Raw genomic sequence first — 248,521 nt, forward strand, 5'->3', positions numbered from 1 at the left:
GGCGAGCTGATTGAATGGGTAGCTGAGCCCAGTGCACAGTCTGAATGATGGGCAAGGTGATTGAATGGGTGACTGTGGATCCGCTGCATGGACTGAGTGATGGGCGAGGTGATTGAATGGTTTCCTGTGGATCCGGTGTATGGACTGATTGATCGGCGAGGTGAGTGAATGGGTGACTGTGGATCTGGTGCATGGACTGAGTGATGGGCGAGGTGATTGAATGGTTTCCTGTGGATCCGGTGTATGGACTGAGTGATCGGCGAGGTGATTGAATGGGTGACTGTGGACCCAGTGCACAGACTGAGTGAGGGCAAAGTGATTGAATGGATGACTGTGGACCCAGTGCACAGACTGAGTGATGGGCGAGGTGATTGAATGGGTGTCTGTGGACCCAGTGCACAGACTGAGTGATGAGCGAGGTGATTGAATGCGTGACTGTGGATCTGGTGCATGGACTGATTGATGGGTGAGGTGATTGAATGCTTGGCTGGGCCTGGTGCAAGGACTGAGTGATGAGCGAGGTGATTGAATGGGTGACTGTGGATCCGGTACATGGATGAGTGATGGGTGAGGTGATTGAATGGGTGGCTGGGCCTGGTGCATGCACTGAGTGATGGGCGAGGTGATTGAATGTGTGACTCTGGACACAGTACACAGTCTGAGTGATGAACGAGGTGATTGAATGGGTGATTGTGGACCCAGTGCACAGACTGACTGAAGGGTGGGGTGATTGAATGGGTGACTGTGGACCCAGTGCACAGACTGAGGGATGGGCGAGGTGATTGAATGGGTGACAGTGGACCCGGTGCACGGACTGAGTGATGGGCGAGGTGATTGAATGCGTGGCTGGGACTGGTGCATAGACTGAGTGATGAGCGAGGTGATTGAATGGGTGACTGTGGATCCGGTGCATGGACTGAGTGATGGGTGAGGTGATTGAATGGGTGGCTGGGCCTGGTGCATGCACTGAGTGATGGGCGAGGTGATTGAATGGGTGACTGTGGACACAGTGCACAGTCTGAGTGATGAACGAGGCGATTGAATGGGTGACTGTGGACCCAGTGCACAGACTGACTGAAGGAAGGGGTGATAGAATGGGTGACTGTGGACCCAGAGCACAGACTGAATGATGGCGAGGTGATTGAATGGGTGACTGTGGACCCAGTGCACAGACTGAGTGAGGGCAAAGTGATTGAATGGGTGGACTCGGTCCACGGACTGTGTGAATGAGAGGTGATTGAATGGGTAGCTGCGCCTGGTGCATGGACTGTGTGATGAGCGAGGTGATTGAAGGGGTGAGTGTGTATCAGGTGCATGGACTGAGTGATGAGCGAGGTGATTGAATGGGTGACTATGGACCCAGTGCACAGACTGAGTGAGGGCGAGGTGATTGAATGGGTGACTGTGGACCCAGTGCACAGACTGAGTGACAACGAGGTGATTGAATTGGTGACTGTGGACCCAGTGCACAGACTGAGTGACAGTGAGGTGATTGAATGGGTGACTGGGCCTGCTCCACGGAGTGAGTTATGGGCAAAATGATTGAATGGGTGACTGTCGATCTGGTGCATGGACTGAATGATGGCGAGGTGATTGAATGGGTAGCTGAGCCCAGTGCACAGTCTGAATGATGGGCAAGGTGATTGAATTTGTGACTGTGGATCCGGTGCATGGACTGAGTAATGGGCGAGGTGATTGAATGGGTGACAGTGGATCTGGTGCATGGACTGAGTGATGGGCGAGGTGATTGAATGGGTGGCTGGGCCTGGTCCACGGACTGAGTGATGAGCAAAGTGATTGAATGGGTGACTGTGGATCTGGTGCATGGACTGAGTGATGGGCAAAGTGATTGAATGGGTGACTGTGGATCTGGTGCATGGACTGAATGATGGCAAAGTGATTGAATGGGTAGCTGAGCCCAGTGCACAGTCTGAATGATGGACAAGGTGATTGAATGGGTGACTGTGGTTCCAGTGCATGGACTGAGTGATGAGCGAGCTGATTGAATGGGTGACCAGGCCTGGTGCATGGACTGAGTGATGGGCGAGGTGATTGAATGAGTGGCTGAGCCCAGTGCACACACTGAGTGAGGTTGAGGTGATTGAATGGGTGACTGTGGAGCCAGTGCACAGACTGCGTGATGGGCGGGGTGATTGAATGGGTGGCTGGGCCTGGTGCATGGACTGAGTGATGGGCAAGGTGATTGAATGGTTAACTGTGGACCCAGTGCACGGACTGAGTGATGGGCAACTATGGGACAGTTGTATTGATAGAGCAATGAGAAAGTAAATTAACTGGGTGAAGCTTGACCTTTTGATCTGTATGCTATTAAAAGGTTGGGTGTGTAGTAGTTCATGGTTTCCTGTGCTGGTGGCAGAGGCATTGTGGTAACACAGAAGTCAGGGTGTTACTGATGTTTTGTGATTCTAAGCAAAGCATTGGGCGTGTCTGAGTAGTTGTTGTTTTGAGACAAGAAGCAAAACCAGGTGTGTGCCAAGGCCCGATTCTCACTGGCAAAAATTATTATGCCTGAGAAAGGGTAAAACCAACAGTACATCTAAATCAAAGTTAAGCCCCATCTTCCAAAGCTTCCCTATTTTTATAACATTGCTCAATAAATCATTGGGAAATGTATAGTGCTGATCAGATGTCGTCAACTTCAGGTCAGGCATGTCGGGAGGGAATTAAAACATGTTGCTGTCCCTTGTTTCAGTTTTTCTTGTTTTGCAACTAAAAGTTTCTATCAGAAAGTTGGGAATTATGTTATTAAGACTTCTGTTTAGACGGAGTCCTAAAGGACATGTTCTGCGGAACTGAGATATAAGGAAAACAGCAAACACTGTAAGTGTCCAGCAAATTGATCAATGAGGAAAACAAACTAACACCTCGAGTCTTTTGTTCTAACGAAGTATCAGAAGAATGTTAGTGCTGAGGAACTGAATGGTCCAGGAACCTAGCTCCCCATTTTATGATGCCCCATGACTGCCAAGAGTCATTGTGCAGCACAGTACTGGAAAGAGACCTTGAGCAGAAGGTGCACTGTGTATCTGATTATCTGATCCCTTTGAAGAAAAACTGGGTGCAGAGTTATTCTGGCTCTTTTAAATCTGATTTTGAGGATCAGTTTGGAGAAACTCTCTTTCCTTCAGTGCAACTTTTGAGCGGACTTCCAGTGAATGATTTGTTTCGGGTCTCTTGCCTTCTGGGTGTTCATTTTCTACAAGGCTGCTGATCTTTCAGATATTAACTTGACCCTTTTAGGAAGGTAGAGATGGGTGTCTTCTACATGGTTTGAATCAGGGTGATGATTTTTTTATGGGACATTATCTGCAGGTCGAAAGTCATCAGGAAAATCGATGTGTTGACGTACAACTGCCCCAAGAAATAAGCTGGAGAGACCACAGTGTGTCATTTTGAGACCATGGGCAGGATCTTCCCTGTGGGTTCCTGAATCCTGCCATCAGGCTGAAATGTGGGTCAGAAGCCTGCACTGTGTAAGCAACAGTCACCCAAAGTGGCCAACTAATGGCCAGGGGGCGGGCCAATTCGACAGCAGGTGGTGGCCGACTCTCGAGGGTGAGGAGCCACCTAAAGGCTTCCCAACTTGAAAGAAGCAACAGGATGTGATGGCAGGAGAGGAGCCACTTCAAAATGGAGGCAACCTCTCTCCAGCGCTTTGGAATTTAAAGTTTAAAAAGTGGATTTTGCAGCCAGAGCACCACTGTTGAGGGAGCTGTTGGGGAAGCCCATTTACAAGATGGCCTGTGGCTGTTCCTGCAGGCAGGGAGAGCCTTTAGGTCTGCCACCGGGAGATCTGCCTCTGGGCACTGAACTGGCCCCGCCGCCTGTGGGAATCTGAAGGCTGACTTGAAAATCCGATTTGCCATCCTCATCTCGCCTCCGTAAAAATAGCCGGGGGTGAGATGGGGTCGGAGAACCAGCATACTGGCTGGCGGGTCTATTTTTAGCCCCTGCCAGCCTCTAATTACAATTCTGGGAGGACCTAATAATCAAGCCCAATATCTTTGACACCCTTACTTCCCTGCAGGGATAGTAACAAAATGGCATCATTGGCTGCAGACTGATTTTCAAACCACACAAAGGAGTGTAACAGCCCTTCTTGCACCTGTCAAGGTGACAAGTTCCCCTCATGTCACTCACCACCCTGACGTGGAAATATATTGCCACTCCTTCACTGTCGCCGGGTCAAAATCTTGGAGCTCCCTTCCTAACAGCACTGTGGGTGTACCTACAGAAGGTGGACTGCAGCGATTCAAGAAGGCAGCTCACCACCAACTTCTCAAGGGCAACTAGGGATGGGCAATAAATGCTGGCCCAGCCAGCAAAGCTCACATCCCATGAATGAATTAAAAAAAACACATTGGCATTCTAAGCAACATTTCACATTGGGTACAGCTCCGCCACAGAGGGTTTCTCCTCTTTGCTGGGGAGCTGCCAGCATTTAGCTGTAATGGAACATCATGGTTTCAGGAGCAGCTAGCTCTGGCTGGCTCAAAGGCTTTGCTCTGTCCATTGCATTCAGCTGCTTCTTAATGTCATGTGGATTAAACAGAATTGGTTGGACACTGGAACTGCAGGAGGAGAACAGGGAGGATCAATCATTCAGCACTTCTGGCTGAAGACTCTTTCAAACACTTCAGCTTTATCGCTTGTTTAATGTGCTCCAGCATTAGGGTCTGAGAATGTGGACATTCATGGAGCCTCCTCCTCCACCTGGTTTTCCAACATCATTCTCAATTTGACATTTAGGGGATACTATAGTTTCCTCTAACTGTTGCTTCTGGGATGCTTAGCTCTGTCTATAGCCTTGTGCGTTTAGGATGCAGGTAAGCCCTGTGTAGCAGGTTGGTACCTGATCCTAAGCTGTGCTTGTTGTTTAGCACAATGTACGCCTGTTGTGGCTTTCCACAATCTGCACTGATTCATAGTTGGTCTGATGGTGGTCGGGGAGTGAGGGACATGCATTGTTACACAGTGTGGTTTCATGCAATGTGCAGCCAGTGATGCTCAGACCTGGGCTGCTAGAACTGTTCTTCATGTTCAGCACAGTGGAAGAGCTGCAACTGCTGCAGATCGTCTTCCTACCCAGAGGCTGGCAACTAACAGAAAGGAAATATATCATAGTAAAGTGATAAGGCCAGTGGAAGTGCATGTCATGGTGCTATTTTAATGCAAGCCCCAATGAAAAAAAATTCAGTATTAAGCAGTGCAGCTGAGACAGCAAAACACATTGGAGTGTTTTTTTTTTGCTTGACTACTAATTATTTCCTGTCATGTTAGGTTAGTGGTTGTTTTTCTTTAAGGCCAAATCGCTCGGCTGTTTGCAGAACTGAAGATGTTGCCCTTGCCATAAAGTGAGTTTAGACAAAATCCAATTTCTGCTGGGTGTACATCTATGGTGCAAAATCTACTCACAAGCTGGTATGGGTTATTGGATTAATTCAGAGAGGCAACAGAGGGTGGATCTAAGATGTTTGGAGGATCCACCACTGAATGTTGGAGTGGAGGGAAGGTGGTAAGGGAGCTGGAATCACAGGAGTGTGTTGGCATGTAGGGCCTGAGGTAGGAAGAGATAGCACCCTCAAGAGATCCGTAAACAAGGCCAAGGATTTAAAGCTCAACTCTTTTGGAGATGAGGAACCAGCAGTGATCAGGAAATATGGTAGTAATGAGTGAAGAATCCTGCTTTGGACATCATGAAGTAGGCTTCCAGTTGGGAATATGTTAACAGCAAGTCTTTAATAACAATGTATTACTATGTACATATTTACAGTAGAAGGTACAGGTATGGAGATGACCCCATTCTTGGTCTTTACCCAACTGTGTCCATCGCCAGTGTTATGGCACAGCCAATGGTAAATGCTGAGCTGCTCAAATCCCAAAGGGAATCTTGAAACAACTGCCACAACTATTTTGCAATTTGTATAAATTTTAAGATGCATGCCTTGAATTCAGTAGTAATAAGACCACCTAGTCTTATAGGTTTCTTACAAAACTAATTAAACCTTTATTAATAGAAGAAATGATCTTAAGTACACACATAGATCTACAAATTACTACTATGATAACTTCTAAATCCCCTAGTTAATCTAACTCCCAGTTACACTGTTGTTAAGACAACAGTGAGACACAAAGATTTTAAAAGACCCAGGCAAAGAAACACGATACCCTGAACAATCCATTTCAAAGTTAGTTTCCTTAACTTTGGTTCTTTGTAGACAGCAGTTTGAGGCTTAGATGCTGAAGGCTTTTCACACTTGTTAGATCTTTGAATTCCTGCCCTTACATACAGTTTTCTTTCCTTTATACATATTTTCCCTTTGAATGCAAATTCCCATTATTTCACTATGTCTTTGGACTTTCAACTCTAATAATAAAATCCATCATAGTACCAATTTTAGCAGTGATCTTTGGTAATACACTGTTTCTTAACTTCTCCTGGCTAGGTGTAATATTTCACTCCCTCTTTTGAATTAAATCTAATCTGGTTTATTTAAAAATGCAATTCTTCCCTTTATATCTTACATCCTAAAACATACTCCATGTTTACCTACTTAACTTTACAAACTTAGCTTATCTTCTGTTACATCAAAGCCTTCAGACCAGCTGCCTTTAATTCAATTAAGTCACACACACACACAGACCCATAGACACAGACCCCACTATTATTCTACTTTACAAAAAATTCCAATAATGTTATGAAAATTATTATATCTTCCTGATACCAGACTGATCCTGACTCTGGATCAGGTGTCGTCTTCATTCACCGTGTGGGTGATACTGTTCTCAGTTCCACATTAACCCTTTATGTACCAGACCCTTCTACTATACCTCCCCCTAAGTCTTGATCCCATAGATATAGTTGCTTTAATTTACTTCCAAATCTTACATTGTTGTAATTCTTGTAGTTCTTATAATTTAACCCTATTGTTACAAACTTAGTGCTATGACAATATTAATATTAACACATTAACACATTGTCCCCCCCGACACCAACCTCCCCCTAACCCATGTCCTTGAAGTTAGAGGTTCAGGCAGTCTGGTGGCCTTATAACCCTTCCACATCTTGTTTGCCGCTCTGTCAGGAGAATGGTATGCTCTGGTGTTGCTTGTTCTTGTTGTTGGCTCAGAGGTTGGACTGGTGTTTGGATATCTTTCATCCATTTCTTCCATTGCTTGAGGTTAAACCACGTCTGTTTGGTCTGGCTGGTTTGGCAGGGCATGATTATTGTTATTCTTGATTGTTCTTACAGGGCGGACAAAAATGGTAGTCATCTACTTGGCGGTGTTTTTTCTCCTTTCTTCTCCATTTAGGCCATCTAGAAGCTCACTGAGGCTGAAGAAGAGCATTCCTCTAGTAAGAAGAAGATTGGCTAGCATGCTCACCTCTGCTTCTTACTGTGATGGTGCACAACTGCTACCAGGTTCCAGCATCCTTTGTGATTTCAGCATGTTGGCTAGAAGTCACTGTGTGTGCACAGAGGTTGGTGTGTCTACTGACAAAACTATCATCATAGTTGGACATAAGGGCTCCTCAGACTGCTGATGCATCTCTGGTACCACTGCCACTAGAGGTACAATGGTAATTTCGTGTGCAGCAGGTGGGTCTGACCATTGGAGACTTTCCAGGACCCGAAATGATTAAGGGCAAACCTGCTCCACAAAAAGAGAAAAGAGATCACGGATGAAGTCAGAGCCTTAATACTCTTTAGTGTTTGAGGACTCAGGCCCATTCTGTTCTGACTGGCTAAGGACAGTGTGGTCCTGACAGCTTCTGCCAGCTGGATAAGATTGAGGGCTATGCAGGCATCTCTGCTCAGAAGAGAGAACGGCTGACTTTGGATGACATACATCAGCTCAAAGATTTGTTTGTCACCATCCCTCAGTGGTTCAAGGATTACGCCGATGACTGGGAGTTGGACTCCCCCTGCTCCAAACAATGGAGTGCTTGTCCTTCGAATCCAAAAGCCTTGGAGACATGGTTCCTTGTCTGACAGGGCTGTCACCCTGGCACCTGAATCTAATTTAAAATTTGTTAAAAGACCATTTACCAGGATATCAGCATTCCTAAATGAAGAGCTGCATTCTCTTTTCCCCAAGAAGAATGGCTGTGCATCTTCAGGGTTTTCAGCCTCGACCTCGTGGACCACCTTTGGGGTGTTTGTGCAGTGCTGGGGTTTATCAAAGTGACCCTGCCTGTGGCAATGGAAGTATTGGGCATGCTCGCAGGACACTGATCTTCTCTGTGAGGGTGCTTCGCACTGCACTGCAGCACTAGCAAGGTCACTCTGCAGGGTGGTTCAGGGGTTGCTTTCCCTGACTTGAGTGGTCTCTGTGTTTTAGTGACTTGATGTGGTGGACGGAGGGTTGGTTTCTGCCCCATATTGTTCACTTAACTCAGACAGTCTAACTAGCTGGATTGCCTTGTCGAGGGTAAGATCATCTTTAGCTTGTAGGAGGTCAGAGAGTGAATTGTCTGGAACATCTACCATAATTCTGTCTCAATGAGCATAGATTTTAAATCGTCATACTTACATCCTTCTGCCACCCTATAAGGATCGTTAATGAAGGAATCGACAGGTTCCCCAGGAGCTGGACTCTTTTATTAAATTTAGCTCTCTCCAGTATTTTATCGGATCTCAAGTTGAAATCAACATTGAAAGATTCCAAAGCACCATCAAATTTGGCAAATACTTCATCAATAGCTTGTCATGAAATGATGTCGTCTGCTATTGGCCCAATCAAGTAAAGAAATGTACTGACTTGTTCTGTTTCAGATTTTTTATTGAGACCTGCAGCAATGCTGCATCTTAAAAACCTCCAAAAGACTCCAATTGTGTGATTGGTCTGGGCCATGGGTGAATCCCAGCAGAGAAAATCCCATTTGCAAAGATTTTTAAAAATGTGGGCACAGCTTTAAGAAATTACAGGCTTCCAAGATGGCGTCACCGGTTACTGCTGAACAAAGGAACTTCCCACGCTCACCAGTTTTTGATGGGTTTTTCAAAATGGTGGCAGCACACTTCTGCCTGAGTAAGGGACTGTAATGGCAGCGTAGGTCAGCTGGCTTCGTTAATTTGGCGGCATCACGTTACGAGTTGGGTCTCTTGGAAAAGAACTGTGGCCTTGCCGTTTCCGAACCTGGGTGGCCACGAGGTACCCGGAAATGAATTGTTAATGATGATTATTTTTTTCTTGCCGGACTTGGGAGCCATGTGCCAAGGCTCAGGGTCTGGAATCAGGTGTAGCGGTGGGTCTTTCACACAGGGCACTTCTGACTGAATGACTCAAAAGGGGTTTCTCAGGATTTGCTGTCCTGGGATTTTAAGAAGTAATTATCTCACCCTTGCAGGCTGGGAGCACTGCTCACTGAAGCTGGACTTCCAAGTGGGATGCAATACAGTCTTCTGCTTGAGTAAAACTATCTTTCTTGTCTGCTTCCAGGCTCCTGTGCTTCTGGAGCTGCTCTTTCTGGTGAGCTTCTCAGTGTCTATAGCTTCAGTTGGGAGTTAAGGTTAAGTGCAGAATCCGGTGAAGGTGTCCTTTCTCTGTGACCAGAATTTTACAGAGCTTGAGCAGGTGTGTGCCCGACCCGAGCTCATGTGAAATCATGCAAGAAGTCATCGGGCGCACGTCCTATCGTCATGGCGCCCTCGCACAATATTATGGTCGGCAGGTGCAGGCAGGAGTCGGAAGCGTTCCCGCTAACAATTAAAAGGGCAATTGAACCATTTATTATGCAATTGTCCCGAATATTACTGTATGGAGCTGACTTCAGCTTTTTACGCTTGGCAGATGGACCGATCAGCCAGGTGGCATTAACGTTGTTTCACCATTCTCAATCCAGAGTGGGATAAAAGGCCTCAATATGTTTGAGGTTGATGATTTGTGTGTGTTGCTGTCAGTTGTTTTTTGCGTCATTATAGAAGGTTTGGGGAAGTTTTTGTGCGCTGACATCCCTCCAATAATTCTGCAGCCCCCGGTGGCATCTTCACAGCAGTTGTCAGCCTTCAGGGAGCTTGTGTGATACCGCCCACCTATACTCTCCCCTGTCTCGGCACCCGCCCTCCCCCCACCCCCCAATCCCTCCCTCTCTCCCCAACGCTGAGCACATTTCACACTGCCGGCAGTTAATTGGCCAGCCCACGTGAAATCACTGACGGGACCTGAAGGATGGCAGGAGCAGATTTCACATTCTCTTACGGTCCCGCTGATCACGCTCCCACACTAAGATTCAGACCTTAGCTTCTCAGCATTCTTGTGAGGATGGGGATATTAATCCCAAGGCTGCCACCATGAAGAATCCTGCTTCGAACACCATGAAGTAGGCTTCCAGTCTGGAGTGTGTTAACAGCAAGCCTTTATTGACAACTTATAATTAGGTACATATTTACAGTAGAAGGTACAGGTATGGAGCTAACTCTAGTCTAGATCTTAACCTAATTGTGTCCACCACCAAACTGACCCTGGCTCTGGGTCAGGTGTCTTCTTACATCACTATGTTGCTGTACTGTACTCAGTTGCACATTAATCCTTTATGTACCAGACCCCTCTACTACAATGTAGAGTGGATGTTACTATTGGACAGGTAATGGAGTCTTGTGGGAACAGAGTTCTGGGTATACTGAAGGATGCAAGGTCAACCAAGAGAGCATTAGTATAGCTGAGTCGGGGGTGGTGACAGGAACATGGGCGGATAGTTTCAGCAGCAGGTGGGCTGAGGCAGAGCTGTAACAGGTAATGTTCGATGTGGAAAGAGGTGGTCTTTCTAATGGAACATATATGAGATCAAAAGCTTGAGGTCAAACAGGCTGCTGAAGTGAGGGATGAAATTAATGGCTCTCTTACAGAGTTTGGGTCAGGGGATGAAGGTAATGAGTTCAATCCTAGTGATGCTTAACTGTATGAAACTGTGACTTATTTAAGTCTGTATATCAGGCAAGTAGCTGTGAATAATGGTGAACAATTAAACAACTAACTGGAGAACAAAGGAAAAGGAACATAGGAAATAGGAGCAGGCCCTCGACCTGCTCTGCCATTTAACTAGATCATTCCTGATTTTCTACCTCAACATCATCTTCCTGTTCTATCCCCATATCCTTTGATGTCATTGGTATCTAGAAATCTATTGACTTCTGTTTTGAACATACTTGATGACTGAGCCTCCACAGTCCTCTAGGGTAGAGAATTCCAAAGATTCAATGCGCTCTGACTGAAAAAATTTCTCCTCATCTCAGTCCTAAATGGCCTACTCCATATTATGAGACCGAGTCCCCTGGTTCTAGAACCCCCAACCAGGGGAAATGCCCTTCCTGCATCTACCTGTAGAGACCTTTAAGAATTTTGTACACTTCAATGAGATCATTCTTCTAAACTCTAGAGAATACAGACCCAGTCTCCTCAATCTTTACTCATAGGACAGTCCTGCCATCCCAGGGATAAGTCTGGTGAACGTTTGTTGCACTCCCTCAATGGCTAGTATATCCTTCCTCAGGTAAGGAGACCAAAACTGCACATAACACTACAGGCGTGGTCTCACTGAGGCTCTATACAGCTATCCTTCCTCCTTCCCTTGCTATATAAGGTCTAACCTACCATTTGTAATCCTAATTGCCAGTTGCATCTGCATGTTAGCTTTCAGTTACTTTTGAACAAGAACACCCAGGTCTCTTTGGACATCAACATTTCCCAATCTCTCCGCATTTAAGAAATACTCTGCATTTCTGTTTTTCCTCCTAAAGTGAATGACTTCACATTTTTCCATATTATATTCCATTTGCCATGTTCTTGCCCATGCACTTAGTCTGTCCAAGTCTGCTTGAAGCCTCTTTGCATCCTCCTCACAACTCGCACTCCCACCAAGTTTCGTATTATCAGAAAACTTGGCAATATTATATTTGGTCCCCACATCCAAAGCATTGATATAGAATGTGAATAGCTGGGCCCAAGCACTGACCCTTGCGGTACCCCACCAGCCACAGCCTGCCAACCTGAGAATGATCCGTTTATCCCTACTCTCTGTTTTCTGTCTGTTAACCAATCCTTAATTCATGCCAGTATATTTCCCCCAATCCCATGAGCTCTAATTTTTCTTACTAACCTCCTGTGTGGGACCTTATCGAAAGCCTTCTGAAAATCCAAAAACAGCACATCCACTGGTTCTCCCTTATCTATCCTGTTGGTAACATCCTCAAAAAACTCCAAAATGTTTGCCAAACGTGATTTCATTTTCATAAATCCATGTTGACTCTTCCCAATCTCACCATCCAATCTAAGTGCCTAGTTATCTTATCTTTTAGAATATATTCTGGATTTTCCCTGCTGCTGATGTCAGGTTAACAGATCTGCAGTTCCCTGTTTTCTCTTTCCCTCCTTTATTAAATAGTGGGGCCACATTTGCTACCTTCCAATCGACAGGAACTATTCCAGAATCTATAGAATTTTGAAAGATGATCACCAATGCAGCCAATAGCTCTACAGCCACCTCTTTCCACACTCTAGGATGTCGATCATCACGTCCAGGGGATTTATCAACTTTCAGTCCCATTAATTTCTCTAGAACGACATTTTTACTAACATTAATTCCTTAGGTGCTCAATCTCATTAGTCCCTTGGCTCCCCAAATATTTCAGGAAGGTTTCTTGTATCTTCCTCTGTGAAGACAGACAAAAAGTATTTGTTTAGTTTCTCTGCAATTTCCTTATTACACATTATAAATTCTCCATTCTCTGCCTGTAGTGGGTCCACATTTGTCTTTAATAATCTTTTCCTTTTTACATAGGGGGAGGTAGCGGCAAGGTGGTGTCACTGGACTAGTAATCCGGAGACCCAGGGTAATGCTCTGGGGACCCAGGTTTGAATCTCACTATGGCAGATGATGAAATTTGAATTCAATAAATATCTGGAATTAAAAGTCTAATTGATGACCATGAAGCCACTGTGGATTGTTGTTAAAAACCCATCTGATTCACTAATGTACTTTAGGGGAGGAAATCTGTCGCCCTTACCTGTTCTGTCCTACATGTGACTTCAGATCGACAGCACTGTGGTTGACTCTTAAATGACCTCTGAAATGTTCTAGCAAGCCACTCAGTTGTATCAAACCATTAAAAAGCCTAAAAGGAATGAAACCGGACAGATCACCTGGCATTGACCTAGGCACCGGAAACGACAACAACAAACTCTGCCCTGTCGACAGCACTGTGGGTGTATCTACACCACATGGACTGCAGGGGTAGTCAGCAACACCCTCCATCCCACAAATGAATTTTTAAAAAACCTGTAGAAGCTTTTCCAGTCCATTTTTGATGTTCCTCACTAGTTTACTTTCATATTCTAATTTCTCTTTCTTTATCAATTTCTTGGTTCTTCTTTGCTGAATTTTAAAATGCTCCCAAGCCTCAGGCTTACTACATTTTTGGCAACATTATATATCTCCTCAACAAAAACAGAATTACCTGGAAAAACTCAGCAGGTCTGGCAGCATCGGCGGAGAAGAAAAGAGTTGACGTTTCGAGTCCTCATGACCCTTCGACAGAACTTGAGTTCGAGTCCAGGAAAGAGCTGAAATATAAGCTGGTTTAAGGTGTGTGTGTGGGGGGCGGAGAGATAGAGAGACAGAGAGGTGGAGGGGGTTGGTGTGGTTGTAGGGACAAACAAGCAGTGATAGAAGCAGATCATCAAAAAATGTCAACGACAATAGTACAATAGAACACATAGGTGTTAAAGTTAAAGTTGGTGATATTATCTAAACGAATGTGCTAATTAAGAATGGATGGTAGGGCACTCAAGGTATAGCTCTAGTGGGTTTTTTTTTAATAATGGAAATAGGTGGGAAAAGGAAAATCTTTATAATTTATTGGAAAAAAAAAAGAAGGGGGAAACAGAAAGGGGGTGGGGATGGGGGAGGGAGCTCACGACCTAAAGTTGTTGAATTCAATATTCAGTCCGGAAGGCTGTAAAGTCCCTAGTCGGAAGATGAGGTGTTGTTCCTCCAGTTTGCGTTGGGCTTCACTGGAACAATGCAGCAAGCCAAGGACAGACATGTGGGCAAGAGAGCAGGGTGGAGTGTTAAAATGGCAAGCGACAGGGAGGTTTGGGTCATTCTTGCGGACAGACCGCAGGTGTTCTGCAAAGCGGTCGCCCGGCTTACGTTTGGTCTCTCCAATGTAGAGGAGACCACATTGGGAGCAACGAATGCAGTAGACTAAGTTGGGGGAAATGCAAGTGAAATGCTGCTTCACTTGAAAGGAGTGTTTGGGTCCTTGGACGGTGAGGAGAGAGGAAGTGAAGGGGCAGGTGTTGCATCTTTTGCGTGGGCATGGGGTTGTGCCATAGGAGGGGGTTGAGGAGTAGGGGGTGATGGAGGAGTGGACCAGGGTGTCCCGGAGGGAGCAATCCCTACGGAATGCCGATAAGGGGGGTGAAGGGAAGATGTGTTTGGTGGTGGCATCATGCTGGAGTTGGCAGAAATGGCGGAGGATGATCCTTTGAATGCGGAGGCTGGTGGGGTGATAAGTGAGGACAAGGGGGACCCTATCATGTTTCTGGGAGGGAGGAGAAGGAGTGAGGGCGGATGCGCGGGAGATGGGCCGGACACGGTTGAGGGCCCTGTCAACGACCGTGGGTGGAAAACCTCGGTTAAGGAAGAAGGAGGACATGTCAGAGGAACTGTTTTTGAATGTAGCATCATCGGAACAGATGCGACGGAGGCGAAGGAACTGAGAGAATGGGATGGAGTCCTTACAGGAAGTGGGGTGTGAGGAGCTGTAGTCGAGATAGCTGTGGGAGTCGGTGGGTTTGTAATGGATATTGGTGGACAGTCTATCACCAGAGATTGAGACAGAGAGGTCAAGGAAGGGAAGGGAAGTGTCAGAGATGGACCACGTGAAAATGATGGAGGGGTGGAGATTGGAAGCAAAATTAATAAATTTTTCCAAGTCCTGACGAGAGCATGAAGCGGCACCGAAATAATCATCGATGTACCGGAGAAAGAGTTGTGGAAGGGGGCCGGAGTAGGACTGCAGCAAGGAATGTTCCACATACCCCATAAAGAGACAGGCATAGCTGGGGCCCATGCGGGTACCCATAGCCACACCTTTTATTTGGAGGAAGTGAGAGGAGTTGAAGGAGAAATTGTTCAGCGTGAGAACAAGTTCAGCCAGACGGAGGAGAGTAGTTTGGATGGGGATTGTTCGGGCCTCTGTTCGAGGAAGAAGCTAAGGGCCCTCAGACCATCCTGGTGGGGGATGGAGGTGTAGAGGGATTGGACGTCCATGGTGAAGAGAAGCGGTAGGGGCCAGGGAACTGGAAATTTTTGATGTGACGTAAGGTGTCAGAGGAATCACGGATGTAGGTGGGAAGGGACTGGACAAGGGGAGAGAGAAGGGAGTCAAGATAATGAGAAATGAGTTCTGTGGGGCAGGAGCAAGCTGAGACGATCGGTCTACCGGGGCAGTTCTGTTTGTGGATTTTGGGTAGGAGATAGAAGCGGGCCGTCCGAGGTTGGGCGACTATCAGGTTGGAAGCTGTGGGAGGGAGATCCCCAGAGGAGATGAGGTCAGTGACAGTCCTGGAAACAGTGGCTTGATGTTCAGTGGTGGGGTCATGGTCCAGGGAGAGGTAGGAGGAAGTGTCTGCGAGTTGACGCTCAGCCTCCGCGAGGTAGCAACTTAGTCTACTGCATTCGTTGCTCCCAATGTGGTCTCCTCTACATTGGAGAGACCAAACGTAAGCTGGGCGACCGCTTTGCAGAACACCTGCGGTCTGTCCGCAAGAATGACCCAAACCTCCCTGTCGCTTGCCATTTTAACACTCCACCCTGCTCTCTTGCCCACATGTCTGTCCTTGGCTTGCTGCATTGTTCCAGTGAAGCCCAACGCAAACTGGAGGAACAACACCTCATCTTCCGACTAGGGACTTTACAGCCTTCCGGACTGAATATTGAATTCAACAACTTTAGGTCGTGAGCTCCCTCCCCCATCCCCACCCCCTTTCTGTTTCCCCCTTCTTTTTTTTTTCCAATAAATTATAAAGATTTTCCTTTTCCCACCTATTTCCCTTATTAAAAAAAAACCCACTAGAGCTATACCTTGAGTGCCCTACCATCCATTCTTAATTAGCACATTCGTTTAGATAATATCACCAACTTTAACTTTAACACCTATGTGTTCTATTGTACTATTGTCGTTGACATCTTTTGATGATCTGCTTCTATCACTGCTTGTTTGTCCCTACAACCACACCAACCCCCTCCACCTCTCTGTCTCTCTATCTCTCCGCCCCCCACACACACACCTTAAACCAGCTTATATTTCAGCTCTTTCCTGGACTCGAACTCAAGTTCTGTCGAAGGGTCATGAGGACTCGAAACGTCAACTCTTTTCTTCTCTGCCGATGCTGCCAGACCTGCTGAGTTTTTCCAGGTAATTCTGTTTTTGTTTTGGATTTCCAGCATCCGCAGTTTTTTTGTTTTTATATATCTCCTCATTTGATCTAATAGAATCCTTAACTTCTCTCGTTAAGCATGACTGTATCACTTTTCCTGCTGGCTTTTTGTGCATTAAAGGAATATAAATTTGTTGCAACCATGTATTAATTCTTTAAATGATAACCATTACCTCTCTATCATCATGCCTTTTAAAGTAGTTCCCCAATCTACCTCATCCAATTTGCCCCTCATACCTTTATAATTTCCTTTGTTTAGATTAAAGACTCTAGTATCAAATTGAACTACATCGCTTTCAAACTTCATGCAAAATTTTATCATATTATGGTCTCTCTTCCCTAAAGGCTCCTTTACAACAATATTATTAATTAGCCCTTTCTCATTGCACAATATTAGATCTAAAATAGCCTTTCTGTAGTTGGTTCATCAACATAATGTTCTGGAAAACTATCGTGTGTATATTCCAGGAATCCCGCCTCCTCAACATTAGTGCTAATTAGGTTTACCCAGTCTATATGTAGAGTGAAGTCCCCCATGATTACTGTATTACCCTTGTTACATGCATTCATAATTTTCTAATTTATACCGTGCCTATAAACAACACCTACCAAAGTTTCCTGCCCCTTACTGATTCTTAGCTCACCAAAACTGATTCTACATCACTCTACGAGTCTAAGATCCTCTCTCATTGATCCCATCCTTTAGTGCGATCCCACCTCCTTTTTCTTTTTGCCTGTCCTTCCTAAATGCTAAATAGCCTTGAACTTTCAGTTCCCAGCCTTGGTCACGATGCAGCCATGTCTCCGTATGGCAATTAGATCATACCTGTTTACTTCTATTTGTGCTGTCAATTCATCTACCTTGTTGTGAATGCAGTGTGCATTCAGTTAGGGTGCCTTTAATTCTGTATTATTATTTTTGCAATCTCTAGCCTCAACTGCTGATGTACTCTTATATTTCTCCACTCTGTCTCTTCCTGAGGGGGAGGTTAAACAAATATTCCCACCCTCAATGATGGGGGAACCAGCAGTCAGTGCAGAAAGATAAGGCTGAAGCATTTGCAAACATCTTCAGCCAGAAGTGCCTAGTGAATGATCCACCTTGGCTCCTCCTAAGGTCCCAGCATTATAGGTGCCAGTCTTCAGCAAATTCGATTCACTCCACATGATATCAAGAAGTGACTGAGTAAACTGGATACTGCAAAAGCTAGGGGCCCTGACAACATCCTGGCTATGGTGCTGAAGGCTTGTGCTCCAAAACTAGTTGTGGCCCAAGCTATGCTGTTCCAGTACAGCTAAAAGAGTGTGGAAATTTTTCCTGGTATGTCCTATCATAAAAAGTACGACAAATCCAATCCAGCCAATTACTGCCCCATCAGCCTACTCTCCATCATCGGTAAAGTAATAGAAGTGTGCTGTTGACAGTGCTATTACTCAGCAATAACCTACTCACTGATGCTCAGTTTGGATTCTGCCAGGGGCACTCAGATCCAGACTTCATTATACCTTAGTTCAAACATGGACAAAAGAGTTGAATTCCATAGGTGAGGTGAGACCAACTGTTCTTGACATCAAGGCAACATTTGACCAAGTGAGGCATCAAGGAGCCCTAGCAAAACTGAAGTCAATGGGAATCATGGGAAAAACTCTCCACTGGTTGGAGTCATACCTACAACCAAGAAAGGTGATCGAGGTTGTTGGAGGCCAATCATCTCAGCCCAGGACATCGCTGCAGGAGTTCCTCAGGGTAGTGTCCTAGGCCCAACCACCTTCAATTGCTTCATCAATGACCTTCTCTCCACCATAAGGTCAGAAGTTGTGATGCTCAATGATGATTGTACAGCATTCAGTAACATTTGCAACTCCTCAGATACAGAAACAATCCATGCCCACATGCAGCAAGACCTGGATAATGCCAGGTTTGGGTTAATAAGTAGCAAGTAACATTTGTACCACACATTGCCAGGCAATGACCATACCTAAGAGAGAATCTAGATATTCCCCCTCAATTTTCAATTACCATTGCTGTAACCCCCACTTTTGACATCCTGCGGGTTACCATTAACCAGAAAATTAACTTGGTCAGCCATATATGTGTGTATATATATTATATATATATATACTATAAATATATATATATATAATATATATATAATTTTATATATATATATATATGTATGTATGTATTTATATATATATATATATATGTGTGTGTGTGTGTGTGTGTGTGTGTATGTATATATATATATATATACACATATACTGTGACTACAAGACCAGATCAGAAGCTGGGAATTCTGCAGTGAATAATTCACCTCCCGACTCCCCAAAGCCTGTCCATCATCTACAAAGCACAAGTCAGGGGTATGATGGAGTACTCTCCACTTGCCTGGATGAATGTAGTTCCAACAGTACAACAACACTCAAGAAACTTGACATCATCCAGGACAAAGCAGCCTGCTTGATTGGCATCCCATCCACTAACTTAGAAATTCACTCCCTCCACCACCAACACACAATGCAGCAAGTGTGTACCATCTGTAAGATGCACTGCAGCAACTTACCAAGGCTCCTTCGACAGCATCTTTCAAGTCTGTAACTCCCATCAGCTAGAAGAACAACAGATAGGTGGGGGTGGCGGGGGGGGGTTCAATTGAAGGGAATTTTCAAAAATCAAAAAGAAATGAGAGACAGCAGAGGTACAGGGTAGTGAAGGGGCATACAATAATCAAAGTGTGACAGGAAGGGGCAGAAAATATAAGCAGAAGAGTGCAGCAGAAATCAGAATCAGAATGAGCAATAATGGTAAAAAGTCAAAGCTTAAGGCTCTTTATCTGAATGCACACAGCATTTGTAACAAGATAAATGCATTGACAGCACAAATATAAATAAATAAATGCAACTTGATAGCTATTACAGAGATGTGGTTGCAGGGTGACCAAGACTGGGAACTTTCAAGGTATTCAATGTTCCAGAAAAATAGACAAAAAGGAAAAGGAGGTGGGGTAGCTTTGTTAATAAAGGAAGGTATCAGTGTGGTGGTAGGTAGTGATATAGTGCAATAGATCATGATGTGGAATCAGTTTGGGTGGAAATAAGGAATAGCAAGGGGAATAATCACAGGTCTATAGGCCCCCGAAGAGTTGCCTCAGTAGGTCAAAGTATAAATTGGAAAGTAATGGAGACATATAAGAAGGGCTCTACAATTGTCATGGGTGATTTTAATCTGCACATTGACTGGGTAAATCACATTGGCAGGGGTAACATGGAAGACAAATTTGTAGAGTGCATCAGGGATTGTTTTTTAAAGCAATACATTGCAGAACCTACCCGGGAATAGGCTATTTTAGATCTAGTAATGAGTAATGAGGTGGGATTAATAAGAGATCTCATAGTTAGGGATCATGTAGGGGATAGCAATCACAACATGGTAGAATTTCAAATTCAGTTTGAGGGCGAGCAATTGGGTCTCAAACCAGTGTCCTCAGCTTAAATAAGGGCAATTACAGAGGTATGAAGAAAGAGTTGTCTAAAGCGGGCTGGGAAAATACGCTAAGGGGAAGGTAAGTGGATCAGCAGTGGCAGACATTTAAGAAGATATTTCAAAATGCTCAGCAAAAATTTATTCTGGTCAAAAAATGTACTCAATGAGAAGGATGAACCACCTGTGGTTCACAAAGGTGGTCAAGGAGAGTATCCAATTTAAAACTAAAGCATACAAAGCGGCAAAAACTAATGGTAGGCCAGAGGATTGGGAATTTTTTAGGAACCAGCAGCAGATTACTAAAAACCTAATAAAGAGGGAGAAAATTAATTATGCAAGTAAATTGGCAAGAAATATAAAAACAAGCAGCGAGAGCTTCTATAGCTATATAAAAAGAAAGAGTAGCTAAAGTGAGCATGGGGCCCTTGGAGGATGCGACTGGAGAATTGATAACGGGGAAAAGGGAAATGGCAGATAATTTAAACCAATATTTTGCATCAGTTTTCATGGTGGAGGACACTATAAACATCCCAAAGATATCAGATAAGCAAGGAGCTAATGGGAGGAAAGATCTTGTAGCAGTCTCTACCACAAGGGACAATGTATTTGACAAACTAATGGGACTAAAGGCAGGCAAGTCACCAGGACCTGATGGCCTGCATCCAAGGGTTTTAAATGAAGTGGCTACAGAGATAGTAGAGGCATTGGTCAAAATATTCCAGAATTGACTGGATCCCGGACAGGTCCCAACAGATTGGAAAACTGCTAATGTGACGTCCCTGTTCAAGAAGGAAGGAAGACAAAAAGCAGGAAACTATAGGCCTAATATCTGTCATTAGGAAAATGCTAGAGTCCATTACTAAGGAAGAAATAGCAGGAAATTTAGAAAAACTTAACGCAATCAAACAGAGTCAACATGGTTTTGTGAAAGGGAAATCATGTTTGACAAATTTGCTAGAGTTCTTTGAGAATATAACAAGCAGAGTTGATAAAGGGGAACTGGTAGATGTAATGTATTTGGATTTCCAGAAGGCATTCGATAAAGTGCCACATAAAAGGTTATTGCACAAGATAGGAGATCACGGTATTGGGGTGTAATCCATTAGCATGGATTGAGGATTGGTTAGCACACAGAAGACAGAGAGTCGGGATTAATGGGTCTTTTTCAGATTGGAAAGATGTAACCAGTGGAGTGCCACAAGGGTCAGTCCTAGAGCTCAATTATTTACTATCTATATTAATGACTTGGAGGAAGGGGCAGGGTGTAATGTATCTAAATTTGCTGACGATACAAAAATAGGTGGGAGGGCATGTTGCAATGAGAACATAAGGAATCTGCAGGGGTATATAGATAGATTGAGTGAGTGGGTTTAATGTAGGAAAGTGTGAGGTCATGAACTTTGGTGGGAAGAATCATGAAGCAGGCTATTATTTAAATGGAGAGAAACTCCAAAAAAGTGCAGCACAGAGGGATCTGGGTGCTTTGCGCATGAAACACAAAAAGTTAGCTTGCAGGTGCAGCAAGTAATTAAGAAGGCAAAGGGAATTTTGTCTGTATTGCTAGAGGGTTTAAGTTGAAAAATAGGGAAGTCTTGTTACAACTGTACAGGGTGTAGGTGAGGCCGCACCTGGAGTACTGTGCATAGTTTTGGTCTCCGTATTTAAGAAAGGATATCCTGGCATTGGAGGCAGTTCAAAAGAGATTCACTAGGCTGATTCCTGGGATGAAGGGGTTGACTTATCAAGGACGGCTAAACAGGTTAGGTCTTTATTCATTAGAGTTTAGAAAAATGAGGAGTGATCTTACTGAAACATATAATATTATGAGGGGGCTTGACAGGGTAAATGTTGTGAAGATGTTTCCTCTAGTGGGGGAATCTCGAACTAGGGGACATAGTTACAGAATAAAGGGGCACTCATTTAAAACTTGGATGCAAAGGAATTTCTTCTTTCAGAATGCCTGGAACCCTCTACCCCAGAAAGTTGTGGAGGCTAGATCACTGAAAGCTTTTAAAGAGGAGATAGATAGGTTTAGAAATGTTGGGGTGTTGAGGGCTATGAGGAGCTGGCATGAAAGAGGAGTTGAGGCCTGGGGCAGATCAGCCATGATCTTATCAAATGGTGGGGCAGGCTTGAGGGGCCAAATGGTCTACTCCTGCTCCTATTCCTTGTGTTCTTGTGTTCTTAGATTCATGGTAACACCACCTGCAAGTTCCCCTCTAAGCTGCTCACCATGACTTGGAAGTTTATCGCCATTCCTTCACTGTCGCTGGGTCAAAAATCCTGGAACTCTCCCCACTAACAGCACAGTGGACGTACCTACAAGGATTGCAGCGGTTCAAGAAGGCAGCTCACCACCACCTTCTCAAGGGCAATTAGGGATGGGCAATAAAGGCTGGCCCAGCCAGCGATGCCCACATTCCATGAACATATATTTTTAAAAGTCTGACGACACAGAGGCAGTGAAGGCGTTCAGAGAATTGCGGTGGAGAATTACAACTATTACTCAAAGTGGTGAATAAAGGGGGTGGTAGATCTTCAAGTAAGTCTGCCAACAAGAACACATTATCATCTTTCACCATTCTTTAATAAATTTCGGAACAGACACTCATAGATTACCCAGCACACCATTGACATAGACATCAAATGGAGTGGTTGAATGTGGACAAGCTTGCCTCACTCTATTCAAAAGAGCTCAGTGATTCTCTGACCTATCGTACATTTCAATGAGTGTCCTTTAAACTAGCAGATACAAGAGATTTTCAGCCCATCAGCGTTGGCTCGATACAAACCCAAGTCCTTATGGGGAAGGGCTAGTGACTAATTCACTGTACCACCCAGCTGGCTGACTTGTTTACAAATGTTACCCTGTTAAATTGGTTTCTGTCGGACTGTAATGTGGTTTGGTGTCTTTCATTACAGTCCCACTGCAGTTCTGCTAGCCTGAGCTGTGGTTCCTGTTTTTCTTTTGTGGTACCTTCTGCCAAGAGAACCTTTAGCCAACATGTCTGACCTATTCTGCTGTTAACATGGAGCTGTAGTGCCAGTTTGATGAGGAGACTTGGAGTTCCACCTTTATCAGAATCCTGTGCGGCAAACTTGTAAAATGCTCCCAACACTGGAAGCAGCAAAGAGACCAGTGCACCCCAGCTCTGGGAAGCCAGGAGCAGCAAAGTACTCCCTGAAGAGCAAAGGGGGAGGACAGTGCCATCTGGTGACAGGCCAAACCTTCCCCAGTTACACAACACCCCCGAGATCAACCAGGTGGAACAATGCTCCGATGGGAGACCAGGCTGGCGACCGTGCATCAGTTTCTGAGTGCTAACTGTATGCAGGAACATAAAGTACCAATGTAAATTACACAGTTTAAATGGGTTTAAAGGTTACTCCATTAATAAGCGCAGCATTAAGGCCACTGCCTGATGTGTTTCAAAGCTGACCTGCTATTTCTGCAGCAGTGTGCAATACATTACCTCAGCACCCATATGGTGGGCCACGATGGTGGCCCCACGTGCCATCGATCTGATGAAGAAGAAACAAATCCTGCTCCTCTGGTCTTGGTATTCTGCTGCAGGGAGGCAACTTCATCATCTCCAGAGTGAAGAAGGTGGTCAGATGATGCAGTGCTGCCTGCAAAGCCTGGCGTTGGTGACTGTGAGAGCCTCCAAAGCAAGGCAGGCAAACAAGCTTCAAAGTTCTGAGCGAAGTGCAGCTCGCCAGTTGCACATTGCTTATTTCCTGTTGTGAAAGTGCGCTGATGTGGGCAGACCATCCAGTGTGGGGAATGAGACCGGCGGGCTGGCCTTATTATATTATGCAGATGTATTGCAATGAGGTTCCCCACGTCCGATGGTTGGAGATTCAACCCATCATCAACAGGCTGAGCAGAAGATCGCAAACACGACATCGTGAAAACAATTTTTGGCCTTCTCGCCATATTGTCCACTCACGCCACCGAACACACCCGACACCAGCGGGCACGGACGATTCCGCCCATATACAGGTCAAGTGAGTGGGCAACAAGATGGAGTACAATATAGAGAAGCATGAAGTTATTTACTTTGGCTGTAAGAGTAGAAAAGAAGAAAATTTTTAAAAGGTGTGAAACTTGTAAGTGTTGATGGTCAATGAGACTTGGGCGTGCTTGTACAAGGAACACAGAAAGATCGCAGGAATGCAAGTGCAGCAAACAATTAGGAAGGCAAATAGCATGCTGGCCTTTATTGCAAGGGTTTTGAAATACAGAAATAAGTAATCCTTGCTACAATTGTACAGGGTTTTGTGGAGACCAAATTTGGAGTGCTGTGCACAGATTGGTCTCAACATTTAAGAAAGGATATACTTGCATTGGAGGCAGTACAGAGAAAGTTCACTAAATTGTTCCCTGGACTGGGGGAGTTGTCCTATAATGAGAGGTTAATTAAATTCGGCTTATATTCTCAGGAGTTTAGAAGAATGAGAGGTGATTTCGTTGATGTCTACAAGATTCTGAAGAGGCTCGATAGAGTGGATGCTGAGAGATTGTTTCCATTGGTCGAGGAGTTTAAAACACAGGGGCACAGTCTAAGGATAAGGAGCCAATCATTTAGAACTGAGATCAGGAGAAATTACTTCACTCAACGGGTTGTGAATCTTTGGAATTCTCTACCCCAGAGGGTTGTGGATACTCCATCACTGAATACATTAAAAGCTGGGATAGACAGATTTTTCACCTCTCAGGAAATTAAGGGGTATGGGGAACAGGCAGGAAAATGAAGTTGAAGCCCAAAATCAGCCATAATCCTATTGAATAGGAGAACAGGCTCCACGGGCTATATGGTCTCCTCCTGCTCCTATTTCTTGTGTTCACAAACGCTTCACTCCAGTTATACAATGTGTACACCATGGCTCTAAACAGTGAGTGGCTGTTCACCAGCAGTTCCACTGCTGCTGGTGACATCAAAGTTGTTCAGTCTATGTGGTGACTTCAGTTGCATCGTCGATACAACTGGATGATCTGACAGGGCTGACAGAGAACTGTACACCATGTCCAGATTCTGATGGAAATGGTAAAAGATGCTAAACTGCACAACGTCTTTAGTTGTGAATGTACGCCTGCATTGTGTATGTACAGCTGGTCAAGGCCAGACCAGTCCACCCATTCCAGGACAGACTTCCTGTTTGTGCTCCGGGAGTTCACTATTAGATCCACCGACATCAAGCTGGCGCTCTTCTCTGACCATGCCTCCTACTGCCACCTAGAGGAAGACCAGAGGATTGGCAGGGGCTCATGGAAGCTGAACCTGAGTCTGTTGACAACATGAAAATATTGAGGAACTCAAACAGGATTACAAAGGTTGGGGATCCGTGAAACCCCTCCTTGTGTCCCCGTTGCACTGTTGGAAAGCAATCAAAGTGAAAATCAAGAGGCTCTTCATCCTCAAAGATGTTCAGAAGGCAAGAGAGACAAAGGGAAATATCCCAACTCCAGAACAGCATGCAGAATCTGCTCCTGTTGTAGTCGATGGGGTTCGATGTCAGGGAGGATCTCCAAGAGATGAAGAGCCAGCAGTCCTCCAAGATCACCTTCCATTCCAGAGTCCACTCCATTCTTCCAAATGGTACACACAGGGAGCTTTGTGATCAGCAGCCTGAGGGAAGTAGACAGCTCTAGAGTTGGTATTCCACCCTGATCAGACCCGTACTTAACCCAGCAGGAAGATCTCTGATAGCCACTTGCTACTGAGGGATATGATCACCTATAAGTCGGACAGGAGCCTGCCTCGTCAGTTTGGACCAGGAGAAGGCCTTTGACACTCTATCAAACGCCTACATGAAGGATGTGCTCCATACAATGGGGTTTGCGGAGACAATCTACAATTGGATCAAACTTATCTGCACAAATGGCAGTAGCACAGTTTCAAACAATGGTGGGATTCAGAAAGCTTTCCAATTAAATCTGGAGCCAGTCAGAGCTATCCTCTCTCCCCTGCCTTATTTGTGTGCTGTATTCTTACCATTGCTGGCAAGAACCTGATCATCAGGTGTGAGGAACTCTTGGCATTGTTCTGTATGGCACAGGTTTGGCTCATACCCAGCTCCTGAGCTATGGTGTCACCCAAGCCATCCTCCACGTTATCTGGAGATTGGAAATAGACCATGTCCATAGGGCAATGATGCATAGACCGCTAGATAAAGGGGGAAAATATACCCAAAGTTGTACTCACATCCTGATGTCCACTTTTGATTGGCAGCACCAAGGTGTGCTTAGACCCTCATTACACAGACACCAAGTGTCACAGCCTGCAGAGTTTCTATCTTTCCCCGGTGTTGCAAAGGATGATTCTGCTGCGGAATGCTCCATTCAGTTGCACTGTGCCATACCACCTGGCCCTCACAGAAGAGTTTGTACAGAGAAGCATCTTTGACCACAAATCCATCAGGCAGTGGTCTGCAGATAACGTCCTCGAGGCCCCATGGGTAAAGGAGATGCTGTATCCTGCCAGATGGTTTCCTGAGTGGACTGTCAAAGTCCTTTGGCAGAATGCCTCATCACTGGAACTTTCAAACAAGCACCAAGACTGGCTGATGGTGTGAAAGCACCACCCCCCCACCGCTATCAGATCCTTCATGCACAACTGCAGTCTCAGCACACCACTGTAGGCTGCCCTCAAGGCGGCTATGGTGGTGAAGAGACCAATATCCACCTCTGATGAAGGGTCATATGGACTCGAAACGTCAACTGTATCCCTCTCCGCAGATGCTGTCAGACCTGCTGAGTTTTTCCAGGTATTTTTGTTTTTGCTCTAGATTTCCTGCATCCGCAGTATTTTGCTAATATCCACTTCTTTCTGGAATGTCCCTTTGCAAAGGAGGTCCAGAAAGAGACAGAGCGGTTTTGTCAAAGTTCATCCCGAGCAGCTCAGTAACACGGGAGTCTCTGCTCTACAGGCGGTTTCCAGGGACCCACACCACGATAAACATTAACTGCTGGTGGAGCCCCATCAACTTGGTGAAAGACGCAGAGTTTCGGTGAAGCATCATCACGACCGGAAAGGTTAACTCTGTTTCCCTCCACAGATGCTGACTCACCTGCTCAGTATGCCCAGCATTTTCTGTTCTATTTTTGGATTTCCAGCATTCCATCAGTATTTTGCTTTTGTACATATGTTTGACATGGAATGTATATTGTAAGTATAGCCTGTACTTGTAAGTGTGGTGAGGCACCTCAGAGTGCCACATCTATAATGAAAGAAATTGAACCGCATTTCACTTTATGCAAATTTGAACTGTTATGTAATCCACTTGTACAAATTTTATGAATGAAGTATATTTTTGAATAAAAACCTGTGAAATACTTTAATAATTCAACTTCAGTTAGTGTGTATTTCAGATTTGTGATTTTTCTGGTTATTCTGTTTTATTCAATCCCACCAGAAATAGGTGGGACAAAACAAGCCAACAGACCAAGTGTGGTTTAGGCATTGGCCTTTCACCTTTAGGGCCTGACCTGAATCTAGCCCCATCTGCTGGCCAATTTGAGCAATGTCTGCACTGGGGACAAGGTACCAGGGAGCATTGCACACACCCAGGTCAAGTGCAAAACAGGGCAGGGTGGCGGGTAAAGGATCAAAGGGATCTGGGGGTATACATCTTCAAATCATTAAAGGTAGGGATACAGATTAAAAAGTTGTAAAAATGCAAATGAGGCACTGGGGTTCATTTCTGGAGGACTAAAATTGAAAAGCGGAGAAGTTATGATAAATTTGTTTAGAAGGTATGACCAATTTGTGTATGGTTTGACACCGCCCCCCTTCGAGCACTAGACACACACCTGGGCTCCATATTACAAAATAGATATAGAAGCACTAGAGAAAGTGTAAAAAGATTTACAAGGGCAAAACCAAGACTTAGAGGTTAGAACTAACAATCAAGACTGAACAGGCTGGGACACTTCCCTCTAGAAAATAGAAAGCTGAAGGATAATGTGGCTGACATCTTTAAATTTAGGAAGAGGTTTGATAGATTAGATGTGGAGAAAATGTTTCCATTTATGGAAGAACGCAAAACTAGGGGCCATAAATACAACATGATGATTATGAATCCAACAAGGGATTCAGGAACGACTTCTTTACCTTTAAGGGAAGCTAGATAACTACACGGGGAAAGAGGAATAGAAGGTTATGTTGAAAAGATTCAATTAAGTAAAATGGGAGAAGGTTCATGTGGAGCAAAAACAGCAGCATGGACCCTATTGGGCTGAATGCCCTGGTTAAATGTTTTAGGTTCTGTGTAGTGTTAAATCTACTTACCTGGCAGGGGAGAGACCTTCATTGCGTTTCTGCCAGGGAAAGAGCAATGGTTATAACCAGTCAAACCCCTTACCATGGGGTACCTAACACCATCCGAGTCATGGTGAAGGGCAGCAAGCAAGGAACAGGAATGGATAGAACCTTCTTTACCAAGAGGATCCTATTCAAGCTGTGTGGTTTCGAGGCTGCGGAAATCTACTGCCTTCAGGATTTCCCCAGCGCTGGTTTCTTTGATGTGACCTTCAAGCATGTGGCAGCTTGTGTCAAGGTTTTTGAGGAAAAGAAAGACCTGTCAGAAATGAAGATCCTGACGGCGGAGCCACTCTTTGTTCTACCTTTGCATTGTGAACGGGTTGCGACTGTGCATCTGTACAACCCCTACGTCCCTGTCGCTGACGTGCTCACCTTCCTTACCAGGTACTTCGATAAGGTTGGGAGCTGCATTGAAGTTAAAGATAATTTGGGGATCTGGACATGTAAACGCCAGGTTAAGGTAACGCTCAAAACCGACGGTAAGGGAACCGTTTTCCACCCCCCTTTCCAGATTCGCTATCGGGGGAAGCCGTGGGTACCTTGTCTACGCTGGGCAACCCAAACTTTGTCGCTCATGTGGCGGCCAACTGCAGCGCCGTCCTCTGCAAGAACTGCAAAAAGGAAGGGCACCAGACAAAAGATTGTAAACAGGCTAAGTGCTGCAACCTGTGTGGCGAGGCAAGTCACCTCTACAAGACCTGCCCCAAACGTTGCCGTACTTATGCACAGGCAGCTAAAGCCAACGAGGGGGAAGCAGAAGAAATGCCTCGTGTCACTCCAACCACCAAGGCCCCAAGGGAGAACAACGGGACAAAGGAGGACACAGAGAGAGACAAGGTGGAGGAAAAGATTGGGGCAACAGACAGCCAAACGACAGCACTGCCCCCTGATCCTCCCACTCCTCAGGAGAGCGAATCAACGGAGGAGGAGGAGGCAGCAGTGGGAAAGCAGCAGGGGAAGTGGCAGCTGGTGAAGAGAGCCAAAAGGAAGAAGCGGCTAAAAAGAAACCAAGCCATATCCCAGATAAGAGTCAAGAGGCGTCTCCTGTCCGACACGGATAACAAGAGCAGCAGCTCTTCAGACAAAGAAGTGCCAGGGCGGCGCCAACAGAAGAAGCGGCAAAACACTAGGGAGTTGGAGGATGAGACACCCAAGCTCCAGAACATTGGAGACAATGAGGAGACCAGCCCACCCCAACTTGGCCCACAACCCGAAGAGGCCAGTGCACCACAACCCCAGGAATCTGGGAGCAGTGAGGCACTCAGCGCACCCTAGCTCCGGGAACCCGGGAGCAGCAACGCCCCAGAGGGGGAAGAGGATTGGAGAAGCTTCTCCAACAGAGGACATTTCAAACCCCGCTCTCTGCACAGACCCCCAGATGCCACCCGAGCAGAACATTTCCAATGGGGAGGCTCAGGACGCTTTCCTCAGCCCATCCCAAGTGAAGCAATTTGAGCACACCACGGGCATGAAGGAACTCTCAGAGACAACAGGTTTGGTAAGCGATTAACTGCTTTAAAATGGGTGTAAAGATTGTATCCATAAATGTGCGTAGCATTAAATCTACTACGCGGTGTGTTGCGACCTTGGACTACCTTGCCAAGGTCAAAGCTGACCTGTTGTTTCTACAGGAGTGTGCGATACCGCACCTCAGCTCCTACAGGCAATGGTCACGATGGTGGTCCCATGGGCCATCGATCTGGTCGGGAGGAAACGACTCTTGTTCCTCCGGCCTGGGTATTCTGCTGCGGGGAGGCAGCTTCACCGTCTCCCAGGTTAAGGAGGTGGTGGGCGGGCGCCTCCTCGTAGCAGACGTAATGTACAAGAATGCTCCACTCCGTTTAATTAACGTCTACGCCCCGTCACAAGGGGCTGAGCGGCTGGAGGTTTTTCAGCAGCTCCCACTGCTGCTGGCGACCTCCAGACCGGTCATTCTGGGCGGTGACTTCAACTGCATCATCAATGCGGCTGGACGATCCGGCGGGGCCGACAGCAGATTGGACGCTACGTCCAGATCCCTGATGGAAACAGTAAAGGATGCCAAGCTGCACGACGTCTTCAGCAACCCTGCAGATGGAGCGCAGCGTAGATACACCCGGTCGCGGCCTGACGGGTCCGTCTGTTCCAGGATAGATTTCCTGTTTGTGTCCCGTGCATTCACAGTCAGATCCACCGACGTCAAGCCGGTGTTCTTCTCTGACCACTGCCTCCTACTGGCTGACTGTCACTTAGAGAAGGACCAGAGGGTTGGCAGGGGGGTATGGAAGCTAAATGTGCAACTGCTGACCCCAGAGAACATTGAGGAGCTCAAGAGGGATTACAAAGGTTGGAGAACCATGAAACCCCACTTTGAGTCACTGACACACTGGTGGGAAGCGATCAAGGGAAACATCAAGAGGTTTTTCATCCTCAAAGGCACCCAGAAAGCTAGAAAGGAACAGAGGGAAATGTCCCGACTCCAGGAAAACATGCAGAATCTGCTCTGGCTGCGGTCGATGGGGGTCGATACCAAGGAGGAACTCCAAGAGGTGAAGAGCCAGCAAGCCTCGCTCTTTGCCTCGGAGGCCTCCAAGATCATCTTCCGTTCCAGAGTCCGCTCCGTGGAGCAGGATGAGACGTGCTCACGTTTCTTCTTCCAAAAGGTACACAGAGAGAGCTCTGTGATCAGCAGCCTGAAGGAAGAAGACGGCTCAGTAAAGTCATTGCAATCTGACATTTTGAGGATTAGCAAATCCTTCTATGCCGGATTATATGACGTGAAGCCCACAGACAGCACGGCCTCCCAGTCCTTCCTGTCCTCTATCACGGAGGTGTTAGATGACAGTACATGGGAGAGTCTGGACAAAGTGCTAACTCCTGACGAACTGACTGAGGCCCTTGAGTCCTTCAAGAAGAGTAAAACTTCCGGAAGCGACGGCTTGCCGGCGGAGTTGTATTTGGCCTGTGGGACTGGATCGGCCCAGACCTGCTAGAAGTGTACGAGAGTATGCTCCTGGCCGGCAGTATGTCAGAATCCATGAGGAAAGGCATTATCACCCTCATCTGCAAGCACATGGGGGAAAGGGAGGAAATTAGAAATTGGCGACCCATTTCACTGTTGAATGTGGACTATAAAATTCTGTCCAAGGTCATCGCCAATCGGGTCAAATCCGCTCTGGAATTGGTGATCCAGACCTGCACTGTGCCGGGCAGGAAGATCTCTGACAGCCTCGCGCTGCTCAGGTATACGATTGCCCATGTACAGGACGGGGGCGTGGATACCTGCCTCATCAGCCTGGATCAGGAGAAGGCCTTTGACAGAATATCGCACACCTATATGGTGGATGTGCTCTCCAAAATGGGGTTTGGGGAGGGAATTCGCAATTGGATCCAACTGCTCTACACTAACATCAGTAGTGCAGTCTCAATCAATGGGTGGGAATCAGATAGCTTTCCTATTAAATCTGGAGTCAGGCAGGGCTGCCCTCTCTCGCCTGTTCTTTTTGTGTGTTGCATAGAACCCTTTGCTGAGTCCATCAGGAAGGATCCGGGCATAAGAGGAGTGATGATCCCAGGTAGTGGAGGCACCCAGATCAAAGTCTCTCTGTACATGGACGATGTCGCCGTCTTCTGCTCGGATCCGCTGTCGGTGCATAGACTTATCCACATCTGCGACCGTTTCGAACAGGCCTCAGGAGCCAAGGTAAATCGTGGGAAGAGCGAGGCCATGTTCTTTGGGAACTGGGCTGACCGATCCTTTGTCCCCTTCACTGTCAGGGCTGATGGCCTGAAGGTGCTGGGGATATGGTTCGGAGGGACCAGGGAACGCGTTAGAAACTGGAAGGAGCGAGTGTCTATGGTGAAAAGGAAACTGGGCATGTGGGAGCGACACTCCCTCTCCATTGCGGGTAAGAACCTGGTCATCGGGTGTGAGGCACTCTCACTGTTGCTGTACGTGGCGCAGGTCTGGCCCATTCCACACTCCTGTATGGTGGCGATCACCCGAGCCATCTTCCGCTTTATCTGGAGGTCGAAAATGGATCTTGTCCACAGGGACACGACGTACAAGCCTCTAGATAAAGGGGGAAAAAACGTGCCCAACATCGCCCTCATACTGATGGCCACCTTTGTGTGCGGCTGTATCAAGCGGTGCGTAGACCCTCAGTATGCAAACACTAAGTGTCACTACATGCTGAGGTTCTACCTGTCCCTGGTGTTGCGAAGGATGGGTCTGGCCACGATGCCGCGGAACGCTCCAAGTAGTTGGACCGTGCCGTACCACCTGTCCCTCGTGGAAAAATTCATGCAGAGAAACACCTTTGACCGCAAGTCCGTCAGGCAGTGGTTGGCACGTAACGTCTTAAAGGCTCTGAGGGAAAAGGAGAGGGTGGATCCTGTGGGATGGTTCCCTGAGCAGACTGACAAAGTCATTTGGCAGAATGCCTCATCACCAGAACTTTCCAACAAACACCAAGATGTAGCTTGGCTGGTGGTGAGAAAGGCCCTCCCTGTAAGATCCTTCCTACACGCCAGGAGTCTCACCCCCTCTGCACGTTGCCCTCGAGGTGGCTGTGGTGGGGAAGAGACCGTTGTTCACCTCCTTGTAGATTGTGTCTTTGCAAAGAAGGTCTGGAGAGAGATGCAGTGGTTGCTGTCGAGGTTCATCCCGAGCAGTTCTGTGACAGAGGACTCTGTGCTCTACGGGCTGTTCCCAGGGACACACACCGAGACAAACATCAACTGCAGCTGGAGGATCATCAACTCGGTGAAAGACGCTCTTTGGTCTGCCCGAAACTTGTTGGTTTTCCAGCACAAAGAGTTGTCCCTGACCGAGTGTTGCAGACTGGCACTTTCCAAGGTCCAGGACTACGTGTTGAGGGACACAGTTAAGCTTGGGGCAGCCGCCGCAAAGGCACAATGGGGAAGGGTCGCTGCCTAAGACTTTTCTGCCACAGTGCACTGAGGGGCTGGGAACTGTAAAGAGCCCCTCAGGCTGTACAGATTAAAATGTATGTCTGCCAATGATTGAAATGTTCATTGTTTTTTTCCGATACACCTTGTGTTTCATGTTGTAAAAGTTGAACCTGTTTGTATTTTTGTAATGGTGATTTGAAATGGTTCGAAATGTTTTTGAAGATTTATGAATAAAGTATATTTTTGCAAAAAAAAAGTAGTGTTAAATCTATCATGTGGTGTGTTGCGACCATGGATTACCTTGCCAAGGTCAAAGCTGACCTGTTGTTTCTGCAGGAGTGTGCGATACTGCACCTCATCTCCTACAGGCAATGGTCACAATGGTGGTCCCATGGGCCATCGATCTGGTTGGGAGGAAACGACTCACATTCCTCCGGCCTGGAGATTCTGCTGCGGAGAGGCAACCATCTCCGAGGTTAAGGAGGTGGTGGGCAGGTGCCTCCTCATAGCAGACGTAATGTACAAGGATGCTTCCCTCTAGTTAATTAACAAGTATACCCCTGTTCAAAACAGTGAGTGGCTGGCGGTCCTTCTGCAGTTCCCACTGCTGCTGGCAACTTCCAGGCCGGTCATTCTGGGTGGTGACTTCAACTGCACCATTGATGCAGCTGGACGATCCGGCAAGGCTGACAGCAGACTGGACTCCATGCCCAGACTCCTGATGGAAACAGTAAAGGATACCAAGCTGCACATCGTCTTCAGCAACCCTGCAAATGGAGCGCAGTATAGATATACCTGGCTGCGGCCAGACGGGTCCATCCATTCCAGGATAGACTTACTGTTTCTGTCCCGCGCATTCACAGTCAGATCCACCGACGTCAAGCCACTGTTCTTCTCTGACTACTGCCTCCTACTAGCCAATTGTCACTTACAGGAAGACCAGAGGGTTGGCAGGGGGACATGGAAGCTGAATGTGCAGCTGCTGACCCCAGATAACATTGAGGAACTCAAGAGGGTTTACAAAGGCTGGAGAACCGTGGAACCCCTCTTTGAGTCCCTGACACACAGGTGGGAAGCGATCAAGGAAAACATCAAGAAGTTTTTCATCCTCAAAGGTGTCCAGAAGGCTAGAAAGGAACAGAGGGAAATGTCCCGACTTCAAAAAAACATGGAGAACCTGCTCTGGCTGCAGTCAAGAGGTGAAGAGCCAGCAAGCCTCGCTCTTGCCTCGGAGGTCTCCAAGGTCATCTTCCTGTCCAGAGGCCACTCCGTGGAACAGGATGAACCATGTTCAAGTTTCTTCTTCCAAAAGGTACACAGAGAGAGCTTTGTGATCAGCAGCCTGAAGGAGGAAGACGGCTCAGTAAAGTTATTGCAGTCTGACATTTTGAGGATCAGCAAATCCTTTTATGCTGATTGTATGATGTGAAGCCCACAGACAGCTTGGCTTCCCAGTCCTACCTGTCCTCTATCACAGGGGTCTTAGACCACAGTACATGGGAGAGTCTGGAAAAACTGCTAATTCCTGATGAACTGACTAAGGCCTTTGAGTCCTTCAAGAAGAGTAAAACTCCCGGAAGCAACGGCTTGCCAGCTGAGTTGTATTCAGCTCTGTGGAATTGGATCGGCCCAGACCTGCTAGAAGTGTACGAGAGTATGCTCCTGGCCAGCAGCATGTCAGAATCCATGAGGAAAGGCAATATCACCCTCATCTATAAGCAGAAAGGGGTAAGGGAGGAAATTGGAAATTGGCGACCCATTTCACTCTTGAATGTGGACTATAAGATTCTCCAAGGTCATCACCAATCAGGTCAAGTCTGCTCTGGAATTGGTGATCCGCCCTGACCAGACCTACGCTGTGCCCAGCAGGAAGACCTCTGACAGCCTGGTGCTACTCAGGGATACGATTGCCTATGTATGGGACAAGTGGGTGGACACCTGCCTCGTCAGCCTGGTCTAGGAGGAGGCCTTTGACAAAATATCGCACACCTACAGGGTGGATATGCTATCCAATATGGGGTTTGGGGATGGAATCCGCAACTGGATCCAACTGCTCTACACTAACATCAGTAGTGCAGTCTCAATCAATGGGTGGGAATCAGAAAGCTTTCCAATTAAATCTAGAGTCAGGCAGGGCTGCCCTCTCTCCCCTGTCCCGTTAGTGTGTTGCATAGAACCCTTTGCTGACCCCATCAGGAAGGATCCGGGCATAAGAGGATTGATGATCCCAGACAGTGGAGGCACTCAGGTCAAAGCATCCCTGTACATGGACGATGTCACCATCTTCTGCTCTGATCCACTGTCGGTGCGCAGGCTGATCAACATCTGCGACCAGTTCGAACTGGCCTCAGGAGCCAAGGTAAATCGTGGCAAGAGCGAGGTCATGTTCTTTGGGAACTGGGCTGACCAATCCTTTATCTCCTTCACCGTCAGGTCAGACTGCCTGAAGGTGTTGGGAATGTGGTTCGGAGGGATCAGGGCATGCGTTAGAAACTGGAAGGAGCAAGTGGCTATGGTGAAAAGGAACCTGGGCATGTGGAAGTGACACTCTCTCTCCAATGCAGCTAAGAACCTGGTCATCAAGTGTGAGGCCCCACTCTCGCTGTTGCTGAATGTGGTCCAGGTCTGGACTATTCCTCACTCCTGCGCTGTGGTGATCACCCCAGCCATCTTTCACTTTGTCTGGAGGTTGAAAATGGATCGTGTTTGCAGGGACATGATGTACAAGCCTCTAGATATAGGGGGAAAAACATGCCCAACATCGCCCTCATACTGATGGCCACCTTTGTGTGTGGAGACTCTCAGTATACAAACGCCAAGTGTCACTATGTGCTGAGGTTCCACCTGTCCCTGGTGTTGCGAAGGATGGGTCTGGCCACGCTGCTGTGGAACGCTCCACGTAGTTGGACCGTGCCATACCGCCTGTCCCTCATGGAAAACTGTATGCAAAGAAACACCTTTGACCACAAGTCCATCAGGCAGTGGTCAGCACATAACGTCCTAGAGGTCCTGAGGGAAAAGGAGAGGGTGGATCCTGTCGGATGGTTCCCCGAGCTGACTGTCAAAGTCATTTGGCAGAATACCTTATTGCCAGAACTTTCCAACAAGCACCAAGATGTAGCTTGGCTGGTGGTGAGCAAGGCCCTCACCGTCAGATCCTTCCTACATGCCAGGAGTCTCACCCTCTCTGCACGTTGCTTTCGAGGTGGCTGTGGTAGGGAAGAGACCGTTGTTCATCTCTTTGTGGAATGTGCCTTTGTAAAGAAGGTCTGGAGAGAGATGCAGTGGTTTTTGTCAATATTCATCCCGAGCAGTTCTGTGCTCCACAGGTTGTTCCCAGGGACACATACCAAGACAAACATCAACTGCAGCTGGAGGACCACCAACTCAGTGAAAGACGCTCTTTGGTCTGCCCGAAACTTGTTTGACTTCCGGTGCAAAGATTTGTCCCCGACCGAGTGTTGCAGACTGACATGTTCCAAGGTCCAGGACTACGTGCTGAGGGATGTACTAAAGCTTGGGGCAGCTGCTGCAAAGGCACAATGGGGAAAGTTTGCAGTCTATGACCTTTCCGCCATAGTGCACCAAGGGGCTGGGAATTGTATAGACCCTCAGGCTGTGTGACTCACATTGAATGTATGCAATGAATACTACATGTATCACAATTGTATTGAAGCACTTCACAGTGCCACATGATCTATATAGACAAATTAAATACCATTGCACTGTCTGACTGTCTGTAATGACCATATCGAAATGTCTGTTATGTTCATTGATTGTATTGAAGCACCTCATGATCTATATGGAAAAGTTGAATATGATTTCACTTTTTGTGATGACCATTTTGAAATGTTTTGTAGTGCTCTCTCAGATACTTTATGAATAAAGTATACTCTTTTTAAAAAACCTCTATCAAGAATGGTTCAAGAGCTTGCAGTGTAAGGCTCTTTTGCCTGAGGACAAACCCCAGGCAATGAAAGGCTGGAACAACGTTTGCCAAGTGGAGTTATTCATTCATAGAATGTGGGCTTCGCTGGCTAGGCCAGCATTTATTGCCCTTCACTAATTGCCCTTGAGAAGGTGGTGGTGAGCTGCCTTCTTGAACCACTGCAGTCCATGTGGTGTAGGTGCACCCACAGTGCTGTTAGGGAGGGAGTTCCAGGATTTTGATCCAACAACAGTTAAAGGATGGTGATATATTTCCAAGTCAGGATGGTGAGTAACTTGGAGGGGAACTTCCAGGCGATGGTGTTCCCACACATCTGCTGTCCTTGTCCTTCTAGATGGTAGAGGTCATGGGTTTGGAAGGTGCTGTCTAAGTAGACAACTTAAATACCATTGCACTGTCTGACTGTCTGTAATGACCATATCGAAATGTCTGTTATGTTCATTGATTGTATTGAAGCACCTCATGATCTATGTGGAAAAGTTGAATATGATTGCACTTCTTGTGAGCCTTGGTGAATTCCCGCAGGCATCTTGTAGATGGTACACACTGCTGCCACTGTGCATCGGTGGTGGAGGGAGTGATTGTTTGTGGATGTGGTGCCAATTAAGCGGTCTGCTTTTTCCCGGACGGTGTCAAGCTTCTTGAGTGTTGTGGGAGCTGCACTCATCCAGGCAAGTGGAGAGTATTATATCACACTCCTGACTTGTGCCTTGTAGATGGTTTTGGGGAGTCAGGAGGTGAGTTACTCGTTGCAAGATTCCTAGCCTCTGACCTGCACTTGTAGCCACAGTATTTATATGGCAAGTCCAGTTCAGTCTCTGGTCAATGGTAACTCCCAGGATGTTGATAATGGGGGATTCAGTGATGGTAATGCCATTGAATGTCAAAGGGTGATGGTTAGATTCTCATTTGTTGGAGATGGTCATTGCCTGGCACTAAGTCTTCAGTACTATTGCTGGAATATTGTCAGGGCCCATAGCCTTTGCAGTATCCAGTGCCTTCAGCCATTTCTTGATATCACGTGGAGTGAATTGACTGTGTTGGAGGAGCGATCAATTCATCTCAATTTTTAAACTTTATGGCTGGATCTGCCTGGGGCCTTGTGTAATTGCTCGAATTATACAGCCCTGAGGCCATTCTCCAGGTGCACACATGCTAGTGTCTGCACAGACCCATCACCATAGATTCTGGTGAAATTTGAGGAAATTGTGCAATCAATATAGGGCATAAAATGTATGTTAATTCCATATTAAATAAATGTATAAGTATATAGAAACATAGGAAATTTACAGCACAAAGGAGGCCATTCAGTCCATCCTGTCTAGGCAGGCTGAAAAAGAGCAAGGTAATTTAATCCCACATTCCCACTCTTGGTCTGTAGCCCTGTAAGTTATGGCACTAATACGTATGCAAGTACTTCTTTAGTGAGATGAGAGTTTCTGCCTCTGCCACTCTCCAAGGTGAGTGTGAAAGATCCCACCAACACTATCTTGAAGATAGGCAGGATTGGTCTCCCAGACCTCCTGACCAACTCCTTGAGCAACATCACAGAAACAGAATTTCTGGTCATTATCACATTGTTATTTATGGGATCTTGCTGTGCACAAATATCAACACTTGTAAGAAGTAGTACCTCATTGGCTATAAAGCGCTTAGGGATGGCCTGAGGCCTTGAAAGGCGCTACATAAATGTTGGGGTTTTTTTGACATATATATGCGGTTATTTTGGAAATATCTGTTTATTGTATATGGGATACGGCAGATATGTATGTCTATTATATATAATATGTTATATGATGATTTTCTATGCTGTATTTTCTATGTCTAGTGTTTTATATATAACCTGCAGTGAGTGCTCAGCAGAGGGTGCTGTCGGACAATCCGATTGCAGATAAACCAGTGTAATATGAAGACGGTTCGGTGTAAATGCGCTGCAGATGGGTGTTGATGTGGGTTTAACATTGACCTTCAGTGCCCGGGCTTGCTGTTGGTCAGGATTTGGGGGTTTGGGTACTCTTTGGAGTTTGGGGGTGGGGGGGGGGGGGAATGGTGGTGGCAGTGCTGGGTACACGTGAGCTGAATTTCTAATGCAGCATCTCAGTGACAGCGCAAAAAGAGAGAGGGAGGGAGCAGACATGCGCCAGCCCCGCTAATCTCTCCGCTAATATTGCGGATTTGGACGCGGCTATGGAGGAGCCCGCAAAGGAAGCTCTTGCAGGGTGAAGCTGACCAGTGAAGTCCGGGGGAGGCTCCAGATTTGCTCCTTGGTATTTCTCGTTGCATGGGGAGCTGCTGCCATGGCTTGGCCATGCATCAGTAGGGTCTGCTGCCTCTCTCGCTTCTGGAGCCAGTTGGACAAGTCGGATCTCTCGGTACCATTGACTGTCCAGAATTATTCCGAGGTCATAGAGCAGGAGGTGAGATCGGTGGCCCAGCAGGTGCCCCCAGACTCGTCCCTAAAGAGCAACCCGCCCCTGGTGTCCGAGCCCCGAAGAGCAGAAGACGCCGTCCAGGAGTCCGTCTCCAAACACGACTTCAGGTCTTGGAAGGTGCGCAGAGAGGCGAGCTGTAAACCCAAGCGGGAGTACCATCCGTCCGAGGTCCCGTTCTCCAGCGACACTCAATACAAACTCGATTTCAGAGCCTGGCCAATCCCCAAAAAGGAGAGTTATCCCTGGGTAAAGGGAGGGCAGGAACATCGCTCCGTCCCCAATAGCTCCAGCGCTCACACTCTCCATCCCGGGCCAGTTGCCGACAAGCAGAGAGAGAAGCAGCAAAACCCCAGGGAACCCATCCCGAGACACATCAGGGAGGAGCAGATCAGACCCGCAGTGAAAACCACCTCCTACAGGTCAGTGTTTAGAGCTGTGCACTGGATTCCACTCGGGACAATTTGTTTTGACCATGTACATACAGTAAAACAGCCTCTTCTCGCCAATCCTTTGGGTCTTGTTCTTTTGAAACTATCCAAAATCTCCCTAATGTAGTTTAGCTGGTCCTGTCTGAATCACAGCTTAGCACTGTGAACATGGTGAAATAAGTTTTCTACCCTGCATTAATCATAAAACAATGATCTGATTGTGTGATATTTGTAAATTGGATTATGGTCTGCTTTGTTCAAATTAGACCTTATGTTTAAATTGTTTTATTCGTCATACATCCTTACTAAGGCGAATTTGCACAATTGTTTAGCTGGGAATAAGGCAGGGTGACCTAGACTGGGATCATCACTGGTCACTGACTAGGCCGACAGTGAGAATAACTGACTTTCTCAATTCACTTCACACTTGCTTTGTACTGTATCAAAAGCTCACCACAGTTTTTCAGTGATTGCTAGAGTGTCCCGTCACCAACAGGAGTTACATTTCACACCGCCATCATGAGCTACTCTGCTCATCACCAACAAGAGTTACTCTGTCCCATCTTCATCACTATTTACTCTGTCCCGTCTCAACAGGAGTTACTCTTCCCATCTCCATCAGGATTTACTCTGTCCCATATCCATCAGGGGTTATTCAGTCCCTCTCCGTCAGAGGCTACTGTGTCCCATCTCCATCAGGAATTACTCTTTCGCTTCGCGATCAGGAGTTACCCTCTCCCATCTTCCTCGGGAGTTACTGTGCCTCATCTCCATCAGCAGTCACTCTGTCCCATCTTCTAGAGTTACTTTGTCCCATCTCCATCAGGAGTTACTCTGTCCCAGCTGCATCAGGAGTTACTCTGCCCCTTCTCCATAATGAGATACTCTGTCGATCTTCAGGTACTACTCAGTCCAATCTTCTGGAATTATTCTGTACTACCTCCAACAGGCGTTACTCTGTCCCTTCTCGATCATGAGTTTCCCATTATCATCAGGAGTTTCTCTATTCAATCTCCATCAGAATTTATTCTGTCTCATCACCATTAGGAGTTACTCTGCCCCTTCTCCATCAGGAGTTACTCTGCCCCGTCACCATCGGAGTTACTCTATTCCATCTCCATCAGGATTCAGTCTGTTTCATCTCCATCAGGCGTTACTCTGTCCCTTCTCGATCATGAGTTCCACTTTCCCATTATCATCAGGAGTTTCTCTATTCAATCTCCATCAGAATTTATTCTGTCTCATCACCATTAGGAGTTACTCTGCCCCTTCTCCATCAGGAGTTACTCTGCCCCGTCACCATCGGGGTTACTCTATTCCATCTCCATCAGGATTCAGTCTGTTTCATCTCCATCAGGCGTTACTCTGCCCCATCTCCATCAGGAGATACTCTGTCGATCTTCACAAGTTACTCTTCCCATCACCATCAGCAGTTACTCTGTCCCAGTTTCTGGAGTTTCTGTCCCATCTCCATCAGGTATTAATCTGCCTCATCTATATCAGGTGTAACTCTATTCCATCTCCGTCAGGAGTTACTCTGTCCCATTCCCATCAGGATTTACTCTGCCCCATCGTCTGAAGTTACTCTGTCCCATCATCAGGAATTACACTTCCTATCTCCATCAGGATTTACTCTGTCACATCTCCATCAGGTGTTACTCTGTCCCATGACCAACAGGAATTAAGCTGTCCTGTCTCCATCAGGAATTATTCAGTCCCTCTCCATCAGAAGTTACTTACTCAGTCTCATCTCCACTAGGAGTTACTCTGTACCTATTCGATCAGGAGTTACTCTCTCCCATCTGCCTCATCTCCATCAGCAGTCTCTCTGTCCCTTCTTCTGGAGTTACTCTGTCCCATCACCATCAGGAGTTACTCTGTCATATCTTCCTCAGGGGTTACTCTGCCTCATCTGCATAAGGAGTCATTCTGTCCCATATTCTGGAGTTACTTTGTCCCATCTCCGTCAGGAATTACTCTGCCTCATGCCCATCAGGAGTTCCTCTGTCACATCTCCATCAGGAGTTATTCTTTCCCGTCTCCATTAGGAGTTAGCTTCCCATCTCCATCAGGACTTACTTTGTCCCATCTTCATCAGGAGTTACTCTGTCCCGTTTTCTGGAGTTACCCTGCCCTATCTCTATCACGTGCTACTCTGCCTCATCCACTTCAGGAGTTACTCTATTCCATCTGCATCAGGAGTTATTCTGTCCCATTCCCATCTGGATTTACCCTGCTCCATCTTCTGGAATCACTCTGTCCCATCTCCATCAGGTGTTACTCTGCCTCGTCTACCTCAGGAGTTACTCTATTCCATCAGCATCAGGAATTACTCTGTCCCATCTCGATCAGGAGTTACTCTCTCCCATCTTCGTCAGGAATTAATCTGTCCCATGTCCATCAGGAGTTATTCTGTCCCGTCTCCATCAGGAGGTACTCTATTCCATCCCCATCAGGAGTCACTCTGCCCCAACTTCTGGAGTTACTCTGTCCCATCTCCAACAGGTGTTATTCTGCCTCATCTCCATCAGGAGTTTCTCTGTCACATCTGCAATAGGAGTCACTCTGTCCCATCTTCTGGAGTTACTCTGTCCCATCACCATCAGAAGTTATTCTATCCCATCTCGACCTTGGAGTTACTCTATTCCACCTCCACCAGGAGTTAATATATCCCATCTCCATCAACACTTACTCTGCCTCATCTCAATCAGGAGTTATTCAGTCCCACCTGCATCAGGAGTTACTCTAATCCATCTCCATCAGGAGTTACTCGAATCCATTTCCATCAGCAGTTACTCTGCCTCATCTCAATCAGGAGTTATTCTGTCCCAGCTGCATCTGGAGTTACCCTATCTCATCTCCATCAGCAGTTACTCTGCCTCATCTCAATCAGGAATCACTCTGTCCCATCTGCATCAGGAGTTACTCTAATCCATCTCCATCAGGAGTTACTCTAATCGATCTCCATTGGGAGTTACTCTGTCCCATCTCCGTCAGGAGTTACTCTGCCTCATCTCCATTAGGAGTTGCTCTGTCCCATGTTCTGGAGTTACCTTGTCCCATCTCCATCAGGAGTTACCCTGCCTCATGCCCATCAGATGTCATTCTGTCCCATCTCCACCAGGAGTTACTCTTTACCATCTCCATTAGGAGTAACGCTTCCCATCTCCATCCAGAGTTACTCTGTCCCATTACCAACAGGAGTAATTCTGTCCCATCTCCATCAGGATTTATTCTGTCCCATCTCCATCAGATGTAACCCTGTCCCATCTCCATCAGGAGTTACTCTGTACCATCTCCATCAGTGGTTGTCTATTCCATCTCCATCAGGAGATATCCTGTCGATCTTCAGGTGTTATACTCTCCTATCCCCATCAGGAGTTACTCCATCCCATCTTCAGGAGTTACTCTGTCCCATCTTGTGGCGTTACTCTGTACCTTCTCCATCAGGATTTACTCTGTCCCATCTACATCAGGAGTTACTTGTCCCATCTTCAGGAGTTCCTCCAAAGCAGTTACTTTGCCCCATCACAATCAGGGGTTAATCTGTCCCATGTGCATCCGGAGTTACACTATGCAATCTCCATCAGCAGTCACACTGTCCCGCCTTCTGAAATTACTCTAACCCATCACCATCGGGTGTTACTCTGTCTCACCGATATCAGGAGTTACTCTATTCCATCTCCATCAGGATTTCTTCTGTCCAGTCTTGATCAGGAGTTACTCTTTCCCATCGCCATCAGGAGTTACTCTATTCCATCTCCATCAGAAGTTACTCTGTCTTGTCTCGATCAGGAGCTACTCTGTTCCATCTCCATCAGGAGTTACCCTGTCTCATCACCATCAGGAGTTACTCTATTCCATCTCCATCAGGAGTTGCTCCATCCCATGTCCATCAACAGTTACTTTGCCCCACCACAATCAGGGGTTAATCTGTCCCATGTGCATCCGGAGTTACACTATGCAATCTCCATCAACAGTCACTCTGTCCCGTCTTCTGGAGTTACTCTAACCCATCACCATCGGGTGTTACTCTGTCTCACCGATATCAGGAGTTACTCTATTCCATCTCCATCAGAAGTTACTCTGTCTTGTCTCGATCAGGAGCTACTCTGTTCCATCTCCATCAGGAGTTACCCTGTCTCATCACCATCAGGAGTTACTCTGTCTCATCACCATCAGGAGTTACTCTATTCCAGCTCCATCAGTAGTCACTCTCCCCCTTCTCCATCAGGAGTTAGTGTGCCATGTCTCCATGAAGAGATAGTCTGTCCCATCCTCAGGAGTGACTCTGCCCGTTCTCAATCAGTATTTATTCTGCCCCCTCTCCATCAGGAGTTACTCTGTCCCATCTCCATCAGGAGTTACTTTGTCCCATCTACATCAGGAGTTACTCTTTCCTATCTCTACAAGGAGTTATTAGCCTCGTTCCCATCAAGATTCACGCTGTCCCATACTAATCAACAGTTACTCTGTCCCATCTCTATCAGGAGTTACTGTGTCCCATCTCCATCAGGGGTTAATGTGTCCCAACTTCTGGAATTACTCTGTCCCACCTCCATCAGGACTTACTCTGCCCCATCTTCAGGATATACTCTGTTGCATCCTCATCAGCAGTTACTCTGCCTCATCTCAATATGGATTCATTGCCACCAGGAGTTTCTCTGTCCCATCTTCAGGAGTTACTCTGTCCCATCACCATCAGCAGTTGTTCTGTCCCATCCTCAGGAGTTACTCTGCCTCATTCCCATCAAGTGTTCCTCTCCCATCTCCATCAGGATTTATTCTGTCTCATCTCCATCAGCAGTTTCTCTGTCCCAGCTCCACCAAGGCTAACTCTCTTTCATCTTAATCAGGAGTTACTCTTCGCATCTCCATCCGGAGTTACTCTCTCCCATCTTCATCAGGAGCTAATCTGTCCCACCTCCATCAGGAGTTACTCTATCCTGTCTCCATCAGGAGTCACCCTGTCCCATCTTGTAGAGTTACTCTGTCCCATCTCCATCAGTTGTTCCTCTGTCTTATCTGCAACATTGGTTCCTCTATTCCATCTCCATCAGAAGTTACTCTGTCTTGTCTCGATCAGGAGTTTCTCTGTCCCATCTCCATCAGGAGTTACTCTGTCCCATCTCCATCAGGAATTACTCTATCCCATCTTCATCAGGAGTTACTATGCCCCATCTTCAGGAGTTACTCACCCCATCTCCATCAGGAGTCTCTGTCCCATCTTCAGGAGTCACTCTGTCATACCTCGATCAGGAGTTACTCTGTCCCTTCTAGATCAGGATTTACTCTGCCCCATCACCATCAGGAGTTACTCTATTCTATCTCCATCAGGATTTATGTTTCCGATCTCCAACGCGAGTTATTCTCTCCCAGCCTCATCAGGAGTTACTCTGTCCCATCTCCATCAGCTGTTCCTCTGTCTTATCTGCAACATTAGTTCCTCTATTCCATCTCCATCAGAAGTTACTCTGTCTTGTCTCGATCAGGAGCTACTCTGTCCCACCTCCATCAGGAGTTACTCTATCCCATCTTCATCAAGAGTTACTGTGTCCCATCTTCAGGAGTTACTCACCCCATCTCCATCAGGAGTCTCTGTCCCATCTTCAGGAGTCACTCTGTCATACTTCGATCAGGAGTTACTCTGTCCCATCACCATCAGGAGTTACTGTATTCTATCTCAATCAGGATTTATGTTTCCGATCTCCAACGGGAGTTATTCTGTCCCAGCCTCATCAGGAGTTTCTCTGTCCCATCTCCATCAGGAGTTACTCTGTCCCATCTCCATCAGGAGTTACTCTGTCCCATCTCCATCAGGAGTTACTCTGTCCCATCTCCATCAGGAGTTTCTCTGTCCCATCTCCATCAGAAGTTATTCTGTCCCATCTCCATCAGCTGTTCCTCTGTCTTATCTGCAACATTAGTTCCTTTATTCCATCTCCATCAGAAGTTACTCTGTCTTGTCTCGATCAGAAGCTACTCTATCCCATCTTCATCAGGAGTTACTGTGTTCCATCTTCAGGAGTTACTCACCCCATCTCCATCAGGAGTCTCTGTCCCACCTTCAGGAGTCACTCTGTCATACCTCGATCAGGAGTTACTCTGTCCCATCAACATCATGAGTTACTCTGTCCCTTCTAGATCAGGAGTTACTCTGCCCCATCACCATCAGGAGTTACTCTATTCTATCTCCATCAGGATTTATGTTTCCGATCTCCAACGCGAGTTATTCTCTCCCAGCCTCATCAGGAGTTACTCTGTCCCATCTCCATCAGCTGTTCCTCTGTCTTATCCGCAACATTAGTTCCTCTATTCCATCTCCATCAGAAGTTACTCTGTCTTGTCTCGATCAGTAGCTACTCTGTCCCATCTCCATCAGGAGTTACTCTATCCCATCTTCATCAAGAGTTACTGTGTCCCATCTTCAGGAGTTACTCACCCCATCTCCATCAGGAGTCTCTATCCCATCTTCAGGAGTCACTCTGTCATACTTCGATCAGGAGTTACTCTGTCCCATCACCATCAGGAGTTACTGTATTCTATCTCAATCAGGATTTATGTTTCCGATCACCAACGGGAGTTATTCTGTCCCAGCCTCATCAGGAGTTACTATGTCCCATCTCCATCATGAGTTTCTCTGTCCCATCTCCATCAGAAGTTACTCTGTCCCATCTCCATCAGGAGTTTCTCTGTCCCATCTCCATCAGGAGTTATTCTGTCCCATCTCCATCAGGAGTTTCTCTGTCCCATCTCCATCAGAAGTTACTCTGTCTTGTCTTGATCGGCTGCTAATCTGTCCCATCTCCTTCAGGAGTTACGCTGTCCCATCTTCATCAGGAGTTTCTGTCCCATCTTCAGGAGTTACTCTGTCACATCTCCATCAGGAGTTTCTCTGTCCCATCTCCATCAGAAAGTTATTCTGTCCCATCTCCATCAGCTGTTCCTCTGTCTTATCTGCAACATTAGTTCCTTTATTCCATCTCCATCAGAAGTTACTCTGTCTTGTCTCGATCAGGAGCTACTCTATCCCATCTTCATCAGGAGTTACTGTGTCCCAACTTCAGGAGTTACTCACCCCATCTCCATCAGGAGTCTCTGTCCCATCTTCAGGAGTCACTCTGTCATACCTCGATCAGGAGTTACTCTGTCCCATCAACATCATGAGTTACTCTGTCCCTTCTAGATCAGGAGTTACTCTGCCCCATCACCATCAGGAGTTACTCTATTCTAGCTCCATCAGGATTTATGTTTCCGATCTCCAACGGGAGTTATTCTCTCCCAGCCTCATCAGGAGTTACTCTGTCCCATCTCCATCAGCTGTTCCTCTGTCTTATCTGCAACATTAGTTCCTCTATTCCATCTCCATCAGAAGTTACTCTGTCTTGTCTCGATCAGGAGCTACTCTCCCATAAGACCATAAGACATAGGAGCAGAAATTAAGCCATTTGGCTCATCAAGTCTGCTCTGCCATTCAATCATGGCTGATAAGTTTCTCAACCCCATTCTCCCGCCTTCTCCCCATAACCATAACCTTTGATCCCCTTACCAATCAAGAACCTATCTATCTCGGTCTTAAATACACTCAATGACCTGGCCTCCACAGCCTTCTGTGGCAATGAATTCCATAGATTCACCAATCTCTGACTAAAGAAGTTTCTCCTCATCTCTGTTCTAAAAGGTCTTCCCTTTACTCTGAGGCTGTGCCCTCAGGTCCTAGTCTCTCCTACTAATGGAAACATCTTCCCCACATCCACTCTATCCAGGCCTTTCAGTATTTTGTAAGTTTCAATCAGATCCCCCCTCATCCTTCTAAACTCCATCGAGTATAGACCCAGAGGTCCTCAAACGTTCCTCATATGTTAAGCCTTTCATTCCTGGGATCATTCTCGTGAACCTCCTCTGGACCCTCTCCGGGGCCAGCACATCCTTCCTGAGATACGGGGCCCAAAATTGCTCACAATATTCTAAATGTGGTCTGACCAGAGCCTTATAAAGCCTCAGCAACACATCCCTGCTTTTATATTCTAGTCCTCTCGAAATAAATGCCAACATTGCATTTGCCTTCCTAACTACCGACTCAACCTGCAAGCTAACCTTAAGAGAATCCTGGATTAGGACTCCCAAGTCCCTTTGCACTCCAGATTTCAGAATTCTCTCCCCATTTAGAAAATAGTCTATGCCTCTATTCTTCCTACCAAAGTGCATGACGTCACACTTCCCCACGTTGTGTTCCTTCTGCCACTTCTTTGCCCATTTTTCTAACCTGTCCAAATCCTTCTGCAGCCTCCCCGCCTCCTCAATACTACCTGTCCCTGCACCTATCTTTTATATCATTTGCAAACTAAGCCAGGATGCCCTCAGTTCCTTCATCTAGATCATTAATGTATAAAGTGAAAAGTTGTGGTCCCAACACTGACCCCTGCGGAACTCCACTAGTCACCGGCCGCCATCCTGAGAAGGACCCCCTTATCCCCACTCTCTGCCTCCTGCCAGACAGCCAATCTTCTATCTATGCTAGTACCTTGCCTCTAACACCATGGGCTCTTATCTTACTGAGCAGCCTCCTGTGCGGCACCTTGTCAAAGGCCTTTTGGAAGTCCAAGTAGATAACATCTATTGGCTCTCCTTTGTCTAACCTACTCGTTACCTCCTCAAAGAATTCTAACAGATTTGTCAGGCATGACCTCCCCTTGATGAAACCATGCTGACTTTGCCCGATTTTACCATGCACTGCCAAGTATTCTCCATGAGGAGTTACTCTGTGCCATCTTTATCAGGAGCTCCTCTGTTCCATCTTGATCAGGTGTTACTCTGACCCATCTCCATCAGGAGTTATTCTGCCTCTTGTCCGTGAGGAGTTTCTCTGTTTGCTCTTCGTCAGGAGTTACTCTGTCCGATCTCCATCAGGACTAATTCTGTCCTATTTTCAGGAGATACTCTGTTTCATCTTCATCAGGATTACTCTGCCTCATCTCCATCAGGAGTTACTCTGTCTCGTCTCCATCAGCAATTACTCTGCTTGACCTCTATCAGGAATTATTCTGTCCCACCTTGAGGAGTTACTCTGTACCACCTCCATCAGAAGTTACTCTGTCCCATCACCATTGGGAGTTACTCTGTCTCACCTCCATCGGGAGTTAGTCTGTCTCACCTCCATCGGGAGTTACTCTGCCCCAAAACCAACAGGAGTTAATGTGCCCCATCACAAATAGATGTTAATCTGTCCTGTCTTCATCAGGGGTTAATTTATCCCATCTTCTGGAGTTATTCTGTCCATCTCTATCAGTATTTACTCTGCCCCATCTTTGGAAATATTCTTCCCATCTCCATCAGGAGTTACTCTGCTCCATCTCCATCAGGGATTACCCTGTCCCATCTCCATTGGGTGTTACTCTGTCCCATCACCAACATGAGTAACTCTACCTCACCTCCATTAGGAGTTACTCTGTCCCATCTGCATCAGGAGTTACTCTCTCCTATCTTATGGTGTTACTCTGTCCCATCTCCATTAGGTGTCACTATGTCCTATCTCCATCAGGAGTTACTCTGCCATCTCCATCCAGAATTATTCTGTCCCATCTCCATCAGGAGTTATTCTGCCTCATCTGCATCTCCTTTTCAACTGGAGCTGAGATCCTATTTCTCTGTTCTTCCATCATATTTTCTGATATTCTTCCAAATACTCACCCAGTTCTCTTTAAATGCTGTTATTGTCTCATCCTCAGTTTTCACTTGTGACAAACTTTCCATGTGGGAATACATTCTGTTCCGTCTAACTTTCCCATACTTCTAGTTATAGTCCTGAGTCTATTCCAATTTGCCAAATGGTGCAAATAATGTTGAGGAAAAATGCGACGAAGAAGTAAATAACAGTTATTTGGAATCAACAGAAATACTCTGCAGGAGCAAAACATATGAGCACCACAATCTCAGCACATTGTACATTGACCCTTGAACGAAATGACTCAGTCTTCACTAAACAATTGTACATTGTAGTCTTAAAGGGACATGCTTCTACTTTTTTAGTGGGATAATATGTTTATGTAATGTTTCAATCTTTATAATAACTGTAACTTGCATTTATATAGTGCTTGTGCTATGGCTCAGAAGCTCTAGGACTAGGACACCAAGGCTGCAAACAACCTGGTGCAGCATGAAACATTGGCTGGGATGTGGAATTAAATCATTGGCGAGTTTATGGTGGGTCCAAAGATTATAACTTCAAATTTTCTAATGCTTAACTGAGGATAATTGTGGTTTATCCAAGGCTGACTGTTGGAGAAGCAATCCCACAACACAGGGGCAGTAGAAGAATTGAACTGGGTTGGTGAAGAGGAGGAGCTTTTTTTAAAATTTATTCACAGGATGTGGTCATCAATGGCTAAGCCAGCATTTAATGCCCATCCCTAATTGCCCTTGAGAAGGTACTGGTGAGCTGCCTTCTTGAACCACCGCAGTCCATATGGTGTAGGTACACCCACAGTCCTATTAGGTAGGAAGTTTAAGGATTTTGACCCAGTGACAGTGAAGGAACTGCGATATATTTCCAAGCCAGGATGGTGAGTGACTTGATGGGGAACTCCAGGCGGTGATGTTCCCATCTATCTGCTACCCTTATCCTTCTTATGGTATTGGTCATGGGTTTGGAAGGTGCTGTCTAAGGAGCCTTGGTGAATTCCTGCAATGCATCTTGTAGATGGTACACACTGTTGCTACTGTGCATTGGTGGTGGAGGGAGTGAATGTTTGTGAATGGGATGCCAAACAAGCGGGTTGCTTTGTCCTGGACAGTGTCAAGCTTCTTGAGTGTTGTTGGAGCTGCACTCATTCAGGCAACTGGAGAGTATTCTATCACATTCCTGACTTGTGCCTTGTAGATGGTGGACAGGTTTTTGGGAGTCAGAAGGTGAGTTACTCGCTGCAGGATTCTTAGCCTCTGACCTGCTCTTGTAGCCACAGTATTTATACAGCTAGTCCAGTTCAGTTTCTGGTCAATGGTAACCTCCAGGATGTTGATAGCTGAGTGGTTATCAGAAGAAGCCTTGGAAAATTACTGCAGTGCTTCCTGTAGATCATACACATAGCAGCAACTGAACACCAGTTTGTGGAGAGGGTAGAAGCTTGAGCTCATAATAAATATCCATGAATGGTTATATAAATAGAATGGGCAATTGGAAGTGAATACTTTAGTGAATAATGAATACTTGAGAGTGATGCTCTAAAGAATAATAGACCCTTTGGAGTGGTTACTTGGAAGTATAACTGAGGGATGAGTCCCCTCCTGTCAACACTATGCAGGTATTATTATATACCATTTTATAAAATATGTTGCTGACACCAAGATACTGCCAGCTGACTGTGATAATGGAGACCAACAGCACTCGAAGCATCTAGATAAATGAACTTGTTGACTAAGGAATAACCAGTAGGTTTTAGTTTGGTGATATTTGTTGAAAGTAAAAAGAACAAATGTGTGCAGGAGAAAAAAAAGCAATTATTAACAGAAGTGGTGAAATTATGGAAAAGAATGTAAGTGTAATCATTGGCCTCTCATTAAAATGTCCATCCATCATAAAGCTGCAACTAATGATGCTGAAAGGAAATGGACTATTAGTGAAACTAGGTGATTATAGTTTGTGTGCATTGCTATTGAGGCAGTTTTTTGAATATTGTGTACTGCTTTGGTACCTGACCTTTTAAAGGACATTGATGCATTAGAGAGGGTTCAGGGAAATGTAATTAGGACAATTCTAGGATTTGATAAATAAAAAAGGAACATACGAAGAGACATTGTGTGTTAAGTTCCGTGTTATAATTGTCGTAGGGTAATGTGACTCACGGCCTTACCCCCTCCAGATACATATGTACACAAGCGAAGAGGGCACGCTTCCACCGCGCTGTGTTAACTTAACATTATTACAATTATGCAGTACTTCCTTGAGGCTTTTTTTTCCCTGGTTGATGCTCTGCAAGAAATCCTTCTATTAAGAGCTTCGATCTCACTGAAGAAAATCATTCTATCAAGCAGGCTCTGGTCAGAAATCGTGTAAGTGGAAAACCCCCTTGACTCAAAACTAATCAGCCGCAGAGTCGGATTATGTTAGAAAAAACACTTGTGCAGGCCTTATGAGGTTTTGGCACACTGCACCCTACAGAAACCACCACAAAGCATACAGACTGATTGATGGGAAACCAGCACCCTGAAAGGCATGCAACTCAATTAAGTACCACCAGAATGCCGCCAGGGGGGTGAAGGGAAGAAGTGTTTGGTGGTGGCATCATGTTGGAGTTGGCGGAAATGGCAGAGGATGATCCTTTGAATGCGGAGGCTGGTGGGGTGATAAGTGAGGACAAGGGGGACCCTATCATGTTTCTGGGAGGGAGAAGAAGGTGTGAGGGTGGATGCGCGGGAGATGGGCCGGACATGGTTGAGGGGCCTGTCAACCTCCGTGGGCGGAAAACCTTGGTTAAGGAAGAAGGAGGATGTGTCAGAGGAACTGTTTTTGAAAGTGGCATCATCAGAACAGATGCAACGGAGGCGAAGGAACTGAGAGAATGGGATGGAGTCCTTACAGGAAGTGGGGTGTGAGGAGCTATAGTCGAGGTAGCTGTGGGAGTCGGTAAGCTTGTAACTGATATTGGTGGACAGTCTCTCACCAGAAATTGAGACAGAGAGGTCAAGGAAGGGAAGGGAAAGGTCAGAGATGGACCATGTGAAAATGATGGAGGGGTGGAAATTGGAAGCAAAATTAATGAATTTTTCCAGGTCCAGACGAGAGCATGAAGCAGCACCGAAGTAATCATCGATGTACCAGAGAAAGAGTTATGGGAGGGGGCTGGAGTAGGACTGAAATAAAGAATGTTCCACATACTCCATAAAGAGACAGGCATAGCTGGGGCCCATGCAGATATCCATAGCCACACCTTTTATTTGGAGGAAGTGAGAGGTGTTTAAGGAGAAATTGCTCAGTGTGAGAACAAGTTCAGCCAGACGGAGGAGAGTAGTGGTGGATGGGAATTGTTCGGGCCTCTGTTCGAGGAAGAAGCTAAGGGCCATCAGACCATCCCTGTGGGGAATGGAGGTGTAGAGGGATTGGATGTCCATGGTGAAGAGGAAGCGGTTGGGGCCAGGGAACTGGAATTTGTTGATATGGTGTAGGGTGTCAGAGGAATCACGGATGTAGGTGGGAAGGGACTGGACAAGGGGAGAGAGAATGGAGTCAAGATAGCAAGAAATGAGTTCCGTGGGGCAGGAACAGGCTGACACGATCGGTCTGCCGGGACAGTTCTGTTTGTGGATTTTGGGTAGGAGGTAGAAGCAGGCCATCCGAGGTTGGGAGACTATCAGGTTGGAAGCTGTGGGAGGAAGATCTCCAGAGGAGATGAGGTCAGTAACAGTCCTGGAAACAATGGCTTGATGTTCAGTGGTGGGGTCATGGTCCAGGAGGAGGTAGGAGGAAGTGTCTGCGAGTTGACGCTCAGCCTCCGCGAGGTAGAGGTCAGTGCGCCAGACAACAACAGCACCACCCTTGTCAGCGGATTTGATGACAATGTCAGGGTTGGACCTGAGAGAACGGAGTGCAGTAAGTTCAGAGAGAGAGAGATTAGAATGGGTGAGAGGAACAGAGAAATTGAGACGACTAATGTCGCGCCGACAGTTCTCAATGAAAAGATCAAGAGAAGGTAAGAATCCAGAGGGAGGGGTCCAGGTGGAGGGAGAATATTGGAGGTGGGTAAAAGGATCCATTGAACTGGGAGAGGACTCCTGCCCAAAGAAGTGAGCACGGAGACGAAGGCGGCGGAAGAAGAGTTCAGCATCGTGCCGAGCCCGAAATTCATTGAGATGAGGGCGTAAGGGTATGAAACTAAGTCCTTTGCTGAGCACTGAACATCCAGCGTCGGAGAGGGGAAGGTCAGGGGCTATGGTGAATACACGCCTGGGGCTGTGATTGGAAGACGGGATGGGGACAGAGGGACAGGCAGGGGTGGAGGGTCCTGGATGGGTGTTGGTGTCGATGAGTTGTTGGAGCTTGCGTTCCTTTGCACCTGAAAGAAAGAGAGAAAGTTTCTTATTGAGGCGTTGGATGAGACGAAGAATAAAATGAAACTGGGGGCACACGCAGCTTTGAAAAAGGGTGCGGCGGTGCTGCTGGAGGGAGAGGTCAAGTGTGTTCATATGGCGGCGCATGGCACTGAGTGTGGGTCTCAGAATGCGACGAGAACAGCAGTCCGAGGAGCGTCGTATGTCCCAGAGATACCTGTAATCCTGGGTGGGTTCAAAATATGAGGGATGGAACTTCAGTTGAAATCAACGTGGGGTAAGCCGGAGACGGAGACAGTCACTGAGGAAAGAATTATGGCTGTGAAAGTGAGTTTTAGTAAACACCTTGTCAAACACCAGGAGAGAAATGGAAAGCAATGAATGTGAACAAGGCAAAAGAGAGACACGAAAATCCTGACGGAGAGAAGAGCAAAACTTCTTCAAGATAGGCATTCCTTGAAGAGAAGTGGCAGTCAATTAAACACTAAGATAAAAGCAAAAAACTGGTAAAAAAAAAAACACTGGTAGTTTATTGGAACTAAGAACAGAGCACTAACACCATGTGTGCTTCTTCAATCACCTCCAGCTCTAGACTTACAGTTACCCAAGAAGCCCATGTAATTGGTCAGCACAGTCACATGGTCAGTTACTACATTCTCTTAAAGGTAGATAGCACTCCATTTTACCACATCGCTTTAATTGAAAGTACAAATGACATGCATCACAACATCCCAATTGTTTACATGAATAACTATTTACAAGTCAAGACTCTCAGGAGCCTTCCTCGGACGTGTTGAGCATTGTAGCTGAACGGCCTTGGCTGGTTTTTCTGAGACCCCCTTGTCCGTGGTCAACTGTCCGCCAGGCTCTTCGGTGAAAGGGGCAAGTTTGTGTCTTCAACCCTCTCGGGCCCTACAGGCTCTCACTGGTACTTCCAAATCATGTGACATTTCTTCCACATGTGATGCAGACTCAAACGCAAATGATGACAGCATTCCTTCTTGTGGGACTGTCTCCCTTCTGCAGAGATGATCCATGTGTCTTCTAATTATTCGGCTGTTTGCCAACACATTATAGGAGAGAGGTCCTGTCACGGCACTCACTTTGCCTAATAGCCAATTGGGCCCATCTCCAAAGTTCTTCACGAGAACTGTGTTTCCCACCATTAAATTTCTTTCATGATTATGGCCATCATGTCTGGCCTTCTGGGTCTCTAGGCTTCTCTCCACTCTCACCCCTAAATTCGGCCTGATAAGAGTTAGATGGGCGCAGAGATGTCTCTTCATTAGTAATTTGGGGGGTGGGGGGGCAATACCAGTGATCGTGTGTGGCATTGTCTGGAATATGAACAGGAATTGTGACAATCTGGTGCTGATGGAATCCACGTCCAGCTTTTTCATCCTGGACTTAAAAGTTTGGACCACCCGCTCAGCCAAGCCATTAGAGGCTGGGTGGTAAGGTGAGGTTTTGATATGAGTTATTCCATTGAGGGTGTAAACCTGTGAAACTCTCCGCAGTCCCACTATCTGACACGAGAACCTCCGGCAAGCCGTGCACTGCAAAACTATGTCGCAAACGGTCTATGGTGGCAGCAGATGTGGGTGACTGGACTTGGTAGACATCCATCCACTTGGAATGGGGTCCATCAGTAAAAGGAGCATCACGAAATCGACGTGAAGGGACACCCATGGCCACCCCAGCCATTCCCAGGGGTGCGATGGAGCTAAGGGACGGTAGCTTTTGTGTCTCTTGGCAGTGAAGACAACTTTTGACTAGAGTTTCAATGTCCGTGCCCATCCCTGGCCACCACAAGTAGCTGTGCATAAGCATCTTCATCCTACTAATGCCATGGTCAGTGCTATATAATTCAGCCAGTAATGGCCTTCACCCTCTCAGGGGCACGATAACTCTTGCTCCCCCAAAGCTATATGCCGTCCTGGCAGGTGAGCTCATATCTGCAATTGAAATAGGGCTTCACGTCACCAGACTTTGGCTTGCCTGACCATCCATTCAAGACCTGGAATCCTCTACCTCAAAGAGTTGTGGAGGCTAGATCACTGGAAGTATTTAAAGAGGAGGTAGATAGATTTTTGAAGGATCGGGGAGTTGAGGGCTATGAGGAGCTGGTACGAAAGAGGAGTTGAGGCCTGGGACGGATCAGCCATTATCTTATTGAATGATGGGGCGGGGCCTGAGGGACTGAATGGTCTACTCCTGCTCCTATTTCTTAGGTTCATTTGACAGTGCCACATTATGTGACCATTGCGGTGGCAGAAAAGACATTCGATATTTCTGAACTGTCGATCACCTGCAGGCTGCCTGGATGTATTTCTCTCATTAATGTTGTGGGTTTTCACTGTGGTACTGTTATTCTTCAATGGTCTGTACATAGTGGGCGTTCCCTGCCTTTCTGCGGAGTCTAACGTTTTTGCGCCTTTTGTTACCGGCCCTTCCTGCCCTAAAAGATGGACGGCGCCATTTTGTGTACCTTTTATTGCCTCCAAGTCTCTAACAGTTTCTCCATGGCTGTTGCCAATTCTAATGCCTTTCTGAAGTCCAGATTAGTTTCAGATAGCAATCACTTTTAAATAGCATCATCCCCGATTCCGCAGATCAATTGATCTCTCAACGTGTCATTAATTGAAGTTCCGAACTCACAGTACTCCATAAATTACTTTAAAGCAGCTACATGGCCAGCGATTGTCACTCCTGGGATCCTATTCCTCGAATTGAATTTAAAACACTGCATAGCGACTGAGGGCTTTGGCTTCAGGTGGTTTTTTACAATGTTTATTAATCGTCGAAAGTCTTTGAATCGGGGGTGTTAGGTGACATGAGGCTGCGGATCAACCCAAACGTTTTGCTCCCACTTGTGGACAAAAGAATCACCCTCTTCTTGTCCTCCCCTGCTATGTCATTAGTGGTAAAGAAGAACCCTAGGCGTTCAACATAATGAGAGCAGTTTTCAGGAATGGGTCAAATGGTTCAAGATGCCCAAACCGCTACATACAGTTTCAAACAGCTTTCAGGGTAGTGGCCAAAGTAACGTAGCTGGCCAACCGCAGCTTTTTTGATTGCTGTCAATTGATCCGGTTTATCCTCGTCACCAGTTTTATGTTTTTGATTATGAGTTTCGCTTTGTCTGGCAGACGCTAGCTGTGTCCTTGATATTAACACATTAGTCGGTGCTTGAAACAATACAGGCAGAGAGATCGATTAACTGAACAAACACTGGTGGTTTATTGGAACTAAGAACAGAGCACTAACACCAGGGCGAGAATTTTCTTCCTGCCCGGGGTGTGGTGGGGTTGTGCGGGAGCGGGTGCAGGCATGCGCTGCCCCTGCTCGCCAAGCTGAAGATTCTGCCTCATGTGATCTTCTTCAATCACCTCTGGCTCTAGACTTACAATTATGCAAGAAGCCGGTGCAGTGTGGCGATTAGGCAATACAGTCACATGGTCAATTAACTACATTCTCTTAAAGATACATAGCATTCCACTTTACCACAGTGATTCAATACACTCCACATGAAGTAGCAGATGCAAAACCCCTAGAATTATTGATGGGCCTGTTCTGTGCTGCAATAGCAGGACTTTAGGGTAATTTATGCTTCCTTGCTTTTTTATTCACTGATAGGATGTGGGCATCACTAAGGCCAACATTTATTGCCCATCCCTTGAGACAGCGATGGTCAGCTGCCTTCTTGAGCCACTGCAATCCATGTGTGTAGGTAGAGATGGTTCGAAATTTTTGGCCCAGCAATAATGAAGGAACGGCAGTATACTTCCAAGTCGGGATGGTGTGTTACTTGGAAGGAAACTTGCAGGTGGTGGTTTTCCCATGCACCTGCTACTCTTATTCTTCTGGATGGTAGAGTTTGTGGATTTGGGAGGCGCTATCAAAAAATAAAGGATGTGCCAGGATTACACACACATTAGAACCAATGACGTACAAGCAAGGTTCCACCCGTTTGATTTTCCTGGTGGCCAGATGTTCTGCTGGAAATAGCTGACAATCTCATGGATATATGCTAATTGGGGTTAGATGACAATTTTGTTATGCCTGTCAGATATTGGTAGTTCCTGCACCCGCCTACCATACCTCGGCGGTAGAAGTTGTGAGGTGCTCATTTTGTGTGTCCATTAAAGGGATCCTTGGATTCAGTCAGGAGAAACTGGAAGCAGGTTTGGCACACATTTTGATACCAGTGACTTGTGGGTTTTAAGCCTTAAAAGCTTCATATGACGTTGCTGCTGCTAAAAGTTTCCCTGTTGCTCTAATTGTTTCTTTGTTTAATTCTGATGTTCCCAGCCCTCCCCTTTAAGGTACAGCAGCACCTCCTTCACATTCAGCCACCCTGCCTCCAGATTGTCAATAGGGAGCATAGTTCACACTGGTCGCTCATTGAAGTGAACTCAAACTAAGCCCAAACAGACAGGCTCAGCACACGCAATGCCTGACTCATGTCCCACCTGAAAAACTCCCACCCCAATAGGTTTAAACTGTTTTGATTAAGAAGTTTCAAAGAAGATGAACATGAATCATTAAGCAGAGCAGATGAGTAAGTCTTTATTGAGCCACTTTGAAGTGTGTAGCTGTACTTAACAGGGCTACCTGTTATATGCAAGATGCAATGGAAATCACAAAACAAAAGGATGTATAAATAATACAGATGGAAACCCCATAATTTAGATGTACCTACAAGGCTACAGAGATTCTGGTGTTAATATGCTTTAGTGAAGTCGACTTTCAAAATACAAAACTAAATTTAATTAACATCTTGCTACTTACCAAAATCAAAATATCATCTTGATTAATGTTTAGAGCTTGTCAAGGAATATGCCCCCAGCTGCCATGCTAGATCTGTGCTGTTCCCTGGTGTGAAGAATTGTTTGTATTTCAAATTCCTCAGATCCCTGAACTTTCTAAGGCCCATTTCAGAGTTTTCATATGGTAGAATCGTCCCCTGCACTTTCCAATGCAGTGTATATTTAGAACCATATAAATCGTAGATCTGTGCCTGCCTAGGATGGCCTGAATTAAGAGAAGATTGTAAAACTCAGATTCTTTCAGTGGCAATCTATGGATATCTGTTTTTTATTCTTTCTGCGATTAATGCTGCTTTCGAAATCATATTCTCAGAAACAGCACCTTTGAAACTCTTGTAATTGTGTTAACACTCATTTGAGAGAGAAGCAGCTCCTTCCTAATTTTCATTTGGAGAGATTCAGTCATTTTTTTAAAACTCAAGGGGCTGTACATTTTCCCTTCAGGTTTTTAAAACCCAAAATATAACATCGTCTGATCAGTACTATGTGTTTTATTGGTCAGCTGCTGGTCTTCTGTATCTGGTCGACTGCTCCATCTGCACTCAGAAGAACAACACTCGGAAGAACAACTTGCATTTATATAGCATCTTTAATGTATCAAAATGTCATGAGGTGTTTTACCAAAGTGTAATCAGTGAAGAAATTAATGCTGAGCTGAAGGAAGAAATATTAGGGCAAATGGCCAAAAGCTTGGTCAAGAAAGTAGGTTTTAGGGAGGGTCTTAAAGGAGGAAAGAGGTGGAGAGCTGGTGATGTTTAGGGAGGGAATTCCAGGGGTTAGGGCCTAGACAGTTGAAAGCACAGCACCCATGGAGGATATATTAAAATGGGGTTGCTCCAGAGGCCAGAATTGGAGGAACATCAAATTCTTGGAGGGTTGTAAGGGTAGAGGAAGATACAGAGATAGGAAGGGGTGAGGCCATGGAGGGATTTGAACACGATGATGAGAATTTTAAAATTAAAATGTTGCTGCTGAGGCCAGCCAGGGGTTAGGGCCTAGACAGTTGAAAGCACAGCACCCATGGAGGATATATTAAAATGGGGTTGCTCCAGAGGCCAGAATTGGAGGAACATCAAATTCTTGGAGGGTTGTAAGGGTAGAGGAAGATACAGAGATAGGAAGGGGTGAGGCCATGGAGGGATTTGAACACGATGATGAGAATTTTAAAATTAAAATGTTGCTGCTGAGGCCAGCTCAGCTTGAGGTCAATTAGGAAGCAGAGTTTAAGAACAGTCTGATTGAGCCTGTTCACCAGGGAGCAGGATGGAATCTGTAGCTAGGGAACACAGTTTTTGGTCTGAGCCCCTTGTTTACTTTTGAGAGAGGGGAAAGCAATCACCTTTAATCAGGGGCAAATATTGGAGTAGTTTGTGCTATATGATAATCAGGGACTTGTGCTATATGATAATCAGGGACAGTCATATCTCAATCTTTGGTGATAGACTGTCCACCAATATCCATTACAAGCCTACCAACTCCCACAGCTACCTTCACTACGGCTCCTCACACCCCGCTTCCTGTAAGGACTCCATCCCATTCTCTCAGTTCCTTCGCCTCCGTCGCATCTGTTCCGATGATGCCACCTTCAAAAACAGTTCCTCTGACATGTCCTCCTTCTTCCTTAACTGAGGTTTTCCACCCACGGTCGTTGACAGGGCCCTCAACCGTGTCCGGCCCATCTCCCGCACATCCACCCTCACGCCTTCTCCTCCCTCCCAGAAACATGATAGGGTCCCCCTTGTCCTCACTTATCACCCCACCAGCCTCCACATTCAAAGGATCATCCTCCACCATTTCCGCCAACTCCAGCATGATGCCACTACCAAACACATCTTCCCTTCACCCCCACTGTCGGCATTCCGTGGGGATCGTTCCCTCCGGGACACCCTGGTCCACTCCTCCATCACCCCCTACTCCCCAACCCCCATCTATGGCACCACCCCATGCCCACGCAAAAGATGTAACACCTGCCCCTTCACTTCCTCTCTCCTCACCATCCAAGGGCCCAAACACTCCTTTCAAGTGAAGCAACATTTCACTTGCATTTCCCCCAACTTAGTCTACTGCATTCATTGCTCCCAATGCAGTCTCCTCTACATTGGAGAGACCAAACATAAACTGGGCGACCGCTTTGCAGAACACCTGCGGTCTGTCCACAAGAATGACCCAAACCTCCCTGTCGCTTGCCATTTCAACACTCCACCCTGCTCTCTTGCCCACATGTCTGTCCTTGGCTTGCTGTATTGTTCCAGTGAAGCCCAACGTAAACTGGAGGAACAACACCTCATCTTCCGACTAGGCACTTCACAGCCTTCCGGACTGAATATTGAATTCAACAACTTTAGATCTTGACCTCCCTCCTCCATCCCCACCCCCCTTCTGTTTCTTCCCCCTTCCTTTTTTTTTCCAATAAATTGTATAGATTTTTTTTTCCCTCCTATTTCCATTATTTTTAAATATTTTAAAATCTTTTATGCTCCCCCCACCCCCACTAGAGCTATACCTTGAGTGCCCTACCATCCATTCTTAATTAGCACATTCATTTAGATAATGTCACCAACTTCGACACCTATGTGTTCTTTTGTTCTGCCGTCTGTGACATCTTTTGATGATCTGCTTCTATCACTGCTTTTGCCTACAACCACACCACCCCCCTCCACTTCTCTCCCCCCACCCAACTCCCCCCCCCCCCCCCCACCCCCACCACCACCTTAAACCAGCTTATATTTCAACCCTCCCTGGGATTCACCTAGTTCTGTTGAAGGGTCATGAGGACTCGAAACGTCAACTCTTTTCTTCTCCGCCGATGCTGCCAGACCTGCTGAGTTTTTCCAGGTAATTCTGTTTTTGTTTTGGATTTCCAGCATCCGCAGTTTTTTGTTTTTATATTTATAGAAATTTGAGGTTGTTTGGACTCATTCGTTTAAAGAAAGATGGGGTGTACATTGATGTACTGTAATAGTACATCCATTGCAAGGAGGGAGAGAGGGAGTGGAGCATATTGGACACTGGAGTGAAATGTTTATGGCAGTAACATGCAATTCACAGAAACTCCTTTTGTAACTAACACTTGTACTAAGCCCCCATTGTTTGTTCCAGACAGGAATTCCAACCCTGGGCTGGAGTTAAAGTGGTCAAACCTGTGAGGATAAAGCAAGTGTACACCCCCCCAGGGGATAAGATTGTCCTTGAGAGCAGTTACAGGGCTGCCTTCACAGAGGATGCCTTTCGACGTATAGAACCACTGCAGGTTGCATCCAGCAAGTCTCAGAACCAAATAGCTTCAGTAACAGAGACGGACAATGCAACAAAGACCGAGAGCCCAGTAAGTACATGTTAATCCATTCTAACATATATGGCCTTTGATATACTTTAGTAGCAAACACACCATAGATTTCCGGTTGGCTTAAGCTCAATTTTACATCATTCTTTGTGAGCGGATTCTAGCTCTGTTTACTTACTCATTGAGGTTAATCAAAACTTTTAGCACAGGGTAGAAAATGGAATATAATCAAATATTGATTATAATATAATATTTTTTATAATCATAATATAATATAATCAAAATTGTTGATGAGGGTAATGCATGTGATGTGGGCTACATGGACTTTAGCAAGGCTTTTGATCAGGTCCATCATGGCAGACTGGTCAAGAAAGTAAGAGCCCATGGGATCCAAGGCAAAGTGGCACATTGGATCCAAAATTGGCTGAGAGGCAGGAAGCAGAGGGTGATGGTAGAGGGATGTTTCTGTGACTGGAAATCTGTTTCTAGTGGGGTTCTGCAGGGCTCAGTGTTGGGGCCTTTGCTGTTTGTGGTGTACATAAATGATTTGGATTTAACTGTAGGGGATATGATCAAGAAGTTCGCGGATGACACGAAAATAGGTAGGGTGGTAAATAATGAGGAAATTAACCTTAAACTGCAGGAGGAAATCAATGGACTGGTCAGGTGGGCAGAGAAGTGGCAAATGGAATTCAACCCAGAAAAGTGTGAGGTAATGCACTTGGGGAGGGCCAACATGGCAAGGGATTACACTATGAATGGCCGGACGCTGGAAAGTACTGAAGATCAGAGGGACTTTGGTGTGCATATCCACAGATCCCTGAGGTTGCAGGGCAGATAAGATGGTTAAGAAGGCATGTGGGATACTTTGCCTTTATTAGCCGAGGAATAGAATACAAGAGCAGGGAGGTTATGCTGGAACTGTATAAAACGCTGTTTAGGCTACAACTGAAGCACTGAGTACAGTTCTGGTCACCACATTATAGGAAGGTGTGACTGTGCTGGAGAGGGTGCAGAGGAGATTTACCAGAATGCTGCCTGGGCTGGAGGATCTGAGCTATGAGGAAAGATTGGATAGGCTGGGGTTATTTTCCTTGGAGCAGCGAAGGCTGAGAGGGGATCTGATATAGGTGTATAAGATTATAAGGGGCATCAATAGGGTGGATAAGAAGGCCATTTTTCCATTAATGGAGGAGTCAATAACCATGGGGCATAGATTTAAGGTAAGAGATGGAAGGCTAAGAGGGGAGTTGAGAAATTGTTTCAGTCAGAGGGTGATGGGAGTCTGGAACTCACTGCCCGAAAGGGTGGTTGAGTCAGAAACTCTCATAACATTTCAGAAGTATTTAGATATTCACTTGTGTTGCCATAGCCTCCAGTGCTATGGGCCAAGCACTGGAAAATGAGATTGGTGTAGTCAGATCTTTGTTGACCAGCGTGCACACGATGGGCCGAATGGCCTCCTATGCTGTAAACACCTATGAGTCTATCAAATTGGCTACACGTTTTAAGCCTCACCCAAATTTATGTTCCATTGGAGGTGAATAAGGTGTGAAGCTGGAGGCCCATCACCCATTTACTCAGTCAGAAAAGTTGAAATTAGCTCCGTAAATTCTTTAATTCAGTCCTTCCACACTGAGCATTTGAGCTTCTAGATTACGAATAGGCTGATCCTACAATGCATTACTGGGGGAGTACTGCATTGTCAAAGATGCAGCATTACCAGTTGACGTGGATTAGGTAGCACTTGGCTGGACAGTAATACTTAACTTTGGTACAGTGATTTGTGGCTTTTCTGTGTCTTTAATCATTCAGAACCCATGAACTTTTTGCTGCGAGCCCAGAGTATTGTGAATGCTAGGCCTTTTTAAAACCTAATGGCAGTACTGGACTTGTATACAGCCCAGTCAACTTGCAAGCTATACATGGGTTGAATCCCTATTTATATGTTTGAACAGGATCAAAGCATAGTTCAATTGAACAGGACCACTGGACTTGCAATGAGTGGAACAACAATGTTGGGCTTGTATGGTGTCTTTAACATAGTAAAATGTCCATAGTAAAATAGGCTTCATAGAGCCTATCCAGAAAAATAAATTAATACCAGAGATATTAGAGCAGATGGCCAAAAGCTTGGTCGAAGAAGTATATTTTATGGAGCATCTTAAAGGAGAAAGGCATGGTAGAGAGGTGGAGATGTGTAGGGAGGATATTCCAGAGCTTAGGATCAATGCAGCTGAAGGCATAGGCGCCAGTAGTAGAGTGATGAAAATCAAGAATGTGCAAGAGGCAAGAGGCCAGAATTGGAGGAGCTCAGGTATTCGAACGGTTATAAGGATGGAGGAGATTACAGACATAGGGAGGGGCAAGACCATGGAAGAATTTGAAAACAAGAATGAGAATTTAAAAATTGAGGCATTGCCGGACTGGGAGTCAGTGTAGGTCAGCAAGGGCAGGGATAATAGTTGAATGGAATGAGTTAAGATACAAGCAGCAGAGCTTTGAATGAGCTCCAGTTTACCAAGGTGGAAGATGAGTGGCAAGTTAGAAGAACAGTGGAATAGTCCAGTCAAGAGGTAACAAAGGCATGAGTGAGACTTTCAGTAGCAGATAAGCTGAGATAGAGACAGGCAATATTATGGCTTGTGCCATACCTGTGTTCACTCAACTGTCAGACCTGCAGCAATTCACCGACAGGCTGCAAACTCACTGCTGCGAGCTATACTCAAATGGATCCATTGCCTTAATCAGTACTGCACTGTTAAGTGCAGCATTGTCGCTCTAATACCCTGAGCTGCAGGGGATTTGCAGGAGTAATGAATGAAGGGAGAGCAGCTCCAGATACTGTCATCACCTCATATGATAAAACTCTTGTTACACAGTGCTGTGATAGAGGCTGGATGTTGCTCGAATAGAGCATCTCACCACCTGCCGCTTTATTTACCTTGTCCTGCATCCTTCAGCTTAAAAACGTTTTGCGCAGCAGCTTCTGGAAGTGCAAGCTGATAGAATTGTGCTAAGAGCAATCTATCTCCTTAATGAGATTTAAGGATTGAGCAAGAAACAGAGAAAGGACAGAGAAGGAGGTGAATTCAATCAGGTACAGAAAGAGGAATAAAGAGAAAGAAAGATTGAGGCAGAAAAGAGAAGAATAAAAGATAAGAAAACATTTTATAATTTAAAATTTGACATCTTTACAACCCCTATGAGCAATTTACCACTTGAAGAAAATGATCCATCACTGTTCAGATTGTTCAGTTTCTAGACCAGAGATTTTGATTGGCTTTGTATTAACAAGGTACTTACGCTGTTAATTACCAGATGTAACTTTCTGTGACAAGTTTAATGGGTAGTTAATGTGAAATTCCAACATTTAAACAGATTTAATCTTTCAAAGGAAATATATTCCAGGAGTTAGATTGGCATCAGCAGGCACATTCAGCCATAGCAACTGTCAGTGAGGCCTGTCATAGAAAAAGCCTTGGCAAAAAGCACTCATACAAATTGACTCAGGCAGCAGGTTTGGATCTCTCAGCATTTCACGATGCAACTAATGAGCCGTCCTGACAACAGGATGTGGATTACACTGCTGACACTTAATCTTTTCAAAGGCTGAAATGCTAAAATTGTGCATTTTCAATCAATAGACATCATTTTAAGGTCCTATAAAAAGCAACCACTCACTGCGATAGCAGGCAGACAGCTAACAGCACAACATTTAGTTATACAGAATACCTGAGCACAAGGTTTGATTGATATTAATTTCAGGGCTTTTGTTTTATAAGTTTCTCCCTCACCTCCCTCTCTTACTAATCTAAATGGCTATTCCTCACATGGGTGGGATTATAGTGGAGAATGAGAGACTGGGCCCCGTTGGCCTGGTCAGGACATTCCGGCCCACCAGGACTAAGCACTGGCCATTCCATCCCAGTCCACATTCAAATAGTCGTTTAGGGCCAGGTCTTAGGTCGCAGAGTTCTGGCCTCCAGTCCACCCCACTTACCACAAGGCCCACATTTAGAAGGCAAAGGCAGTATGTCCCGGGAAGTGGAAGTCAATGGAAATAAAAACCAGGAAAGACATAAAAAAGGCTGCAGATTTGCTGTCACCTGTTTTACGCAATTTCAAAATTCTACCTGTGTCACCTCCTCCATGTGCCTCTCTGCGTGTGTCACCCCAGTGGGAAGTAAAACAATGACATGTTAATGAGGTCCAGGATTCTAAGTATCCCGGGCCTCACTTCTTCAGCTGCAAGTGAGTTAAATCAAGGCCTCATCCGCTTGTCCAGGTGGATGTAAAAGATCCCATGGCAATTTTTCAATGAGGCAGATCATCTTGGTAATTTTTCTCACTGTTGTTTTGTGGGAATTGCTGGTTATTAAACAATAATGCCTACGCTTCCAAAGTGATTTATTGGCTCTGAAGGGCTTTGGGATTTCCTGAGGATGTGAAAATACTGTGGAACTGCTGCAAGAAAATACTTGCCTCACTTTCTTTAACTCTTTCTGATTTATGCTAAGGAGCCGGTGGTGAAGACAAAGTTATCACCATCATCGAATTCGTCAGCGGTGTTCCAGAGTCGTTCCCGTGTGCTGAACATATAAACCCAGTCACAGCCTCCTCTTCGAAGGAGCCGGTCCCACTGCTGAAGTAGTCCCAGACTAAAGGCAGCTGCTTTAAATCCACCACAACAAACTATGCAAAACAAACCTTGGAGAAACGGAATGCTGGCGTTTGAAGTGACCCTCACCTGGATGTTTGTCTGCAATTGCCTGATAAATACTTGGCCTTGTACAGTAGATGATAAACCGAGCGGTACTTGAACAAACCTCCATTTAATGTGTGTATGCCTCATCTGCATGTTGGGTAAGGATAGATTGTTTAATTGCGCACCAGAGACTTGGACATCAAGCAATAGGTCGGGCAATAAAAGCTGAAAGAAAACTAACGTCTGTGTGAGTTTTTCTGCTGCTGTTGTTGTGCCTGCTGCCAGGAGCCACTCCTCTATTCAAATCAGGAGAACCCCTTTTCAAAGGAGGGAGATCTCCTCTGACCGGATACTGTTCAAATTAGGAACGCACCTTGGATTCACAAGAGAGTCATCCCCTCCAGGTGAAGAGAAGATCTGTCTTTGTAAGTCATAGGCTGTGTCTTACAGTTCCCGGATTGTCGTTCGCTTCCCTCTTAAAGGGTCCCAATTTTAATAATTGCTTTAAGTGTGTTTGAAACAGTACAGTGTGTTGATATAATTGTGTCACAATGATGGGAGAGTATACTGGAACCAGTCAGATAAATAGACATACTCTTTTCAGACATGTTTACACCTGTATTATGGTACTCAAGGCTAAGTTTCATAGAGAGATTTAAAGTACTAGAGGGGTGGACTTTGATGAGTGAGTTTCTATACGAGAGGAATAAAACTTGATAGGAGATTGAGCATACTAGAGAGGTTGGCTTTAATGGGAGGTATGAGCTGTGAGTTAGAGTGCTTGAGAGATGGGCTTCATTGGAGGGTTAATGTCCTGGAGGAATAAGGTTCAATGGGAGATAATGTACCAGAGGAGTAGACTTCAATGGAAGAGTTAGGTTATGAGAGGAATTGGTTTGGTCAGAGTGTTAGGGAATTACAATGATGGGCTTCAATGGGAGAGTCAAGGTACTAGAGGGATGGGCATCAATATGTTGTTTGGCTTTAATTATCTTTGACTTTCCATTTGAACCTCATCAATGTTTTATTTCTAGCACCTGACATTATAACCAATCCTGGCTCTTTCACTCCAGGATCACATGCCTCACCAATAGGAGTTGGAAGGCAACCCACAGACATAGTGAATTCAAACATGTTGATGTGAGACTTTAGTAAAGATAATGGATAAAGGCAACTATCTTCACATCAGATCCAAAGCACAATCCGGGCTTGGGTTGGTGAGTTGGGGGTTTATTAGGGTCGGGGCTTTTGGTTAGGGTTTAGGAGGATTTGTGGGCTTTGTTAAGGTTTGGGGTTGGGGTTTTATTGGCATTAGAGAAGTTTGTTTGCATTGGGGAGTTGGTGGGTTTGTTGGGAATGGGACGGTTGGGGTTAAGGATGGTTTGTTGGAGTTGGTGTGTATTGAGTTATGGAGGGTTTGTAGTTATAGTTGGATTGCAGGGAGATGTTTGGAAGGATGGGAAGGTTTATTTGACTTACATAAAATTGCAGAGGATATACGGCACAGAAACAGGCCATTTGGCCCAACCAGTCAATGCTGGGTTGGAGTTTTTGTTAGGGTTGGTGGGTATCCGGTTACACTTACGATGGTGGTTACGCAAGGCAGCAGGGGCCGTGCCTGCCAACGGGAGGGCTGGCAAGAATCTCATGCTGCCTACTTACAGGAAGGCCCACCATATTAAGTGCCAGTCAGACCTTCCCCGGGGTCAAGAACCCAGGGGCGGAAGTCCTGCCCGCCAAGAATTGCCAGCCAATTCATTGGTCAGCAGCGCCACTGGGGAGGAGGTGGCTGCAGCCAGTACTACACCAACCCCCTACCTCACTGAGGTCTTAGATTGCCATGGACTCAGGCACAGGTGAATGATGGTGGGTGGGGGTGTTGCAAAGGGGGGTCAGCAGTAAGGACAGAGGATGGCTCTCTGAGATGTTCCCTCCCCACAACCCTGGCTCTCTCGATCAGGCACTGAATGCTTGACAATGTGGGACAACCTCTGGAAGCCCACAAGAAACCCCAACAGGGTTTGCTTTTCGGGCTTCCTGCATGGCGAGTTCTCCGTCCTCCGCTGAGCTAATACCAGGGAAGGCGGTATGAGGCCCTTAAGTGGGCCAAACCCTGGCCTTCAGCCACGGACTTAATAAAGTCAGAGGCGGGGAGGCAGCCGGGTCCCGCCATCCTCCGCCTGATTAAATGTTCGCCCAGCACCAAACTCTTCACAGGGGATGGTGTTAAATTCTGCCCTCGGTATTTACGCAGGGTTTACACATTCTGGAGACGGATACTTGTTCCATCCTTCTCCTTTCAGGATAATATCAGGACAAGAGACGGAATTGATGTGACGGTGTCCCCTGACAGAAATCCTGCCTGTGTTTTTCCCGGGTTAACATGGTGGAAGTGGGAGCCATCAAATTGTTGCAAAGTCAGTTAACCAACGCCAGCCCGCATGAAATGCTAAGATGCCTAACAGCACTGGCCGTTTGGGGAAAGGGCCGTTTTTTTTTTATTGTATGAAACATGTTTGCCCCAGGAGCTGGTCCTCCACTGCAGCAACAACTTGCATTTATATAGCACCTTTAACAAAGTAAAAGCACCCCAAGCCATTTCAAAGTAGTGTTATATTACTTACAGATATTAAGACACGTGACCAAAATTAATTAGAAAAGTAGCTTTTAAGGAATGTCTTAAAAGAGAGACAGAGGTGGAGAAATCTAGAGAGGGAATTCCAGAGCTTAAAACCTTAGCAGCTGACGGCATGGCTGCCAAAGACAGAGTGCAGAAAATCTGGGATTCGCAAGAGGCTAGAATTGGAGGAGTGCAGAGAACTTGGAGGGTTGTAGGGCTGGAGGATGTTACAGAGTTGAGGACGGGGCGAGACCATGGAAGGATTTAACAACCTAAGAAATAAGAATAGGAGTAGACCTGCTCCACCATTCAACTCCACTTTCCTGATGATCCCCATAACCCTTAATTTCCTTAGCACCTACGAATCTTATGGACCTATGTCTTGAATATGCTCAACCACTGAGCAGCCACAGCTCTCTGGGGTACAGAATTCCAAAGGATCATAACCCTTTGAGTGAACAAATTTTTCCTCATGTCAGTCTTAAATGGTTGATCCTTTATTCTAAAACAGTGACCTTTTGTTCTACGTTCCCCGGCGAAGCAATTGTTTTCTCTGCATCTATCCTGCCAAGCCACTTAAGAATCTTATATATTTTAATTAGATCACCTCTCATTCATCTAAACTCCATGGACTATCGGCCCTGTCTATTCAATATTTCCTCATAGGACACTCCTTCATCCTAGGAACCAGTCTGGTGAACATTTGTTGCAATCCCTCGCGAGCAAATATGTCCTTCCTTCAGTCTGGTGAACATTTGTTGCAATCGCTCGCGAGCAAATATGTCCTTCCTTAGGTAAGGAGTCCAAAACTGCACACAGTACTCTAGTTGTGGTCTCACCAATGCCCTGTGTAATGGTAGTAAGACTTATTGACCCTAACATTCCAATCCCTTTCTAACAAAAACTGATATACTATTCGCTTTCTTAATTGTATTTTAACTTCTGTGATTCATGTACAAGGACACCCAGATCCCTCTAAATACAAACATTTTCCAAACTCTCACCATTCAAACCATATTCTGTTTTTTTCTATCTTTCCTACCCAAGTAGATAACTTCGCAATTTGCATTCCATCTGCCATGATTTTGCCCACTCACCCATCCTGTCTATATCCCTCAGCAGCTGCTTTGCATCCTTCTCACCTCTTACTTTCCCACCTAACTTTGTATCATTAACACACTTGGATACCTTACACTCAGCTTCCTCAATTAATTTATTAACATATAATATATAAATAGCTGAGGGCCAAGTACTGATCCTTGGGGTGACCTGCTAGTTACAACCTGCAAACCTGATAATGTCCTGTTCTTCCTACACTTGATTCTCTGTCCATTCATCTCTGCAAAATCCTTGCTAATGTAATGTCCCAATACCACGAGTCATAATTTTCTGTCATAACATCTTGTATGTCACCATATTGAATGCCTTTTGAAAATCGAATACATTACATCCACCGATTCCCCCTTATCTATCCTATTAATTACATGCCCAATAGCCTCTAACAGATTTACCAAACGTGATTTCCCTTTCATATATTTTTATACATCTATATTGACTCTGCTTAATTATATAATCATCTTCTAAATGCCTTTTTACCAGATTACTAATAATGGATTCTAGCATCTTGTCTACTACTGATGTTAGGCTAACGGACATACGATCCCTATTTTCTCTCTTCCTCCTTTCTTAAACAGCAGGGTTATTTTTGCTATCCACCAATCCTTGGGAACTGTTCTTGAACCTAAGGAATTTTGGAAGATCAAAACCAAGGCATCTGCTATCTCCACAGTTAACTCTTTTCAAACCGTAGGGTGCAAGTATCAGGTCCAGGGATTTGTCACCACTTAGTCCCATTAATTTTTCCAGTACTATTTCTTTACTTATACTGATTTCTTTAGGTTCCTCATTCCTGCTAGACCCTTGGTTCCCCATTATTTATGGAATGTTTTTTGTGTCTTCTGCTGTAAAGACAGATACAAAGAATTTGTTTAATGTCACTGCTATTTCCTTATTCCCTATTATAATTTCACCTGTCTCTGCCTCTAATGGGCCCGTGTTTACTTTCACTAATCTCTTTCTGTTTACATATCAATAAAAATATTTACAATCTGTTCTTCTGTAGTTACCAGTCTACTCTCATAGTCTCTTTTCTCTTTCATTATCAATTTCTTAGTGTGCCTTTGCTGAATTTTAAAATCCTCCCAATCCTTAAGCTTGCTACACTTTTTAGCAACATAATAAGCTCCTTCCTTCCCCCTAACACTACCTTGTTAGCTATGGTTGGAACTCTTTTTCTGTTGGTTGTTATTTTGCTTTAAACAAATGTATATTTGTTGCAAACTATGTATTAATTCTCTAAGTGCTAGCCATTGTCTGTCTTTTAATGTGGTTTCCCAATCTATCTTAGCCAACTTGCCTGGCATACTTATATAGTTCGCTTTGTTTGGAGTTTCAGACTATTTCAGGCTTATTCAAATCACTTTCAAACTCAATATAAAATTCTATCATATTATGGTCACTCTTCCCTCAAGGTTGCTTCATTACAAGGTTATTAATTAACCCCTTCTCATTGCACAACTTGATCCAAAATAGTCTATCCTCCTAGTTGGGTCCTTGACTAACTGACCTAGAAAACTACACTGTATACATTCCATGAACTCAATCTCTAAACTATTGCTGCAAATTTGGTTTTCCAAATCTACATGAAGATTAAAGTTTCCCTGTGATTACTGTATTACCCTTGTTACATGCACCTTTAATTTCGTAATTTGTACTCTGCCTGACACTACAGATATTGATAGGGGCTAAAAACAGCAACTGCCAATATTTTCTACCTCTTCTTAGCTTCACCCAAACTGACACTACTTTTTGATTTTCTAAGCTAAGATCCTTTCTCGCAACTGTCTTTATTCCATCCATTATTATCAGGGCTACCCTTCTCCTTTTCCATTTTGCTAATCATTTTTACAAGTTAAGTATCCTGGATATTTAATTTTGGAACTGAGGTATTAATGGACTGGGAGTTAATCAAGGTCAGCGAGCATAGGGGTAATGAAAGGGACTTGGTATGAGTTAGGAGTCTCACTCTTGTTCCAAGTTCTACAGGAAGCTTTTAGAAAATTTTTAAAAATGTATAACTTCACCTCAAATTGACGGCCCCTACTTAGACCATTCTCGGCATTCTTCACAGTCTAATTTCAATGAGGGAACCTAAAGTAGGAGTTAGACTGATATTTATGTAAAGAATCTAATGCCTGTTTTAGGAAGATGCCTGGAATGTCTTAAGAATGACCTGATTGAATGTTAGGTCAGACATTTTTCAGGTATTCTTGTGGTGCAGGATGTTTGTCCTGAACTAGAGTTTGTTTTATATCTGTAATATCTACCCCTGTGAAGGCAGATATCACCTTGCTCCTGACAAGCTATGAACCTCTGCCTTCTAGGGCTAGCAACTCTGGTTGGACACATTCTTGGAGGTTTCACCCTATGAATTGCCCTACATATACCTCTGCCCTTGTAGCTGGAAAGGCAAAGAACTTGCCAGGCCACCCTCTTAATATTCTACTTGTCGGTCACCACAACGTTTTAACTTTAACCAATTATCCCAAATTCCTCACAAAGCAAAAATCTGCCTTTCTATGTGAGGTATAGGGTCAAGTGTATGCAGGGAAGAGTGACCATAATATGATAGAATTTTATGTTGAGTTTGAAAGTAATTTGATTAAGTCCGGAAGGGTCTTAAATTCTAACCAAAGGAACTACGCAAGTATGATGGGCAAGCTGGCTGAGATAGATTGGGAAACCACATTAAAAGACAGGCAATGGCTAGCATTTAGAGAATTAATACATAATTTGCAACAAATATACATTTGTTTAAGGCAAAAAAAATAACCAACCGAGAAAGAGATCCAACCATGGCTAACAAGGTAGTGTTAGGGCAAAGGAAGGGGCTTATCATGTTGGCAAAAAGTGTAGTAAGCCTGAGGATTGGGAGGGTTTTAGAATTCAGCAAAGGCACACTCGGGGATTGATAAAGAAAGGAAAAAGAGACTATGAGAGTAGACTAGTGAACAGTCTGCCCTTCTGACAGAAACTGGGCAGAAAGCCACTACACTGGCAGAATATTTTAGGCTAAAACCACTAACTGTTTATTACAGGAAATCAATGCACACAGAAGGGAGTTATATAGGCAGACGAAAAATGATTAATGTAGAACAATCAATAGAAAATCCCCTTGCGATGTTTTTTATGTTAAAGGGCTATATAAATGCAATTGTTGTATTTGACTTACACGAATACATTAAATTGTTTCCAAACCAATTAAATGAATCATATTCAAAAGCAAATAAGTACTGTAGGTGCTGGAAATCTGAAATAAAAAGAGAAAATGTTGGCAATACTCAGCAGATTTGGCAGCATCTGTGGAGAGAAAAACAAGAGTTAATGTTTCAGGTCAATGACCTTTCATCAGAACTGGAAAAAAATTAGAGGTGTAACAGGTTTTATGCAACTGCAGAGGCAGGGAAAGAGGGTGGGGCAAGAACAAAAGGGAAGATCTGTGTTAGGATGGAGGGCAGGAAAGATTAAATGACAAAAGGGATCACGGTGCAAGGCAAAAGGCAATGATAACGAGACAAAGAGACAAAAGATGCATCTCGAGGAGATGTAAATGGGAATAGCAGAATCATTAATAGAAGCTGCAGTCTGGAAAAATAGGAGCCATTGTTAAGATCTGAAATTGTTGAACTTAATGTTGAGTCCAAAAGGTTGTAAAGTATCTAATCGAAAGAAGAGATGCCTCAAGCTTATATTGAGCTTCACTTGAATGTTGCAGGAGGCCAAGGACACAAAAGTTGGAGTGGGAGTGCGGCTGTTGAATTAAAATGGCAAACACCCGGGAGCTCAGGATCATGCTTGCAGTCTGAATGGAGGTGTTCCGGAAAGTGGTCACCCAATTTGTGATTGCCTTCCCCAATGTAGGGGCCACCACATCATGAGCGGTTGATACAGTCCAACAAATTGAAAGAAGTACATGTAAATCACTGTTTCACCTGGATGGAGCTTCTGGGGCCCTAGTTGGTGGGAAGGGAGAAGGGGATGGAGCAGGTGTTGCACCTCCAGCATTTGCACGGGTGTGTGGGAAAGGATCTTAATACTTAGCAGAAACTTTTGAACATGCATTTGACAGTCAGCAAACCCAGCAGCTTGTTGACCCAACTGTACAAAACAGTAGAATATGAGTCAGAGGGAATTGCCATTAAACTGCGCAGGGCTTGACTATCTCTGCTCTTAAGGAGTGTGCAGAGAAGAGCCAGGAGGTTGATTCCTAGTGTCGGGAGTTTGATTTATGAGGAAAGACTGAAGAAACTTGGGCTCAGTTCAGTGATGTTATAGAGTTTCAGGAGAATATAAAATGTTAATTTGGAATATTACTGTCATTTAAACTGCATGAGTAGAACAAATGGGCACTAGTAAACTGGTACAAACTGGTAGAATGATATCAGGGGTTTTCAACAATAGGAACAGAGTCCATGTTGAATATTAGAGGAGAAAACTCTAAAATCTTTTAAAGAACAACTAATGGGGTAAGGTGAAAGGTCCTTCTTATTGGGTGAATTAAAATGGAAAAGCCTGGCCTTCCTCGTCCGTAAGTATCTTGTGGATTTCATGTTAAAGCCATTTCCTTAAGTAGTCACTATGCTGACTGACTGTTCCTACAGTCTGGCTAATTCAATTCTACCACCAGTTTGTGGGAATTCAGCCAGTGAAATTCAAGGGCGGTGAAATGATGATTCAGTAATTATAATGCTAAACCCTTGAGCATCAACATCCTTCACTAACCAGGGCTATTAGTTGTTTTATTCTAGACCAGTGTTGTCTAATACATTAGACACTAGCCACCTGTGACCAATTGGGATTCAAATGTGGGGGATTTCATTTCTGATTCACAAATTAAAATTGACTAGTAGACCATTATTGAATGTGAGATCTCAATATTCATACTCGCATGGTGTATGCATAGGAACATATCCTGTTGTGTGTTTGCTGGTAAAATGTTAAGGAGGATAATTGCTATTTGAGAATGTTTTTTGATCATTGGGAGTGCTTCACTTCCTTTATAATTGAACAGTGGTAGATGTCTGCTATTAAATATACTGTCGACTCTTAACACTGGCCAGCTGGCTAGGAGTAGCTGCTGACTGTAACGTATGTACAGACAGTAAAGGTGTTTGTTTTTAATCTACACCTCAAATTATCTCTGAGACAGTGGATATATTCAGCCTGCAGCTTGAGTAGAGTGAAGATGCCAGAATGAGCTGTTACCAGTTTCTTTTGTACATGTATCTGTTGCAGTCAGGTGCTCTGGAAAACCTCAGAGATTTGCTCTCTTAATCTGAAACATTGCAATTGAAAAAGATTAGCAGCAAAATCCAGAAACAAATACTTACTGCAGCAGATGGGATCTCAGTGTGTGTCTGCTCAGCTTAAAAGGAAACTCCACTCTGCTGAAGCACATGGTCTCTCCTGGTTACGGCTGTTCACCTGCAGTTGGTCAAAGTGCCTCCTGGACCTGGGATGAAGGGGAAAAGTATCAGCCAAGGTTTCCACTCCCAATTGCTATCCAGTGGTACCCGCTGGAATAGTGACGTGAATTTGTGTGCAGGTTGTAGGTTGAACGATGAGCAGTTGCGATTCCCACCACAATCCTCCACCCCACCGCCCACCCACTCACCAGCTGTCCCATAGTTGAATAGATTTCCAGTGTTCACTGTGCTGACTCAGACATGAATGAGAATGATTCTGGGTATTAAACAGCTGCCCTGCTCCCAGAAAACACTGAGCAGAGAGTATGACCCCACTGCCTGTGAATGATTTTGAGAGAATTGAAAGTGCAAGCAAGGAAGCAGTACAGTTGGTCAATATGAAGCCTCTGCAGATACTAGAGGAGATTCGATAAAACATCAAACAAATATTCATCAGGTTTCAGGCAGCTGAGCTAGCACGAAGGATTGAAGAGCCCCAAATTAATTAATCTGAAGAAAAGAAGGCTTTGCATGAGGGCTTGGGGAGTGAGGGGAATCATTATGCAAGCATATGTGTATCTTAATGGGACAGACAGCATTCCAACACAATGCAGTATTAAACAGACAGCACAATGGACCTTGTCAATAGACAGCACGCTGCACCTTATCAATATACAGGCAGCATATTGCACCATCGATAAAGAAGCATACAATGCAATCTGTCAATAACTTGGCTGTACAATGCACCATGGATAAACAGACAGCACATGCACATTGTCAATAAACAGACAGCACAATGCATCATTGATAAACAGGTAGCAGAATGCATCACCGATAAATAGGCAACCTGACAATAATGAAGCTGTTCAATGCACCATTGATAAACAGACAGTATAATGCACCTGGTCAATAAAAAGCACAAAGCACCACCAATAAACAGGTAGCACAATGCACACTGTCAATATAAAGGCAGCACATTGTACCATCGATAAAGAGCCACACAGTGCAATCTGTCAATAACAAGGCTATACAATGCACCGTCGATAAACAGATGTCACAATACACCTTGTCGATAAAGAGCACAAAGCACTACTAATAAACAGACAGCACAATGCACCTTGTCAATAAACAGACAATGCATCATCAATAAATAGGCAACACAATACATCTTGTCAATAAATGGGCAGCACAATACACCTTGTCAATAAACAGACAGCAAAAGGCACCATTGAGAAACAGATTGCACAATGCACCATCAATAAACAGGCAGCACAATGCACCTTGTCAATAAACATGCAGCACAATGCACCATCGATACACTGACAGCAAAAGACACCATTGATAAACAGGTTGCACAGTGCACCATAAATAAACAGACAGCATAATGCACTCTGTCAAAAATTGATTGTGCAATGCACCATCAATAAACAGGTAGCACAAGGCACTGTGACAATAAAGAAAGTGCAATGCACTCTGTCAATGAACAGGCAGCACAATGCACCATCTATAAACAGATAGCATGATGAACTCTGTCAATAAACATTGTCAAAAAGCACCAACAGTGAACAGGCAGCACAATGCACGATCAATAAACAGACAGCACAATGTTGATTGGTCAAGGCATTGCCCTGAGGAATGCATCAGCGAATGGCTGTCACCATTGCATGAATCAGTATTCATTGACCTTATGAACTTGCAGCTGAGTTGAGTTTTAATGACACCTTGTGTGCCGACACAGATGGTGTTGCCATGGGATCCCCTTCAGGCCCAGCTCTAGCAAACATCTTTGTTAGGTTCTATGAGAAACGTGTCTTCGATGGAATGTCTTCCTACCGCTCGCATATTTCCGATATGTGACGTTTGCTATATTTAAATCTGCAGTTGCATGTAATAATTTCCTTACATGTTTTAACAAGCTCCATCCTGTGCTCAAATTCACCTTTGAAATGGAGCAGTCAAATGAACTCCCCTTCCTTGACGTACTAGTTGAGAAATCTGCCAGGGGATTCTAACCCATGGTCTATCACAAGCCCACCTTCACTGGTCAATATACGTGATGGGATTCTTACGGCTCCATACGCCATAAGATTGGTCTTATCAGCAACTTTTGTAAATTGGGCCTGAGCCATTTGCTAACCATGTAAGCTTGCTGCTGAAATAGGGTACGTCAAAGACAGCCTGCTGGATAAAGGCTACCCTGGTCAGATCATTTCACGCTGTATATTGCATAAGCTCATGAACGGGCCAAAGGTCATCACTTTTGGCCCTGAGAAGTGCCCAGTCTACCTCAGATTACCCTGGAATGGCAAGGCATCTCAAAAATTTGAGCAACAGGCAAAGCTAGCTGTTTCGCACTGCTAATATGCAGTAGCAACACACGTGGTATTCACCACTAACAAGATGCTACCGTCAAGCCAAAAAGACGTTCTGCCTATCACACAAATGAGTAATGTGATGTATGAATTTCACTGCCTGTGTGATATTAGGTATGTAAGCCGAATGTTCCAAAGTCTGGCTGAGTGTAGCAAGCGGCATGTCCCAGTCACTGATTTCAACAGGCAAGGTACAGACCATACCCAACCAGCCTATGCTTGCAAAACTTGAAACAGTGTCCAGCCTTAGGTGTGCTTCCGCAATTTGACATTTGCTAAATAATCCTCAGTGTGCTAAGAATTACACTGACAACCAATTTAGATTGTCAGTCAGGCTCACAGTCTGATGTATTTACGTGTACTGGAAGCTACATATATTAATATACACGGCCCTGTTCTTTGCAGAGAGAAAGAACATGTACACACATTGTGCCTGTGTCATAAAAGCTGATTACAGCCACAAATTGCTTATGGGCATATTGAACTTTTTAAGGAAAACCTGTGTTTATTAAAAGAAATACAAGCAAAGACATTTGGCAGTTAATTGTCAGTCACCATCACTTGTGCATTCTCCATGGCAATACCTCTATCAATCAGAGTCCACTTGCCAACTAGTCAGCTAATTAACTAATTATATCAGTATTCTTGCGAGTGTTCCTGATGAGTACAAGACGGAAAGCTTCGACATGTCACTTTTTTCAGAAATGCACAATGCCTTCTGCCAATAAACAGTTAGCACGATGCACTTCAACAATAAAGAGTCAGCAGAATGCAACATTAATAAACAGGCAGCACAATGTGTCATCGATAAGCAGACAGCACACAGCACCATCAATAAACAGGCAGCACAATTCACTCTGTCAAAAAGAGCTGCACAATGCGCCGTTGATAAACAGACAGCTCAATGCACCATGAACAGGCAGCACAATGCACTCTGTCACTGAACAGGCAGCATGATGTACTCTTTCAGTAAATATCAGCAAAAAGCACAATCAGTAAACAGGCAACACAATGCACTCTGTCAATAAACATCAGAAAAAGCAGCAACAATAAACAGGCAGCACAGTGCACCATCAATGAATAGACAACACAATACACCATCGATAAACAAACAGCACAATGCACCATCGATAAACAGACAGCACAATGCACCATCGATAACCAGACAGCACAATGCACCATCGATAACCAGAAAGCACAATGCACCATCGATAACCAGAAAGCACAATGCACCATCGATAACCAGACAGCACAATGCACCATCGATAACCAGACAGCACAATGCACCATCGATAACCAGAAAGCACAATGCACCTTTGATAAACAGGCAGCACAATGCACCTTTGATAAACAGGCAGCACAATGCACAATCGATAAACAGGCAGCACAATGCACCATCATAAACAGGCAGCACGATGTACTCTGTCAGTAACAGGCAGTACAATGCACCATCATTGAACAGGCAACATAATGCACCCTGTCAATACACTGACAGCACAATGCATCATTGATAAACAGCAGAATGATCAGCGTTCTTAAGCGTTTGGTTGAGTTTTTATTTACTCTCCGAGTCATTTGAAGATAGTCAGTATATATGTTTGCTTGAAACTATTACGAACTATTTACATCCAAGACCTCATGGTAATTACATTGTTTTCTGGACGCAGACTGTCCTGCTTGTTCACTTGGAGCCTCTTGGTCATCTGACCCCGATGTCATGCTTACATAGTTAACACCATTGTCTCATTAACACAAACATGAACGCTTCACAGCTCCCCACAAATATAATCTCAAAAGTATTACATTATTTTGTTAAACAATCTACATTACATTCCCACCATCTGTTAACCTCCTGTACTGTTTGCACTTTCCATCCAAGCCCGCCCCACCCCCCCAACATCCCACCCTAAGCCACTGTCGCCAGAGGCGTCAATTCTCAACAGGCTCTCTTGGAGGACATATAGGACATATGTATTCCTTTATCTTCTCCTTGGAAGGCAAACACATTGGTGGAGTGGGATAGCGGCTTCTCATGACTGTTGCCCCCTGCTGTGACTTTTACAAAGACCTAATGTAAAGGCAGTGAAAACCAATCAAGGAAAAACTGGTTCAAGGGAGAAGCCTTCACATCTCGAATGATCACAGCCCATTGAAAAGAGAGAGAACAAACTGACATTCTCTCTGTAATCTTCTGTGTTGCAGACTCGGGAAAGATGAAAGCACTGGCTTGAGAAAATGAAGCACTTTCATCTCTTATAAAGAACTTCGCAGCTGCTGTGACAGTAAGAGAAGTATCCAATACCTGAGGCATGAATGAATCAAAAAGAAGAACAAAGAATATCCTAAAGACACTGCTGGATATGAGGAAAGTAAGACTTCCCCATACTCTTAGAGTAGGATTTTCAATTTCTGTAGGTAGTGGAATCAATTCCACGCTTGCTTCAGTGTGAGGCTGCTCCACTGCAGACAATGGGACTGCGGGGTTAGCATGAGAAAGTACGATTGCATCATCAGCAACAATGGAATCAACCTCCGGACCAGGATTGATAGGAAGTTCCTGCGTTGTGCTCAGCAGCTGTAGAAGCCGTGTAGTTTGGAGTCTGCTTCTTTACTGAAAGATTTGAGTATATCCTGACTTGCTGAGATCCAAGTGTGAGCTGCAGCTTACATTTGTACATATTAATAAGCTCTGAACTATAGGTTTGATCCAATTTGGAGTTAAGCATCTCCTTCACCCTGGAAAGCTTTATGCTGGCTGCATGCAATTGTTGAATCATGTCATTGGTGGGTTCAGTGGAATAAGAGGGCAAATTAACATTTTATTACCTTCTTCAACAAAAGGATGATTCTACTCAAAAGAGACAACAAAGGCTTCAAAAACGTTGGCAATGGATTCAAAGAGTGTGGTAAGATCTAGGACCTTTGCTTCTAAAAGTTCATCTGCTTCTGCAACGGCTTCATTCGCTTGAACTCTGTCCTGAAAGAGCCAAACAAGGTCTAGAAGTTCCTCTGGTGAACAGTCACCATCTTGTTTAATGTGTCCTGTTTCTGCCTCTCCTAGCCTGTCTTCAAAGAGGAGCAAGAGATCTGGAGTCTCCTCCTGTGGTGCACTGGATGGGGCTTCTACAATGAAGACCAGCTCGCTACATAATGAGTCAACTTCAACTTCTGCTGCCCTGCTGCAGTTTTGAGGTTTCACAGTTCTTGAAATAGCTTTGGAAATTCATCCCTGAATATTGCTCTCCTGTCCTCCACTGTTATCTCATCAACATTTTGTAGAAGAAGGTCCTAAACACACTGACCTGCTGAGCAGAGAAATTGCTGGTTCTGTAACATACAAAGAGATTTGTTAACTTCATTATGTTCATTTCTAAGGGTTGGAGTGAACGACTCAGGCAGGGCAGGAAGTGCAGTGCAGTGGGTTCCCGAGGCCTTGTGTTGAGGGCAGGAGAGTCAGAGGTCAGGAAGCCACGTCCCCTTTTTTACAGCATGGTGAGTTTAACGATCCAGCCACTTTGAGAAGCCAGGGAGAAGGTAAGTTTGTAAGGTAATTGGGTAGGATTGGTGGGAGGTCAGGAGTGAGGGTTGCATCAGGTGGTCGGGGGCGAGTTGGGGGGTCAGGGGGTGGGGGTCAGTCGGAGGTTCAGGTGGTCAGTGGGCAGGGTCAGGTGGTCAGGAAGGTCAATCGGGGAGTCCAATGGGGCGTAAGGGGTCCCATAGTGGATTGGGGTTGTGGGGGAGTCCCGTGCGAGGTCAAGGTGTGCAGGGAGTCCCGTGGGGGTTGGGGAGGGCTGTCGGGGGTTCCAGTGATGGGCTTTGGGAGTAGTCAGGTTATTTGGTGGGCCTGGGGGGTTAGGGGGGTGGAGGGAGGTCAGTGTGTGTGGGGTAGTCGGGTGGTCTCATGGGGGGGAAAGCCTGTGGGGGATAAGGGTGGTGGAGTCATTACTCTAGTTACCCAAAAGTTAGAAGTGGACTTATTCTTTTAACTTTTTCTGAGTAACTATTACTATAAGCCAGTTGGAACTATCTGAAACTTGCAATTTATATTGTACTTTCAGATGGTTCCCAGTGCATTTGCCGCGCAATCCTTACCTGGGGACCTCAGTGGGGTGGGGGTTCCCCAGCACATCTTTGGGGTCCCCTTCAGTTATGGTGCCCCAGAGCTCAGAAGTTACAGGCCATAGTGCCATACATCAAACTATTGAGTTCTCCTATTATTGCTGGATTCAAGAAGGTAGCTAGCCCCTGTAGTAGCGGAGGCTAGATGGTGTCTCGATTCTGTTAGTGCAGGTGGGGGGTGACTGTGCCCAGGTGCCTCTTTGGTTCTTGGAGTGTGGAGTGGTATCCAGTTCCTGGGGAGGGCATTGGGGCCAGGAAACTGGAGAGCAAATGGCGCTTGGGATTCTGGGGGCAGCTATGTCGGCCTCTGGGATCCTGAAGGCAATTGAAACCTTTGAAGAGATGGTTCACGTAATCTAGACTGACTCTCCAGTATAGCACTGTGGGAGTGCTGCCCTGTCAAAGGTGCCAATTTTCGGATGACTGGCCCTGTCTACTCTCTCAGGTAAATTTAAAATGTCCCGTGGCACTATTCAAAAAAATTTTTCACCCAGAGGGTGGTTGGAGCCTGAAACAAACTTCCTATAAAGGTGGTGGAGGCAGGTTCGATTGAGGTATTCAAAAGGGAATTGGATTGTTGCCTGAAAAGAGAGAATGTGCAAGGTTACGGGGATAAGGCAGGAGAGTGGGACTAGATGGAATGCTCTTTCACAGAGCCAGTGCAGACTTGATGGGCTGAATGGCTTCCTTCTGCATTGTAAAGATGTTGTGATACTGTGAAGTACAGGAGAGTTTCCTGGTGTCCTGGCCAATATCTCTGCTTGCAGCTGCTGTGCTTTCTACAACTGTGACGAGATTGCAAAAAGTACCCAAGTGGCTGTAAAACACTTTGGGACGTCCTGATGCTGTGAAAGGTGCTATATAAATGCACAATTTTTCTTTCTCCAACAAAAAGAGGAAAGAATATAAAGCCATCACTCCCTGATCCTATTAAAATGGAAGAAGGAAACAGATAAAGGAAATGTGGCAGGTCTGAGGGACGGGTCTGCTTGTCACATTACAATGCTCAGAGCATTGACTCCAAGCCATCGTGCCATTCTCTACTTCACTGCAAAACTGTGTCTGCTGCACAGAGGTAGAAAGGAAATGCAGTTTCATTCTGGAGCCCAACAGACAACTGCTGTTTTCTTTGAGCAGTAACAGTCTGTGGCACAAAAGGCACAATGCAGAAAGAATGAACAGAGTGAGAGCAGTGGGGAGCGACGAACTCCAGCACCCAGCAGCACCAGCATCTGTAATAGAGCTATTGTTATCAGGAGAATCTTCTAGTCATCCGTCAGTCACTGGGAGACCCAAGCTGGCAGCCATTGCTGGAAGGAACTGCTTCCGTTGCATCTCAGGGGAAGAAGGGCTGACTGATAACTGAGAGGTTGTGAGTGGCTGGCATTGAAAACAAAGAATACTGAAGATGATGATTGATTTAAACAGATTCAATTTACATGGATTAATGTCTGCCTAAGAATCATAAAGATTGGAATCTAATCAAGTAGTCAGGGAGGTTTATTAGCGAGTAATATGGCCCCCACATCCCTAAAAGAATACATTTAAAAATACAGGCTGTAACGAGATTTCTCATCTCGCAATCCTAGATTAGGGTTAGCCCTCAATTACTGGAAACAATCTGCTTTTATCATTCCTCACCCTTTCCTTCCTAATTTCACCCTGGAGCAAGTTATAGGCTGGGATCAAATCGAGTGGTTCAGATGGAGTATACATGAAATAAGAGATGCCTGAGAATGGGATACACCAGTCTCATGGGTTATACATGGAGTGATGAATGCATAATCTTTGCACACTTCCCTTTGCTTTCAATGTGCCAGAGTGGGATTTAACTGTAAATCATGGAGTGACTCTACATGAAACTCTCATTCACTGCTCACAACCCCCTTGGCTGGGTCATTTTCTATTGCTGGTGGGGTACAGCATAGTAGCCATGTGACTGGAGTAAAGATTCAGAAATGAGTTCAAATCCCCCTAAGGCAGCTGCAGAATTTAAATTCAATTAATTAAGTAAAACTGGAATAAAAAGCTAGTATGAAAAATGGTGACAACAAAATTACTGGATTGTCATAAAAATCAATCTGGTTCACTAATGTGACTTCAGATCTACAGCAATCTGGTTAATCTTAACTGCAGCCACTCAACTGCATTCAGTAACACAGCTCACAACCACCTTCTCAAAGACAATTAGGGATGGCCACACAAACAACAGCTATGTCCTGCGAATGAATAATAACAAAATACTCCCCTCGGCTTGCTTTCATTTACTGCAGATACTCCAAGTTTCATGTGTTCACTTTTAGAACAGTTTTAAGGTCAGTTAGGACCCGCCTTTGGCACTGTACCAAACTGTCCTTTTACATTGTGAATTCCTCCTGCAGTCAGTGGCCATATTGCCCTCAGAGGGATGGCTGCAAATATTGTAAGTCCTTACTTAGTCAATTCACTTAACATTCACACAATCACAGTGCAGAAGGGGTCCTTCAGCCCATCAAGTCTGCATAGACACGTGAGAAACACCTGACCTACCTACCTAATCCCATTTACCAGCACTTGGCCCATAGCCTTGAATGTTATGTTCCATTCATGCCAAGTGCTCATCCAGGTACTTTTTAAAGGATGTGAGGCAACCCATCTCCACCACCCTCCCAGGCAGCACATTCCAGATCGTCACGACCCTCTGGGTAAAAATGTTTTTCCTCACATCCCCCCTAAACCTCCTGCCCCTCACCTTGAACTTATGTCCCCTTGTGACTGACCCTTCAACTAAGGGGAACAGCTACTCCCTATCCACCCTGTCCATGTCCCTCATAATCTTGTACACCTCAATCAGGTCATCCTTCTGTTTTCTCTGCTCCAACGGAAACAACCCAAGTCTATCCAACCTCTCTTCATAACTTCAATGTTTCATCCCAGGCAACATCCTGGTGAATCTCCTCTGCACCTCCTCCAGTGCAATCACATCCTTCCTATAATGTGGCGACCAGAACTGCATGCAGTACTCCAGCTGTGGCCTCACCAAAGTTCTATACAACCCCAACATGACCTCCCTACTTTTGTAATCTAAGCCTTGATTGATAAAGAGAAGTGTCCCATATGCCTTTTTCACCACCCCACTAACATGCTCCTCCGCCTTCAGAGATCTATGGACTAACACGCCAAGGTCCCTTTGTTCTTCAGAACTTCCTAGTGTCATGCCGTTCATTAAATACTTCCTTGTCAAATTACTCCTTTCAAAGTGTATCACCTCACACTTTTCAAGGTTAAATTCTATCTGCCACTTATCTGCCCATTTGACCGTCCTGTCTATATCTTCCTGTAGCCCAAGACACTCAGCCTCACTGTTAACCACCCAGCCAATCTTTGTGTCATCCGCAAACTTACTAATTCTACCCCCCACATAGTCATCTCTGTCATTTATATAAACGATGAATAATAGGGGACCCAGCACAGATCCCTGTGGTACGCCACTGGACACTGGCTTCCAGTCACCAAAGCAGCCTTCTGTCATCACCCCCTGTCTCCCACAACTAAGCCAATTTTGAACCTACCTTATCAAATTATCCTGTATTCCATGTGCATTTACCTTCTCTATAAGTCTCCCATGTGGGACCTTGTCAAAGGCTTTGCTGAAATCCATATAAACTACATCAACTGCATTACCCTCATCTACATACCTGATCACCTCCTCAAAAAATTCAACCAAATTTGTTCGGCATGACCTCCCTCTGACAAAGCCATGCTGGCTATCCCTAATCAAACCTTGCCTTTCCAAGTGGAGATAGATTCTCTCCTTCAGAATTTTCTCCAATAGTTTCCCTACCACTGACATGAGACTCACTGGCCTGTAGTTCCCTGGTTTATCGCTACAACCCTTCTTAAATAGCAAAACCACATTAGCTGTTCACCAGTTCTCTGGTACCTCCCCCATGACCAGAGAGGAATTAAAAATTTGGGTCAGAGCCGCTGCGATCTCCCCCCTTGCCTCCCTCAGCAGTCTGGGACACAAATCATCCGGACCTGGAGATTTGTCCACTTTTTAGCCTGCCAACACCTCCAATACCCTGTCACTCCCTATATCAATTTGCTCAAGAACCTCGCAGTCCCTCTCCCCAAGTTTGATACCTTCATCCTCATTCCCTTGGGTGAAGACAGATGTGAAGTATCGTCCAACACTCTACCAATGTCCTCTGGCTTCACCCATAGATTGCCCCCTTGGTCCCTAATGGGCCCTACTCTTTCCCTGGTTATCCTCTTCCCATTGATATACTTATAGAATATCTTGGGATTTTCCCTACTTTTATCAGCCAGAGCTTTCTCATATCCCCTCTTTGCTCTCCTAATTGCTTTCTTAAGCTCCACCCTGAACTGTCTGTACTCCACTAATGCCTCTGCTGATTTGCTTCCCTTGTACCTGCTAAAAACCTCTCTTTTCCTTCTCATCGTATCCTGAATATCTCTGGTCATCCATGGTTCTCTGGGCTTGTTATTCCTTCCTGTCACCATAGAGGGAACATGTTGAGCCTGTAACCTCCCCATTTCCTTTTTGAACACCCCCCACTGCTCCTCTGTAGATTTCCCCACAAGTAACTGTTCCCAGTCTACCTTGGCCAAATCCTGCCTTATTTTACTAAAATCCACTCTCCCCCAATCCAAAACATTTTTTTGCAACTTGTCTATTTCTTTGTCCATTACAAGCTTACACTGTACCATGTTGTGGTCGCTATCACTAAAATGCTCCCCCACCACCTCAGCCACCTGTCCGGCTTCATTCCCCAGAATTAGGTCCAGCAATGCACCGTCCCTTGTTGGACCCTCTACATATTGACTTAAAAGGTTCTCCTGTGCACATTTCAAGAAATCCATTCCATCCAAGCCCTTAACAGTGTGTCTATCCCAATTAATGTTGGCAAAGTTGAAATCACCTAATATAATTACCCTACTGTTATTGTTTTTACACACTTCTGCAAATTGTGCACATATTTGCTCCTCAATTTCCTGCTGACTATCTGGGGGTCTATAATAAACACATAACAATGTGGCTGCCTCTTTTTTATTCCGAAGCTCTACCCACAAAGCTTCATTTGATGCCTTTTCAAGATATTATCTCTCCTTACTGCAGTAACTGACTCCTTAACTAATAGTGCAGTGCCTCCTCCTCTTTTACCCCCTCCCCTGTCTCGCCTAAAGATTCTATATCCTGGAATGTTGAGCTGCCAATCCTGCCCCTCCCCCAACCACGTCTCTGTGTGAAAGCACGTTTCACTTTAATGTTGTTAATGAAGTAGTGCCAGGAGAACCATTTAATGTTGCCAGTTTCACTTTAACGTCGCTAGCCACAGACTTCCTCTTGTGGTCTGTCTGCTCACATGACTTTTCCTACAGTGCTTCCACCCTCGTACTCTTCCTCCCACTGCACCTCTTGCCTCACCTGGCCTTGCTGACACTCCTCCATGCTCTCTCCCCCTTGCTCACAAACCCCCTTGTCGACTTCCTCCCAGTGTCTCACCCCCCACTTGCCAATACCCCCTCATGCCGACACCCTCCCTTGCCTCTTTCTGCTTTTCCTCTCTGCACCCATCACCCCCCTCCTACCTTGCCGATTCCCACCCTTACTCCCCAGCCTCTTTCCTTACCTGAATCCTCAGGGACTGTTCTTCAGTAGCTCCCCACTTCTGGTTCCACTACTGAACTCACACTAAGTCCTGGGTTTCTTCCAATGGCAGAAGTTGGTCAGTGCAAGTCTCTGCTAATTGCACTGACTAACTTCTGCCATTAGATGGGGTCTCATCGATCTAAAAGTACTGTGTACTGAGGTGAGTACTGAAATTATTTTAAAATAATTTAATTTGTCATTTGTATTTCTTTTATATTTAGCGATGGATTTTATTTTGCAAGTTATTTCAGCTAGGAATGCACAGTGCTGCATATGTATGGTACAGTATTTCAACTTGTACATTTTATTTTGCAAGAAATGTCTGAAGGAACCTAACTCCCTCTTTAACATTGATTCCTATGGGAACCCATGATTCACTTAAAGTTGTTTCATTTAAAGTCATGATTTTCATTAATGCAACTACAACTTTAAGTGAGGACTTACTGTTGTGATACCAGAATTCCAGAGCACAATGGAGATGATTGGGTCATTTCTCCCATCAATCATACCTAGAGACTGTAATGCTGCAAATGGAATGTTTGATTTTCTGCCCATTACTTGTATAATGAAACTATCCTCCACTCACTATGTTTTGCTGGAGACATCACCTGTACTTTTACTGGGTGACTTTGCTGCAGTTTTGGTCATGAATTCTGTTTGCTGCAGTTTGCAGAGACTCTTTTTAAATAGAACAAGTAAATAAATTTTGTTTGCTTTGCTGTTGGCTTTGTTTGCTGTAAAATGCATTGAGCCCTGCCTCTCACTAACTGGCTGGCACCATGGTGTCAATTGACACTCTGCAGAGGGACCAAGGACACTGTCTCTTTTAATAGACACCGTACAGGAGGTCACTGAATGCACCAATCTTCACTGGTAGATGGTAGTTGAGTGGGGTAAGGGTGAAGAGGTTGGTGCAGAGTTCAGTGGTGGTGAATTTCAATGTTTAAATAAAAGGCTCCCAGCAGAGAAAGCAAAGTGAAGACACTGCTTGAAACATTAACAGCCCCTGTTTGTTGTTCCAGTACTGGAGGCTGCTGGAGTTACTCTGATGTACAGCCTAATCAGCAGATTCTATAAATTCTGCACTGATGTAGTCAGGCACAAGACGATCTCCAATAACCCCAACAAGCAGCGTTTACAGAATGGATTTTTAATAAATAGGACATAGTAGAAAACTGACAAAGCAAGTAAATGTTGTAATATAGCAACAATTTCAGGCAGGAGAGAACTTTCAGCCCATCTAGCCCACCTATCCAGTATTTCTTGGGCACTTTTCTAATAACCTTGTATCCCATTTGTTGACAAGAACTGGTCTAGTTCATTCTTAAAGCTCAGTAAGGCATCAACTGTGGAGAACTCTGTTCTACATACTCACCGCCCATTAGGTTAGAAAGCTCTTCCTGCTCCTCTTCTCTCTTATTGTACTTAATTCATATTTCATCAGACCAAACTAGAGCTGTTTCTCAGGCCTGCTTCAGTCCCTGGTCTAGGTTGGCTGATCTCAGTGAGGTTGGGAAACTACAGTTTACCTCAGGGGTCTCGGTGTTAGGGAAGGGAGAAGAAAGCCAGGGTTCCTGTTCTGGATCAATATCTGGCTCTTGTTGGAAAGTGCTGGTGTGAGGATCGTGATTGTGCCCTGGAGTGATGCCTCCACAGTTGAATATCTTGCTCACTGGCTGGGGCACTTGGTGAGAAACACAGCCATGGAACCCCCACCACCCACCCAGGAGTTAGCAACTTCAAGCGAGGGGCAAAATCTACAAGGTATTCATAAGAGAGGGAACAGTCACAGTTTGACCTGCAATCCCATTCTGTAGTGCAAATATAACACAAAGTGATGGAACACAGGGTGACCAAGAATATGCTACTGAACTAATGCAAACCTCACACTGAAATCCCAAATCCTTCTATATATTTCATTAAATGATGGGGTTTTATTTAGCCTGAAACACTGTCAATCTGAGATTTGTAAGAGAGGCTACAGCAGCATTAATGTCTGCTGCTTCTTGATTTCGCATTCATTTTATTACCCAGATGACCATGTTGAAAGTTACAGCACCACACTCCCATTTATCAACATATAATTAACTACAATGCTCTGTAATTATCAATCTATTAATTACATACCCAGCCTTAAATAACACAGCTCCCCACAGCAAGGCTTTCATACAAATTTATTTTAATGGTGAGGGTACAGAGCCAGAGAACTGGAGAGGATTCAGTGCCAGGGAATGGAGGGGATTGAGGAGGTGGGAATGGAGGGGGTAGAAGGGGAGGGAACGGGGGGTTGAGGGAGATGGAATGGAAGGCACTGAGGGAGAGCGAACTGAGGGGATTGAGGAAGAGGAAATGGATGGGATTGAGGGAGAGACAATAGAGGGGATTGAGGGGCAGGTTTAAAGTAATCAGTGAAAGTATGTTGCTGAGGGAGACTAAAGTGGTATATTCCAGGGCTGGGAGGAGAGGTTGAACTAGAGCTTGTCGACAGGATGTGAATCGCTATAGAGATAAGGAAAGTATTGGTGATGGCTTCTCAATTGGTGACTTCGGAGGAGGCCATAAATCAAACATAATTCAAGGACTATTTCCTTCCCTAATCTGAAACAGGCTGCACCCATTGCAGGAAACACTTATACTGATAGTATAATGTCCATTTACGTAACGCATGAGGGGGCCATTTCACCCAAATACTATAGTCACTCGAGAAGCCCCAAGGTGGCCAAGTTAGACCGTGTTTAACACAAGCTGTCATCTAGGTTAAAGAGTTGAAATGCTGGGTCAGAACATTTGCTAGGAGAATCATTGAGAGGATGATTGAAAATTACATTGCTTGCCAGTGCTCATTAAAGATGCCATTTTGGTGAATAACACTTCACTTAATGACCTCTCCTAACAGCAACCAGCTGAATCGGAGTAAACATGTCCTTGCAGAGATCATTGAGTGCTATGTAAAACCATGCTCAGCTTTCATTGTTCACTTGCTGAATAAGATTCACTGGCGACACTGCATTTGAAGAGGACTTTTGAAGCACATTGGGAGGTTTTCTGGGAAACTTCATCAAGACTTCACCAACACTTTTTTCCTGGATATTCTCTCAGGATTTCACCTGATAAGAGTCAGTGCTGTACTAGTCCATCTTACTGGACACTTATAATAGAAGTCACCAGAAAAAGGGAGTACTTTGTCATCAGAATCTTGCTACAGCAGCTCTTCATGAGAAATTCAAGGAGGAAGTGAGCCCAGGTAGAGCAACACCAGCTGCTGCAGGAGAGAGTGACAGGAGAGTGAGGAGTGGGGGTGCTATCCACCCAGGGCCTTCAAACAGCATTACTCCTACAGTCCCATGACCCAAGACTTGCGCATGAGGAGGCTGTGCTTACCAGCGAGATCATTACAGAGCTCTGCTATCTCATTAAATAAAGTCCATGATCTTGCAGTACAGCCTGTGACTGTCAAGGTCATGGTAGCACTTGATTTTTAAAGTACTGGAACATTCCAAGCTACCACAGATGATGTAATTCACATATCCATGGGGTGATAGATTATCGGTGGTAGGTGGGATGCAGATTTCAGGTTACTATCAGATCAGCCATGATCTTATTAAATGGCGGAGCCGGCTCAAGGGACTGAATGGTCTACTCCTGCTCCTTGTTCATATGTTCGTATCAATCTTTTCTGCACTTCAGAGTCTCCCTGGTTCTACATACTCTGTCTAATGGCTATATGTCATTCTCAATTGACAGAGAAGACCAGAGGCAGAAAGCACTGGGAATCAGAAGGATTGTGGGATTCTCCATGATCCAGGAATCATTGCCTTTGCATGTGAACCCCTCTTTTAAACGCCGAGGTTTTCAGAAACAGGAAAGGACTCAATTCCCTCAATGTGCAACTTGCCTACAACCACTGGCAGGTGAATGTCTGATATCCAGGGAGCTGCCACAATGCATTTATAATGAGTTATCCATCTCATAGGACCTTGTGTCCCAGTATAAAGTGCCTGGCTGGTGACAAGGATACCCTCTGATGCCAGGGTGTATAACTCCCTGAGCAACCTTCAGACACCAGCTCAGCACTCAAAGAATGAAAACTATACAACCACCAGGAATATCATTGAGCAGATTATTAGGCTGCTGAAGCCAAAGTTTAGATGCCTTGGCTGGTCAGCAGGTGCCCTTGGGTACTTGGCTGAGAAGGTGTCTAGTATGGTGGTGATTTTTTTTGCTGCTTCCTCTGCAATCTGGTGACCCTGAGTGACCAGCCCTTACCACCAGCAACTGCGTCAGAGAGTCAAACTCAGGAGTCTCAAGAGGAGGCGGCACAGGAGAACAAGCAGGGTGGAGAGGAGGAAGAGGAGGACCGAGGGGAGCACCAGAGGCTTTCCAAAGCCATGACATCTACCATTTCAAAAAGGTGTGAGTAGTAATTGTGAAGGATGCTATAGTGTGGGATGTGTGCGTGTCAGTGGAGAGTTAGATAGTGAACGCAGTGTGTTGAGGTTGTGATTCTGGTGGTGATGGTGCAGTTATTGGGAGTTTTGTTTGTGAAACATGGGAGCCATGTCTTGGGGCCAGGGTTCCTGGCTGTTGACTTCCTGGTTGATCTCTTCCCACATGCAGCACTCAGTTGCCTCTGTGGCCTCCATCCCGCCTCCTCTCTACCCACCTCCAGCAGAAAACCTAGGAAAACCTGGGCACCTGCTCTCTAGCTCCACCTGTTCACTCCCAGCAGCATATTTCACACCTTCAGTGGAAGTTGGCCAATGATGGAGGCAACATATAGTTTCAGAAAAATTGTGTCTAAACAGCACTTGCGTGCTAAACCTGCTGTTGTCAGTTTCAGATCATGATAATCCTCAATTAGTATGAAAAGTGCATGCTAAATCTGGACTTTCAAACAGGTGTTTCTTATTGGCACAGCATCCATAAAATGCCTGTTTTCACCCTTTGACCAAAATAAGCCCTTTAAGTTTTGTAAATGTGAAAAGTAAAGTCTCAGGTGGTTGGGTTAATTGCCGTGTGCATGTGATTTTAACTCCAGGTTGCCTTAGAGCCACACTGTCCTGGACCCACCAGCGGAAGATGATGATTGGCAGGAATCTGAAGTGGCCCTGGCAAGTCTTTCTTTGTAAGCCAGAAAGAGCATGAGTGTTCCAATTGGCTCTAAAGGGAAGCCTTGGGTCTCTCTTGTCTCAAGCTTGTTCCCCCCACCCCCGCCTCAGTCCCTGATTCTGATTCTTCCTCCTCAACCCCACCCCAGGTCATCTTGCTGGGGATCATTTCCTTGGCTCCATCTCCCACCTGGGCCTCTGCATCATTCCCACTGTCCTCAGGTAGGAGAACAATGCAGATCAGGCCTGTGCATTAAAATTGGCCTGATTTCATTCTCCATGCAGCCTATCAGATTTCTGCCCACTTCAGCCCTGAGCCCCTGATTCCGGTCCTGGGTTAAAACTAGGGGCTAGCATTTCCCCCATGAGCAATCCCACAGGAGGTTCACTAGTATAAATATAAATGCTAAACTGGATATAATTTAATGATAAATACATTTGAGCAATAATCTATGGCCTGATCTTTTCACATGTGAAGAAAATTGGAGAAATCATTCATCAGTAAATGGAATTGAGGAGCAAAGGGATCTGGGAGATACATAAATACACAAATCACTGAAAGAAATTACACTGGTTAATGAGGTAGTTTAAAAAAGGAAACCAAACACTAGGGGGTAATGTCTAGAGGGATAGAATTAAAAAATAGAGAAATTTTCCTAACTTGCATAGAACCTTGGTTAGACCATATTGGAATACAATGTATAGTTCTGGTTCCCATATGATAAAAAAGAAATAGAGGCACTGGAGAGGGTGTAAAAAAAGATTTACAAGGATGGTGCCAGAACTGTGAGGTTATATTTATGGGGAAAGGATGAACAGGTTGGGTTTCCTCCATCTTGAAAAGAGAAAGCTGGGAGGGTGACTTCATGGAGGTCTTTACAATTATGAAAGGTTTTGATAGAGTGGACACAGAGGACTGAATTATATGTGCCCCCCGCTCCCCCCCAGGCATGTTTCCCATGGGGGGGGCACAAAATGGGGTGGGTGCCCATCACGCCATCTTCCTGCCCACCCCAAGCTCCCCCTCATAATATGGGGGGGGGGGGGGGGCAAGCAGGCACTGATGCCCCCCATATTTAAATAATTAATTAAAGGTCAATTAGGTTTGTTTTCAAGCCAATTGACCCTGATAATATACTACGCACGCCATAAAACATTTGGTGCGGGCAGCAGGGCTGAAGGAGGAAGCCCAATTTTTTAACTGTTTAAAGGGCAGGTAGGAAGGCGAGGTGATCGCTCTACAGGGAATGCCCTTGGCCAATCGTGGGCAGAGCACCCCCGTTAGGTTGAACGCTCCCTTCCTTCCTACTCGCTCTCCCCTTAAACCCAAGCCCCTCCCATCCCTCTTCCTAAACTACCCAAACCCCCGCCAACCCAAGACCTACCTGCTCCAGGGATCCATGGGTCTTGATCTTCTTCTTCTCCTCTAGTCCCGGCAGTGGTCACTGACGCCTTCCTGTTGCTTTCGGGACTGATGGATCTTCCAGACAATCAGTTTGGACAGCAGCTTTTGAGGCAGAAGACCCACTTGGCCCTCATTAGTCCACCCCACAGTGTTTTAAGATAGCTGGGGTGGGTTAGGCTGGAGCATGTTGGCTGTATGCCATGTGGTTTACTGGGGGCCGTGCTGTCCACCCTCCACCTGTATTCTTCCGCCCAGAGTGTTTCTGCTTGTGGGGAAGAGCAAAACTAGAGACCATCACCAAGAAGCCCAATAGGGAATTCAGAAGATATTTCTTTACTCTGAGAGTGGTGAGAATGTGGAACTCATTACCACAGGGAGTGATTGAGGCAAATTATGTAGATACATTTTTAAAAGTTCATTCATGGGATGTGGGCATCACTGGCTAGGCCAGCATTTATTGCCCATCCCTAACTGCCCTTGACAGGTGGTGCCAAGGAGGAAGCTAGATAAGTATATAAGAGAGAAGAGGGTTATGCTTATGGAGTTAGATTAGGAAGGATGGGAGGAGACTCAAGTGCAGCATAAATGCTAGCATGGACTGGTTGGGTTGAATGGCCTATTTCTTTATTATATGTTCGATATAATTCTATGTATTTAAGATGGAGATTAGAAGAAATTTTTTCTCTCCGAGGATCACGAATCTTTGGAATTCTTTTCCCCTGATAGCAGTGGAGGCTAGATCAATAAATATTTTTTTTTAAGGCAGAGTTAGATAGATTCTTGACTAAGAAGGGAGTCAAAGATTATTGGGGGTGGACGGAATGTGGAGTTGAAGCCACAATCACATCAGCCATGAACTTATTGAATGGCAGAGCAGGCTCGAGGGGCTGAATGGTCTACTCCTGCTCTTAATTTGTATGTTCGTAAATAACTAAATTAAGGACTTGTAATGAGACATGTGGATTTGGTGAACTGACAGAATCACAAATAAGAAACATAAAAATTGATGAAATGTCATATTATTAACTTGGGGGTAAGCTGCTGCATGAGCAACATCTGCAGTTAGAAACAGCAGTGACATATACAGAGTTATCAAAACCATACAAGCCAGAGAGCTATGTAGTTAATACTGGACAACATAGGAACAAGAGTAGGTCAGTCAGCTGCCATTCAATTAGATCAAAGCTGATCAAACTGCCTTGGTTGATATTGCTTAATACCCTCGTCGAACGAAAATAATCTCTCAATCTCAGTTTTTAAATTTCCAATTGACCTTGGCTCAACAGCAGTTTTTGGAATGTGGGTGGGCGGGTGTGTTGAGAGTTCTAATTTCCACTACCCTTTGTGCAAAGATAGAAGTAATTGAGGAGTATGAACATATTCTATCACAGCTGTACGAGTAGCAGTGAGCGAAAAGAAAACTGTGTAGATTGAATAGGGAGCAGCAAAGGTCCAAGAGTTTCTCATTCTTTAAAAACACATGCACAAAACATAGCAAATTGAAAATCACTATGTAGAATATAAGTGCACATCAGTGACTGAGAATGATTGTTATCAGTAGTAACAAATAAGACATCCTCTTAATTCAAACCCAGATGCAGGAGTACAAGTGATTGAAGTCACAAGAAATTATAAAACTGCAACAAGCAAAGGGGCATATTCAAGATACATTTACCAGTGAAAGTGCATTTCTACCATTACCTACAGGCACACTAACCACCAAACACAACTGTTCATCTAATTTTAGAGTGTTAAAAATTTGAGTGACACTTTTAATGTCGATATCAGCCTAGTCTTAGTAAGAGGTATTTTCGCCCGAGTCAGGTTATTGGTTCAAGTCCCACACCAGAGACTTGAGTACAAAATCCAGGCTGTCAATTCAGTCAGTACTGGGAGTGCTGCACTGTTGGAGGTCAATATTCTCGTTAAGTTACGTGAGTGCATGGACATGCAGCAAACGGCAATGTGCCACGTGAGCAATAAACGGGCCACGCACAAGAAATATTCCCTTGAGGTTGCGCACATGGGTGGCTGAGCGTCAATCTTAAACAGACTGTGTAGTGCAATATGGCAGCTGAACACAGTACACAGAAGATAGCGGGAACACAGTCGTGGATGCCATCTTTCAGATGAAACATTAAACTGAGACCCTGTCTGCCCTCTCAGGTGGACATAAAAGATCCTATGACACTATTTTGAAGAAGCACAGGGAAGTTCTTGCAGAGTCCTGCCTAATATTTATTCCCTCAATTAACATCACAAACAAAAAACAGAATATCTGGTCACATGCCGCTTTGCTGTTTGTGGGACTTGCCATCTGTAAATTGGCTGCTGCATTTCTCTACATTACAACAATGATTAAATTTCAAAAAAGCTTAACTGGCTGTAAAGTTACTGAAGTTGTGAAAAGCACTATATAAGCACAATCCATTGAGTGTTATCACTGAGCTATAGCTGACATCTATAATGGCAGCTGGACTGAGGTGCTGGGAGGCAACTAATCTGCAGGAAGATCACAAGTATCACAGAAAGATCCATTGCCTTCACTGCAGAAAATGTCCTAGGACTCAACTCAGAACCTGTCTTTTTTTAATAAAGGGACTTAGTGCATGAACTTGCAGTCTCCAGTGTCACCTCCTGGTTTGCCTGGGACAATTCAGACATTAAGTAGATTTGAAAGTTGCCGAATGATGAGAGGCTCTGAGTGCAGTCCAACTCGACTGAAGGGAAGCTAATCCCCTGCCCCTCCTTCATTTCTAAACTGTAAGTCGAATTGTTGCCTTTCTAATCTCAGATAAAACAACTTTTTAATAAATAGTCAGCTCCATTTTGGCAAGAAGTGGGGGGCCTCTCCTCTCATCCGCCCCTCCCCCTCCTCCTGTCTGGAAATCCCGCAGTGGTGGGGCTGTGCACAGGATGGAGGCTGCAAACTGAGATGTATCTTAGCAACACAAAGGGCTCATTCATCATCAGCAGCACCGCAGTAACACGTCATCTCTTTCCTTCTCTCAACCACCAATCACCTTTAACTAGGCCAAGGTGCTGCAGTGCCTGTCATGGCTGTCCTAAATAAAGCAGGTTCAGGTGCATGAATCACATTTACATATACATCACTCCACTTAATGCAAGAAATTAAAGGACACACAACACAGCTTTCATTATGTTGGTTGATCTGCTGAATGACCAGAGTTTAACAAACTTAATTTCTACTTATAATGCAGCTGCAATGTCGAGAAATTATGTCATGTGCAAAAATAAGAATGGTTGTGCAAATATCAAATGAAGACCAGCAGGTTTAATGACAGCTGCATGTGTAGTTGCTCTGGGCAGGATGTGATTTCAGCAGAGTTTGCTGGTTGCTGCATTTGGAACAATGTTTTGTTTTTCTTACTTTCTGCTGAAAGCTTGTGTTGCTCAAGTTGAGGGCTTTCAGGACTGAGGCACATAAGAACATATAGGATGGGGAAAGACCACCTCGGTCTATCTGGCCAGTCACAATGGAACGCTTGATAGGATGGAGGATGCTGTGAGATTACCTTGTCCCCATTCCCTCTACTCGCCCCTTAAGTGTTCCTTAGCCCTAACCTCAGAACACCCCCATAATTCAGCATGACATGTTTCTCTTCCCCACACCAGCCTATGTCTGAGTGAGAAGCCTGTGAATGATCAGGGCCTCAATGCTCCAGGTAATCAATATTTTGTTTTAGCTCAGTCGACAATCCAATCTACTGCTTAATTAGTACAATCTAGCACAAGGGAAGGACATTGAAACAGAGAGTGGGGTCAAGGGCAATTAGATGTCTCTCTGTGGAGAGGTGATTTATGATGTGTTGTATGAGATCATAAGAACTAGGAGCAGGAGTAGGCCTTTTGGTCAATCGAGTCTGTTGCCAATCAGTAAGATCATGGCTGATCTGATTGGAGCCTTAACTCCACTTACGTAAGTGGTATGTAAAAAGGAAATGTTTTGCTAAGACAAGTGTGGCTCCATTACTGGCAGAATCAGGAAAATTTATAATGGGGTGTAGAGAAATGGCAGAGAAGCTAAACGATGACTTTGTGTCTGTCTTCACTGAGGAAGAAACAAGAAATCTCCCAGAATTAGAGATTCAAGGGACTGGGGAGAATGAGGAATTGAAAGAAATTAGTATGAGTAAGAAGGTTGTATTGGAGAAATTAATGGGACTGAAGGTTGAAAAGTCCCTGGGACCTGATATTCTACATTCTAGAGTGTTGAAAGAGGTTGCTATGGAGATAGTGGATGCAGTAATGATCATCTTCCAAAATTCTATAGATTTTGGAACGGTTCCTGCAGATTGGAAGGTCGCATATATCACCATACTATTTAAAAAAGGAGAGAGAAAACGGAGAATAGAGACCTGTTAGCCTTCCATGAGTAGCAGGGAAAATACTAGAATCTATTATGAAGGATGTGATAAATAGACACTTGGAATGTAATGATCAGCTTGGGCAGTGTCAACATGGATTTACGAATGGGAAATCACGTTTGACGAGCCTGTTGGGAGTTTTTACAAAATTAATTCACGGGATGTGGGCTTCACTGGCTGGGCCAGCATTTATTTGCCCATCCCTGGTTGCCCTTGAGAAGGTGGTATGAGTGCAAAAAGGGTCAAACATTGCAAAAATCCTTCCTGTGTTTTGTGTGTGTGTAAAATAAACCAATTCTCTTATTTTACCTTATCCCAAGTCTGCTGTGGGGTTATCAATAGAGGGTTGGATCACTCCAAACTGAAGCGTTTGGGAAAATACACCACCACATATAAAGAAATCAAAAACACCTTTCTGTTTACGGACGGGTAGCCAGTGGAAAAATCAGGGTTGTTTAAATTAATCCCCCTCCTGTCCATAACAGTTGCTTTTTGTGTCTACTACTGTGAAGACAGATACAAATTACTTGTTCAAAGTCTCTTGCCATGTCCTTGTTTCCCATTATTAAATTCTCAGTCTCACCTTCCTATTTCTCATGATTCTTATGATCTTATGAAATAGTAGTGCTAGAAAGAGCAGTCAGATAATGAAACTAGAGAACAGTCAGACAGAATAGGTAAATGCAGTGAGGCAGCAGTGCAAGGAAAAAGCAGATAGACAGCAGTTCTACAGAAAGCAGTGTAATAAATAGCTAAGCAGCAGGGCTAACATTACTAGTCAACTAGCAGTGCTAGAAATAGCAGTCAGACTGCATAGCTGAGACAGTGGTGCTAGATGCAGCAGTGCGAGAGACAGGAGTGTGAGAAACAGTGCAAGAGACAGGAGTGCTAGAGACAGCAGTGCGAGAGGCAGCAGTCACACTGCAGTGTTAGAGACAGAAAAGCTAGAGTAGAAATCAGACATTAGTGCTTGAGACAGCAATGTTAGAGACAGCGGTACGAGAAACAGCAACGCTAAAGGCAGCAATGGAAGAGAAAGTAATGTTGGAATCAGTAGTCGGACAGGAAGGCTAGCGTCAGTAGACAAAAAGGACTGCTGGAGTTCAGGCAAACTGCAGTGTTAAAGACAGTGGTGTTAGAAATAGCAGTGCAAGAGACAGCAGTTAGCAACACCTAAGATAGCAGTCAGACAAAAATGCTAGAGGCTTCAGTCACATAGCAGCATTAGAGACAGCAATCAGACAACAGTGATTAATATGTTCAATGTTGGCAAAATTCACTCTAGCTAACTGTGGGGAGGATAGACAATCTATGGTCCCTACTGCTGTGAAGTGGGCAGGCAAGCAGAACGAAAATAGTGTTACCACGATCTGTTAAAATGACCAAGCACACGGTGATCAGTGAATTTCTTAATTACATCCCAACCTCTGAACAGCTGGGAGCCAAGCATAGTATAGATCCACATGTTGAAGATTAGTCAGTCACAGACTCATGCTCCATGCTGTAACCTCAGGCCTACCTTTGGACAATCACAGTGATCAACGAGGAGGTCCGTTGGGTTCTATTCTGCCTTAAAGTGATTGCTGGTGTTTAAAAAAGGTGGGGTCGTATTTCTATATGTATTGTGTTTAATTATCCATTAGTAGGTGAATAATTGATTTGGTTTGATGTCACTGAGTGTACATCTCATCATTACATCAAATTGCTGTGATCAGAAATTAAAAACAAAGTGGCTAGGGCCAAGAAGGGAGGTCGAGGATCTTCGTCATTGGGATAATCCAGATATACATTAAGTTTTCAAGGAAGGGCATCGAAGTGGGCTGTGTAGATGGGATCAATCCAGAGAAGTAAGGGATTAAGGAATATCATAAGAGGCTGGGTAGGTGGGATTAATGGAAATGGAGAAAGTTGGAATAGTGAGAGATATGGTGAGGTGGGTAGATGGGCTTGTTGGATATGGAAAATGGGTAGGTGGGTTTGTAGTGTATGGGCAGAGCGGGTAGGTGGGTTACTGGGATATGGAGAGAGGTGGGCGAGTAGTGCTGTGGGATACAAAAATAGGTGGGTGGTTAGGGTTGAACTATTTGTGGACCGGCTGGGCTTCATGCTCCTTGGGATAATTCTGTGATACAGTGCTCCCACTGCAGAGCAGTGCATGCAAAGACAATGCAAGGATGCATGCAACCTTCATTTTCATTCCTATAATGTCAATGGATGAAGAATTATGTACCGTGTTCATGAGATTTCTCATGTAAAATCACCACCCCCTCCCCATCCCACCCCATGGGTACTGCTTACAGCTAGGTATTCTGGATCACAGGAATATCAAGTGTGTTTCTTTTATTGATGTCTGATCTTCTGTACCTTGGCAAGGGTTTGGAGAAAAGCAGTGGGAATGATTTGGAGCTCAGTTATTGGGAGAGATCCTCACAGCACAACCTGTTTTCAAGAAATGGATATCATAGATGATATATTTTCATTCCATCAATACCTCCATTTAAATATTTTAGTCTTTGTGTTCAAATCCTTCCATGCCTCACTTCTCTGTATCTCTGCAACCTCCCTGCAAACCTGCGGGATCTTTGCATTCCTCCAACTCTGGCCTCTTGAGCAAACTTGACTTCCCTCACCCCATTGGCGGCCATGCTTTCAGCAGTCAACCAACAATAAGTTCTAGATGTCCTCCTGGATGACTTGACATGGCTAATGAATTCATCAAGTGTCAGCCACGGCTCATTGGCTAGCACTTTACCTCTTAGGGCATGGGTTCGTGTGCCAATCCAGAGATATGAGTTCATTATCTAGGCTGACACCCAATGCAATACTGAAGGAAGTTTTCACTGTCAAAGACGCTTTTATCAGAGAGACTTAATCTGCCCTCTCGTGGACATAAAAAAATCCAATGGCGTAATTATGATCAAAAGTAGGAGTGTTATCCTCAACACCCTAGGCATATTTGTACTCCTCAACCAACATCACTAAAACAAATTATCTAGTCATGTACTTAGCTGTTTGTGGGACCGTGCTGTGCACAATTTGGATGCTATACGGCTTTTTCTGTAAAGCACTTTGGGATGTCCTTAAAGGCGGTACATAAATGCAAATACTTTCAATTACCAGAATGAAATAGTCATGTGGTAGTGCAGAACTTGAGTGTTGTTGAAAAAAAGGACAAGCTGTCAAAGCTATTTGTATTGCATTCATCAGGACAGACACAAGAATGCCAAATTTCAAAGGGAGTAACGATTTATACTGCATGGTGCATTCACCGTGTGTTATGATATGGCAGGTGGTATTTGGAGGGCTGACCAAACCCCACAGGGAAACTTGGTCATGCTATCACAACAATTTTGCAATTTGGATTTATTACGAGAAGGCTTGTGTACTGAAGTCAGAAGTAAAGATTCCACTAACACTTTTGGAGATTTTAAACATTAAATTAAAACATTTATTAACAAAAGAAAAGAAAGCTTAAATACATAAGATTACAGTTACACGTTAAATTCAGTCTTATAACATTTCTCAAAAGATTTCTACTTAGCTAGATTTGCAAATAAACACTTTTACACACAACCGTCCCTATAGATTAAGCTATAAAATATCCAGTAATATTATCACAAGGTACCCGCTGTTGCTATAAGGGAGCTATTTCACAAACCCCTCTCTCCCTCGACAATGGAAATCCAAGGCTTGTAACAAAACCCTGTTTCCTGGAACAACCAGAGACTTCTCTGGGGTAGCTAGAAGTTGCTTCCTTCACAGAACTGTGTTTGCACAGCACACTCTTCAAGATCATATGACCACACGACATACAAGCTTTCAATCCTCTCTTAAATATGTTTTCTCTCTTTCATCTTTAAACCCATTGTTTTTAACTTTCTTTGGAAGTTACCTTCCCAGAATACAAAAATCTTTCATGTTATCTTTATGGCCACTACTTTCGGGAAAAATATACTTAATAACTTGCTTTATTTACTCATGATCTCATTTATCACCTAATGCAAATTCCTACTGCTACCGGTATCCCATCTCAGCTCACTCATCTTCACTTCAAAATGCCTGCTTTACATCTAACCCTTTGATGATTTAAAGCTTGCAGTCTGACTGTCTTCAGTCTAATTAAGTTAGTCGTGCATACACACTCACATATACACAACATACACACAGCCCCACAAGCCTGCTTCACAGTATCCCAGAGTAATATTGGAAAATATATTTTCTTTAAAATAGCAACACCAGAACTAATCAGAGCTGACTTGCCAACCAATCAGCACCCCTTTTCTCCTGCAGTGTAAATTGTTGTTCCCTTTGAAATTTGGCTTTCTTGCGTCTGTCCCAATGAGTGCGAGATAAAAAGCTTCGGTGGCATGTCTCTTTTTTCAGCAATACTCAGCAGGAACCAGACCTGAAATATTAACTGCCTATTCATGCCACAGATATTGTCTGGCCTGCTTAGCTTCCAGCGCCTTCAGGATTTTGTTTTCTATATTGTTAATGAATTGACTATTGTTTGGTCTTTGGAAGAAACCACTTTCCATCTTGCATATTAATTAACGTCTATCCCCCACACTACAGAATCCCAACTTACCAGAGTCAGTCACTTTGGGAAGCATTTGTTCAAAATACATTTGAAGGTCGATTATTTCCAGGGATAAATGGTCATCAAATCCCAACAAGGTAGTACTTGGTGGAAAATGGATAAATGTTCCCTTCCCCAGCACTGATATCCATCACTCTGATAAACACAATCATTCTGTAAAATACAGTAATTTAGAAAGCTGTGCAACAGAATTTAACTACAGCAGCAGTTTCCTGATATTGGGTTTGAATACCCTGGTGGTGGGCATGCCTAGATCGATGGTGGAAACAATGTTTGCTCTGATCACATCCTCACATTGATCATTAGCCTGAGAGAAAGGACACACAGTGAATAGTTGTTCTCAAGCAATATTTACAGAAGATATTACTCAAAAGAAGGGAAGTTTGGTATTGCACTCTACGAGGAAAATTCTTAACGCTATGGGAGCAAAGCTCAGCATATAATTTCTTGTATTCCCCCTTTGGAGAGAACTTCATCTTACCATTCTGCATGGGCAAGCTCATCTCCTAATTATTCAACTGACAGGAACATTTTCCAATGCATGAGTGGTTAAAGATACCGTCCACTGCTGCATGAAGACCACAACCGTGCTGAGCTAACCTGTCTCAGTTCTGGTCTCCATAGCCTTGGGCTAAGATGGCAAAAATCATCTCAGGTACTCACTCCCCTTCAGGAAAATACATCTACATGCAAGAGAATTTAACTACACCAGCAGTTTTCTGATATTGGGTTTGAATACCATGGGGGGAGGGTCTCAGCTGTGCTGTGTCTCATGGTAGTATAGCCAATGCTTTCAGTCTAGATTCACATGTAAAGATTAGCTGCTCAGATGAAGTGCCAGAAGGTCATTGGTGCCCAGCATGTGTCAGCACCTTCAGGAGCAGGAAGAAAATTGGTGGCTTATTAAGTGACCACTGCTGATCTCCCAACAGTATTTTCTTCAAGTGGGGGTTTTCCAGTTGGGAGTGTGGGACCATTGCTTCCATCCTGAAAAAAAAGTTTACCAGAGAAGGGATAGAGATTGGTACCTATTCTGTTGAATAAAAAAAAAGACTTGCATTTATATAGCACCTTCCACAACCTTAGGTTGCCCCAAGATGCTTTAAATTCAATGAGCTACTTTTAAAGTGTAGTCACTGTTGTAATGTAGAAAACGCAGACAAGTGACATTCCTTGTGTGTGTTAGCATTTGACGCATCCTGATTGATTATTGATTTGCTAATCAAAAGATGTAGGGGATTGTATTGACAGTGTGCATCAGCCCTCAACAGTGAAGTATGTAACTGACAATAGCCAGCGGGCCGCAGTTAGAAGGTGACCCAGTCCCTGATCAGTGCCTCAGACAACTGTGTGGAAATCTTCAGCCAGTTTGCCTGTCACTGATTACGATGCAGTGTCAGCTTGTTCCAGCTGGTAGCACTCTCTCCTCTGAGGCAGAAGGTTGTGGTTTGAAGCTCTACTCCAAAGACTCAAACACATAGTTTAAGCTGACAGTCCCTCCAACAGTCTGTCTTTCAAATGAGAAGTTAAGCCGGCATCTCCCCTCTCTGGTGGATGTAAAAGATCTCATGGCATTATTTCGAACAAGAGCAGGGAGTTATTCTTAATATCCTGGGCAATATTTATCCCTCAATTTTAAAAAATTATCCAGTCATTTTCTCTGTTTGTGGAAACTTACTGTGCACTAACTGGCTGCTATATTTCCTTCATTACAACAGTGACTAAACTTGAAAAAGTACTTCACTGGCTGAAAAATGCATTGGGATATCCTGAGGTTGTGAAAGGTGCTATATAAATACAAGTCCAATGTGTGTAAAAAAAAAAACCCTCCAAACCTCTCCCACTGTTCTTTTGGTGATGATCTTAAATTTAATTCTGAAAACCTCGCTCAGATCTCCTTACTTTCTCTGTTTAATGGTAACTGCACCAGTTTCACTAGTCTCTCTTACCAGCTAAAGCTTATCCCTGGGCTCACCTTAATCCATCTCTTACTGCCATTGTGTCTATCGAAAGCCTGTTCATTGCCCTTTATGCTTTGCTGATAGTTGCCAACTGTAATAGTTCTGAGTTCAGAAGATTTCATTCCAGTTTTAATGCCTTTGCCAGAATTCCTGTGCTAGTGTAGATCAATAGCCTTATAGTTAGTAGCTCAGCAAGACATTGTGCTGCAATGGGCTCAATAAGCAGCAGTGCGTCTTCTTAAATTACTTCAATGTCATTTTTAAAAAAGTATTTTAATGATTTAACAAAGTCTGCAAAATGAGTGCAAACCTAGCGTTTCTCAACATGATGAATTATCATTTAGGAAAACTAGATCAGAAAATCAGTCACCATCAGGGAAAGATAAATGGTCACAACTGACCAGTTCTGATGAAGGGAGCACGATCCTGGTTATTCTCTTTCGGAACTGACAGGTCTGACACATGTTTGTAGCAATTTATGTTTTTCACTTAAATTTCAAACATTCTTAATTATTTATCTCTGGAGGAAAGCTGTTCAAAGCCCTAGACCAGAAAAAGAATTACACATCCAACAAATTATGGCAGACATACTATACAGCTAGTACAGGGAGGTGCCTATAGAGGTGCATACAATAGAGCTAGTACAGGGAGGTGCCTATAGAGGTGCATATAATAAAGCTAGTATAGGGAGGTGCCTATAAAGGTGCATACTATAGAGCTAGTACAGGGAGGTGCCTATATAATGAACAAGCGATTAAACAAGAGTCTTACTGCTGTGCTATCAAAGGTAGCCTCTGTGCTCAGCAAATAGCCAAAACTCAGGGTTTTTTTCAATGCAAGTCGATTTTATTTAACTGACTTTTTAACTCCTTGTCTGTGGGTTCAGGAACAAGGAGAAAGAGGGTAGGATAAACACATTACTGTTCCAGCAAGACCAAATCCACTGCATTCTTATCCAGCAGCAGTTTTAACCGACCCAGTGCATGGGCATGAGAATCTATCTTGCTATTCAAGAAAACTGACTGTGCTTCACAATGCATTCTCTCTAACCAAGTCAAAGCAAACAGCTCAAAAAACAAATACAATGACTGCTAGCCAGAAAGTAAGGGTCAGAAGTAGAGACAAACTCCCCATTAGTCAGCTCAATTAGCTATACAAATGTCGATGGCTTTGAAGGTGAGGCAGGTCTTCAAGACATCTTTACCCCTGTGACATGCTCCCCAAGTGCCAGGATTGGGCAAGGAGATGGTGATAGTGACCTGCTTTCAGGTGTTGGTGGTGCTGTTAAGCTGACTGTGCGAGGGCAGCACATAGAGCTCAGTCTGATTTCTCATTTGTTGCAGGGAGAGCCTGGGCTTTGTTTTACTCCCCTCGTATTTGGCAATCACTCAAGAGCAGGTGGGTGGGAGAGTGCGGAGATGAAGCCATAATACTCTCCAGCCTGATGCCACTGGCAGGTTGTTTAAACTTATTCAGTAAAGTGGTATGAAACCTTGAACGGAATTTCAAACATTTTTTAAAAACAATTTTTAGTAAAATAACCAGCTGCTTTATTCAAAAAATAAAAAATACCTGGAAAAACTCAGCAGGTCTGGCAGCATCGGCGGAGAAGAGTACAGTTGACATTTCGAGTCCTCATGACCCTTCAACAGAACTAAGTAAAAATAGGAGAGGGGTGAAATATAAGCTGGATTGGGAGGGAGAAAGAAGGGGGCGGTGGTTGTTCGGACAAGCAAGCAGTGATAGGAGGAGATAACCAAAAGATGTCACAGACAAAAGAACAAAGAGGTGTTGAAGGTGGTGATATTATCTAAAAGAATGTGCTAATTAAGAGTGGAGAGCAGGACAAGCAAGGTACAGGTAGCTCTATTGGGGGTGGGGTGAAATAAGACTAAAGGGGCATAAAAGGTATAGATAAATGATTGGTGGAATAGATTAAAAATAATGGAAATAGGTGGGAAAAGAAAAATCTATATAAATTATTGGAAAAAACGAAAAGGAGGGGGAAGAAACGGAAAGGGGGTGGGGATGGAGGAGGGAGTTTAAGATCTAACATTGCTTTATTCATTGGATGCCATTATTTGGTCCAGAAGCGTGACTGCTCAAATTAAGGGATGATCTCTATTGAGATCTTCCTGAACTGTCCATCACAGTGTAAGCATATCATTGATCCAGTTTCCTCCCTCATGCACCAATCCAACGACACTGAAAAATATGTCACCGAGTGGTTTCGCCCATTACATCTTTGTCCAGCTGCTTAATCAACCACAAAAATATTCCTGTCCCATCCCCTCCGACAAGAGCCAGCTCCAACAGGCCTGGAAGCTTCTGTGGCCCTAGGGAGAATGCTAGTGACAAGCAATCTGCAGAGGCATAGCATCACCCTCGTTCCCATGGACGCAGCAGGAAACACAAGGGACACAGTGACAAGTCAGCACAACAGCTGGCTTGGACATTCCCAGGTCCCTGTCTGGATGCAGAGGGTGGGAGGAGTGTGAAGACTTTCATAGTTCTTGTTGTGGGGTCTGTTCAGTTGCCAGCATGCCCATGTATTTGTTGGTGAGGAAGTCGCAGACAGAGATGTTACAGATGGCTTGGTGCACGTTGATTACACTCAGTTCTTTGGGCGATCTGAATCAAACAAAGAAACATAAGCCTCACTATTTTCAAATTGAATAGGATGAGATAGCATAGAAGGAGGCCATTCAGCCTATCTTTCCTGTACTAGATCTTTTAAAGAGCTATCTAATTAGTTCCATTCCTCTCTTTATTTCCCCATAGCCCTGCAATTTTTTTTTTCTTTTCAAATATTTACCCAATTGTCTTTTGGAAGGTCCTATTGAATCTGCTTACAATACTCTAAAAGGCAGTGAATTCCGGCCATAACTACTCACTGTGTAGAAGAAATTCTCCTCGTCTTCCCCGTATCCTTTGCTAACTGGCTGAATGGAAGATCCTCTTTCACTCTTGATTTCACCATGCTCTGACTGTCCTGTTGATTCACACTCAGCAATCCAACATACTATGATTGCTCATTTATTTCCGAGCAAGTGTAGGAAGCTGGTGAAGAACCTAGGGAACTGGATTAACATTCGTCAGAATATAGTGTGCAGGCTGGCAGTGAGTACTGAGTGGGCTCTGGGGCTGTGTTGCATTACCCCCCCAGACTGTTCTGCAACTTCTGACCACACTTTCCCCCTCTAAAGTCTCACCTTTGTCGTCCAGTTGGTTGGGACTGTTTTCACCTGGTCTCGCTCTTACCCATCAAAAGATAGGCAAAGCATCTCCAGCAATGGTTTCTCTTCCCACACTGGCACTGCTAACTCTGGAGTCTTCCAAAACTCTATCCTTAGCTCCCCCTCCTCTTATTCATCAAAATGCTGCCCTTTGGCGACACAATCTACAGACATGGGGACAGCTTTCATACATACACTGATGACACCCAACTCTACCTTTTCTGCGCCTCTTTTAGCCTGACCACCACCTCCTGTGTTGTCAGACTGTTTGCCCATTATCCAGCCAAGGCTGAGCTGCAATTTTTTCCGATTAAACATTGGGAAGACCAAACTTTTCCTCAGCTCCTGCTACAAACTTCGTTCATTAATCACCAACTCTAAACCCCTCCCTGGCCATTGTCTCAGGCTGAACTGGTCGTATCCTCTTTGACCCAGAGATGAAGCTACCAACACTTTAACCCCAGAAACATTACCGCCTCTGCTCTCACCTCAGTCCATCTGCTGCTTAAAAAGGTGCAACCATGGGCTGAACTTCATGGGCCATTCATGGACGGACCCGTAAATGAGGGCATCATGCAATCAGGGTATACCTGCCGCCAGTCCACCCACCCCCTCTACGATTTTATGGGTGGCTGGGGAGGCATTAGGTGAATTGCCTGCCCGTGGCCCAGCAGAGGCCCTAAAGGGGGCAATTAATGCCCAAGTAAGAGCCTCATCACACCACTGGAAGTCTGCACTTACTGTGTAGCCCAAAAGGTTTAACCCTGTGGACAGCTGGTCAACGAAAAGGTGGGGGCAGGTGGTGCCTCCTTCCCAGGTCCCCTGTATCCATCAGAAGACCCTCTCCCACAGTTCTGCCATCCCATGTCCACCTGATCTTCTGCCCTGTTCAACAAGCCCCCATCCCCACCCCAAGTCCAAGCCAGGGCCCGTCAGCGAGATCTCAGACTTAACCGAATGTCTGGGTCCATTGCTGAACACCATCTCCTTGACCTACCTGTGGTAACTGCAGTGGCCACTACTCCCTGTTTGGCACTGCTGGTGTGCAGAGCTGCCAGCCTCTGTCTGGCCAGCACCTCTGTGAGGCAGGACATCCTCCTAGAAGCAAACAGAGGTCCTGCCTCATACTAATTAAAGGGCTACTGCCCAAAAAATTAAAGCCAATGATCTGGTAACAGAGGCAGGCTCGCTCCTGAAACTTAGGCGAGGATGCAGGGAGCCCACTCTCAGCGTAATATTCAGCCCCATGTCTTTTGTCACCTCCAAATTTCACTATTCCAATTGCTCTCTTGGATAACTTCCCATCCTCTAGCCTCTGTAAACATCAGCTCATCCAAAACTCTGCTTGCTTGCATTCTATCATGTACTAAGTCCTGCTCACCTCTCACCCCCGTCCCTGTCATTGGCTGTCAGATCCCCAGTTGATTAGAAAGAAGAATGCAACATACCTGTTGTGGGGAGTGCTCTGGTGTGCAATTCCCAAAGACTCTCGAAGGATGTCACTTACAAACTGTTCAGCAGCCTAAAGACAAAAAGAGGTGAGAATGATCAGAACCATCTTGACTTGGAAATATATCGCCATTCTTTCTCTATCACTAGGCCAAAATCCTGGAACTCCCTAACAGCACTGTGGATGTACCTACACATATGGACAGCAGTGATTCAAGGAGGCAGCTCACCAGCCCCTTCTTGAGGGCAATTAGGGATGGGCAATAAACGTTGTGCTACTCAGCAACATCCATGTCCCATGAACAAATAAATAAAAAAAGGGAATCATGTCAGCACATCAACTCACAGAAGGCTGCAGCCTCCACCAGGCTGTTTACTCTGCACCCTCTCCACCATGCACCAGAGACTGAATTCCCCAGGAACAGGCTGGAGGTTAGGATTCATGGCCATTGCCAGCACGAATTGGAAGATTAAGCGTTTTTTGAAGTGACCTGTTGTTACTCAGAGCTGGCACAAGTTTTTTCTTCTTTATTCCTTCATGGGATGTGGGCATTGCTGGCAAGGCCACCATTTGTTGCCCATTCCTAACTGCCCTCGAGTGAGCGGTTTCCTCTGCCATTTCAGAGGGCAATTAAAAGTCAACCACATTGCTGTGGGTCTGGAGTCACATGTAGGCCAGACCAGGATGGGGCAATCTTCCAATTCGTGCTGGCAATGGCCGTGAATCCTAACCTCCAGCCTGTTCCTGGGGAATTCAGTCTCTGGTGCATGGTGGAGAGGGTGCAGAGTAAACAGCCTGGTGGAGGCTGCAGCCTTCTGTGAGTTGATGTACTGACATGATTCCTCTTTTTATTTATTTGCTCATGAGACATGGAGTTCGCTGAGTAGCACAGCGTTTATTGCCCATCCCAATGTCCATGCCAGCAATGCCCACAAGGGTGGGTTTTATGATAAACAATAACTAGCTTTCAATTCCAGATCTGATTAACTGAATTTAAATTCTACAACTGACGTGGTGAGATTTGAACCCATGTCTCTGGGTTACTACCATTACCCCACCATCTCCCATCATTGTTTAGAGTGACACTCTGTTACTTAAAGCTACTGAATGATTTGGAGCAACTCATTGTTACTCAAAGTGAATCACTGTACTCACAGTAACTCACCGTTACTAGCAGTATCTCAATGTTACTTGCAGGGATTCACTGTTACTCTGAACGGCTCACTGTTACTTGCAGCAACTCAATGTTACTCACAGTGTCTCACTTACTCAGAGAGTGTTATTGTTACACTGAACAACTCACTATTTCTTGCAGCGACTCACCATTACTAGTAGCATCTCACTATTATTTGGAAGGAGTCATTATTACTCAGAATGACTCAGTTACTTGCAGCGTCTCACTGTTACTTGCAGTGTCTCACCATTGCTCAGAGGGAGCAATTTGCCATTACTAGTAGCATCGCACTGTTACTCACAGCGACTCACCATTACTAGTAGTGTCTCACTATTATTTGCAGCTTCTTGCTGTTACTTGCAGTGACCCATTGTCATTCGCAGCAATCCAACGTCACTCCGGGCAACCCATTGTTATTTGGCAAGACCTCCTGACCTTACCTTTATTATCATGTCTTCGATCACCGGCGCATAGACATGGCTCTCCACCTCCAAGGGTTCGATCGTAACACCAATCTACAAAGGGAAACGAAGCAGTCACTGTGAAGAAACTTAACCAGCAGAAAGGGAAGCAGTCAGCGTGGAGAGACTAAGCCACCATAAAAGGACAGCTCGTGCTCACGTGTACACACGAGGAAACAGGGGGCCAGACACACAAAACATAGACAGACATAGAGATGGGTATTGGTTGCGGGTTGGCTTTGTGGCTACATCTTAGCCTTTTATGGTTACCTGCTGTGCTGTATCTCTGGCATATTCCATGGCTGGCATCAAGCCCATGTAGAATTTGACCTCTTCATCCTCCTCCTCCAGCTCTTTCTTGACTTTCACTTTAGAGGGCTCGACCATGCCAATGATGTCAACCTCTTCATCACTCTCAGGCTCAGTTTTCAAAATGGCCTCCACCTCCATAAGCCTGTGACAGAGCTCACCAGCCCCACTGTATGTGGAAGGGCATTCTGAAATTCAATGCCAAAAACTGTTAAACAGTAGCAAATTTCTAAATAGTCCCAAGCATTTAATGGCGATTAATGGCGAGTCTTAAAATTATCACAAGAGCTTGCAATTAATGGCAAATTTCTAAATATTGGTGAGAGTTTACAAATAACAAAGCAGCTATTTATATATTTACACCCAACAGTTTACACATAAAGAAGAGTAAGTAAATAACTTCAAATGTTAGTAAGTAACTCAGATGGTTTGTAAATACAGGAAAAAGTTATAAATTACAAAAGGAATTGTGAATAATGGGAAGGATTTGGAAAATAACTTCAGACAAGAAATAGACCAGACCAGCACTATGTTCCGAAGAAGTCATATTGGCCTTGAAACATTAACTCTGTTTCTCTCTCTACAGGTGCAGCCAGGCCTGCTGAGATTTTCCAGCACTTTATTGTTTTTATTCCAGGGATATGCAAATACCCTCAAGAACATATAATTATATCCAAGAATATGCAAGTATTTCTAAGGGTTAATGACTAACACAAAGCAATCAATTTTAGATCCAAGTGGGGAAAGGGGGTGCAAACGTAAATTGTATTCACTGGTCTAATTTTGAGGCCAGGGTATTTTAACTCACAGGTCTTCCCTGCATGCTATTCACAGTATCCATTAATGATGGCGGGATTGACTGCCCCATATTCAAGCTTGCTGATGACATGATTCCTTTTTTTATTTATTTGCTCACGAGACGTGAGCAGTATAGATGGTAGTATAAAATTACAAAGAGGTATTGATAGATCGAGCGAATGGACAATACACTGGCAAATGAATTTCAATGCAGGCAAATCTGAGGTCATTCACTTTAGACCTAGAAGGAATAGAACAGGGTACCTTCTAAATGGTGAAAAGCTAGAAACAGTGGAGGTCCGAAGAAACTTAGGAGTCAATGTACACAGATTATTAAAATCAAAAAGACTAATGAAATGCTGAACAGGCTCAAGGGGCTAAATGGCTTCCTCCTGTTCCTATGTCACCTGCATGAAATGTGCAGAAAGCAGCAGCTGGCTGGCAGGCACGACAGTGGCCGCCTGCCCAACACCAACGAAGGGGCTCATTGGCGAGCAGGTAACTCATGGGCGGACGGTTTCAGGAGAGCCTTGTCGGAGGGAATGGAGGAGCGACTGCATTGGAGTCTGCAGAAACACAAAGGGAAGTTTTTCACCTACCTTGGATGGTCTCTTCAGTCTCCACGTCAGTACTGGAACTGCTTTAGACTGCTGGGAAATCCGCAACTGTTTCCCCGCTCAGGGCCCAGTTAAAAGGTAATCGGTATCCCACCGACTTAACAGGACACCAATTTATATCCCTCAGCCGCCTAACTACAATTAACATTTCAAATGATGGCCAGCGGAAATGTGGAGTTCAATCAAAATGTTCAATTTTAAAGAACCACCACAGCCACCAACACCCCCACCCCCACCCCCTAGCCGCCCCCTACCCCAACCGCCCCCCACCCCTACCAACCCCCCCTCCCACCCCACAACCCCCCCATCTCCACCCCTCCACCCCCCCCAACCGCCCCCACCCCCCCAACCACCTCTATCCCCACCCCCACAACCCCTCCACCCCCACCCCACAACCCCCCAGCCATCCCCATCCCCACCCCCCGCCGCCCCCACCCCCACCAGCATCCCCTGCTCCAGTTCTCCAAGGTGGGAACCCAAGGGTTATACCCAAGGGCTTATAAATAATGCCAAATTAGAAATATCTCTAGACGATATAAACAGGAATGTTTCTAAAACAAAAACAGAATTACCTGGAAAAACTCAGCAGGTCTGGCAGCATCGGCGGAAAAGAAAAGAGTTGACGTTTCGAGTCCTCATGACCCCATCGTTCTGGGGAAGGGTCATGAGGACTCGAAACGTCAACTCGTTTCTTCTCTGCCGATGCTACCAGACCTGCTGAGTTTTTCCAGGTAATTCTGTTTTTGTTTTGGATTTCCAGCATCTGCAGTTTTTTGTTTTTATACATATATATATATATATATAGAAATGTAAACTGACTGCCACCCACAAAGTAAACCTGGATCCGATTATAACACTGGACCATCTCTCCTACCAAATTTGTGTGTTCTTATTTGTCGCTAATGTTTTTTAAATGTTGATCTAACTTTATCCCAGTGATTTAATACTGGGATAATATACTGCTAAATAGGGCAAGGACACTGAACTGTACCCTTTGAAAGCGTGTAGATTACATACTGTGCTGATAAGCTATAAATAGAGTGTCCACTGGGATATTGTCTTCAAGGAACATTGCACTTTTGATATTTGGCTGTCATATAATTGCCAGCAATGAAAAATTGTAGACTCTCATTAATATAGTATCTATAAATATATAATACATAAAATATATATAAAATATTAAACTGATTAAAACCTAGCTTTCCTTGCTCCTGGAACTCCATGCTAACTCAATCATAAAGGGATTCAGGAAGAAGAGATAGAAATCAGAAATTAGGCTAAACTGGAAACTGAAAACATCTGAGACAGACAGGAGTTTGGTTATCTTTCTGACAATTTATTGATAAGACCACACTGGGACTACATCATATAAGTGAAAGGGAAGATGCCTTGGCTGTACAGGGTACAGAGAAAGGAGCCTCGGCTGTACAGGGTACAGAGAAAGGAGCCTCGGCTGTACAGGGTACAGGGAAAGGAGCCTCGGCTGTACAGCGTACAGGGAAAGGAGCCTCGGCTGTAATGGGTACAGAGAAAGGAGACATGACTGTAATGGGTACAGAGAAAGGAGCCTCGGCTGTACAGGGTACAGGGAAAGGAGCCTCTGCTGTACAGGGTACAGGGAAAAGAGCCTCGGCTGTACAGGGTACAGGGAAAGGAGCCTCAGCTGTACAGGGTACAGGGAAAGGAGCCTCGGCTGTACAGGGTACAGGGAAAGGAGCCTCGGCTGTACAGGGTACAGGGAAAGGAGCCTCGGCTGTGCAGGGTACAGGGAAAGGAGCCTCGGCTGTGCAGGGTACAAGGAAAGGAGCCTCGACTGTACAGGGTACAGGGAAAGGAGCCTCGGCTGTACAGGGTGCAGAGAAAGGTCCCTTGGCTGCACAGGGTACAGGGAAAGGAGCTTCGGCTGTACAGGGTACAGGGAAAGGAGCCTCGGCTGCATAGGATACAGGAAAAGGAGCCTCGGCTGTACAGGGTACAGGGAAAGGAGCCTCGGCTGTACAGCGTACAGGGAAAGGAGCCTCGGCTGTACAGGGTACAGGGAAAGGAGCCTCGACTGTACAGGGTACAGGGAAAGGAGCCTTGCTGTACAGGGTGCAGAGAAAGGTCCCTTGACTGCACAGGGTACAGGGAAAGGAGCTTCGGCTGTATAGGGTAGAGGGAAAAGAGCCTCGGCTGTACAGGGAAAGGAGCCTCAGCTGTACAGGGTACAGGGAAAGGAGCCTCGGCTGTACAGGGTACAGGGAAAGGAGCCTCGGCTGTACAGGGTACAGGGAAAGGAGCCTCGACTGTACAGGGTACAGGGAAAGGAGCCTCGGCTGTACAGGGTGCAGAGAAAGGTCCCTTGGCTGCACAAGGTACAGGGAAAGGAGCTTCGGCTGTACAGGGTACAGGGAAAGGAGCCTCAGCTGCATAGGATACAGGGAAAGGAGCCTCGGCTGTACAGGGTACAGGGAAAGGAGCCTCGACTGTACAGGGTACAGGGAAAGGAGCCTCGGCTGTACAGGGTGCAGAGAAAGGTCCCTTGGCTGCACAGGGTACAGGGAAAGGAGCTTCGGCTGTACAGGGTACAGGGAAAGGAGCCTCGGCTGCATAGGATACAGGGAAAGGAGCCTCGGCTGTACAGGGTACAGGGAAAGGAGCCTTGGCTGTACAGGGTACAGAGAAAGGTGTCTTGACTATACAGGATACAGAGAAAGGTGTCTTGACTATACAGGATACAGAGGAAGGCGCTTCAACTGGCTACCCTTGACTTCTCTTCTCACTCCTGTCTTCCTCATTTTTAACTTGTGTTGGCTGGGGATTTGAACCCTTTGCCTCAGAGAACATTTTACTGGTTTGGGTCATTTTACCTTCCATAACCTGAATGGCTTATCACTCAGAGTTTAATGGGAAGCTCACCTGGTTCATTGTCGATCCGGGTCAGTATATCTTCCATCGAATCCTCCTCGATGATGACAGTTTCTGGATCGGGCGGCGTGTAGCCACGCTGACGGCACCAGGACATGATCTGCTTGGTTTTCATGGCCTCTCTGTTGCTGAACCGTGGGCATTTTTCCATTACGTCCTGCAGGAACTTCCTTATGGCTACTGCACGCTGCCACTGGGACAGACAGGGAGGAACAGGGCAACATGAGGTTCCTGGCTTTACACCACCGTCCTTTCAAACTAAAACGGAGGGGAAACACTACAGATGCAAAATTATCCTTGGGCCGAAGTCATGCAAAATGCTAACAGGAAGCTATCCTTTACAAAGGAGTGGAAGTTATTTATACGTTGCACTGAGCCTTGGTCAGATTCCACCTGGAGTACCCTACTGTCAAATTTGAACACGTACCTCAGGAAAGATACACTGATCTCAGAGGGGACACTGTGTAGATACACCAGAATGAAAACTGGGCCTAAATGGTTACTAGGACATGGGATCCTCTATTGCAGGGGCCGGGGGGGGGGGGGGGCACTGGCAGAAGGGGTCCTGTATCGGGGGTATCTGTTCTGTAACACATACACTGCTTCAGGGGCCACATTTGTATCCTGGGCACAAGTACACCAAGTTCTGTCTGAAGGTTGCCACATGCTGAAGTATCAATCTCAGCCTCAACACACTGAGGCAAGGGCCTGTTGCTTCTCTCAAAGAGAGGGAGAAAACTGGTTTCAGAAGGACAGTAGAAAAAGCCACAACACAGACCAACCTACCTTTGAATGCTAAATCTTGCTGGACTCCAGTTACACAAGTGACAACTGCCTCAGGCAATCTGCTATTTTTCGCAGCTGAGCCCAGTGATCATTAGTGGGATATCTGACCAAGGGATGCATCACAGTGGAGCCTGCCCCTTTCCTTACCCAAAATCCACATAAATTTTCAGCAGGGACCAGTGGATAGCAATTGGGTGTGAGAATCCTGCTGATTTTACTTTTTTCTTCATCTATCCCTTCAAAGCTCTGTCTAATTAAGACAAAAACAAGGAGCTGAAAATTAACCTGGGCTCAAGAGCACTGGGAGCGGGCTTTACCTCTGCAGCTCTCCTCTTCCCAATATTCCAGCTGTAGTACTGCTCCAGAGAGATCGCACAGAACGGGTTGGAGTCCTCATCTATTGGAAAAAGTTCATTGATCAGTGTTTAATTTATCTAACATAAAAACCACTGGGTGTCACAGATATACCACAGATGTTATAGAAACAGCTAAAGGAAAACGGGCTTTGGCGTGATAGTAGGTTCTGCATTTAACATGCCAAAGCAGCTGGGCAGCAATGATCAAAGTGAACAGATTCAATCACTGGGTCAGTTGAGCACAGGTGAAGAATGTCAGGTTAAAATGCACCTTGATTACTACCTTCCAATTTTGCTCAAGCTATGGAGGCGTTGCAAAGAGAAGCCATGAGTCTGATTCCTCAAGTCCATAGGGCCTTATGACGCTCATGGGAGTCCAAGACACCTCATGTCCAAGGGATTACAATGTCAGCAAATATGGCAGCCAATTTGTGCCACAACTAGCCAGTGGGAAAATGGCCAATTAATTTGCTGTTTGTGATGTTGGCTGAGGGATGAATATTTGTCAGGACACTGGGAGATCGCCCTGATCTTTTTTCTAATTAATTCTTGGGCTGTCATTTATTGCCCATCCCTAGTTGTCTTGAGAAGCTGGTGGTAGGAGCTCATTCTGAACTGCTACAGTGCATGCTTGAAGCAGTTTGTTACAAGTGAGCGGTTTGTTGGCTATTTCAACAAGCAGTTTAGAATTAACTGTGTTGGTGTAGGACTGGAGTCACATGTAGTCAGACCGGGTAAAGATGCCAGGTTTCCTTCCCTAAAGGACATTAGTGAACTCTGGGTTTTTACAACAATTCAACAGCTTCATGATTCCTCTTGCTGATAGCTTTTTATTTCTGAATGATGGGATTTGAACTCACGTTCTTTACATTATTACTCCAAGCCACTACACTACCTTTCCTATCCTATCCGGTAGATACATGATCTTTTGTGACTATCTGAATCACAGCCTTTTCAATTTGAGCACATAAAGTGGTATGACGCCTCAGTGGTGTACTGAGGGAATGCTGCACTGTCAGAGGTGCCATCTTTTGGATGAAGCCCTGTCTACCCTCTGAGGTGAATGTAAAAGATCCTACAGCACTACTTTTAAGAGCAGGGGAGCTTCTCCTTAGTTTCCTGGCTAATATTTTTCACTCAGCCAACATCACTCCAACAGGTTACCTGCTGGAAATAGTTTTGTACCGATTCAAAATCTGCCCAACATGCATGCACCGAAGCGTTTGTCTGAGGCTGCTGAATCAAACATTAAAATGAGCAACGAGTGGAAATAAAAATCAAGGAGTTTTACTCACTTTTCTTGGGAACGATCAGAGGCACCTTTTTCAGGATGGCAGTCAGCAACTGCTGCACATTCTCAATGTGTTCAAGGCTAAAGGCAGTAAAGGAATAAGAGGCTGGTCAGTGCTCTGTATGTGTCAGTAAAGCAGTGACACCTAACACCCAGCTATTGCCAAAACATTAACCCTGTCTTTTCTCTCCAGAGATGCTGATGGACCTGCTGTTTATTTCTACAGCGACTTATTTTAACACAGTGACATCTGGCTAAACTGATGGCTGTAACACAAAGGGTGGGCGGTGCGTCAATGAACACCTCCCATTTGAGGTATTGATACAGTAATTTAACAATGAAGCATGCAGTCAGTCAGTGGGATCTTTTTAACCTATTAGTTTTCTCTCCTTTCTCTTCAGCTATTCCATGAGGTTGCCTGATCGTTGGTATCTCACCTAAGTGACTATTCTTTGTCTGTGAAGCGAGACAGTGAGTGCGGGCAAGATATTTGACTGTGAAAGACTTGACAGTTATGAGTCACCCGACATTCACAGACGTGAATTTTCCAAGCATGATCAACGAATAGTGACCAGATTTCCATCAGTATTCCAGGAACATGGAGGCCAAATGTAGTTGAGTACAGGCCAGAGCACACCCTACCTGGAAGAATTTGATGGAACAGTGTAAAAGGAGCTTTACTCTGTATCTAAGCTGTAACGTGCCTGACTTTTTAAACTGAGTGCATCTTGGGAGGCATCCATAGAAGAAAGATTTGAGAATAAAATGCTGGACTTACTCAATAATTTCAAATGCCCCATCCGATCCTCCTCGTTCCACTTTCACAGTGCCTGCTGTGGGAAGTGTGGGGCTGAAGCAAGCACCTACAGAGCCAGGCTCTGTCTTCACTGTACAAAGAGATGGCAGAATGATAATTAGGCATTACACGACCTAACAGACAGGAAACAGACAAACCAGTGGCAGATAAATTGACCAATTTTTGCAGAATCTTGTGCATTGTGTTCAACCCCTAAATCCCTTCTTAATAGTGTAACCAAATCTAACTGCTTCCCCACTACTTCCATCTAATTACTTTAATGTGATGTTTAATACAACTTGCATGCAAGGTGAAGAAAGATCATTCATATTTTTGCTTTGAGCTATGGGAGCCATTCTGGTTTCAAATGAGTTTTAATGGTTTAAATGGGTCTTCCTGACATTCCATGAGCATTTAGTTTAAAGCCATGTTTTCTTTTTTATTCATTCTCAATTCTTGGATGTGGATGTGGTCCTATGATATTACCATGTACAATTATCCAGGATCCATCAGGTGATGAACCCAAACAACATTACAAACTGCACTTCCTGTAAGGCACAAAGATTCTCTACTCATACAAATTAATGAAATTTTTAGACCACCGAACTAAGTGGATTGACTAAGTGGATTGTACAGTGGAGTTATACTTTGTCGAGCGTCTCTCTCTCTCTCTCTCCCTCCTTCCGTCCCTCTTCTTCCGAGGATACTGCCTGCCTGTTGGGTGGTGGGTGCCCTCCAGCACCTCACCCAAGTGATTATTCTTCAAACATGAACCTGGACAGTAAATGCCACTGGGAGAAGCCCAAGTGCAGATGAAGTGTACACCCTCTGGGACAGGGAAAGCACTCCATGTTGAGCTGAGGCAGGAAGTAAAGAATGAAAGAGTGCTCTGAGGGGGTTGGAGAGCACAAGGGTCTTATTGTGAATTATTCGTCCATTCTCCAGATCTGAGCAGTGAAGACCACTAATCCAAACCTGTCACAGAGTCTGAATGCAGGGCAATATGACACAGGGCTAAAAGGATTCAATTATGAGGATAGGTTGCCTGAACTAGGCTTGTATTCCCTTGAGTACAAAAGATTAAGGGATGATCTAATTGGTGTTTAAGATGTTCTGAAAGCCTAAAGAGAGATTGAGGAGGGGGAAGTTTTTTTAAATGTATAGAAATAAATATCAGCATGTAAGCAGTTATGAAACTGCCTCCAGATAGAAAGCTCACATGGAGAAGAGATACCAACAGAAGTTTGCATTTATATGACAATTCAGTGGGAGACATCCTAGACACTTTACAAGGGCAGGAATAGGAAGAAGGTAGATAACATGAATAGGCAACAATGATGTCATTTAGCAGGGATCAATGATTACTTTTTCTAGGTTACAGCCCAGTGCGCCATCTAACAGTGTGGCACTTGTTCACATAGTCACAAAGTCTTAGTTTTGGCCCCGAGGCCAAACAGAACTTGTGAATCTCAGCTGGAGCAAGGATTGGGACAGTACGGTTGCTCATGCCCCTGGACTAAAAGAAGGGAAAGCTATTCATGCCCAGCAACTGGATGTGGACTGTACCACGGAACCACTGTGATGCCTCATGTGGTATGGTCACTGTGCTCGCACATGAATGAGTTAATGGAGAGCAGTCAATTGCCTTAACCCAGCACTGGTCAGTGTCTACAGGTGGGAAAGGGATAGAAAGAAAGTGATAATTCTGTTCAAAGGGTCACTGGTGGCAAAAATGTCTCGAGTGTTTACAGGGCATCTGATTTTTCCAGGAGCTGTGATTGTAGCCAGGATCGATATAAACAATGCAGTTAATTTTCAATACACTCCATTCTCCCTCCACTACACTCAGAAGCTAAACCATACGATCTTATCACTTATTCATTTCCTAAGTGCATATGAATGCTTCACAACATTTTCTTTTGCTCTTTTTAACTCTGAGTGGCAAAGATTTGTTTCAAGTGGACCCAGGGGTTTCAAACCTCTGAAAGTTTAAATTGAAACTACAGGAAAACAATTTCCCCAAAAAATCATTTTATGCATATTAAGTATCAACCTGCTGGATGCCACTGATATCCACCAATGTTTTCTAATGCCTTTATTTTCCTCTCCTCTTCTCCTGAAGGCACTGACTTTAACAGCGCAGGCTCAATGCCTTGCAGGACCTCAGCCCATGCCCACAAACCACATATGAGCCTAGGCAGTGAAGTGTCAGCATGTGGGAGGGGATTTCTGGATACTGATAAGCAGAACCTTGGCTGATTGGCTCTTCACACCCTCCTCCCCTCACCTCCCCCAGCCCAAGAAACTGAGGACAATTGTACCCTCCCTGCTGTTGTCCTGGTTAAAATCAACATGTAGCCATAAATTGAGATGGTACCTTCTGGTCTGCTTGGCTTAACTGAGCCAGCAAGAGAACATCCACAAGTATTTTAAGACTATATGGTTCCATTTCTACAATAAAGACTGCTCCAGGTTAAAATTCCCATTGTGAGAGCTTAATTAGCAATGGTATAATTGAGCTGGTTCGATCAGAAACAAGACACATCTCAACTTCCAATACGTAAATGTCACACGGTGGCATCACCCCAGTCCTTCACTAACAGCAGCGAATTATGTCATTCATAACATATTGTGGTGAATTATATTAAATAAATGTGCAATTCTTCCTAATCCCAATAGAGGCTTCTTATTTTTTGGTTTTCAATTCACAGAATCACTGTGCAGAAGCGGCTGTTCGGCCCAACAAGTCTGCACCGACACGTGAGAAACACCTGACCTACCTACCTAATCCTATTTACCAGCACTTGGCCCATAGCCTTGAATGTTATGACATGCCAAGTGCTCATCCAGGCACTTTTTAAAGGATGTGAGGCAACCTGCCTCCACCATCCTCCCAGGCAGCGCATTCCAGTTGTCACCACCCTCTGGGTAAAAAGGTTTTTCCTCACATCCCCCCTAAACCTCCTGCCCCTCACCTCGAACTTGTGTCCCCTCGTGACTGGCCCTTCAACCAAGGGGACAGCTGCTCCCTATCAGGAGCAACACAGTGGGAGATAACACGTTGGTTAGTGGGGGCAATCAGATAACTTGACTCTCCTGTCCAATAGATAATCAGCCCGAAACATTGTCCATTAGATGCAAACTCTTCCACCCTGAACAAATAGATACTGGATCTGTAACACTATTCAATGGATTCCAGCTCTGTAACAGTGTCCAATTAGTGTCAGCTCTAGTAGAGCCAATATAACCCAGAACTGTAGCAATGTCCAACAGATCTCAGCTCAGTAAAGTAGTCCAATGATTCCAGATCTATAATCTTGTCCAACAGATCCCAAATTGAGAAGAAATGTTCGTACTAATTGGAAATGAGGATGCGTTTCCAAAGATTACCAATTCCTCAGGACTGTGTCACACTATCCTGGTTCCACAGCAGATCACTGAGAGTCAAATAAATTTCACCCACAGCCTTTATTCTGATCCAAGTACATTTACTACATGGTGTTGCAGCTGAATACTACAAGCTGCTGATTAAGGGAATGATTGCATAAGAGCACATAGCTCTGAAACTTGCCCTGCTTGGAAGCAGAACACAGAATCGTAGAATTGAATCACAGATGAAGGCCATTCGGTCCTTTGAAAGCCATGATTGAATCCCTGTCCACCATACTCTCAGGCCGTACATTCCAGATCCTAATCACTCACTGCATAATAAAGCACCATTACTTCTTTTGCCCATCACAGTAAATTGATGTCCTCTGGTTCGAGATCCTTCCACAAATGGGAACAGTTTCTCCCAATATGAATTTACTCCACACAGTCTAACTCTAGCAGGGCATCACAGGTGGAATGCTGAGTCAGAGAAGGGGCAATATTAGGGGGCAGTGCCAGAGGCAGGACATTGACATTATGGGGCAATCCCAATCAGAGGTGGGACAATGACATTAAGGGGCAGTGCTGGAGGACAGTGCCAATGAGAGGCAGAACAATGACATTAGGCAACAGTGCCAATCAGAGGTGGGACACTTCATGGTAACTAATTACAAAACAACAGAGGTTGACACCATAAGTCCAGTTGCTTGACTCCCCTGTGGACCAGAATAAATTCTAGAGATGGTTAAGAACAAAGGAAACAGCTTAAAAAAATTACAAGGAAAAAATTAGTATACCATTCAGTAACCTCCTCCAGTACAAGTTCTGAAGAAGGAGTGTCTGGAATGAGTGGCCCTGCCCTGCTCAGGATGGAAGAGAAAGTTTACTGGTTTCCAAACATCATAAACTCCCATCTTACCTGATACAGTTGCTACGGCTTTTCCACTCACTGTGTTCATTCCAGCAGTGTAACTGGACACAAAAGACATCACACTGGGTCCTGCCGAACTGCTGGTTTTGCTGGATCCTCCAGCACTGGGCTGCGAAACCACCACATGGGCTGCCTGGGGACCAACAGAAACGACACGAGGCGATTGGCTGGTGGCAAGATCCATCTGGGGTACTGACGACTGCTGGCCTGAGGCTTTCGCTAGGGATGTGGCAGAATTCACAGGAGGGCTGGGGCCTTTCAGCTCTGACTGTGAACAAATTGAAGAAGAAGTGGTGTCAGTGCCAGAGTGCCCACAGGGCATTTGTTCCAAATGAAGACCAGAGGATATCTGTAGCTTGCATTCTCTTTCAAACCAATCAAAACATTTCCAGAGTAAAAAGGTTTCCATGACGCTAAGCATACAATTATTGTGCTGTCATTCTTTATTATCTTTGTTCATGGGTCGCCCTCCCCTTCCTCCACCCTCTGCCCTGTTACCTGAAGAGTCACAGCTCCTACGGTTGCTGGTGCTGTTCCTGAGACTGGTGTTGAGAGACTGGCCGTCGTAATGACCCCTCCTGCTACCCGCAGGGTGGTAGTGCCAGGCTGAGAGAGAGGAAGTGCTGCGGACAGTGGCCTTGCTGCTCCGTCGGGTGAAGGAGAATGTACGAGTGAATGCAGAGAGGACGCTTGGGCACTGGGGACAACCTGTTTGTAAAACAAGTACATTTACACCTGCTTTAGCAATAAACACAATGCAATAGGCAGTGGCAGAGGGCATACCACCATCTTTCTTCTCCCCAAATGTCACCTTTCCAAACTGCATGGAGCATGGCGATGTGGTTCATCCTTCCCTGCAAAGCTGCCCCATATCATCACCAATAGTGAACATCCACCAATGATCAGCCCCAATGATAGCAACAGAGCTGCCACATTGGGCTGGCTCTACCATGGGAGACAGCATAGGTAAGTTCACACCATTTGCTGATAAGAACTACAGCTATATAGTATGTTCAACACGCTGTGTAAACCTAAATGTTTCAGTCAGTTTTACAAAGAAATAACAAGAGGAACTGATGGCTGAATGGTGGACAGAAGATAGGAGCCTGGATTGAATGTTAGATCAGAGAGATGGGTTTCACAAGGTTTTTAAAGGAGAGAAAAGTCAAGAGGCAGACAGCAAGAAATTGGTTGCATGATCAGAAGAAGTGGTGAGGCTGGGTGCATCAATGTAAATACAGAGGCTGAGTGTGTCAGCGTATGTGTGAACAAATAGTCAAGGTTTAAAAAGAGGTGGAGGACATATCCTTGGAGGCCCCTGCCTGAGGGATCAAGGGTAACTCAGAAAATCCAGATTGCAGTAAGCAGGTCTTTTTTCTTCTGAAAGTATAGTGGTATTCGGAACAAAAAGTCCTTCCACATGCCCTCCTCCTCATCCTTTCAGAAAGGAATGTAACTCAGCAGTCCTGACTTCATTAATTGCCAGAAGGAAGGCTCCAGTGATCACAAGATTCTCAAGTCTGTCTCTGACACTCGAGTTTCTTTCTAACATAAAGCAACATACAGGTTGTTATTGCATTTTTAGCTGTTCAATTGCTAAAGGCACCAAATTATTCAATGATTCTGTGGGAGCATGCAAGGTCTGTTACAAAGGTAAAGTCAGCAGGCAAACACAAGGCGCAAGCCTGAGGCAATAACATCAACATTTTATAACAGCAACAGTGAGCAGTCTTCAACACTGGGCAATTGAAAATAATTCATTGAACAAGAATGAATCAACATCACAAAATAATGAGCTGTGAATAAAGCTAAGCGAATTGAAACTATTCCCAATGAAGAAAGAAAGGCCTGGAGGGCTCAAAAATCAGTGTGGAAATATTTTTTCTAAGCATGAGGAATGTTTCGATCAATATTCCTTCCAAGCTGCGCGGGTGTGAGATCTCACAGCAATTAGGAATGTGTCACATAGGGAACAAACAGCATGCACAAGCAATGTTCCCGTTAAGATGCACGCCTGCACAGCCGCTTGTCAATCTTAAAGGAACGACAGTACAACATACAGGTCACACACAACAAACAGAAATAAGAGGAAACACTGCCAATGATCATCTATTGCAGTATGGTATATATAAAACATGGGGAAACCTTCAACAAAACATACAATTTATCAACATAGATTTTTTCCAATTCAAACTTGGGAGTTGGGTGTCACTGATAAGGTCAGGACTTATTGTCTGTCACTAGTTGCTTGGATAAAGTGGTGGTGGGTCTCCTTCTTGAATCATGGTTTGCTGCAACCGAGTGGCTAGTTAACCCACTTCATAGGGAATCGAGTGTTACATGGGGCCGCATATAGGAAAGACCTGGTAATGCTAGCAGTTTTCCTTCTCTAAAAGGCAACAGTGAATCAGCTGCAATTTTATTACTGACTGACACTACAAAGGACGAACACAACAAAAGACACTGATATTAGTTTTTTTTTATTTCCAGATTTTTAAACATTGAATTCAAATTCTCAAACTGCCATGGTGGGGTCTGAATTCATGTTTTCTGGGTTATTAGCCCAGGTCTCTGGATTACCAGTAACATAACCACGAAAGGGACAACAGCAACTTGGGGGAGAATTTTCCCCATGTCAGGCGGGCCGAGTGGGAGCGGGTGGTCACGGACCCAATCGCCACCCAGGATCGGGTCCACGCCATCATTTTACGCGGGCGGGCCAATTAAGGCCCACCTAGCGTAATGCACGGCTCCTGAGGATAACGGAGTGGGCAGGCAGCGGCGGGAGTGCACTGACCGCCAGGTCCAATGGCGACCCAGTGGCCTGTTTAAATGAAGCACTGGCAGCCTTTGCAAGGCTGCTCACAATGGCCAGTAGAAGGGCACACCAGAGGTGAGCAGGCCAGGCTGGAGGGTAGGGCAGCAGGGCAGGCCAGGCTGGAGGGTAGGGCAGCAGGGCAGGCCAGGCCGGAGGGTAGGGCAGCAGAGCAGGCCAGGCCGGAGGGTGGGCAGCAGGGCAGGGCAGGCCGGAGGGTGGGCAGCAGGGCAGGCCAGGCCGGAGGGTGGGCAGCAGGGCAGGGCAGCAGGGCAGGCCAGGCCGGAGGGTAGGGCAGTGGGGCAGGCCAGGCTGGAGGGTGGGCAGCAGGGCAGGCCAGGCCGGAGGATAGGGCAGTGGGGCAAGCCAGGCCAGAGGGTAGGGCAGCAGGGGAGTGTGCCCCTCGTTTTTAAGATGAGCGCCTAGCTGCCCTCCTGGAGGAAGTGGCAGCACAGCGGGAGGTCCTGCTTCCGAGGGACGGGAAGGAGAGGCCCCATCACCTGAGAAAACATGCCTGGGAGTAGGTGACCGAGACAATGAGTTCCCATGATATGGTGCAACGCACGTGGGTCCAGTGCCGCAAGAAATTCAATGGCCTCCTGCGCTCGGTAAGGGTGAGTACAATGTTGGTACAGGTCACTTAATGCAGCCATCAGCCTTTCCGCCCAATGCGCCTATCCATTCCCCCCACCTAAACAACTCTGAGTGCAGTTACAGCATAGAATCCTTCACAGCATGTTTCCCTCGCTGGGTGGGCCAGCAGATGTTGCCCATGCCTAGTTCACCCTGATAGGGTAGTGCTGAGATGGGTTCTGCACCTGTAGCATGTGTTAGACTGACACCCAGAGTATAGAATGTGGGTGAAACTCAAGGGTCTGCACTGTGGCACAGTGCTGGAACTGCGAAACATGTCAAAGTCAGGGCTGATATGCTGGGAGGGGAGCTTCCAGGTGGCGGTGCACCAATTCATCTGCTGGGCTTGCATTGCACGTGCTTGTGCCTCCTTGCTTTGCAAGGTTAGACTGTGTGGTGCCAAATGTGATGGGGGCAGCAGCACGTGGGCAAGGGGTTAGCCCTGGCTTCTTTGTATGAGTGTGCGGCAGCTGCAGGGTGACGAAGCACTGGAGCCCTACAATGTCCCACTCTGGCTGGGGTGGCAGGGTTACAATGGGAATCCAGGTGCAGGGTGGACTAATCAATGCTCCTCTCTCCTTTTCAGGAGAAGACAGCACACAATTCCGCTGAGCGGATGCGAACTGGCGGAGGCCAAGCCCAGCAGAGGCCAGGCCCAGTTGGCCATCTTGACTTCAAGCAGCAGGCCATGGATTTGGAGAGGCGCCATGCACCCAGGTCCACCGGTGGCTGTGAAGCTGGGGTGCCATGGGGAGGTATGTTTGCCAAGCACTGAGGTCACCATGTGTGTCCCACCGGCCACGGCACTGCTGAATGCTCAGTGACTGAAGTTTGAAACATGGGTTGACCATTGATTATGAAAGGATGAGCGTATAATGACCCAGGGGCCAGGCATGCATATTGACATTGTCTGCACTGTAACTAATCAAGTGTCCTTGTTTTTCCTTTCAGCATCACTGGAGCAGGGCCGGGAGGAGGAAGCCACTTCTCACACCTGAGGGCCCTGAACATTTCGACTCACCAGTGTCACACCATCTCTGCCGAGCAGGCACCAGTGCAGATAGTAGCACCTCGGTGGGAATTAGATCATTGGCTAGTGGTCCTGGGCACAGCGGTGAGAGCATTTCACACTCGCTTGAGGTGCGGGCAGAGACAGAGGGTGCCCAGGGTGCCGGCAGTCTGAGGACTGCTGGGGACCAGGCACATGCCCAGTCGGTGGCTGGTGATGTGACTCTGGAGTCGTCCATGAGGCAGCAAACGCTGGAAGTGCAGCAGGGTATGCGTAGGGATCTGGTGGAGATACATGAGGCAATGTGTGGCATGGTTGCTATGCTGGAGGAGTCCATGCGGAGCATCAGCATTGCAATGAGCCTCATGGCTGAGTGCCATGCTTCCTGCATGGAGAGTATTGACTCTCGTGGAGCAGCTCCTCCAGGAGACCAATCAGGCTTCCTGGGGATACATTCAGACCTGCAAGCCCTCACAGTGGCATTGACCTCAGCTAGTCGGTGTCAGTGTGGGAGATGGTTTGGGCACCGAGTATCCCAGCTTGGTGCCCATCCATCTACGGTGAGCAGGGAGGTCCGAAGCGACCTCACTTCGGTGCAGCAGCTGCCTGTTGTATCTGTGGACTCCTCACAAGGCGCTCCGGATGAGGGCAGCAGCTCCTCCGTCCCCCAGTGACCATGGCATCCAATGAGGATGCGAAGACTGGAGAGTGCCAACTGTGGAACTGGCTGCTCCCTCCTAGTTGGGGCCATCAAAGGCTTCACGGGCCAGAGGATGCCCGTCTAGGTCATCGAGGCCAACAGGACAGCAGAGTGAGCAGGCTGTCTCAGATGCCAGTGCCAGCGAGGGGACAGTACCTAGACATAGCACCCGTAAGCGTAAATTTAAGGCACCTTAGGCACACCACGGGTTTCTCACTGGTGTTTTTGTGTTGCCCCATTATTAGTTCATGACCACTTGGTGTGATGTGCAACACTATTGTATTTTTTTTTCTAAACTTCATTTTGTTTAATCATTAAATTTTGATATGTGAGCATAGCTCAGGATGACTCCTTTCTTCTGCAGGTGGAAGGTTACCCATGATGTTTTGTGTGAGTTTTTGACACTGAGCTTTATTCACAAGGCCCTTAGTTAATGTTATTATCCAGGCAGATTTAGCACTCAGGTATCGAGTATAGAGCCTGCAGCCCTGTGTATGTTGGAGGTCCAACTGTGGTGGTCTAGCTGAAGGTTCATTGGATTAAAGCCTCTCGGGTGTCCCTGCCTCCCTGGAGTATGCCCGGATCAGCGTCCACCCCCTCAGCATTTCCCTGTGTGTGCTCATCCTCGGACTCACTGCTGGACTCATCGTGTGCAGCCGGAGCAACTGCGTCTACACCTTCTTCGTCCGCTGTTTCTTCCTTTCCAGCGCAAAATTGCGGAGAGCCCAGCATGCAACCACTATCAGCGACACACGATCTGGGGGTATTGGAGTGCGCATCCTGAACGGTGCAGGCATCGGAAGCACATCCTGAGAAGACCGATGGTTCTCTCTACCACAGCCCTTGTGGAGGCGTGGCTCCTATTGTGCCGCTGCTCAGACTCTGTTAAGCGTAATATATTAGTTTGGATAGAGGATTGGCTAACCAACGGAAAGCAGAGAGTCGGGGTAAATGGGACTTTTTCCGGATGGCAAGCAATAACTAGTGGGGTGCCACAGGGTTCGGTGCATGGGCCCCAATTATTTACAATCTATATTAATGACTTGGATTCAGGGATAGAAGCTACTATAGCTAAATTTGCAGATGACACCAAAATAGGTGGGGAAGTAAGTTGCAATGAAGAAATAAAAAATTTACAAATGGATATAGACAGGCTAGGTGAATGGGCCAAAATTTAGCAGATGGAGTTTAACGTGGATAAGTGTGAGGTTATCCATTTTGGTCGGAAGAATAAAAAGGTGACTTATTAGTTAAATGGAGAGAAACTTCAGAATGCTTCAGTGCAGAGAGATCTGGGTGTCCTCGTGCATGAATTGCTGAAAGCTAGTATGCAGGTACAGCAGGTAATAAGGAAGGCAAATGGAATTTTGGCATTTATTGCTAAAGAAATAGAGTATAAAAATAGAGAAGTGTTGTTACAGCTGTACAAGGCATTGGTGAGACCGCACCTGGAGTACTGTGCACAGTTTTGGTCCCCTTACTTGAGGAAGGATGTAGCTGCACTGGAGGCAGTTCAGAGGAGGTTCACTAGATTGACTCCAGAGATGCAGGGCTTATCTTATGAGGAGAGATTGAGCAGTTCAGGCCTATACTCGCTAGAGTTTAGAAGGATGAGAGGAGATCTAATTGAGGTATATAAGATGCTAAAGGGGATAGACAAAGTAGACGTGGAGTGGATGTTTCCCCTTGTGGGGCATTCTAGAATGAGAGGCCATAGTTTTAGGATAAAGGATGGTAGATTTAAATCAGAGATACGGAGGAATTACTTTTCTCAAAAGATCGTGAATCTGTGGAATTCACTACCTCAGAGTGCAGTGGATGCTGGGATGCTGAATAAATTTAAGGAGGAGATAGGCAGATTTTTAATTAGTAACGGGTTGAAATGTTATGGGGAGAGGGTAGGAAGTTGGAGTTGAGGCCAAAATGAGATCAGCCATGATCGTAATGAATGATGGGGCAGGCTTGAGGGGCTGATTTGCCTACTCCTGCTCCTAGTTCTTAACTTCTTGGATGGCGGAGAGGCGTCATGAGCCACCTTTTGCCCTTGTCGCCCAGCAGCCATCCATCCAGCCGGGCTGGAGCACTGAAGAGCCTCGGCATCTGGGAGTGTCTGAGGATGTAGGCGTCATGGGAGTTGCCTGGGTACCTTGAACAGACTTTTAGAATCTGTACAAAAACAGAAATACCTGGAAAAACTCAGCAGGTCTGGCAGCATCGGCGGAGAAGAGTTGATGTTTTGAGTCCTCATGACCCTTCAACAGTACCCTTCAAATTGTAGAATCTGTATCCTGTGACCACACACTATCTGCATGGAGTGGAAGCCCTTCCCGTTGATGAAGGCACCGGGTCACCCACTGGCACCCACGGCTATGTGGGCATGAGAGTAATGAAATTTATACTGTTTATGGGGTTGGAGTAATGACATTTATATTGTTTATATGGACAGAAAGCAGGAGCAGGCTATTGAGTTGGATGATCAGCCATGATCATAATTAATGGCAGAGCAGTCTCAACTCCTGCTCCTATTTTCTATGATTGAGGTGGGTTTAAGAAGAGACATAAGGACTCAAAATGTAACTCTGTTTTTTTCTCCACAGGTGCTGTTAGACCTGCTGAGTTTTTCCAACATTTTCTGTTTTTATTTCAGGTTTCCAGCATTTCCAGTCAAGTATTTTGCTTTTATCTTAGTTTCCATGGGTAGTAAGGAACAGAAAAAATATGCAACCTAAGGAGACTGCTATTATCATAGCTTAGCACAGGACTACTTATTATTCTCTCTACGTGGGGAGCTAGACTGGCTTTACAACTACTGTATACATGTGTTACCAGTACCAGTCATTCACGTTCTTACTGTTTAATAAATCTGTTTGGGAGTTAAAGCTTAAGTCATAGTCTTAACGTTGTTACCTCCACCACTTCTGAAGACAAGGAAAATCTCCTATGACCACAGGATAACATCAATAACTTAACTAAACCGAAGATAGAGCTCTATCATTCCCTGGGCATGCTACACATTAACCTAGATATTTGGGCAATTGAAAACACTCTCTCTGGGACAAAGGAAGCCAGGGTTCACATACCGTGTAGTGTGAAATGTGGAATCTAAAAATAGTCAGGGCAAAAAAAGTGTAATAAAATAATAACACAATAAAAATAATATTAAAAAACAAACCTAAAAATGGAGCACTTATATCCTCCCTTGACATTTCCATAGTCTTGGTCAGGTTCCACACACACAATTTATTTGTGTGGACCCTAATTCTCAACCCCATTCCAATATAGGGGAATTATCCAATTCCTTGTAGTGGAGTTAATCGATGCAGCATTGATGGTTTTAGTTGGGGTTCTGGTGCACAGATCCATTATCGTGCCGGGAAACAATTCTCTCTAACCTTACATCTTGCCTGAGGCTAATTATAATGTCCTTAAACTTTCCAATTTCCCCCAGACACAACCTTCACTCTCTATTTGCCCAGTCAATTTTAATACTATCTTCTATTAATGCCTTGGCATTAATCTTCTTAGTAATCCGCCAAAGAGGGGCTTTGTTGGATGAGTGGCTCTCAAATCCATGTAGATTATTTGTTAGTCATTTTGACTTCTGAACTCCAGGGCATCATAACTGGGGGGGAGGGGATGGATCCCAATGATGCGCTGGAGAACCAACCCCCCAAAACCACTTCAAAAGTCCCCACGTTCAAACTACCGTTGGGCAATTGCACTGCAATGGGAACCATCCGACAGTGCAATTTAAATCACAAACTTTGGATGTTTTCAAATGTCTTATGTTAATAGTGACCCAAAAAGAGTTAGAAGAATTAAAACCACTTCAAACTTCTGGGTAGCTACAGTACTGACCAGCCCTCCCCACCCCTGCCCCCACATTCCCAATCCCCACAGGAACCCCCCCACAAATTCCTCCCCTGAACCCCCACAGGACCCTGCTCCCTCCCAATGACCCACCCGAGCCCCCACGGGTCCCACCTGTTTACCCCCTCGGCAGCAAAGCATGGGACCCCGACTATACCCCGGGCTCCCCCAACACCCTAAACTATCCACAGGACGTCACTGACTGCCCTCCCCTCTGCTCCCCCAACTACCCTTCCCACCCTCTCCACTGGCCACCCCTCAACCACCTGTCCCCATCCAATGACCACCCCACCGCACTGACCACCTCCCTCCACTGACCACCACCCCCAGACCACTTTGCCCTTCACACCGACCACCTGATCCCCCATGACCACAGGATCACGCTCCACAACCACCCGGCCACCCCACTGACCACCCGATCCACCTCTCCCCTGCCCTCACCACTGTCCATCTGACACCTCGCCGACCACCCGATCCCCCCATTAACCAACACCATCACTGACCACCCAACCCCCCCATCCCATTGGCTGCCGCTCCGGCTGACCACTCGAGCCCACACACAACGACCCCCCCCAATCCTACCCAACTACCTTACAAGCTTACCCTCTCCCTGGCTTCCCCAAGCTGGACCTTTAACATTACCAGCTTTACAGTAGCTCATGCTGTAAAAAAGGGCTCATGTCTTCCTTACCTCCTACTCTCGACACAAGGCCTCGGGAACCCGCTGCACTGCACAGTTCCCACCTGGCCTGAGTCTGAAGGCCAAGCAAGAAAAGAGTGGCTTCACTTCCAGGTAAGTAAGTGGACTCCGACTCTGATTGCCACTCCATGGAAATTATGGGCCGTTATGCAACTCAACAGGTTCCAATACATTGGCTTTAGGGCCGAAGGTCTGCACCTCAAAAACTTAGTTCTAAAACCAAGTTGCTCCACCTTCATGGGCTGGGCAAATTAACAACAGATCACAATCCCAACCAACCTGTGTTCAATGGCCATTCTCAGAGATACTACAGTATGGAGTAACGGGAAGTGAGCGTGAGCCTGCGATTCTTCTTACAAGAACTCCTGATTTCAGTCATGTCAATCTGGACATTAGCTGCATGAAGGAAACCCATTTCTTCAGAGGTAGTGGGAAAAGGCTATGGGCCCGAGAGAGACACCAGGGACAGCAGCTAGTGGTTTTGGTGTTGGGCTAACATTTCCATCACAGCAAGAAAGTGAAACTAAGTTCAGTATAAATCTGGAAATCTGTGCTTGGTGCTGGAAAACCTAACTGTCTCACTAATGTACTGTCACCCCTACCCAGTTTGGTCTACATGTGACTCTGGTCCCATATTAAGTGGCTGGCTCCTAATGCCCTTTGAAGGGGCCTAGTAAGTTGCAGGCAGTCGCTACAAAGTCTAATGTCAGCCAAAAGTCATGTGACAAGCAGCCTGTGTGCCCTTGAGCTTCACACAGATCCTGTAAAATGCTCCTGAGCTGCAGATGTTTCCTTGTATTTCCTGGGCTCATGCCTTGCTCCAGTCCTCAAGAGCAGTTTTTGTGGTTATAGATAATTCCTGAATTAATTCAGTGCTCCAACTATAATTATGCCCCTGTATCTCAAAACATGCGCAATTCATGTCTAAATGAGAAAACCCAGTCCCACCTGTTTAGAGGAGTGCAGCATTTACCTGTGCAAACACTGCTTTTTGGGCAGTGGAGACTCTGATTGCCTGCTGGTGGGTACCTGTAGAAGATGGCCCCTGCACTGCCACGCCAGATGCCATAGAACCACCAGGTCCATGCTTCACAGAGGCCTGAGGAACCGGCTGGCCAACCAAAAATGTGCCCTGGAAAGAAAAAAGGCAGCTGTCAAACAACAATTTGAATAGGAGAAATCAGCCAGTGTGTGAGAGTATCCCACTGGCTCCAAAGATTCACATTTCTGGAACACAGTGGAATTTCTGGCTATACATACCTGAGTTATGGAATGGCCAGAAGAATAAAGACTTCAGTTATATGGCAGAGCTAGGGAGGCTGGGATATGTACTCCTTAGAGCAGAGAAAGTTAAGTGTAGATTTAATAGAGGTGTTCAAAATTATGAGAGGTTTTAATAGAGTAGATAGGGAGAAACTATTTCCACTGACAGGAGGGTTGGTAACAGATTTATCATAATTGGCAAAAGAACTAGAGAGGAGATGAGGGGATTTCTTATTAAACACAAAGAGTTGTTATGATCTGGAATGCACTGCATGAAAGGGTGGTAAAAGCTTTAGAAACTTGCAAAGGAAGTTGGATATATACTTGAAAAGAAAAAGTTCAAGGCTATGGGGAGAGGATATGTTTAACTGGATAGCTCTTTCAATGATGGGCCAAACAGCCTTCTTCTGTTATGTAAAATTTTATGGAAAACTACTGCTTCTGCATGTCAGCCAAGCCATAAACATTGCCTTTGGTACATATTATATTTCTTACCATCGTATGCAAAGGGAGGATGGTGCTAGAGAAGTGATTTCACAATGAAGTATTAAAATTTATATTAAAAATTCTTAGCTAATTGCTCGACTAACCACAGCAACTATGGGGGCCTGTTTATAGAGCAGTTTCTGAGAGCTAATTGCTTCATGCCGTGCTAAAAGCTGAGTACTCAGGAATGACATAACACTCAATTTGAGTGAGACATTTTTAATGTGATGACCCTTATGATTTGGGATTACCCTGTATTTTCTTTTGGGAATATCCCTTTAATTCCAAAGTGAACCTGGGATGTATTCTGAATAGTGTCGAATTGGATTTCGTATCAAGCATTTTAGTTCTGAGAAATACCCATGTAACATGAGGTTGCAATGGGGATGCAAGTTAAAAAGCAAAGGGTAAATAGACAATTAATTTGGAGACTGAATTACAGCTGGTCTCCGAACCTGCAGCTCAGAATAGATGATCGTGAAGGAGCAGGGAGAAGGCTCTGAGAATTAAAAAAAACTGTTCATAGGATGGGTGTCGCTGGCTAGGCTAGCATTTATTGCCCATCCCCAATTGCCCTTGAGAAGATGGTGATGAGGTGCCTTCTTGAACCGCTGCAGTCCACGTGGTGTAGGTACACCCACAGTGCTGTTAGGAAACATAGAAAGTATGAAGAGTAGGCCATTCGGCCCTTCTAACCTGTGCCGCCATTCAATATGATCATGGCTGATCCTCTATCTCAACATCATACCTTGATGCCCCTAAAAATTTATCAATTTCTTTCTTGAGTACACTCAGTGACCCGGCCTCCACAACCTTCTGTGGTAGAGAATTCCACAGGTTGACCACCCTCTGAGTGAAGAAATTTTTCCTCATCTCAGTCCTAAATGGCCCGTCCTGTATCCTGAGACTGTGGCTCCTTTTTCTAGACTCCCAAACAGGGGAAACATCCTCCCTGCATCCAGTCTGTCTAGCCCTGTTAGAATTTTATACATTTCAATCAGATCCCCTCTCATTCTTCTAAGCTCTAGTGAATACAGACCCAGTCGAACCAATCTCTCCTCATACAACAGTCCTGCCATCCCGGTATCAGCCTAGTGAACCTTCACTGCACTCCTTCTATGGCAAGTATATCCTTTCTTAGGTAGGGAGACCAAAACTGCACACACTACTCCAGATGCGGTCTCACCAAGGCCTTGTATAACTGCAGTAAGACATCCTTACTTCTGAACTCAAATCCTCTTGCAATGAAGGTCACCATACCATTTGTCTTCCTAATTGCTTGCTGCACCTGTCTATTTACTTGTATTGACTGGTGTACAAGGATGCCCAGATTCCTTTGTACACCCACATTTCCCAACACATCACCATTTAAATAATATTCTGCCTTTCTGTTTTTCACACCGAAGTGTATAACTTCACATTTATCCATGTTATACTGCATCTGCCATGTGTTTGCCCACACACACTTGTCTAAATCACCCTGAAGCCTCCTTGCAACCTCCTCACAACTCATAACCCCACCCAGTTTTGTGTCATCAGCAAACTTGGAAATATTGCATTTGGTTCCCTCATCCAAGTCATTCATATATATATCATGATTAGCTGTGGCTCAAGCACTGATCCCTGTGTTACACCACTAGTCATCGCCTGCCACCCAAAAAAAGACTCATTATTCCCACACTCTGTTGTATATATGTATGTATAAATGTCAGTATATTACCCCCAATCCCATGTGCTTTCATTTTGCCCACTAGCCTCTTATGTGGGACTTCATCAAAAGCCTTCTTGAAATCCAAATACACCACATCCATTGGTTCTCCCTTATCTATTCTACTAGTTACATCCTCAAAAAACTCCTGTAGATTAGTTAAGCATGATTTCTCTTTCATAAACCTATGCTGACTTTGTCTAATCTCGTTAACGCTTTCCAAGTGTTCTGTTACCACATCTTTTATAATAGACTCTCGCATTTTCCCCACTACTGATATTAGGCTAGTTGGTCTGTAATTCTGTTTTTTCTCTCCCTCCTTTTTTAAATAGTGGAGTTACATTTGCCAACCTACAATCTGTAGGAACTGCTCCAGAGTCTACAGAATTTTAGAAGATGGCCACCAGTGCATCCAATATTTCCAGGGCCACTTCCTTAGTGCTCTAGGGTATAGGTTATCAGACCCTGGGGATTTTTCAGCCTTTAACCCCTTTAATTTCTCTAGCATCACTTTTTTACTAATACTGATTTTCTTCAATTCCTCCATCTCACTAGACCCTCGGTTCACTAACATTTCTGGGAGATTATTTGTGTCCTCTTTTGTGGAAGCGAGTTCCAGGATTTTGACCCAGCGGCAGTGAAGGAACAGTGATATATTTCCAAATCAGGGTGGTTTGTGGTTTGGAGGGGAATGTCCAGGTGATGGTGTTCTCATGTGTCTGCTGCCCTGTTCTTCTAGAGCAGGGGCTGTGTTACTACATGTATTATACATTTGGAAAGGTCAGAGAGCTGAAGACAGGGGGAGTAGGGATTGTGGATTGGACAAGAACCCTACTGCTGCTGTTTCAGTTTTGCTAGAGCCAACAAGACTGTTTGAAGGGAACAGAGAAGCAAGTCTCTGGGGATCCTGTGCCATCAAGAGCGTTGTGAATCTAGCTGGGGGGTTCTGCAGGGGTGTGTTGTTTGGGTGTTGATCGTATCCTGGAACTTTGGATAGAATACAGCTGCAGGTGAAAACAAGTTGAAAGCCAAATCCATTGAGTGGAATGTGAAAGATCCTACGTACTTGAGGCTCAGTTAGAAAGACTGTGAGACTGTACACAGTGCCACATTTGTGTGGGAAGTGATGTGAGTGCTTGTAACTACTTGAGGCATATCTTTGTTGTATCAACACAAAAGATACTTTTTTTTAAGCATCGTTTGTCTGTTAATTAATGTTTGAAGTATGTTGATTTTGGTTTAACTTTTAGAGTAAAAGTTTTGAAAAGTGAAATCTTGTTCATTAGTTTTCTTTTCATTGGCATCATGGGGATTCCTTGCTTTTTAAAAGTTATCGGTCTCTACTGGGATCATAACACTAGGAACATAAGAAATAGAACAGGTCATTTAGAATCTCAGGCCGTTCAATCAGATTCTGAATGATCTGTACCTCGACTCCATTTACCGCCTTAGATTTTGTCAGATAAGATTGTCAACGGATATGAAGCTATCAATCTCTGTCTTGAAAGTCACAATTATTCCTGTGCCTACAGCTTTTTGGGGACAACTTTCCAGATTTCCACTACCTATTGTATGAAAAAGTGCTTCCTGAATTCCCATTAGATGGTCCAGCTCTAACTTTCCCGAGAGGAAATAGTTCCTCCGTATCAACCCCATTAAATCCTTTTAAGGTTCTCAACACTGCAATTAGATCATATTTCAGTCTTCTAAACTCAAGGAGATTCAAGCCAAGTATAGGCAACCTGTGCTCATAATTTAACCCTCTAACCACTGGTATTACACATCACTCACAACATGCCGGCTCCATCACTCCATTATACCTGGGTGTGCCTTGAAGCCCGTTCCTCTAATTATAGCGTTACAGTCCCACTGATGAAACAGAAATCTTCTAGAAATGATTGGAAACAGCTATAAAAGCAACACAGTGATGCGCAAATCTTTGACGTGCTTTCATTTTTGAATAAGTTTCAACCACACAGAATACCTGCTCCTAACTGCACTAGTGTGACATTTCCAATTCTAACACGAGGTACATTGTGACCTTGCTGTGTGAGGCTGAATTTAGTATCAGTGTGCGCTGATTCAGGGGCATTTTACAGTGCAACTTGACTGACACTGTTCCAAATGTACTTCATTTGAGGGCTCTTACGACAGAGAGATAGAGAAAGAGCCATACAAATAAAAATGATAGATAGAGATAAATAAATAGCAATAGATACATAACAATTGAGGTAGATAGACATAAACAGAGATAGAGAGCAACAGAAAGAGAAAAGTATTGCAAAAAAAAAGACATGTCAAAGCTTTTCATCAGGACACATCATAAGAATATCGATATAAGGGGAAAACAACAATTTATATTGTATGTGAAGAGAGTGCTGATTGGTTGGCAAGTGGACTCTCATTGGTAGAGGTATTGCCATGGAGAATGCATCAGTGATAGTGACTGACAGTTAACTACCAAGCATTGTTTGAAATTTAAACCAGGCAGCTTGAGCCTGATTGGTGAAGGCATTGCCCTGAGGAATGAGTCAGCAAATGGCTGTCACTTATTTTGTTTATCTGAAACAGACACAGTGTGCGTTCATGTTCTTTCTGTCTGCAAAGAACAGGGCCCTGTGTATTGATATATATAGAGCTTCCAGTACACACAAATATGCCACACTGCAAGCCCGGCTGACAATCTTAAATTGGTTGTCAGTGTAATGTTTAGCACACTGAGGATTATTCAGCAAATGTTATCCAATCGCGGAATCAAATCTAATTTTGGACACCGTTTTGGAGTTTTGCAAGCACAATTTGCTTGGAAACCGTCTGTACCTCACCCTTTGCGAACAGCAGCTAGGACATGCTATTTCATAGGATCCACCAGTCTTTGGGACAGATGGCCTACATACCTAGCAACACACTGGCACTGAAATTCATTTACAACATTACTCATAAAAAGAGAAAGACAGAGAGATATAATAGAAAAAGATAGAGTTAAACAGTGACCGAGAAATAAAAGGAGAATGTTTATTCCCTTAGTATGGGCTAGATTAAAATCCAGGAACCAGAGTTAAAACCCGCTGAAAAACACTGCCCTTTCCCCTACAGTCACAACAATCAAATTAAAACATTTTTGCTCCTGTGTCCCTGCACTTGCTCACAAGTATTTAAGGGGGAATGAAGCCATTTAATGTGAAGATGAAAGGGGCCATTTTGTGGCCTTGTACTACCAATGGGCAGTCTCACAAATCACAGGCCACACCACAAATTCAATAGCAACACTGCACACAGCACGTGTTTGAATTACCAAACTATATCGCACAGTTACAGGTAGGAGAAACTTAGCTTGATAGATTTTTGTTAAGTAACGATATTAAGGGTTACAGAAAAAAGGCAAAGGCAGAACAGACTCAATAGCCTACTCCCATTCCTATATCAGCTACTTCAGCTATCTACAGCAGTCCTAATGACACAAAATCTCATATTTTGGTCATTTGTTCACCTAGTTCCTTCTTGACCACTGAACAACAGCAACACAAATGAGCAGCTAGCGATAGATGGAGGTATCCTGGGACTGACCTGTGGCGTCTGCTTGAGGATGTACGATGTGTAGCCCAGCTGTTGGGGTAATCCACTAACTACGGTACCCTGAATACTGCCAGTTGTGCTCGTCGATGCTCCCTGCACTTGCTGACCTGCTGAAAGAACATTACCATGGGATAAATCTCAAATAAAGTCTGCAGGAATATCACATGAATGAAAAAGTAATGACTATGAGCAGCAATTGTCCAGTACACTTCCTGGTTTGGGGAGCGCAGCAAGGCTGTCTGTGGTGACAGGGGACAGTAAGGCTGTCTGTGGTGACAGGGGACAGTAAGGCTGTCTGTGGTGACAGGGGACAGTAAGGCTGTCTGTGGTGACAGGCAACAGGAAGGCTGTCTGTGGTGACAGGGGACAGTAAGGCTGTCTGTGGTGACAGGCAACAGGAAGGCTGTCTGTGGTGACAGGGGACAGTAAGGCTGTCTGTGGTGACAGGCAACAGGAAGGCTGTCTGTGGTGACAGGGGACAGTAAGGCTGTCTGTGGTGACAGGCGACAGTAAGGCTGTCTGTGGTGACAGGCAACAGGAAGGCTGTCTGTGGTGACAGGCAACAGGAAGGCTGTCTGTGGTGACAGGCGGCAGCAAGGCTGTCTGTGGTAAGACAGGGGAAGCAATAAGGTTGTGTGGGGAGGGGAGACTGTATGGTTGTGTGGGGTGAGGGGAACAATAAGACTGCATGTGATGAGGGGGTGGCAGTAAGGCTGTGTGTAGCGAGGGGGAAAGTGAATGTATGTGTGTGTTGAAGGGGGTGGCAGTAAGCCTGTGTGTGTTAGAAGAGGGGGAAGCATTAATACTGTGTGTTTGTGTGTGGTGAGGGGGAAATAGAGGAGCTCGAACCTGTAATCTCGCTGTTTCAACCCATTTGGGATTCAGTTGTGACTAGCAGCATGCAGGAGGTAACGGACAGGCACTGGACTGGAGTATTCAGTCTACTGAATACCTGGGACAGATGTTGTAGACTGCTAACGATTTTGTCTGGTCAGGAGTAAATGGAAAGGGTTTGATTTATTGATTAGTGGCACACTGTAACACACACCATCAATTAGCTACAGTGACAGAGGGGGAGACAACTATTCCAATAGAGTGAGCATTGTCAGTGAAGAATAGCCACCCTCATGTGTGTAAATGCTAATCATCCTTCTTCTTTCTTTTACGTCTGACATCACACAGAACTGCACTGGACAGAGAGAGAAATTGACCTGATCTGTGGCCTCATCTATGTCCCCAGAGGGTTGAATGACAGCCTCAACCTCTGAGTCCTAGACTTGGTTCTACATTGCAGTCGGGTCACCTGCTCCCATTTCCCTGCAGTCGCTAGGACATGAGCAATGTTGGCATGCATCACCCTCCAAAACCCCCCCTGCACACAGTAACGCCTGGTAGATTCTTAGTGGTACAACCAATGGGAATTTTCCTTGGGCTTGATTGGTCCATTTCAGACGTTTCACTAAGCCCATTGGATATGATGGGGTTTGGAGAGGGGGCAGAAGGTGGGGGAAGGAGGGGAACATGGGGTGGGTGGTGAGAAGGGCCAGTAACCCCTGAACATCTGCAAAAGTCACTTCCATCATAGTGTCACAGTATATAATGGTGCAATACACTAACATTATATGTTTGGCAGGGACTTAAGAACCACTGGCTTCTCTATCGAAGGTAATGCCAGCTTCCATGTAGGTAAGGCAGCTCTGCATTCTAACTTGACCCAAATAGCCTGATGCAGAAAGATCTTACCTGTTGGATTGGCAGCCCGCAGGATAGCTCCCTGGGGTATCAGCAGCAGCTTTCCTTTGCCTGAAGGGTTCTTACTGTTGGTTGTTAGGTAGAGTTTGGTCCCTGGGGGTAGGTTAGCCAGGTTGGCCAAGTTAGTAGCTGGGAGCTGCAGCGTGGCCATAACTGAGGGGCGAAAGCAAAACGTGAGGAGACACACATAAACTTCAGCATTTTACACATTGTTGACAGCATGCATCAGAGAATTGGGTTCAGCTGGTTTTCACACTGACGTTGGACCCCACCTGACAGGATCAAATGCACTGTGATGTTGACTGAAGGATTAAAATGGCCTCAGGCTCTGATGTGTTTGTAATGATATCCTCTTTCTAGTTTTATACAAAACCCAAAAGGCTGTTTTTACGGCCTGTGTTGTAGGTAATCAAAATGTTACTTGCTACGATACTTCCCGATCTGTGTGAGCCAGCACAGAAATATCAGCTGTGTTTTCAGGCTCCCAGCATTTGCCAACAGCACCTGTTGAGATGTGAGGGAATTAGTTAGCACTCTCATCTGAGTCACAAAGTTGTAGGTTCAAGTCTTACTCCAGGACTTGAGCATAATGCAGTGCAGTATTGAGGGAGTGCTGCATCGTCAGGAGCTGCCGTGGCTCAGATGAGATATTAAACCAAAGTCCTTACTCCTCTCTCTCAGGTGAACATAAAAGATTGCATGATGCAATCTCGAAGAAGAGCAAAGGAGTTACCTCCGGTGTCCTGGCCAATACTAATCCCTCAATCATCATCACAAAAACAAATTATCTGATCATTATTACATTGCTGTTTGTGGGAGTTTGCAGCGCACAAATTGGCTGCTGCATTTCCCACAGTACAACAGGAACTACATTTCAATAATACTTCGTTGGCTTTTGGGACATCAAGTGGTCATGAAAGCCCTATATAAACGTCAGTCTGTCTTTTTGTAAGCACTGCAATAGTCGCCTACAGATAGGCTAACAGGGTTAGATACGACCCCAGATGTTCTCTAACTAACAGGACTGTGCTTTCTTCATTATAACTTGTCCTTTATTCCATATATTAACCATTCAACACTTCGCTTAGATTGCTGGTATTGTTTACTCTATATATGTCTTAGTCCAAGATACCAAAGAGAAAGAACTGATTATGTTGAAGAGATGTTGGCAGTGGGTTTTTCTCCCTTTTTGCCCTTCAGCCCTACAATTCTTGGAGAACTCGGTGTTCCTTCAATTCTGGCCTCTGGGCATTCCCAATTTCCTTTTGCCAGCTGTGCCCTCAGCGGTTTAAGGCCCTGAAGTCTGGATTTCCCTTCTTAAACCTCACTGTTTTTCTCTCTCTGTGTCCTCTGTTAAGATGCTGCTTTAACCTACCCCTTTAACCAACATGATCTAACGTCTCCTTATGCAGTTCAGGGCCAAATTTTGTTTGATTAGCACTTTGAGACACTCTGTGACATTGAAAGCGCTAAATAAATGCAAGCTGTTGTTTTCCTTCTTTTATTCCTCCTCGCATTTCCGTCCTGAAGGTGTTTACTCTTCTTGCATACAAGTCCACCCTCTAGCAACGTGCCTAGGCAGCTATACTTCATATGCAAGGTGCAGGCTGTTTGATGGTGCAGGTGAAGCTGATCCTGCTGTTGGTAACCTGTCAAACACTTGCAATTTCCAGGAGCAGTTCCTCAATGTCAGTGGAGAAGGGGAACTCCAAATGATTTTGCACCTCAATTACCTAAGAGCTCCGCTGTAGAACTCAAGCGTCCATGTTGCTGCCCCAATATAATACCAACTAGGCTCAGTGGCAGCTCACACCTCTGAATCAGAAGGCCAACTGGTTCAAGTCCCAATTCAGCACATAATCCAGATTGACACTGCAGTGTGGTACAAAGGTAGTGCTAGACTGTCAAAGGTGCTGTCTTTCAGATCGGTAATTAAACCAAGTCTATCTGTCCTCTCAGGTATAAAAGATTCCACGGCATGATTCAAAGATGAGCAGGGGAATTTTCCCTGGGTCCTGCTCAATAGTCATCTCTCAAACATCATCAGCTCATTTATCTCAGTGATATATGTGGGAGGTTGTTGAGTGCAAATTGACCAACACATTTCCACATTACAACAGTGACTACACTTCAATAGTACTTCACTGACTGTGAAGTGTTTTAGGACATCATGAAGGCATGAAATATACTATATAAATGCAAATTTTTTTCTTTCTAACTCAGTGCAGACCAGGGTTTGAAACTGAAAGGACCTTCCTGGTCGACAAGAGCTACAACAGTGAATGGAGGATCTAACCACTGGTTTGGCAGGATTTGGCTGGCATGTTGAACAAGGCAACAGAACAGGAAATGAAGCATCTGATACATGCTTCACCATTTACAGTTGGCAATTTGTCTTCTATATGAGACGGCCAACACCTTAATTTCACGTGTGTTAAGTGCCTTGACCTGATGGACAGCTGAGTCAATACAGTTATTCTTTTATTAACTGGATTTGCAATTCATCTTACTCTTGGGATAGTTTTATGACTTTGTGGATGTTGCTATTCCTGTGTGAATAAATGGTTATTTGAAAGAGGAAGACATGAAATTTATTTTAATCTCTGGCTTAGATAAAGTGATAGCTGGTGGATAACTTCTAAAATCTGGATAGATACATGAATGGGAGAGGTCTGGAGGGTTATGGACTGGGTGCAGGTCAATGGGATTAGCGGAATAATATTTCGGCACAGACTAGAAGGGCCAAATGGCCTGTTTTCTGTGCTGTAGTGTTCTATGGTTCTAAAATAACTCCACAATATGCTGTAAAGCAAACTAGCTGTCTTATAGCTTCATTGTAAAGAGAATGAAATTCACTGAACATTGTCTTGCTCAAACTACAAACCCCATTGCAGGTTCTTCACTCCTCATGCCTCTAGCCTTGAACAATTTTTAAGTAAAACCGTCTGCAAACTTTATAATTCTCACTCAACTAAGCCTCAGGGCCAGAGTCAGGAAGGGGTTTGCTCTCTTCCCTGTCTTGTTCAAACCTTTTGCTGAGTCTAGCAGGAACGATGCAGGCATAAGAGGGGTGACCTACTGGAATGACCTTTGCAAAGCAGGTATGGAAGAGGTGAGGTGGTTTTTGTCAAGGTTGATCTTAAGCAGCTCCATCACGCAGGACTCTGTGCTCTAAGGGTTGTTCCCAGGGACGCACACCAAGATAAACATCAACTGCAGCTGGAAGGCTATCAACTCAGTGAAAGATGATCTTTGGTCCGCCTGAAACTTGTTGGTCTTCCTGTGCAAAAACTTGTCCACAACCGAGTGTTATAGACTAGCACATTCCAAGGTCCAGGATTATGTGCTGAGGAACGTACTAAAGCTTGGGGCAGTTGCCACAAAGGCGCAATGAGGAAAGGCCGCTGTCTAAGGCCCTTCAGCCTTAGTATACTGAGGGGCTGGAAACTGTGAACAAACTCCTTGGGCTGTATATTTGACATGTAATGAACATTGTAAACAATGGCTGTAGTTGTAAATGTTGTGTGCAATGTGCAGTATTGGAAGAGACTTGATTTGTTTTGCACTTTATGTAATGTCAACTTTGAACAGTCATGTAATGTACTTTTATAAATGTTACAAATAAAATGTATTTGGGGGGGGGAAAAAGGTAATGTAGTCTGCCTCAAAAGACTTATTAGCTTCAGTGCACCCTGACCATCTTGATATTATTTACTCCTATTTGTTCTTGTATTCTGTGCACAATAAAAGGTGAGTAAACACAGTTGCACTGCCTGAAACAAATAGAACACTTAAGATGCATTGAGCGGCAACTTTGAAATTGATGTTAATGCAGATGATTAATGGTTATCAGGTTTTGGCCAATACAAGTGACCGCATGTTTTAAATATGAATGTTTTAAGAGATGGGGTAATGTATGGTGATCCCTTCTTTTTAACAGAATGCATGAGTGCATTGGATATATGGAACAGTTCCCAGCTCTGATTAAACTAGAATGGGAAATGTAAATCCCTTTGAATAAAGGGATAATTGCACTGTTAACACAAGGCTGTGATTGTCAACAACATATCCCAAATGGTTATATTGTGTTCTTAACATTCAGCATAAGAGAAAATACTTTGGCACCACAGCAGCAATAAAAATGCTAACAGTTTATTCTGAAATACAAAGTTCAGTTAAGGGGGGGGATTGCTTCCCCCTCACGGAGACCAAGCTGCAAATTAACACTTTCAGCTACATGCTGTTATGTTGCCATCTGGTGGACACAACGTACTCTGCTTCTTGCTCAAACTACAGACCCCACCGCAGATTGGTCACTCCTCATGCCTCTAGCCTGTGAAGAGGGATGAACAGGTGCTGCTTGTTGCAGTAGAACGATAGCTGGCTTGCAACCCTAGGGACTATCAGTGCAGCTCAAATAAATGAAAACCACCTACTTGTTGGACCACAGAGAACTGAAGTAATTTTGATAAATACCGTATTAACAACACACAGTTATACTATTGGAGAAAATGCTAGCAATACCCAGCAGGTCAGACAGCATCAGTGGGGAAAGGAAGAGAGTTAACATTTCAGGTTGATGACCTTTCATCAGAACCAATTATGAAAGGTCATTGACCTGAAACTTTAACTCTGTTTCTCCCTTCACAGATGCTGCCTGACCTGCTGAGCATTTCCAGCATTTTCTGTCTTTATTCTGAATTTCCTACACCTATAGTGTTTTGCTTTTGTATTAATGTCGAAGCAGCTGCCACAACTGCACGATGGAACAAACATTAGGGCCTGAAGCATCCCTGCACACAAAAGTGCCAGTGATTTATGTCTCGAGATGGAAGCAAAATGAAACTGCGACAAAATGTATCTAATGATCTGGACTTGGGTACACAGGGCATAAATTCAAAATGTGCAGATGAAACAGGGTTTGGAAATGCAGTAAGCAGTGAGGAGGATAATAATACACTTCAGGAGATCACAGATAGACTGGTGAAATGAGAAGATTAAATGTAATGCTGAGAAGTGTAAAGTGATGCATTTCAAATGGAAAAATGAGTATAGGCAATATAAACTAAATTGTACAAATTTAAAGGTAGGTGCAGGAAAAAAGAAACCAGAGGTTCATGTACACAAATCTTTGAAGTGAGAGGGCACCTTGAGAACGCTGTTAAAAAATCATACAGGATCCTGGGTTTGTACATAGAGACAGAGGTACAAAAGGAAAGGAAGTTATGCTAAACTTTTATTAATCACCGGTTAGGCCCCAGCTGGATTAGTGCATCCAGTTGTGGGTCTCATACTTCAGGAAGGGTGTCAAAGCCTTGGGGAGAGCGAATGCAGAGGGGATTTGCCAGTATGGTACTAAGGATGAAGGATTTCAGTTATCTGGAGAGATTAAAGAAGATGGAATTGTTCTCCATAGAGCAGAGAAGGTTAAAGGGAGAATTAATATGGCTGGTGGGTGGGGGCTGGGAAGGGGGATGTTGAGATTAAATCAGAAACTGTTTCCAGTGGCAGATGGGTCAGTAGCCAGAGGACACAAATTTAAGATAATGGGCAAAAAACCCAGGAGTAGTGGTGGTGGGGTGGGAGGGGTGGAGAGAGATGGAATTTGCTTATGAAGCGAGTTATGATCTGGAGTTCCCTGCAAGAAAGCATTGCAGAGGCCGTTTCACTAGGAACTTATAAAGCACAATTCGATATATACTTCAGAGGAAGAATTTTTGCAGGGTTACAGGCAAAGAGTAAAGCAGTGGGAAGAACTGAATAACCTTTTCGAAGAACTAGCAGAAAAATTATGCACTGAATAGCCTCCTTCAGTGTATTATGATTCTATGGTTTTATTATCTCCTTTACTGCACTGATGTATTTAATCTCCCTTCTACTGATGTATCTGATCTCCCCATTATGATCAGCTATCATTCTGTTGTACGCTTTGTTGGATCTGCAAAAATATTTGGCCCTAGTTCCATATTTCAAGATAAAAGTAGATAAAGATTTGGAGCACAGGAATTTACAGGGCCATTGGAGTGACAACAGGACAGTTTTAACAAGAAGTCAGTACAAGCCCCATGTTCTATTCAAAATATCAGGCAGTGTTGTGTGTTCCTGCTGATCTCATACTTCCAGCAGCAGCGTCCAGTGTGATGACTATCTTACTCAGGGATTCTTAAGCATCTCCAGCTAACTGCTCAAGAGGTTGATAACAAAGTGCAGAGGCCTGATGTACAGTTCAATTCAAGAGCACTGTGGGGCACATTGGGGTTAAACTGACAGTTTGGGGCAAGAAACAATGTGATGAGCACAAGAGTGTGAATTAAGTATTGTAACTGCTCAAAAACTGTAGCAGCAATGATACCCTCTTATTGACAATTATTGTCTATTGACAAAGATTATTGTCCCCATTTATGCACAAGTAACTGTAATAATGCATTCTTACTTTAGCGAAACATCAACACTAATAACTGCCCCAATTTATATGTAACAGTAATACAATCTACTTTCTTAATGCACAATAAGTAATAGAATAATATTGGCCTCTTCCTTAAGTGCAACTACCAGTTTGAATACCAGCCCCTATAGTAATGATACTACCTTCTTATTTACACATAATAAGTAACAAATAATGAACCTATCCCCTCACCTATGTAGAACAAGCAAATCAGATTATAGACATTCCTCAAAAGCATGTGTGTTGAAGAGTTTCAATCATCAGAGGGTGCTGTTAGCTAATGGAAAACAGACTCCCTCATGTCCCAAACTTTTCTGTCTGTTGACTAAAAGCTGAACAATCCAACACAGCTGATCCTAAAGACACAAGCTCTGGGTCTTGTGACTGGCGCCATGCCAACACCATCAGTTTAATTGCAGCCAAGTTGGAATGTGTTTACTGTCAGTGACTCTGCAAGAACTGAACGTTTCATGACCTTTAAATTATCTTGACAAAATAAACAAAGAGTATGTGTAGCAACATAAAACATCCACAGAACAGAGTAGTGGGGTACTGGGGAGCTCTCTGGAGCCAGATATCAAGCACCTGTTTAGCAATTCAAGGACAACTCAATGATTAACTGTCGCAGATGCATTTGTCGATGACAGTATCAGTAGGAGTGACCATCGCACAGTCATTGTGGAGACGAAGTCCCACCTTCACACTGAGGATACCCTCCATTGTGTTGTGTTGTTCTACAATCGTGCGAGATGGGATAGATTTCGAACAGATCTAGCAACTCAAAACTGGGCATCCATGAGATGCTGCAGGCTGTCAGCAGCAGCAGAATTGTGTACAACCACAAACTGTAACCTGATGGCCTGGCATATCCCCCACTCTACCATTACTATCAAACCAAGGGATCAACCCTGGTTCAATGAAAAGTGCAGGAGAGTATAACAGGAGGAGCACCAGGCATACCTAAAAATACCCGGCAATGTGGAAAACTGCTCAGGTGTGTCCTGTGCATAAAAAGCAGGACAAGTCCAACACGGGCAATTATTGCCCCATCAGTCCACTCTCGATTGTCAGCAAAATGATGGAAGAGGTCGTCGACAGCGCTATCAAGCTGCACTTACTCAAATAACCTGCGCAGTGACGCTCAGTCTGGGTTCTGCCAGGGCCACTCAGCTCCTGACCTCATTACGGCCTTAGTTCCAACATGGACAAAAGGGCTCAATTCAAACAGTGAGGTGAGAGTGGCTGCCCTTGACATCAAGGCTGCATTTGATCAAGTATGGCATCAAGGAGCCCTAACAAAACTGGAGTCAATGGGAATCGGGGAAACTCTCCACTGGTTGGTGTCATACCTAGCACAAAGGAAAATAGTTGTGGTTGTTGGAGGTCAGTATTCTCAGCTCCAGGACATCACTGCAGGAGTTCCTCAGGGTAGTGTCCTCAGCCCAACCGTCTTCAGCTGCTTCATCAATGACCTTCCTTCCACCATACAGCAGAAGTGGATATATTCGCTGATGATTGCACAATGTTCAGCACTATTCATGACTCTTCAGATACTGAAGCAGTCCATGCCCATATGAGTAAGATCTGGACAATATTCAGGCATGGGCTGATAATTGGCAAGTTACATTCACACCACAAAAGTGCCAGACAATGACTATCTTCAAGAAGTGAGAATACAGCCATCTCCCCTTGACATTCAATAGCATTGCCATCATTGAAACTCCCACTGTCAACATCCAGGGGATTACAATTGATTAGAAACTGAATTGGACTACCATATAAATACTATGGCTAAAAGAGCAGGTCAGAGGCTAGGAATGCTGCAGTGAGTAACTCACCTCCTGACTCCTCAAAGCCTGTCCACCATCTACAAGGCACAAGCCAGAAGTGTGATGGAATACTCTCCACTTGCCTGGATGAGTGCTGCCCCGACAACTCTCAAGAAGCTTAACACTACCTGGGACAAAGCAGCCTGCTTGATTGGCACCACATCCACAAACATTCACTCCTTCCACCACAGACGCACAATGGCAGCAGTGTGAACCATCTACACGATGCACTGCAGCAACGCGGCTTCAACAACACCTTTCAAACCCGTGAGTGACCTCTACCACCTTGAAGTACAAGGGCAGCAGATGCATGGGAACACCACCACCTGCAACTTGCCCTCCAGCCACACACCATCCTACTTGGAAATATATTACTGTTCCTTCACCGTCACTGGGTCAAAATCCTGGAACTCCCTCCCAAACAGCACTGTGGCTGTATCTACACGACATGGACTGCAGCGGTTAAAGAAGGTGGCTTGCCACCACCTTCTGAAGGGTAATTAGGTATGGGCAATAGAATGCTGGCTCAGCCAACAACGCCCAAGTCCTGTGAAAGAATTAAAAAAACCGTTGCCATTATCACCACATAACTACTAAGTGTCTATAGATGGCTGGTTGGATCTAAACTCTAATGGGTGGACTTTGTAAACTGTAAGTTTAAGAACAAATTTCACCTGCCCAGTTCACAAAAAGTGAGATTATCTGTGATCCGAAGAAAATTCAAAGTCTAATTCAATGAAAGATGGAGCAGATAAAACCCATGAAGCCAATGAAACCTTCCTTTCTTCAAAGACCAGCTCCGCCTATCCAACTTCCCATCCCATCCCACAATCACCAGAAATATATCTAAATACCTCATGATCACAGTTATACCAAACTTGTCACTGTTGATATAGAGTTCACAGATCAGTGTCGGTACAGAGAGCTCACTGGTCAAGAGTATCCGATCTAATATCCTTCATTAGTAACGTCTCTCACAATATGCATGTTCATCGGTTGAAAAATTTCACACTGTTGGTACAGAGAGCTGACTGGTCGGTGTTGGTACAGAGAGCTGACTGGTCGGTGTTGGTAAAGAGAGCTGACTGGTCGGTGTTGGTACAGAGAGCTGACTGGTCGGTGTTGGTACAGAGAGCTGACTGGTCGGTGTTGGTACAGAGCTGTCTGGTCGGTGTTGGTAGAATGGGCTGACTGGTGAGTGTTGGTACAGAGAGCTGACTGGTCGGTGTTGGTACAGAGAGCTGACTGGTCGGTGTTGGTACAGAGAGCTGACTGGTCGGTGTTGGTACAGAGAGCTGACTGGTCGGTGTTGGTACAGAGAGCTGACTGGTCGGTGTTGGTACAGAGAGCTGACTGGTCGGTGTTGGTACAGAGAGCTGACTGGTCGGTGTTGGTACAGAGAGCTGACTGGTCGGTGTTGGTACAGAGAGCTGACTGGTCGGTGTTGGTACAGAGAGCTGACTGGTCGGTGTTGGTACAGAGAGCTGACTGGTCGGTGTTGGTACAGAGAGCTGACTGGTCGGTGTTGGTACAGAGAGCTGACTGGTCGGTGTTGGTACAGAGAGCTGACTGGTCGGTGTTGGTACAGAGAGCTGACTGGTCGGTGTTGGTACAGAGAGCTGACTGGTCGGTGTTGGTACAGAGAGCTGACTGGTCAGTGTTGGTACAGAGAGCTGACTGGTCGGTGTTGGTACAGAGAGCTGACTGGTCGGTGTTGGTACAGAGAGCTGACTGGTCGGTGTTGGTACAGAGAGCTGACTGGTCGGTGTTGGTACAGAGAGCTGACTGGTCGGTGTTGGTACAGAGAGCTGACTGGTCGGTGTTGGTACAGAGAGCTGACTGGTCGGTGTTGGTACAGAGAGCTGACTGGTCGGTGTTGGTACAGAGCTGGCTGGTCAGTGTTGGTAGAATGGGCTGACTGGTGAGTGTTGGTACAGAGAGCTGACTGGTCGGTGTTGGTACAGAGAGCTGACTGGTCAGTGTTGGTACAGAGAGCTGACTGGTCGGTGTTGGTACAGAGAGCTGACTGGTCGGTGTTGGTACAGAGAGCTGACTGGTCGGTGTTGGTACAGAGAGCTGACTGGTCAGTGTTGGTAAAGAGAGCTGACTGGTCCGTGTTGGTAAAGAGTTCAATGGTTAGTGATGGTATAGAGCAGCCTTGTCCAACCTATGGCCCGCAGGCCATAAAAGCCCCTCCATGTGTCCCCAGAGCGTTTGTTGAAAATGCCGGTAGAGGGGTCAGTGAGTTTGAAGATTTCTGCAGGGAACTGTTCCTCCAATCACAGCCTGTTTCTCTCCCGCGTATGATGCTGATAGGTTCAACAGTGGACTGATCAGCAGCAAATATGGAAGAGAAACAGTGCGCGATTGGAGGAACAGCAAACACTGACAACTCTGAAGCCCACGGGGTCTCCACTCCCAACGTTTTCCCCCCCACCATAAAGTGCTCTGGGGAGGCTCCAGCCATGTTCCCCAGCTCTCATTGCTCCCCTCAGTGGCACCCGCATTTGGGCACCGCTGGGCCTCATGCCTCGTTCAGGCCTCTCTTCTGCTCTCATCGCACTTCCCCTGCAGCTGATTTGGTAAGTTAGGGTAGGTAAGTGAGTATGAGGGTCAGTGAGTGAGTGAGTGAGGGTGGGTGGGTTGGGGAAGGAGAGAGTGAGGGTGGGTGAGTGAGGATGGGTGGGTGAGTGAGGGGGGTGGGTGGGGTAAGGAGTGAGTGATGGAGTGAGCGAGGGTGGGTGAGGGATTGAGTGAGGGATGGTAGGTGAGTTAGTGAGGGTGGGTGGGTGAGTGAGTGTGGGTGGGTGGGTGGATGGCTGAGTGAGGGTGGGTGAGGGAGTGAGTGAGGGTATTTGTGTGATGGTGGGTGAGTTAGTGAGGGTGGATGGGTTATGAGGGTGGATGGGTGAGTGAGAGAGTGTGAAGGTGGGTGAGGGAGTGAGTGTTTGAGGGTGGGTGGGTGACTGAGGGTAGATGGGTGAGAGTGAGTGAGTGAGGGTGGGTGAGCAAGTGAGTGATTGAGGGTGGCTGAGGGATTGAGTGAGATTGGGTAAGAGAGTTAGTGAGGGTGGGCTATTGAGTGAGGGTGGGTGGGTGGGCGGGCGAGTGAGGGTGGGTGGGTGGGTGAGAGAGCGAGTGAGGGTGGGTGGGTAGGAGGAGAGAGTGAGGGAGGGTGGGTGGGTGGGCGGGAGAGGGGGGGTGGGCGGGCGGGCGAGTGAGTGAGGGTGGGCGGGCGAGTGAGTGAGGGATGGAGGGAGGGTGGGCGGGCGGGCGAAGGAGGGTGGGCGAGGGAGGGTGGGTGGGCGGGCGAGTGAGGGCGGGCGAGTGGGCGAACGAGCGAGCGAGGGTGGGTGGGTGGGCGAGTGAGTGAGGGATGGAGGGAGGGTGGGCGGGCGGGCGAGGGTGGGCAAGCGAGCGAGGGTGGGCGGGCGAGCGAGGGTGGGCGGGTGAGCGAGTGAGGGTGGGAGGGTGGGCGTGTGAACGAGTGAGGGTGGGTGGGCAAGCGAGGTTGGGCAGGCGGGCGAGCGTGGGTGGGTGGGTGGCCGGGCGAGTGAGTGAGGGCGGGCGAGTGAGTGAGGGCGGGTGAGCGAGCGAGGGAGGGAGGGTGGGCGGGTGAGTGAGGGAGGGAGGGTGGGCGGGCGAGCGAGTGAGTGAGGGAGGGAGGGTGGGCGGGCGAGCGAGAGAGGGAGGGAGGGTGGGCGGGCGAGGGAGGGAGGGTGGGCAGGCGAGAGAGGGAGGGAGGGCGTGAGTGAGGGCAGGTGGGCGAGTGAGGGTGGGTGGGTGGGCGAGTGAGTGGGTGAGGGTGGGTGGGCGAGTGAGTGAGTGAGGGTGGGTGGGTGGGCGAGTGAGTGAGTGAGGGTGGGTGGGTGCGTGGCCGAGTGAGTGAGTGAGGGTGGGTGGGCGAGTGAGTGTGAGGGTGGGTGGGTGGGCGAGTGAGTGAGTGAGGGTGGGTGGGTGGGCGAGCAAGTGAGTGAGGATGGGTGGGTGGGCGAGTGAGTGAGTGAGGGTGGGTGAGTGAGGGTGGGTGGGTGAGTGAGTGAGTGAGGGTGAGTGGATGAGTGTGAGTGAGGGTGGGTGGGTGGGCGAGAGAGTGAGTGAGGGTGGGTGGGCTGGCGAGTGAGTGAGTGAGGGTGGGTGGGCGGGCGAGTGAGGGTGGGTGGGTAAGTGAGGGTGGACGAGTGAGTGAGGTTGGGCGGGCAGTTGGGTGAATGAGTGAGGGTGTGTGGGTGAGTGAGGGCGGGCAGGCAGGTGAGTGAGTGAGTGAGGGTGGGTGAGTGAGAGTGAGGGTGGCTGGGTGAGTGAGGGTGGACGGGTGAGCAAGTGTGGGTGAGAAGGTGGGTGGGCGAGCGAGCGAGGAAGAATGGGTGGGTGGGTGGGCGAGCGAGTGAGGGTGGGAAGGTGGGTGGGCGAGCAAGTGAGGGGGGTGGGCGAGTGAGGGTGGGCGAGCGAGTGAGGGTGGGAAGGTGGGTGGGCGAGCGAGCGAGCGTGGATGGGCGAGCGAGTGAGGGTTGGTGGGCGAGTGAGGGTGGGTGGGCGGGTGAGCGAGCAAGGAAGGATGGGTGGGCGGGCGAGCGAGTGAGGGTGGGAAGGTGGGTGGTCATGTGGACAAGCGAGAGTGGGTGGGTGGGCGGGCGAGGGAGGGTGGGCGAGCGAGTGAGGGTGGGTGAGCGAGTGAGGGAGGGAGGGTGGGCGGGCGAGTGAGGGAGGGAGGGTGGGCGAGCGAGTGAGGGAGGGAGGGTGGGCGAGCGAGTGAGGGAGGGAGGGTGGGTGGGCGGGCGAGCGAGTGAGGGAGGGAGGGAGGGTGGGTGGGCGGACGAGCGAGTGAGGGAGGGAGGGAGGGTGGGTGGGCGGACGAGCGAGTGAGGGAGGGAGGGAGGGTGGGTGGGCGGGCGAGCGAGTGAGGGAGGGAGGGTGGGTGGGCGGGCGAGCGAGTGAGGGAGGGTGGGCAGCTGAGTGAGTGAGGGTGGGAAGGTGGGTGGGCGTGTGGGCGAGCAAGCGAGGGTGGGTGGGTGGGCGGGCGGGCGAGCAAGCGAGGGTGGGCGGGCGAGCGACAGCAGGCGGGCAGATGAGCGAGTGAGGGTGGGTGGGAGGGTGGGCGTGTGAGCGAGCGAACGAGTGAGGGTGGGTCGGCAAGCGAGGTTGGGCAGGCAGGCGAGCGTGGGTGGGTGGGTGGCCGGGCGAGTGAATGAGGGCGGGTGAGTGAGTGAGGACGAGTGCGTGAGTGGGCGGGCGAGTGGGTGAGTGGGCAGGCGAGTTAGTGAGGGCGGGCGAATGCGTGGGTGGGCGAGTGAGTGAGGGCGGGCGAGCGAGTGAGGGAGGGAGGGTGGGTGAGTGAGGGCGTGTGGGCGGGTGAGTGAGGGCGTGTGGGCGGGCGAGTGAGTGAGGGCGGGTGGGCGGGTGAGTGAGTGAGGGCGGATGGGCGGGCGAGTGAGTGAGGGCGGGTGGGCGGGCGAGTGAGTGAGTGAGGGCGGGTGGGTGGGCGGTTGAGTGAGTGAGGGCGGGTGGGTGGGTGGGCGGTTGAGTGAGTGAGGGCGGGTGGGTGAGTGAGGGCGGGTGGGTGAGTGAGGGCGGGTGGGTGGGTGGGCGGGCGAGTGAGTGAGGGCGGGTGGGTGGGCGGTTGAGTGAGTGAGGACGGGTGGGTGAGTGAGGGCGGGTGGGTGGGTGGGTGGGCGAGTGAGTGAGGGCGGGCGAGTGAGTGAGGGCGGGCGGGCGAGTGAGGGTGGGTGGGTGAGGGTGGGTGGGTGGGTGAGTGAGTGAGGGTGGGTGGGTGGGCGAGTGAGTGAGTGAGTGAGGGTGGGTGGGTGAGTGAGGGTGGGTGGGTGAGTGAGAGAGGGTGGGTGGGTGGGCGAGTGAGTGAGTGAGGGTGGGTGGGTGCGTGGCCGAGTGAGTGAGTGAGGGTGGGTGGGTGAGCGAGTGAGTGAGTGAGGGTGGGTGGGTGGGTGAGTGAGTGAAGATGGGTGGGTGGGCGAGTGAGTGAGTGAGGGCGGGTGAGTGAGGGTGGGTGAGTGAGTGAGTGAGTGAGTGAGTGAGTGAGTGAGTGAGTGAGTGTGGGTGAGTGCGTGGCCGAGTGAGTGAGTGAGGGTGGGTGGGTGAGCGAGTGAGTGAGTGAGGGTGGGTGGGTGGGTGGGTGAGCAAGTGAGTGAGGGTGGGTGGGTGGGTGAGTGAGTGAAGATGGGTGGGTGGGCGAGTGAGTGAGTGAGGGTGGGTGAGTGAGGGTGGGTGGGTGAGTGAGTGAGGGTGAGTGGGTGAGTGTGAGTGAGGGTGGGTGGGCGGGCGAGTGAGGGTGGGTGGGTAAGTGAGGGTGGACGAGTGAGTGAGGGTGGGCGGGCAGTTGGGTGAATGAGTGAGGGTGTGTGGGTGAGTGAGGGCGGGCAGGCAGGTGAGTGAGTGAGTGAGGGTGGGTGAGTGAGAGTGAGGGTGGCTGGGTGAGCGAGGGTGGACGGGTAGGTGGGTGAGTGAGTGAGGGTGGCTGGGTGAGCGAGGGTGGACGGGTAGGTGGGTGAGTGAGTGAGGGTGAATGAGTGAGGGTGGGTGGGTGAGTGAGTGAGGGTGAGTGAGGGTGAATGAGTGAGTGAGGGAGGGTGAATGAGAGTGAGTGAGGGAGGGTGTCTGTGCATGTGTGTTTTAGGGGCAGTGGGTTAGTGTGTGTGAGAGAGAGAGTGTGTGTCTGTCTGAGTGGGTGTGTGTGTGCGTGTGTGTGTGAGAGAGAGAGAAAAAGAGAAAGAGAGAGAGGGGGGCGTGGGGTGGTGTGGTGACAGGGAGGGGAGTGTGTGTGTGTCTGGCTCACTCCCAGTCTCAGGGTTCTCATTCACCCTCAACCCCACACACCAACAGACATTCTCACCCACTCTCACAGTGGTAAGGATGAGTAAGTGAGCAACCTGAGACTGGGAGTGAGCTGGACACACACTCTCCCACCCATTAACATTCAAATGCTTATCTTAATTTTAAAAAATGAGTAATAAATAATCAATATATTGTGATTTTTCTCAGCAAGCTGTTTTTTTCATACATCATCTTTTGTTTTTGTATTTCATGTTTAAAGTTGTGCCAAGCTTTATCTTTCTTAAATTTGCTCATCCACCCTCACCGAGTGAGAAACATTGATATGTCCCCCCCGCCATGTGAAAAGCTTGGATAAGACTGGTATAGAGTTCACCAGTCAGTGTTGGTACAAGGAGCTGAATAGTCAGTGTTGGTATCGAGAATGGAAGCTGTCAGCATCAGTCCTGTTCTCTCAAAATTAGAAGTTGTTTCTCGTGAACAGAAGAAAAATAGCTGCGATAAAAAGGCACAAAAATTAATAAAATATCGAAAAGGAAATTAGAAAAACAATCAAGGATTGTGCATTTAGTCCTGTGGTTAAAGTGATTTTGCAAAGACATGAAATGTCGGTTTTCTTTGGCAGCATTCCAATATGTTTGCTGAGGGAAGGAGCCTCTTGATTTGGGCTTTCAATGCTCACTTTCTGGATGCAAAGAGCTGGACATCATCGGAGACACACATTTCCTTGATATCATCATGTGCTGGGATGACAGATGTCCCAGGGTGATGGATGGCCGAAGAGTGACAGAAGTTCTATGCACCCAAACTGACAATGCACTATCAGTCAATGACAAGTAAATACTTTGTTAGGAAACCCAGGTTCTTTAACCAGGAACTCGATGTTCCAGAAAAAAAATACAGCAGATGGCTCCCAGGCACCAGTGCAATTAGCACAGGTGGAAAGCCAACAACGACAGGATGTTTCAACCTTGTAGCAAAGAGAGAGCCCCGCTTTGGATGCCGGCTTGTCAGTGCTTGTCGAGACTTCAAAAGCTGTCGTTAACCACAGCAAGAAATGAGCTGTTGAACAAAGGAGGCACGCATTGCACAATGCAGCAGCACAGAAACCCCAGCCTCTGGGTGGTGACTGACTGTGCCTGTGAGAAAGCTGTATGACCAGGTTAAGCTCCAGTGACCCCCTCGGGCTGTTGGCTGTTTCCAGTCTCACCACATCCCCTGAACTCAGGTGTACCGGTGCTCTACTAATTCACAAGGCTATTCAACAATCCTTCGGTTACACCAACCCCAAGTTCAACAGTGAGGTCTAATTTCAGAATCAATCTGATTCTGTGACAGGACTGTTGCCGTTGCAGATACAGACTGGTAAGAGATTTCAAAGAAAATCTTTTGTAAAGTTTACTGCGGGATCTTACTGCCAACTCCTCTAGGGGATTAAGAAGCAGCTCAGGCCCAGCTGAAATCATTGCCAAGTTTATTTGTTAAAACCTCTCCACGATCAACTGGGGCATTTGTGGCATCTCCTGTCATTGACAGCACAAAACTACTGAGCAGCAAAGGAACCTCTCCCTGGATTTCTGCTCCCTCCTGTCCCCCTCTGTTTCTGTTACTCTCCTTATTTTCCTATTGCCCTCCCCATGTCCCCATTCCTTTCTGTTATTCTCCCCATTTTCCCTCCATTACACTCTCAATACTGCTGTTCCTCTCCATTACTCATCCCATTCTTCTGTTGCTCTGTTACTTCCACCATTTCTCCTGTTCATCATTGACAGTTCTTCCCTTTTATCGGTGATCTTCAAACTTTTATAAGCACTTTGTATAGCTGCACAGTCTACCTATTTTCATATCTTTTGCGAATAGCTTAATAACAAGATTTGGAAAGAACAGAATGTATGCCAATAAAAAACAATCTCCTCGGCTAACTCAAAATGTGAATCAATATATCTAACTCCTCCTGTACCCACAAACCCAAAACTACCAATACAAAAACGAAATCCTGCGGATGCTGGAAATCTGAAATAAAAACAGGATATGCTGGAAATACTCAGCAGGTCAGACAGCATCTGTGGAGAGAGGCACAGTTAATGTTTCAAGTCTATGACCTTTCATCAGAATGCCTGATCCCTCAAGTAGAGGTACTGAACCCATGCAATATCTCTCCTGGGAGTGTTTGATGGAAGATTGTAAAGGGAGCTTTGGACTGTATCAAATCCATGCTGTACTTGCACTGGGAGCATTTGGAAGGAACTTTACTCTGTACTTTATTTTGTTGCTTTGGATACAATATTGTCACATTTCACTATTAAGTACTGACTCGTTCACTACAGTGAGTAAAGAAATTTGGTAATAGAATTTACAAATCCTTGAGGTTAAAGACTGATAAAAGCAGATATTATAGTGTGGTTTGCCAACTCTTTATAACTGACTTTACAACATTAAATATAAACCTTGTGCTGACGTGGAGGTTCCCAATAACTAAGCAGTAAAAGCATCAAAAGTGTGACACCGTCTGTGAGTCAGTAGTATCCCCCAAATGCGCAGCAGACAATAACTAAGAAAACACAGAAACTGAAAATGTGTTTTAGTCCATAAAAGAGTGGAAATACAGGTTTCAAGCGGCAAGTTATGCAATCAATGAGAGGGCATGTGTCGGGAAAGAAGCTATATTAACTGGCACTAATTATGACAGGGTTCATACTCAAGAACTGATCAGGACACACACCTCCAACCAGCAGCCAAGATGGAAAAAGGTGTGCATGTAATTATTGACCAATCACTGATGACATCCATTGTGCAGCTGCTATCACAAGGTCAATCCTGCACTCCGGGCACCACATTTGGTGGCAATATATAACTGGAAAGTGTACACAGGTTTCTTGTGATTTTCTGGCAATTAAAATTAATGAAATGAAAAACCACGAACTCTGCCCCAGAAAGCCCCTTCTCCCTCCAGCAAACATCTGCAAACTGCGCCTGATCCCGGCCTCACCCGCTGACTATGTGTATACACGCACACACAATGACACACACACAGACACAGACACAGACACGTGCACGCACAGACACCCGTGCACATGCGTGCACACCCACGCAGACACGCACATGCACAGACACACACACATACTCACATACACACTTGTAGCTGGAATCAAAGGGGAGCTGAGTTCCCCTCCTACCCCTCTCCCCTACCATCATGAGAGGCACTGAGGCTAACTTGAGTGATAACTTTCTCATCCTCGGAACATCCCAAAGTGCTTCATGTGTGCTAACAACATATCTCACCAATACCTCCAATGGCCCTAATAGTTAATTGGTTGTTACTCATCCAGAGCTGGATGAGCAAGAATGTTCTCCAATTAAATATTGGGAACGTAATGCCATTGCCTTCGGTTCCAGCAATAAACTCCGTTCCTTAGCCACCGACTCCATCCCTCCCTCTGGCAACTGGCTGAGGCTGAGTCAGACTATACGTAACCTTTGTGTTGTATCTGACACTGAGACGAGCTTCAGGACACATGACAGCACAATTGATAGGGCAATGCCTCAATTTTGGAGTTCTCAGCCTTGTTTTCAAGTCCCTCTGTGGCCTCGCCCCCTCCTGATCACTCCAACCACACCTACAACATTGAAATCTCTGCGCTCCTCCAATTCAGGCACTTGTGCATCCCCAATTTTAATCACTTGACCACTGCAGCTGTGCCTTCAGCTATAACCTAGCTCTGGGAATCCTTTCATAAACTCTCCGCCTCTCTCTCCTCTGAGATGCTCCTTAAAACCTAGCTCTTGGACTAAGCTTTTGGTCATTTGCTGTAATGAGGCAGAAAAAAATTACTTCCTTATTTATTGAGAACACAGTCAGTATTTTTTCAGGCTATTCAAGGAATTGTATAGGGTTAATTATTCAAAAGTAACACTGAGCTCCCAAAGGATTAACAGCAGCCAGCTGCTGTCTATGTGAACTGTGATTTCAATATCTTCAAACTGATCGGTGATTCCCTTTGGATTTGTTATTAAATTAAAAACAAGAAATTCTGCTAATAAAAGGCATACTAGTGATGTCACCACTTTAAAGAGGTCATAACAGCAAACGTCTATCCAGAGGCAAACATCCTCATCTGTTCGTACACCCTCTGACGTTGTAACAAAAACAAAAGCACACAAGAGGGCCAGCAAGTTATACAACAAGCGTCGTCATAGGTCAGCAGGGAGTAACCAAACCTTTATTTCGAAACTTTAACTGTGTGCCTCTCCGCAGATGCTGTCAAACCTGCTGACTTTTTCCAGGTATTTTTATTTTTGTTTTAGATTTCCAGCATCTGCAGTTTTTTGCTTTTATCTTTATATCTATCTCTGATACTCATGACATGCCACTCTGCTCTTTAGTACTCTGTCTGCTTACAAGGCACATGGAGGTATATTGTCTAACACTAGAATTCCTCCTGTCAATGATATCAGTGATGAAGTCAGTAAGAGCAGTCAAACCCAACTTCTGAGTAAAATATATGAAATAATTTCACACCTATTTGCACCAGGAAAGCTCGATGAGATTTAACCCTTTACATCATTAATAATACTCCAGCTGAGGCAGGCAGATTTCCTGTGGGGATCAGAAACACGCTGATTCCCTCCTCACCAAGTTATATCCCTTGGGAATGAGACCACATTCAAGTGGAGTTTCAAAAGGCAGAAATCAGAAGCATCAGAAACATGGACTACCTGTGCACAATTCGCTAGCTCCAGTGCAATACCAAATCAGGCCTTGCTATCCCCACAGAATTATCCCCAGGGATGAGCAGGTTTCAGTGCAACACATCCTGCACGTAACCTTGTTCCTGGTGACGATCACAGATTACATTCTAGTTATTTCAGAGGACTTTGCTCAACTCCACCCCCTCCAGCATCAGTTCAATGGGGTAATGTGCCATACAGTATAGATGGGTCAAGATTCAACCCAAGTTAACTGACCTCAACCAGGGCAACAGTGGGGGGGGGGGGGTGTCTATAACAAGCTTCTATGCCCTTTCTGTTAGGAAGGGAGTAATCAGATGTGGTTCCTGTACCCCATTGCGTTCCAGTAAAATAAAAATGTTTTCCCCTCCCCTGTCAGCATTCCAAAAGGACCACTTCCTCTCTGACACCCTGGTCCACTCCTCTATTTCCCCCAACTCCTCATTCCCTTTCCACGGAACCTTCCCATGCAATCCTAGCAGGTATAACATCTGCCCCTTTACCTTCTCCGTCCTCATCATCCAAGGCCCCAAACACTTCTTCCAGGTGAAGCAATGATTTACAGGTGCTTGTTGCAATTTATTCTACTGTATTTGCTGCTCCCAATGCGGCCTCCTCTACACTGGGGAGACCAAATACAGACTGGGTGATCGTTTTGCGGAATACCTTTGTTCTGTCCACAAGCATGGCCCAGACCTTCCTGTCGCTTGCCATTTCAATTCGCCATCTTGCTTTCATGCTCACGTTTCTGTCTTCGGCCTGCTACAATGTTCCGACTCAAACTGAAGGAACAGCACCTCATCTTCCGATTAGACACTTTACAGCCTTCTGGACTCGATATTGAATTCAACAGCTTCAGACCACGAACTCTGTCCTCCATTTTGAATGTTCTCCCTCCAGTACCAGTTTTATCTTGATTTAATGTTTTTGCTGTCAGACAATGCTGACCTTTATCCTGCTATTAACACTCTGAACCAATGCTTTGTCTCTTTAATGCTATTATTACCACACCCTTTGGCTTGTGTTCCATGACATCTTTAACATTTAATCTCCCCTGCCTTCTAACCTATTGCTGACCTTCACTTTTGCTCTACCTGCCCCGCCCCCTTTTTCAACAGCATAAAACCCATCACTTCCCTAGCTTTCTTCAATTCCAAAGAAGAATCACGTTGAGCTCGAAACATGAACTGTTTCTCTCTCCACAGATGCTGCTAGACCCGAATTTTCCAGCACTTTCTATTTTTATTGCTTTCCAGTAACCATTACTAGAATGTACCTGCCACTGCGCGTGCGTGGGTGAGAAAGAGAGCGAGTGAGAAAGCAACTGAGTGGGGATGTACGTGATGCCTCCTGTGGTCGAACTGTCACCATCATTCACTAGGATCTTACCCAAACAATGAGCATGTTACGGAGATGCCAGTGCCCATGGAATCATGCCCAGCATGAATTAATGCATTCAAGAGAGAAGGGTAGAAGAGGATAAAACTGTAGACAGACAAATCTATCAATATGTTGTGGATTTCTCTGACCATTCTTCCTGAAGGTTCTGAACTGCCAAATGAAAAACTATTTGTCTTAACATGTCTTTGCTAATGCCCCTAAATGGTCACTCTTTGTGAATGAAACTCATCGCAGCCAACCTGACCTTGTCCCCAGCCAATATTGGCCTGAGTACACTTAAGCAGGGGGAATCATTTGCTGAGTGGAGGCTGATTTCCCTCCTCTATCTCTTTAATGCAGAATCATTAGTGTTGAATACAGCATCACTGAGGGATTTGTTAATTGTATATCAATTGTATTTAACTATGTACAGGTGGAAGATACTAACTGAGTTGACGTTTCGAGTCCTCATGACCCTTCAGCAAAACTGGTTGAATCCAAGGAGAGGGGTGAAATATAAGCTGGTTTAAGGTGCGGGTTTTGGGTGGGGGGAGAGAGAGAGAAGTGGAGGGGGGTGTGGTTGTAGGGACAAGCAAACAGTGATAGGAGCAGATAATCAAAAGATGTCACAGACAAAAGAACAAAAGAACACATAGGTGTTGAAGTTGGTGATATTATCTAAACGAATGTGCTAATTAAGAATGGATGGTAGGGCACTCAAGGTATAGCTCTAGTGGGGGTGGAGGGGCATAAAAGATTTAAAAATAATGGAAATAGGTGGGAAAAGAAAAATCTATATAAATTATTGGAAAAAACAAAAGGAAGGAGGAAGAAACAGAAAGGGGGTGGGGATGGAGGAGGGAGGTCAAGATCTAAAGTTGTTGAATTCAATATTCAGTCTGGAAGGCTGTAAAGTGCCTAGTCGGAAGATGAGGTGCTGTTCCTCCAGTTTGCATTGGCCTTCACTGGAACAATGCAGAAAGCCAAGGACAGACATGTGGGCAAGAGAGCAGGATGGAGTGTTAAAATGGCAAGCGACAGAGAGATTTGGGTCATTCTTTCAGACAGACTGCAGGTGTTCTGCAAAGCGATTGCCCAGTTTACGTTTGGTCTCTCCAATGTAGAGTAGACCGCATTGGGAGCAACGAATGCAGTAGACTAAGTTGGGGGGAAATGCAAGTGAAATGCTGCTTCACTTGAAAGGAGTGTTTGGGCCCTTGGATGGTGAGGAGAGAGGAAGTGAAGGAGCAGGTGTTGCATCTTTTGCGTGGGCATGGGGACGTGCCATAGGTGGGGGTTGAGGAGTAGGGGGTGATGGAGGAGTGGACCAGGGTGTCCAGGAGGGAACGATCCCTACGGAATGCCGCCGGGGGGGGGTGAAGGGAAGATGTGTTTGGTGGTAGCATCATGCTGGAGTTGGCGGAAATGGCGGAGGGTGATGGGGTGATAAGTGAGGACAAGGGGGACCCTATCATGTTTCTGGGAGGGAGGAGAAGGCGTGAGGGCAGATGCGAGGGAGATGGGCCGGACACAGTTGAGGGTCCTGTCAACGACTGTGGGTGGAAAACCTCGGTTAAGGAAGAAGGAGGACATGTCAGAGGAACTGTTTTTGAAGGTAGCATCATCAGAACAGATGCGACGGAGGAGAACGAACTGAGATAATGGGATGGAGTCCTTACAGGAAGCGGGGTGTGAGGCACCAGAGATTGAGACAGAGAGGTCAAGGAAGGGAAGGGAAGTGTCAGAGATGGACCACATGAAAATGACGAAGGGGTGGAGATTGGAAGCAAAATTAATAAATTTTTCCAAGTCCCGATGAGAGCATGAAGCAGCACCGAAGTAATCATCGATGTACCGGAGGAATAGTTGTGGAAGGGGGCCGGAGTAGGACTGGAACAAGGAATGTTCCACATACTCCATAAAGAGACAGGCATAGCTGGGGCCCTGCTTCCTTTAAGGACTCCATCCCATTCTCTCAGTTCCTTCGCCTCCGTCGCATCTGTTCTGATGATGCTACCTTCAAAAACAGTTCCTCTGACATGTCCTCCTTCTTCCTTAACCAAGGTTTTCCACCCACGGTCGTTGACAGGGCCCTCAACCGTGTCCGGCCCATCTCCCGCGCATCCACCCTCACGCCTTCTCCTCCTTCCCAGAAACATGATAGGGTTCCCCTTGTTGTCACTTATCATCCCACCAGCCTCCGCATTCAAAGGATCATCCTCCGCCATTTCCGCCAACTCCAGCATGATGCTACCACCAAACACATCTTCCCTTCACCCCCCCCCCCAGCGGCATTCCGTGGGGATCGTTCCCTCCGGGACACCCTGGTCTACTCCGTACTCATCCCCTACTCCTCAACCCCCACCTATGGCACATCCCCATGCCCACGCAAAAGATGCAACACCTGCCCCTTCACTTCCTCTCTCCTCACCGTCCAAGGGCCCAAACACTCCTTTCAAGTGAAGCAGCATTTCACTTGCATTTCCCCCAACTTAGTCTACTGCATTCGTTGCTCCCAATGCGGTCTCCTCTAGATTGGAGAGACCAAACATAAACTGGGCGATCGCTTTGCAGAACACCTGCAGTCTGTCCGCAAGAATGACCCAAACCTCCCTGTTGCTTGCCATTTTAACACTCCATCCGGCTCTCTTGCCCACATGTCTGTCCTTGGCTTACTGCATTGTTCCAGTGAAGCCCAACGCAAACTGGAGGAACAGCACCTCATCTTCTGACTAGGCACTTTACAGCCTTCCAGACTGAATATTGAATTCAACAACTTTAGATCTTGACCTCCCTCCTCCATCCCCACCCCCTTTCTGTTTCTTCCTCCTTCCTTTTGTTTTTTCCAATAATTTATATAGATTTTTCTTTTCCCACCTATTTCCATTATTTTTAAATCTTTTATGCCCCTCCACCCCAACTAGAGCTATACCTTGAGTGCCCTACCATCCATTCTTAATTAGCACATTCATTTAGATAATATCACCAACTTCAACACTTCTGTGTTCTTTTGTTCTTTTGTCTGTGACATCTTTTGATTATCTGCTCCTATCACTGCTTGCTTGTCGCTACAACCACACCACCCCCCTCCACTTCTCTCCCCCCACCCAACCCCCATCGCCCACCACCTTAAACCAGCTTATATTTCACCTCTCTCCTTGGATTCAACCAGTTCTGCTGAAGGATCATGAGGACTCGAAACGTCAACTCTTTTCTTCTCCGCCGATGCTGCCAGACATGCTGAGTTTTTCCAGGTAATTCTGTTTTTCTTTTGGATTTCCAGCATCTGCAGTTTTTTGTTTTTATAGGTACTAATTGAGCAAGAGACACTTAATGAAACTACATGTGGTTGCATTAGGAGGTACATACTTGCAATGTTTCACTCTGCAAATAAATGTGAGGCTGAGTAAAGACTGACTCCGGTATCATCCTTCACCAACTGGCTTTCTGGACTACATCAAAACTAAGAAAACACTGACTGAGCCCTTACAAAACCACTTAAGGGCTGCTCCAATCTCATCTGATTGCAAATGCTGGCTCTACAACTCTTATGATAAGATGCTTTAACAACATAATCAGCTGACTGGCATCGGTTTACCAGAATAAATATCAAAACAGCAGCAGTTTCAATGAGGCTTCAGAAGACACAAACCCCTTGGTTAAAGCGAGCTTCTGTCATCAATCCATTAATACTTGAATGTTATATGTGCAGGGGCTTTGTACACTATTGTACCCTATATATGTAACACATATGAAGACAGGTTATAATATATATAAATATGTATAACGTAACTAATACACACAGAGGTATTATATATAGTGCTTACCTCTGCATACCATATATTACTGCCAGACCAACAATAGAATTGCTCGTAGACCATTGAAGGTACGTTATTTTGTAATGTCAGGAGCACATTAACATCAAATATACAATATTTTTGAATATATTAAACCACTTGTGTCAATGTTCAGAGATGAAGATATTATCTCTCTCTCTGCTTAGCAGCTGTTCACTTTTCTCATTAATGTGTGTGTGTGGGTGGTGTGTGAGTATGTATCCATCACAGCACTTGGAAAAAACACCGAAGACAGCAAGAGCATAGAATGTACTCTGCGCAGGATTCAATGTCCATCACCAAGAGTGGCTCAGTAGCACCACTACTGCCCGAGCCCTGAAGGCCATATCTGCCGGACTAGACCTGCACAAGGTGGTCAGAGAACCAACAAGAGGGAGAGATCTACATGATCTAGTTCTTATCAGTTTACCTGTTGCAAATGCATCTGGCCATGACAGCAATGATAGGAATAACCACAGCACAGTCCTAATGGAGATAAAGTCCCATCTTCATACTGAGGATAACCTCCATCATGTTGTGTGGCATCACCACTGTGCCAAATGGGACAGATTCAGGCCAGATCCAGCAGCTCAAAATTAGGCATTCATGAGGAGCTGTGGGCCATCAGCAACAGCAGAATTGTACACAACCACAATCTGCAAAAATCAAGGCCCAATATATCCTTCACTCTACCATTATCAACAAGCCAGGGGACCAATCTTGATTCAACGAGGAGTATAAGACAGCATGTCAAGAGCAGAAAAATGAGATGCCAACCTGGTGAAGCTACAACACAGGGCTACTTGCATGCTAAACAGTGGAAGCAGAATGCTATAGACAGAGTTTGCAAATTCACAGCCAACGGATCAAATCAAAGCTGTGATCAGTACTGGGGTAGATGGGAGTTGTTCCAGTGGTATGGGCTTCACTTGAACCATGTTGGGACCAGTGTCCTGATGAATAGAATATCTAAGGCTGTAGCGAGGGCTTTAAACCAAATAGAGGGAAGAGGATTCTGGAGAGGAGATAAGTAGGTTTACAAAGCAAAGTAATATGGCGGCACTGCAGGGCAGCTGTTTACGTAATGATACCCAGAGCGTGACAGGAAGGGACAGACTGTACAACATAAAAAAGCAAGCAGCAAATAGGATGAAAGGGGAAAAAAATGGTAAAAAGGCAAACTTAATGGCTCTTAAATGCACATAGTTTTCGGAACAAAATAAATGAATTAATGGCACAAGTAGAGGATAATGGATATGATCTTATAGCCATTACGGAGACATGATTACAAGGAGATCAAAGCTGGGAACTAAATATTCAGGGCCATGTGACTTTTCGAAAGGACAGGCATAAAGGAAAGGTTGGTGGGGTAGCTTTGTTAGTACAAGATGGAATAAGTGCGATAGCAAGAAATGATCCTGGATCGAAAGATGCAGAATTCATATGGATGGAGGTAAGAAATAACAAGGGGAAGACAACACTGGTAGTCTATAGGTTCCCTAACTGTATCTATGCTGTCGGACAGAGGACAAATCAGGAAATAACGAGGGCATGTTAAAAAGGCCGTATACTAATCATGGGTGACTTTAATCTTCATGCAGACTGGGAAAAATCAAATTGGCAGAGGTAGCCATGAGTAAGAATTCATAAAGTGTATTTCGGACAGTTTCCTAGAGCAATATGTTGTGGATCCAACCAGGGATCAGGCTATTTTGGATCTGGTAATGTGTAATAATGAGGCAGGTCTAATAAATGATCTCAGAATAAAATATCCCCTAGGAAACAGTGACCATAACATGGTGGAATTTAGTATTCAGTTTGAGAGTGAGAAACTTAGTTCGGAAACAACTGCTAAACCTAAATAAGGGTAATTAGAAAGGAATGAGAGCAGAGTTGGACTGGGGGAAGTAGTTTAACAGAAAAGACGGTTGATGAACAATGGCAGATGTTTAAGAAAATCGTTCATGGCTCACAACAAAGATATATCCCAGTGAGGAAGAAGGATTGTAGGAAGGGGATAAACCAGCCATGGTTAACCAAGGAAGTTAAGGATAGTATCAAAGTGAAAGAAAAAACATACAAAGAGGCAAAGATTATTGGGAGATTGCCAGAGGATTGGGAAAGTTTTAAGAACCAACAGAAGATGACCAAAAAAAAATAAAGAGGGAGAAAATAAACTTTGAGGATAAACTAGCAAGGAATATAAAAATGGGCAGTCAGAGCTTCTTTAAATAAATAAAAAAGAGAGAGGCCAAAGTGAACATAGGCCTCTTAGTGAATGAGGCTGGGAAAATAGTGATGGGGAACCAGGAAATAGCAGAGGAGTTGAATAAATATTTTGCATCAGTCTTCACAGTATAAAGACGCTAATAGCATACCAAAAATACTAAATAATCAAAGGGCAAAGGGGGGGAGGAAATAAATACAATAACTATCACAAGAGAAAAAGTACTAGGGAAACTAATGGGGCTAAAGGCCAATAAGTTACCTGGATCTGATGGGTTGCATCCTAGGATATTAAAGGAAATAGCTGCAGAGATAGTAGATGAGCAGGCAGTAATCTTCCAAGAATCTTTACATTCTGAAAAAGTCCTAGAGGATTGGAAAACTGCCAGTGTAACACCCTTATGCAAAAAGAGAGGGAGACAAAAAACAGGTAACTATAGGCCAGTTAGCTTAACATCTGACACTGGGAAAATGTTGGCATCTATTATAAAGGATGCAATAGCAGAGCATATAGAAATGCATGATATAATCAAGCAGAGTCAGCATGGCTTCATGAAGGGAAAATCATGCCTGACAAATTTATCAGAATTCTTTGAGGAGGTAACAAGCAGGATAGATAAAGGGGAACCAGTAGATGTAACATATTTGGATTTCCAAAAGGCATTCGATAAGGTGCCACACAAAGGCTACTTAATAAGAGCCCATAGTGTTGGGGATAGTATATTAGCTTGGATAGAGGGCTGGCTAACTAATAGAAGACAGAGAGTTCGGATACGGGAGACATTTTCAGGACAGCAACCTGTAACCAGTGGAGTGCCACAGGGATCAGTGCTGGGGCCACAATTCTTTACAATATATATTAATGACTTGGATGAGGGAAATGAATGTATTATAGCCAAGTTTGTGGATGACACAAAAATAGGTGGGAAGGCAAATGGTGAGGATGACACGAGGAGTCTACAGAGGGACATAGACAGGTTAAGTGAGTGGGCATAAACATGGCAGATGGAATATAATGTGGGAAAGTGTGAGGTTATGCACTTTAGCAGGAAGAAAAGAGAAGCTAAATCTTATTTAAATGGAGAAAGACTGCAGAAAGCTGCAGCACCGAGGGATTTGGGGGTCCTCGTGCATGAAAGTTCAGCAGGTAATAGGTAAGGCAAATGGAATGTTGGTCTTTATTTCAAGGGAATGGAGTATAAAAATTGGGAAGTCTTGCTAAAACTATACAAGGCATTAGTTAGACCACACCTAGAATACTGTGAACAGTTTTGGTCCCCTTATCTAAGGAAAGATATACTGGTATTGGAGGCAGTCCAGAGAAGGTTCATTAGGTTGATCCCAGGGATGGAGGGATTTTCTTATGAGGTGGGGTTAAATAAGTTGGGCCTGTGCTCATTGGAGTTTAGAAGAATGAGAGACGACCTTACTGAAACGTATAAAATTCTTAGGGGGCTTGACAGGGTAGATGCTGAGAGGTTGTTTCCACTTGTGGGAGAGTCCAGGCCCAGAGGGCATAATCTCAGATTAAGGGAGCACCCATTTAAAACAGAGATGAGGAGAAATTTCTTCTCTCAGAGGGTAGTCAATCTGTGGAATTCTTTACCGCAGAGGGCAGTAGAGGCTGGGTTGTTAAATATATTCAAGGTTGAGATAGACAGGTTTTTAATCAGTAAGGGAATCAATAGTTATAAGGAAAAGGCAGGAAAGTGGAATTGAAGATTATCAGATCAGCCATGATCTCATTGAATGGCAGAGTAGGCTCGATGGGCTGAATGGCCTACTTCTGCTCGTACACCTTATGATCTTATGGCCTGTGCAGTCCTGGTACACCCAGTCCTGAATGGCAGCGGACAATCAAACAACTCAGTGGAGGAGGAGGCTCCACAAACATCCCTATCCTAAATGATGGGTTGCCCAGCACATCATTGCAAAAGACAAAGCTGGAGCATTTACAACCATCTTCAGCCAGAAGTGTCTAGTAGATGATCCATCTCAGCCTCCTCCTGAGGCTCCCAGCATCACAAGTGCAAGTCTTCAGCCAATTTGATTCGGTCCACATCATATCAAGAAATGGCTGAACATACTGAACAAAGCAAAGGCTATGGGTCCTGACAACATTCCCGCAACAGTACTAAAGGCTTGTGCTCCAGGACAAGCCATGCTCCAAGTCAAGCTGTTCCAGTACAGTTACAACACTGGCAATTACCTGACAATGTGAAAAACTGTCTTATTCACAAAAAGCAGGACAAATTCAATCTGTATAATTAACGCACCATCAAACTATTCTCAACCATCAGCAAGTGTTATTGGCAGTGCTATCAAGCACTTACTCATCAATTCTCAGTTTGGGCTCCACCAATGCCACTCGTCTCCAGATCTCATTGCATCTTTCTTTTGTCAATCACTCTAAATCAGTGTTCTCTGGTTCTCGAACCTTCCACCAACGGGAACATTTTCTCCCTATCCACTCTGCGCAGACCCCTCATGATTTTGAATACCTCTATCAAATCTCCTTTCAACGTTCTCCTCTCCAAGAACAATCTGTTTCTCCAGTCTACCTACCTACAGTTGTCGGAGGCCAGTCATCTCAGCCCCAGGACATCACTGCAGGTGTTCCTCAGGGTAGTGTCCTCAGACCCAACCATCTTTAGCTGCTTCATCAATAATCTTCCTTCCATCACAAGCTCAGAAGTCAAGATGTTTGCTGATGATTGCACAATGATCAGCATCACTTGTAACTCCTCAGGTTCAGAAGCAATCCTGCATGCAGCAAGACCTGGGCAACGTTCAGACTTGGGCTGATAAGTGGCAAGTAACATTCATGCCACACAACTGCCAGGCAATAATGCCACTGGCAACAAGAGAGAATCTAATCAGTTCTGCTTGGTGTTCTATGGTATTATCATTGCTGAATCCTCCACCATCAACAGTCTGTGGTTACCATTTACCAGAAACTGAACTGGACTAGCCTTATAAATATCATGGCTACAAGAGCAGGTCAGAGATTGGGAATGTTGTGGCGAGTAACTCATCACCTAACTCCCCAAAGCCTGACCACCATCTACAAGGCACAAGTCAGGAGTGTGATGGAAATCTCTCCACTTGCTTGGATAATTGCAGCTCCAACAACACTCAAGCTCAACACCATCCAGCCTGCTTGATCAGCACCCCATCTACCACATTCACTCCATCCATCACCAGCACAACAATGTGCCCACAAGGTGCACTGCAACAACCTGCTAAGGCTCTTTCAATAGCACCTTCCAAGCTCGTAACCTCTACCACTTAGATATGTCTTTCACCGTAGGATAATCTATTCTGTTAAATCTTCCCACTTAAGTCAGATTGGGTCATGAAGCACAAATCTGACTGACTCAAACAGAACCCACAAATCGCTTAAGATAGCTGAACTAAATTCAAACCTTTCAACACTGATATGCCTTAAACTGAAATACATGTCACAAACACCAGTGTACAGCAGCTACTCTCATGTGTAATTAGCAACTGCTTCACAGAAAAATCATTAAAGATCTTTTCTTTCTCTCTCTAGAGTATGGCACTTGGAGGCATCAGCCAGGAGGCTTCCACCACAGCATCAGGGAAGGTGGAATCCTAACAACCACTGGAGCTTGATGATTTTTTAGGGTCACATTATGTTATCGATCGCCTGCGTATTTCAGGAGGCCTGGAAGGTAAGGTGGAGTGGGAATGGGGGGAGATGGTGCTGCAGACCTCAAATGACCACAGCAGAACAAGGCCATTAGCTGTATGTCTGGAAGCAAAGTTGGCAATTTTTAAAAAGATTTTTATCCTCAATATCATAGAATCATAAAGCACAGAAGGAGCTCATTCAATCTACTGGGCCTGTGCCTGCTCTGTAAGATCTATCTAATTAGTCCTGCTTGCCCAATTTTGTCCCATCGTCCTGCAACCAAATGCTCTTCCCTGCCTAATGTTTCTAAGGCCAGCGCAGGATGGAATGGCTGTCACTGGTATAATTAAATTAAGGTCAGGCTCCTTTTTTTTTGCAGGCCTCTCCTTCTGTCAGGATAGATGCAACCGAAAACTAATGGTGACAAATATTTTACACACCCCGCTTGTACAAAATCAGAGAATTGCTACGGTGCAGGAGGTGGCCATTCGGCCCATCGTGTCTGCACCAGCTCTCCAAATGAGCATCATGACTTAGTGCCATTCGCCTGCCTCTTCTTCATACCCTTGCACATTTTTCCCATTCAAATAATCATCTATTGCCCTCATGAATACCTCGAATGAACCTGCCTCCACCAAACTTCCAGGCAGTGCATTCCAGACTTGAACCACTTGCTGTAAGTTTTTTTCTCACATCATATTTGCTTCTTTTGCAAATCACTTTAAATCTGTGCCCCTTCATTCTCAACCCCCTGATGAGCAGGAATAGTTTCTCCCTATCTACTCTATCCAGCCCCTCATGATTTTGAACACCTCTATCAAATCTCCTCTTAGCCTTCTCCTCTCCAAGGAGAACAGTCCCAACCTCTCCAATCTATTTTCATAACTCAAGTTTCTCATCCCTGGAACTTCTTCTGCACTCTCTCCAATGTGATCACATCTTTCCTATAAAGTGGCTACCAGAACTGTACACAATACTCCAGCTGAGGTCTAACAAGCGTCTTATATAAGTTCAGCATAAGCTCCCTGCTCTTGTATTCTATGCCCCTATTAAAAAAGCTCAGGACACTATATGCTTTATTAACTGCTCTCTCCACCTGCCCTGTCACCTTCAATGATCTATGCACATATTCACCCAGGTCTCTACACCTGCACATCCTTGAATTGTACCCCTTATCTTATATTGTCTCCCTTTGTTCTTCCTACCAAAATGCACCACCTCACACTTCTTCCCATTGAACTTCATCTGCCACCTATCTCTCACTCTACTGACTTGTCCATGTCCTTTTTAAATTCTACACTGTCCTCCTTACAGTTTGCAATGCTTCCAAGTTTTGTATCATCCGCAAACTTTGAAATTGTCCCCTGCACACCAGGATCAAGATCATTAATTTATATCAGGAAAGGCATGGTCCTAATACCGATCCCTGGGGAACTCCACTACAAACACTCCTCCAGCCCAAAAAATATCCATTCACTATTACCCTCTGTTTCCTATTACTCTGCCAATTTTGTATCCACGTTGCTACTGTCCCTTTTATTCCATGAGTAATAACTTTTCTCACAAATCTGTTGTGTGGCACTGTATCGAATATCTTTTGAAAGTCCATGTGCACCACATCAACAGAAACACGGAAACTCAGAGGATGTGAAGCACAGCTGGGTTTTCTCAGTCAGAGTCCAGCCTTTATTCTGAAAGGGTTTTTGTTGGGATCAAGTTCAAACAGTATCCTGCAGACTGAGGTATGAAACATGATAAATATGACACTCAGGAGGGGGTCATTATGATTTTGGGTGAGCACATAAAATATGCAATAATGAATCAGCTGCCTGTTATACATCCTTCCTGAATTTCAATTTCATTGACTTGAAATTTGGGAAAGTATAAAATGGTCAGCTGAATCGATTTGGCTTATTTTACTATATCTCGCCAAGTCAAAATGACACCTCATGGTTTTGCTTTTTTCAAACACTCCGTGTGTGGAGAGATAGAATTCCTTTGCAGTTTCACCATAGACAACAGGGACATTCTATACTGGCACAACTCAAACAGCTGAAGTACAGCCAACAGCCTACAGCCACTGGATCCAATCCTGGTTCCCCGTACAACAGCTTCACCAACAAAGACATGACATCAGCGGTCATCCCCACGAATGTCACGGTTACACTATCAGAAAGAGCGTAGCTGCATCAGAAGCAAAGGTGAGCGTCTCTTCCTACCTGAGCCTTGAGAACCTGATTTTTGGACAGCAGACGAACTCTGAGCCTTGGTGACTGCATGTACCGGCTGAGCAACGATGGTTCCACTCGCTCCGCTCACCACGGCCTTCGCCACCCCCTGAGCCACAATCTGCTTCTGTCCGACGGCCCGGGCAACGGTGGTGCCTGGTTTGGCAACAATTATCTGCCCACCGCTGAGTGCCACCGCCTGCTTCACCACTGGCTGCAAGGCTGAACCTACTGGAATCCCAACCACCTGTGGGCAAGCAAACGTACTGTATTACTAAACCAACTGAACCTGTTGGGCAATGGTAATTTAAAACTGGATAATTTATTTGTGTTAAATAGGGGTGGGAATACTGGAGGTCAGACATATAAAATACAAAAGCAATAAGTTAAATTAGAGATGGGAAGTATTACTAGTCACAGAGAGTAGCTGACTTCTCAATCAGATTACCTGTCTTTCTAAAAGGGAGCTGGGTGAGTTCCTAAGAGCAGAAGACACCTCAAGCTGTTGAGGTCGGTGAGGGCTAGCTTTGATTATTGCTCTGAGTTGCTTGATTGCTTCTGGACTTCAAGAAGAATTTCCCAGATTTTTCCCTAAATTGGCCTTGGGATGTTTTTTCCTGTTTTCTCTGCCTCCCAGAAGATTAAGAAATTAGGGGAGAGGTTCAGTGGTGTAAGGAACTGCACAATTTATGGAAGAGGGAGGAAGGGTACAGGATGATCAGTTGGAACCGTTTCCTGTCCTTTCTCTTTGTCTGCTTTAATTTACCCTCTTCTCTCATCTCCTGAAGGCTGACTCTTGTTGGGGTACTGGCTCCACAGGTGCCAAGCAGCTTCGAGTGCCTTGCCCAGAAATGCTATTTTTGATGTATAAACCTACATTGATTTTCAGCAGCCCAATACACCAGAGGTCATCAGAGCTCAACCTGATTCAATCCTCACCTGCATCTATGTATGTGCATTTTCCAGCTGGGGAGGTCACTGGATAGCGCTCTGGAATAGGAATCTCAGCTAACCTTATCTTTGAAGAAATGCAGATTGTGTACTAGGTCACCAAAATGAGGGTCTTTTAGCTATCAAACCACCAGCCAAGTCTCAAGGCTGCATACTGATCCACATGTGGGCCTTGATTTTATTGGAAGCCTATTTTGGAATTGCACCCATTTACAAGTGTGACATATTACTTTCAGTTCCGCACATGACACCTGATGTCTAACATCAGCAGGGAAACAGCCTCTAAGCTGCAGAGTTCCTGAGTGCATTCAGTGTCAGTGATGACACCGCTCTGTGATAACCTAGCTTTGCTGTTGCAATGCGCATCAGGCTTTCTCTGTGGCCTGCTCGTCGTTGGTCCGTGAAAAGTCACCTCCGAGACTTACCTTAGTCTGGGTGGCTCCTGGCCCAAGTGCACTGCTGTGTTTCTGGGGGGAGACTGCAATCACCTGGCCGCCCTTCACAGTCACAAACTGCTGCACAGCCTGCTGTGTGGACACTGCTGTGACCCCCGACTGCTGGCCCACTGCTTCTCCTGGTTCCTGTTTAATGATGACCTACAAAGGACAACCAGAAATTTTTTATTTAATTGTGTGGTGACAGCTCTCAGGAACACAAAGCAAGGCATGTGTTTTAACTATTGCTAATAAACTTCCAGTACACCTGCTTTCTAGAGTATATCAATTTTAGTTCATTTTAGCCCCTTACCTTCTCATCACCCCTCTCCAACCCAGCATCAGTTATGTCACCCCTCTCAAAGCGTCCAATGAACAGACAGGTGTTGAGAGAAAAGACTGTAATGCTCAATATAATTCATAATGTCCAGCAATTCAATTCCTGTAGCTCAACTGTTAATGACTATTGTACTGCTGGTTGAAAAGAAAGAAATTGCATTTAAAAAGCACCTTTTACGTCCTCAGGGTGTCCCCAAATGCTTCACAGCCAAGGAATTACTTTTGAAGTGTAGACACTGTCATTGCGTAGGCAAACACAGCAGCAACAAGATCCCACAGTAATGAGATAAACACTCCGTTATTTTGTTTTTGGTTGTTCTGCTTACAGATGAATGTTGCCCAGGATACTGGGAAAAAACTTTGCTCTTCAAACAGTGGCATGGGATATGAACATGCAAATATGCGAATTTGAACCAGTAGGTCACTTGGACATCTAGACTGCTCTACCATTCAATAAGATGATGGCTGATCTGATTGTAACTGCCTGCCTACCCCCAATAACTTTTCACCCCCTTGTTAATCAAGAATCTATCGAGCTCTGCCTTAAAAATACTCAAAGACTCTGCTTCCACCACCTTTTGAGGAAAGGAGTGCCAAAGACTCTCTACCCTCAGAGAAAAAAATTCTCAACTCTGTCTTATATGGGCAAACCCTTATTTTTAAACAGAGACTTCCTGGACAGATAGACCAGGCCTCAGTTTAGTACCTTATCCAAATGATGACACTTTAAGCAGTGCAACAATTGGTCCTGCACTGAATTGCCAGCCTGGACTTTGTACTCAGAATCGGGACTTGAACCCATGACCCTTCTGACACAGGGGCAACACTGCTACTTCTATGCCACAAAGTTGACACTGGCCTATTCTTGTGTGTTAGTATTGAACATGGCCGGGCTAGTTCAATGAGTGAAGTTCAATTACATGGTCCATTTTCAAAATACATTTTATTTTAAACAGGAAGCACCAGAAAAATATGAAAGTATTGCAGCTGAGAAAAATGGCCAAAATAAAAAATACAAACCAGAAATGTCACTATACATGTGAAGCTGGGCAAAGGAAAATGGAAAAGCATAATAGATGTGAAAGGATTTTGAAACAGTAAGTCCTCTCCTCCCATGAGTGACTGACAAATATTGTCTGGTGAGTGTACATTATTTTGATGCACACCCCCAGTTGTCCCATTGTAAAGGTTAAGTTTGTAATTACTCTGTTGCATCAAAATAAAACACACACTCTCGCCTCTGAGTCAGAAAGTTGTGGATTCCAGCCCCATTCCAGAGAGTTGAACATAGAACTCCAGTGCAGTACTGAGGAAGCACTGCTCTGTTGGAAGGGTGGTCTTTTAGGTAAGACATTAAACTGAGGTCCCACCTATTCTCTCAGGCAGGCGTAAAATGTCCTGTAACACTATTTCGAAGGAGATCGGTCAGTATCCTGGCCAATCAGGATTATATGTATTATATATAATACATATTATATAATATATATATAAATATAAATATGTAAAATACATATAAAAACACATATAATTATCCCATTCCTCACCCATTGCCACTAAAATGGATTATTTGGTCATTATCGCATAGTTGTTTGTGGCATCTTGCTGTGTGCAAATGGGCTGCCATGTTTCCAACACTCCAACACTTCAAAAGTGCTGCATTGGCAGTTTTGGGGTGTCCTAAGGTCATGAAGGCACTATATAAATACAATTCTGTTCTTTCTTACCATAAGCAAGCCCAAAGCTACCAGTTACAATGGATACCACAAACAACACGTTTCCATGTAGAGGGCAGAATTACCTTGTTGGCCTGGAGGATACAGGTCTACTACAATTCAATAATGGAACAACAGTCCTTCCCCATTTAGGTATGAACTCACTTTTGCCTCACTCCTGACACTGTAAGCTCCAAAACCAAAGTTCCTACCCACAGACTGAGTTAATTATGGGAATTCATGCCTGAGCCTAGCAGGTCAAAGTCCCGAGGTCTGATCCTGAGCCTGTGCAGAGGTGAATGATCTTAACTGCTATTACAGTAGGAGCATTATAATTGGCATCAGCATGGATTAGAATCAGTCACAATCCCTAATCCTGGGCAAAAACTATGCATGAATGTAGTCATCTGGTGAGGGCTGTGGAGCCTCCCAACAGTTACTATCTACTTTCACTCCCAAAGAATCGGCATCTGGATGAGGCACCTGGGACAGAGTGGGAGATGTGCAGTGATGCAGAGAATCTAGAAGCTATGAGGGCCAAGAGAGTCGCCATTGGAATAAAACTGGTATCAAAATTAAAGGCCTTGTGGCACAGTGGTAGCATCCCTACCTCTGGGCCAAAAGATCCAGGTTCAAGCCCCACTTCAGAACTTACCACCTGACTTCGGGTGCATTGGAAGGTGCGTTCATAGCTTGACTAAAAGGCAGATTATCAGCATCTAAATCCTTCCATTACACCTGTAGGCAGGTGGTAAGAGTGGGAGTTTCCCGAGCAGCCATACTACTGCAGAAGGCAACGGCAAACCACTGAAGTATTTTGCCAAGCATAATCATTTGCCAATCATGCAATGGAAATCCATGGTTGCCAGTGACCTCTTAGGACATGGTATCTGAAGGAGGAAGAGGGTTAAAATTGAAAGAGGGAACAAAGATAATGCCAAATTCAATTAAGACAGACTCTACTCATCACTACAAGGATATAACAGTTCAAGGAGAGGGCCCACTACCAACTTCTCAAGGATGGGCAATAGGTGCCTCGTTTCACTTACATCCCCAGAACCAAAGAAAAAGGAACAGGCCCAAATAAATAGAAAAGAAAAACTGGAAATAAGAAACAATAGGAACTCTTCAAATAGAAGATGATTTATAGTACAACACTGGTCTTATTCCCACCAGAAATGAAGGTGCAACAAAAGCTGGAGTTTCTTGGTTCAACACGAAATTAAAAATTAAATTAGAACTTCAAAAAGGGCTAAGTGGCAAGGTTGGGGCTAGTGATATGCAAAAAAAAAATCAAGCCAGGAACAGAAAATTTAGAAGCAAAAATGGTTAGGAAGACAAAGAAGGGGAGGAAGAAAGGCTGACAATAAATAACATTTCAGGAAACAATGAAAGAATTTATAAACACAGAGAAAAAGAATAATTAAAGAAAGGGGAGCAATGATTGGAGATGAAAAAGTAAATGGATAATCATAAAAAAAGGAACGTGACAATCAGAGATGAAAAAGAAAATCTTACGGTGGATGAAGGAATGTGGGAGTTTCCAGATGAGTCCTTTGCCTTGGTTTTCACTGAAGATTGTGGTGATGGGAATGAAAGGGCACAGGAGGACAGGGTTAGCCATTCAGATAGAACTGCCAGTTAGGGAGCAGTACTGAACAAAAGGTGGAACCCAAACTCGAAAAATGAGGTAGCGACAGCATGTGTCAAAGAATGCTATGGAAAATCAAAGAGAAATTAGCTGGGGTTCTGACCACAATCTTTCAAACATCTTTACCTAGCGGAAGAGAGAAAGGAAAAAAACTATAGGCCATGGAGCCTAATTCAGCAGTGGGTAAGCTGCTAGAGGTCAGAATATGGAATATGTAATACTCAATGAGAATGGCGAGGTTCAATAAAGGACAGCCAGCTTGAATTTACAAAAAGGCAATTTGTGCCTGACAAATTTTAAAGCATTCCTTGAAGAATACTGGAATTCACTGATAAAGTAAAGACAGTGATTTTTGGCATGAATTTTTACTGGAATTAGCCAGACCTCTGTTGTAAATCCGGCAGGAATCCCTTGAAAGAGATTATCCCGGTTATGCCAAGTCCACAGGAGTATTTCAGGAGTACCCAGTTGGCTTAGTAAGAAGTTTACCCTTTATAAGGAAAATGGCGCTAAGGAGGCAGGGTTTCCTGTTTCTTCCTAATTTATTCCAGGAAGCAAGTCCACTGGGATAATATTCTCATGGGCAAGGCAAAGTGGGCGGAACCCTGGACATCACCTTGCTCCAGAAGGTGGGAAGATGGACTGACTGGCAGGCAGGTACTGGAGGTGTGGCCGGAAACAAAGTACGCTCCTGCTGTCTGCACAAAATGTCATCCAGCTGAAGGGCAAGGGTTTGGTGTGGAATTGATGCCCATGGAACAATGTGTCTTTTCAAAAGGCCACTGATAAATTGCCGCACAGGAGGTTTATTGATTATATAAAGGTATATAACAGTAAAGGAAGAGCTGCAGCATGGACTGAAAGCTGGCTGAAGGAGAGATTGCCGATTGATGCCTGTTCCCTAGACTGGAAGGATGTTAACACTGGTTTTCTCCTGGGGTCAGTGTTATGACTACTGTTGCTCTTGTTTCAAAGAGCTGTATGAGCAATCTGGACTCAGGAGAAGAATATCAAAACCTGCACACAACTGAAAAGTAGGGAACATGTTAACTGTGAAGATGGGTCAGTGAATTGGACAGAACGACACCAGGTGAAATGTAGAATGAGAGTTCAAATTGCTCAGGTTATGTTTATGGAGCTAAAGGCCAATAAGTCCCCTGGACCTGATGGGTTGCATTCTAGGATATTAAAGGAAGTAGCTACAGAGATAGTGGATGCACTGGTAGTAATCTTCCAAGAATCCTTAGATTCTGGAAAAGTCCCAGGGGGTTGGAGAATTGGCAATATAACATCCTTTTTTAATAAGGGAGACAAAAACCAGGTAACTATAGGCCAGTTAGCTTAACATCTGTCATTGGGAAAATGTTGGAGTCTACTATAAAGGATGTAATAGCAGGACATTTAGAAATACATAATCTAATCAAGCAGAGTCAGCATCAATTCATGAAGGGGACATCATGCCAACAAATTTATTAGAATTCTTTGAGGAGGTAACAAGCAGGGTAGATAAAGGAGAACCAGTAGGCACACTATATTTGGATTTCCAAAAGGCATTCGATAAGGCTATTTAATAACAAAAGAGCCCATGGTTTTGGGGGTAGTATATTAGCATGGATATAGGATTGGCTAACTAATAGAAAAGAGAGAGTTGGGGGAAGGGGGGCATTTTCAGGGTGGTCAACCTGTAACTAGTGGAGTGCCACAAGGATCAGTGCTGGGGCCTCAATTATTTACAATATATATTAATGACTTAGATGAGGGAATTTTGCACATGACACAAAAATAGGTGGGAAGGCAAGTGGTGAGGATGACACAAGGAGTCTACAGAGGGATACAGACAGGTTAAGTGAGTGGTCAAAAACTTGGCAGACGAAATATAATGTGGGAAAATGTGAGGTAATGCACTTTGGCAGGATAAATAGAGGAATATCATTTAAATGGAGAAAGACTGCAGAAGGCTGCAGCTCGGAGGGATTTGGGAGTCCTTGTGCATGAATCCCAAAAAGCTAACATACAAGTTCAATAGGTAATAGGGAAGGCAAATGGAATGTTGGTCTTTATTTTTTTTTATTAATTCACAGGATGTGGGCTTCGCTGGCTGGGCCAGCATTTATTGCCCATATCTAGTTGCCCTTGAGAAGGTGGTGGTGAGCTGCCTTCTTGAACTGCTGTAGTCCATGTGGTCTAGGTACACCCAGTGTTGTTAGGAAGGGAGTTCCAGGATTTTGACCCAGCAACAGTGAAGGAACAGCAATATATTTACAAGTCAGGATGGTGAGTGACTTGGAGGGGAACTTCCATGGAGTTCCCATCTATCTACTGCCCTTGTCCTTGTAGATGCTAATGGTCATAGGTTTGGAAATGATGGGGTGCCAATCAAGCAGCCTGCTTTGTCCTGGATGGTGTCAAATTCTTGAGTGCTGTTGGAGCTGCACTCATCCAGCCAAGTGGGGAGTACTCCTTCACACACCTGACTTGTGCCTTGTAGATGGTAGACAGGGTTTGGGGAGTCAGGAGGTGGGTTACTCCTCGCACGATTCCTAGCCTCTGATCTGCTCTAGTAGCCACAGTATTTATATGGCTAGTCCAAATGATTTTCTGTCAATGGTAACCCCCAGGATGTTCATAGTGGGGGATTCAATGATGGTAATGCCATTGAATATCAAGGGGCGATGGTTGGATTCTCTCTTGTTGGAGATGGTCATTGCCTGACACTTATGTGGCACAAATGTTACTTGACAGCCCAAACCTGGATATTGTCCAGGTCTTGCTGCATTTGGATATGGACTCTTCAGTATCTGAGGAGTCGCGAATGGTGCTGAACATTATGCAATCATCAGCAAGCATCCCCACTTCTGACCTTAGGATGGAAAGAAGGTCATTGATGAAGCAGCTGAAGGTGGTTGGACCGGGGACACTACCCTGAGGAACTCCTGCAGTGATGTCCAGGAGCTGAGATGGCTAGCCTCCAACAACCAAAACCATCTTCCTTTGTGCTAGGTATGACTCCAACCAGCAGAGAGTTTTCCCCGATTTCCAGTGACTCCAGTTTTGCTAGGACTCCTTGATGCCACACTCGGTCAAATGTGGGCTTGACGTCAAGGGCATTTACTCTCACCTCACCTCGGGAGTTCAGCTCTTTTGTCCACGTTTGAACCAAGGCTATAATGAGGTCAGGAGCTGAGTGGCCCTGGCGCAGCCCAAACTGGGCATCAGTGAGCAGATTATTGCTAAGCCACTTGATAGCACTGTTGATAAGCCCTTCCATTACTTTACAGATGATCGAGAGTAGACTGATGGAACAGTAATTGGCCGGGTTGGATTTGTCCTGCTTTTTGTGTACAGAACATACTGGGCAATTTTTCACATAGCCGGTAGATGCCAGTGTTGTAGCTGTACTGGAACAGCTTGGCTAGGGGCACAGCAAGTTCTGGAGCACAAGTCTCGCTAAAACTATAGAAGGCATTAGACCACACCTAGAATACTGTGAACAATTTTGGTCCCCTGACTTAAGGAAAGATATACTGGCATTGGAGGCAGTCCAGAGAAGGTTCACTAGGTTGATCCCTGGTATGGAGGGATTTTCTTATGAAGAGAGATTGAATGGATTGGAATTTAGAAGAAAAAGAGGTGACCTTATTGAAACATATAAGATTCTTAGGGGGCTTGACAGTGTAGATGCTGAGAGGTTGTTTTCCCTCGTGAGTCTAGGACCAGAGGGCATAATCTCAGAGTAAGGGGGCGCCCATTTAAAACAGAGGTGAGGAGGAATTTCTTCTCTCAGAGGGTAGTCAATCTGTGGAATTCTTTACCGCAGAGGGCTGTAGAGGCTGGGTCGTTAGGTATATTCAAGGCTGAGATAGACAGATTTTTAATCAGTAAGGGAATCAAGGGTTATGGGGAAAAGGCAGGAAAGTGGAGTTGAGGATTATCAGGTCAGCCATGATCTCATTGAATGGCGGAACAGACTCAACAGGCCGAATGGCCTACTTTTACTCCTGCTTCTTATAGTCTTATGGACTTCCACTTTGGTTGAATGCGAATCGCTTTGCTTTTGTGTTTGTCAGTTTTGGCTTTCCATCACATAGGTTCCATTGCTACCAAACCCCACAAGGTGGAGCTGCCACGCTTGCAGCTGTACAGATAAATATTGGCCAGGATACTGAGCTTCCATCCTCCACGTGGACTTTCATACTGACTCGTTTTCAAAACATAAACATGCATGTTAACCTTTCAAGTGCCAGATCTCCTTTCCATCTCCAAAGAGAGAATAACATTTGCTCAGGCACCTTAGGTGCATCAGTTGCTAAAACGGTGGACCCAGTAATATCTGTGAGAGTTCCCCAATTTCCCACTGTTATCTATGATAGAAACTTTGTAGAAATGAGCATAAATACTCCAACTTATTGCCTTTTCTCTGAGGCTTCTGTGGACATTGTACAGAGGTTGTAGCTGGAATGGAGAATCAAAACATAAATTCTCAAAGTTCCTGCCACCCTGTCTTGTACTAAACCTTGTCAGGCATCTAGTGTTAGCTTGGCTCAGTTGGGTAGCACTCTCCTATATGTCAGGGCTCTTGGGTTCAAAAAGATAAAAACAAAAAGTGCTGGAAATCCAAAACAAAAACAGAATTACCTGGAAAAACTCAGCAGGTCTGGCAGCATCGGCGGAGAAGAAAAGAGTTGACGTTTCGAGTCCTCATGACCCTTTCTCTTGGGTTCAAATCCCACTCCAGAGTTTGACCACAACATCTAGGTTGACAATCTATTGCAGTGCTGAGGGAGTGCTGCACTGTCAGTGGTGCTGCACTTTTGATGAGACAATAAACCAAGGTTCTGTCTGCCCTCTCATGTGGATGTAAAAGATCCCATGGTACCATTTCAAAGACGAGCAGGGGAGTTCTCGCTGGTATCCTGGCAAATATTAATCCCTCAATCAACATCACTATGATCATTTGTCTCATCGTTGTTTGTGTTGTGCACACATTAGCTATCACACTTTCTACAGTGACTATGCTTCAAATATTTTACTTAATAGAGATGTATGAGGTCATGACATGCATATAAATGCAAGTTCATTTTTCACTTTATTTACAGAGGAAGGTCCGAGTTAATGTAGCATCGCTGGAGTAGGCTGTTCAGTCCCTCGAGCCTATTCTACCATTCAATCGCTGGCCTGTACCTCAACTCCATTTACCAACTTTGATTTGTATCCCTCATTACCCTCACAAAAAAATCCATTAATATCAGTCTCGAAAATTACAATCAACCCAGGGCCTTTTGTATGGGGTGACTCTCAGATATCAGTGTGTTTTCTAATATTACTCCGAAATGGCCCGATTCTAATTGTAAAATTGTGCCTTGTTCTGGAAGCATTCTGAAGTGACAAAAATCAGTATTGTATAATGTGCTGAAGGTTTAGAATCTTAACGCCTTGACCCAGGAGAGCAGCTGTGCCAAGCAGGAACTGGATAGCACAGAGGCAGTCAGCATGCCAACACATCATTATATTGTTAGTTCATAGGTCATACATTTAGGTGCAGATTTACACCAGAATTGTTGCTGAAGTTCAGGATCACTCATGGCTTTTTGATTTATTCCAGTTTTTTTTCTCTTTATCCTTTCATGGGATATGGGCATCACTGGCAAAGCCAGCAGTTGTTGCCCACCGCTATTTGCCCTTGAACTGAGTGGCTTGCTCGGCCATTGCAGAGAGCAGTTTAAAGTCAACCACATTGCTGTGGGCCTGGAATCATATGAAGGCCAGACCGGGTATGGATGGCAGATTTCCTTCCCTATGGAACGTTAGTGAACCATGTTGGTTTTTACAACAATGATAGTTTAACGTTCACCATTACTGAAAGTAGCCTTTATATCCCATGTTTATTAATTGTATTTAAATTCCATCAGCTGCGTGGTGGGACCTGAATCCATGTCCTCAGAGCATTAGTCTGGATTACTAGTCCAGTGACATTATGACTACACCACCTTCTTCCCTGAATCAAATTTTCACTCACATTTATCTGCACATTATCATGTCTTATCAACTCTTAAAAACTTGCCATATGGTGATTTCATTTTGAATTGTAGGGACTGTTGTAAAGTGGAAACATAAGGAAGGAATGGGTCACACAAACAGCAGCGAGATGAATAACGAATAGATCTGTTCTTAGTGCTGCTAGCTGAAGGATGAACTCATGTTGGCCGAGAGAGCGTAGAAAGTTCCTAATTGTTTTTGAACAGTGCTACCGGATCTTTAACATCCACTGGAAGAATTCAGATCGGTTTTAGTTTAAGATCTTATCCCAAGGATGGCACTTACAGCAATGCAGCACACTCTCAGCACTGCTCTATCACCATCACACAGCTAAGGCTCCAACCAGGTTTATCCTAAAAGTCCAATCAGGGTCCTTTGTACATCACAGGATCTCGGTTTGCTCCCTGAAAGGGACTGACTGCCTGAAACAGGTCACTCTGTGGTAGGATCCTGTGAAAGTGGCGGTGGGATGGGATTAACAGGCTGGCAGGTTTATCAGCCCGTATTGAGGTTAAAACCAATTTCAACCTGCATGATGTGCAAAGTTCTTTTCCAATGTCGCTAAACTGGATTACAGTTTACTAGGCTTAAAGAACCAGAATATCAGGTTGTTTGAGGAATGTGCTTTGTTTTACTAACAACTGAAGCCTCCCAATAAGTTCTTAGGAAAGAGCCTGATTTGAATAAGGACCTGTTTGCTTACTTTACATACATTGACAAAACTGCTGTGTGTTTCCTGTTTTTATTTTATGGCAGAATCACTACTGTGCTCTGAACAGTTCAGCGCCTGAGCACCATTGCACTCCTATTCAGTAACCTTGAATACCACTGCACTCTTGGGCAGCCCCTATGAGCACCATTGCACTCCCATCCAGTCTCTGCATCATGCACAACGAGGGTCTCACTATCTCCAACACCAATGCACTCCCATTCAACAGCAATATACATTTCTATTGTGCCTTCAATGCAGGCCCTTCACAAGTGCTTACAAAATTTGACAGCAAGCCTCATAAGGAGATATTAAGATAGCTCACCAAAGCTTGGTCAAACAGATAGGTTTTAAGGAGGCAGAGGGGTTTAGAGAGGGTATTCCAGAGCATGAATCTTGGCAGCTGAAGGCACAGCCACAAATGGTGGAGTGAATAAAATCAGGGATGCGCAAGAGGTGTGCAACTATCTCGGAGGGTTGAAGGAGGTTACAGAGACAAGGAGGGCGAGGGAATGGAGAGGTTTGAAAACGAGGATGAGAATGTTAAAAATCAAGACTTTGCCAGATCGGGACCAAAATACTTCAGCAAGTAGATGGGCAGTCAGTCCAAACACCACAGCAACTCCTGCCATTCCCAATGCCACAAGCACTATTCCTGTACCATTGCACTGCTACTGATCACTTCATTCTCTCCCGAGTCAGCTGTACACTGGGGCATGAGGTGCTCACATGTCAAGATTCTATTACAATATATACATTCATTTCAAACAATCCATTCAACAGGGAGGCCAACCACAAAAAGCCAGTATTCAGGGGGTGGCATCAATTAATTCTGGGTGGTTGTTTTGTGAATGGGAGGACTGTTTTATTGATGTTACTGTGCAGCGGTGGCTGGCGTCAGCCTCATGTATAAGGCAAGGTCAAGGGCAAACCAAGGTCATAAATTCTCAACAACCAGTGTGTTTGAAGCACTTTTTAGTGCTTGGAATCATTTAAATGGGTGACCAGCAAATTTTGAACCTCGAACAGTAATACTGGAGATGATTATAACCCTCCAGAAAAACTGGCTTAGCCCACCTGCACTATTCACAGTCAAATTTCAAGTTGGCCTTCACACATCGGAGCCGAAAAGTGTGGGAGGGACATATCCCACACTTAGGCAAGTTCAAAAAAAATCATAAGCTCTAACCCCATGGGACATGGGAATAATTCTCTTCTGCCAAAAGACCCCATGAGCACACGGTCCTGGGGTATTTAACCAGAGGAAAATGAAGCAAAGCCCCATTGTGTGGGTCTCCCATCCTCTTTGAGCTTCACAGCATCCCTACTCCAACCCCCAGGCAGCTCCCGCCTGAAGGAGGGGGGATAGTTTAACGTGAAACATTAATGACATGGAATTGACATTAAACTGCCTATCTATTGTGGCAGTTTACACCTGGTGGATTCCCCAGAAAGGGATCACACATAGAACGTGGCACAAGAGTCAGTGGTCCCTTCATCTCACTGCAGCTGAAAAGGGTGAACAGAGCCCTTCGAGCCTGTTTTGTCAATCAATTAGATCAGGCTTGTCCAGCCTTTTCACTTGAGGGGGGGGCCCACATTTCCACTTTTCCCTCACGCAAGTGGCCAATGAGCAAAGTTTGGAAAGATAAGGTTTGGCACAGCATAAAACTGAATTTCAAAAAAAGGTTGTAGTATTAAGATAAGAAACAACTGCTGAGCAAAAATAAAGCAACGTCATAGCAATAAATTGTTAGGTTAAGAGAGTAATTAATGAAATGTCCAGAGTCTGAGAGGGTCAGAATGTGTGCACCAAGCTCACTCCCAATCTCAGGGTACTCAATCAATTACCCTTATCCACTGAGTGAGTGAGTGTATGTGTGTGTGTTGGTGTGTGGTGGTGAAAGTGAGTGAGAAACCTGAGACTGGGACTAAGGTATTGACACTCTCACTTTCTCACTCCCTCGCCCATTCCCACACATACATGCTCTCCCTCTCTCCCCCAAACACCCCAAAATTCCCAAACTCTCCCTCTCCCCCACTCCCACTCGGACACACGTTCCGGCTCCCACTCACACGCTCTCCCCCACTCCCGTTCGGACACACGTTCCGGCTCCCGCTCACAAGCTCTCTCCCACTCACACACACTCCTGCTCCCATACACACGCACCTGCTCCCGCACACACATGCTCCCACTCCCAATCTCTCTCCCACTCACACCCTCTGTCCCACTCGCACGCACGCTCCAGCTCCCACTAATATACACGCTCTCGCCCCCACATGCTCCCGCTGCCGCACTCTCTCCCGCTCCCACACTCTCTCCCGCTCCCCAATCTCTTCCGCTCTCTCTGCCGCACCCGCTCCCGCACTCTCTGCTGTTCCCTCTCATACACTCGTTCCCATTCACACATACACTCCCGCTGCTACAAACGCTCCTGCTCACGCACACACCCTCTTGCTCACACTCCCACACTCTCTCCTGCTTCCTCGCTCCTGCCCACGCGCCCCCATGCGCACACTCCCGCTCTCACACACACCCGCTCACACACACACACGCGCTCCTGCTCTGACACACATGCTCCCGCTCACACACACACACCCACTCACACACAAACTCATGCTCCTGCTCTGACACACACACACATGCTCCCGCTAACACACACACCCTCCCGCTCACACACACACACCCTCCTGCTCACACACACACACCCCCTCCTGCTCACACACACACACACACACCCTCCCGCTCACACACACACACACACACCCTCCCGCTCACACACACACATCCCCTCCCGTCCACACACACAACCTCCCGCTCACACACACAACCTCCCGCTCTCGCACACACTCACACATTCCTGCTCCCATGCTCTCTCCCGCTCCCCCCTCTCCTGCTCCTACACACTCACCCCCGCTCTTCCTCTCTCACACACACACACACGCTCTTTCTCACACACACACACACACGCTCTTTCTCACACACACACACACACGCTCTTTCTCACACACACACACACACGCTCTTCCTCACACACACACATACGCTCTTCCTCACACACACACACACACGCTCTTCCTCACACACACACACATACGCTCTTCCTCACACACACACACACGGTCTTCCTCACACACACACACGCTCTTCCTCACACACACACACACGCTCTTCCTCACACACACACACACATGCTCTTCCTCACATACACACACGCTGTTCCTCACACACACACACACGCTCTTCCTCACACACACACGCTCTTCCTCACACACACACACGCTCTTCCTCACACACACACACGCACAGACACGCTCTTCCTCACACACACATGCTCCCGCTCCTGTTCACACACCCTCCCATTCCTGCTCACACACATACTCCCGCTCCCCCATGCTCCCTCCAGCTCTCGCTCACAAACCCTCCCCCTTGCAAACCCTCCCCCTCGCGCTCACATGCACACATCCCTTCTCACTCCTGCTCTCATGCACACACCCTCCCACTCGGTCCTGCTCCCATGCGCATGCCCTCCTGCTTGCATGCCATCCCGCTCCTGCCTGCTCCCATGCCCTCCTGCTCACACACCCACGCTCCTGCTCAAGTGCTCACACCCTCTTGCTCAGTCTCGCTCCCACGCACATGTCCTCCTGCTCCCGCTCGCTCTCAGTCACTCGCACCCACTTGCACTCAATAGCTCCCTCTCACACGCACTTGGTCTTGCTCAACACACCCTCGCTCCTGCACGCGCTCGCACACTCCCTCGCTCCCGCGCACGTGTTCGCACACTCCCTTGCTCGCGCATGCGCACTTGCACACTCCCTCACGCGCTCGCACACTCCCTCGCTTCCGCGTGCACTCACTCTCACTCCCGCGCGCACGCACTCACACACACACTCCCGCGCGCACACACTCTCTCGCTCTCGCGCGCACTTGCACACCCTCTCGCTCCCGTGCCCACATACTCTCGCTCCCGAGCACACGCACACTCTCGCCCCTGCACGCACACACATATACACATACACACACACTCACGCGTACATGCTCTCTCTCACTCACTCACCAGTGTGCCTGTCAGCATCAAATGCAGTTGAGGAACAGCCTGTGATGGGAGGAGCAGCTTCTTGCAGAATCTACCATTCTACTTACCTGTCTGACCGGCTTTTTGAAAACTGGCTTCAGGGGCCACAATCCAGCCTGCTGGGCACTAGTTGGACAAGCCTGAATTAGATCATGGCTGATCTTGACCTCAACCCCAGTCACTCACCTTTGGTTCACAACCCTTGATACCCTTAACTAACCAAATTCTATCGAACTCAGTGGGGCTTGAATGTTAGCTGGTTGCTGTTATGACAGGAGTCAGTAGTAGCTGATGAGCGACAGGGCAGCCCAGCAGTCTGATATCTGCTGACGGAGGTAATACTGCATGAATGGTTGCCATGATGGTCCCACTGACCACTCTGGGACACCATCTCTAATTGGTTAAAATAGATATACTTGCATTTATATAGGGTCTTTCACAACCTTAGGGCACTCCAAAGTGCTAAACAGCCATTGCAGCACTCCTGAAATGTAGTCAATGTTGTAGGAAGCATGGCAGCCAAGCTGCACACCTCAAGCTCCCACAGATAGTAACATGATAATGACCAAAGAATCTGTTTCAGGTGCTGGTTGTGGGATAAATATTAGCCAGGGTACTGGGAGGGTTGTGGAGGGCACGGAAGGTGGGTGGTGGTGCTGTGGAGACTGGACTCCCCTGCTCTTCTTGAAAATAGCACCATCATCACACTGGATTACATGCTCAGGTTCTGCAGTGATATTTGAGCTCATGATCTTCTGACTCAGGGCGAGAACGCTATCACTAAGACACAGCTAATAAAGCTTGGAATAGGTAGATTCAAGTTGGAGGCTGCAGCAGGCTGTTACCCTCAATGACAGGAGCAGCCCTATGCTTTGATGTCTACAATTGGCTCTGAATTGTGCTCTCCACTGAACCCACAGCCATTGCCAGTTACGGGTGACAATATCTGATGTGGCTGGTGCCAATCTGGTGGTTGGGGGCCTTAGGCTATGCTGATCAACTCTGGCAAGCTTTCATTCATATGTAAGAATGACAAACACGATTGGGTTGAAGAACTGTCCAGCAACGTCTCCAGAGCAGCTGGTACAACCTAACTTGTGACATGGAGGCATCACCTTGCACTGGTCCTCTGCCCAACAAGAACTGATGGATATCTGTCTGTAGACATATGCGAGGGTCCCCTAACCTCCTGGTGGCTTAGCATACCTCTGGTAGGGCCTTACGTCAATCCACCAGTCCTCCTTACCTTCTTCCAAGATCAGAAATACTGTTTAATTGGCTCTCTGTTTCTGTTCTGCTCATTCCCACTCAGAAGTCGCTGATGGAGATGTAAGCTTGGAAAGGAGGCACAAAGCTGCCACCATGTGGATTCATGAAGGCCCAGGTAGCAACAGGCCTTAAAAGAGTTCACTTAATCTTCTTACCTTTTCCTTTAAATGAATCTTTTCCGATGTCTCATCCCCCAGAAATCCCGAATAGCTGTCAAATACACCACCACCAACTTGATTTGGCCGTCACTACAAATCAGAATAAGACCAGCAGGCAGCAGTTGTGACAGGAAAACTGGCCCTTGAATTTATTTACAAGCCAATTAGTAATAATAGACTATGTGTGAAGTATCCAGCCTAGTTTCAACACAGCTGCCTCCAGGACAGTAAACTGGAATGAGCAGAACAGAAGGAGAGTGCCAATTAAACAGGCCTGTCTGTACAGGTGTTGGACGGTGTGGGTAGCTACGCAAAGAAATGTCAGGAAGTGGTTTTAAGTTTCTCAAATGGTTATTGCTGTTAATTACTAACTAAATTAGTTAGTTACTGTCACTGCAATGATACGTACTTTTTAACATTTCAGTCAGGAGAAAACATGACACATACACACAGCAGGAGGTGCGCCTATAACTATCCACCTGCCTCATTGTCACATGGAGATTTTCCACTTGACTGCACATTTCTCCAACAATGTGTCAAAACTCTGGTCTCTTCATCCCTTCATTACTTGCAGAGTGAGAAGTCAACTCTGGACATTTCACTCCACAGAGAATGAGGAGGGAGTAAGGGGGTGGAGGAGAATCCAGACACTTAACTCCATACAAAGTGGGGGGTGGGGCTCTGGATAATTCACTCCATATCGAGTCAGGGAGGGTATCCGGACACTTTGTTCCATACAGAGACAGAGAGGGAATCTAAACATTTCACTGCGTACACAGTGGGGGAGGGGATCTGGACATGTCGTTCACTGATTTAGGGCAATGGTGACATGAGAAAAAACATTATTATCCAGTGAGTGGTTAGGATCTGGAATGTACTGCCTGAGGAGCAGGTTGTCAAGGCAGGTCAGGAAGGAAGTGGCTGTGGTGGTGGAGGCATATTCAATTGTGGCTTTCAAAAGAGATTTGGATCATTATCTGAAGAGGAAAGATTTACAGGACTAGGAGGAAAAAGTGGGGGAGCGTCATTGGGTGAATGGCTCTTGCAGCGAGCCGGCACAGACAAAATGGGCCAAATGGCCTCCTTCTGTGCTGTAACCATTCTATGATTCCATGGATCCAGTCCGTACAGAGTGAGGGAGGGGATCCAGACACTTCTCTCCATACACAGCGAGGGAGGGGATCTGGACACATCACTCTGTATAGATTGGGTGAGAGGGTCCAAACACGTTATTCCATACAGAGGGGGAGGGGATCCAGGCATTTCACATCTTACAGAGCGGGGTTTTGTTACGTGAGCTCGGAGAAGTTCACAAGCTACACATGGCTCTCACTGCTACTCTGTTGTAACAACGGTGGAATTTAACAAAATTGGAATATTTAATATCTTCAGCACTGCTGGAGAACTATGGTCAGTATCTTTATATGCACTACCAGACCTCTAGACACAATTGCAATGAAAATAGATTTCATGGGTATACACAGAGGCAGATTTTCTCCCTTCCACTAGAGGAATTGCATATCTGTAACCTCCAATGGGGCTTTCATTCTATTCCTTCTCTCACATTTGCAATTGTGTGTGTATGTATGCGTGTGTGTGTACGTGTGTGTGTGTGTGTGTGTGTGTGTGTGTGTGTGTACACGTGCGTGTTTGTGAAAGTGTGCATGTGCCAGGGTGTCTGCAAAGAGAGTGCATGTAAGTCAGTGTGTGCCAGGGTATCCAAATGTATCAGCGTGTGTGCAGCATAATGTTTACATGTTCTACCCCCTTTGTTCTTTTCCTTTTTAAATGTGTTAATTTGTGCTAACTTGCAGTCCTAATGAAAAATTCCTATCTGAAACATTAACTGGTCTGTTCTCTCCACAGTTGCTGCCCTGACCTGCTGAAAGTTTCCAGCTGTTTTTATTTCAGATCTGCAGCATCCATTCTTTTATTCAATCGGGAAAATGTCAGCCACAACACTTCAATAAGCAACTTCCTTTTTTTTCATTCACAAGATGTATTGCCTATCCCTAGTTGCCCTTGAGAAGGTGGTGGTGAGCTGCCTTCTTGAACCGCTGCAGTCCATGTGGTGTAGGTACACCAACAGTGTTGTTAGGAAGGGAGTTCCAGGATTTTGACCCAGCGACAGTGAAGGAACAGCGATATATTTCCAAGTCAGGATGGTGTGTGATTTGGGGGGGAATTTCCAGGTGGTGGTGTTCTATCTGCTGCCTTTGTCCTTCCAGATGGTAGTGGTTGTGGGTTTGGAAGGTGCTGTCTAAGGAGACTTAGTGAATTCCTGCGGTGCATCTTGTAGATAGTACACACTGCTGCCACTATGTGTCAGTGGTGGAGGGAATGGATGTGGTGCCAATCAAGTGGGCTGCTTTGTCCTGAACGGTGCCATGCTTCTTGAGTGTTGTGGGAGCTGCACTCATCCAGCCAAGTTGGGAGTATTCCATTATACTCCTGACTTGTGCCTTGTAGATGGTGGACACGCTTTGGGGAGCCAGGAGGTGGGTTAATTGTCGCACAATTCCTAGCCTCTGACCTGCTCTTGTAGCCACAGTATTTATATTGATGGTCCAGTTCAGTTGCTGGTCAATGGAAACCCCCAGGATGTTGACAGTAGGGAATTCAGTGATAGTAATACCACTGAACATCAAGGTGCAATGGTTGGATTCTCTTGTTGAAGATGGTCATTGCCAGACACTTGTGTGGCGTGAATGTTACTTGCCATTTGTCAGGCCAAGCCTGGATATTATCCAGGTCTTGCTGCATTTGGAAATGGACTGTTTCAGTATCTGAGGAGTCGCGAATAGTGCTGAACATTGTGCAATCATCAGCGAACATCCCCACTTCTGACCTTATGATCGAAGGAAACTCATTGATGAAGCAGCTGAAGATAGTTGGGCCGAGGACATTACCCTGAGGAACTCCTGCGGTGATGTCCTGGAGCTGAAATGACTGACCTCTAACAACCACAACCCTGTCCTGCCTTGATAGCCTGCTCCTTAGTACATGGCTTGCCACGACATATGCACATTAGGTGGTAAAGAAAGATCCATATCAGCAGTGAATGCCTAATAAAGATCCGTCCCTTGTAACTGAGAACACAGCTCTTTGGATGTGGAGGTTTGAGAGTGGGTGCATACACTTGTGCACACGTGCAAATACTTGTCCGCTCCACCAACCAGTCTCTGACTGCTCACAGCCCCAGTGTCTGTCCGCCCACCCATCCTCAGTCTGACCGCTCACTTGCCCTCACTCTTGTCTGACCGCTCCCCCCCCACCACAGTGTTTAACCGTTCATTCTTTCCTCCCTCCCAATGTCTGACCCCTCTGTCCCCAGCGCCTGACCCCTCCGTCCCCAGCGCCTGACCCTTCCATCCCCAGCACATGACTGCTTTGCTTCCAGTATGCTCCACACCCTGTTTATGACTATCATGTTCCCCAATCTCAGACTGCTGTGCTGGCAGCTCTCTAAGGCAGGCCTTCCTATTGAGGTAAAGGCAGAAGTCTCATATTAAAGAGGTTAATGCTGTCCCCAGTATTAAAATGCTGCACAGCAGCTGTCACAATCATGGGCGGGCTCCCTCTCCACCAACCTTTTAAATGGGGGGGCAGGGAAACACAGAAACCACAATGTTCCATAAAATCCAGCCCCATGCAACTCCACCTTCACATGTCAGTCATGGCTCAGCGTGTAGCACTCCTGCCCAAGTCAGAAGGTTGTAGGTTCAAGTCCCATTCCAGAGACTTGGACACAAATAGTACTGAGGGAGCCAAGGAAAGGATGGTCAGGGATTACGTGCTGGACACCATTTTACCATAACATGGAATATTATTATCTTGGCTAAAAACAACTACTGCACATCTTTGTGTCACTTAAATTTTAAATTCACATATTTGGAAACCACCTGAGATTTATGAAAATCCACACTCCGGTTACTGATCAGCATCTAGAAAGTGTTTGCTCTAGTCCCATGGTTCTCAGCATTAAAATCTCCTTAGTAGGAATGTGTAAGAAAAAACAAATTCTTCTTTTCTCTTCAGTCTCCTCACATGAATTTCACCAGGGTCTATGCCAGTGACAACAGTGATCGAGTCCTGGCCTGGACCAGGCTTACCCTGGGCTTAGCTGGGCATAACCTGGGCCATAAGTAGCATGAGACTTGGCCATGCAGCTGAGGCTTGTCCTGAGTGAGGACTGGGATAAGAGATTCTCTAATTTTCTCTCACTCTATAAAAAGGAGACCACCATGCAATGAATCACCTGTTACCCAACTAATACACAGCACAGGACCATGCTAAAACAGTTCAGGTTAACTGAAAAGCAAACAAACTCTAGGGCCATTGCACTCATATTAGATATGCACATTAAAAAGATCTGTAAATGAAAACAGGATTTTAATTGTAGCCTTCAACACCTTCAGTGAAAAGTTGTCTGAAGCAGGTGATTCCCAATTCTTACCTTGGTGAAGGCACCGAGACCCCCAGTCACAGGTTTAGGACTCTGGACCTTGGGATGGCTTCCAATTGGACACAGAGGGGGCATGGCTGCAAAAAGTGCATCTTCCTGCTAAAATGAAAAGCACAAAAGATGCATCGTCAATCCATACCCCTCTCATAGAGAACAGCTGATCCTGCACTACTAGGATTCAGCAGATAGAGGGCTTCAGCAATGCTGGACAAGGGGAGTGGTCAGTCCTTTCAGAACTGAAACATCAAATCTATATTAAAACCGTGCTCATACCACATCCAAAGCCAACGGTGACACTGGGAAGCAGACTCAAGGCCTTTGAGAGGCAACAATGAAAATTCAACCCAAGAAGTAAATAAATCATACTGAAAATTGGACTGATTCCACTCGTTTTGCAAAACCATGTTTAATCTAAATAGTGATTTTTTTTTCCAACTAAGATAGGAAGGCCAGGTCACTAAAATCGACTGAATGCACCATAAATTGTACAGGTTGTGTGTGTAATATATGGGGAAAAAAAGGCAAACTTCAAAGTACATGGCGCTGAATATAAACATCCTGGCTCTTTAACCCCCCCTAACCCATAACAACAGGGGTAGTTTTATGTGGTGCCTTTATCAGCATCAGACTCAAATGTTCCAATGCTCTTTGTCTACCTCCCATCCTTCCACCCTCAGGTCATCCAAAAACTTATTGCCTTTGTCCTCTCCTGCACAAGGTTCCACTCACTGATCATTCCTGGTCTACATTGGATTTTGGTCTCTCCAATTTAGAATTCATGATTTTGCCATTTCCCTGACAGCTCTCTATTCCTCTAACTCTTGCAATGAGTACATCTCCCCCTCCCTCTGCGCACCCTTCCACTCCATTGGTAGCCACACCTTTAGCCATCTAAACTCTGTGCTCCAAATCTCCTCGCTGGATCTCTCCAACTCTATACTTTCCTCTTGCCCTTTAAGGCGTTCATTAAAACTGACGTCACTCTTCCTAATATTTTTTTCTTTAACTTGGCATTCATCTTTGTCTGCTAAACATCAATGAACTGCCTTGAGGCATTACTTTACATTAGAGGCTTTTTATAAATACAAGTTGTTGTCTGCTGCTGGCACGAACAGAACAGATCAAACGGCAGAATTTAATATCAGCTTTCAGATCCACTGCTTTATTTCTGTTTCCACCTTGCCATTAAAAAGGAGTCAATCATGAATAATATTTACACAATCATGACACCCAATTACTGAGTCCCAAAACGTGAGGGAACTGGGTTAATTGACACGTGTAAAGTGCACTGAATTAATGCCTGGGTATGCTCTGTCACTGATGTGCTTTGTATACTTTTGTTTCTAGAAAAAAACTCGAAGCATAGGGAACAATGAAAAGGGAGTTAGTAACAGTCCAGGAACCATTTTTTTTAAAACAGGATATTTGAAACAGAATACGACTATTGAGGTATAAGTCTTTCAGTATAAGAGACCATTTTAATTCAAGTATTTATAACAAATACATCATATTTTCATGACTTCGTCAATCCATAGAGAAAGGCAAGGTTTTCTGGTCAAATAGTCTTTTCCTGCTTCTAAAAATTCTCATGTTTCTGTGCTATACACGTAGCGGTAACCTGCCTCCTATCTGACGAGACCAATTAAGATCACGTGCATTTTCCCAGCTGCAAACTTAGAGTTGCACTGGCTTTCGTGGTGAAGAGGTCATCTGCTGGCCGTTTTAGCCAAGAAAAGTTGCCTTGGTGCAATAAGTGGTGAAAGGATGGAAAAAATTAATCTAAAAGGTTACCTATTCCCAACACACCTGCATTCTAACACAAGAAACCTGGGTCTTCATCAGTAGCGAAAGTAACCTTGCATTTCCCACCCAAGCAGTATACCATCCCCATGTCACATCTGAGAATCAGTGTCCCTATAGCTTTTAAATGTCTTCAGCAGGCTTCCCTGATCACTGTACATGAGTTTATCCATCCAGGGGTCAACGGTAGAGAAGACCCTCCCAGGTTTGCTGGGATGGTGGTCAGGGCAGCACAATTGGCCCCAGCAACTCCAGTGTTGGCTTTGAATCAGGCATGTCATTCTCATCACGGAGTCAGAATGCTGTGGGTTCAAGTCCAACCTCAGGGAGCTGTGCACATAATCTAGGCTGTCAGTTGAATGCAGCACTGAGGGAGTGCTGTGCTATCAGAGGTGCCCAACCTTTGGATGAGACATTCAACCAAGAGCCCATCTACCCTCTCAGATGGATATAAAAGATCTCATGGAATTAAACATGAGGGTGATTTTCCCTCCAAACATAATAGCCGGTATAATGCGGGAGCATTAATTTCAAACTAATTTCAATCAAGACCTTTAATTTTGTTGTGTGCAAAGTGCCTTGACTTTTTGATCTGTTGGGTCAAAACAGTTGATCTTTTTATGTCATGAATTAAAAAGGGTTTTATCTGCCCAATTCTTTGTCCAGTTTTAAAATTTTGTAGATGCTGCTATTTCTGTCATTAAGTAGTTTCTGTTTAGATAGGTGTTTGAAAATAAAAAGCAAGAAAATTATTTTTGTCTCTGGTTGAACTAAAATTACAACTGCTGAGTAACAAACAACGTGTCTTTATACAGCACCTTTAACGAAGTTAACCTTCTAAGGCACTTCACAGGAAGGTTACCAAAACAAAATTTGACGTCAAGCCACATAAAAAGGATATTTGGATAGGTGACCAAAAGTTTGGTCAAAGAGGCAGGTGTAAGGAGTGACTTAAAAGGAGGAGAGGTAGAGAGCAGACAGGATTAGAGAGGGTGTTCCAAAGCTTACGGCCTCCGTAGTTGAAGGCACCACCGCCAATGGTAGAACAAAGAAAATCAGGGATGTTCAAGAGACCCGAACTGGAGATGTGCGGAGTTGTCTGGATGGTTGTAAGGCAGGAGGAGGTTGCAGAGTTACAGAGGGATGAGACGATGGAGCAATTTGAAAACAAAGGTGAAAATTTTTAAATCTAAGTCTTGCCAGATTGGTAGCCAATGTCGGTCAGTTACTCCTGTAATGACCCCATAATTTGCTGTAAAATAAACTGTCTTCTAGTTATAATACATTGAATGAAATACATTGAACATTGTTTAAGCACAACTGGCTCTGGCTACAAACTCTATTGCCAGGATATTTCAGATGGTGGAGATTCCCTTCCTGCCATCGGAGGAGTCAGCGGCAAACGCATCCCTGCTCATACCATCTGCCCCAGAGATTGGGGGGTGGGCAGAGGGGGTTTAGGGTGTCAGTGGGGAGGCTGGAGAGGAAAGAGTCCTTGCAGGGTTAAAATCCAAAGGAAGAGCATGCCCGATGCTAAAAGAAGGCTGCTGATGGAGGCTCCTTCCCGCCTGAGGCCTGAACAGAGTCAATTTTCAGGCGTCCCCCCCACCACTGAACTCCTTCCACCAGCTTGAAAATTGAGGCTGGGTGGGAAACAGCCCTTATGTGGTTAATAATTGGCCACTTAAGGGCCTCAATTGAGGCAAGGGTGGGTCTGATGCAGCGTAAAATTGTGCAGAGGCGGGCGGGAACCCAGTAGGAGGGCCCACATAAGAACTTTACGATCACCCCACACCCCCCCAATCTACAAATCTGCCAGTGGTGGGGAACATAAAATTCTTGGAACAAAAACAAAAATACCTGGAAAAGCTCAGCAGGTCTGACAGCATCTGTGGAGAGGGATACAGCTGATGTTTTGAGTCCATATGACCCTTCATCAGAACTAAGACACATAGAAATGAAATGAAATATAAGCTGGTACAGGGGGCTGGGACAGGAGGAGCTCGATTGGGGGCCAGTCATCGGTGGAGGCCAAGAAGAGACTGCCAAAGATGTCATAGACAAAAGGACAAATTGGCGTTGACGGTAGTGATATTATCTCAAGGATGTGCTAATGGGGACATTAAGGGTAGCAAGCAGGACAAGCTAGTGGCAGATGGCCCTAGTAGGGGTGGGGTGGGGGGGAAGAGATAGGAATGGGCTAAAAGGTGGAGATGAAACAATAGATCGAAATAAATTTGAAAATAGAAGTGAAAAGAAAAAAAAATTTGTAAAAAAATTATAAATTATTGGGAAAAGGGGGATCGGAAAGGGGGTGGGGATGGAGGAGAGAGTTCATGATCTGAAATTGCTAAACTCAATATTAAGTCCGGAAGACTCTAAAGTGCCTAGTCGGAAGATGAGGTGCTGTACCTCCAGTTTGCGTTGAGCTTCACTGGAACATTGCAGCAGGCCAAGGACGGACATGTGGGCACGAGAGCAGGGTGGTTGAAATGGCAAGCGACAGGGAGGTCTGGGTCGTGCTTGTGGACAGACCGATGGTGTTCTGCAAAGCGGTCACCCAGTCTGCGTTTGGTCTCTCCAATGTAGAGGAGACCACATGGGGAGCAACGAATGCAGTAGACTAAATTGAGGGAAGTGCAAGTGAAGCACTGCTTCACTTGAAAGGAGTGTTTGGGCCCTTGGATGTTGAGGAGGGGGTAAGTAAAGGGGCAGGTGTTGCACTTCTGAGCTTGCATGGGAAGGGGATTGAGGTGTAGGGGCTGATGGAGCAGTGGACCAGGGTGTCCCGGAGGGAACAATCCCAGTGGAAAGCCGCCGAGGGGGGGGGGGGGGGTGTGAAGGGAAGATGTGTTTGGTGGTGGCATCATGCTGGAGTTGGTGGAAATGGCAGAGGATGATCCTTTGAATGCGGAGACTGGTGGGGTGATAAGTGAGGACAAGGGGGACCCTATCATGGTTCTGGGAGGGAGGGGAAGGTGTGAGGACGGATGCGTGGGAGATGGGCCGGACACGGTTAAGGGCCCTGTCAACCACCGTGGGTGGAAAACCTCGGTTAAAGAAGAAGGAAGACATGTCAGAGGATCTGTTTTGGAAAGTGGCATCATCAGAACAGATCCGATGGAGGCGAAGGAACTAAGAGAATGGGCTGGAGTCCTTACAGGAAGTGGGGTGTGAGGAGCTGTAGTCGAGGTAGCTGTGGGAGTTGGTAGGCTTGTAATGAATATTAGTGGACAGTCTATCACCAGAAAGTGAGACAGAGAGGTCAAGGAAGGGAAAGGAAGTGTCAGTGATGGACCACCTGAAAATGATGGAGGGGTGGAAATTGGAGGCAAAATTAATACATTTTTCCAGATCCAGATGAGAGCATGAAGCGACACCGAAGTAGTCATCGATGTACCAGAGAAAGAGTTGTGGGAGGGGTCCGGAGTAGGACTGGAACAAGGAATGTTCCATATACCCCACAAAGAGACAGGCATAACTGGGGCCCATGCAGGTACCCATAGCCACACCTTTTATTTGGAGGAAGTGAGACGAGTTTAAGGAGAAATTGTTCAGTGAGAGAACAAGTTCAGCCAGGCAGAGCAGAGTAGTGGTGGATGGGGATTGTTCGAGCCTCTGTTCGAGGAAGAAGCAGAGAGCCCTCAGACCATCCCGGTGGGGGATGGAGGTGTAGAGGGATTGGAAGTCCATGGCGAAGAGGAGGCAGTTGGGGCCAGGGAACTGGAAGTTGTTGATATGATGTAGGGCGAGAGAGGAATCGTGGATGTAGGTGGGAAGAGACTGGACAAGGGAAGAGAATGGAGTCAAGATTCTTCCCTGTTTCTCACTCATCAAAGCTGTCATAGCTTAAAGGTGTTGGTGTCTACCTCAATAAAACTTTATTATATTCAGTGCGCATTAGCCAGGTGCTATTTTCTGAAAAGAGATCTGAAACTTTAACTTTCTTTCTCTCTCCACAGATGCTACCTGACCTGCTGCATATTTCCAGCTATTTTATTTTAGATTTCCAGCATCTGCAGTATTTTGCTTTTAACGTCTATTTCTGTTCCTTCTTGTATTCAGTGCACCTCAACATGGTGTGAACTAGTGAGTAAACATAGCTGCTTCTGTCATTTAAGATGCCAAAACTGCAGCTTTGAAATTGGCACTAACACAAATGGTCAATGACTATTGCTTTTCGGCCGATATAAACAATTGCATAATATAAAAGCAAAAAACTGCAGATGCTGGAAATCTGAAGCAAAAACAAAAATAGCTGGAAAAACTCAGCATGTCTGACAGCATCTGCGGAGAGGAATACAGTCAACATTTTGAGTCCGTATGACTCTTCATGTTGCTTACGTGGGTATTTTAAGTTGGAAGTTGTGTTTGAAGAGCAGCATAGGGGTTTCCCAATGTGCTGGCCAATATTTCCCTAGAACATTGAAATCCTTCAAAAGTACTCAATTGGCTATAAAGTACTTCGTGACTTGCTGAGGTCATGAAAGGCGCCACGTAAATGCAATTTTATTTGTTCATTCGTTCTTTTCCCCTTCTTTACAACATCTCTCAATCAATGTCACTCAGACAGATTATCTGATTATTTCCCTCACTGCTATGTGTGGGAGCATGCTGTGCATAAATTTCCCTGCTTTAAAGCAATGTCTACATTCCTAAAGTATTTCATTGATTGTGAAGTGCTTTGGGGTGTCCTGGGGTTATGCAAGACGTAAATTCTGCCTCAGGCTTACAGTGGAAAAATCAGTCAAAATTCTCCTTTTCAATTGCTACTCAGTGACCCATGCTGGGAAGGGTGGGTGCAAATATTGGGCAAGAACAGGATGAAGCTCAGGTGTGCTACCAAATTTGCCTACACTTCAAAAGTCGTTAATTAGCTGTGAATTAGCCTGGGTGCTTTTAGGGAATGAAAGGCACTAAATAAATGTTAATTATTTTTTCATCTGACCTTTGTCTGAACTTAGCTGTTTTTTTCAGTTCAGCTCATTTAAATACAAGAGACACGCACTGGGCATTAACATCACCTCAGATTCAGCACTCATTCACAATACAGGACAACAACAACTATGCAAGACTAGAAAGTCCTCTGCAGGCAGTGATCCATCTCTGATTAACCTATATACAGCCACCTCCAGTGCTGTGTACAGGCAGCGATTTCCAATATCGATTGAGCTATATGTGTGCCGTGTGATTTCTAGTGTGCAGGCTAGCATTTCCAAACACTACAGACAGTGATATCCAGTTGCTAGAATCAATAAACACAGAAGGGAGCCATTGTGCATGTGCCAGCTCTTTGGAAGAGCCATCCAATTCACCTGCCCTTTTCTCCATAGCCCTGCAATTTTTTCCCTTTCCAAGTATTAATCCAATTCCCTTTTGTAGATGATTACTGAATCTACTTCCATGACCCTATCATATAGTGCAGTCCAGACTATAACAACTCACTGCATGAAAAAAAAATCCTCACTTCCTCTCTGGTTGTTTTGCCAATCAACTTAAATTTGTGCTCTCTGGTTATCAACTGTCCCCTTGAGTGGACAAAACCATTCAAAATTTTTAAACAGGTTCTGGCTGTGCAACCCCAGGAGGGGCTAGGATGAAGTTTTTCTTTCCCAAAGTCTGGAGTTACCAGGGTTCCTTCTCTGCTCTCTGGTCAGCCACAGTGCTCAGCCATTGCTAACCGTCCCTAGGTCAGGCATCTAAGTCGGTTTAGTAAACTGCTGATTTGCAGCATGATGAAAGAAGTGGTTCCAGGGAAGTGTCTATAACCTACACTGCCTCTGCCATTCTGTGACGAGAGAGAAGATCCAGAGTAGTTGGTATCCCCACTCGGTAACAAAGCCAGTTTCAAGAGGGTAGGAAAACCCTTACCTTCACGGTTGTTGCAATGAAGCTGCTGCCGTGGATTTTTGGGATGGGCGAACGTGCACCTTGTGAGGCACCTGTCTGCTTTGCTGTGGGGCTCCCTCCTTCAAATGAAACAGATAACTAAATCAGCGTGAATTTGAAAAACCACCAGGAAAACTGAGAGTTGAAATCTTATTTGCAAACTCTTTAAATACCCTAGGAATAGGTCTCTGTTAAATCCACGACCTGAGCTAACGATATATCAGTATATAAATAAATAGCTACATCCGTATATTCAGGTGGGAGTCCCAAAGAAATAACTAGCAGTGTTAATTTGCCTTAAATAATTTTATCTTTGATAATTTTCTCTTCAGCTCCACTTACCTGATTTCTCCATCCTATTTTGAAGATGCAGACTCTTGCTAACCACTATGTCCCTGTTTAAAATTAATGCGTAAATATCTTTGCAAATACAGCAAAGAAAAGGATTCCAGACGGAGATGTTTGATTTGTTGGTCTCTCACAGCAGTTTCAGCACCTCTATATTTTGATTCCAATTTTTTGCTCCCTGGCCAAAAATTCAGCCATAAGTATCCTGGTAAAGATGGGTTAAAGTCCTGTATCATCTGTACAGCACATGTGACTATGTGCATCTGGCATAGCAGTCAGCTCAGTAAGAAATCAGTCTCTACCTTCCATACTAGTGTAGTGAGCATGTGGAGGTGACAAACTATTTCACACCAGTCCATTCACTGCAGTGCAGTGTGGCCACTAACCAGGCAGCATTTATGCACCATTCCTTATCCACCTCCAATTCACACATCAACTTCAATCCAGCTCTGGAGCAGTCAAAATCTGAAGGCTGCTGTTATAGAGTCATTTACGGCACAGGAGGGAGCCATTTGACCGATCAAGTCCATGCCAGCTCTCCATGGAGCAATCTAGTCAGTCCCACTCCTCCACTCAGATATCTGTACTGACACCAAGGTATTCCTCACATTGATAGCCAGCTTTTCTCAAACTATTGAGATCACACAGTAGCAAGCCCTGAGCATGCAATACTCAACATGTTATAGTTAATAAGTGGCTTATCTTTATTGTTAATGCAATGGTACAAATAAAAAATGAAAAGGATTGCCAATTTTACCAACCTACAGCATCAAATAACAGACTTGAAGAAGAGCTGGGGTCAAACAATGAGACGTGTCTGACACTAAGGGATGGATTTTACAGCCCACATCCCCCTCCACCGGCTGTGTTTTTCGTGCGGTGGGGGAACGGGTGTGGGGGCACATAAAATATATTGAACGGCTAGCCTTGCCGCCCACCCCCAACCTGGTCCCCATAATATGGAGACTGGGTAAGGTGCCCACTAGCCTACCTGCCCTTAGGCCTAGTGAAGGCCATAAGTAGCCAATTATTGCCCTTTAAGGCCCTCAATTCACTTCTACTGTCATAATATGCTGGGCAAAGAGTGGGAAGGCCTTTACTTGAACAAATTTAGTGAAAAGGTGGGAAAGGGGGGGTGGGGATGGTACATCATTCAGTGCACTTTGGGGGCATCCACCCAACTCCACCCCCTCCAACGGTTGTGCCTTTTTGTGCCTCCTCACCAGGCCTCCAAAACTTGGCTCCCTCCCGAGGGTACCTGAGCCCTCCCCGCCCAAAAAGCCTAAAGCCTACTTGGGTCTGATGTACATCCTCGATCTTCTTGGGACTGCTTACAAGCAGTGCAACCCCCTGTAAAGTCCAGCCTAAGTCTTAACTGGTGTGCATGTGTAAATGCAATTGGTCAGGTCCATACCTGTGTTTGATGATGACACTCCAATTACTTGTCCAGGCTTGTCCACAATAATGTAGGGGTTACTTATGACAGAGACAGAAGATCCTTGCTTCATGTGGACAGGAGTAGAGGTTGGAGTACGTGGCAAAGGAGAGTGACTGGGAGTTGAGATCGGTGATCCTACAGTGATATAAAACAATTAATGAACTCACCAGCGTTTCAAACTTCACATCACAGATCTCATTATTTCACAGTGGCCACATTTTGAGCTCTCCCAATAGACCAGTGGGCATAGGTATCAACTGGTGAAGGACAGAGCAAAACAACCATCTTTTCCATTATTTCCACCCATTTGAACCTTTTCATTATCCAATCTTTCCATTATTCTTATTTTTCAATAATTACAGCAATTATGTCAGACCCAATCTTTAATGTTTTTCCATAATTCCTTCACCTGTCCTTTCCATCAATCCCATCCTGTTCCTCATCATGTCATGTGTATCAGGTGTGGCTCAGTTGGTAGCACTCTGGCCTCTGGTTCACAAAGTTGTGGGTTCAAGTCTTGATCCAGGTACTTGAGCACAAATATTTAGGCTGACACTCTAGTGCAGGACTGAGAGAGTCCTGCACTGTCAGAGATGCCGCGTAATAGGTGAAACGTTAAACTGAGGTCCCATTTTCCCTCTCAGGTGGAGGTGAAAGATCCCATAGCATTATTTCAAATAGGACCAGCCAGTAAACGTGGATTAATTAAGGGAAACCAGCACAGATTTGTTAATGGAAAATTGTAATTAACTAACTTAACTAAGCTTTTCCATGAGGTAACAGAGAGGGTTGATGAGGGTAATGAGGTATATGGACTTCTAAAAGGTTTTTAATAAAGTGCCATAAAATAGACTTGCCAGCAAAGTTGAACCCATGAAATAAAAGGGACATTGGAAACAAATTTGGCTGAGTGACGGAAAACAGAATAGTGGTAAATGGTTGTTTTTCAATCTGGGGTAAAGAATACAGTGACGTTCTCCAGAGGTTAGTATTAGGCCCACTGCTTTTCCTGATGTATATTAATGACTTAGACTTGGCCTTATGGGGCACAATTACAAAATTTGTAATTGCTCAAAACTTGAAAGTATTGTAGGCTGAGAGGAGGATAGTGATACACTTAAGTCACAGGCAGACAGGTGGAATGGGAGGTTACATGGCAGGTGAAATATATTGCAGAGAAGTGTGAAGTGATACATTCTTTGGGGAAGAATGAGAGGAGGCAATATAAACTAAAGGACACAATTCCAAAAGGAGTGCAGAAGCAGAGAGACCTGGGGTATATGTGCACAAATCATTGAAGGTGTTGGGGAAGTGAAAAAGTGGTTAAAAAGGCATACAAAATCCTTGTTTTATAAGTAGAGAGTTAGAGATCAAAAGCAAGAAGTTATGATGAACCTTTATAAAACACTGATTTGGGCACCACACTGTGGGAAGGATGCGAAGGATTTAGAGAGGGTGCAGAAAACATTCGCAAGAATGGTTCCAGGGTTGAAGGACTTCAGTTACATCTTTAGATAGGAGGAGTTGGGGTTGGTCTCCTTAGAGAAGAGAAGGTTGAGAGGAGATTTATGGAGGTGTTCAAAATCACAAGGGGTCTAGATTGAGTAGATGAAGAAAAACTGTTTCCACTGGCAAAAAGAGGACATTAATTTAAGGTGAATTGCAAAAGAACCAAAGGCGACATGAGGAAAACCTTTTATTTTCACACATCAAGTAGTTAGGATTTGGAATGAACTGCCTAAAAGGGTGGTATAGGAGGTTTTAATGGTGGTCTTCCAAAATAATATGGATAAGCAACTGAAAGGAAAATATTTGCAGGGCTAAGGGGAATAGGTGGATGAGTAGGTTAGCTAAATTGCTCTTGCAGAAGCCAGCACTTGATAGGCTGAATGGCCTCTCTCTGTGCTATATGCATTCTATGACTCCTTAATAAGAGCAGGGTGTCACCTTGGTGCCCTGGCCAATTGTTATCCCTCAAACATCACAGAATAGATTATCAGGTCACTATCTCAAATTCCATTGTAGGACCTCAGTTATGCACAAATTGGCTGCTGTGTTCCTTACATTCTAAGTGACTACACTTCAAAAGCATTTATTTGGCCAGCAAGTGGTTTGGAACTTCCTCAGGTCATGAAGGCACTATGGCATTGCAAATCTTTCTTTTGATCATTCCATCTTTTCCATTATTCCCATCCTTTCCACATACCATCCTTTGCAATATTCCTTCCTTATCATTTGCATCCTTTCCAACTACACCATCCTTTCCAACATAGCTAACCATAACAACATTCCATCCTTTCCAACATTTCATTCTTGTCCATTTTCCATCCTTTCTAGTAGTCCCATCTTGCCATGATTCCCAACCTTTCCGTATGTTTTCTCTGTTTTTGTTGAAAGAACTGATGACAACATCAGGGTATGAGACTGTTGAAGGTAAACAGCAAGGTTAACAGTATGTGGAGGAGAAAGAGATGCTGAAATGTCTGGTAGGATAATCCAATCGTTTCTCCTCTATTTTGTCAATTTTCTTGCCTCCCCTCATTAGAGCTGATGGATGGTCTCAGTCATGGAATTTTCCAAAATTTTCCTTTTTAATTCTACAAATCTTGATAACATATTTTCCCCTCCCTCATGATGTGATTCAAACTGGGTTTTCAGACTTTCCCGCACTGTGTTTCACCTCTTAATGTTGAGAATAGGGGTACCTGACACAATTTTGCAGCTCATGGTGATGGGCTGGAAGGACTTCCCTGGAGAATCAGCAGGGCTGGGGAGCTGCCCCTGAGGGACAATCTTGCAACTGGCTGTGATTGGTTGGAAAGCTGAGTTTCCATGTGTCCCAAACGTGACCTTTTGAGTGGCCACCGGCCTGGTTGGTGTGCGCTCCAGGGAAGACTGTCCTGAATGACTGCTTGAACTCACTTCACTTTTAACAGGGAGTTCCACCTTAACTGAAAATACAGAAGAAACAAAAACATATTTCATTAAGAATAGAGGACTGAAGTCTCCATTAATCCTGCACAATCCCCTTTCTTGAGGGTTTATTCACACACAAATGTAAAACCTTTCCCAACCATTATTCAATTAAACCATGGCTAATCTGTATCTTAACTCTGTGGGCAGAATTTTCAGGTCGGCGGGTGGGTGGGATCGAAGGGTCCGGAAGCAGCCAGTGAACGTACCACCAACCACGATTGGCTCCCCAACCGCGATTTCACGCTGAAATGCTCAGCACTGCCAGAGTGGGGGTGGGGGTGGGAGGAGGACGGCTGCTGACGTGAACACGGAATGAAAGCTCCCTGAAGGCAGAGAGCTGCCTCAGGGAGCTGGAGACTTCAAAAGTATCAAATAAAGGTTCAAAATCAGAACAAAAATGTCCAAGCATCACAAACAGTCACTTGAACATTTATATTATAAAAATTCTGTCCATAGATTTTTTTAATTTATTTAATAGCAGAAACCTCATCCCGCCCTTGGATGAGGTTTCATGGAAAATGCAACGGCCGCCTGACCGATTTGTCCGTCCGCCAACCGTGATGTTGGACGGACCACGAAAAATCAGGGAAAATTACACCTTTAATTGGCTTAATTGCCCTCTTAATTGTAAGTGGGCATGCTTCCGAATTTTGTGCATGCCTGCCGACTGAAATATCACATGAGCACGGGATGATATCAGGCTCGTGCTATTTCACACTCGAGTGGGTCAGGCTTGCACCTGCACACCAACCTGAAAACTCTACCCCACATCTCTTAACAGCATTGCCTAACAAGGTCTATTAAACTCAGTTTTGAAATGTTCAATTGACCTAGTGTCAACAGCTCTTTGAAGGAGAGAGTTCCAGAATTTCACCACCCTTTGCGCAGGTCCTTCCTGACATCACCACTTGTTCTAATTTAAGGTAACGCCGCCCCTACCTCCTTGTTCTGGACCCTCCTACCACAGAAATATGTTTCTCTCTATCTACCCTATCAAATCCTTTGATTAGTTTAAACACTTCAATTGGCCAACCCTTAGTGTTATATACTCCAGTAAATACAAGTCTAATCTATGTGACCACCAGAGTATATCAATAGAAAGGCCCCAGCTTCATTTCCTAGCCTTTGCTGAGTAAGATAAAACTGATCAAAAGTTAGGACATTGCAATTTGCCTCTAGGCTATGGGAAAGGGAAATATGGCATTTATTTGCTCCCCCTTTGTCCTGAAGGTTGCCCCCATAGGCCTTTCAGGATGTCACTCAAACAATTAATTGTCCCAAGGCAACGCATTGTTGTAATTTGTATATTCAGCCCTTCAAATGCATTATTTTAAATTGATTAACGATCCCCTTATTACAAGCATTTGATTAACAAGTCCCAACTGCCTCTTTAAGAAACTACACAGAATGATCCTACAGAAATATAGAAAAAATTAAAGCAGAATCACTTTTACAAACAACACACAATACCTGGGCCTTGAGATTCTGTTTTGCAGTATTAGCATACAAATACTTTAGACAGCTGCATGTCCCTGTATTGATTGGAACATATTTAAACAAGCATCCCTTCAGTGTTTAGTTTGAATTTTTACTAAAGTACATGCCTAGCTCACTGTTTGTTTGAGGTCTGTACATGTGTGGGTGTGTGTGTGTGTGCATGCGCATAACTTCATGTTCTCAGTGTTTAGTTTCAGAGTTTGTGGATATGTGTGCAGCTCATTGTTTAGTTTTACACATATCTGTGTAGGCCAATTTTTGGTTTCACTGTTTATAGATGTTGGTGGCTCTGTGTTTGCTTTGGGGTTGTACATACTTGTGTATGACAGTGTTTCATTTGGGATGTGTGTGTGTGTGTGTGTGTGTGTGTGTGTGTGTGTGTGTAATTTCATGTTTGGTTTCAGTATTATATATACACGTGAGAGTCCATGATTCGTTTTGGGATTTGTACATACACCAGTGGTTCCATTTTTCTTCAAGTTTGTATATTCATTGTGACTCCTTGTTTAGTTTAGGGGGCTTATATTCACGTGTGTGGCTCTGGGTTTGATGTTGGAGCTGTATAAAAGATCTTTTTTATTCATTTTACAGGATGAGGGCATCACTGGCTAAGTCAACATTTATTGCCCATTTCTAATTGCCCTTGAGAAGGTGGTGGTGAATGGCTTTTTGAACTGCTGCAGTCCACATGGTGTAGGTACACCCATAGTGCTGTTAGGAAGGGTGTTCCAGGATTTTGACCCAGCGACAGTGAAGGAACAGTGATATATTTCCAAGTCAGGATGGTGAGTGGCTTGGAGGAGAACTTGCAGGTGGTGCTACTCCCATCTATCTGCTGCCCTTGTCCTTCAAAATGGTAGCAGTCATGGGTTTGGAAGGCGGTGCCTATGGAGCCTTGGTGAGTTCCTGCAGTGCATCCTGTAGATGGTACACACTGCTGCCACTGTGCGTCGGCGGTGAAGGGTGTGAATGTTTGTGGATGGGTTGCTTTATCCTGAATGGTGTCAAACATCCTGAGTGTTGTTGGAGCTGCACTCATCCAGGCAATTGGAGGGTATCCCATCATACTCCTGATTTGTGCCTTGTAGATGGTAGAGAGGCTTTGAGGAGTCACGGATGGGTTACTCTCCGCAGAATTCCTAGCCTCTGACCTGCTCTTATAGCCACAGTATTTATATGGCTAGTCCAGTTCAGTTTCTGGTCAATGATAACCCCAGGATATTGATAGTGGGGGATTCAGTGATGGTAATGGCATTGAATGTCAAGTGTTTAGTGAAGTTTGTTTTGGGTTGTACATACTCACGTGTATCTCCATGTTTGGTATGGGGATTGCATACAGGTGTGGGGCTTACAAGTGATGCAAGACCCATCTCACCTTTCTCTGAAGTGAATCCCAGAGAGTCATGTGACTGCTTTCCAGCAACAGAGTTCAAAACTGCGGCAGACACGTGAACTCCTCCCGCTGATGTCACTGGGGGAGTGGAGGATTTTGCAGATTGTGAGGGGGTGACAGACTGAGGGGTCCTGCTGCAGGAGGAGGATGAAGACAGAAGTACTGCAGAGGAGCCAGAAGGAGGCAGCGCTGTGGGAAGGTAGTCCTCCCCAAGAGAGTCACGGTGCAGTTCAACGTCCACCACCTGTTCCAAGGGGAACATAAAGAGAACACAATCATTACAGTGCTCAAAAAACAACTTTTCAAATAAGACAGACAAGAGACAGCAAGATGCACAGAGCCAGTGTGAGTGCAGGAATGGGCTACAATCTAAACAGAGAAATGTTCAAAACAGCTTACATTTATATAGTGCCTTTCCTATTGCAAAATGTTAGGAGGATTAGCAAACACAATTTGAACGCCAAGCCACATAAAGATACAATAGAGCCGGTGATCACAAAATTGGATCAATTGGATAAAATATTTTATGGAGCATCTTAGATGGGGTGAGAGAGATGAAGAGGTTTAAAAAAGAAAATAGTCCAAAACGAAAGCAAAAAGTTTATGAAGGGAATTCCAGAGCTTAGAACCTAGACAGATTCTTCTGGTGGGGCATCAATGGTGGGGCAATGAAAATCGGAGATTCAAGTGACCAGACTTGGAGCAATGTAGAGACCTGGGAATGTTGTAGCCCTGGAGGAGATTACAGAGAGAGCGAGGGGTGAGGCCATGAATGTCAAAACATGGATGAGAATTTTAAAATTGAGCCACTGCCAGTCTACACTCCATGGCCAGGATTTTACAGCCCCTCCTGCCTGGTGGAATAATATGGTTCTGCCAAAATGAGTGGAGATTTAAATGGCTCGCCAACATCCACCGGGGGGAGACACGCCGCGGCGGGGCCATAAAATCCCAACCCACAAGTCCAGAAATGATGTTGGTGATATTAGCTGGCCCACCATTAATTTAAAGGGGAAGCTAGTCTCTTTATTAAAGCTTGAATTTGAAGCTAACACCAGCGCTATGAAACTGGTCAGAGGAAAGTCATACATGAGGGTTAAGCATTCAACTAATTATCATACACAGTAATTCCTAAGTTGTTAACATAAATGAAAGATTTAATTCTTCAAGCGAGAAGCTGTCAGCCCAACAACCGTGGGGTGGAATGAAGAAAATCCCAAAGGGGATTCCTCCTTCTGATCCCCTTACACAGACTCTTGCTGCGAATGTACAGTTTGGTCTTGGCTGTGATTTCCTTAGTGTTGGGCAGATGACCCATACGCATTGTCTAGGTTCATGCCTGAGCAATGGTTGCATGAAATCGGACCACAAGGTGTCAGCGGCCTCACAGCTGAAAGAACCAAATGGAGTAAAAGAAAGAGGAAGCTACAGAGGAAAAAGGAGAGAGAAATAAAGTGAGAGAGAGAGAGAAAGAGAGAGAGTGCGAACAAGGGATAGAGATTAAAGCATACCGTTTCTGCACCAAGTGTCTGCAAGCCTGTATACGTTCTATCCAGCTGTGGAAAGAAACATTAAACTCAGATCAGTAAGGTGAAAGACAGCTGTGTCCATTCAACATGAGCACTGCAAAAAGAAAATGGTGGGAAGGGAACTGAGTACAATAGTGGGTCAGTCACCTCTGGTACCTCACATCAGATCCAGCCTAAACTAATGCTCTGTTAGCAAGCTAGATTTTCCACTCAGTGAGTAGGTATGGGCAAAAACTTAGGTCTAAACTCTCTTCTCTATGCAGGCAGGCTGTAAAGTAAGTCTCAATCACAAGTCTAATACAGGCCCCAATTTGGGAATTGAACCCAGATGATGCTTGGTGCCGGAGACTGAAAAGTCGCACTAGAAGGGCGCTGAATCAATCTACTTGAGACACAGCAGAAGAAGCTTCATATTGTATCCACTTTGTGTAACTTGGAAGCACTCAATGAATCAATGTAGAAGGAGCTTCATAAAGTGCTCATATCATGCCAGCTTGTCTCTGTGGTAGCACTCTCATCTCTCAGCAAGGTCATAGATTCAAGCTCCATTCCAGGACATGAGCACAGCATCTAGGTTGACTGAAAGTGGCAGAGGTGCAATCTTTTATATGGGACATTAAACCAAGACCCTGACTGCCTGGTTACGAAGAAATAAAAGATCCTATAGCAATACTCGAAAAACAGCAGGGAATCCATCTGATGTCTTGTGAAATATTTATACCTCAACCACTGCAATCAAAAACAGACTGATCGCTGTTTGTGGGAGCTTGCTCAGAGAAAACTGGCAACCAATACAATAGGAGTTACATTGCAGAATCATTTCATTGGCTGTGAAGTACTCTGGGGAATCCTGAGGGTGTAAACTTGTCATATAAATACAACTTTTTTTCTTTATTACTTCTAACCTGCACTATACCTCATTTAGAAATGCCCATTAGGACAGTATCAAAGGAGCTTTATTCTGATATCTGACCCAAATTATATTTCTTCTGGGAGATTGACGGGGTACTGGAGAGGGAGATTTATTTTGTATGTAACCCATAGTGTACTTGAGTTGGGACTGCTTAACATTTTATTCTCATACTAACCTAATTGAAGAGTAAAGCTTTCTTAAACTTCCCCATTAAACACTCCCAGGTCAGGTTAGATACAGAATAAAATTGACTTTACACTGTTTCACCACTCCCTAATGATGTGAGCAGGAGGAGTGCACATGCCTTTGAGTAACATTATGGGAAAGAGTGCTGTACTAGTCTGTATAGTCAATCTAATTACAACAAGCAAAGATATATGGTTCTCTCCATCATGTCTGAATAATACCCTTTATGCTTAATTTGCTGCTTATAAGCAGCCTAACTGTGGCACTCACTCTACTGAGAAACCGAAATCTGGACCACTCACAACATGGAGCCAGGTTTACAACATACTGCCACGTTTGTGGTGAGGAGCCACACTGACACTAAGCAGCCACAGTCAAAACAAGGAGACACTGAGGAGCCATGCTCAGAGTGTGCAGCAGTGCTCATACACCTGTCCCCATTTCTGTGCACACTGGAATCTAACCTTGCAATGTCCCATGAGGGCAAGCTCTACATACAGACCAGCATTTTCCACTCCCGTTCTCTCGTTCTCTACCCAGAATGTCTGTGTAAACTGGCTTTAACACAGAACATAGAATTATAGAACGGTTAGAGCACAGAAGGAGGCCACTCAGCCTGTTGTGTCCATGCCGACTCTCTTAAACAGCAATTCGGTTCATCCCACTCATCTGCCTTTTACCCATAGTCCTGCAATTTTTTTTCTCTTCAGGTAATGATGCAAGTCTTCTTTGAAAGCCATAATTGAATCTGCCTCCACTGCACTCTGAGGTTGTGCATTCCAGATCCCAACCTCTCACTGTGTAAAAATATTTTCCCATGAGTCGCCTTTGGTTCTTCTGCTATTTGCCTTAAATCATTGTCCTTTGGTTCTCAATGCTTCTGCCAAAGGGAACAGTTTCTCCCTATCTACTCCATCCAGACCTCTCATGATTTTTTACACGTCTATCAAATTTCCCCTCAACATTCTCTTCTCTGAAGAGAACAACCATGGCTTCTCCAATCTATCCACATAATTGGTGGTTGCAGGTTTGAGGGACATCCTCGTGAATCTTTTCCACATCCTCTTTAATGCTTTCATATCCTTCTCAAAATGTGGAGCTCATGTAAGGGAAGCACCCTTCATCACAGTGCCACTTACTGGATTCCACATCCCCCGTGATCATACAAGGCAAATTACTGGCATTTTTGTTTTGTGGACTCATGGCCTCTGCAACCTTCCCAAAATACACTTCAGTTCAATTGCCTTTTACACCCATCTGAGGGGACAGGTCCAATTTAATATCTCATCTGAAAGATGACACCTCTGACATGCAACACTCCCTCACCTAGATTATGGCCTAGGTTATGTACTGAAGACTGTGGTATGTGACTTCACTCCAAAACCTTCTGACTCAACGGTGCGGGTGCCACCAAGTGACACCTAATAATTTAAAAGAAGTAAAATTAATTTCGGAGGGTTAGTGTATCACAGACCTCAACTAATTGGTGATAACAGCAAGACTTGGGCCAAAGGTCTTCAGGACAATGAGAGTAGCTAACAGAGTTCAAAACAAAAGAAAATCAAAAGTGAGGAGGATTTTAGAATAAGAAATTGAATTTTTTCATATTCATTTTCTTCCCACTTATTCCATGATTATCAAAGTGGGAAGGAGGGGAAAAGTGCACTCAGTGGACAAACACACTACTGTGCGGATGGGGGGTGGGCACACGAGGCGACACACACACACACACACACACACACACACACACATTAAACCCTAGCTGAGGAGACTGCATAACATTACTGTAATCGCAGCTAGATGCTGAGATCATAAGAAAAAGAAACAGGAGTAAATCATTCAGCTCCTCAAACCTGCTCCACTATTCAATTAGATGAACACTGATCCACACATTCATACCTCTTGATACCTTTACCTCATAAAAATATATTGATCTCAGTCCTGAAAGCTCCTTTTGCCCCAGCATCCTGACTGATCACAGTGATAAAATTATTGCTCCCCCCTCTTTCGAGCCCAATTTGTGTTGTTAACTGCAGCACACAGATTGAGAAAATATATAAATATGTCTGGGGCATAGCTTTACCCAAAAACCGCTGTACCTTCAGCTGGTGGATGATGTCTATTCTCTTGTTGCGCAGGTCCCTGAAGTGGATCTGAATGCGAACAGGGAATTCACCCCAGCCTCGTCTGGTCAGGTGAAATGGTGGTTCACTAATCAGAAAATAAAGACCAAAAAGAAAATCATTCAACACTAAATATCATTCAGACAACAACAAAACATTGCCAATGTGTTTCACATGGCTTATTACTCACTGTTCCACCATCTACTGAACCCGACAACAAACTCTGAGTTTTGCAGTCAAAAAAAATGACAAAAGCTCTGTTCACTAGGAATGTGCTGAAAAAGGACAGACAGCATGTGTGCTTCAGGTGCCCAAAGGTCTCTATGAACCAAAGTCCTGGAATTGGCTGCGTTTGTGCTGTCCCTGGCCTTCAAATGTTTGCAGGGGCAGTATTGAAGGTGCTTTATTCTGTTGTCTAACCAGTGCTGTGCCTGAGATGGAAGTGTTTGATGGGGCAATGTCGAGGGAACTTTAATCTGTATTGAGCTCATGCTTGATGCTGACATGCTTTCTTGCGCCAATCTATCAGTGTTGTTCCTCATGAGTCTGGCTACCAAATATCCACGTGTTTCTGAGAGGATGCAATACAAGTGATGCTCAGCTAAAGTCTTACTCTTCCTAAATAAAAATGACCTTGCTATATAATCAAGGGGCATGGAAACAAACTAATTTGTTTCAACCAAAAAAAAATCTACTCTACATTCATTGAGCAATAAATGCTATTCGTAACTTTCAGTAATTTTAATTAAGGTACACAGTCCGTTATCCTTTGGCCCTGTGTTAGCTTTGGTATAATACAATTCACAGGCCCTGGTCTGCACAAACTGCCACCCTCCTGATTTCAACCTGATTTTAAACAATTCGATCAGGTTGCCTAACCCCGAGCAGGAGTGACGCTCAAGATGAGACACTGAACCATACCTAACTTCCACCAGGTCATTTGGCTTATAGCTGGGATGTAGGAAGAACCAAACCTTCTTCACAAAATGGTCAATCGTGGGCTCCTTCCGTGAACCTCGCACGTAAACCATCCACTTGTGGGTGGACTGATCATTCTCCTCCCTCTTGTCTGGGGGAATATACCTGTAAAATAACAATTAAACAATCAATTAAAGAGACAATCTTGAAGAGACAATGAGCAAAATTCGACCAAGGACCAAGAATGGGAACAGGAATTAGCACAGGGGCTGGGAAAGGGATGGATGAACAGCAGCAAGCTCATTACTTTCAGTGCCTAGGTAACATGAATAAATTTTTAAAAATTGTTTGAATTCTGTAACATATAACCAGAAATGTAGAATATAAATTCACAAACGTTATAGTGGGCTTTACAATTCACTGGGTAGTCCAGTATAAGAAATGGATGAGTGCAGCTCCAACACTCAAGAAGCTTAACACCATCCAGGGCCATGCAGCCCACGTGATTGGCATCCCAGCCACCATTCTCAACATCCACTCCCTCCGCCACCAATACACAGTGGCAGCAGCATGTACCATCTACAGAATGCACTGCAAGAACTCACCAAGGCTCCTTCAATAGCACCTTCCAAACCCATGACCTCTAACACCTCGAAGAACAAGGGCAGCATATCCCTGGGAACACCACTATCTGCAAATTCCCCTCCAAGCCACACACCATCCTGACTTGGAAATATATCACCGTTCCTTCACTGTCGCTGGATCAAAATCCTGAAACAGTGTCCAGGTAACTCTCCCCCTCCTTGATGTGTTTCGGTGTTCACAGCTTGGACTCCTGCTCATTAGCTCTGAGTTGAAATTCCTTGAGCAGCCAACACTTGCTGCAGATGCGGTCACCGTGGACCGCACCGGCATCCACCAGCTCCCACATATTACAGCTGCATCATATTCCTGCCCAGCCATCTCTATTCTATTTAATTAATTCATTTGGATGTTAAATATTTTTAAAGTGAATTTCTTAACTGTACTCTTCAGCTGTAATAATGTCTCCTGATTTAAACCACTTGGCCAATCAAAAAGGACATGGAAGAGATACCCACCAATCACCTACTTGCTTTCCTTTGACATCACACTTCAGCTCTAACAGGTAGAAACAGGTTGAAGGGGCTCTCTGCCGCAGGTTTTTATCTTAAGTTCCACATAGCTCTACAGTTCACTATAAATTTAGCAAAGGATCTGTAGAAAATCTGGAGAATTGCTAATTTTGCCTTTTCTCTGGGCTCTCCAAGGATTCTCTGCCAAAGTTACTGTGGAGGTCTGTTCACAGTGAACAGATTACAGAACATCACATCTTATAGTTATTTTATATTCTGATCACCCTCAGTTACACTTCCACTTTCATAAGGGGGGAAGGGGGTGTAGGGGCGGAAAAGGGGGTCAGAAGGCAAGGTAAAGAAATGCAAAACATTGAGAGTTAGAGACAGATGCCAAGAAGAACCAAGCACTGACTTTGAAACGTTGCCAACGACAATTGTCTTTTTGACGTAAAGACGTGAAGGATCTTCACTGGTGGTGAGGTAGGTGCACCGTTGTTCTATCTCCTGTTGGGTTGGGACTCCAAAGGTATCCTAGGAAAGACAGGAACAGAAAACAATGAGATGAGTCACTCTATTTTGTTCAACGGTGTATTGTCTTCCCATTTCCACCTCCTTACCACTGCTTTTTCCCCACTGCCTCTTCCAATCTCCTTGGACTACTAACCTCCAACAGGGCCAGCCAATCCCAATCAACAGCCAACATGGGTGGCTGATCTTCACACCAGCCAACTATGGATAAAACTGCTGATTCTCATAACCTCACTGCGTAGCTCTACTTGCCACCTCCCCCCGTTCCACGCCAGAGCAGTGAGACTGGCATCTCAGCATAGTGGAATGACACCCATGCACAGCTCCATTTTGCAACCACTTTATTCTCCTTAAGATGTTGATAATTCCCAGGTTCCAATGCCCTCGAGTAGCTTGTGCAAGTGATCACTTGTTGTGTGAGCCTGTGGGCAGGCTGTTTGACTGCAGACACCAGGCTTCTCTTGATGCCCACACACCCACTTTCCAGCAATCAAGATTGGGAACCTGACAGCTTTTTGTAGGTCAAGGTGATTGGGGCCAACGGTAGCTTCCATTACCACTTCCTATCCAAGGTCAGGAAGCAATGCTTTAGAGCCTCACGTACCGTCTCCCTACACAGTGAGGGATTCGCCTCTCATCACTGTACCTGGCTAGTGTTCCGCCCTGCTCTTTTCTCGGATCGGTCAGACTGAATGCCCTCACATGCTTGAGATAGCTGTTCCTGCTCGCTTTCTTTGTCCAAAAAGGTGTCCGCTTGGTGAGTGACCGAATCTGTTTCCGATTGGTTGGCGGATGGAGTTTCAGATCGTTGATTGGCTGGGGACGATGATCGTGAAGGAGATTCTAGAAATTTCTTGATGACTGGGTGATTGAAAACAGTCGGATCGTACGGTTTTGGACCCTGAAAGAATCAAACAGCCCAGTTTAGTCAATGTTCAGGAAAGCAAGGTTAAACTAAAGGAGGTCATCTCTCTCAGCAAACATTAATGGATGGTCCCAACACCTCCACCAAGAAATGGCAATGAAGGCAATCCCATTGTCCTGACTAAGGACGATGCTGTGAATGCAAAAAGACACTTACTGTATAACTAAAAAGAATTTCACATTATTTCAGAAAGTAATATCTGCAAACACTTTCTGGCAATTTAACCAATTAAGCAAATTTACCTAAACAACTTCATATTCTCAAGTTAAACCCATTTCAATGTCTCAAAGATACCTAATAGCTTAAAGGTATTACTGGAGCAGCAAAGGACCAAGGCGATAGGGCACCAAGGTTAGAAAAAAGGTCAGGAAAGAAAATGAGGTGAAGTGGAGGCAAGTGATTAATGAGCTCAGGTTGGGTTTTAAAATCCAAAAAATTATAGTAAAAAAGTTAAACTAAATTCCTTATTCTGTGTCATGCATTCAGGTAAACATATCCCAGGCCTAATAATTAAACTGAATCACAATAGTCACATATTCTTTCACCTCACTAAGTGGAAAAATATCACACTCAAACCATAATTTTCAGGCTAAATTGCAAAGTCAGATGTATTTTAAAAATAAAATGATAAAAATGAAAATGGGTGCATTAGTGGAGTGATGAAAAAGGCATATGGGACACTTGCCTTTATCAATCGAGGCATAGATTACAAAAGTAGGGAGGTCATGTTGGAGTTGTATAGAACCTTGATGAGGCCACAGCTGGAGTACTGTGTGCAGTTCTGGTCGCCACATTATAGGAAGGATGTGATTGCACTGGAGTGGGTGCAGATGAGATTCACCAGGATGTTGCCTGGTATGAAACATTTAAGTTATGAAGAGAGGTTGGATAGACTTGGGTTGTTTTCGTTGGAGCAGAGAAGACTGAGGGGCGACCTGATCGAGGTGTACAAGGTTATGAGGGGCATGGACATGGTGGATATGGAGCAGCTGTTCCCCTTAGTTGAAGGGTCAGTCACGAGGGGACACAAGTTCAAAGTGAGGGGCAGGAGGTTTAGGGGGGATGTGAGGAAAAACATTTTTACCCAGAGGGTGGTGACGGTCTGGAATGCACTGCCTGGGAGGGTGGTGGAGGTGGGTTGCCTCACATCCTTTAAAAAGTACTTGGATGAGCACTTGGCACGTCATAACATTCAAGGCTATGGGCCAAGTGCTGGTAAATGGGATTAGGTAGGAAGGTCAGGTGTTTCTCACGTGTCGGTGCAGACTTGATGGGACAAAGGGCCTCTTCTGCACTGTGATTCTATGATATACAAAAGTCAGACAGACCAGCAAAACTCTAAGTACAATAAGTAAACTTACACTACATATAAAGTGGATTACCTGTTTAAAATAGAAGAAAGAGTCTTAAATTCTTTTAGCGCCTCAACAAGTTTATGGATACATTGGGTGATAGCTAATTGCTGCAGGTAAATTCTCAGACAGCATATGGTTTCCGACACAGAAAATGGAAAACTCAAGACCGCAAGATGGTCCTTTGATTATCGAGAGGCCTTTCACTTGTCGCGGAGCATGAAGTGGCCTATCAACCTTTGATTGAATTAGCTATCAAAGCAACTGTCACATCTTGACTGTGACCATGGCACCAATTCTGGGTCATAATTTGCAATGGCTTATCACTCTACAAAAACAAGGCTGGTTGAAGCCCACACTCATTAAGGGTCCTTTTATTTTAACGGAAAATATAGGGCAAAGGGCCACAGTCCACAAACAATAGACATTTACAGCACAGTAGGCGGCAATTTAGCCTATCATGGTGTGCTGGCATTTTGCCAGAGCAATCTGAAACTAATCCCACTTACCCACTCACTCCCATAGCCCTGTATCTTTTTCTGCTTCAAATACTTATCCTGATTTTTTTCTTCGAAGATGCAAGTCTCCGATTCAACCATTCACTGCAGTAAAGCATTCTGTGCTCCAAAGTACCTGTCGCACAAAGAAATATCTCCTAACATCTATGTCCTTAGCAATAATTTTAAATTGACTGCCCTCCTTCCTGACTCACAACCAGAGAAAATCACGCTCTCACCATCATACTTTCAACAATCTCTATTAAATTCTGCCTTAGTCTTCTCTGGTCTAGTGGAAACAGTCATAGCATCTTGAGTCTCTCCTCATAACCCTACCTACCTGTACCTACAATTTCATGAAATTATGCATTTGAATCCTTAGATCCCTGTTCATCTTTCAGTGCCATTTTCTATCCATCCTGCTAAATTCTCTCTTAAGCCACATACCTGAATTGTTACAACAAACCCCGTGAAGCATCTCATCAAATGGCACTTGAAAATGCATATATACTATGCCTAGTACATTACTTTTATGAATTATGGTTTCTAATTGATGTCATATTAGCTAGCTTACACTTGCTTGGCTTATCTTTCCCTACCATCTTGAACAAAACTGATCCACTGGCTACTCCCCAGTTCCACAGTACAATTTGCACATCTAGGAACCAAAGAATTGTTTCTGCTATCTCTACACAGGCCTACCATTGTCTGGGAGGCATGCAATCAGAACCAAATGATTTATCCATTTTATTTGGGTGTAGGGCTTAGGAGGTAAGTTTGCTGTAATGCTTTACCCTAACGATTTATCAGCAAATTCATAAATCCAAACTTAAAATCAAATCAATTCCTTACATCAGTGGTTCCCAACATTTTGTATGTCAGATCACATCTTTATACAATAATAAAATTGAGACATACCTTCTATTTTCTCCAACTAAGCTGCCCCCTAGCAAAAGCCTTTCATCTCTAAAACCTCCTCAGAACACATTAAACCACCAGCTAATACCATTTTTATTTAAGCAGTTTACAATGAAAGCCCTAACACCAGTTGTATGTCAAATACAATAATTTTTATAGCAAACGTATACAATTTAAGTGTTTCCCATTAACGATTTCAATTGTTTTCAGTTTTTTTTAATTTTGCATTTCTCAATGTGGAAATTCATATTTGTAACACAATAAAAAAGTTGTTTCTTCTTATTCATTAAAGAAATATTTACTGAAATTAAAAGTAGAATCAAAATAAGAGGCAAATGAAGGAAATATTCTGAGCAGCATCTTACCAACAACGTTAGTGTGACACCTGGGCCTGCATCTGTGAGCAGAGTCTGTTGATCCAGGGAGGAACTGATGACAGGGCAACTCACAGGTCTGGCTCCATTGATAGGCGCTCCCTCCTTTTGTTTTTGTCAGTGTTGAGAATGCCAACTCACACAGATAGGTTATGAGAAACGGTAAGAGTATTGCCATAGTACAGTCCGAAATAGATGGGTATTCTTGTCCCGCAAGAAGCCAAAATGTGTCCCAGAGGCATCTCTGCAAACTTCAGTTTCAATGTATGAGCTCTGCGAATTCCTCCCAAGGCAGCCATCAAACTTCTGCACGCATGAGTAAACCCTGGTACTCGGCTCCCATCTCTTCACACAAAATACTAAACAAGCGTGATTTCAAAGAATGTGATTTTACATAATTCACAATTTTCACTGTTTGGTCCAATAACGCAGTTAACTCAGGCCAGATTGTATTAGCAACAAGGGCTTCCCGATGCAGGATACAGTGGCTGACCTAGATGTCAGGACTCTGTTTTATCACCTTACTCACAAATCCTTTGAATTTTCCCGTCATGGAAGCTGCTCCGTCAGTGCAGACACTATTGCACCTGGTTCAGTTAAGATTGTTTTTCTCCAGATAAGCAGTTGTGACAAGAAAGATTTCCTCTCTGGTCGCATGACTGGGCAATTGTTTGCAAAAGAAGATATTCTCTTTAATGGAATCCCCGTCAACATACCTGACATTGGTTATAAGCTGGCAGTGTCCGCTAATATCTGTGGAATCATCAATACGCAGGGCAAAATTTTCCACTCATTTCTAATTTCTCTTGAAACACCTGTTCATTAACAACTGACATTTCATCAATAATTGTATTATCATAAAGGGGAACATTGCCTTTTCCTTCGGCAGCATCTGCTCCCAATATTACTCCCACAATACTTTTCATGCCGGCAGAATTAGGCTTTTGGCAATAGTGTGCGGCTTCTTCAATTTCGCTCCGTGCTCAGCCACTAGGCAACTCACCTCTTGCGCATTATCTGAGACCCACACATACTCCATCATACTGAAGTGGTGTATCATGGGATTGCCCAGGCTTGACCAAGTTGCTGGTTTAAGTTTTAAAAGTGTTTGCAGTTAAAAAAAAAGACACTACAGCAGATGTAGTAGAGAATGTGACTTTTCTTCAGGCCAAGAAGCTGATGACTGGCCTGTGATTTAGGCCATAATAAGCTTAGGAACGTGACATTCAAGGCCAGGCTAAGATATGCAGATGACTGGACAATGTAGTAAATCAAAAGAATAGATAAGACAAAGCTCATGATTCACTCAGCTGTGGGTGTTATTTTTGCTAAAGGTCAAGTCATTCCATGATTATTTTGTAAACTCATTGATAATCGCGGACATATCGAACTAGACGTTCAAGGTAAGAGCGTTGTGAGTTAATAGTAAGGTATCATGAAGATGGTATAAATAACTGACGGAAATTGTATATCTTTGAATTGTCTTCTAGAGCATCCTCAGAGAGTATTTCCCCTGTATGCACACTTATATTGAATAAGCTGCTAAAATGCTGCTTGATTTGCTTACAGCTGATTCTGTGTCAAGTGTCTTTAGATATTCCACAACAAAACGTTGATTTTGCTTTAAGTTTTGTTCTCTCAGGCACTTGTAGTATTGTGTATCCTTGCTGGCAAGCGAATGCTGTTTTGTTTTCAATTGGCACTTCAATTTACTTAGCACCATGGTAGCATTTGAGAGCTTCTCCATGCAAGTTAGGCTTTCTGGAACAGGACAAGAGGCATCATCCGTCCACGAAATCCCAAAGGCCGAGTAGCTGTCACTGTACTGTCTGTGCACAAACCTCGTCTTTATGTCGAGGTTCTGTTGTTTCAGCCACATTTGAATCAGAGCGGGATTCTTCACTTCTATTCTTCAAGAGCTTATCCATGACTGTATATATCATATACTAAATGTGAATCTTGATCCGGCAGTGTTTCCCTTATTTGTGATTGTGTTTTGTGTTGTCTCGTTTCATACTAAAACATGCGAATACCATTTTTCAGTTACCATGGGTGACTACACAAATTGTATTGTGGTTGATCTTGATTTTGCAGCAGTTTTGTCCACGTGCAATGATTTTTTAAAAGGAAACCGAATAAAGCTACTTCTGGTGGTGTCGGATTGCCACTCCGCTCAAATTACTTACCTGGAAATCCAGGCAATCCTGGGAGTCAGGCCTGGCGGGGTGGGTATTGGTGAGATTTTTAAAAATTCATTCATGGGATATGGGCATCGCTGGCTAGGCCAACATTTATTGCCCATCCCCCCTTGGGGGGAGTTCAATGGAGGGTCTGGGTGGGTAAGTCCTATGGCTACCCAAAAGCTAGAAGTGGATTTAAATCGCATTTTCGGCTGGTTCCCAGTGCAAGGCAATTGCCCATCAGAAGTTTGAACTTCCCAGGCAATTGATGTGCAATCCTTAACTGGAACCTGAGGGAGGTTCCCCAGCACATCTTTGGGTACCCCTCCAGATACACTGCCCTGCAGCTCAGAGGTTTTTGAGCTTGAAAGTTTTTTTATTTTAAATACATGTTTCAATGTCATTTCGGGGCGAGAAAGGCAGTGAGGGAGAACAAGAATTCAGAGCCATAAAAGCAGAAGACAGAGTGAGTGTTTGGGGCGATGAAAACTACAAGAGAAAGCGAGAGTTTGGGGCTATAAAGGTGGCGAGAGAGAGTGAGCGAGGGTTCGGGGCTATAAAAGTGTGGAGAGCGAGTGAGAGTTTGGGGCTATAAAAGTGGTGAGACAGAGCGAGAGTTCAGGGCTATAAAAGCGGCGAGAGTGAGCAAGTGAGAGTTTGGGGCTATAAAAGTGGCAAGCCAGAGTTCAAGGCCATAACAGCAGTGATAAAGAGCCAGAGTTCAGGGTTCTCTCCGATTAGCCTCTGATTTCATGGCACACTTGAATAACATTCACGGCACATGGGTTAGGGACTGCTGCCACACATGAACTTAATTAGCAGTACATAATTTCCTGCTCTCCCTTCAGGTTCAATGATCCAGTTAATTAACGAGACCTCAGATTTATGATTATCGGTTTGAATGGATTGGATCACCATCATAGTCAATCATCTTTATGTAATCCCACTGGCAGCCATTACAAGATCATGCAGATACTGAACCAAGGAATGTCACTTAATCACGTGGCAAAATTGTGGGACTAAAAATCTGGTCAAACAGATTCCCTGCTTCCTCCTCCTTACCTCAGCAACCTTGGGCTGCACAGCCGATGCGTAGTAGTTGGCCACGATGCAGGCACGAAGTTTGTCCATCATCCTTCTGGCCTCGTTCAGGCGCTTTAGGAACAAGCAAATATTCAATCATTTATTGTAAAGCAACTGTTTAGAAATGTCCTCATCTGCAAATGATATGAATCCTAAAAGAACACAATGTACAGAAATTATAAAGTTACTAGATCTCCTGTTAGATCTCACTGCATCAAACAGAAGAAGTAGGAGTTGAAGGAAGCAATTAGGCGCTTTTAGTGTCCTTTGCCATTCAACAAAATCATGACTGATCTTCCACCTCAACTCTACTTTCTCGCATTATCCCCATTTCCCTTAATACCCAAGAATCTATCAACCTCTACCTTGAACATACTCAACAACTGAGTGCTCACAGCTCTTTGGGATAGAGAATTCCAAAAGTTCACAATTCTCTGAGGGAAGAAATTTCTCTTTATCTCAGCACCAAATGGTTGACCCATTATTCTAAGAAGTGACACCTTGTTCTAGATTCCCCAGCCACAGGAAACATTTTCTCACCATCTACCCTGTCAAAAAATGTATATGTGCCAATTAGATCACCTCTCACTCTTCTAAACTCCAGGGAATAAAGGCCTACTCAATCTCTCCTCTTGCCAGGAACCAGTCTAGTGAACCTTCATGGCACTCACTCTAGGGCAAGTGTATCTTTACTTAGGTAAGGAGAACTGCACACAGTACTCTGGATGTGATCTCACCAATATCCCATAGTCATGCTTCTTTACCCTAATCCCTTGACAATAAAGCTAACACACCATGTGCCTTCCTAATTGCTTGCTGTATCTGTGTGTTAGCTTTCTATGATTCATGTACATGGACACCCAGGTACCTCTGAATGTGAACATTTCCCAGTCTTTCACCATTCAAAAAATATCCTGACTTTTTATTTTTTCTATCACACTTTGCCAGATTGTAACCTATCTTTAATTCTTTCCCACTCACCCAAGATGTCTAAAATTCCTCTGCAGCCTATTTGTATCCTCCTAATCAGTTATTTTCTCATATAACTTTGTATTGTCAGCAAACTTGGATATGTTACATTCAGTCCCCTCATCAAACTCATTAAAATTGATTGTAAGTAGCTGAGGCCCAAGGACTGATCTTTGCAATATCTTGCTAGTTTCAGTCCATCAATCCAAACATATCCAAGTTATTCCTACTCTGTTTTCTATCCATTAACCAATCCTCAATGCATGGCAATATATTGCCCGTTTCCATGAGTCCACATTCAGTGTCATAATTTCCTGTGTGGTGCCTTATCAAATGCTTTTTGAAAATCCAAAGAAACTTGATCCACTGGTTCTCCTTTATCCATGTTCATAAGATCACAAGAAATAGGGGCAGAAGTAGGCTTTTCGGCCTATCAAGCTTCCTTCGTCATTCAATAAGATCATGGCTGATCAGACTGTGGCCTTAACTCCACTTTTTTGCCTGTCCCTCATAATCCTTAACTCCCTTGTCGATCAAAAATCTGCCTACCCAGCCCCCACTGCTTTCTGTGGAACAGAATTCCAAAGACTAGCAAGTCTCACAGAAACCTCTTATTTTTAAACTGTGCCCCCTATTTCTAAATTCCACCACGAGGGGAAACATCCTCTCAGCATCTACCTTGTCAAGCCCTCTCAGAATCTTAAGTAATTCAATATGATCACACCTCATTCTTCTAAACTCTAATAAGTATAGGCCCAATCTGCTCAACCTTTCCTTTCATCCCAGGTATTCACCCTTGAAGGCTTCCCAGAGGTCCCTCGTTCAAAAGCACTCAGTGCCTGATCGAGGGACCTGGCATTGGGAAGGAGGGGCCTGCTGCGACCCACACCCCTGCCCTTGCTGCTGACCACCCACCCCTGCAACCCCCACCCTGTGATCCCCAAATCGTCATCACTCATCCATAACCTGGCTCTCTCAGCGATCCTGGGCCTAGGGAGGGTGCATTACTGACAGCAGTCACCCTCTCCCCGCTGGCACCACCGAGCAATGCAAAGCAGCCTGCCCCTAATTGGCTGGCAGCTCTCAACCTGCGGGGCTTCCAACCCTGGGGTCCTTGATCCCAGGAAAGGCCTGCAGCTGTCCAGTTAAGAGCCTGATTTGCACTTAATGCAGCTGTTCTTCTCGAAAAGAGGCAACACGGGGCTCTGGCCAGCTCTCCAGCAGGCAGTCGAGAACCCCATTGCCTGCATTAAATTCCACACAAGATATTAGTTTAATATCTCTGCCATTTCCCTATTATAATTTCACCAGTCGCTCCCTCTAATGGGCCCACATTTATTTTCACTAACCTATTCCTGTTTACTTATCTATGGAAATGTTTACAATCGGTTTTAGGTCTCTTGCTAGTCTACTCTCATATTCTCTTTTCTCTTTCCATAACAATTTCATGGTTCCTCCTTTGTTGAATTCCGAAACTGAACCGATCCTCAGATTTACCACTCTTTTTGGCAACAAAATAAGCAGCTTCCTTTGATCTAATTCTATCTTTAGCTCCTCTCATTAGCCACTGTTGGACCACTTTTTCTGGAGGCTTTTGTGTCTTAAATGAATAAATATTTGTTGTAAATTAAGTACTAATTTTTCAGATACTAGCCATTGCTTGTCTATTGTCATATCCTTTAATGCAGTTCCCAACTTGTCCTTGGCTAGAATATTGCCGTCAGCATGTCCCAACGTCATCATGCGTCATTTAGATGTTTCGTTCAGCGGAGGCCCGCCAAACTGTCAACGGCCTATTAAGACCATTAAAAACCAATTAAACTTGTCAGCAATGCTGCCCGTCCAACCTTAAGGTTGGCGGGCACGCGGAGAGCCCAAGCGGCCTTCGCGATATTCAGGAAACTTCATCCACGGGTGGGATGAGGTTTCCTGAAGGTTTTATAAAATAATGAATTAAATTTGCAACAATTCACAAACATGTCCCAACTCGTGTGGCACTGTCACATGATGGGACGTGTTTAAACAACTTTCTTCATCCTTTATTAAAAAATTTTACTATCAACTTAAATCTCCCTGAGGCAGCTCCATGCCTTAGGGAGATTGCTGCACTCTTTCGCGCACATGATCCTCCCTCCTCCCCCACCTGTACAAGTAGTGCTGAGCGCTACCGGCCATGCATCGCGCTACCGGCCGTGCATCGCGCTGGGCAGGCCTTAATTGGCTAGCTCACTTAAAATGGCGGCATACAGCCAATTGCGGGTGGCAATCGGCTCCGTGTCCACCCTCCACCCGCTCCCGTCCAGCACGCCCGACATAGGTGAGATATAGTTACAGCCCTATGTAGTTCACTTAGTCGGATGCTGCACTGTTTTATTACAAAAGTAACCAATAGAAGCATAACTTCATAGGATATCAGCTGAGCAGCAATGTTAATGTCACTGGTGATGAGCACAACTGATGCCTTTACCTGGTCTATGATCTCAATCTCGTGCTCTTTGTTCCTCATCTCCATTGAAAACTGTTCCTTGATAATAACTTCAATCTTCTGCAGAGTGGCTTCACGTGCTACATGAGAAATAGAACGGATAACTCAACAGACTGCAAACATTAGAATTAATAGAAACCTGATCTCAGAAACCATGAGGCTAACGTTCACAAACCACATGAAGTCGTTGGTTCAGCTTTCACTAAATAGGAGTGAGAATCACTGAACTTTTGCTTAACAAAAGATTCAAGGAATGAAAACAGAAAATGCTGGAGATATCAGCAGGTCAAGGCAGCATCTGTGGCGAGGAAAACAAAAGTCAACATTGCAGCTCGTTGACCTAGGTGAAATAAGATCATTAGCATTTAACATCAACTCTCCTACTGCTCTCTCCACAGATGCTGCCTGACATGCTAAGTATTTCTAGTAGTCTTTATTTTTACTTCAGATTTTTAGTATCTGCAGTATTTTGCTTTTGCATTAGAGGTTCAAGGAATTCACATGTGATTCACTGAACTAAGTTCTTCCCCTTACACAAAATATAGGCTATGCCATTCATGAGACTATAAGTCCTGGGCATAATGCTGCTGGACAAATATCAGGTTCTCAACACTCTCAACAGATTCTTAAACACTCACTGAGATCCTTTCTAGACTTTGTAACACAGGCAAGTCTCATTGATTTTCCACAGGATATATGTTTGCACCTCTCTTGAAGAAGAAAACTTGAGATTGCCAGAGGATTTAGGGAAGTTAGTGGACTGGGCAAATGTGTGACAGATACAGTTCAATGATGCAAAATGCAAAGTAGAATACACTGATTGAAAAAAAGGAGAGATTTATTCTTTTTCACATTTGTAAGTTTGTGAAATAATCACGTTCTGTGTTTTGTGCCTTCAGAATTTTCAAATTAACATCAAAATTTCATCTGTTTGTGTGCTCTTCATGAACTGCCACCCAAAGGTTTTATGTCTCAAGACTTTATTTCACCAGCCATGCCTGCTTGTTGTTTCCCTCAAGCCAATTCAATCGAATCCCCTAATCAGGTGCCAGCTGATAAAACCCTCTGTACGCATTATTCTCTATACAACTCCTCTAAACCAGTCAATCAATTAAAATAACAGCCTGTAATCAGTTCCGAGTATATTACGCTCTACATAAATCATCCAAACCCGTCAGCTGAAATTACAACTTGTAGCTCACTCATAGGTATTACTATTCTATACATAAATCATCTGAACACTCAATTAATCTCTGTAACTCACTTCTATATAGGGTTGTCAATCCTCTAGGATTGTGCTGGAGTCTACAGGAATGAAAGATCAATCTCCAGCACACTGCTACAAGCAACAAGGGAGAAAAATCATAGGGCTATTCCCCATTTTCTTTGAACATTTTTTATTTATTCAATATAAGAATATTGCAATGAGAAAAACATGGCTGTTTAACTGGTTGGGAGAGTTAGAGGCAGGAAGTCATGTGATGAAATTTCCAGGAATACATCTGATCAGAGTTGACAGCCTCACCCTCCCATGTATTGGTTATTCTATATATTAAAGTGTTAACCGCTTTAATTAGATTCTGGCCTGCAACTCATTCTGAGGTAGTGCCTTTCCATCTCTGTAAGCTCATCCAGTCAGACAATTCTTCAAGATCTCTGCACTCCTTCAATTCTGATCTCTCGAGCATCCCTGATTTTAAACTGCTCCATCACTGGCGGCCATGCCTTCATCTGCCAAAGCCCTAAAATCTGGAATTCCCTTGCTAAATCTTTCCGCCTCTCTACCTCTTTTAAACTCTCCTTCAAACCTGCCTCTTTGACCAAGTTTTTGGTCATCTGTCCTAATATCTCTTATGTGGTTCAGTGTCAAACTTTGTATCACGCTGCTGTGAAATGCCTTAGGGCATTTTGCTCTGTTAAAGGTGATATATAAATGCAAGTTGATGTTGCTGTAGTAATTATTCTGACTTCCTGGACTAAAGGTGTATTTGCTATATTAGACATTTTATCATCAGTTAGGTATGTGGATTTTTTTGAAGTATGTTTTGAAAAAGTTGCCAAAATAAAAGAGGAAAATTACATTTTATTTATTAGATGGGATACAGAGAAAAAAGGTATTAGATGCACATCACTCGCTGACACATTAAAAAAAACTATTTGGACTGGACTTATCAAAAGACAGGAAACTGATGCAATGCAGAACAATAGCTGCAACTCTGAAGTATACTTGTGGTGGGTGTCACAGTTTATTTCATAATTGGTATTGCCAGACTGCTTTACCCTGCATTCCCACTTGGAAGAATTCAAGTCAGGATACATGGGCTGTACATTATAGAACTGACCTTCAAAAGGAAATCTCTCTCCTATTGACTCCCACCATGCCACTTGGCAGACAGCTTGTTTGTAACTCTTCGCCAGAGACACTTCTTAACTAGCTGTGTAACTTCTGTCATTCATTGATGAAGGACTGAGACTGTAACATCAACATTGTAGGTATTTCACCTGCAATGTTCCAGACAAGTTAACACTTCCCTAAAGGTTATAAGGGAATTACATTTGTGAAAGGGAAGACTCTGCCCTTGTAAAGCACATTATTCACAGGAAGGCTGAACTCTAGCCACCAACTTTTATAGGCCTGAAGGTTTGAAAAGAGCTGTCCTTAGTGCAGTTGCCTCTTTGGTGGGTAAGTTCTAAATCAGAGCACCAAGATGTTCGTCATCAGCAACTGGAGGTATCTGCAAATTAACAGAAGGTAAATCTTGCATATAATAATAAGATAAAAGCAAAATACTGTGGATGCTGGAAATCTGAAACACCTCTGAACCTTGTATGTGTTGTTCTCAATAGATCATGGGACATACACATGAGACCAACAAAGACAAAAAGCTTGGTCACTTCTGACTCAGCAGACTGAATTATCTCCCACGATTCACACAAGTGCAGTCACTTGCTTAGGTAAATGCAGCAGCAATCTCTCACACTGCAATATCCCACAAACTGCAGCAGGAATAGCAAGGAACAGCAAGACGAGCTGAAGGTGCTGTGACAATGAATTCACATCCCAGCATGAGCCAGCATCTTCAGTTTCAGCTGTGGCTCAGAAACAACTCACCTTTGAATCAGAAGGTTGTGGGTTGTCACCCAAACACAAAAAGCAGGCTGACACTCAGTGCAATACTGAGGGAATACTGCACTATCGGTGATGCTTTCGGGTATTAGATGTTAAACTGAGAGCCCATCTGACCTCTCAGGTGGTTGTAGCACTATTCGAAGAAAAGCAAAGGAGTTCTTCCTTGTGTCCTGGCCAACATTTATCCCTCAATTAAAATTACAAAAAACAGATTATCTGGTCATTATCACATTCCTATTTGTGGGAGCTTACTGTATACAAATTAATTGCCGGATTTCCTGCACTTTGGGATGCCCTGAGGTCACAACAGGAGTAACAGAAATGCATGTTCTTTATTCAAGGAAATAATTAAGGAAGCAATTAAATGGAAATAATCAGGTAAACAAAAATCGTATGAGAGAGAAGGTTAACCAGGTGATGATGGACAGGACACTGGAACATGGGGCAGAATCTTGTTGAGATATCAGGGGTCTGGCCTGCCTGCTGGAGAGCCAGCGAGAGACTCACGCAGGCACTTTTTGGGAAGGCCCACCGAACCACAAACCAATCAGGCAGTGGCGAGGCTACCAGCAGGCCTTCCCCGGAATCAAGACTCCGGTGGTGAAATCTCGGCTACTGAGAGCTGCTAGCCAATCAGAGCAGCTCTTGCTCAGCAGCATCACAGGGGAGGCCGTGGCTGCTGCAGGAAAAACACCTACTTGAGGCCCAGGATCATGCAGCAAATCAGGCAACAGGTAAGTAATGTGGGGGTTGCACAGAGAGGGGAGTGGGGAGCGGGTCACAGCTCTGTACAGGGTGGCTTTCGGCGGGTCCCCCTTCCCAATGTTGAGCGCCTCAATCAGGCCAAAGCCAACTCCACCCAAGCCGGAGGTGACAAGCTGGCCACACGATTTTAGCTGCCGTGCATGTCGCATGGTGACAGGGCCACCTGCAGCAGGGTTAATACCTGCAACGGTGGGGTGAGGCCCTTAAGTAGTCATTAATCGGTCACTTAAGGGCCTCATTTGGCAGCGGGACAGGAAGGTTGACCATGGACCTTCCCGTTCAGAACTTAATTCTGGCGATCAAGCAGGCTGCTTTGTCCTGCATCTTTTTGAATTACCTTGGTGCACGCTGATGTTTCAGGTTATTCCTAAAGCTTATCACATAACGAATGGCAACAGTATTTTGGGTTTTATGAACAGGGGCACAGAATAAAACTGCAAAGAGGAAATAATAAATTTCTACAAAACACCGTTAAATCCTCAGTGGTGTGTGCAGTTTTAAGCACCTCCATTGCAGAAACAAAGTTAACACCATAGAGAGATGATCTAGATTCGCCAGGATAATTCTGGAGTGAAATATGCGAAGATCTGAGATACTGGGGGTATTTCTGATAGAAGGCTAAGAGGAGATTTAACTGAGCTTTTTTAAAATTATAAAGCATATAATATTATAAAATTATGATAGAGTGACTAAGGCTGGGGAGTCTGTGACAAAGGATCGTTAATTTGAGGTTTCCACAAACAGAGTGAGAGGTGAAGTTCAGAGAAAATACTTTCCATGTAAAGTTGTTGGAGCAGGGAATGTTTAACCACAAGGAGTGTTCGAGGCAGAAACTACTGCATCTTTTAAGGGAAAACTGGTTAAATATCTGGAGCAGGGGAAAATACAAGGCAAAGGAAAGGAAGCCAGGGAGTACAATTAGTTTTGGGTTGTCCTAGCGAAGAGCCAACACTGGTTGAAGCGTTTTAAGCATCTATAGTTCTGCTGTTCTAAATTCAGCTCAATGATTGGAATTTACAAGTATTTAGATTGTAAGAGAAAAGGAAGACTGAGGAAAGTGAGAGGTTCCACAGTCCTGAGCTCCTGTGAAAGGATGGGTTAGAGTAGGAGACAGAAGAACGTATTCACTTCAACACAATGAGATTACAAAGAAGAGGAAGAGCACATAGGCTATTTACAACTGAGAAGGAGCTAGAATCTAAACTAGCTGTATTAATAAAATAAGAGAATCATGAAAGGTTGCTATGGAGGGAAAGAAGTTTGAGAGATGGATCATCCATCAGTCTGGGAGTTATGATTTTTGGTGCTGGGAAGATTTCCACTTTAAGTCTTTAGTCCAGTCCACCATCTCTGCTCATTTCATCATGCTCCTCAGTCCCATCCTTCTCCAGAAATGTCTCTCAGGCCCCCATTTACACTACTGCCTCAACATCCTTCCCTATTACTCAACTCAATTGGCCATTTGGGTGGAAAGATTCCCCTGATTTTCTTTCTTACTCCGAAATTCCTCACCATTTACAATTTCAATCACTGCTGGTCCACTCCACCTTTACCAATTATAAGTAACTATAATATCAACAAAAATTCAGGTGTGTCACATCAGCCTGGCATAATGTTAGGACATCATTTTGGACATAGGGGATCAAAGAAGGGAGTTTGCAAATTCTAACAGGGACACTGTCACTCTATAGTCACTGGAAAGTCAATAGTTTGTGCATCATTTAAAGAAAGTACTGGAAGCATATGGTTTCCAGTCCCCTATTATGATGTCATTTTCATGTTACACTTTTCCCACTCGAATAACATCAGTTGATGATTAGAGAGGTACAATTGCCCTCAGCCCGCTTCCACAGATAATTGGTTTCCACTCTAGTGCACTATGTAATGATCCTGCTGGAAATTACGTGTGGGAATGCCAAGTAGGAAGGGCATTGAGCTCGGATGTGATGCCCTCCAAGTTGGATATCTTGCCAATACATTTCATGCGTGAAGAATGGACACCTGGACTTCAGCCCACCATGAGAAAATCAAGCAGCAAATGACACCTTTCCAGAAAGGCCATTTTGTTTTTCTTTGTTAGTTCACTGAAACTTCCACTGAAGTGTGAGCACAAAATGGCAAAATGTGAGCATTTCCTTTCTGATGTTCTTTTTATTTGTTCATGAGATGTGGGTGCACTGGCTAGGCCAGCATTTATTGCCCTGCCCTAACTGCGCTTGTTCAGATAGCATTTAAGAGTCAACCACTTTGCTGTGGGTCTGGAGTCACATGTAGGCCAGACCAGGTAAGGGCGTTAGTTCAGAACATTAGTGAACCAGATGGGTTTTTACAACAATCAGCAATGGTTTCATGGTCATCATCAATCTTTTAATTCCATCATCAGACTTTTAATTCCAGAGGTAATAAAATGGTAATAAATTGCTCTTCCTCACCTGAATGTTCAATCGTTTTATATCGTTTTTCCTGATGACAGACCGAGATATCCTCATAGTCTGGGTCTTTGTCCTCGATTTTTCTTTTCATGCCTGACATCTTCACAAAAAGCTGAGGATATCTTTGTTCTATAATGAAAAGTTGAGTCTTTCAGATCAATTACTTAAGATACATTAACAAACAGGCTGTGCACAGGCTGCAAACACACCAGTGACAGAAGCAAGGATGTCACAAATCCCCTAAGTTAAAGGCAGCTGGGTTTCCGGGAGGTTCCATGATAGCCACTGAGTTTCCATGTACAAGTGTACCATGGCACTGAGCAAGAAGGCATCAGGAACTCCTTTAATCATAAGCACCTAGTCTCAGCCAGCTAATGAATATATAAAGAATTTGCTTTAATATAACACCTTTCACAACTTCAGGACATGCCGAAGCACTTTACAGCTCGTGAAGTATTCTTTTTTGAATTGTAGTCACTGTTGCAAATAGGAAACGCAACTGCCAATTTGTATACAGTAAGGTCCCACAAAAAGCAATGAGATAAATGACCATATCTGTTTATAGCAATGTTGGTTGATGGATAAATATTGATCTAGAATACCAGGGAGAACTCCCCTGTTCTTCATACAATGTCATGAGATCTTATGCATCCACCAAGAGGGCAGGTGGGTCCTTAGTTTAACGTCTCATCTGGACAGGGCAGTACTGTACTCTCAGTACTGCAGTGGAGCATCAGCCTAGATTAAGTGCTCATGTTTCTGGTTTGGGACTTGAACCCAAATCCTTCTGACTTACACTACTGCCCGATATTGTAGTATATAATGTATGATAGACACATATTCACGGGTCCTCTCTGCTAATAAACAGACAAAAAAGTGTTAACGTGCTGTCAGAGACCCCGGAAAAGAGAACCAAACCTGGAATAACAGCAGCACTAGTAATTCATCCTTAACTCAGCATAGATCAGGTGCTGAACCAGCGCCAACTGTTTGGACTGTACAACTCAGTTACATGCTTGCTTTAACAACAAGGCTACACATAGGTTTCTAAAGCAATGTTTGCAACATAAATGCAGTATTGGAAAAGCAAGTTGCTCTGATTGCAATTTTAGATTACAAACAATCTTTAGACTCAAAGACGTTTACAGCACTGAAGGCCATTCGGCCCATCATGCCTGTGCCAGTCAACAAAGATCTGACTACACTAATCCCATTTTCCTTTGCCCATAGCCCTGGCAGCTATGACAATGCAATTGAATATCTAAATACTTCTTAAATGTTACAAGAGTTTCTGACTCAACCACCCTTCCAGGCAATGAGTGCCAGGCAGTGAGCTTTGTTTGTATTATGGTCCTAATATCTTAAGAGCATCATTACGACACCACCCCACCCCTCCTTATCCCCAGCACCACCCGCTCCCATTCTCCCTTATCCCCTCACTCTCAAACCCTCCCCTGTCAACCACTCCCCCTTAACACCCTCCCCTCCCCTTCCTCGTCCCCCTCCCCGTCCCCCACCCACCCCCACCCACCCCCACCCCATCTCACCCCTCCCTCACCACTTCACCTCATCCTGACCCCCTCTTATCCATTTACTTATCCATTCACCCTTACATCCACTCACCTATTCACCCTCACCCCACATCTACCCCCACCCCTCTCCCCTACTACCCTCAGACGCTCCACTATGCCCCTCATCCTCACCCGTTCTCCTCTCGCCCTCCTGCTCCCCCATCCCCATCCCTCCACCCCTCACACCCTCCCCTCCCCCCTTCCCCCTTCGCCACCCTTCTAAGCCCCCAATATCCCTTACCCCTCCACCTTCTCCCTCACCCCCTCCCCTCCTTGCCCACCTCCCCCAACCCCCTTACCACCACACCCACATTCCCGCTCACCCATCCTCTCCTGCTCGCCCCCGCTTCCCCACACCCCCTCTCCCTTAACCCCTCCCTACTCACTTCCTCCTCAAACCCCTCCCACCACCACCATCTCCCTAACTCCTCTCCCACCACCGCCATTTCCCTAACCCTCCTCCCATCAACCCCATCCCCTCACCACTCATCCCCTCACCCCCTCCCCATCTCCCCTCCTCCTGCCTCATTTCTACCTCCCTTCTCCCCCCTCCCACAACCCCCCTTGCCCCACCTAACCCCCTCCTCCCGAATCCCCTTCCCCCCTCACCTGTGTCCCCCGCCCCCATCCTCCCTCTCTCCCGTCTATGAAGCTATTAATGTATATAATGTTTTGAAAAGTATCTTTCTTTTAAAATAGAGGTTTAGTCGGTGGGTGTGTCTTAATTGGATTAAAGCCAGCTAGTCTGGTGTTTTGATATGTAAAGAGATAGCGTGCATTTGCATTTTTTGATTATAGCATTCAAGAACTGGAGTGAAAACTGATGCCTTTCTAGCAGCTACCAAGCAATATGTTTATGTTACTAATAAAGTTGGTACTCTGAAAGGGTTTTTGTTACATAGGTTTAGTTCAGAGGTTGTTGATACAATGAGAATTAACATTCAATGAGGCTGATAGGTATAACTTCAGTAGTTTTCAGGTGTGCAGACCAGAGGCAATGTGAGATGTAAAAGTAGCTGCAAGCCTCCAACTGGCTCCACAGGAACCAAGTGAAAGAACCTCATTTTGAATTTGTAAGATAAAAATGCTTTGTTCATTGGGTTTGGTTAAGTTTATGGGTTGCTGTTGCCTCAATGAAGATTAGTTTGGGAATTTGTTAAAAGTTATGATAGTAGTAATTTGTGGCCATGTGTATATCTATTTTAACCTGTGTAAATTAATAAAATGTTTCCTTTAGTTTAATGTAAAACCTTGAGAACCGGTGGTGAAAATTATAGGTTATGACAGTTGTTTAAAGTTTCCCTCTGGGATTTTTAAATAACTCCACTTTACCAACTGCACCGGTCATAACACATCTCCCTCTCTCCCACCCCGGTCTCTGCACTCCCACTCCCCTCTCCTTCCCTTGGTCCCTCACCCCACCTGAACTCTTACCCCTCCTCCCCAACCCCCTTACCCCTCCTCCCCAACCCCCTTACCACCACACCCACTTCCCCCTCTCTCCTCATTCCACCTCTACTCCCTTCTCTGCCCCCTTCCCTCACTGTTCCCTTATTCTCACTTGCCCTTCCCCCCACTGCCCATTCCCCACCCCCTCCATCACTCGCCCTCTCCCCCCACTCCCACCTCACCCATTTTCCCCACTCACTCCCCATCTCCCCCCAACTCCACTCTCACTCCCACTCTCTCTCCAACTCCCCCCTGCCCCCACTCTTTTCCCTCACTCAGCCCTCTACCCACTTCCCCCTCCCTCCTCTCCCCCACTCCCGCCTCATCCCTCCCAGCGCCCACTCCACATTCCCCCACCACCCCTCCCTCCCAACCTCCCCTCAGGCCCCCCTCCGCATTCATTCTCCCCACCCCCTCACTCCTCCCTCCCATTTACTTTCCTCCGCTCCCTGTTCCCCTTCATTCCCTTCGCATCCTCTCTACCCTCCTCCCCTCACTCCTCCCAACCCCCTCATTCCTCCCTCCGCCTTGCTCCCCCAAACTCCCTCACTCCCCCTACCCCCTCACTCCACCCTGCCCCTGCCCACCCTCACTCTCCCCTCAACCCATCACTCCCCTCACTCTCCCCTCAACCCATCACTCCCCTCCTCTCCCTTCCCCTTCACTCCCCTCCTCTCCCCATTCCCCCCACCCCCTTCACTCCATCTCCCCCTCCCACCTTCCTCCACTCACCCACCATTCCCCTCTCTCCTCACACTCTGCCGCTCTCTCCCACACCCTCTCTGTCCCGCACTCCCCCTCCCTCAACCCCCTCACTCCCCCTCCCTCAACCCCCTCACTCCCCCTCCCCCATCCCCCTCACTCCTTCATGCCACCTCCCCTTCATGCACCATCCCCTGCCCCACCCGACCCCCTCACTTTCCCCTCCCCACCTGACCCCCTCGCTTTCCCCAATCCCCGCCCCGCTTTCCCCAATCCCCGCCCCGCTTTCCCCAATCCCCGCCCCGCTTTCCCCAATCCCCGCCCCGCTTTCCCCAATCCCCAATCCCCGCCCCGCTTTCCCCAATCCCCAATCCCCGCCCCGCTTTCCCCAATCCCCGCCCCGCTTTCCCCAATCCCCGCCCCGCTTTCCCCAATCCCCAATCCCCGCCCCGCTTTCCCCAATCCCCGCCCCGCTTTCCCCAATCCCCAATTCCCCCCCCGCCCCCCCTCGCTTTCCCCAATCCCCTTCCCGCTTTCCCCAATCCCCTTCCCGCTTTCCCCAATCCCCTTCCCGCTTTCCCCAATCCCCGCCCCCGCTCGCTTTCCCCAATCCCCGCCCCCGCTCGCTTTCCCCAATCCCCAATCTCCGCTCGCTTTCCCCAATCCCCAATCCCCTCGCTCTCCCCGCCCCCTCGCTCCCCACCCCATCACCTCCTCACCCCCACCCTTCCCCCCAGTTCCTGCCCCTCCCCCGCTTCCCCTACTTCTCTACCCCCCCACCTACCCTCCCCCCCTTGCTCACCCCTACCCCCTCCCCTGACCCCTCTCACTCCACCCCCCCCACCCCCACCCCCACCATACCCCGCACTCCCTCTGCAACCCCTTCTCTCTAATCCCTCCCCCCCTCAGACTCTCCTCCTCCCCACTCTCCGGCCTGTACTTACTACCAGCCTTGGTCTCTCTTCCCGGGATCTCTCCCTCGCGCCCTCGGAGCCGCCGTTACCCGGGGCCGCTGAAAGCCTGAGGCCTCCTACCCGCGTGGAGCTACAGCTGCGGCGGAGGCAAAAGGACAGGGGATGGGGGACACCGGCCCGAGCCCGGAGCCCGGAGCCGCAGTGAGTTCCAGCCGCCTCCCGGCCTCCGCTCCCAGCGAGAGAGAGAGAGAGGAGAGAGCCGGAGCGAACAGCAGCAACAGGGGGAGTGAGAGGGGGAGGGAGAGGCTGGGGGCAATAAAGGGAGAGAAGGATAGAGGGAGATGGACTGAGAGAGAGAGAGAGAGAGAGTGTGTGTGTGTGAGAGAGAGAAAGGGATAGAGGGAGATAGAGAAAGGGTCAGAGAGAGAGAGAGAGAAGGGGATAATGGGATGGGGAGAGTAAGGGATAAAGGTAGATGGACAGAGAGCGAGAGGGGGATATTGATAAAGGAAGAGAGAGGGAAAGGGATTGGGGAGATGGACTGAGGGAGAAAGGGATAAAGAGCGAAAGGGATAGAGGGAGAAAGGGATAAAGAGCGAAAGGGATAGAGGGAGATGGACTGAGGGAGAAAGGAATAAAGAGCAAAAGGGATAGTGAGAGATGGGCTGAGAGAAAGGGATAAAAAGAGAGAGAGAGAGAGAGGGCAAGAGGGAGAGGGACTGACAGTGGAGTAGAAGGAGAGAGACCGAAATAGAGAGTGTAGAGGGAAAGGGAGATAGGGATAAATGAATAGAGACTGAGAGAGAGAAGACATAGAGAAGTTTGGGGTGGAGAGAGAGAAAGAGATCCAGAGGGCAAAGGTCATACTCCCCAGTTATGACAATGTCCCAAGGTCAAAGGGTGTGGGTCATTCTCCCCAGGTATTGCACCAGGTCACACAGTAATGGGCCTGCCTCCCCACGTAGTGCACTACCTGTAGCTCAAAGGGTGAAGGACTTGTTCCAGACGTCCCAGGTCAGAGGGTAATGATCATACTCCCAGTATTTAGTATTAAATCCCAGAAGGATGGGGGCCATGCTATCCACATTCCTATTGTATTTTCACCTCAAGGATAGGTAGGCTCTCATGGGAATGCACCATTCTCAGCTCCACATCAGAGGGTGCATGATGTACTGCCAGGCTCTGCTGTAACAAGACACTGCAAGTTGTACAAGAATAGCCTTTGGATTTTCACACCCCCTCTTTGCTTCCACACGATGAAGCTGTTGAGTTTGGAGCTCAATGGCCTGGCCATCATGTACACAATCGCTGATGCAAGGTTGTTTATAAAAATACATTGCACCACAGGCCACTAGATTTCATGGCTTGAGATGGGTAGAGGTTGAGGCACTTAATTTCTGAACAAAATGTGTGCATTACATCAGCATGAGTCTGCTAAACATCCTCCCTCTCCCCACACTTCTTCAATTTTACAACGCCACTCTTGTTTAACTTTCTGAATAATGGACGTGTCATCTCCCACCCACCACCCTCGCCATACTCACAAGGAATGTGGAAGTGCTCACCAACTCATCAGGAACAGGGAGAAATTCTTTCTGATGTTGAGCAAATGCATGATTTCATAACTGTTCCAATTGTGACACAAATATTCCTCCTGTCTCCACAAGTTCAAGCAATACCAAGCTGTACAATAACCACCTGCAGTTGGCAGGTCCAGGTATTTTCTTCCTGTGAACTTTCTCCCCATCTCACCCAAAATTCCGTATAAGCGGGTGGTGGATGGGGGAGGTGGGTGGGGGTAGGGGAGGGTGGAGGTGGGTGAGGGGGCAGAGTGGGAAGGGCCCTTTAGAAACAGCAGAACGGGGAGTTTGGTTGCTATGGTGGGTCCATAATTTATCAGGATGTACAGTATTGGTGTTGTGCAGAAGATTCATGAGAGTTCAATTTCTACCATGTTCCATTCCAGTCCTGATTGGACAGTCATACTGAAAGGAGATCGAGTCTGAATTTTAGATTTCCAAATGGTCCAATCACATTGTTATTTCTTTAGCCTGTCTTTCTCCACACACAAAATGCATTTGAAGTCTGGGAGAAGATTCTTTCAGAGTTTCTTAGGAACTTCCCAGCCCAAAGATCTGAATGAGTATGTTGGAGGCCAAAGTCCTGGATCACTTTGTCTGTCCCTAAACTTTCAGTGTCATATCATCCAATGCTTCTGCTCCTTACAGCAATACCATTATGGTGAATTGACTCTAAATAAGCTTTTCTTTCATCTGTTGCTACATGTGCATGCGATGCAGTCAGTGCTAAAAGGACCATGGAATTTAACGTACAGAGGGAGCCCATTTGGTGCCTTGCATCTGTACCAATTCATTGCTCGAGTAATCCCAAACAATCCGATTGTCTTGCTGCCCTCTGGTAGCCCTGCCCCCTCCTTTGCTTCAAAGCCTTATCCAATTTTTCCAATAAAAACACAATAGTTTCTCCTCATCTACCAACTATGGCAAAGCATTCTATGCTCCAGCAACTGTCTGCTTAAAGAAAGGTATAATTGACAAACTGTTTATTTATTACCTTGTTTTTCCAAGCCTCATTTCTCACCCGCTAATGGAAGTTCTGTGTTGTGATGGAGCAAAGACATGTGGGGGACTTTCCTCCGTAAGATCAAGTGATCATTTATATGGCCCAAGGGGGAATGGGGGTTGGAATTGCAGGCATGGCTCCTGACAGGAGCAAGCAACTAAATATGCTGGAGAATCGTGCTCTATGCCATTGACATTGGGGGTTTACTACAACAACAGCCAAAATGTCCCAGGCATTTCCAATCAGCCAAGGGCAAGAAAAGCAAAGCTCTCAACTTGTCTATGAATCCCTCATCCTGTCCCTGTGCACTCCCATCTCATCCCTCCTCAGATCAGGTTTTGATAGGTACACTTCTGCTTGATGTAGAATAATGAGGTGGGGGTCAGAATTAACCCCTTATTGAAAAATGAACTCAGGGACTGCACCAACTGGAGGCCAGTTAGGCTGCAGGAAGAAGCCCTAGAAAATTTGGGTGCAGTGCAGTAGAGGAGGAGACTTGGGAGGACTTCTCACTTTTGCTCTGCTTGGTGTTTTCATATTTCCTAGATAGCTTAAGAAATTTGATACCACACTACCCCAATCATGGTCTTACTTGAGTCATTAGGTGATATCCTCGGCGAGTGGTAACACTTTCACTTCCTGAGACAGGAGGTTGTTTTAAGCCCCACTTCAGGTTGTTTTTATATCCAGTCTTGGGAAGTGAGTGTTGCTGGCAAGGCCAGTATTAATTGCCCATCACTAGTTGTTCTTAAGAGGTAGTGGTGAGCTGCCTTCTTGAACAGTCCACATGACAAAGGTACCCTCACAGTGCTGTTGGCTAGGAAGTTCCAGGATTTGGATCCATATATGATGAAGGAACAGCAATGGATTTACAAATCAGGAAGCTGTGGGAACTGGACGGCATGGTGCTCCCATACAACTGCTGCTCTTGTCCTTCAAAATGTTGAAGGTCACATGTTTGGGAGGTGCTGCTGAAGAAGCCCTGGTGAGCTTCTGCAATGCATCATGTGGATTGTGAAGCTATGGTGGAGGGAGTGGATGCATAAAGTGGTAGACGGATAGTCCTGGATGGTGTCAAGTTTCTTGAATGCTGTTGCAGCTTCATCCATCCAGGCTAGTGAAGAGTTTCCAGATAGTTACTCGTTGATATGCCAAAGACAGAACCAGATTCCTTGTGAATTAAATTACTGCAATTCAGTATTGCAACATGTGATGTTGACACACAGCTTCACAGCCATTCTTTCCAGGTCACAGGTGGTGCCTAGAAGCAAAGGAAGTGTGTGTGTGTGTGTGTGTCTGTTAATTATTACATAACATGGAGTCTACAGCACAGAAAAAGGCCATTTGGCCCAAATGGTCTATGCTGGCTTTTATGCTCCACATGAGTCTCCTCCCATCCCACTAGATGGTTGGAGAGGAATTGCCAAGAACTTTTACTCCAAATTTACATTTTTTTTTCTGGTTTTCCACCACTGTCAAAACATCACATGGTTTTGGGTGGAATGAAAAGTGTATATATAATGAGACATAAGGTATCACAATATGTAGGACCTGCTGGATGGACCAAAGGGTCTTTATCTACCTGATGTGTTCATAATTCCATGTCCCTTTTTCAGTTTCTCTGTGCTAATTCCTAATCCTTTTCTTAACTTTCCAGTGCCAATTCCTTTTCTCGGTCTCCCAGTGTTAATTCCTAGTCCCTCTCTAATTTCCCCTTATGTTAATTGACAAATAATATAAAGCACAGTTTATTTACCCAGGATTCCTGTCATTCGAGACATAATTCTTTCTAAACAGCATCACATGGATTCTTGTTTTCTCCACAGAGACCACTAATCTTGTTGAGATTGAATTTCTTCCCTGTCTATTTTCATAGCTGCAGGTAAACCCAGCTGAGTCACTGAGTCTTGGATAACAATAGTTAGGATCATCGTACTGCTTTGAAACCTGTTTATCCTTTTCGGTGTTGCGTAATGTTCATGAGGCATTTCAATTTTCATTGTTTCCCTGGAATAAAGACCCATGCATTCAAAGGTACAGAGGTACACATTAATTGTATAGCAATTGTGTTTAATTTTATGCAGATAGAGGGTGTTGACTGGGGCTTTACTTAAGCACAGATAAAGAAATACTTACTGTGGAGTTGAGTTCAGAGGTATGTGCTTGTAGCATTTCACTGTAAGTAAATATAAGACTGAGTGAAGGTCAGCTTCAGTATCATCCTTCACCAATTGGTTTTCTGGAATGTAACATGATAGCAGAGAATAGTTGCCTAAAGGTCAAGATTGGAAACTAAGAAAAGAAAATTTCAAACAGAAGACTACAATCCTACTGGCTATTGTGAGAAATGGCAAAAAGCAGGTGTAAATTATTGGGGTTTGACTACTTCTGATATTTTGGAGTATGACCATATTACCAGTGGAAGAATAAAATGGATTTATGGACACAGGTTATGTCCTTAACAAAGAAGAAACAAGATATGGCCTTGGTGTTGTCACTTCCTTCCAGAAGTAAAATCAGAAATAAAGTATTTTATGACCAAGATGCCCATCAGTTAGATTCTGCTGAAAGTTTAGACTTTCTTGGATGAAATTTAAAGTTCTTGGATGAAATTTACAAGATGATTTATTAAATGTGTATGAGCCGTGGTCATACTGCGATAGATTTCAGAAAAACAAATGGTTTTCAATGGAGGAATACATCCTAATTTTTTATACAGTCTGTTAAAGTTCGAGGACATTCAATTTAGAGATCCCTGGTTTAGAGCTAGCATTTAAATTGCTGGATTGTGCTATGATGTCACATGTGAATGGACTCCTGGTTCTCGCTGGGGCTTGGTTCTGGGAGAGAGACTCTGGATCAGAATTCTGCTGCCTTGAAAAAAATTCCAGGAGAACCTGTCATTTCCAGCAGCCTTGGTGAAAGAAGTGGGACATTCCACAACGGCAAAAGGAATAGAGGACTCAAAAATTGCAGGATTTTGAAATGGTGCAGATACTGGATGAAGGTGTCAGTGCAATAAAGAAGTTACAGACAGGCAGAATGAGGATGTAAACACCTTTAGCAGAATTGGCTCATACAGCAGACACAGGATTGGAACAGCAGTATCAGGCGCATGAATCCTTGGAGTGCCCAAGGAACAGTTTATAGGTGCTTAAGGTGTGAATCAAAGTGTAATTGTGTGATGATCTACCCAAAGCAGAGAGGTCGGATCCTCCAAGTGACAGATTATTCTGAGGAAGAGGAAGATCTCACATTGCCTCTGCTCTACACACACAAAACTGCTGAGGTTATACCTAGCACAGTCCATTCAATGTAAATTCTCATTGTATCACCGGCCTCTTCTAACAATAAAACTGCTTTCATAGTATAAATTTTATTAGGAATATAAACATATTGCTTGGTATCTGCTAACTAGTTTTCACCTCACTCCTTGAAAGCTCTATTCAAAAAATGCAAATGCACTCTACCTCTCTGTTTTACATATCAAAACTAGTACACATAAAAGCACTCAAACTAGCTGATTTTAATCCAATTATGACACACCCACTGACTAAACCTCTATTTAAAAAGAAATATTTTCCAATAATATATACATTAATAGCTTATGGCATCACCTTTCAGAGGAACATGAGGCCTGGAAAAGACTCTGTAGTCTGTTTGGCGGTCGCATCAGCAAAAACCCTGATTTTACCCCAGTGTGAGAGTGAGGCTGATGAATCAAACTTGCCCTGTCTTGCCGATGTGAACTTGCTATCATTTTAACTCATAGGTTACAATTATATAGGCCAGACTCGACCCTCACCCAAATAAAGCATCAGTGACATCAAGCCAACAGGCAAGAGTTAGGCCGGTGCTGCATGAGGCCACAGCCATGGACCCATGGAAATATGAGTTTGCCACCCAATAATGAGGTCCAAGGTGAGTGTGGGAGGTGGAGGTACAATGAGCCAACAATTCTTTGTGGGGCCTGGAGGATCATGGAGGTGCATTCTTGTTCCTCCTAGCCTACAAGGAGACCTTAAAAAAATGTAAAGTTTATTTATCTTCTGCCA

The 248,521-nt window shown here is 45.2% G+C and overlaps 2 protein-coding genes across 4 annotated transcripts; one reads left to right on the forward strand and one right to left on the reverse strand.

Moving 5' to 3' along the window:
- The first annotated feature begins 39,200 nt into the window (after positions 1 to 39,200).
- map6d1 (MAP6 domain containing 1) lies at positions 39,201 to 67,070 on the forward strand. The gene is made up of 3 exons (XM_041181237.1): positions 39,201 to 39,968; positions 61,949 to 62,174; positions 66,653 to 67,070. The coding sequence occupies exons 1-3, from the start codon at positions 39,415 to 39,417 to the stop codon at positions 66,734 to 66,736; spliced, it is 864 nt and encodes a 287-aa protein (XP_041037171.1). The 5' UTR covers positions 39,201 to 39,414; the 3' UTR covers positions 66,737 to 67,070.
- A 40,453-nt stretch (positions 67,071 to 107,523) lies between these two features.
- Positions 107,524 to 242,563, reverse strand: yeats2 (YEATS domain containing 2). 3 transcript variants are annotated; one of them, XM_041182851.1, is made up of 29 exons: positions 241,914 to 242,563; positions 237,248 to 237,376; positions 230,903 to 231,000; positions 227,446 to 227,538; positions 220,784 to 221,038; positions 220,022 to 220,140; positions 218,516 to 218,677; positions 217,571 to 217,682; positions 214,355 to 214,399; positions 212,826 to 213,087; positions 209,683 to 209,928; positions 206,954 to 207,112; positions 205,174 to 205,271; positions 197,494 to 197,601; positions 177,076 to 177,246; positions 175,691 to 175,946; positions 142,578 to 142,739; positions 140,826 to 140,941; positions 134,775 to 134,933; positions 124,573 to 124,782; positions 124,063 to 124,342; positions 119,757 to 119,865; positions 118,983 to 119,059; positions 117,649 to 117,728; positions 116,537 to 116,738; positions 112,185 to 112,411; positions 111,894 to 111,968; positions 110,278 to 110,351; positions 107,524 to 108,224 (listed from the first exon to the last, which is right to left on the reverse strand). In XM_041182851.1, the coding sequence occupies exons 2-29, from the start codon at positions 237,345 to 237,347 to the stop codon at positions 108,098 to 108,100; spliced, it is 4,182 nt and encodes a 1,393-aa protein (XP_041038785.1). In that variant the 5' UTR covers positions 237,348 to 237,376; positions 241,914 to 242,563; the 3' UTR covers positions 107,524 to 108,097. The 3 variants fall into 3 exon arrangements, with proteins under 3 accessions (XP_041038785.1, XP_041038784.1, XP_041038786.1); XM_041182850.1 differs by having other exon boundaries at positions 140,826 to 140,944; XM_041182852.1 differs by lacking the exon at positions 209,683 to 209,928 and having other exon boundaries at positions 140,826 to 140,944.
- Positions 242,564 to 248,521: the final 5,958 nt, after the last annotated feature.

This window comes from Carcharodon carcharias, chromosome 2 (genome assembly GCF_017639515.1).
Source record: "Carcharodon carcharias isolate sCarCar2 chromosome 2, sCarCar2.pri, whole genome shotgun sequence".
NCBI classification, from domain to species: domain Eukaryota; kingdom Metazoa; phylum Chordata; class Chondrichthyes; order Lamniformes; family Lamnidae; genus Carcharodon; species Carcharodon carcharias.

What these genes read in the sequence shown, in the direction of transcription:
- yeats2 (XM_041182850.1), bottom strand. Translation starts at nt 237,347, where the DNA reads ATGTCAGGCATGAAAAGAAAAATCGAGGACAAAGACCCAGACTATGAG. An exon ending in ACATCATCCACCAGCTGAAG is followed by an intron (nt 214,400 to 217,570) that starts GTACAGCGGTTT and finishes TTCTTTCCACAG; the next exon opens with CTGGATAGAACGTATACAGG. An exon ending in GTCTCGGTGCCTTCACCAAG is followed by an intron (nt 177,247 to 197,493) that starts GTAAGAATTGGG and finishes TGTCCTTTGTAG; the next exon opens with GTCATCATTAAACAGGAACC.
- map6d1 (XM_041181237.1), top strand. Translation starts at nt 39,415, where the DNA reads ATGGCTTGGCCATGCATCAGTAGGGTCTGCTGCCTCTCTCGCTTCTGG. An exon ending in GTGAAAACCACCTCCTACAG is followed by an intron (nt 39,969 to 61,948) that starts GTCAGTGTTTAG and finishes TGTTTGTTCCAG; the next exon opens with ACAGGAATTCCAACCCTGGG. An exon ending in CAACAAAGACCGAGAGCCCA is followed by an intron (nt 62,175 to 66,652) that starts GTAAGTACATGT and finishes ATTTATGCTAAG; the next exon opens with GAGCCGGTGGTGAAGACAAA.